Raw genomic sequence first — 288,358 nt, forward strand, 5'->3', positions numbered from 1 at the left:
TGGGGGCCTGCTAGACCAGCCCTCCATGTGAATGGTTTTCTGGGTGCCCAAGGGAGGTCAGAACTGGCAGGAGTGCAGGGGCAGAATTCCGGAAGAATCCAAGTGGGGTCATATAAACTCCCAGTAATCTCTTGAACTTCCCTTACCAGAGTGTTCTGTTTTTAAAGGTCAGACGGACTAGAGGGCCCAGGAACCCTCCATGTGCACTCTTCCTTCTTGTAGGAAGATGCTTGAAGTGGAAATGGTGTTAAAAGGCATGAGGGCAGTTGCAAATCCACTGGAGTAGGCAGGCTCCAGCCATGCTAGGCTCCCCGTGCTTTGCACAGCAGGAGGAGGAAAGGGCCCTGGTTTTCTCTGCGTCTTGTAAATGCCAGGCCGCATTCCGGTGTGGCGGGGTGGGGGTGTTTAGCACAGTAGCTTCTGAATGTGCAGATGGGCTGAGCTTCCAGGAGGTACTCCTGAACTCCTTCCCACTGCTCCCCCCAAGTGATGCATGCGAACACCCAGCCTTGGCTGTCCACGCCTGGCTGATACCTGGGGCTGGGTAGAACCCGTCCTGCACTTCAGTTCACATCATTCTCGTAACAAGCCAGAGATTCCGTGGGGATTTTGTTCTCCTGAGTTATGGATGAGGAGAATGAGGCTCTTAGACAAAGTTATTATCCTCAGGTCCTTTCAACAGGAGGCAGGGAAGCTGGGCCTCAGACCTGGGTGCTTAATTCCAAGTTCTTCCCTTTCTGCAAAAAACTGGCATCGTAGCATTGTTGTTGCAATGAGTGACACTGGGGGTGTGTGTGTGTCTGTGTGTGAGGGGTACAGGAGAGGGTAAGACAGCTCTAGAGAACTCACCAAAGTGCAGCTGTGCCCTGCCTAGGGACGGTCTCACAGAAGGCAGGTAGGGGTGTGGTGGGTGGGGGGCTTACGGGGTAGAGGCTAGGAGCCTTCACCCATGTGTGTGTTCAGTACACCCTCAGCGGATTCCCACTTGGAGAAGATTCTTCAATGGGCGCAGTATGAGGAGTACGAGCTCACCCTTGTACTCCTCTCTAACACAGATCTTACCAGCCCTTTCCCCTCTGGCACACTTGGGGAACCGGAATCTCTGAAATCCAAGTAGCACCACTTCCTTGAAGCCTTTCCCATCGCTGCTCCAGCCCTCTACTAAAAAGGACAACTAGTTTCTATCGGAGCAGCTGTACCTTTCAGCACACCCGTGTTTGAAAGAGGTGTCTCCCCCACTAGACCATCAGCACCCTCAGACAAACACCTTGACATTCGTGCCTAGATCCCCAGCCCTTCTCAGTCTGGCATGGAACATGCTTAACCCACACGTACGAAGGGGCAAGTGGATGGAGCACGGCATCACAGCACGTGTGCAGTCCCCAAGCGGTGTGGGGTCCAGGGCCGGCTCTTGCTCTGGTCTGTACGGGAGAGTGCTCAGAACGTTTGTGCTGAGCATGGCTATGGGAAGGGAGAAAGACACACAACAGGGGGAGCCAGGAGGGCTCTGGCTCAAGGACTGACAGCACAGTGGGTTGCAGGAAATGCCAACGCATCAGTGAAGGCTTCCTGAAAGAAGCAGTGGCTTGCTGGCTCTGAGCTCAGCCTTGTGAAGGGGACCAGGGGGAAACATCTCACAGTGAGGGAAAGGCAATGGCACAGGCTACAGAGTGAGTTTGTGAGGCTGAAGATTCAGAAGGGATGTGGGGGCTGGCTAAGGCTTTTGAACTCCTTTCGATTCTGGAACTCAGGAGTTCTTAGCAGAAAGTAACGGGATGAACACAGTGCTTTGGGAAGGCCACTCTGGGACAGGGGAGAGAACTTCTGGAGAGGACCAACTGGGGAGGAGGTGGACCAAGGAGGAGACCAGCTCTGGAAAGCAGAGGGGAGGCCTGAGCTGTCACAGGGAGGAAGAGTATGGCTGGGGGCACGTGGGGCCTCTCCCTAAGGTGGGAGAAACCACAGGGAACAGGCTATGTGGGGAGGTGGCCAGGGCTAGTGGAAACGTTTGGGGTGTGTCAGGACCGTCCACTAGGGTGAGCTGTTTGATCAGACACCAGCACTTGGGAGCCTGCGCTTGCTGGTCAGCTAAGGTGAGGGTGCCCCTGTGCTTATGTGCATGTTGCAGACACCTCTGCTCAGACCTGAGGCAGCCCAGCAGCACTGACAACCTGACACCCTGTTGCAGAGGAGGGTAGGAGGAGGGCAGTCAGGGCCGCCACGGGAGGAGTCCCACTGCTCCTTCCCGGTGCTCACCTGGCCCTGTGAAGGGAAGTACCCCCACCTCCCACCCCCCACCATGTGGAAACAGCCAGGAGGGACTCCCTGTCATTTCAGTGAGCTCAGACACTACAGGACAGTCAGAATATTTTTTCCAGAATTTTCTTCCAGCAGAGCTTTTATGAACTCCTTGCCTTTCCCCTTTGGTGTTAAGAACCTCCCAAAAGTCACCAGGAAGAGCATGAGCCATTGAGTCTGTGCCGACATCTCACCACCCTCCCCACAGAAGTGGGGTGCAGTCCACGTATAAAAGTACAAAAGGTATAAAAGCTACGGTGAAGAGCACAGCACGGCTGAAAACACAGGGCCCCCAGGACCATCTCCCAGACATCCGTTCACCGCTCTGCTCACTCCTGTCAGTACGCACGTCCCAGGTGTCCTGCTAGCCTGGCTGGGCTTTGCAGGTGGCCATGCCAGCTCCCCCTTGACACAAAGACTTGAGACGCCCACACGTGCCTCTCTGGGCTCTCGGCCACGAAGAACGTCATCTCCAGTCCTCAGAGCCGGGAGCGGCCAGGTGAGAGTCGTTCAGCAGCTGGTCCTGGCTCAGCAGAGTCTGAAAGGACACAGCCCAAGGGGCAGTTGAATAGGGTTTTGGTCAAGGCTGCCCTGCGGCAGCTGCATGGGAAGCAGTGGGACACTGGGTGTGGTCCTGACACTGGCACCCTCTAAGTACACAGGGTACCAGGGACCCCACATACGGAATCAGAACAGACTGCACCAGCACTCATATCTTAGTGAAGGTGAAGCTACAGTTTCGAGACCACCCAAGGCCTATTAGTGGTGATGAGGGCAAGGTTGGGTGCATTCACTTCCGTGTGTGAGCCAAGGGAAAAAAAAAAAGAATAAAAATGATCCCATTTCAATTCAGGGAGTCCCCCCCCCCCATTTCCATATTGTCCTTGGATACGGCCTTCTTAGTGTCCCTCAACAGATCAGTGAGCGAAGGACAGTGATGGGGGCCTCAACGTGGACAGATGCCACAGCCAGTGGGCTGTGATGGGACCATCCAGAAGTAATGGGAACTGGAAGGTACAAGGCCTCCACACTGCAAATCTTCTCTGTGGCTGGTCTTTTATTGCCAGTTCTCACCTGTCTCTAAGTGCCCCGCTTCACAGGTAACTAAGCTGGGGCTCGGAGAGAGAATGACTCGCCTGGAGTCCCAGAATTAGTAAGAGGCAGAGCAGCACTTTGAACCAGATTGGCCTTACTCCAAAATGGCTTCTTTCTCTGACACCATTCTGTCCCTTCGTGATAGTCTGTCCCCATGAGGATGACAGGATGTGTCTACATGCCCACGATATCCGTGAAGTCGGAGGCATGGCATGAAATGCGTGTGTCTCACGGACAGAGAGCACAGTGCGATGCGCACCAGGTCAGAGAGGAGGCCCAGGCATCGGGCTGAGGAAGCAGGTGACCCAGAACTGCTAAGCATCTTGGTTCTCAGATGAACTCACTAGCTCGGAGCCTGGGAAGAAGACTGAGACTTGCCATGCTTTAGCTGATTTTGGCTCCTGGCCCGTGACCCTCCTTAGGGCCCCTAGCAGCTCAAGGCCCAGCAGCAGACCAGCTCTGGCTCCAGCTCCGGCCACGGTGCTCAGCACCACCCTTCGAATCCCTAGCAGAGGCTAGGACACAGACTTGGGATTGGGGGTGTGTGGGGGGGGGTTGTCTCCGGCCGTGGGTATCACAATGTCAGACTCATGGGGCCACAATGGCACCTGGCCTACTGTGGAGAGAAGGTCAGAATCCTACCGTGAGGCGGTGAATGTCTTGGGAGAGGAGCCCTATCTGCGTCACAGCGCCTTCCGAAGGGGCCATCTGTAAAACGGGCAGCAGCCTGGTCAGCACATGTGGACAGAGTCCGCTTGTGATCACAGGGACGGCATGCAAGTCCTGTCCTGGGGGAGTGGGCAAGGAGGGGGCCCAGGCCCTGAGGAGTGACAGCTGGGCAGGGCACATGCTGTCTGTGTCCCTGGGAAGGCCAGAGCTTCCAGTATCCCACGCAGTCATGTGCACACTCTCCCAAGGCCTGTCCTGGCACCAACACTGAGGGTGCAAGAGACACGGGACACGGGCACCCACACATGCGCAGGGCTGAAGGCCTCAGCGTACTGAATAAACCAACAATTTCCAGGGACAACAGGGCCCCATGTGCCAATGCCCCAGTAGAGATCTGGGCATCCTTGGGGAGCTGCTGGGAGCCTCCCTCTTCCTCGCCTCCCCTCCTACCCTCAGGTAATGCTGGTCTGCTCCCTCTTCCCTAAGCCTATGTAGACATTCAAGCATTAGAAGCATCCTCTGAGGGCTTCAAATATCATCCCACATTTTCCAGGTGTGAAAAACAGGTCCACAAAGGGACACAGGCCTTGCTTGGGGCTGCACAGAAATGCAGTGATACTAATTCCATGCAGGGTTTGAAAACAGGTGCATGCAGAGACACTCTCCCCAGGACACTCTAGGAAATCAGGGACAAAGCCAGCTCAATGACAGCCATGTCCAGTGACCAGTCCTGAGGAGCACCTGCTGTTCAGTGTCCCAGGTACTGGGATCAAGCACCAGCCATGCCAACTAGAGACCTTATCCTATTCTCACTGGCTGACTTCAGGGAGGCTCAGGAGGTCATGGTCTGGGGTTACCAGCTGTCCCTGGGGCTGCTGGTAGTTTAAGAAGCAAATCAGAGCGCTGCCAGCATCTGGGACAGAATCAGAGTGTCCTGAAGGGGGCCAGCAAGCCCTGCTCCTACCCGCCAGACGGTTACGAGGCAGCTATTACCCTGCAGATGAGGCCCGGGGGACCCAGCAGGCCAAACCCTGCCCCGGGGAAACCGGAATCTCATGAGCAGGAACCCAGACTGGCAAGATATGTCCAGACAAGGCCCATCTGGAAGAGCCATCATCAGCTAGCCAGCCTCTAAATCAGGAGGCAGGACTGTTCCCATTCTGCCAACAGACGGAACAGCCCCCGCGACGGTTAAGGGCCCAGCCAGGTCAACAGCAGAGAGGCTGACAAACCACACAGAAGAACAGAGGCAACTTCCACGGGGCCGTTTTCTTGTACTCCCTCTGCCCCCCAGGAGGTTCACGTCGCTGAAACGGAAACCGACTCTGGGGTCTGTATGACAGATGACCAACGGTCACTGAGCACCAGCTTCCCCACGGCTTCACAGAGGGAGGTGGAGCCTGAAACGAAGAGGCCCCACACCTCCTCTGAAGGACATGGGGTCCCTCCGTGCTTCAGCCCCTTGTCCATGACACCTGGCAGATGCCAAGTGGGCCCCTGGCCAAGGACTGGCTCAGGGCCACCTGCTGTCACAGGACTCCATCTCCAGTTTTGCCCAGCTCTCTTCCCCACCCAGTGAGGTTAAAGATATGCAGTGCTATTGGCTTTCTACATAAATACTGTCTTTATTACCAGAAAGAAGCGACCACCCATGTGGGTAAGGCACAACACAGTGATGCAGTCACTGCTGTCCCTGGGGTCTCAGCCACGACTCTGTGGCCACAGGCCTAAGGCACTTGACACTGCCCCCCAATGGAAGCCCAGCAGAGCGGCCCAAGAGCCGAGCCTCTGGGGATCATCCGTGGTCTCTGGACCCGTGTCCAGGGTCGTGTGTTTCCACCACTGCTGAAGATGGCCACTAAGAGTTACTACAAATGTACAAGTATCTTTGTGTCTTTCCTCCCGAGTCCATTTTGGCAAGAGTCCCCAAAGCCGGGCCCCTTAGCAAAAGTGCCACTCCATTACCCTGGCCACCCCCCAGAGTTCTGAGAGACACTGGCCGGGGGTACACAGCAGCCGGAATGTTCTCTGTGAGGCATGCATGCGGTGGGGGGTGAGGTGCAGCTCGGTGGGGACACACGCGATGTTACGGTGAAGCTCTCAGGGTGCACAGACAGGGCCGTAACAAGGCCATCAGCGAATCTGTCCCACCTGGTCCAGCCCATCCAGTTCAGGGCCATCGAGGGGGCTGAGGCCCCGGTAGCCACTGTAGGCCCTGTGACTGTCACCAGCACCATCAGTGGGCTCCATGGGGCAAATGTAGTCCGTCGACTCATCGAATTTCTTTTTTCTTATGTTTCCAAAATGCGAAAATCCTAGTTTCCTTGGCTAAAACACAATAAATGCATGATCAGGAGAAGGGGATTATCAAGTCAGGGTGCAGACAGGACTCACAATATCAGGAGGAAAGGAAGAAGCTAAACAACTTCTGGAAAAATTCTCAACAAAGCAGAGCTCCTGGCTAGGGAGAGGCCAGCAGGTAAATAATCTTGAGCAAGGAGAGAGAATCTTACTCCTCCAAGACTGTGTGACTTGAGAGACTCAAGTCCTGCTGGCCCACGACTGACCTTCTACCTTCCCCAGGGGGAACTGGAGGAAGTGCCTCACACAGAGGCAGCCTCTATGGCTTGCAGTGCCTCGTGCCCTGGGGAGGCCGCACTGGACAGCCCTAGGCAGCCCCTCCTGCTTGTTCTAGCTTCCTGTGGCACCCTATCTGATGGTCTCCCCCAGACACATGTGTGGCCCTGCTCCCTTGGAGACGGCAGTCCATGCATGAACTGTAGCTAGACCTGGGCATCACCGTGCTGCTGGGGACATGCCCTCCAGAGGTGCAGGCCTGCAGTCTGAGGAGGACATGGTCTGAGGACAGTGTGGCTCAGGCAGTTTCTCACAGGCTCTGTGGGATTCAGAGAGCCCCAGGGTGTGCTGCTGGTGCTTGTATGACCTTGGGACCCCTGGACAGCTGCGTACGGGCCATGTTCCCAGCACAAGGCCATCAGAGCACTGTGCTGGCAGGACAGTTCTAAGGAAGACACCTCCCTGCACCCCTGGCCATGACACTGGCCCAGAGATGAGCCTGACTGAACGGAACGCAGAATCATGAACTCATCTGCTTGCAAGATGAGTCAAGGCATCCCTGGGATTGAGAACAAGCACTAGCTGGCTGAGAGCAGATGCTTCCTGGACATGGTGTGTGTGCACAGAAAACTCTACTCTCTTCCTTGGACTTGGGTACAGCAGGAAATGAACAAATGAAACAGACGAGGAGACCAAAGCTCAGAGGACAGGACCTGAGAGAGCCTCCTTACCCGTGTGCCCCAGGGCCCCTGCCAGTTTGGCTCCGGGCACCCGGCCTGCTGCAATACAACACGAGTGCTAGAAGGCAGGTCCCTCAAGGGCCCGGCAACTCACCCGGACTTTGGCTGTGGTGGTCAGTGGTGTGTACGCTGGTGAAGCCATTTTCTCTCGCTTTTCCTGCTCAGCCTCGGGACCAATCAGGGCATTGAATTTGGTGGTCAGGTGGCGTCTTAGGAGCGTTTTTTGTGGTGGAATATTGAGAAGCATAGCTAGGGTGTCCCCAGTGAAGCGTGGCTCCAGGATCTAAGAAACAAACACAGACAGAGCCGCCCAGCGAGGACTATAGATGGCTCTAGAAGGGAACATGGAGAAACAGGCCCTCATGGGCTGGGGGTGTCTCCAGGGAGGGGCTGAAGCTCATCCACTCATCCTGTATGCTCCTCCCTTGTTTGTCCGGCATAGGGCCCGGCTCGGAGTAGGCACTAACACACTGGGCGGCTGACAGCCTCAATTTCACAGAACAGCAGAGCGCAGCTGCTTCTTGGATAAGACTATCTTCCTGGGTCCGCTCTGCTCTGGAGGACGTCCAAACCACCCCTCCTTCACTGCCCCATTGGCTTTACCACTTGACAGATCTGAGGGACAATCACGACCATATTGTGGCAAGCAGGAAGTTACACTGCGGTGGCCAACCCCTCACTCCCCAGCCACCGCGTTCCTCCAGGCACAGACGGAGATGCTGTGTTAAGGCCTGACTGATACAACCCACTTGTCCTGGATCCCTCTGGATCTGTTGCTCCGGAAGTCCTTTCCAGAAACCATCTTGTTTCCATGAAGTATATTCATTCCCAACTGCAAATTATCAAATATTCTGAGATTTCAACTGATGCAAGGGCTGTCATTATTTTTACTAGGATTTATGTCTAGCCGTGAAAAAACCGGGTTCTGACTACCCCAGTTTACACTGAAGCAGGTGGGCTAGTCTAAAGAGCTACTCACGATGAGGCCTCCATGGACACCACTCCCACGAAGGTTGGGTGCGTACTCCGCCAGGTCCACGGATCGCAACCACTCCATCACCCTGTGGTTGGACCACTGCACAACTTCTGAAGGAGAAAGGTTACTCTGCAAGAGGGAGAGGAAGAAAGTTAGGTCTAACAGGCCCTACCTGCGGCCCCCTGTGGGACCAGCTCCTGTGAATAAGCCTGCCTCAGATGCCTGACCAGAAGACAGCCCTCATGGGGCGCCTGGGTGGCTCAGTGGGTTGAGCCTCTGCCTTCGGCTCAGGTCATGATCTCAGGGTCCTGGGATCGAGCCCCGCTTCGGGCTCTCTGCTCAGCAGGGAGCCTTCTTCCTCCAAACCGCGCCCCCCCCCGTGCCTGCCTCTCTGCCTACTTGTGACCTCTGTCAAATAAATGAATAAAATCTTAAAAAAAAAAAAAAAAGCTTTAAGTTAAAAAAAAAAAAGAAGACAGCCCTCATGCCCACGGAGCTAGGCAGCCGGCCCAGCCGCCCAAGAGCCTTCCTGGTTTCCAAGAGGGACAGTTCTCACAGAATCTTGCAAGAGCTTCCACACTGAAATCTCTGATTCCAGAACCCTAATTGTGACTCCCTAATTCTCTGGTTGGGACTAGTAAATGAAGGCACAGAGTCATTCATTCAGTGACTCAACAGAACTTGAAAGAGGACTATCATTTACGAGTCACGTGTCTTATAGACAAAAGATCTCCTGGGTGCAGCCAAATGTTTTAGGACACTTAAACCTAAGTGGCATCTTAGGCTTCAAAATGCTCAGCACTGTGCCTGACACACAGAAGGCATTCAAAACTTATTTGCTGAATAGGGAAAACATGAGACGGAAGGCGGAGGTAGGAGTTTTTGGTCCCTCAGGAAGAGGAGTTACTCTTACAGCACGGGTACACTCAGTTCCCAGGAGTACAGGAGATGGGCTGTGATGGACAAGCCTTTAGCTTTGGGGTGCAACAAGAGCTCTGTGGCCTGCGGAATATGACCAGGCACTTCTCCAGGACACGGGCTGCAGTGTTTACCTAGGCTCACTCTTCTCTAGCAAAACCTGCTCACCAGCCCCTGTGCACCTGGGACTAGAGGTCAGCTAACTGTGTAGCTACAAGTAGAGAGATTGGAAATGTCTGGTTCCTGAGGGGCTCTTCTCCCCTCTGTCCACTTCGACCCCATGTTGCTTTCCCCTCCTTCTCCTTTGCACCACTGGCTCATCATCTTTGGTCACTGCCATGGCTTTAAAGACTTGTCGTTACCGCCTCTGGCCCAGAACACAGGTCTCCCTGAGAGTAGTGGGAACTTAGAGGCCCAGTGTCTGTTGTGGGGCACAAAATGCAGGCGACAGGGGGTGTCTGGGGCACCATTAAGCAGTAGAAAGGCAAAGAATCCCAAGCAACGTGGTTCAGAAGGCAGCCATGTTGTTCTGAGGCCATTCTTGTTTTGTCACACCTAACCTTGCAGGTGTCCGGACACAGGGCTACCAGGCTAGGTCCCTGGATAAGTACGGTCCTGTCCTCACCTCGTCAGCTGGCCGCCGGTGCAGGCAGTGGGGGTTGAACTTGTTGACATGAAGCACATGAATGGCACATTTGATGCTGAGATGATGCAGTTGGCTGGTGACTTTTAAGAAGAGGAGATCATTCTGGAAGAGAAAAGTTTTGGTTGATAAGCCAGAGTTTCCAAGGTGACCGAGACCCTTCAGATTCCTTCCCAGATCACACACAGACAAGTCTACCGCATGTTAGAAAGTGCACAATGGACACCCCAGCAGCTTCTCTTAGCTCAATGGTTGTGCTACCCTGGACCTCTTGTGTGACCAACAATACTATTTAAAGACCTTAAGGAAAGAGGGACGAGGTGGAAGCAAGTTTAGAATAAGCACCAGGGGGATACCTGGGCTGAGTGCTCGCAGAGACCATGGAAACCCTGAAAGGGAAAATCCTTACCACAGTTAGGTACTGTAGCATTCGCCCATCGACTCTGGACTCATGGAACTGGTCTTTGTATTGTGGTAAGCCAATATCGTCAAGCCAACCTACAGAAACCAGAAGAAACAGGTGTGCTTGGGCTCATAAGAATGGGAGACTTCGAATGCAGGTAAAAAGCAACAAATAATCATCTTGCAGGTCCATCTGGATTCCCCGTAAGGAACTCACTCCCCCATCTGCCTTTCCCAAGGACAGCCAGTCCTGGAGGCATGCATTCCCAGCATATGCTGTTTACCCTCGGGAGCTGCCAGGGACATGCACGCATACTGCCTGTCCTTACGTGTCACCCAGATGTGGTCCAGCAGGGCCGACTTCTCCTCCTGCTTGGTGTTGATGGCTTTCACGGCCAAAATCAGCTTCTTCCTGTGCAGAGGCTGCTTAATCCCCAACTCCTGAAATTGAAAGATGCAGACAGACGTGAACTTCCGGCTGGCAGCTTGACCCTTGGAGGGCGCCATGTCTGGGAAGAGATAGTCCCCCAGGCAGATGGGGGTGTGTGTGGCAGCAGATGCTGGCACAGTGCCCTGCAATCGACATGCAGTCACAGAGAACATCTCGGCCTCCTCCCCTGCCACCCACCGTGTGTGTGTGTGTGTGTGTGTGTGTAAGGGCAGGAAGGAAGAGTGGGGGCCTCACCGCCCCAGATGCTGGTTTGAGGACAAAGGGGAACCTCCTTCCCGGGGCTCAGCTCTTACCTTTTCCATGTCCTGAGGGGTAGCTGACAGTAAAGTGTGGCCAGAAGTCACCCACTGCCGGGCGAAGATCACGTACTGGCCCAGGCCGAAGTCCTCCAGCCACGCGCACACGCGCTCCGTGCTCCATTGGGCGAAGGGGGCGCTGGCGTCACTGGGGGGGCAAGAGAATGCAGGGCCTTGTTAGCGGGAGAGCCTGAGGCTGCATCTGGGCGCAGCAGAGCCTCAGAGAAAAGGCAACTGTGTTTTAAATAATCCCAATCATGGGATCGAGCTGCACGAAATTCCATGACAACACTCATCTTTAGTGGACTCCAGAGTTCCCTGTGGTTAACACCTGGTGTGAGCTTTGAGTCTGCAGGGAATGTGAGCACAAGCCAGGCATACAGTCCTCAGGAGGCCATGTATGTGGGTCATCCGTCCACTAACGAGGCACACGAGCCACAAGCCCAGAAAAGTGCCCCATTATGAGGATAATCAGATTTTTATGGGCCAACACTGTCTTTAGGGAAATGCTTAGAAAACTAGGAAAAGGGGGTCAGTTCTCTAACATTAAAACAAAACAAAACAAAAAAAAACCCTTCTAAACAGCTAATGCCTTATTAGTGAGACACTAGAGACATTCACATTAAAGTCAATAAAGAGTATTTTTAATCAGGACTAAGAACACGGGTCTGAGAGTGCAGCCAGTATAAGAAGGGAGAAGAAGGATAGAAGATAAAGAGTAAAAGACAGCCACTGTTTTCGGATGATGGGCCTGCCCCACCTGGAGAACCCAAATGAGTCCAGTAAGGGGGCTCCTTATAAAACACGCAAGTCATATTTATATGACTTACAAAATCAGTAGCACATATACTAACATTTTTGTTGAAAAATTTTAAAAATCTGATTCATGGCAACCAGAATTATAAAACATCTAGGAGCTGCTTTCTCAAGCAATGCCCAAGTTAGATGTATGTGTGTGGGGGGATGGGTGCAGAGCAGGGGGAGGTGGTGACAATTACCCTCAACTGAGCAACATCAAGTCATGAATAAGTCAAGGGCTAGATCATGTTCCCAGACAGGATGACGGGGAATTACAAAGCCATCAGTTCTTAAAGACATCAATTTTTCATTTAAGTGTGAATATAATGGCACACTTGAAGCCTCCATGGAGTCTGGGGTGGGGGAGGCAGGCAAAGCAACTTTATGTTCATTTGAAGAAAAACCAACCAGGATTTATGGAATGTAGAAAACTAGATAATCTATAAGGTTCCTTCCAACAAAGTACCCCTAACATGCTAGTTAAAAAATTGTTTTTGTTGGGGCGGGGGGGTGCCTTGGTGGCTCAGTGGGTTAAGCATCTACCTTCAGCTCAGGTCATGATCCCAGCATCCTGGGATCAAGCCCTGCATCAGATTCCCTGCTCAGTGGGGATTTTGTTTCTCCCTCCCTCTCTGACCCTCACACACACTGCCCCCCCCCCCCCGCCCTGGCTTTTGCATACTCGCTCTGTCTCTCACTCTGAAATAAATAAATAAAATCTTTTTAAAAATTTGTTTGGGAATGCCTGGTTGAGTTATTCTTAAGGTAAAAGAGTTAAAAGACCAGAACAACAAGAAAGCATGGTTCTAACACTGACCTCTACCTCTGAAACCAATAATACATTATATATTAATTAATTGCATTTAAACTAAAAAATAAGTGAATAAAATGTTAAGTGACTAGAATAGTAAAAATTGATTAAAAATAAAAAAAATTCAATATTTAAAAAAAAGAAAAGAAAAAGAAAGCATGATTCTAGGTGTCCTGGGGTAAGTGCTGGCCACTTGCAATAATGAGTTCCAGGTTCTGGGAGACCTAGAACTTGCAAAATTTGGAGGGACCGCTTTAAGAAAAGTACAAAATCTGAATATGGAATTAGGGACAAATAATTCATTTAGAATGAGAAATCACAAAATATTACAAGTTTAATCAAACTGATAAACATCACAAAATCCAGAAATATCTTTGAGTTTGTTATCTTTGTCAACGTATTCTATCATGTTAAATCACAAAATTTTCAGCTTTTTCCAGTGTGTTTAATATGATTCACTTTATAAAAATAATAATCTAGGAACCTATTCACTATTTTTTTTTCCTATTCAGTATTTTTGTTTGGAATTTATCTTTTGCTTTTAATGAATTACTGCTTTTGGTCTGATCTGGAATTTTTTTATTTATTCTTTTTTTTTTTTGAGACATTGGGTTTTTTTTTAATCAAGCAATTAACATGTTATTATTAGTGTCAGAGGTAGAGTCCAGTGATTCATCTGTCGTCTATAACACCCAGTGCTCATTACATCCCATGCCCTCTTTAATGTCCATCACCCAGTTACCCCATTCCCCCCATTTCCCCTCCAGCAACCTGTTTATTTCCTATAGTTAAAAGTCTCTTATTGTTTGTCTACTCTTTTGTTTTTAAGATTCATTTATTTGAGGGAGGGAGGCAGGGAGGGAGAGAGGGAGAGAGAGAGAAAAAGAGAGAGAATGAGTTGGGGGGATGGAGGAAGAGGGAGAAGCAGACTCTCCACTAAGCACAGAGCCCGATGCGGGGCTTGATCCCAGCACCCTGAGGTCATGACCTGAGCCAGAGGCAGGCACTTAACTGACTGTGTTACTCAGACACTCCAGTTTGTCTTAATGTCAGAACACTTTCAGTTTCAAATGTTCTTTTTCTCGCTTTTATTTCACATTCTATTAGCTTTTGATTTCACTCCATTTCTTACCTCTGGAAATTGGTAAAAATACATATTTAATATATCAGAGGGGTATTTCAGTTCTGAATGGAAAATGTATTTCTGAGATCATAATTTGAAAACCTCACTCTTGTACACCTTTTCAAGAGAGCTCTGGTGCTCATCTTCGACAGAATTCCCATGTCCTTTGTAAACGGTCTCCACCCTCCTCCACCTGTGTTGTTCCCACAACAGCAGACCCTGCTTCTCCACCTGCCTGCCCCCGCTAGGTTCTCTCAGTTTTGGGGTCTCCCAAGGGCTATCGTTGAACAGGCAACGAAGCAATTCAGAGAGGATAGAGAAGGTACCTTTCAGGAACAGCCAAACCACTTGCTTTACTGACATGTTCCAAAACATCTTCCCAAATCGTGGTTAAAATGATGTAAGAGATTATCAGATGCTCCATCCCCATGAATGAGGGAGAGCACATGGTGCATTTATGATTGTATACACGTCATCAGTCAGTGCACTTCTGACTAGGGAGAACTTCCGTTTTGACGAAGCATCCACGGGAATCAAAGCCCCTGCCTGGGATTTCGCAGCCCTAATGACTGGGAAAAGTTTTCACAGAACAGCTTCTGGTTTTATACATTTGAAATGTTTCTTTTCTACTGCCCCAGACTTCTGATAGCGAGAGCCAAAGGACACGTTCACAATGGGACGTGACCGTCAGCTCTGCATCTCTGTGTCAGAGCGCCGGACAGATGGGCACACTGGGAGGTGGCACGAATCCTGGGAGTGATTTTTAGAGGACAGCTAGTCAACCAAACATGAAGTGACCACACACCACGGATGCACACCCCAACAAATCCAAGCTAAATGGAAACCCGGAACTCAACTCCCCTCCCCCCTTGGCAAGATCCCCCAAATGCCCACGGTGCTCCAGTATCATCTGACAGAAGGCAGTGTGTAGATGGAGGGAAGTCTGCAGTGAACAGTCAGCAGTCAAAAACTGCTTGGATTAAAATACCTGACTTGAAAAAGTTTTGCAAAACACATGGCTTTGTCGGCACATTGATGAGACTCTCTCCACATCCTAGAAGACACCTGGATGCAAGCAAAGGACCCTGAAGCTTAGACTTGCTCACGTTGAGGGTACACCTGATGCCATGAATACGGGAGAAAGGCAGGAAGAGAGTCTGACCAGAGCCCCTCATAAAGCTACAGTCCCGAAGGGCAGCAGACTCAGGAGGCCAGCTCAGGAATCATCGCTGCATGGAGATGAGATCCAGCCCTAGGATCGAGTCCGCCTGACTTCAACATTATACACTGCTGCTTTCTCTTGGAAAAACAGAAATACCTCTCACCACATACCAAAATAAATCCCCAAACAGAGGATTCAGACACAGCTTAAGAAAAAATCATTGAAAAAAATTAAATATGAAGAAAACCACAAAAGAAAAGTTCATGAACTTCATTATATATAAACATAAAAATTCCATATGTCGAAGTGTCACAAAATAAAGTTCTGCAACAAGCGTAAAACACAATTTATCACCATTACTAGACATAGCTTCATGTCTTAATACACGGAGAGCAGACAGAAGTCTGTAAGACAGACAGTAACAAAAATGGGCAAAAAATGCAGACAATTCACAAAAAGTAAAATGACAAACATCTGCAAACTAAATTAACAATAAAATGTAATTTTTTGTGAGTGTGACAGGCACTCTGCGCAGCAGTGCTGACTGGAATATAAATCAGGAAAACTTTATAGGAGAGAAGAAAAAGCATAATAAAATTTATTCTTCTATAACCTCAGAGAGGAGTCCTAGGAAATGTCATTATCAAATACTATTATTTTGGTGTAATTTTTTAAAAGATTATTTATTTATTTATTTGACAGAGAGAGACACAGCGAGAGAGGGAACACAAGCAGGGGGAGTGGGAGAGGGAGAAGCAGACTTCCTGCTGAGCAGGGAGTCTGATGTGGGGCTCGATCCTAGGACCCTGGAATCATGACCAGAGCCAAAGGCAGAAGCTTAACCACCCAGGTGCCCCACAAATATGATTATTTTAAAAATAAATATTACATTAGAATAAAAAAAAGAGACTGGGGCTGGAGACCTTCTCTAACCAAGTACTTTTCCTACAGGGATATTGGTGATGAGACTTTTTTTTTTTTTAAGATTTTATCTTATTTATTTATTATCTTATTTATTTGACACAGAGAGAGAAAGCATGGAAGGGAGGGGCAGAGGGAGAAGCTGACTCTCTGCTAAGCAGGGAGCCCGATTGGGGGCTCAATCCCAGGACCCTGAGATCATGACCTGAGCTGAAGCAGACGTTTAACCGACTGAGCCACGCAGGCGCCCCCAGTGACGAGACTTTTTAAGGCTATACCTAAACATCTATAAATACCAGAAGCCATTAGTTTATATCAAATTTCTGCTGACAAGTAAGAAAGGCCTTTCTTTTCCACCAGTGAATGCAAGGTCTTACCACAAGCACGGTTAGCATAAATGCAGCGATCTCCTCAGGGCATCCTTCTCTTCCCCTTTCTCATCCTTGTTATGGTTAACAAAGCACAAAAACATTCACACCAAGCAGCCCTGTGGCTGGAAATGCAGTTTTTCCTTCAGCAGAGAAGTTCCTGACTTTGGTTACCCCATCCTGAAATGGCTGACAGAAGGTAAACAGGCCTCCTAACTGTGCGGTCCTGCATTGAGGAAAAATGCTGAAGGGTCTTAGAGAAAGTTCTCCTGCCAGTGAATCAACGCTAAAGAAATCGCCAGAATTGGAGCTGAGGTTAATCATGCAAGCTGACTGTAGACTTTCTTCATCTCTGAAAAATCAGAAACATTTGCATCTAAATTTAAAAAACTGCTAGGAAATTAGAGCGCTCTTATGGAATATATAAGCTTTCTTTGGCTCACTTTTTTACTGGCTCTGAATGGGTCTCTGCCTTCTCTTGCATCCAAAAGCTACCACTCACGGAGCATTTAACACCTGTAACACTAATGCCTCGGTCCTGAGCGGGCAGGTACAGAAGTGCACACACCCTCACATCTTCCTGCACGGCACCTGGAGAACACGTCCGCTGACCAACACCCAACAAAGCGCAAGTGGATCTGGGGAGGCCCGTGTCTCACACCCAAGCCAACCCCAACCGGGAAAGTCTAGAAAGCTGGGGCTGGCCGGGTGGGGAAGAGAAGGGTGTGTCCGTGGGTTCCCTTTCTCAGGGCAGTGGGGGCCTGGGGGCCAGGTCCACCAACAATAGGCTGCTTTAGGGAAACGTGCTTCTCTCATCTCGATTGTACTGTTTCTGAGGATTGGTATTTGAGTTGTGCACTTCTTACTTACTACCCGCTCCTGGCACGGGTAGATGGCAATCCCAGAGGAATTAAATAGGAGAGTTAAACATTACTTTTCACTGTTGGGTTAGATTTAAAGTGTCACAATGCAATCCTGAGGAAGGTGCTCAGAAGCCTGACCTTGGCTGAGTAACTCAGATTTCAGGAGATAGTTACTGGAGATAATATTTTGTAGAAACTGTCTGATGGGAACAGGGGATCAGAGGATATGGAAAGGGATTTTCCTAAAGCCCCGGAGTACTGTTTTGCCTGGGCAGGCCTGAGGGAGGTCTAAGGAAAGGGGGCAGAGCTACTCACTGGAGAGTGTCTATCAGGGCCATCCAGGTCAAGCCAGGAACTGGAGGAACCCCAGCACAGCCAGGACAAACTAAGAAAGTTTAGTTTGTTTTCACGCTTTTTTGTTTGGGCATGATGGGACACTCCTGCAAAAGTTCCCAGGTAGTTCCCGTGGCACACACTGTCTGCCACCCCCTTTAGCTAACACCCTTCAGCAAAGCTTGGGGCCTTGTCTTAGGAGGCATAATGGCAATGCGGCCTGCTTGGGTGACGGGGGACAATGCCCTTTCTCACGTTTACCGGAGGAGGTCGACCCGTGAGACTGCTGATGCTTAGGTTAGATGGGCAGCAGTGATGTGATCCTCCTAAGAACTTTAATAAACTTCCTTTGATTCCTCACTTCACAAATGAGGAAACTGAGGCGCAGAGAAGTGACAGAACTTGCTTTAAGGCTCGCCGCTAGGAGTGGCTGAGCGGACATTCCAAGTCGGGTCTGTGGTTCCATAATCTGTGCCCCAAAGGTTGCCCCAGAGTTTCTCAATCCCGCACACCAAGGCCCTGAGGCGAATGAATCACACACATGCAGAGCTGCTGAGGGCCCAGCACTCATGGCGGCTTGGAGGGAGCCTCTTGTGTGTCTGTAAAGCATGAACAACGTCTGCTCGCGCCAAGTGGGAAACGGGGAGAAGCTCTGCCTTCTGTCTTGGCAGCATTCGGCCCCCTGGCCAAGACCTCACAGTTCTCTGTTGATGGACTGGAGGGAGCCTTACCATTTCTGACCCTTGGGGTCTCTGGTCCTAGAGAGCCTCGGCCCTGCAGTTGCCCGGAGCCCACCTCGTCGAAACTCCGCCATCCCTGGGGCATCGGTGTTGAAGTTCCCGGACTGAGTTCTTCGGATCCTGTGTGGAGAGGAGTCCGTGGAGAGTGTCAGGGGGCAGCTGGGGGCACGCAGGCACCAGTCCCTATGCAGGGCCATGTCAGCTGGACCCCGGACTCTCCATGGCACTGCTGCCCAGGGCCTCCCGGAGATCAAGGATCATGGCCTGTGACAGCTCCCCAGACCCAAGCCTCGATTCTCATTCTGCCTCTGGGATTTGGGGCACACCCTGTGGGGTCCAAGTGAGGAGTAATGCAGGGGAGGAAGCCCGTTTCTGCCCGGGGCCAGCAAGTCCTTCTTCAGACACAGACTGACCCCTTGGAAGGAAGAAGTTGGTCTCATGCATTGTCTCTCCCAAAGTACATGTGGTGTAATCTGCAGAGAATGTGCTTGGGGTTCGCGGGAGGGAGTGATGCTGGGAACAAAGGACAGGTAAGGCAACAGTTACATTTACTGTTCTCCTCCTCTGCGCCCTCAAACAAAACTCCAATTCTTCCCTCTAACGGCCTTTCTGTTTCTATTGCTGTTCCAACATTTAATTAAACAGGGGGCTATGCGGTTCTTTGCCCGTTCTAGAAGAATTTTGATTCTAAGCAATGTAATTATGATCACCACCAACTTACTTTCCCCAGAACTTCCTGATGCCTTTGGGGCTCCGTTTACCATCTGGGGTCAGGGGAGACTGGGGGCTTGAGTCAGTGCCCGAGGACGTGGATGAGAGATCGTTGGCCATGGCGGTGTCGTCCCAACCACTTTCTGTGTCTCCTGAGATGGAAAGAATGGAATGGTGTGTGAAGGACAGAAAGGAACATGACCTTCAAAACCTTGTCCCCAGGCCAGGGCCATCCTTCAGTGGGGCTGGGGAAGAGTCTGCTCTGCCTGCTGGGCAGAATGTCACACCTCCTTCTCAGAAACCAGTGGGGCCTCAGGCACACTCCAGGCTCTCTCTCTCTGAGAAGAACTGGCCAGGTTAGTGTTCCAAACCAGGGTGAGCTAATGTCTTCAAGTGCTAAAGGTTTGGGGGGTCCAAGTACTGGCGGGTAACTCCAACAAGGAGCTTCCTCCTTCCCCCAAGGGAGATGCAGGGCTGCAGGCAGGAGGGGACGTGGCTGAATGTTCCAGAAGGGAGGGTGTCAGGGGAGGGACACAAGGGCATCTCACTCTCCACCTCACCTGGAAGGGTACAGTACCTAATACTGGGGCACTGACACTCCGGCCACGATCTCCAGCCAATCAAGAAGCAGAGAAGCCACATGAAGAAGCAAGAGAGGCCAAAGTCCAGCCCAACAGAGTTACAGGGAAGCAAAGAAATAAACAGAAGAGTCATCGAGCAAGAGAGAAAAACTCAAACAGAAAGAAAAATAATCCCATGAGAAAAGAAGGGTGGGAACAGTGACTGAACCTGGCCCCCAGGGTCAGTGCATTGAGAGGACGCCTAACGTGAGGGGATCAAATACTCCCGGGGCCACTCCCTGGCAGGCCGAGGCAGCCACACATGGGTAGGGAGAGGGAGGGAGAGCGGCAGGGGCTGACACACTGGTGCACATGCAGCCCCCATGTGGGCGCCAGGGCTCCCTCAGATCAGTCTAAAATGCCCTGAAGCTGTTGCGAGTCCAGAGTCTCAGGGTTACCAGGACAGACTATTTCAAGAGCTTGTCTGGAGTTCCTGCAGCCAGAGGCGGAACTGGCCAAGGGCAGAAGCCAACCCACGGGCTAGCTCAGGGAACTTACAGGGATGAGGAGGAGAGGAGGGAGGGCTCTGCAGGGACCAGAATGTTCCCTCCTACACTCCATTGACCTGTTGTTGTTGAGGAAAGATGGCCTACTCTGCGTGAAAAGCAGTGAAGACCTCCACGATTCCAGGTCCTAAGCACCAAAAGGGCACCTGTGGATGGATATCCTTGCCCACTGGGCACTCCATTTCCCTAAGGAAACACTTTCCCTTGGAAGAGCCCATAATATCATCTTACTGGTAATAGGGAAGCTACAAGAGGAAGGCAGAGACGGGGAGAGATCAGGATGACAAAGGAGGAGGGAGGGTGGGACAGGAAGGATACACTCAGGGGTCTAAGAGGGAAGGAACAGAGGAATGATGGGAAAGACACGGAGGGCCAAGAGAGGAGGACTGGAAGAGGGCAAATGGGAGTGGAGTGACTGTGGAAAGAAAGAGTGGGCTCACAGCCTGGGTTTCTGGTGCTCTACAGGGCTTACCAGAGGAAATAACGTACCCAGACAGGGAGCCATGGTCTCTACCAGGGAGGCCACCGAGAAGGACACCTTTTCCTGTCCACCCACCTGACCATCCCCCAACTGTGGGCTGTGGCAGTGGGCGCGGGACTTTTGCAATAACCGACAGTGTGGCCGCCACCCCTGGGGCCTGGACACTCACTCAGCCGCAGCAGGCTGCTCCCTGCGGGGTCGGGCTGCGAGGCAGTGGGAGTCGACTTGGCAGCCTCTCCATTGGGCGTAGCTCCTGAAATCTTCCCAGGTAATGTGGGGTATTTGTGCTCCACCAGGAAAGGTCTGTCCTGTTGGAAGGACAGAGAGAGACGTGTTCAAGCAACTTTATGGCCTCAGACTCAAACCCAGTTAGGAAATGTTTGGATGCACAGACAACTCAGCTTTCCAAGAGCCACATGTCACTTAGCCCAACTCAAACACCTTGCTAAGATCACTTAGTCCAGGAGAAGGGACCTGAGTTCTGAGAAAGAAACTTGCCCAAGGGCCACACAATGAGACAGGGACAAAGTCAGGCCCAAATCCGGGGCTGTTTGCAACTGACCCTAAACAGGAAGTGGAAGTGTCTTCCAAAGGGGGGCTTTGCCCTTTGGCGGGATGATCGGACTCGCCATGAATTAACAGACACCAATGATCCCTTGGGCACTTCGAATTAACAAACCCAAATTCTAGTAAAGGGTACAACTACTACTTTGTTATATATATTTATGTAATACATCATATGTAAGTTACATTTATATGTTACAGTAACAGTTATCTTGAAAAACACCAGGTTAAGACAAAGTGAGAAGGGACGTACACACTGGGGAGGTGACAAGAGCAAACACGCCTGGGGGTGACACACCACCCATTCCCTTAGGAACTTAGGACCCTGGTCTGCACAAGACTCAGCCCCAGTGCAATGGCCTGTGCACACACCCTAGCCACACAAAGGGTACCCAAAACAAGATCACATAAAGGGCAAAGAACTGCACTTAGCTGGTCAGGATGGGCACAATGCAGCCAGAGAAAAACAAATTATCATAGGATTTCACTCCTATGTGGAATTTAAGAAATAAAACAAATGAACCAAGTGAAAAAGAGAACAAAAAACAGGATTTTCACTACAGAAAATAAACGGATGGTCACCAGAGGGGAGGTGGGTGGGGACGGGTGAAATAGGTGATGGGGTTAAGAGTGCAGTTATCACGAAAAGCACGAGTGACATACAGAATTACTGAATCACTATGTTGTACACCTGAAACTAGTATAACACTGTTAACTACACTGCAATTTTTTTTTTAAGGAAAAGGACATAATGGCCCCTAAAGCCACAAACCTAAGGGAAACCCAGTGGAATGCATCTGAATAAAGAGAGAAAATGCATTTGAATAAAGAGAAAATTCATTCCATTTTCCTTTACCAAGGAAATTGACTGTGGATAACTTGATGGGGCCCAGAAGAAAAGTAATATAAAAGTTCTGATTTCCAAATAGACAAGTTAGAGAAGTAATGGAGACTTTAATGACTGAGACATCTCTTGAAGTTTCATTTAGTTAAAAGCCAGGTATCCAACGAATTTCTGAATTCAGTGTGCTTATAAAATACGCATCCCTGAAATTGTCTGAAATCCAATTCCTTCACTGAACATGGACTACTAACCCCTGTGAACGCGGACTACTAATCCCTATGAACAGGCTCGGAAAGGAGAGATGTGGGGGAAAAAAAGAAGACTATACTTCCAAGGAAGTCTGAAAGAACCAGCTGGTGAAGCGGAAATAATCAGATGGGGAGACTGCATGACTTTTAAGCTCATGACAACCCACGAGGCAGACACTGGACCTGGTCAGATCAACAGTTTACAAATGTCAGTCCCTGCACCAGCTGCCTCAGAGTCACTGGGAACACCTGCAAAGACAGAGTTCCCAGGTCGCACCTGGTCCTGTGAATCTACCCCTCTGGGAGCACACACCAAGTGGTGGTATTTTTTTTTTAAGATTTTATTTATTTATTGTCAGAGAGAGAGAGAGAGCACAAGCAGGGGGAGCAGCAGGCAGAGAGAAAAGCAGGCTCCCTGCTGAGCAGGAAGCTCCATGCAGGACTCGACCCTAGGACCCTGGGATCAGGACCTAAGCTGAAGGCAGATGCTCAACCGACTGAGCCACCCAGGTCCCAAGTGTCTATATTTTTTTTTTTTAAGATTTATTTATTTATTATTTATTTGACAGACAGAGGTCACAAGTAGGCAGAGAGGCAGGCAGAGACAGAGAGAGAGGGAAGCAGGCTCCCCGCTGAGCAGAGAGCCAGATTCGGGGCTCGATCCCAGGACCCTGGGACCTTGACCCGAGCTGAAGGCAGAGGCTTCAACCCACTGAGCCACCCAGGCGCCCCAAGTGTCTGTATTTTTAACAAGCGTTTCAGATTACTCTGATGCACAGTTAAAGCCGGAAGCACTGAGTGTGGGGAAGGCAATATTTGAAAGGTTTAGGGATCTGTGACTCCAGGTTCCCCATGACACAGGAAACAGAGGAGTGGGGAAGGGCTCTCAAAACCAGATTTCCAGTTGCATCATCACCCATGCACGACCCCCCTCAAAGATAGGGAAGAGACCACTGAGGCCACCGATGTGGGCTGTCTGGGGTGCTCGCTGGATGGGAAAGGGGACAGAAGCTGGTTGGGATAGAGGACAGAACCTAACCCAAGCATGCGTGTCCCTGGCCTATAAGACAACAGAAAGAATCAAGGGTGACAGAAAGGGGTCTCAGCTCTGTTTAGCCAAGAACGACAGGTAGGAAGGAAGGACTCACTGCTGGAAAAGGTAAAGGTCAGGGCAGGACCCAGAAGGAACAGAAGTATGCGGCTGGTTGTGGGGGAATGGAAACCCCAGCTGCCTCACGTTAGAACAGAGAGGCAGCGCACTGGAGGCGGCGAGAACACAGGCTTTGTGTCAGACGGACTCAGACAAAGCGCTTTCCCTTCAGCCTCCCACAACCTGTTTTATTGTTTCTCAATGGGGAACAACTCCTGCCTCAGGCTGAGCATGCCAGGACAGCAGATAAGCACAGGCACACGAAATATCACGTGCCCGGGGCCTGGAGAGACAGTAGGCTGTAGGAGCACAGTCTCTAGATCAGACCCCATCAAGAACATCGCGCTCACGTCTGGTCCAGGGCACAAGCCGGAGAAACCGGTGCTGACCCTAAGGAGGATGAATGGGAACTTTAAAGGCTTGTGATCCACACACTGGAGAAGAGGATGTTCAGCTCAGAGAAGGGCATGAGGAGCAGTCAGGAGCAGAGGAGGCTGGTTCATTCCAGGGGCTCCAGAGGGAGAGCCAGGATCAGCAGGCACACGCTCTAGGGAAGTCCTGAAGGTGTATCTACTAGGGCTGGGAAAGATGTGATGAGCTCTCCAGCACAGAAAGCGAGGGCCAGACGTCAACATTAGGGGATGCCCCGGTGGCTGAGTGTGCCCGTGTTTAGCCCTGACATGTGAGCACAGAAAGGATGAGAGCTGTCCTGCTCCTCTGGCTGTATGTGGGAACCCTAAGCTTCCCCTTCCCAGCAATCAGATCCACAAGGTAAAAGATGAGCTTTCCTGAGCCTGTAAAATGGAGGAGACAATAAGAAATCCCATCCCACAGACAATGAGATGAAATCACACTACACGGTGCACGTGAGCCAGAAACGGGAAAGGAAGCGTTGTCTTTCCTCCTGTGCTCTTATCCCTTATGATTCACCTATTTCCCAGGCACAAAGCTGTAAGCTGCTCCGTGAAAACTCCAGCAGACAACCACGAGTGCACAATCGGGGCAGTTATCGTACCTTGGCTTCCACCCCAGGGGAGAGCTGGTTCCCATTGACACACTGAGCAGCAGCAAGAAGGGTTTCAACCATGTGCAGAGAGAGAGAGACCAGTGTTAGTCACAAATGACAGCTCAGGACCACCTGTTTGCTTCCAGCTGCAAGGCTCATTCCCTCCCTCCCCATCTTTCTGTTAGGTAATCACCATCCACGGAGGAAACACAGGTCACTGTCCAACCTGTGGACAGATGTTCCGGGTAGTTGCCAGCAATCTGACCAGGGAGAGGACCACAGGGCCAGAGCCACTGAATGGGCCCCGTGGCTCTTGCCAGCGTCAGTCTTCAGGGGTGTCCTTTGTAATTACCAGCGCTGGTACATTGCTCAGACTAAGGGATTGAACACAGCAGGGCTCCAGAAAGGTGCCTGGTCTCCAGTGACCATGCCTGAGTACCTGTGATCTACCCTCCAGCACCCGGGACACCCACATGGTCAAGGGCTAGACTCGAATAAGGGGCACAAAGCCCTCCTCACATCTCTCTAGACTCTTAAAAAAGCTTCCTCTCCAATCTCCTAAATTATCCCATAACTCACTCCTGGCTCATCAACTTTATCCACATTACTTCCTCATTCAAAATCCCTGCAACAGAGGCCCAGGACTCAAGACCTTGATGGCTTGATCTGACTCAGGCTCTTAACTTACATCCTCCTGCTCCCCACCATTTCCCAAAACCTGCCTGTGCTCACCTCTGCATCTTGTCCATCAACTCCCTGTAGCATGCCTTGGCCTCCCTCTGGGATGCCTTGGGCCAGACCTGACTGGTTTTCTCAGAATGTTCATGTAATTCCTGCCTCCCCATCAGCTTCAGAGAGGCCTCTACAAGGTGGGACCTGTGTGTCCCAGCACTGCTGGATAAGTAACTCAGGAGTTACAAAAGGCTGACCTTGTCCACAGGTTCACTTCTTAAGTCTTCTAGGCTACATGAGAGTTTTTTCTGAGCTCTGGAAAAACACAAAAGAAAGCGAACAAAGACACAGTTACTGGACAAGGTGGTGTGTCATTCATGCAGAGGACATACCAAGCGTTTTACTAGTAGTCTGTTAAGTGGGTTTAGGGTCAAGGTCAGGAGTCAGGAAAAAGTCACTCTCTCATCACAACCACTACACAGGAGACAGGCCCATCTCGGGATAGCCTGGTCAGACAATGTGTTGTTGAGGGCATGAGAGCATCATTTAAATCCAAATCAAAAGGCCTTGACATTCCTTGAAAATACAGAACACACTCAATTCTATTACATCAATGGGAACTAACTGGTCTATAGTCAGAAAGAAGACTCTGCAGAGTCAAAAGACAGGAGAGGTGCCGATACGGCCTCATCTGTGAGTCTAAGACATATCCCTGGGAGGAAGGAGCTGTGCCACATTACAGTGGAGGTGAGCACATCAGCCAGCCACAGCTCCAGAGCATCACCTGCTAGGATCTTCCAAGCCTTTGCTCCAGCTCTGTCCTGACCAGTCTGCTCAGCGGAATTTGCTTTTTCAGATGTTATTTTGCAGAGAAGGGCACAAATTGTATAGAGAAGAGACCACGCCACCAGGGGTCCTAAGAGTTACCTTATAAGTCTCCTTGGCAGTGATGCTTCTCAGTTTATATGAGTAAAGCAAAATCTCTTAGTACATTGGTCTCCTGTGAGTCTGGTCAGTGTGAGTTAATCACTGTTGACTTTTTCTTAAGTGAACTCATACATAAACTAAATTTCTTATTGTGCAAAGTGACTACCAATTGCAGTCTTTGACACTGGCATTTTTCTCTAGGGCTAAAAGCTGAGGGAGAAAATGGCCCTACAGAAAGTGGGGTTCAGAACGTAGGTGCTGGAGTCTCAGCACCATTCTGGGGAAACTTTCATCACACATACGGCCAATCTCCCCAGAAGCCCTCAGTGAATGACACCCTGCTTTTGGCACTGGAGCCTCTGTATCTCCATTACATGGGGCCTAACCTGGAAGCATGTTCTAAATTGTTGACCTAGGAAGCTAGAAATAGGTTCATTTTAGAGGGAACTAGACCAGTGGCAGCCAGGTGACCCCATAGGCCAGCCCATTATAAGCTCATTGCCATGTGAAGCTTCCCCAAAGCAACAGAACCAACCTCCCTGTAGGAGAAATGGCTCTCCCTGAGAAGCTGGACTGTCACAGGGCTCTGGGACTCCTAAGAGCAGGAAGGACTTTCAAGAGGGGACTGTTGAAAATGAGACCTACAACATGGGATGCTCTCAGCTCTGAGGAATCCCTGATGGGCACAGATGACCTACAGCCACCTCTCCTTTGAGGCTCCAACCCCTGGCCAGGTCTTTTCTCAGTGACAATGACCCAGACCCTTAGCCCATGGGAAGGGAAGCTCATCCGTGGCTAGGGGAGGTAGGCACGTTTGTGACCGTTCCACGGCCACAGTGTGGCCACTGGAGCAGGGCCTGGAGCACTGCTCAGTGGAAGGGCAGGTGTGCCTAGGACCTGTGGCTGTGCTCACCATGTACGGCCAATCCCTGCCACGCAGGAGCCCCAAGGGTGGGCTGAGTGCACAGCAGCTCTGGGAACATGGTCAGGACCCCTACCTGGTTTCCAGTGATTTCTGTGGTAGCGGAGGCGGCCCCACAGCGGGAGAGCTACATCTTGGAGGCATCTGCACAAGAAACAGAAGTCACTGTAGGGGACACTTAATGTGTGGTGACCACCTACCATCCCTTCTCCTCCTTTGGACAACTCCCCTTGAGGAGTCCCACTTCTTCCCCTAGGTACAGCCACATTGCCTGTGTTGATTCAGGTGCCTTGCTCTTTCAGGATGCCCAGGAGGACGGAGTACTGGAAACCCAGGCCAACCTGCTCCTCCTCCCCAGACCTGCCCCCATATCCCTGCAGGAGAGTCCTGACACCTGAACCCCTGGGGACCCTTGCCACTCCTGCCCTCTCTGAGCTGCGTTCTTTAGCTTTTTCTTTCTTGTAGAAAGCTACCATGCACGCTTTCAGAAACATGTCTTGTTGGTGTAGGTCAGCCAGAGTTGATGTGTGGTGCTTGCAACGAGAAGCAATAGAACAGACCTATGAACTTAACAAACGTGAGCCACCTCCACGGCCTGCCAGGCCCCGTGCTGGGTGTGGGGTAAGTGCTCCCCACAGCAAACAGGCAGATAGCTGAGATAAAAGATCAGTGCAGACGTTCTCATGATAATGACACCTCTAACACAACAGAGGGATGGATGGGAGGAAGGGAAACTTCAGAAGAGGGCTTCAGAGGGGAGAACACTTGAGAAATGAGAATGGGCTTAGTGAGAAGGCAAAAAGGGAAGAGAATTATAGGTAGACTGAACATGAGCTAAAGGTGGCATCTAAGGAAGACAGAGTTTGACGTTTTCACTGTTGTACTAAGTGCAAAGATGACTTTTTCTCAAGAGCCCCGTAAGTACCTTTTTGTTCTAATAAACATGTGTCCACTTCCAGGTTCTGCCATCTAGCTGCTGTGTGACCTAAAGCAGATTAATTACCCTCTCTGAGCCTCAGCTCCACAATAAAGTAAGAATCCCAGCTGGGCATCATTAGAAGAAATAAGGTGAGAGCCATGTACAGAGCTCATCGCAGTAACCACACATTAGTACTGGGTGTCAATCACTGCTTCTGTATGATTGCCAGCAATCTGGAATGTTTGCCTGACTTGATGACTGGGTCACTTAGTAACATTTTAGTTCCTCCCTTAATTAAAAGAGTTGAGCTAGACCCCTAAGATCCTCTTCAGTTTGGCCATTCTAGAGTTTCATGAGCTTTTTACAACCCTAAGCTGAAGCCCTTTCTCTCCTTGAGATCTGGATCTATGAGTTTATATGCTTATTTGTATCTAGTCTGAATGCAGAGAGATTTGTGTAGGACAAAGAAAATCTGTCTGCTGGTTACAGCGGCTGGAGGGGGTGTCTGAAATAGGAACGGATCCCTGCAGTAGCTGAAGTTATTCCCCTCCATGAGCAAGGCACACTCATTCATTCGACAACCATCTGCATTCTCCTGGGCGTCAGGCACTATTACAGACACAGGACAAATGGTGGAAGATAAAACCAAACCACCCTCGGTCTCTGCTTATACCCCAGAGAGGAAAGACAAAAGAAACAAGGAACTGGATTGAGAGTTCCTATCCTTGCAAGTCCAGCGTCCACGATGCCTGGCCACGATGACACAGGCCAGCGCCTGGGCCCCTTCCCGCCCTCAGTGCTCTCCCCAGGGCCTTTGGGGACACTCCATCCATTTAATTTCTCACCTGTCAAGATTTATACCTGACAGGTACCTGACTAGATCATCCCCCAAGCTCTGTGTAAGCTCCCAGGGCCTGCCAAAACCTCCATCACGGGTGAAACACAGCACCTCTGGTTTAAAGAATTCTTCCGGGCCTTTATTCACACTGTTCAACTTTCTGAAACTTCCCTCGGAATCTTCTTCATTGATTAAGAGAGTTCTTTCCGAAGGCCCTGGAAGCATTAATGTAGAAGCAGGGGATCACTACTGTGGGAGTCATTCAGAAACCCATAATTAACACAAAATTCTAACAGTCTTTCTCCTTCATTAAGAAAGCCTAAGGAGGGGCGCCTGGGTGGCTCAGTGGGTTAAAGCCTCTGCCTTCAGCTCAGGTCATGTTCTCAGGATCCTGGGATTGAGCCCCCCATCAGGCTCTCTGCTCAGCAGGGAGCCTGCTTCCCGCCACCCCTCCCCACCACCTGCCTCTCTGCCTACTTGCGATCTCTCTCTCTGTCAAATAAATAAATAAAATCTTTTAAAAAAATAATTAAAGAAAAAAAGAAAGCCTAAGGAATACGTAAAGGTACATTAAGAGTGTGACTCAGATTCTTCAGGGCATCTGAACACAGATTGTCATGAGGGTCATCTCAAGGGCAAAGCTCATGTATGGAACATAGAGAAACCCCTAGGACTCCTCCCCAACCTTCTCACTCCTTGGCCACAGGCAATCAGGCCCTGACTTGACCCCAAATACCAAAGAAGAGGGAAAACAGGGAGGCGATGTATGTGCAGGCCCAGCAGAAGCTCAGCCAGAATGAGAGGTCTCTGAATGCCCTCGGAGCAGCCCCCTCCTCCGAAGTAGCTGTTTTCCCAGGACTGTGATAGGAGCCCAGGTCAGCGGCACGAAGGCTAAGACAGGCAGCCTGGCCTACAGCCCGCTGTGCTCAGATGAACACTAATGCTGCCTGGGAGGTGTGTTCACCCTGGGCAGCAAATATGAAACATGGATAGCTCTCCCCGCCCTGTGCCTTCCTACAGGAACCCAGGTACCCAGGGACTTAAAGAAAGCTCCCCAAGTGTCCTGGAAATCTATTGGGGGAGCTTTTAGAGTCCTCCAGAGGTGGGCAAGCTCTAATCCCCCAAGAGGGTAACCGAACTAATTTTTGGTCCAGGTCTGACTGCACTCACTGCCCTTAAGGGGTATGCTGGAAAGACACACAGCCGATCTCCAAGAATGGGGATTCCCAAGGGCTCGCACTGGTGGTTTTATTTTCTTGATGATCTGCTTAGTCCCTGGGAGCTCTGGACTACTATCAGACATAGTTTCTAGAAAACAACAGCTGCCAATTTCCCATCATCCAGGACAGGTTAACCAGCTCCATTCTCTAGCAGAGGATCTTCCCCAAATGAAGACAAAGATTCCTCTGGCAAAATGCCCCTGGGTTTAACCCAGTTGATGAAATACCTCTGGGAGAAAAGGGCAGAGCCCTCCTTGCCCTCACCTTGTGTTGCCATCATCATCTCCTTCGCCCTTCGGTACTGGTTTAGCAGCCCCGTGAGCTCCTCTATCCGACGGTCCTGTCACAGTGGGAGAGTAGACTATATGTGAACACCACCACTGGCCCCTCCGAGGATTTCATGGGGTGGGGGCACATTATGTTCTGGGCACATAGAGAAGAGATGCCACAGGGAACCTAAGGAACGCTTGAACGGGAAGCTCGGCATCCAGCCTCCTTCCCACAGAGCCTAGGTTCTCAGTGCTCTGCTAGGCCGCTCCCAAAATTCTTGCCTCTAACCAAAGGCAAGAGTTCAATCTTTAGCCATAAAACAGTCCTTCTAGGGGTTAAACATTTCCCGATGAGAACAATCACTATCTCCCCTCCTGAGGTAGCCTTAGAAATCTGTCTCCTAGTTCAACTATTGTCCTCTGGAGCTACATGCAAAGAAAGATTAAAATAAAGCTAGTGTGTTTATCCCCAATTCCCTCACCTGTTCCTGGGAAGTCTGAGATTCCATGTACAACAGACGAAATCTCCCAGAGGAGATCATTTCTTTCAGCAAAGGTCTAGGGCCTTGGGAGGTCACAGAGATTCTGGCCCTAGACAGACTTGGAGGGTGAACCCTGGATACACTACCTACTGTGACCTGACCTTGGACAAGACTCAAGTGCTCTGAATCTCAGTGTCCTCATCTGTAAGGTGCAGGGCTGTGATCCTCAGAGCTGACGTCCATCCCAGGGAGGTGCTCTCTAGTTACAGAGGGGGCTCCCCTAGGATTATACAGGGATCAGACGTGAAGGACAGAAGGTGGGGGGTAAGCACATGGCATGCTGCTTAGTGTCTCCGTGATGAGTCTACACCAGACAGTGCAGAGAAGACTGGTGTCTAAGCGGGAGTCTAAGCAGTTGTGACACTGGTAATAACCGCGGTGATATTTTTTTCCCCGACACCTACATGAACAGGTACCACTTCAATCTGCCTCTGGGAGATTTCACTTAGGCCAAGTTCCTAGGCATCAAGAGCAAAAACAGGTGGCTAAGAGGCAGAAGCCATTCTCCCGACATATCCCTGGGTCAGCAGCCTAATGGGCATAACCCTGCCCAGAATATCAGAGACCAGTAGGGAACAAACAGCCAGAGACATCAGCAGAGGAAGGAGAGGGCTGCCTGCCTGATGATCATCTTACCTTATCTTCATTGGCAACAAGCAAAGTTTCCATCCCCATTTTCAGACGTTGAATTTCTTGGTCTAAAAGAATTCAGGTGTGGGAAGAATTATGTAAAGACAGACAGCCATCCCCACATGCTAAGCTGCTGATACTTTCCTTGTGAATCAACTGCACACAGGCTTTTCTATTTCTTTTATTAAAAGCCTGTGATGATGTTTGGCATAGTCAGTCTCATTAAACATTTGTTGGACTACTAAATGAATGAATGAGCCCAGTATTTTATCTTCTCTTTATAGACATTAGTGGGGAAAAATCAAAATGCCATTTACTCAAAGGTGACACAGAAGAACCCCCAAATTTTTCAAAATCAACATCTCGGAAGAATACAGACATTTATTGCTGATTACCTGAGTGGGCATGCACCTGGGCTGCTAACTAGTTTTAGAGAAAATCCTACAGTCCCATGGACTGTAGCAAAGGTGAATTTAAAATAAGGAAAAAAAAAAAAAAAAAGAGCCCACAGCTGAATGAAGATGAGAAAAAAATGATTATGTAAAAGAGCTGGTGGGTACTTGGCTTAATTTAAAATGGGATAGTCAGAATTGACTAACAAATGTTTAGACACATCCATAAATATATTCAAACAAACTCTATAGTTAAGGAAAACTATCTTATTTCATAAGCCTACAGAATTTCCCAGTGTGCCTCTGTGTGGACCACCCACGGCCTGCTCTCTCTCTGGGCCTAACAGGGACTCTTGATTTCTTCCCCAACTGGTCTGGAGAGCCAAAGGACAGTGCCTAAAGGAGCCGGAGGTCTCTCTGCTAAATATTTAGGCCTAGGGATTGTCACATAGTTGGGAGTTCCAAAACAAGGACCTGTCCCCACTCCTAAACTGATTACTGCAAAAGGAACAGGGACAACTATGTAAGCAAAGCAAGGAGACGAGGGAACTAAAGTACAGGCATCCTACTTGCAACAAGAACAGGAAGAGTAAATTTATGGGCTTTGTGTACATAGTCATAGGGATTCATTTTCAGAGGAAAGTAGACAGAGCCTGCTCACTATCTTAGGCTCTTGGCAGCTGAAGACCAACTCTGCAGCTCCACTTGTGGGAGGAGGGCAGTAAGCCCCATGTGAAGACTGGCAAACCTCAGTGCTTTGGGCAGAACCCAACCTGTGCAGCAAATGACAAAAGGACCAGCTCCAAGAGTTACCTGATGACAGACTAGAAGGCCTGGACTGCAGAGAAGCATAGGGTGGCGGGGGAAGGCTGCCTGGCCTCGAGTCAGGGCTCAGCATTCTATGTAGGTCAAGCATCGTGGAGAAGCTAGGCTATCTTAGGGGGCCCCAGCCTTCACCCCGAGTCTTGGCAGGTAGGGGGCATGCTCAAAGACTTGAGAAGAGACTGAGAAAGGCTGGGGGAGGGATGAACATATGGGTCACCAATTTTCTTCTCCAGCCCGAGTCTTGGCTTCAGGGCTTCAGGGCTTCAGGGCTTCCCCACCCCAGCCAGGGACCCAGGCTCAGCTGTGCTAAGGCTGACCAGGGACCCAGCAGTGGGGCCAATCCCCAAGGCTACCGGACCTCGTCCAGCATTGCTCTGCAGCCTGGTGGTGGGAGGAGAAGTCAGGAGGTTGTGTGCATTCTGTACTCCAGGTGAACAGCTGTAAACACTCAACAGGTGTGAATAAGAGGATCTGAGGATTCACCCTCTTGTTTTAATCAGCAGACTTGAACTTATCAAGGTCCACTCACCACGCTTCCACTCACTCAGGATTTCTTAGGAGCCTACCACGGCTGAATGCTGTGTGCGGCTCTGTGGATCCAGTCTTAAAGAGAACAGACCTGGCCCCACAGCGAGGACCACAGTCTACACCACGGGATTTCCCCCAGTGCAGCCCTGATACATTTAAGTGCTAGGATGGAAGTTAGAGAAAAACAGGACTGGGGAGGGGGTGGGGGGGGGCGGGCGCACTTCGTTAGGGTAGGGTGGCCAGAATAGGTCTGAGGGGTAACAGTGAGTTGAGATCTATAGGATGAGAATTAACTGCTTTGTTTCTGTGCCCTCAGGGCCTGGTGTGAGTACCAGGCAGGCATCTACAAGTGACTGAATCACTAAAGTCTCCTGTGGGGAGGACACAAAGCAAGTCCTTCCAGTCAAGTGAAGGAAGAGCTCCAGGGGGGCTGCACAGAGCTTCGTGATCAGACTACACATGAGAAGTTCACGGCCCTGAGTCCACAACAGAGCTGTGCTTTACAGACCCGTTCACCCGCATGCCCATCTGTTCACTCGGACATGTTTGCATGCACGCAGGCACACACAGCAAGCCTACTCACACAGGCACACACACACACCCCCACTCACAGAACACATGCCCAGGACCCAGGGGCAACCACGTCCTATCACCGTCTAGCGGTTACCTTTCTCTGCATGGTCACTGTGGAGGGCCGCAGTCCGGGAGAGCTGGCTGTGCAGACGCTCGATTTCGGCAGCCTTCAGGGCCACCTGCTCTTGCAGCTGGGCCACCTCAGCCTGAAAGAGCAACAGAGGGTCCCCGGGAGCTCAGAGGGATGACCAGAACGTGATGAAGTGCCTCAAGCCACTCACCGCCCAAGACCGATGGGTCCTAGAGCCTGCTGGGCAGTCAGGGACAGAAGTGGCAGAGGTGAGCAGTTAGGGGCGCTTACTGCCCTCCCCGTAAGGGGGCACTCTGCCCACTGAACTCATTCTTCCCAGCCCATTTGGCCATGCCCACAGCTAGGGCTGGTCCCCTGCATCCTTCCACCGGACCACGTGGCCCAGTCACCTCGGAGGCCTGATGAGCTTGGATGGTGTGCCGTGGGAGAGCTGCTGATGGACAGTCTCCTTCTGGCTGTGGTCTTCCTTCTCCCCAGAGAGTCACACAAAGCCATGGATATACACCACTGTGACAAGTGCACACAGGTTCCATTTTCCCAGCTCGTCCAGGAAGTACAGTGGCAATCAAACCACTACTGGTAGACAAAGAGTAAGCCAAGGGTTCCTCCTGCAAGTACTCTCCCACACTTCAGGCATAGCCACGGCCTCTGCCCAGGCTCCAGGCATCCGCACACACTCACGTACATGTCCACACATACAAGCATTCAGGTGCACTGAGCAGATACACTGTGGCAAATAAAGCAGGTAAGCACAGCCACAAGCCCGCATACACACATTCATACCCACACGTACATGGACCATTGTACTGGGCAGTTCCCACATCTCTACTAAGCAGAGCAGGTTAAATTTCACACATAATAGTAGGTGTGATTGTTCATGCCTTCCCATACTTATGAGAACATCAGAACAGTGTCGGTCCCATCCCACGGGGCACACTGGCTTTGGAGCCAAACCTGGATTCTCTCATTTCCTAGTTGGGTGACCTTAGGAAAGTTAACCTTTCTGAGTCTTGCCTCATGTATAAAATGGGGAAAACAGCATTTATCTCATAGGGCAGTGGTGAGGATTAAGTAAGATAATGGTCATGGACAACTTAGCCTCATGCTTGGTAGACAGTAAGTGCTCAATAAATGCTGCCACTGTGGCTCCTTTCATCAAAATCCTTCCCTTGTGGATAACCAGCTAGTTCTCTGAGCATCAAACCAGACAAAGAAAGGGGGTGAGGACTAACTGTAGAGCCAGTGAACACACAGCAGAGTCCAGTCGCGGGGGAGCCCAGTCACATCCCTGTCATGCCTCAAGGTCATGGAATGGTCCGTCCTTTCCCACAGGGGCCGGAGTTAACCTTCAAACAATTTCAAGGAACCAGATGAACCCTGAACCTGCTGGTGGCTCCTCTGCCCCACAGGCCTGTGTTCAGTCTCAGGACACACTGGCAGAGCGCCCACTCTGCCTGGGCCTCTGTGCTTGCTGACTACTCACGTCAGGCCTCACTCACTCCTCACAGGAAACCATGGGAGGAAGTAATATCCCTGCGTGTTGCTTCTTGGGAGACATCAGGACCAGTACCTGGGACACAAACCCCACCCACTCCCAAGCCAGCTGCTATCCAATGTGGCCTGCGTGCTTCGGAGTTAACAGCACAGGTGAAGGCCGCTATTATGGGGCAAGGGCTCCCTGAGCCCACCTCAGGGTCCCTGAATAAACCTTCCCTGATATCCCCCAAAAGGGAAAGAGATGACCATGAAGGAGGGGAGATCTCCTTACTCGAAACTGTCCTATGGAGCACTGCCCCTCTGCTCTGTGGTATTGACCCGCATAGGCCAGAGAGCCAAGCCTCACTATGTCAAACTGCTTGCTGAGACCCACAGCTTTCCCTGGCTCACTGAGGGCCTCACTGCCCGTGGCTGACCACTACCAGAGTCCGTGGCTTCCAAAAACCTTAGACTTGAGACCTGCAGTCCAAACTGCTCTCACTTCTACAAGGACCATACTATTCCTAGGAGATAGTCTCCTAACCTCTCTTGTACCTCCTACAACCATTTTCCCCTTTCTCTGCAGTCAAGAGTGAGAGCTGGTCTCTGTCAGCAATCTGGATGCCCAGTGCTTGTCTGCAGGAGCCACAATGGACGTCAGTGACGTGAGCCCATGGAGGCAGAGCCCAGCACCTGACACAGGGAGGTATCTTCTCTCTGAGGCCTGCCTCTGGGTGAAGTCACCTACTGAAAACCCTATAGACTAAGTGCCTGGGCCAAACCTCCCTTGTGTCAAATTCCACAGAATGGGCCAGAAATGACAAGTGTCCCCACAGCTGGGGACCCTAGTCTACCACAGCCTACAGGCTCTCTACCTGACCACAAGGGCAAAGGACATTCCTGCCACAGCCACTGAGGCTGCAGCTGTGTGGCAAGAGGTCCAAGGCAAAGGCACGCACACTGGCGCCGGGAGGGGGAGTGCCCCAGCTCCCTGCAGGTACACAGCCTCATTAAACCCAGGGAGCAGGCCCTGCTGCTGCCGTACTGGAAAATGAATGGCCTTCAGGGACTGACATGTTATATGCAGAAAACTAAAGAGAACTTTCAAGAAGAGTACAGGTTTTTACTGTAGGGAATTGGATTTTATAGGGAAGAGAGCATGGTTTTTGGAAAGACACAGATCCAGATCGGAATCTCGCCTTGGCCACTCTGGGCCTCAGCTTTCTTACCACTGAAATGAGGGTAGCAAATCCACAGACTTCATTACCTTATTTCATAGATCAAACGAGAAAAGGTGGGCAAAGGGCTTGATGCCTTCTGGCATGCAGGAGGTGCCCAAACCTGGGAGTTACCAAATAACCCATCGTATCTCAAAGGGTTATATGCCAAGGCAAAGAGCTTAGGTGACCGAAAAAGAGTTATTTGGTCTTATAACAGGTGGTGTGTACAACTCTGGAGGCTTCCCTGAGGCAGGACTCGCCTGAGTGGAGCCCTGTGACAATAGGTTCCGAGCTCTTTGAGAAAATGACTGGAGCACCGTACACACAAAGGTCCCCTTAGATAAAAACAGGGCTGTAGATAAGCAGGTTCGGATTGCCTACGGTTGCAGCTGACTTGGTAAGATGTTGGGAAAGTTCCTTAACTGCTTTGTGCCTCAGCCTCCTCATCCATACAATGGTGAAGAAAATAATTTCACACAACACGTTATACAGACATCAATATCACGTTCAGAGTTCTAATAGCAGGACATACATTGTATATAAGTGGTCAACACTAGAAACTGAGACAGACAGAGAGAGAAAGAGAGAGAGGGAGACCTCCCAAAAGAGAAATTCCTAGAACGAAATAATACAAATGGTAACTCCTAGGGGCGGGGGGTGGGGTGGGGAGGGATCTTTATTCATTTTTTATGGCTTAAAAAGCCCCTATAATAAGTACTTTTTTATAATCATTAAAAGTTAACTTATAGAAAAAAATAAAATTATAAACGGAAGTGAAGAAAATTCTTAAGGATTTTTTAAAACCCTAGTAAGAAGTAAACATGTCAATCTGGCTAACATCTCTGGGTGGCGCTGCAGAGACCTTAGTGAAATAGTGGGTGCGTTCAGAAGCTCCCTTACCCAGGAATGCCGCTCCAGGTCTGCTCCCTTCCCCCGCCCCCCAGGGTAGCATAGCTCCCTAGTTCAACAGAAACATGATTTAGTTAGAACAACAAAGTATATTTATATAGATAAAATATGTATTCGAGGCTAAAAATACAGCATGCCTATTTTAAAAACATTTTTTAAAAACATCATTAAAGGGACTGTTACATTTAAAACAATGCAGCCCCTATTAACATTGGCGTTCATCTGCCTTAAGACTTCTCACTTGCTCACAGCCCCTTCCCAGTCCCACGTCAGCCTAAGGGTGCTACAGGACACAGCAAGAGGAAGGAGACTCAGCTGCTCCAGCAGCACCTAATCCCAGGGGGCTTTCCCTTTGAAAACAGCCTTCTGGATCTTCTGGCTGCGTGGGCGCACAGTAGGGTCAATCTGCGTGTTTCCAGCTCAGGCCATTGCAAACCCTGAGCCTGAACACAGACCCTCCCCAGTGGCCCTCAGCAACTCCCCAAAAGCACCAGTAACTGCTTCGTACCTTAGTGGCCTTCAGCTTCCACTCATACTGATTCCGTTCATTCTCCAATTCTTCCACCTTGATTTTGAGGTGTCTGAGCTCTTGCAGTAACTCCTGGAGGGATGAGGGGGAAAGACAGAGTTCTGATGGTGACAGAGCATGATGGCCCCTAGATCGACAACCCTGGGTAGGCTCATGCACAGGATGCCGGGGGCAGGAGCTCCTGCATCATGCTCTGTGTGGCAGCTCGAGTCTTGAACCATGGTCCTGTTTCAGGAAAAGCTGCTTGGGCCATTAGAAAACAGAAGCCAGGGAGTTTTAGGCACAGGAAGAGAAAACGTTCTTATTTTTAGAACCTGTTCTGATCCGTGTCCTCTGCAGGGTGCACCCAGATCATGCCCAAGTGTGTGGGGGCGAGGACAGGTAGGATATGGGAGCAAGAGCAACACAGATACAAAAATGAGGCAGCTTCTTGCAGACAAAGTAGCGGAAAGCAGGCCAGGTGGGAGCATCCCTCTGTGCTGCGGGGTCGAGGAACCTGGAGAGGGCAGTGTGATCATGGAAGGCTCCAGAGAGGAAGGGACAACCAGCAGGACAGAAGACACTAAGAGGCCAAATGCCAAATATAGTGCCAGTCTGAGTGCTGAGTGTTCCTGGGCAGGGAGTTGGGTCCACTTGAGAGGAGGGAGGGAGAAGGCAACCCAGCAGAGGGAGGACACAGGAGGCAGAAAGGGGGACGCGCTGTTGGACTGGGGCAAGGATGGGTGGCATGCAGTGGGAGGTGAGGCCAGAGAGATAAGGTGGGGCCCTACTGGAAAGGCTTTGGATGAAGATATAAGGCGCTCAGATGCCATTCTTTGTCCAGTAAGGGGTCACTGAAGGTTGCTGAATGAGGAAGGGATCATTGAACAACTTGCCCGTGGTGAGTCAGGTTTGTTTCTTCTGACTACAGGGCCCTTGCTCTCTAAACTACCCCTTTGGCAAAGATGACGCCGCTAAGCTCCCTTGTCCCAAACCGAGGCTTCTTTAACAGTGGATTGGTCCTGCTGACTGGTTCCTATATCACTTCCAGACTTTCTGACCTCCAGATTCTCAGAGACTCCCTACTCAACACCTCCACGCAGGAATCTCACGATGGTCGTAGCCCGGGTGGAACACTTCATTCCCCCTTGTAGACATTCCCATCCCACGAAACTCCATCTCAGTGCACCTACTCCCTGTGCCACAAACCCGGGGCCCATTCCTGGCACCTCACTCTCCCCCAAGATGGGGAGACACAGACATCCCCAAGCCTTGCGAATGTCACCTCCAGGAAAAGGAGTCTCTCCTTTCTCCCCAGCTTGGCCACCACTACTCTCACCTAGCAACTCGCGTCCACAGCCCGGGCAGTGTCGCCAGGGCCTGCTCCTCCGTCACCCTGCCCTTCCTGAAGGCCCTGACCCCCATGGCATCCAGGGGAACAATATCATCAAAGCATGCCTCTGGTCCTGGCATTCCCTCGAAACTCCGAAGCTCCTCAAAACTCCTAGGCTGCCCAGCCTGACCCGGCGCCTGGCCTGCCCTTGATATTACCCTCGCCTCTCTCTCTGGGCAGGCAATAGCCACATTGGCCACTTTGTAGTTCCCCTTTCGACGTGGCCCTTCACACACACGGCTCCCTCTTGTCTGCAGCCGTTAATTCCTGCCGATCCTCACGGATCCGAGGCCAAGCTATGGCGACGTCCTCCCTTCTTCAGGCCCCCTTACTACACTCCCACGGGGCACCCTGGAGTTCTCCTCCGTCATCTGCCAACAGACATTTACTGGTATGATTGCAAACAGCTAGTGTTCCTCCTACGCTGTGACCTTCGGGAGGGGCTTGGCTAACTCCAAGTCTGCATAGCTGCCTTGCGGCACACAGGTGTGCCTTACCTCCTGATGAACGAACATGTGAAATTCAATTCGGCATTTAACCAGCCTCTGGAGCTGAGACAGTCCGCCAAAACGTTACACCGCTTACCCTTGAATTTTGTAGGGTAATTCATCAAGATTTTCTCGCAGCTAAGGAAAACATTTGTTGATGCCCTTTCAAAAAAGATGCCTTCCAGGCAAAGATCACTGCACCCATGACCTGTGGCATTGAACTTAAACGCCTGGTGGGATGGGTGGCTTATCAGGGATGGTTCTGGGAGCACATTTCTGGCCCTGCCTGAGAGCCCACCACCAGGGCACAGACAGCATAATGTGGCCAGACTCTGAGGACCGCTTTGGCACAACCTCCTCTTTCTAGGCTGTCTGCTGCCCATCAGCGGCTATAAGCACTGGTGTGAATTTTAGCCTCTTTTAGCTGTCTTCCTGGGTGACCCACTCAACACAGGGCATACCCAGTACCTTCTCAGCACTTCCCTATACAAATCCACACTTATATCTGGACTCTCTTTTTTTCCCCCTTTTATCATTTATTTAATGTAGGAAGAACTCTCCCCCCAACCTCACCCGCCACCCCCTAGCCTGTCCCCAAGCTTCTCCCTTCATGCCTGAGTCTGGGTAAAGTTTCCACATGTTCTATGGCTGAGTATGGACTACGGTAACTACAGAGCTGAGGCAGACCCTCTGCCGTGCTCATGGTTACTGTGACCCTGACCTTCCCTCAGACTTTCCAGACCTCTTTGACAGCAGGCTTTTGAGGCACAGGTCATCTCCATGCAGCTTCCATCACCAGGCCCAGCTAGGACACACAGGACACCGTCCCACTAGTACAAGGGCCCAAGTCTAGGACACCAGTCAGATACATCCCACAGGGCCCAGTTTGTGAAATCCCTTTCCTAGACATTCAGATGATGACCTCACTGTCATAGCAAATGGAAACTTGTGTTCTATTTTCTCACTAGGGATCAACTTGTTTAAAAATAAACTTGAAAGAATTATTTCATGATGCTGTTATTTTCTTAAAAAAAAAAAAAAAAAAAGTCCTGGGGCGCCTGGGTGGCTCAGTTGGTTAAACATTTGCCTTCAGCTCAAGTCATGATCCTGTGGTCCTGGCATTGAGTCCTGCATTGGGCTTCCTGCTCAGTGGGGGCCTGCTTCTCCCTCTACTCCCCTTCAACACCCAGCTTGTGTGCGTGCGTGTGCACTCTCTCTCTCTCTCTCATATAAATAAATAAATAAATAAATAAATAAATAAATAAATAAAATCTTAAAGAAAAGAAATCCATGAAATGGAACTTCAACCTCCCAGCCCAGCAGTGTCTGAATCACACCTGGGAAGGGGACTCCGGAGGCTTCCTGTTGTGTGAATGCCCCATCCCTCAGAGCACCTGACACACCTCACTCCCAGCCCTGAGGAAGACGAGGGCCACCACCCACTGGAGAGAGGACCTCACCTGCTCAGACCCTGCTCAGTGAGGGTCCCAGAGCTCAGCCCAGAGGTAACAACAGAGCCATGTTAAGCCACTGCACGCACCTGTGGTTAGGAGAAACCCCAGCCCCTCCCCCTGTGAAATGCCCGCACACGCATGCTGATATACTTAGGTGTGGTTCCTACAGGTGACCCCTCCCAATAGGCGCAGTCCTGGCTGCAGGCCGGGGGCTCGGCGGTGCCATCCTCGGGCGCCACCTCGTCAGGGACACCCCTCCTGAGTGAGAGGCGCTCCTGGATCTGCCTGTGGATGTCCAGCTGCAGACTACACATCTGCTCCTGCAGCTCACTGATCACATTCAGAACTGACTGCAGGAAGGAAGAGAAAGGAGAAGACACACTCAGGGCCAGTCGGCTCTCAGACGCAAAGCTCCTCCTCGTGAGAGCTACCCAGAAAGAAGGCAGCAGGCAGATGGGGAGCAGCAGGTGGCCTCCAGGGATGACCACCCACTTCCTTCACAGGAACCAAAAGACATGGCATTTTCCTGGAGACCCACGCCACAGCCAGGGCTGTCTTACAACTTGAACAAACCCCCAGCAGCTCCACAGTGCCACACGGCAGCAGTGCGGGGAGAGGGGCATCCTAGCACATCAACACAGAGGCACCAGGCCTGGCGACAGCAGAGACAGGCACGTGCACGGACCCATCCCCTCTTACACACGCTGTAGGTCCCCCACCCCCATGAGCACACACCACACTTACACACGCTAACACGTCCGACTCTATAAACTCTCCCTCACACCTCTACCAAACCTTCCTCCTTCGCCTCCCACTCCAGACCAGACTCCTTTGTAGCCTCAAGAACATGTTGGCCTTTTATGGCAAATTTGAAAAAAATAATCTCAATTCCTGGACTTCATACCTATTCAATGATGAATAGCACCTGCTAGCGCTCTATGGGGCTTTCCTTTTCCTGCCCCATAGACATCTAGCCACCGTGCAGACAAAGACCCATGGCCACAGTAACGAGGGGGGCTCACAGGTGAGGGGGGAGAGATACACAAATAATCACGACAGGCTGTGAGTGCCAACACCCAGAAAACACAGGGCTTCCAGGGAGTAGAGAGGCTGGTTCCGCCAGCCCCCTCGCCCACGGGTGGCAGTAAAGGAGTGAGCGAGCGAACCATGAGCCTGGGTAACACGGTAGATGACGGTGCCACTGGTGGCAGCAAGAAACCCAAGAGGTTGGGGGAAGCTATGAGCTGCCTCTGGCATGGGGATATGGACTTAAGGAAACACGTGGCAACAGAGCAGAGCAGAGACCAGGGTGGATGGGGTGGCAGCCAATGAAGCAGCTTAGGTCTCCCCACCCCCCTTTATTGATACTCTAAGCACTGGCATGTGGTACTGGAGTCTGCCACTGGTGCTGTGGGAACGGCCCAAGTGTGCTAGAAGGAAACTGTTCATCCTCACCAATGACAATGGTGTCTAAGAAGGAAAACTCCCACCCATATCTTGTTTTGTAAATCCCCTTCCCCAGCGTAGATGGGAAATGGAGTCTGAGTGGCAGTTTGGGCTAAGGAGGCACCAGGCTAAGGCACCTGTCTCCTCTCTGCTGATGCCATTCGGACTGTGCTGAAGTCCTCGGCGGCAGAAGCAGCCCCCTGGCCTCCCAGCCAGTCTCCCTGTGAGCCAGCCCCCCTGAGATGACCCCTATACAGCCCCGGTTATCTTCCCCTAGGACCATCTCTCTAACAAAGCATTTTCATACCAAGGCCAGAGGATTGGGCTGAGAAATCAAGGTGACCATTATGGGCCTCAGTGCCCTGGACCTCAGACCTCCACCCAGCACCACTGTTACTGGTCCCTGCACCCTGATGGGCCACACACCAATGGGCTTGGGCCATACCTGCCCTCTGTTTTCTTATCCGCAATCCCAGTACAGACACTGGGCTCTGACATGGCCTGTGCTGTGTGTGCCACTAGCTTCCAAACCCCTTGCTGAGGCTTTGTATCTGAGAGCTGACTGACCCTGAGTGCTTCCAAACTCCTCCTGTCTGACTAGCCTGAGCCACTAGGCATCATAGGCCAGCTCTGTCTCTACTGCACATGGACTTGGCCACCATTGGGAGGTGCTTAATGGGGAAAAGACAGTCTACATTCAGTTTTTTCCTGCTTCTTCTCTGAGAAGTCTCTAAATCTTTTGGTACTTTAACCACTTAGCAGGTAGGTTCCAAGGACTACTTTAAGGACCAAGAAGCTGGACAGGAGGAATTAAGAGGAAGGAAAAGCGCTGGAGTAGGCAGCCCAGGTCGGGGGATTCACTAAGCACAAAGGGAACGTTGAGGGTCCAGGCAGTCTTTACATGACCAACAGCAAGGTGAGGGAGATCATCCCAAGGGCCTCGATCTCTGTAAAGCAGGCAAGGTTGCCTTCTCAAGGGACATAGCAGTGAAACAGAAGGGGCACAGATTTAGAATGGTTACTGTGAGGCATGAGAGGAGGAAAGGTAGGCATGGATAAAAGCAAGACGAAGGAGAGGGGGAGATGCAGCTGGCAAGTCATTAGCATGGAGGCAATTTTTTAATTTTACATCTAGGGGCGCCTGGGTGGCTCAGTGGGTTAAACCTCTGCCTTCAGCTCTGGTCATGATCCCAGGGTCCTGGGATTGAGCCCTGCATCAGGCTCTCTGCTCAGCAGGGAGCCTGCTTCCCCCTCTCTCTGCCTGCCTCTCTGCCTACTTGTGATCTCTGTCAAATAAATAAAAATCTTAAAAAAAAATTTTTTTTTAAAAATTCTATGGTGAGTGCTATGAAGTGTGTAAACCTGGTGATTCACAGACCTGTACCCCTGGGGGTAATACTACATTATATGTTAATAAAAAATAAAAAAAAAATTTTTAAATTTGAAAAGGGGCTTTTACCTAGAAAAAAAATTTTTTTAATAAAATAATTTTACATTTAACCCTCTAACCAAGAGTCCTGGGGCAGAAGGAAGGATGGTGGGTTAATCAAGGACAGAGTCAAAAGCAACCCCTCCTGGTAACAAGTCTTTACCTCCCCAAGAAGGGAGGTCAAACTGCTATGGGCAGCTACACCACGATGAGCTCCGGCACGATGCAGGCCAAGTGTGCAGACTGCAGACTTGTTTCACTTCTGTGGAAATGAGGGCTGATCTCAGAGGGTTCCCGTGAGGGGTTAATCAAGTGAGCCCTGGGTGAAGCACCTGGCACAGGGCCTGGCACACACGGGTCATCTGACAGATGTGAGTTCACTTCCTATACTGTTTCTCCTTTGCCAAGTGTTCAATCCCTAAGAAAGGAACAGGAAGAGCAATGGAAAACACTTAACCGTCATAGGACACAGGTAAGGCCCATGACATTGATAGTGGACAACAGATGCCCAGCAGCTCTGCACTCCCCAGCATGATCACTCTTTTCCAGAATCTTTATTTAGTCCCTTGTTCACTGGCCTTGCTCTTATCTTTAGACCTGCTTGTCTCTCTTATAGAAGCTTCTAGAATTTCAATGTCCTCTTCCTTCTTTTGTTCTCCCTATTATTAAACCTCTCAGATGAAGAGTCAAGACCTGCTGCCTGATTTCATCACCCCATTCATTCCTGCCCCCCGCCTCCTGGCAGACAAGCTCTGTCTCCACCACGAGGAGCACCTCGCTTCCTCAGGGCCCTCTTCCTGTTCAATTCAGAGCCATGTTCCTGTCCTCAAGCTGCTTGGCTCCATCTTGAAGTGTTTCCTTCCCTACCTTTAGTGATTTTCCACAACTCAGGTTCTTCTGACCTCTTTATCCTTTTCTGCCCACCTAGCTATCGCTCTAGTCTATGCAGGTTTTTATGAATCCCAGTGTCGGCTGATCCAGTTGGTTTTTCTTTGGCTTTACATCATCAGAGCTTCAAGACCTTCTACATCAGCTTCCACATTATACATTTAAGATGCTAAATACAGGAAGGCTGAGGGCAGAAGACTACCACCCTGTACAGTAAATCCTCCCAGAGACTGTCTCTAGGTACTATTATCACCTGCCTACCTATCATCTTAGCATCCGTGCTATTTTCCTCCAGCTCACCCACAGGACTCCCTGAGTAGTGTGTGTGCAATGCCTCGCAAAGTGTGCATTTACCCGGTCTATCCTATGCGATGCATTCCTGGCCCAACACATGAGGTCAAGTGGATGGAACTTCCTCTCAACGAACACCATGCAGCTCACCCGATTTCCCTGATACCTCAAAATTCACTTACAGCAGGCAGTTTGGGGACTGTTGCCCTGAGTTCTTTGCGGCTGAGAATGGAGCCCATTCTCTCTCTGATCTCCCGGAGAACGGAGAACATAACTTTAACAAAAGCCTCTCCCCTATCCTCAGCACTGTCCTTCATTTGGGGCTTGCCTTTGCTGGCGCTGCTCACGCAGGCGCACTCTGTTTGGTCCTTTCCAGCTTTTATACTAGCCCATTTGAATACTAGGGTCTCTTGGGGTGCCTCTAAGCTTCTCCTTTCATTGGTATTATTTGGGAGATTACAGTCAGAAATCACGTTATTTTTAAGTTCAATATTCTTGAGTCATCTGCTGTGGTATTTCTGAACTTTCAAAGGTCTGATTTTCCAAAGCCTGCAGGGCACGTGTGGCTATACCCAGCTTTCCCTCCCTGTCATGGACCCACAGCACGATGGCCACTCTCCCTCTCAAGGCACCCACTTTGCCCTCATACACTAGTGTCTCCTTTGCTGTGACATTACAGCCAGGGTGGCAGTTTCCCAGTGTCTTTCTCTGCACACACCCCCTGGGTGGAAACAAGTAAGGGGTTGTGGCACCAAACACCAACCTCCCCAGTACTCAAGTGTTCAGCTGGAGGAGATCTCTGGGAGTTGTGCACACTGCTGCCTGCCTCTATGTGTCTGGGGATCTGTGTCAGGGTGCACCCATCTTCCTCCTTGGCTCAGGGAGACTGTGAGGTGCACCCCAACACTTCTGGGACACTGCCATCTCACTCTCCCGACCCATGCCTTACTTTCCAGGGCGTCCATCCTCAGGCTCAGCATTTCAACTGACATTTAGAATCCTCTCTCTTCAGCGCTGGGCCACCTCCCCTCTTAACAAGTCTATTTCTCCCCCATAGGGCACACCCATTCTTGGGTCCTGCATCACCAAGTCCAGGTGACATTTCTGAGGTTCTAATTGCCACTGTGTGTCATACCCTCAGCTGGCTTTACTACTCCTGCTTCGCTAACCATCGAAGTTCTTTACGGTTCTTTTCTATGTGAAGCCACTGGACACCTCCCATAATCATGGTCCTCCCTAGCCCCTTCCCACCTGTTAAGCTCGCTCCCAATTTTACGTAGTTCTTCTTCTTTCTCTTGCTTCATGCTCAATTTAATACTGGCCTGGCATTTACACATCACTGATGGGAACATAACCTCTATGCTCCATGGGACAACGTGGAAATATCTGCCATGTAGATACTATCTGCACATGTAGCCTTCGGCCCAGCGACTGCACCTCAGTATCCTCACACACATGCAAGCTTGTTCACAGAGGCGTTCTCTGTAGTAACGAACGCCGGGCAACCGCTTCTGTGTCCATCAAAAGAGGACAGGCCAAATAAATTCGGGTACAGTCAGGTATTGAAATAATATGCAGATATAAATATAAATACATTTTTAGAAAAACATACTTGGTATGAAATAAACTCCCAGAGTGCTAAATTAGAAGGTCTAGGGGCAGCTGGGTGGCTCTGTCAGTTAAGCCTCTGCCTTCATTCAGCTCAGGTCATGATCTCAGGGTCCTGGGATGGAGTCCCACATCCCACATGCTGAGCAGGGAGCCTGCTTCTCCCTCTGCCTCTGCCTGCTGCTCCCCCCCTGCTTCTGGTCTCTGTCAAATAAATAAATAAAATCTTAAAAAAATAATAAATAAGTTAGAAGGTCTAGAGTAGTGGGCATGTGTACAAGAACAAGAGAGAGAACGTGCATGTACGTATCTCCACATAAAATTTGCATATTTGCTCATCAGTGCAGCACTCTGGGAGAGGACAAACAATACAAACAAACTGATCACAGTGGTTCCCAACAGTGGGCTTGGGGAGCATGGAAGGGGACTTTCTGCTACATATATCTTTTTGAACACTTAATTTTTGAATTGCTGGAGTGTATATTTCCCATGCTAATAAAAATCACTAAATCAAAATAAATAAAAACCCTACAATTCTCCTGCTCATGCCAGCTCTTCCCAGAGCAAATACCACCTTCTTAGCCCCCACTCTGTGCTCTAAGTCCATCCCTCTGGTTGCCCCAGCTCAGAAATCAGAATCCCTCCCTTCCGAGATGCTAACCACAGGAAGGAAGAACGACACCACCACCCATGCTGTAAGACATTCTGTTTTCTGCCAGAAATCCTAAAGACTCTTTCTGGTTCTCTTCATATTTGTGTATAGCTCTGATCAACTGGGCTGACTCGGCTTTCCAGGACCTGCTGGATCCCTGCTCCGTTCTTTACAGGGTGCTCTGGTACTGCACGCAGCCCGCTTGGATCCCACAGAGGGATCTAGCTTCAGGCCCCCCAGCATCTCCAGGGCTTGGGGGAAACCAGACGCCCTGCTCCAAGGAAGATGCCTCCTGAAGGACTTGCCTGTGATACAGTGTGCCACCCAGAGGGTTCCTTTTGCCTCTGGCTCTTTTATGATCCATTCTTCCAATTCTGTTATTTACTTTCCGTGGTAGCCATTCCTCCTTGGCAGTCCTGCTTCTTAGGGGTAAACCTAACTGATTCAAGCCTAGGTCTCCTGAAATGACCCAGAATCACTACAGAAGGCTCACGAGGAAAGGTAAACAGAAAACCCAGTTTTCACCCACATCTCACTGACAGACTCCTAAGCAAGGCCGGCTGCCAGGATGCTCTCGATCTGACAAGAAACCTGCGCCTCCAAAGTCCTCAGGTTTCTAGAACCACTTCCATCTAGAATCACTTTCTAGAGTCAGGGGGATACAGGCTTCAGGAGGAACCAGAGCCAGACAGAAAGAAGCAGCCTGCAATGCTCTGGTTCACAGCATCCTTTTTCAATTTTCACTGAAACATAAAATGGAATCTGAGGATAAGCCTGAACTATATGGAGGAAATTTCAGATCCTGCTGCCCCAGAAAACAAACAAAACAAAGAGAAAGGTCCTGCCTTTCCAAACCACAAGCCATGAGGCCTTGGGCTAAGTATATTCACTGGGAAAAAACCAGCAGCAGTGTAGGCTCGGAAGCAGCATTCCCCTATTCATGTAAGTACAGCCTCTGGCGGCCTAAGCTAAATGCCCCCTTCCAACACATCCACGCACATGACAACGGCGACTATACCCCCCCACCTGCTGCCCCAGGGTTTTAAGCCTCTGGGGCTCCAGAGAGTGCAAATCGTGGCAGAGCCTCTGAGCATACCATCAAGGATTACGTTCAATTCTAAGAAGGAGAAGTGCCTTTCAGGTCATGTGGTTGTTCACGGAATATCACAGGTTGGAACAGTCTAAAAAAATTCCTCCACGTAGAAACCTAATGTTTGTACTAGCAACTGGGAAGGGCTGTTATCTGGCAGGACTGAGGCCAGCGGCTCAGGGTCTATGTTGTCTCAGGCATGAATAGCCCAGTGGAACACAAAAACAAAGAATTCGGATTGAAACATAATCCCTCGGAAAAGAAAAAAATAAAGCAAACAGCAAAATGACTGCTTGCTTTAGCTGTACTTGGCCCAGAAGTAGGCGCTCTCCTTCCACCCTGTCTTCCCCAGAAAGGAACTCAGCTGTCCCAGGTTGGTACTAACTCTGTCTCCTCTCCAAGGTGGACTCACACCCAGCCACGTGCTCCCTACAGTTCAGAAGCAGGCATGTGACCCAAACTGGCCTGGTGAGATGCAATCTGGGGGCTTTTGCTGTATCTCTAAGAAAGAGACTCTCTCTCTGCACAGGTTGCTTGGCTGGCAGGACCTAGAGCTGCTGAGGGCCATCCTGAGACCTCCTGAGAATAAGGCTAAAGCAGAACGAAGCCATACGCTAAGGCTGATTTTTAATGGCACCCAGAGGTCACTTGGATCCAGTGGTATGGGACTTTAAACCCTAGACATGTCAAGTTGTGTGACCTAATAACCCCCACCTTTACTTATTTTTTTAAATTTAAGTGGTTTTGAGTTATCTCTAACACTTTAAGACTTCTCAGAGTTTACTGAATTCTGCTGCCAGAGCCTCAATGTATGTTCACATGTAATAACACAACTTGAAACACTGGTTAAAAAGCAAAAACAACAACAACAATAACAATAACAAAACAACAACAAAAACAAAACCCCTCTAAACCTGGAGAAAATTCAGTTTCCCTCTTTTCTTTTCTTGCATTTAAGAAGCAAAGTCTATTCAACTAACACTTCACCCAGATAAGCTTTCAATCTGTGTGACTTTGCAGTTTTTCAATATACCTCAATCTATACCGCCATCCACAGCATGCTTAATGACAATTGGTAAGTAATAGACAAAAGCTCTATGTTACTGTGTCCAGCACTATGCTAAGGACTACACACCCAAGGTCTTGTTCCCTCCTCAGAATCAGCCAGGAAATCCCAAGCGTTACTCTCTCCATTTCACAGAGGAAAAACAGAGGTTACATGACTTGCCTAAGATCTCAAAGCTACAGTTGGAAGATGTGATTGGAGGGCCTGTACTCTTAAGCACTAGAACACACTGTCTTCAGTGTAATGGAGAGTTCTTCCTTTGGCAACACTATGTACCAACGAGCAACTTCTCAAAAGCAATGCACAGAACTGCCCACATATTACAAGTGTCTCTATCACCAGTGTTTACCCAGTAAACATAGCAATAGAGCAGGTTTCAGTGCACACAATGGTGGTACTTAATAGAAAGGAACAAGATCAATTTTTAGATTTTGGAGATTCCTAAATGTGCATGTGCATGAAGATAAACCAAATACCTATATCATGCCAGATACTATGACAGGGACTTAACTTTTGTGATTTGATTTGGACTTCCCATAGTTACCCATTGTACAGATAAAGAAACTGAAGTTCAGAGAAATTAAGCAGCTAGCTTGCTGAATGAAATTCAAAGACCTACTAAGCAGGTAGGTCAGTAATTGAACCAAGGTGCTTCTAAACCTAAAGCCTATCTTCTTTCTACATCTTACATTGCCAGGTACAAATAGAGGAACTTAGAGGTAGAGGTACATGGGAGGTGGTTATTTAAGGTTAGAACAGGATATTCTCTCTCAACAGAAGCAGCTCTGAGCCTAGAATTTATTCAAGACATTCATCCCAAAAAGGAGTCTGGCATGCTCTGGCCAATGGCATTATGGAGCCTGAAACAAAAACGGGAACAATGCAGGAAAACATTCCATGGGCTCGTTCCTATGACCTATCAGGAGAAAAGAAGCACATAATCTAAGGGTTCCACCTGGGTCTGTGAAATGTGCTCCTCTGATATGGGGATAGTGGCCTACTGAGCAGCAGACTTCATCCCAGTAAATGGTCATTACCCTGGCTCTCACAGAGGACATCTTGGGTCCCTTCACATCTCGTCTGATCCTTCCCCACCTACTGCTTTCCCTTCCATCTTTGTCAGCAGCTTGAGGGAGGATAAAGCCTTAGAGCCAAATCTGGGTGGTTTGGGCACTGCTGAAATTTGCAGCCACAGCAAAACCTGATAACTTGGTATTAACAGATCATTGCGTCTCTTGTGCATAGACACTTCTGGCTGCCAGGCTTGGGGTTGACCAGATGGCCTGAGTCCACATTAGACTAGATTCCCCTGCTCTGAGTTTAGAACAGTATGTATCCCCCCCCGCCCACCACCAGAATTTGGTATATCACACTCACCTCTGCTTTTCTCTGCTTCTCCTCCTGCTCTCTCTGCTCCTTCTCCATGCCAACCAGCTTGAGCTTCAGTTCAGAAACTTCAGTCATCAGATCGAGCTTCTGGGTCTCCAGAGATGTGCGGCTTAGCAGCTCCTGCAAGCAAAACCAGATCTCAAAATCACAGCCTCCCTGGCAACAAGGCAACTGTAGCTCCATCCAGAGCGCAGAAGGCAATCTCTAAGCTATATGTTCGACAACAGAGTTGAGACTGCTACATGGGAGCCACAGGTCTAGTAGGGACGGACCTGGGCTGCTCCTGGGTCATTCAGGGAGAGCACAGCCCCTGCCACTACCCATTGTGCTCTGAGAAACGATGTGGACTATAGCACTCAAAAAAATGTTTGCCTCTAGAAACCATTATTTCCAAGTACAGAAAAATGGACAGGTTTGCTAAAAAAAACCCTCATTTTCTCTATCTCTATTTTTACAGCAAACCAACAGGTCCTCTCAATCTAAACAAAAAAAAACAAACAAAATCAAGCTTACATCAACAATATATTTTTCAAAACCAAGGATTCCAAAACATCTCCTGGGCTCAATGTTTAGCCCACATCCTGAACAAATTTCACTGTAAGAGTTCACTACAATGAGCCTAGGAGGGAGCTAGAGCATACAGCAGATACTCGATGAGTATTTAGTGAATGATTAGAATCTTATGTATGTGATATGGATTTTTCCTAGCCTATGTGGTAGGGAGCTTTCTGAGCCACTAAGGGATTAAGTAGGATCTTTCCTTTTAGTAAGGCCGGGCTAGAGGAGGTTTTAAGATCTGCCATCACCAGAACAGTAGTAGACAACAGCCTGCCATCAATACATACACGTAATAAGCATAAATAAGACAAAAAACAAAGGTGATAGACAAAATGCCTGCTGGGAACTACTAGTGATTATGAAGGCCCTCAAAAACCATGAGCATTCCTAAAGTCCAGGGCAACACTTCTCCACTGGCAAAAGGCAACGGTCCATAAGCCCCCAAATCTGGGCACGTGGTAGATACTGGATACGCAGTTCCCAGCAAAGAGATTACAATAGGGTGATTCGGAGACTAACCTGCCAAATGAGCAGCCAGAAAAGATAGACTATCCTGTCATAGGGTGAATATTTTATGTTCTCTTAGGCAACCCAACCTTAGTACCAGAAGGGGATCTACAGCTATGATTTCACATATTCTGAATTGTCCTCAGACCACAAACCAAATCACACAGGACAGAGATTTAACTGGGAATATAGGATTCTCTAGGCTAAGGCCCTCAGGGTCTCAGAAAGCCAAGCTACAAACTATCTATCTGCTAATCTGAGGGGATGAGTATCAAGAAATTCAGTAAAATGAGCTCACTGAGCACAGGGCGGAAGAGGCCAGCTCTTTCTGTTTCAGCTCGACTTGAAGCCAGTGTACAGGGCAGAGGCAGCAACACTCAGTGCCTGAACTACAGGCTACTGGGGCACGAGGAGTCTGCCAGACAAATGTGGGTAACGCTGGAGGGGGGAGGAGAGAAGACACACAGATTCAGTGAGTGCCTCCTCTGTGCCCGACCTCGCCGGGTACTTTGCATACATGCTCTCAATAAACCTTCCTAGTGATGGGACAGCAAATATTATCCCAATTTAACAGATGAGCAACCAGGCTCAGACACTGGCCTGTCTTGGCCGAAGATACATGCCACTCAAAAACAGCAGAGTCCGTTTTCAAACCAAAGTCTGCTGGACTCCAAAACTCATTTCTGTCTAACGTATCACACTGTCTCCCAAACAAAGGAAGAAGTCCAAGAATTTTAAGGGAAGTAACAATATACATGCTGAAAAAAGCCTATCAACAAATATCCACTCAGTCAAGGAAACTGCCACTCAAATTGTCAAGATTTTTTAAGATTTTTTGTTTACTTGAGAGAGCAAGCAAGCACAAGTGTGGTGAGCAGTAGAAAATAGACTCCTGATGAGCAAGGAGCCCAATGTGGGGCTTGAACCCAGGACCTTGGGATCTTGACCTAAGCTGAAGGCAGACACTTAACCGAATGAGCCACTCAGGCGCACATCAAATTGCCAAGATTTGGTTGAGCGCACACTTTCTACCAAGGCCTGGCACTAAGACTATCTTAAGATGCAATCTCCCCGACACCACCTACTCACTCCTACCTCCCCCTTACTCCTCCCCCTTCCCCTCAGCCTCCACCATCTCATTCTGTGTTTCTCTCCCCATCCTTTCATATGCCTGCTTTGTTCCAAAAATGATTTGAGACTGTTTGAAAAATGGACAATTTGAGTTAAAATGTAAAATCATAGAATTAAAGCAGGTAGGAAAAGAAGTTAAAGCCGGAGCCATCATTGGTAAAAAAAAAAAAAACACCTACCCTAAAGTTCTGTGGACTCCTAGAGGTGGACCATACTGCCTATATGAGCTTTTCAGCCACCGAGGCGAAGAGACAGACGAGCAACTCTACAAATCAGGGTCCATGAGATAACTGCTTTGGAGCACCAACAACTGAGAAAATATTCTTCCATGAGACTTTAATCATTTACTCAACAAATATGTTTTTAAATATCTACCAGATGTCAAGGCCTAGTGATACAACCGTTAAAAACAAAGCCCACTGAGTGCTTGAGTATCATAAGCTGCAGTCTGTCTACTAACTAGCATTCATGACACTGTGTTGGGATTCAAAAAAAGCCTCAGAATGTATCTCTCTTGAAAACTAAGAATCTACTCTATTTCTACTCTTGCCAGAATCCCTCTAGCTGTTTTAATTGGTCACACCAATGTTCCAGCTGATGAGGATAATATCCTAACTGGTCGTCCTAAAGTTCCAATAGCCCTTCCAACTGGTCATGCCGGGGTGCCAATTCATCACACTAACATTCCACGTGCACGTTCCAGTTATTAGCGATTATGCTCAAGTCTATCTGTTAGCATACGCCTCTACCTTTCATTACCTTCACCCCTCATCCTGCTCATCAGTAGTACTGTCCTACATCCTGAATTCAAAACTGGCCTTGGACAAGCTCATCCCAGTCCAGATCCACTGCCCATCTCCAGGCTCACATGGCCTCCAGCCACTAGTACATGCTAAATACTCTATCATATGTGTCCTAAGAGGGTTTAACTACCCTACAATCTCAACTGTTCTTTCTCCCTCCAGCATAAACTGAATCCTGACTTTGACATCCTATGCCCTAACCTTCCCAGTCATCTCAAGCTCAGTCCACTCTGCTCTGACAAACCAACTTACTGGACAATTTCTCCCTGTTTCTAGACCACTACTGTCCTTACTGACCATCTACACCTGCCCTCCTCTTCTAAGGCAGCTCCATTCGGTTACAGCAACTTCTCCCAGACATCCAGAACCCAAGACAGTCTCCCATTTTCCTCAGGGCTTTTGTGTTTTTTGATCAACAGTTTCTCTACCTAGTTTGGGCACATTCCATTTCCTCTGTAACTTCAACATCCTTGTTCCTTTCTTGTGAGTCTCTTCCCATATCCACTCTGGCTTCAGCTTTCTTGACTGCAATGCCAATGGGCTTTGCTTCTGCTTTGCCTCAGTTTCTCACCGGGATTATCACAACTTGGCCCTCGCCTTTGTCTAGAACGCATTTGTTCTGCTTCTAAAATCTTCAGCTCTGAAATGGTCTCCTTTGGCCACAGTCTACTGACCTTTAAATTTTTCCAATTAGTAACTAGAATAATCTTTAATTTCTTCTGTGGGCACTATTTTATCAACTTCCCTTAAATAATATTTGCCTCCTTATCCATTCCACAGCTTGAGGTCATTTCAACTGTATCACATCTGCACCAGAAAATTCCTCATCCAGCTCATCCCTGCCCCCAGACCTGAAGTGCATTTGCTTTACCAGAGCCCAGTCCATGCCAAACCTCAAAGTCTTTTGTCTATCTTTCTAGTCTCCATGGTCTGAAAACTGCTGCTAAATGACACTTACTGATGCCAGCTGTTTTCCATACAAAGTTATGCTATCTAATGATAGCTGATCTTCCAAGACCACCTGGCACCCTTGCATTTGTCTCTGGTTGGCTCATCCAAATCTTTCCCATTCTTCTCCAGCCACAAATCCCACTGTTTCTCCCTCTTCTCAAATAACCTCTCCTGTTTAGTGAAAAGATATTTAAAAATATTCCGATCATTCGTTGAATTTATATCCTTTCTATTTCAAAGGTTCCCAGAAACATCTCTTATTCAAATCTCTTAAATTCACGCTTAGAGCAAGCAAGCCCATGTTTCATGTTGAGTTCTGTCACTTTTAAGAACCACTCTGAAGCCCAGTAAGTTTCCAGGTTGCACATAAAAAGCGTATGTTCAAGGACACAATGATTCCGGAGTTTGCCCTGGAATTGCCCCATCTCACCCACCTTCCTGTTGCTGACTATCTCTTGTTCTCCAGACTTCATGCCATCTCCACACAGCTTGATGTCCAAGGCTTTCAAGTTACCTCCCTGGTCAGTCGTTAGTGTTTGGCTGTGATCTCAGAGTCTTGGTCCGGTTTCTCCCTCTGAAGGACGCCTACTCACCTGGTCCTACGCTCTCCCTCACCTCTGTCCTGCCTGTGAGGAAGTTCCCACCCAGTCTGTGCTACACTAGGGTAGGACTATTAATCATCCACTCTGACAGGCATTTAATCTCTTTCACCATCAGCTACCATTCCTCAGGCTATAAACATGATCAAATTTCTGACATTCGAAAGAACTTTCCCTCTTGACCTTGCCTTCCCCTGAAGCAACCACCATCAACTCCCTTCTGCTCTCGCTAGCCAAATGCATGCTCTCTGTGCACTGTTGGTATGAATGTGCTCTCTCTCCAATCCCTCCCTCACCCCTTCATAGCCAAGCTCTAAAATAATAATCTGCCCTTGCTGCCTCTTCTTCCTCACTTTCCCGTCATTTCTCCACAAGATGTCTGCATTCCTGCAACCCAGCTTTTGCCTTCACCAGGTAGCGCACAGAAACAGATCTGGTTCTGGGGACCAATGTCCAAACTTTCAGATACAACCCGTACTTCTCAGCTTTCAACCGTTGATTCTTCACCCACTTAACAGTCTAAGATACTACTTTCCATCTCATCCTTCTGGTTTTCCTGATCTTTCTTTTTCTCTTCCGTCTCCTTTGCTAGCTGCTTTTGCTCAGTTTGTGCCTTAAGAGAAAGGTTGTTGGATCCCTATCTCTCATCCTGAAGACTGGGGTTATCTCTGGATCCAGCCTTTTTGTCTGGAGCACCAAGGCAAGGCTTGGTCCCTGCTCGGATCTACAGGGTGGATCTGGCTGGGAATCTCTTGGAATCATGCAGCTACCATAATGTTGGGGAGAGGTGAAATGTGGGGAAGCAGGGAGCTGGAGATAAGGGGGATAGGTTTCATAAGCTGCATTAGCTTCTGCTCTCCCAATTGTTTTAAGGTTGCCTATGGAGAGAGTGCAAACAAAGAGGAGGGGGTGGTATGTGAGGCAGGTGGTGTTTGTTACTATGAAGCATCACAGAACTAGGTCATGAAACTTTCAGAAAAAAAAACCCAATGAACAAAAGTATCACTCACCCCTCTTGCTTCACCACTACCAGTAACCTCCTCCAGAAGGGCAAATACATCTTTCCCAGAGATGGGAATAAAAGCTTACATTTCAGAGAGAAACGTCATTTCCTTTTTCCAAAGCTCAGTTTGAGACTGGAGCTGATAAAAAGAAGTGGCCTTTCAATTTATTCTCTCCGTAAAGGGCCACATCTTGAAGCAATTACTTCCATCTTTAAGTGTGGAACTTGACCCAGGGAGTTACTGACCAATGACAGAGGACTGGAGCCAGACCGGCAATCTGAAACCAGAATGAAAGATCGGGCCATGGAAAGACATGAAAGGGAACATGTGTCCCTTTGCCCTTTGAAGTAAGAGGCCTAGGCAATGCCAAAAAGCTGCTTTTGTGAATAACACTGCTGAGAAGTGCCTGTAGTCAACCTGGGTTCGAGTCCAGACTCGGTCCCCACTAATGAAACCATCCCTCTGAACCTCAGTCCCCTTTCCCCGTGAAAGGAGGGTAAAGCACTTACTTCATGCTGTGGTACGAAGACGCGACATCAAAGGTAAACTGGAGGAAAGCAGTTATTTCTGCCTCAGAAATCTCCCAGGGAGGCAGGTTTAGGGAATAACTGGTGAATCCCTATTTTCTTCACTTGTGCCTCAAGTGTCCTACCTCCTGAGACAGATCTGTGCTCTCACAGGATCATGTACAGAGCTCTGTTTAATATTCTTTGTGAAACAGAAATACCTCCTTAGTGCTCTTGGGAAATTAGCCAGGTGCTAATGACACTTGGAGTTTACATGCCTGGACCCATTATCCCACACTCAACTCAAGGGTAGGAACTGGGTATTCTGGGCCCCAAATCCCCACACTCAATGTCTTAAAACTGGTGATTTGTGATAGCTCTTTTTTTTTAAAATTTTATTTATTTATTTGACAGAGCAAGAGATCACAAGCAGGCAGAGAGGCAGGCAGAGAAAGAGGGGGAAGCAGGCTCCCTGCTGAGCAGAGAGCCCAACACGGGGCTCGATCCCAGGACCCCGGGATCATGACCTGAGCTGAAGGCAGAAGCTTTAACCCACTGAGCCACCCAGGCGCCCAAGTTCTGTTTTTAACGAAACTGAAATAACCATACTCCACTTCTAAGAGGTGAGCATTGTAGAGCCCATATTGTCATCCCTGTTCTCCATACATAAGAACATAGGTTTGACGACTTTCCCAGATCAACGGCAAAAGGTGAGTCTATAGAAAGTCATGTCTGGAAGAAAAAAAAAAGAAAGAAAGAAAGAAAGAAAGAAAGAAAGTCATGTCTGCTGACTCCAAATGCCAAAATCTGTCTCTCCCCATCTCACCTAAATGGCAGCCAAGACAATGAGGTTGTCTAAAACCTGGGACTCCAGGTCAGGTGAGAGGACTGAAATTGAGGCTGGTGTTCTTTAACATAACCCCAAAGCGGGAGTGTGTCCTCACAAGGAGGTTTGCATCCTTTCTTCCTCCCCATGTGGCTCCCCTAACCTGTTTCCTTTTTGACACTGATCCTCTTTTCTGCTCGACACTGACTACATCTGTAAATGGCTAGTCCCTAGAAAGCACTCCATTTCACTGCCAGCTCTGTGTAAAAAAGTCTTTTAACAGCTACATTGCATCAGCTTCTTCCTTAAGGTCATCATCCTCTGGAGAAAGGTCAGAGGCTGAGGAGTGTGCTGGGCAGGACTCTAGAGGCCACCTTAGAAAAAGCCACCAGGGACCTCAGCGCATCAGCAGGCCATTGAGAACACAGATTTTGTTGCTGGTCTGAGCTAGTTATGACAAGGAGGCTGCTGCTTCATGTCTGTGTTCCTGGGGTGCTAATTCTGGAAAGCCCAGAGTGCAGCCCTCAGAGACGCTGCTAGGCAGTGCCTTGATGTGCTTAGGAAAGAGAAGGCAAAGGTCAGCCCCTAGCCCCAGACTACCCAGACCTGGAAAAACAAATCCAGTCTGTGATCTCTCTAAGACCCATTTATAGATTTCTTGGAAAATGACTCTTTCTAATGGAGAAGGTTCCCTGGGAAATCCATACCTGTTCAGTGAGTCTGAGACCATACCTGAGTAAGTGCTTCCAAGAGACAGTCCCCAAAGATGCTCACAGCTGCACCCTAAATCTTGCAGAGGGCTTCAGACAAGGATTTGCCCTCAGATGGGTCCATCATCTATGTGCTGCTCACATGGACCGGCTCTGATTTGGTCTAACCCCAAGGTCTTCACGCTCCCTCCCTCTGGAGACCAGATGGATTAATGCGTAGAAAAAGACAGATGGGAACTAAGAGATCAGCACCCAGCAGGGGTGGGTGGAGGAGTGTGCGGCTTACAAGTTGGATGAGGTGCTAACTCTCTCCCATCATGGGCTCCTGGAGGGAGGAGAACAAACAGCTGTGGGAGATGCAGCTTGGTGGGGTTGCTGGAGCCTATGTGAGTAAGCACAGGGTTGGGGCTATGGTGGTTGGGTTTGGCTTCTGAAAGTCCCACAAGCGCTCTAGCCAGTGGAGAGGGTGGAGTCTAGAGCAGGGGTTGCCTGATTAGAAGTCTGTGGGCCCGGCTTGGCCTGTAGGTATGCGGGATGTGGTTCACATGTAGGGTTTTTTTTTTTTCCCCATTTAAATTAGTTGCCAGTGTTTTTAAAATAGAAAGACTTATCTTTAAATCTGGATTTCCAGGGAAGCTTGGGTGGCTCAGTCGGTTAAGCCGCTGCCTTCGGTTCAGGTCATGATCCCAGAATCCTGGGATCAACTGAGTCCTGCATCAGGCTCCTTGCTCATCGCGAAGTCTATCTACTTCTCTCTCTGCCTCTGTCTGCCCCTCTGTCTGCTTGTGCGCTCGCTCGCTCTCTCTCTCTCTCTGACAAATAAATAAATTAATTAATTAAAAAAATCTTTTTTTTTTAAAGATTTTATTTATTTATTTGACAGAGAGAGATCACAAGTAGGCAGAGAGGCAGGCAGAGAGAGTGAGAGGGAAGCAGGCTCCCTGCTGAGCAGAGAGCCCGATGCGGGACTCGATCCCAGCACCCTGAGATCATGACCTGAGCCGAAGGCAGCGGCTTAAACCACTGAGCCACCCAGGCACCCCAAATACATAAAATCTTAAAAAAAAAAATCTGGGGCGCCTGGGTGGCTCAGTGGGTTAAAGCCTCTGCCTTCAGCTCAGGTCATGATCCCAGGGTCCTGGGATCGAGTCCCACATCGGCCTCTCTGCTCAGCAGCGAGCCTGCTTCCCTTCCTCTCTCTCTGCCTACCTGTGATCTCTGTCTGTCAAATTAAATAAAATCTTTAAAAAAAAAATCTGGATTCCCAGCCTTTTGTGAAAAATGAGAATATCTAACAGCACTGGGCCTACGTGGGCAGTCAGATCCAAGCAAGTAGAGGCTGCCTCCTGCAGACAAGGCCACTCCGTGCACTGGAGAAGTATGACCAAGAAGAGAGTCCCCAAGGGTGTCAGTGTCAATAGGCAGTTCAGAAGGCCCCACACTGACTGAGAAAGGACCTTGTTGAGAGCCCTTTGGGCCGTGGAGCAAGAGGCTGGGCTTGGCTCAGGGCAGGAATGGTCTCTGAGGGCTGGCAAAAAGAGGCAACTGTTTGTCTCCCTTCTCTGCCTCAGGGCTGGGAGTCCTTCCTGTTCCTATCACCAGAAGCCAAGAGTCCTGCAGTCCAGGATCTGCCCGCCCCCAGTTCCCAGGACACATGTGTAATGGGGTCCCAGCCATCCACAGCTCCACCTCAGCACTGTGGAGAGTTAGGTGCCTTTTCAAAGAGCACCAAGCATATCTCAGGAAAGGGTCAGCATGTGCAGCAGAAAGTTCAACAGGGGATTTGGAGTGGAGAACTCAAACCTCTCCAGCCCAGGTGCCACCAAGCCCAGCAGACACATGAGTGGGAGCTGAGGCTCAAATGGGTCCTATGACCAGAACCCAGAATGTGCCAAAAGTGAGTGTTCCACACTCCCTTCATTTTATCCTTGAAAGATGGAAAGAACACAGGGAAAGTGATGAGCATAAAAATAACTTGGTTTAGGGGCGCCTGGGTGGCTCAGTTGGTTAAGCGTCTGCCTTCAGCTCAAGTCATGATCCCAGGGTCCTGGGATCGAGCCCCATATAGGGGCTCTCTGCTCAGTGGGGAGTCTGCTTCTCCTTCTCCCTCTGCCCCTCCCCCCTGCTTGTGTGTGCACACGCGTGCTCTCTCTCTCTCTCTCAAGCAAATAAATAAAATTTAAAAAATAATAATAACTTTGGTTAGTTTGGGAAGATCTTTAAACCTGAGATGTGACAAATAAGACCTACCGCACTTCAAAATCTACCGGGCCACAACATCCAGCTCTGGCACACACAAACCCCATGCCTGGAACCTCACTCATAACACAAAAAAGATTTAGAATAAACAAGAAATCAAAGGTATCTGAGCTTAAGATTTTTTCAAAAGTCTAAATCCAGTCTGTGGGCTGATGCTTAGAAGGACAAGACAGCCTGCCCAGGTGGTGCTGGGACTAACGTCAGGACCCCTGGCACAGAGAGGCTGACAAGGGGGCAGAATCTCGAAGAGCAGCCAGGACAGGTGGTCAGGTAGCAGACACCACACGCAGCCGTTCTCTGACCCCTGACTACGTGGCTACCCACCAAGCACTGCCTTCCTGAAACATCAACCTTCTGACATCTTCCTGGCACATTTGCCTTCCACATTCAAATCTTCTTGGTCTCTGCCTGGGGTTCTGTAACACTCTATCACCCATCTCCCTCATCGCCATCTCAAATCCACAGCTTGCACGGCCTTGACAATCTAGAGGGCTCTCCCATCACTCTTTGTGAAAATGCTTTCCTGCCATTAGAGATCTTTCCATCAGGCTATTTTCTTTCCTGGCCTTCAAAAGAAAGATACTGCTTGAAAAAATAAACTCAATTCAACTTCTACAGAGATTTAGATTTTCAGGGAATAGGATGAGCAAGAGAAATGCATGCAATTTAAATAGAAAAATCAGGGGGCGCCTGGGTGGCTCAGAGGGTTAAGCCTCTGCCTTTGGCTCAGGTCATGATCTCAGGGTCCTGGGGTTGACCCTGAATCGGGCTCTCTGCTCAGTGGGGAGCCTGCTTCCCCCTCTCTCTCTGCCTGCCTCTCTGCCTAACTTATGATCTCTCTCTCTATGCCAAATAAATAAATAAAATCTTAAAAAAAAAAAAAGAAAAATCAAACAGAGCCAAGAATGTGGTAACTTATTAATCAGAGTTGAAAAGAAAGCAAACTAGAGTGCAAACAGCTTCTGAGTTGTTGGAACTAGTTTTTTTTTTTTTTTTTTAAGACATCTGCATATAAATACTAACTTTTCTTAAAAAGTTCTTCAAAGGCACTCAAAACTAAGAAATACTTGGGAACCAAAACATTTATCCTAAGACCAAATGTCAGACTCAAAGCCTGTGTTCATTATCATTCAACCAAGAAAAGACTTGAACGCTGATCATGACAATAAAAAATGTTAAGAGCTTTGGGGGAAAGATTGAAAGCAGTTATCTGACTGAACCCGTTCATGTTAAGGGACTGTCATTCTTTAAATAATTAGTGAGCACCTTCTATGTGCCAAGTGCTACAGCAGGAGTTACAAAGCATAAACCATGACTGAAGTTTATGTGTCTATTTCCCAAAATAACTGAAAATGCAAGAATGATTCAAGGACATCAGACTGATCACCTTGAGAACTCACAAAATTTCTAATTACCTTCTCAACAGTTTCTGAAAAGACTGAATAAAAACTCAACACCCCTTCCTAAAAACAGCAACTCATCATTTACAATAGGGTAAAACTACTTGAGAGTAGAAAAAAGATTATCATACTCTGAGCTAAAAAAAAGCTTCTAAGTGATAGTAAAGAAAATTATACAGCAAGATTCAAAAATGGAAAAAACTTCACACTGATGGGAAGCCTAACAAAATCAGAGGACTAAACTCTATCTGTGGTGTGAATAGGGCTTTGTAAATTATACGCACATCTGATGACAACAAGGACCAAAAGGAAACCAGGCACTGAAAAGATTTATTTGAATGGTATGAGAACAGGTAAATTTTTCATTTTGATAACCATTAGATTACATTAACATATTCTTTACGAATTAAGTCCTATCAGAGAAGATTACAAAGTGGGAGGGCAAGAGTGAGATGGGAAGAGGCAGGAGAAAACCTAACTGGGGGGCCTGGGTGGCTTAGTTGGCTGGGCATCCGCCTTAGGCTCGGGTCATCAGGGTTCCAGGGGCCTGGGATCCAGCCCCACATCCTTCTGCTCAGCAGGAAGCCCACTTCTCCCTCTCCCTGCCTTCTGCTTGTGCTCTTGCTATCTCCCTCTCTCTCCAATAAATAAAGTAAAACCTTAAAAGAAAAAAAAAAAGAAAGAAAGAAAGAAAGAAGCCAACTGCCTTTCTAAAATCCCAGATGCCACCCACTGTGAAGCTGTGCCTTGAGAAGAGAAGGGTGACTTTGCCCCTGAACCCGAACCCTGGGAGAAAGTGCCACCTGGGAATCTGTCTAACCTGCCCAACAGGTTATTCCTCTCAGGCCAGTCCTTCCCGCCCTCTCCTCCCCTGCAACTCAGAGTTCCTGGCTGGTTTCACCTGCTGTATAAACACCGCACATGGAGCAGCCCAGCCCACCTCCAGGCAGGATGGGGAAGTAAGCAGTGAGCACGGTGACCTGGACACAGAAAGGAACTTTACCACAGGAGCTGCTTTAGAACCTGAGGCTTGCTCACGCGCATGCGCCCCCGCCCTCCCCACCCCCGCCCGCTTACCTGCTGAAGCATCTCTTCAGCGGCATTGAGTTTCACCTGGTGTCCTTCCAGACACACTTCCAGGTCCCGGATCTTCTCTCCTTGGGCTTCCACTTGGTCTGTGAGGACACTCACCTGTCCCAAGAAATAAAGCAATGCTGGAGGAGCAGAGACGGCTCACCTGGGGCTGTGAGACCAGGCTGCCGATCCTTACGTAAAGATGGCTTTCCTTTTTGGCAGGCGGCGCGTCACGGGTGGAGGAGTGAGGATTCTGGATGAAGAAAACTCCAGCTGCCTTCCTACCTCGCCACTGCCTCACTGACGCTGCCGCGTTTCCCGGCTCTTGAGGCACTCGAGAGAGAAACACCCGGCGGTCACGGTCACGCGCGCTGCCTCCGGGCTGGCCTCCTGCTCCTCAGCCCGCTCACCGAGCTCACTCAGTCTGGACCTCCAGGCATATCTCGGCTGGCTTGCCAGGGCTCCTGCCACCTCGCGTGGAAGGGCAAGCCAAGCTCCTGGGGAGACTAGCCAATGACCTTCCCTCTCTCTTCAGGGTGTGATGACTGCTCACCTATCAGGCGGGGCTTCTGAAGCAATTAAGGAATGTGGGATGTAAAGGGCATGTATTAGCACTGACAGAACTTGGCTCCAGGGAGGTGTTTGTGCCTGACAGGCCAAAACCTGACTCTAAGTCATAACACACACCAGCCCCACGGCACATACAGCGGCAGGAAAGTCCTCCACCTTAAAAAACACGGAGAAAATCTGTTGGAATTAATAAAAATCCACTTATAGAAATCACTGAAGTTATGTCCTCAATACATACCTAGAGGATTTCCATTGCCTGCTCTCATAGCAAACTGCTCCAGGATCCTCCTTTTTATTAAAAAGGTGCCTCAGAGCAGGAAGATGAAGAAAGAGAATGAGTGGCCTCCCCAAACAGAGAAATCAATGACTGGTAAACTAAGATCTTTTAGACACTTCGGGTTTTTAACCAATGGTGGAGTCGTGGCCACTTACATATAGATTATCCTAAGCGATTTCTCAGTCTGTAAAGTAATGACAGCCGGAGTGTGAAGGAGTTAGTGTGAACTCACTTCTGTTTCAACAGACTATCAATCATAAAGCTCACTTTACAGGGAAAAAATCTACTACTGCCACTTGAAGCCTTTCATTTTCATATTCCCACATGATTAAAGAATGACTGGAACATATTCCTGAAGTTGGTAAGTAGTGTGCTAATATTCCACGTACAGTCCCCAAAACAGGCACCTTCTGTCAGTTTGGGCCCATGTGAAACACAAACCTTTGTGGTGGTGTGTTCAATCCTCGTGACCCAACACTATCAGCAGTCCTGGCCTTTTTTAGCTACCAACCCTACCTTCAAAAGAGTACGGATTCTTTGGGGTGGCCTTTCAAATCTCCCTGGTTTCCAGAGTTTCTATTTGGGAGGGATGTGTGATGGTTAATCTGATTATGAGGATTAACACATACTGTCCGCACCACACCTCGGAGTCATGCGCTGGGGTTACCCGGAAGAATGATCTGAGGTCTCTTGCGCTCCATAGCCTGTAGAGCTTGGCTGTGCCTGACTCAGGATATACAGGGCTACAGTGTCCTCACAAAACTGAATACTCAGAAGGATGATGGAGAGGCCCAGAAAATTGGGACAAATGTATAAAGATCCTAGAATGTGACCTTTACTCAAAAGGAAACACGTTTTGAGTCCCTACTACATGCTAGCCATAATTTTAGGCACTGGAGGGAATATAGATGTGGTAAAAAAGGGAGGGGGTGAAAAGCCTTACCTAAAAAAATTACATTCTCATGAAGATAGAAAAGATTCTGGTTTTAGTCCACATGCTGCTGAAGCGAGCACAGAAGATTTGGGGTTTCTTTTTAATTTACTCCGAAAACAAAGTATTTTGTTATGTGTGATTTGCCTTGCTCCTCTACGAGTAGACCCAGGAAAACATTCTGGACCAAGTGCTTCAATTAATTCATTCTGGCTAAGCTGCCTTATAAGTGAAGCAAGAGGTTCTAGTTGAGGGGCCTAGCAGCTCCATGGGGGCCCACTACAAAACAGAGTGATCACCTAGGAGCAGCTCTGAAAGTCTGGTCACAAGCTCCTGGAACAGAAACCACAAGGATCCACCTCTGACTTCCATGATTAGCAGGTTCCCAACTGTGTTAGGACTGTTGCAATAAGGATTATCCAAGGAGTCAGGATGTTTTAAAACAAACAAACAAACAAACAAAACCTGTGAATGTCAAAGAGAACATTATCACACAGGACTCCTTTATTAAATTAAATTCCTTTAAAAAGGAACGTGTTAGTTCCGCCACAAAGGTTCCCATTTCGAAAGTCTGCGAGATCACCCTGTTTGCTGTAAAAATTTAAACCGGACACTCTGATTAATCATGTCATTGGGATGGACTTTCAAGTTATACACATCCCTCAAGATACATGCGATATAAGGTGCCATATAACCCAGCCCCTCCTACCTCTCTGAAGGTAGCTCCCCACCAGACTTCTTCAGGGTCATAAACTCCAGCCACAAAGACCCTCGCTTGCTCCTTCCTACACACCAAGCACTGTCCTTGCTTAGGGTGTGCACTGGACAGACTACCTCCTCTGACTGGAATGTGCTTCTCCAGGCATCTGCAGGGCTCCCTCCCTAGCCTCCTTCAGGACTCCCCCTCTCAGGGAGGTCTTCTCTGACTACATAGTCCTCACCTTGCTTTCTTTTTCTCCATAGTATTTATCACTGCCAGAAACATTTTATGTATTGGTTTGTTGTATATATTTGAACCCATACACATGTACATAGACACACACAGACACAGACACACAAGCTGTAAGAACAGGGAGCTGGTTTAGTTTTGTCTCCACTGCAACCCTAGCACCTAAAACCAGTGTCCGCCAAGGGGTGAGCACTCATTTGTTTAATGAACAAATTATGGAGAAAAAAATCCCCGAAAATGCAAAATTATGTAATTGTATATTTGGTGTGAGCTTAATTTTTTAAAAATGGGGCAGGACAGGAAAAAAATGTCAAGGAAGAAAGGTCAAAATGTTAAAACTCTTTTTGATTTTCCAAAGTTCCTAAAATAATCATTTATTACTCTTAGATTCATAAAACGAAGTAGAGGGACGCCTGGGTGGCTCAGTGGGTTGGAGCCTCTGCCTTCGGCTTGGGTCATGATCCCAGGGTCCTGGGATCGAGCTCCGCATCGGGCTCTCCGCTCCGTGGAGAGCCGGCTTTCTCCTCTCTCTCTGCCTGCCTCTCTGCCTGCCTCTCTGCCTACTTGTGATCTCTGTCAAATAAATAAATAAATAAAATCTTTAAAAAAGAAAAAAAAAAGAAGTAGAAAGGTGAAATAGAAGGAAAAAAGCCAAACATATGGCAGCCTCTTCATTCCAGTGCTCTAAGCTAAAGCCCACAGTCTGCGGAGGGTTCCAGAACCCTACCTGCCTCCTGCCCTGTTTCACTACTACCCTTCAAAAGCTTTTTAATGAGCCAAGATTGGAACAGTCATCTTCTTATTCTCCAAATCAATAATCACAGTGTCTGACAGTGAACAAATGCTAGATTTACAAAACTGAGAGTTAAGACAGTGGAGAACCCCTACCACAGAGACAAACCTCACATAAGAGGGCTCAATGTTCTGTCCTGCCAGGGAACCTGAGTCTTCAGAAAATAAAATGTTCCTTGACTATCTTTCTCCATAAAAAGTTTTGGAGTTCCTCTCTTTGAAGCAAGAAAGTCTTCAAAGACTCATGAGCCCATGTTACCAGCCCCAGGGGACTTGGCCTCAAAGGAATCAGTCTGGATCCAGCTCCAGATGATCTGGGTCTGATCCAGTCAGCATCCACCCTATGTCCGTATCACTCATGGCTGGTTTATTAGAGCCAGGAAGACACATCTTATCTCCCTTACAAGGCTTCTGGGCTCCTAGAGGACAGGGCCCCATTCATCAGCCTGGCCACAGAGCTTCCAGTATATAGAAGAAGTGGGTGCTCAAACAGTACAAGATGAATAAATGAATGCATTCACAGCCCGAAGGCCAACTCCAGCTGAACTGTGGCTTCAGTTACTTTCTGCTTTGTTTCAGGAAGAGTCTTTTTAAAACACACACTTTCAAAGAGAATAGATCCAACAGAAAAAACCTCTCGTGCCTCCCTCCCAGTCAGGGTACGTACAGAGCTGGAGGTAACAAGATAAGCTGTTTCCCACGAAAGCGGACCCACCTGTAAAATGAGGGACTCCTTATCTCCTTCTAGACGTGCCAAGCGTTCCTGGTACGTTTCATTATTAGCAGCACCTTGGTGATTTACCTGGGACTAAAAGGGGGGAAAAAAAACTATGTACTTAAAAGGCTGGAAAAACATCTTCCCAGTTTCCAAATGAAGTATGCAATTTGTGAGGACAGTTTCGCTGGTTGCATGTGCAAAACCACCCACCTAAACAGGAAACCACAGGATTTCAAAACTACTATGAGGAGGACCACTGATAGGTGTGCCTTGAACGCTGGTCATACCAGCCCCTGGATGACCTCACCCTTGGCCGGGAAGGCCTCGATGGAACTCCAGACCCAGTGGTGCTGCACTTGACTGGGCATGTCGGGTCGCGTCGGGTGGAGGTGGAGGCCCAGCCCGCCAGAGGCCCCAACGGCGAGGAGACTACTCTTCGAGGAGGCCCGGGAGCTGGTACATTCGCCAAGGAACTATGTGGGAACCAGTCCCGCACAGATCTTGGTCTCTCCTGACTCCCATACCAGCGTTCTCCAGAGCCGAGGCTCTGCTCACAGCACGGAGGCCTGTCTGGAGCGCCATGGGGAACGTGGAGGATGGGGGACCCAGCGGCAAGGCATGCAGTGTGTTTGCTTGTCTCAGCTCTAACACTGCAGGAAAAGGTGAAATATCCAAGAAGACTCCGAGTGACAGTCAGAGGGACCTCAAAGAGCTAACAGGAAACAAAATATCCAGAAGCTGGAAAACAGATGAGAGGGAGAAGCTGTGAACTGGCAGATGGTGGGGTGGGGTGGGGGGCAGGATTGATAAAATGCTCTGAGCAAGAGATAGGAGGCTGCAGGCACTTTTTGGGTGTGTCTGACCTGGTTGCAGGCAGGGAGGAGAGAGAGAGGTGGCTGCCAATGGTCCTGAATTGGTCCAATGCCATTCACACTCCCTCCATGCTTAATGGAAGGCCGAAACCCAGAGGCCCAGAGTAGGCCATTCAGGGGTTTGGCAACCTGAAAAAGCAGGTCTTATTGCTAAATGGGTAAGTGACAATCATCATAATCTGGGCTGGTCCAGAGGAGTAAATGTTCTGAGGTTTATGAGGCAGTATCCTCCATTCCAAAGGCAAATCATAGTTGTGCAAAGGAGTGGGTCAGAGAGGAACCCAGGCACAGAGGGCTGGAGGTGGCCCCCTTCTCAGCCCATTTCCCTACCTTCCGACCTTCAGAATGGGCTTGCCAAGGGCACTCCTTCCTTCACTTGTCCCCCTTCCCCAGTGCACACCAGGTAAGGGCAGGGGCAGAGCCAGTCCTAGTCCTGGGACAGAAACAGGGACTGAGAAACAGGCACCACATTCAAGGCCTGGCACGTCACTTGTTAGAGAATCACGTGCTGCTGGAGATGCAGGGGGAGGGCCCGCCCGGGGGCCGGTTCCCAGGGCGGCTGTGCCAGGCCACAGTGCTCACTGCCCTGGGCTCTAGCCGCTCTCTAGTCTGAGTCTTGTTCATTGTTGTGGAAGCTCTTTCATACCATAGACAAAGGGCCTTCACAATCACAAATGAATTCTTTGTGAGGATGGCAGTTTATTGTTGTGACATTAATTCTGCTCCTCACACGGTCAAACTCCAATGAGTAAGCGAGGATGTAATTATCACCCATATTTTCTCAGACCCTCAAAGGAGAGAAAAATAATTGCTAACAGCAGGTCAAGAGCTTCTCTGTGGAACAACTCACACCATAGTGAGAAAAGAACCCAGGCCCCCAGGGGAAGCCGTGCGTGTCCTGCCCCAGGACCACAGTCAGCACGTGTAAGGGGCTGCCCAGCACTGCCACTTCTCCGCGGGTGGTCACAGAGAGAAGCCCAAAGGCACAAGACTCCAGCAAGCCACCACATTGCTGTGCCTCAGGCAAATGGCACTCAGTACGTCCCTCACATTACAGGTCTACCCGTACAGTCACCCAGAGACACAGCTATTTTTACTAACTGACCCCAAATTGAGTTGATGTCGTAAACTCAGTTAATACACAAATGCATGCCATTAGAGTCTCTAACAGATGCTAGACCGTAGTTTAAAAAAAAAAAGAAAATCTGGGTCTACTCTAGCAGCCAGCAGAAAAAGCAAAGCACAGTGAGTTACAAGATGCCCAGATCAGTACGGTGAATAAAGTCAAAATGACGGCCTAGGAGAAATGTAACTATTCCTACAGAAAGGACAGACTTCAAAGTTTTCAGAGAGAGACTCTATGCAGTGGGGTAGACATCCAATATCCATGATGCTAACCTCACAGCAAACGGGGCCCAGCAGAACTCACTGCTTTCTTGGGATGCCCTCTAAATAGGTCAAAGGTTAACGGATCCTCTGGGCCAAAGGCACAAGAAATTCATCGGAGACCAATCTAATGTGGAGATACATAGCAAGCTCTTACATAGTGCTTGACATCGCCAGGTACCGTTTCGAGCACTTTACATGCCTTAACTCTTTTAATATTTCCCATAAGCCTGTGAGAGAAGTACTATTTTGAGTCCATTTTGCAGATAAAGGAACCGAGGCACAAAGTGTAAGAACAAGGCATAAACAGTATTTTGCCTAAGTGACTACGTACTAAATTAGTAAGTTTTCTGTTACGGCTTAATTGAAGATATATATAATTAATTGAGGATAATATATAAAAATTTATATATTGGGATTGTATGAAAATTCACTTAAAATAAGGTTTGAAAACACTGTCTGAACCTAAGTGTCCATTAATAAAGGAGTGGCTAGGGGCACCTGGGTAGCACAGTGGGTTAAGCCTCTGTCTTCAGCTCAGGTCATGATCTCAGGGTCCTGGGATCAAGCCCCGCATCAGGCTCTCTGCTTGGTGGTGGGCCTGCTTCACCCCCCTTTCTCTGCCTGCCTCTCTGTCTACTTGTGATCTCTGTCAAATAAATAAATAAAATCTTAAAAAAAAATAAAGCAGTGGCAAAATAAACTATGGTTCATCCACATTATGGATAGTTTGTGACATTCCAAAACATGAATATAAGACATATTGGATAGTGAAAATAGCAAGATCCAGAGTCATACAAAGTGACATTAGAAAACAATACTGTGGGGCTCCACGCGTGTATGACATATGAATGAAAATAAACTGACCCAGTGACTGGAAGGCTACACAGCAACCATGATAGTGCTCTCTCCTGGGGAAGTGTCTGGGCTATGGAAAGCTGGGGATGGGAGGTTTGGTCAAGGTGGGCTTTTATTTCAACCATAACAATTTTTGTAAGAAGCTCAAGTATTTTCTTGATAAATAAAATACACTTTAAAATCTAGAAGCACTGTTTGAGTACCAACGATGTTGGTTCCTGGTACTTCCTTCCTCCTACAACAGCCTGAGGGACACACCCTCTCCCAGCAGGCACGCTGCCCCGTAGGACAGTGTGCCTGGCACAAAGGCACCTCCCTTGCCCCAAATCACTATTTGAGAGTAACAGAGCACCTTCCCCTCTTGTTCAGCCTACCAAAATCACCACTGTTCTCTAGCAAGCTTTCGAGAGGTATTAAACAGCAGTGAAATGGAGACAATGTCCCGAACACAAGTCTGCAGGATCACCATCCTATGCTTTTCCTGACACAATGAGCCAGATCTTTGCAATCTAGGTAAGACTGATACCTTGAAAACTGCAGTCCTGTAGAAAGGCACAGACCAGGATAAAACACCATCTCCACTGAGCACAGAGCCACGAAGAGGATTATTTTAGAATTATCTTGCTGAATGCCAACACTCCTCAGCCAAAGGTGAGGATTTCATTAGGGGAGAAAAGGCACGTGGTTATGAAAATATCATTCCAATAACTCTGAAACATGTTTAAAAAAGAGTTGAGACCCCGCTCTGTTTTGTCCTACTTTAAAAAGAGCTTTTGTTTGTCTAAGGATATACTGTATATCCCCTAACTGTAACAGTGAAATCACAATAGAAGGCTCAGATCAATTTGGAGATTGTACGTCTGGACCCCAAGTGATCCTCAGGTTTGGGAGTCTATGAAATTCTTGTCCATGTTCTCTAGGAATCAGTGATAGAGTGGCTGCCTAGCTCTCCACGCGTGAGGTCAGACTGGGAGACCCCTGCTGGCATTCCACCGACGGAAGCCAGTCAAGTCAAATTCTGAAGGGTGCTACGTGCTGAATTTCTATTCTTCCACACTCTACATGGCAGGGAAATTTAAATGAGAATGCTACCCTGTTCTGCTCTTTCGAGGATGCTCATCCCTGATGAATAAAAATGACCTCTTATTTATATTCAACTAATGAGGTTAGCCTCTAGGCTAGACCTAATAGATTATTGATGTACCAGGTAGGATACACATCTATCTGATGTTCTCTCCTGTTTTGATGGTTATTTCTACAGATGTGACAGAAGAAAAATGGGTCTTCTCGTTCAAATTTTCTATGGTCAGAGCTGTTCCTCCATCTATAACCAATGTCAGTATACCTGATATATTGCATGGGGCCAAGAGATACTGTGTGGAACCCTGGGAACTGTGTGCTCCGTGGAGGTGGAATGGCCACTACAGATGAACATTTCCATGTCCTCTTGCATCTTGACCAAAGAATGCCACAGTGGAACAAGCTCCCTCTCTCGTATCACAGAACTGAATGGATGGGGAGGCCTTCCTGTACATACGTTGTCAGTAATAGGGAAACTTCAGCCTAGATTACTTATCAAAGCTGTATTCTCAAGAGTGTGGGCAATCCATTCTCTAAAACCCAGAACTCTTGAAGGCAAATAGAAGACTCAGGCCATAACGGTCAGATCAAGGTCTTCCCGAGGCCTTGGCAGTAATGTTTCTGTGAGTCCTCGGGAAGAGAGAAAACACAGCATCTTGACTCTTGCAAGGCAAGCCTGGCAGCTCCAGCAATGGACAGTCTAGTGCAGGGCTATTTTCTAAGCCTTTCTTAAGTGGAAAAGAAAGGCTTAGGATGGTGGAGCAGCCATGCAGGGTGTTCTGTGGTTGGGGTCATGGAGTTGGTCATGAGAGTTAATCAGCCTTAGTGTATCGGAGAGCCGGGAGAGGATGGAGGACTGTGTGTCCAGGAAGGAGAGTACTGGCTAGCCAGATTCCAGCATGAACAGTCTCTACAGAAAGGGCAGTCTGGGCCAAATAAGGACACTAGCCTAATCTGGACTGAGTCCTGCCTCCACCTCTCCCACAGGTTGGTGAAGAAGAAGTTTACTCTTGGTAAGTTCCTCATGCACTGAGAGCTGACTGCCAGCAGACTCAAGAAATAAAGCAGGCTTTCTCTCTCTTGGGGGACACTGAATTTTAATTAGGGATGAGATTATCCAGGGACATTTAAAGCCCAAAAAAGGACTATCATTAGTTGTAAAAACCAAACCAAACAAAAAACCTCCAGACAATTTTTCCCTTGCTTTCTTGCTCAGGATGGGGGTGGGGGAGGTGGAGATGAAGACCAATACGAAGAACTCTTCTGAACCCCGGAATCTCCTGTCTGTCCAGAACAGGCCGGATCATCACGTTTACTGCAACTACATGGCACAAGTGAGGGCTGCCACCTTCTTAGAGATACTCTCACCCCTCCCAGCCACCTGATCCCAGCATGGATGTGTGGATCCTTCCTCTGAAATTTTAAACTTGGGAATGGAAAATGGAAGTGGTTGTGTAGAAGGTTCTCAGGTTTGATCAGGTTTGTCATTAGCAATGTCCTCGTTCATGGGAAGACGTGGGTGCAAGAAGACTCCGCTAAGAAGCCAACATGCATGGAAACACAAATAAGAGCCAAGAAGGAGATGAGCGGCATTCTCACCTCTGGCTCATGTGGTCTCAAGGCAGCAAATGCATTTCTGCCCTTCCTGTTGGTTGCCTCCAATCTGCAGTGGTTCAAGCTGAGTTTCTGCTGCCGAAATCCAAAACCCCAAATCCCTGGCCCATGCATTTATCTCAAAGGGTGATAAAGCAACCGAGCGAAACTTACTTCTTGGGCAACAAGAAAGAATTCCTGCTATCTGGAGAGAATATAGTTACAAAGTTACAAAGAAATTCTGCCTACTGTTGATTTTCTGAACTGGCAGCTGAAGAAAGAATGGTCAGTTCTGAGCCAACTGTAGTTAAAACCAGGATCCTTGTTGAAGGCCAACAGGGATCTACTCTGTGGCACAGAGCGTGTCTGTATGGGATATACTGGGATAAAAATGGCACCCAGTCTCCTTCATGTGGGAAATGGAGGACTTCCTCTCCCTGACCTGTTGGCCTCCATGATTCTCCATGGAGAGCAAGAAGGTTAAGGCAGGGAATGTTACAAGATGCATGAGGCCCATGGGTATCCACTGGGCACACATGGTGGGGGATGGCTGGGGGGGGGGAGGGAGATACAAAAATAAGTGAAAACACAACAATAAACAGGAAGGTTAAGGAGGGCTAAGAGGATGAATGGGAAATGAATAAATGAAGGGTGATAAGAACATGAAACTACCTAACCACCATTTAAGAAGCTATGTTGAAAGATGGACCTGTTTTACACCGCTGGACAAATGTGGAGTCTAGGGGGGGAGGCCAAGAGCTGCGGGTCCTCCACACCCACCCTTTGCCCAGCTGGAAATCAAGGCAGGGGATCCTCGGAGACTCTGCTGTGGGGCTTCCATATGCAAATACAGAATTCCTACAGCTTCCTGCCACACAGGTAGGACATCTGCAGAAGGATAGCCAGGAATGGCTAGGAGGTAGGGTTACACTAACCATGTGTGATCTCAGCTAGAATCCCTCATTTTGGGCCTTCCCAGCTTTTAAATGGAGAAAGTTCTACCTCACAGAGCAATCAATGCAGAGGGTCAGTTAGGTCATTAATCACAAAAATGTGTGGGAATACAAGTACAGAATGTTCTTTGTAGAGGGATGCGCTAGTATTTCCAGTTTCTGAATGATCGTGGAAATATGGAAATCATTTAAATGGCATTGTTTAAGCCAAAAGACCAAAGTACAGTTGGAAGCAGTTCCTCCCTTATACTGACAGTTTTAATTAACTCACTCTTTTTGTGCAAGAAAACAAAAAGGCAATGTTTTTGATCAGGACACCTATGAAGTATCTGTAAAGATCTGTACAAACAGCCCAAGGAACAATAAACAAAATATTTTTAGGCTGGGAGGGAAAAAAAAAATGCCTGAGTGACAACATAGAACCCACTGCTACCTAAGAGCTCTGGAATCATGCTTGTGGAGTAAACAGTAGAGGACATGTTCATTTTTCCATTGTCCCAGAAAAGATGCCCATGTTTTGAGTCAGATCTACAGGACCACATTTTTTCCTTCTTGGTGAGCATTTTACTAATACTCTAGTATGAGCTAATGCTCTAAGTAGTATGTGCTACATACATTATAAACGAGCACAATGAGAATTTCAAGAGCTAATTAATGACCAATCATAAAACTCAAATTTTTTATTTCTGTTCCAATCTGGAAGTCAAGTTCAACTGAAGTTAAACATGAGCGTGTCAGCCACATCACCCCTGGCGGCTTCCTCAGAGCCATCACCCTCTGACTCTGGTGGCTGCTTAGATTCCATGTTGCTTGCTCACTCTTGGCCTGGCCCCTCCATTGTAGCTTGGCCAAGGGATAGCCATGTTAGGTCTCCTCAGAGTTCTGGATGGAGTGCTTAATGCCAAGGCCAGGAGCCATGCAGAAACCCCAGGAGGGTTCATCCACAGTCTGGCTAGCCTCTGGCCTCCAAGCATGCTCTTGTCCACTCTCAGGGACGTGGGGACGTGGGGAGGGCCACTTCTGCAGCATTCCCCTGTCCGGTACATGCTAGGGGACCCTCCTGTCAGCACCTCACTTCTCTGAACACAGGGAAAGGCCTGGTTCCAGAAGAGTCAAGTGGGGCAGACAAGAGGTCACATGGGGGTGTCATTTGGTATGCAAGCAGGGGGTGTGGGAAAGGCCCAAGGCAATCGGATTCCAAGTGCGACAGCTCTAGCCATCTTGGTGTTATTCAGAGCCAACAGCCACTTCTCAGAGCTGCTGCCTTGGGGTCCAAGACACATCTGCCCTCCCTTTTTTGATATCAAGATCTACAGTCTTCACTAGGTTAAGTCCTATTTCCTTCAGTGCTTCTAAGAAGCTGTGAATTCCAGTTCCTCAGGACCCTGGCCACAGTTCATATACTGTCCCAACTGGTCAGATCATTCTATAGGAGGGTCCCTTGCTTGTAAATATGTGGAGATTTTAAACAATGAGCCAGGGTAAGCCCTGGTCTTAGATAAGTCTTGGGATGGCTTCCCCTTCTTCAGTCATTAAAAACGTAGATGATGTGTGTTTTTAGGGGAAGAAGAAAACAAGAGAAAATGTGTAGTATTTCCAGGCTGCCTGGTCAAGGGGATTTTTATCAAATCCAGAAGACCAATTTCAAGTGAGCCATGGCTGCCAGGCGTAGGGGAGATGTCACAGTTGCTAAGGCTAGACTTCAAGCTCAGAAGTACCACTCACATACCAAATTTCTTAGAAACGTGAAAAATGCAGACCTTAAAAATAAGGGGACCAGGGGCATCTGGGTAGCTCAGTGGGTTAAAGCCTCTGCCTTCGGCTCACATCATGATCCCAGGGTCCTGGGATCCAGCCCCACATTGGGGCTCTCTGCTCGGCTGGGAGCCTGCTTCCCCTAATCTCTCTTTCTGCCTGCCTCTCTGCCTACTTGTGATCTCTGTCAAATAAATAAATAAATAAAAATCTTAAAAAAAAAAAATATATATATATATATATTTGGTCCCCTTAATTTTATTTATATATATCAGTGACTCACAGAAGCTGTACTCAATCCCTGTTACAGAGTTCAGGTTCTGTATCAGGGAACCTAGCAGTATGAGCAACGGTAGTGCTTGTAAATAGGAAAATCTCCCCAGATTTTTTGGTTTAGGGAGTTACAGGGTTTTCTGGCAGCGCTTATAAAAACAACTGTTCCCAGGACCCATTCCACCTTTTCTAGGCAAAGAATAGTCAAGCCAGTTTACTATCCTTGGCACAGAGTTGAAAGAAGTTTCTTCCAAATGCAGTATGAGTGGAGTGCAATCAGATCCTTAACCACCAGGAGTCCAACGAGAGAGATCTATCCTGACCCTGACTTCTTTATACCTTCCACCTCTTAGTTTCAATTATATATCAGAGTTGCTATATATTATACATAAGTGTTGCTGGTAGAACTGTCAAATGATCTAAATGACCACCTTTAGGGGAAAGCAAAGCCAAGTTCGTAAGTAGTGAACAGTTTGGTTGACTAAAGTAGGTGTAATCACTTGTTCTTCCTTTATCTATTCAATGACTCAAATCTTCCTAAATACCTACTAGGTGCTGCTCTGTGCTGAATAAATGATTCAGTCCTTACCCTCAAAAAGCTCTGCAGTCTGACCCTGAGATATGATAAATCCAGTCAGAGAAAAGCCAGCAGCAGTGGTACAGGAGAGAAGGAATCAATTATACCCTCAGGGGAGAAGAGGCTTTATGGTGAACCAGCTTTGAAAGTTACAAAGGAATCTCCCCAGGAGAATGGAAGAACAGCGTCTCTGGAAAGTCTTCCCAATACAGAAAGCTCATCCATAAAACCATGACAATCATTACCCTTCAGACACTCTGGCTTCCCAGACTAACACAGAAAACAAAAGATACCATGAAGACCATCACTGAGAAGCTCCCCAGTCAAGGAGCTGGTGTGATGTACATGAAGGTTCCTAATATCCTAAGGAAGATCTGGAATGAAAGGAATGCATTTGGTTTACCAAGGTCTTGTTCCTAAATTATAGCCTTGGATAAGCTTTGTCCCTGCTAAATTCTCCTGACAAGGTGGCTGGATCCGTAAGGAACCTACAGCGCTGGGCTGCAGGAGAACCGGTATCTGTAAGCGTGCTGGTATCTTGTGAAGGGAGGATATGAAGACCAGGAAGAGAGTACAAACAGGAGGTTCTCTGAGTGGCTCACTTTCCTCATCTTGCCAATACCAACAGACACACTGGCTCCTTGGTATTAAAAGCATTTTCGGGGACAGAGGGGCAGCATCGGGTGCTGGGGTTGGGGTGGAGAGGGTGCTGTGACTGGAGACATTAGAAGTAAATGCCCAGTGCCTCCTCCTGCTGAGGGGCCAGTAGGCAAATCGGTGTGAGAGAAAGATCCATAGGTGGAAAACATGGGATTAGGTAGAGGGCGAAAGTGAGGAACGGGTCCTTGGGACACAAGAGTCCCAACTTGTAATGAATTCCGAGTAAATGGATAGGAAAGGTGGTGTGGGAACAGGAGGCAGGAAGAACATTCTAGAAGGAAAGTGAGAGAGGTCAAGAGGGACAAAGCCAGTGCACAGTGGGGTTGGGAGCAGTCAGGAAAGAGCAGAGATGGTGAGTTTTCAGTCTACTCTTCCAAGATTGCTGATGGTGAAAGGCAGGCAAGTTATTACGCAATGTGGAGGCAAGTAGAGGGTCAAAGACAGTCTTGATTTGTTTTTCCCTAAGAATGAAGGAAAAGCATGTTCTGCCAAGCATAGGGATGAGCAGGCGGGCAGCGATTTAGAGGGACAAGAGGCAGCGGAACTAGACTGGGTCAGGAGGACAGGATCCTGAGACAGCCTTGGCCCATGAAACAGAAGTTGAAAATGTTGGCTGTGAACATAGTTACATTTTGTGGTGAAGGGGAGGGAAGACGAGAGCTTCATCTATGGGTGGCATCACCTCCCACTGCCCCTTCAGTGAAGTAGGTGGTGACATCAGTTGAGAAGGGAGCCTAAGGCTGGGGACAAATGGAAAGGTGTGAAAGGGCTGACACAGAGGACTGGAGAGGGAAGAATGCAGGGAGGAGTCCGGGATCCCCAAGCCGGGCTGACAGCCTGCTACCAACGGTTGCATTGTTCTGCGGGTCCGCAAGCTATTTAGCAAATGGCTCTGCTATGATGTCACCTTGTTAAACCCTGCTGGGAAAGAGGCCTGGGGGCCTCTCCAAGAGGTTGACAGACAGGAGTCACAGGTGCCAGAGGTCAGAGATGGTGGAATTCTAGCTTCTCAATTACACTGAGGGACAGGATGCTTGCGCATGTTGGGTACATTGGCTAAAGACAGGAGGTACCTAGAGGAAACTGGAAACTGCTAGAACCCTTGAGTAGGCATACCTGCCGCTATCCTCCTCGTGGTCTTGAAAACCTCTCCACCCAGAAGCACGGTGGGGCAAAGGATGCCAGTGATGAACCTGATCATCACGGCCGTAACAAATGCTTACAATGCGTTTTCTAAGCACTTTACATATATCGAATTATCTATCCATATTTTACTGTCAAGGAGATTTACTCCCGGGGGTTAAATCAATCATCCATGGTCACACAGAGCAGAGACATGAGCCTAAGGAGCTTGATCCAGGATCTGTGCTGTCACCCAGTAGGAATGGCTTTCAGAGGCCGCTGCCTGTGTCTCCCCCTTGCACTGCAGCCCAACCTGAGTGCGAGGCAAGTCAAGGTCTGGAGCTAGGATGCCTGTGCGCCTCTTTGTCCTCACAGCTCTGCTGGCCCAGGCTACCGGATCAACCATTTGAGTACCAGAGGACACAAAATAAAAGTCTCACATTCGCAGCTTGAGTTTATTCCACATTCTACTACAGAACCCAAGATCACTGTATAGGGGATCCACAGTAATTCCTTTTTCTTTGTGACTTTGGCCTGGAAGTTGGTGTAAACACTGAACGTGCTAGTAGCCAGCAAGAGTGTGAAGATGCTGATGGTGGTGGGATTTCTGTCCCTGGGAAAATAAGCTCAGCTCAGAGGGCAGTGGGTGGGCCCCATGGACCCTGCCTGGGGCTATTTTTAGAGACTCTTTCCTGACCATCCTGGGTTGGATCCAGTGATCTCAAAGCAGGGCAGGTGTGAGTTGTTTGTGAGTCAGTAAGGAACCAGGCAACTGAGCGGCAAAGGCCTTCTGGATGCTTGCAGCAGATTACCTTGTCCCTGGGTTCTGTTCTGTTGGAGAGGGAGCTGGAGGAGCAGCTCTGGTCAGCCTTCACTCAGTAGCCACAGCCAAGCTGGCCAGAGCCAGAGACTGCTGGGGCCTCTGGCTACTCCCCTTGGGCCAGGTCACAGCTGCCTCTTTCATGTCTTCAGTTTGAGACCTCGACAGGGCATGCAGCAAGGGCGGGAGAGCCAGAGGAAAGAATGGCATAGCACGTGCTGCTGGAGAGAACCCAACTGGTCCTGCCGTTCTCCCTTTGGTTCCCACCTCCCTCACAACGGTCAGTAGCAGTTCATAGGTACAGTGATTCTAACAGGCATGGTCCTATGCAAAGCATTCTATAGATGTTGGCTAACTTGACTCACACAACACCTGTATGCAGCAGGTATTATACCCTCCTCATTTCAGAGATGAAGAAATCCAGGGCTGATCACATAGCTAGTAAGTGTGGCAAAGCCAAGATTCCAGTGCAGGCCTTATTTCAAACCACATGTTCTTAATTACAATAGTACACAGTATCCCATCCCCCAAAGGCCACAGAACAATGTTCCCTTTTTCTGAGCCAATGTTTCCCTGCTACTTGGTGCCTCCTTGCCCACAGGCATCTCCCCTGTAGTCCCCAAATTCAAAGACTTGGCCTTGCTCTGAGACCCTGCCCTCCCAGGCTGGTCTTAAGTGCAAGGGCTTCTAGCTTGTACACCAGATCACCCCTCTTCCATCTCTTCTAGAGTCTCCCCTTCTGCATGGGAAAATGAAGGAGATAGTCTTTGCACCTTCAAAACCCCGGGCCAAGAGAAACCCACTCTCCAAGCCACTTCGGTTGGAGGACGAGAGGGAGAAGGGAGGTATGAACCCGGCAGACGGGAGGTACTAAAGACCCACAGCCAAGGAGCCCATGGCAGGGATGGGGTCAGCAGAGGACTGCTGGCAAAGGAGAGCCTTGATGGAGTCAGATGAAGTGGGTGGCAACGAGGAGGACATTGGGCATGAGCTCAGAAAACAGAGGGAGCTCATGCCAGAGCTCAGAGTAGATAGAAAGGATGAGATTCAAAAGGTAAGTTGAGGGTACCTGGGTGGCTCAGTTGGTTAAGCAACTGCCTTCAGTTCAGGTCATGATCCCTGAGTCCCAGGATCGAGTCCTGCATTGGGCTCCCAGCTCCACAGGGAGTCTGCTTCTCCCTCTGACCTTCTACCAGCTCATGCTCTTACTTGCTCTCTCTCAAATAAAAAAATAAAATATTTTTTTTAAAAGGTAAGTTGAGGCTGGGTTGCAAAAACTCTCAAAGGTCAAGCAGGCAGCTGATCTTGGGCTTTCATTCCCAGACTACACGCAAGTCCTGGGGGCTCAGGACCAGGGTCACAGGATAAAGGGATTTTTAAAGAGGATTTAAAAGAGAAGAATCTGGCAGTAGTGCTTCAGGTACAGATACTCTGATTATTCTTCCTAGGTCACACCCAATACTTTGTGCTTTGTTTCTAATGATCTTTAACATTCTAAAAGTAGAAGAAAACTATCTTTTTTGCTAGGAGTCATCCCAGCAGTTTCTGAGGTCTCCTTCCTTCGAGCGTCCCTCATCCGACTTGCCTTGTGCAGAGGAGCCAGCGTGGCCAGCCTGGGTCTCAGCACAAGCTGCCTACCTACATCGCAGCATGTGTGGAATTAGTTCCTCTAGGACAGAACTTGGGTGCGAGGTGTGGAGTTCGAGCCAGTGGGACATGGCACCGATGGTCCCACGTGCATCACAGCTGGAAGACCTCCTGATTTAAAAGCTTCATTTGGAGCTAGGAAAACAGACTTAGTGATGGGAAGTGCACTTCTCACCTGTTTTCCCCCAGACTCTCCTGTGAAGGTTTTCGGATGCTTGAGACAATGGATACAAACTTTGCCAAAATGTCTGGTCCCCTCAGCGTGTTCTCTGCTGGCCACAGTGCCCCCATCCCAAAGCTGGGCAGGGGCTGAGCACAGACAGGATTTCTGCTGAGTTCTAAACCAACAGTTTTCTACATATTTGGCAAAAGAGGGGAGGTAGGAGAACTGGACTGGGAGACAGAAGGCAGGGTCCAAGGCCAGGCTGCACCACGAGGAGCACGAGGTCCTCAGCCTCTCCCGGGCTTTGTTAAATGGAGGGTTAAATGGACTCGCCAGTGGCTCCCGGCGAGTCCCCAAAGCTCTAGTTTTGTTCAGCTGCCTTACTTTCACCACACGCTTGCCATATACCACATCACAGCAAGAGTAATTTTCTTAAAATACAAACTGGATCCCCCCATGTGTGCCAGGTCACTCCCAGGCCACAAATCCCCCCTCACACAAAGCACGTCCCCCACAAGCCTTATCCTCTGCTGCCCTGTGTGACTGGGCATCGGCCAGCTCCCCCGTCATGGAGCTTATCCGCTCCGGCTTTCTCTCAATCTTGAAGCCTGCCCAACTCCCTCCTGCTTTAGGACCTTTATACCCTCTGGCCTCTTTGCCTGGAATGTTCTTCCCCCCAGTTTCCACCTGACTCGCTCCTACTCTTCAGGTCTCGATGAAGCATTCTCTGCTCGGAGGGCTCCCTGATCGCTCCTCCTTACTCGTTCCTCCTCCTCGATGGTGCCTAGTAACAGCTCCCTCTCCTCTCTGCACTTAATTTGTAACTTCAGCTTTATCTGCTGGGATGGTAACCTCAGCCTGCCACATCGGACGGCAGCTCCCCAAGAGCAGAGATGGATTCCACTTTGCTCTCCCAGTACCCCGTCTCTATAAATATTTGCTCAACGCGCACCGCAGACCGTGCACACAAAAGCCAGCATCCCCTCGTCTGGGGGTGGCGATCGGGGGCCTTAGGAGCTAGACACGTCCTGCCCCTCCCCGGTTACAATGTCCAATCTCTTATCTGTCAGCTGTTTTGCCCTTCCTGCTGCTGAGAAACACTCAGCCTCCGTGTGAAAATAAAATGGACAACCATCTTGACCGATTTAAAGATGACTGCAAAGAGGAAAGAGCCCGAGTTCGGCGAGTACGGATGCTACTCCAGCCCCAACATTCATTTCATTCATTCGTTCGTGTCTCACACCACACACTTGAACTCATCCCCTAAAGAAAGGGCATAAACAACTTGCAACCCAAACCCCTGGCTTCAGAGCAGTCAGAAGAAAACTCCCCAAGAGCCTTCCTCCGGAAACACAGAAGCTGTCCTGGCTGACAGCAGCTAACACTCGGCCTTGGATAACATCAGAGCAGAGATGTTCCGAGGTCTGAATCTGAAAGGCAGCAGCTTCCTCTCTGCATCCTCAGACCCAAAGGCAGTGGGACACTCTTCTCTGGTCACAGCGTTTGGAGCCTCCAACTGTTTAAGCGCCCGAGTTAAACTAACGAACTTTCTTCACCCCTTCGTGCCTTTCTCATTCACCAGAATGTCAGTGGAGAAACAAAGACAGCTGACTGTTTTCTCCCCTAGTGCCTATAATTAGATTCTCATGGAGAACTTGGCCACCAGAGGGTTTTGCCGGACAAATACTCCCCCCTGCCCCCCCACCCCCCAGCATCTCTCTAGCCCTTATCTCCAGGGAGACCCACTTACTCCAAAGGAGCCAGTCACTTACCCTCTTCAGCCACGCAAAATGCTTGTAAACATCAATGTCCCCATCCATGCTGGGCACCCATGTCAGCAGTTAGATTCCTTGGTGGAAAAAGCCCTTTTTTCTGGCTACAGACCAAATTCTCTCCTCTTCCTTGCTTCTGCCCCCTCCCCCTCGGGACGTCAAGCTGTGTTCAAGTTTCCCCACTTCCCTGGCCCATGTCCTTCAGCCTTTCCCTAAACAGTTTCAGATACACAACGGCTCAGACCAGACCGTGCTGCTCCAGTGTCCTCCCCCTCCGCCCCCAGACACACGCAGGCACCAGCTCTGGGATTCAGAGCCTGAGCAGCAATCAAACCTTGAAAAAAGGTAGGGGAAAAAGACAGACTTGGACAGGAGTTGTAAACACACACACACACGAACATTTTTTTTGGTGATAATACCAGAGCCTGCTAGAGGGAAACAGTCCTGAAGAAAATTCCTCGTCTGGCTTCCCCTTTCTGCAGTGGCTGGAACTCATTACCGAGAGACCCCGATTTCCTGTCTCTGCTCCACTCTGCATTTACCCACAGGCTCCCAGCTGCTCTCGGTTTATTTGGGACTGGGGAGAAGACTAAAAATAAGTGCTGCTCTTGGAGGAGCTGCTGGTTCCCACACACAGCCTGACCCCCACCCCGAAGCCCACGCCTACCCCTTTTCCAGGCGGGTGTCGGCCTGGGCCCTGAGGAAAGCCATTTTTTTTCCAAAAAAGAACACATTCAGAACCAGTTCCGGTCTGGGTGGCTGGCCCGCTGGGTGTCTGCTGTCTTTGGCGCTGGTGGCACTGTCTGCCAGGGGCGAACTGCTACTCCCCAGGAGACATTTGCCACTGAGGGAGTTTGGCCTGGGGGTTCTGCAGCCCCCCTCAAAGCCAGGCCTTCCTGGGGCATATTCAGTGCCAGAATGGGTACAGCTCCCGTTGAGCCCGAGGTGGGCCTTGCTGGCTATCCCCCACTCCAGCTTAGCTGCCTCAGAAGCCAGGGAAGGGGGAAGGAGAGGCCCCCTCAAGTGGGTGCCCATGAGATGTAGGGAGGGCTCTGGGGAGGAGCCCTGGGAAGGCAGGGGCTGGTGGAGAGGGGAATTGTGTCTGTTTTCCTGGGCTGGCCTTCCAGGGTGGTCTCCCCATCCCTGCCTGCCCCTCCTCCCCCACAAGGCTGCCCTTCACCTCCACTCACCCCCCACTCCTCTGAAAGCTTCCCTAAACACAGCTTTTCTCCCTCGCCTGGCCCTTAACGTGCAGCCTTTGGCTACAGTGATTATGAAAGCGATCCTTGATGTGGGTACAGCGGGAACTGTGGTTACACACAAGGCCTCTGAGCTCTGCTGCCGTCAATGACTTGCAGATGTACATCTTGTGATGGTGGGGGCCTTCCTGGTGCCCTGAGGGGGTCCCTGGGGGAGGGTGTTCCTGAAATGCTAGCCTGAAGAGAAGGCTCTACTGGGTGTCGCTATGCTCCTTAGCATGGCCTCGAAATCCAGCATGGCCCAGAAGCAGGCCTGGCAGCCTAGTCACCAGCAGGCTGGCCCAGTCCACAGAGATCAGAGGCAGCAGCCGGGGAGCTCTGGCCAGCAGCTGGCATGAGGGGAGGAGTAAATTCCTGGAGGCACACCCAGATCAGAGGCTGGAAAGGAAAAGCAGGCTCTGCTGTCCGTGCGCTGAGCTCTAGGCCCTTCTCGCCTCTGGCCCAGTTCAGTCAAGGCCTGGGCCCCACCTAGTTGAAGTTCCCTGACCAGAACTAGGGTAGGATGTGTTGGGGAAACAGGTCTCTAAGGTTGCAGGGGTAGGTAAAGCTTCGTTTTTGTTTTTTTTCCTGTCTGAACGTCTGGGAAAGCCTAAGGAAGAATTCATCAACATGCATTTGCCCAGCGTCCAAGGCAAATGAAACTGACTTCCTGCCCTGAGCAAATAAAGAATCATCACATGGTATGTGGTAAAGGTGTTTCTGGGACCCTAGGGAAGAAGAGGCCTCTCGAGTGGGTTTGGGGGCTGGGTGGGGAGACACAGGGCACAATCCCAGGCCCTGCTCCCGGTGGTCATGGCTCGGTGCTCTTTAGTAGGTTCTGGTGTAAGGAGGAGGGAAAGGACAAGGCAGCAGTGCAGTGGCCTCTCTCAACCTTGCCAGCTCCCACCTGCCTGCGCGGTTGGCTCCGGTGGCAGCCCCTCCCCAGCAGCCACACCCCCCTGCACTTCACTACCTGTCCTGCTGTACCGAACCACCATGGGCTGTGGACAGGTCTGTGCACTGCACCAGACTGGAGAACATGGGTCTGTGCCCTGACCTCCATGCCTGCCAGTTCCTGGCACAGAATAACAACTGAAACATTCTTTGAGTGAAAGAGTGAGGCTCACATGGTAAGACTTGCAAGACAAGCCTAAAATTCAACTTGGAGAACATGGGTCCTAAAGGTGTGTTTCCCTAGGGTAATGATGCTCCACTGAGAGGAAAAAAATGGAGCTGATGTTCATCTCTCTCTTTTTTTTTTTTTTTTTAAGGATTTTATTTATTTTTTTGACAGAGAGAGATCACAAGTAGGCAGAGAGGCAGGCAGAGAAAGAGGGGGAAGCAGGCTCCCCGCCGAGCAGAAAGCCCGATGTGGGGCTCGATCCCAGGACTCTGGGATCATGACCTGAGCTGAAGGCAGAGGCTTAACCCAACTGAGCCACCCAGGTGCCCCTGATGTTCATCTCTTAACTCACCTCACATGTGACAAATGTGAGGCGGGAGGGTGGAGAACGGGAAAGAGGAGGAGGGAGGAATCCAGACAAGCAGCAGCTAAATTCTTGACATATTTTTATGGTATCCTCAAGTAGCAATTTCTACCTCAGCCTTTAAAAAAAGGGGGTGGTATTTTGTAATTCAACTAAAAAATTCACAGAATAACACTCCAAAAGACCTAGGAGCAGAGTACTATTTGGATGTATAAATCACTATTTCTCTGAAAACAAAGTTTCCAGATTATCAAAATGATCCGTGACTCCCAAAGAATTACAAGCCTGGGTTTTATCTGGCCTATGCTGTGTTAATCTGCAAGGTTTAACCTTCCCTTAAAGGAGAGTGGGGGATGGGCCTCCTATCTAGTACACCACCTTGGACCCACTGCTGAGGTGCGTTCTCAGGAACCACAGGGGGTACACAAATAGAGGTTATTACGGTGACCCCAAAAGCCCTTGGGGCCTTCCCAAAAGCAAATCACTCCCCAGCAACCACACTCAGCTCATCACCATCTGGAACATGAGGTAGCCAGTTGAGGGCGAAGGGCACGACACTGAGTGCCTGAGCATCTGGGGCCGAGAAACACAGCGAAGAGAGCAGAGTAGTCAGGTTTGGACAGGGAAGCACAGGTAGCTTGCCCCCCTCCTCATCTCAGGGCTTAGCAGGGAACCCCAGAAGAGTCACCTCCATGGCTGGAGTTTCACATATGTGTGAGGACTGAGGATGGCTTCCTAAGGTTCTAAACCCCCACCAGGAGTCAGCAGCATCTAACTGGGTAGAACTGTGGACTGAGAGGGGGTCTCATGGGTCACATGCCATTCTGACCGGACACCTGCACCCTGAGCTCTAGCTCAGCCCCAAGCCTTGGGCTCTGGGCCATGGTGACAGGTGTCAGGATAGCCCTGGAATACCAGATACAAGTTTGTATCCTTCAACAGGTGTGGTGCACGGTGGGCCTGCCACTGGGGAGTGGGGAGAGCAGGGGGACAGGGAGGGGCCCAGCCCAACGACACTGCTCCTTTGGTCTCACGGTAAGCAGCATCCTGGCCAAAGCAGCCCAAGTCCCCATGGGGCACAAGCATGGGAACCCACCACCACCAGGAGCTGGGACAAGGATCAGCAGACTTTTCCCGTAAAGGGCCAGATGGCAAATGTTTTAGGCTTCGTAGCCCATATGGTCTCGTTTATACTCAACTCTGCCATTTGGAAATGCAAAAGCAGCCACAGCTAACACATAAACCAAAGAGTGTGGCTATGTTAACACCTTATTTGTGGACACTGAAATTAGAATTTTAGACCACTTTCACATAAAATATGCTCATAATTTCTCAATCACTGAAAAACATAAAAATCATCCTAACCTCATCAGGCATAAGAAATAAACAGTGAGCCAAACACATGCCATAGGCTGCTGACCCCCGGCTAGGGCAATACTTCCCCATTTAAAACAAATCACCTGGGTTGGAGGGTGTTCTTGTAAAAATGCAGATTCTGACCCCGAAGGCTGAGAATGGGACCCGAAACTGCATTACTAACAAGCTCCCGGGTGATGCTTATATCTGAAGATCTCATATTTGTATAGTCAAAGGTTAGGAAACCATGTTTAGAAGTTTCTTAAAGCACAGGGTATTGAAGTTTGCCTGGAAGTTCGAATCCTCCAGAGCTCTCCACCCTCCCTCCCTTCTCCCTCCCTCCCAGGGGTGCCTGAAAGGACGGAAGGTTCCTGGTGGATGCAGGGTGGGTGTCTACATGTTCAGACCCCATGTTATGCTAACCTGGCAACATCAGCCACCATGTCCCCTGGACCTGAAGCAGGAAATTTAGTGGGAAAGGGTTTATTTGCTCTTTTACCAGTGTTTGCACATTCTTGGTCATTTATAAACATTGGTTCTTAGGGACTGAAATCATATCCTCAAGTCAGGTCTGAAAGGAGCCAGACCTCTAGAATTTAGGAGGTTACAGTTTACTGGTGGGGGTGGGGGGGTGGTGGTGGGAGAGGCGGCATGCGCAAACATCCAGGAAAGTGAAAACTGCAGAGTTTATAGTAGATGCAGGGTCCCCACTCCAGGCTGCTATGCCAGGAAAAATGTATTTAAAAAAAACTAAGGTACAGGTTTCCTCTAGGGCAGGGCCTGGCAGCTGAGGGCCAGGAAATGCCTCCTGGAATGGAAGGAGCCATCCTAATAGCGCCCCAGCAAAAGGCACTGGAATGAAGGGGTTTGGAGAGGTCTTCTCTGCCTTGACAATGAAGACCAGGTCTCTGCTCCCAGCAGCAGCTCTCAGCCCTCCCATTTCCTCTCCCCCAGCACAAACAGTAGTGACCTCTCAGGCTTGCCTTTTCTCCAGTGGGTTCTGAGGAAAATGCGAAAGAACTCTCCCAACTGGGCCAGGTATGCTGTCCAGCAGCTTCATTAATGAGGGGAGCTTAGGTCATCTGTCTAACTGAAACAAACAAAGCTATTTTTCTTACATAATGCCTGCACCTTCTTCCTTGGGATTTAGACTTTCCAGCATTTATCCCTGACTGCCACCTAGTGGATTCATCCAGTACTGCACAGGAACAAAGAACCCGACTAGCGCCCCAGCCCTGCTCAGGGAAGGAGTCCCTGGGGAGCAAAGCACAAGTGGGGAAAAAAAAGAAGAAGAAGAGGAAGAAAAGTGGCAGATGGTGCCCATACCTAGCACTTTCAGCTCTCACTCAAGGGCAAGGCAAGAAATTCACACTGCGAACTGGCTCACATAAGCTCTATTTTTTTCCCCCTTAAAAAGTAAGCACCAAATTTCCCCTCCTCTCAAGATCCATAGGAAGCGATATGTGTGTGGCTTAGTCCATGAATCGTCTGCCTCTGGTTCAAGTCATGATCCCAGGGTCTGGGATCGAGTCCCGCACTGGCTCCCTGCTCAGCAGGAGTCTTAGTCTCCCTCTGGCTGCCACTAACTTTTCAAAATGAGTACGTCTAACGTGCATATACCCTGATCCACCTTTTGTTCAAGGCCCGAAGTGGGGAACAAAGATACAGAGAGAAATCACACATGGCAGAAGAGAAACAAGCTCACAGTTCGTAACTCATAGAACAGCTTTTTCTCCCTACCTTTTCTTGTAGCTCCTCTGGCTTTTCAATGTGGTAAACAGATTTGCTTCTTTGGCCAGAATGAAAGATTGCAAGCTGAATCTGGGAGGACTGGCAGGGGCCTCTGTTTGAGGAGCTGGGAGCTGAGGAACCAGCCATCTGTGACAAGGTACTGGAGCAATGAGGGGGTGGCCCTCCTGGGCCTGGGCCACTTTGTTTCGTGAAAGACTAGTGAAGAAGGGAACCGCAGGCTCCTGAAGCTACAGCAGGCGGTCAGAGGGGAGTACACAGGCTAGAGAGGATGTCGCTCCTCACCCCATTTCAGCGGTCCTGAGAGGTCAGCCTCCGCCAAGCCCAGACCATGGGGCAGCTGCGCCCAGAGAGGCTCCCTAACCTGTTTTTACTCTGGAAACCCAAAGGCCTTGGCTGGGGGAAGGCCATGGCTGGTGACCAGAATGCCTGGCCAGATCTTGTCAAAGCAGTGGTCACTTCCAGTAGGGAGACGGGGTCCCAGAGGAGGGAAGAGGCCCATCCAAAGTCACATGCAAGCAGTAGGCCACTGGTCTCTTAACTCATCCCTACCTCCCATTCTGCCTCACCGTGCTTCGGTGCTGCCCAAGCACCCTGTCCAGGATACCTGCACTCTTGTGGAGGAAAGCCAGCACTCCTGCTCGGAGGCCAAGCCACTCTGGGAACCCAGCTTGCAGAGAGGGACCTGGCATTTGGTCCTGCTGCAGGTTCCCTGCCCACCTCTCCCCCTCATCCCAGAGCCTGGGTTGCCCTGACTTGCCCTCACTCTGTTACTACTGGATTTGCCAGACTTTCCTTGGACTTCATCTTGAGCCCCTGAAGCCTTAGGTCTTTATGCAGGATTCCCCTGACCCACACCAAAGCCACTGAACAGCCGTCTAGACCTAGCACTTTGTAGGAGGAGAGGCGTCTACTGAAAGGTTACAAAAGCCCCTGAGTTGCTCCATCTGGAGATGCTGCTGGCTCTGATCGATCTTGCACATCATCCAGTGACCCAGGTGTCACCAGCCTGCTGCTACTTGGCTGTCCCCAGCCCTGATGAGCCCACTGGAAGCTGGAACACTAGTCTGTCTCTGAGCTCTACGCCCAGGCCAGACCCGGTTCTCCAACCAGCCTCCATCCAGCCAAGCAAGCAGGTGTGGAGGAACAGTGACACCCCTTCCGGGCTCTGGAAAAGCCCCACTCAAGGTCCAGCCGGATTCTGGGATGTGGCCAGAATGGACCAGCATCTCCCTGCTTGTGTTATAGTCAGGGCCACAGATGAGCGTCCCTAGCTTCTCTGGCCTTCAGGACCATCTGGTAGGACTGAGGGGCTCTTGACCAGAAATGGCCACGCTCTCCTTGAGGGCATCGTCTGCACCCCACCATAGGCCATGGAGGTGGCTGCAGGGACGTGAGCTCAGCTCAGTGCCCACCACAGCAGAGAGGCCTCAGCCCCACAGCCAGGGCCTCAGCCTCACCCTGGGCCTCAGCCTCACCCTCTCTAGTACTGACCCTGAGGGGGGTCCGGTCTACTTAAGGTGCAGGATGACTCTTTCCTCTCCTGAGCTCACACAGGAGAGCCCCAGAGAAGCTTCTCTGCCGGTCAGGCCGCATGGCTCACCCTGGACCCCGGGACGCTCTCCCTACAGAAGAACCTTATCAGAAGCTCCCAGCCACTCTATCAGTTCCCTGTGACAGGCCAGACAGATACCACTTCCATGACAAGGAGATCTGGGCACTTGGTTCCTTTCCTCACTGAAGCCCAGAGGGGGTCCCCAGCCTAGAGAACCCCACACATACCCTTCCGGGCCTGGAGCTCACTTTTCCTCATCCTACTGCCTGCCAAGGAAAGGAAGACCCTATTTTAGGCCCCAAATTTCTGGAAACTCACCCACAACCCAGCACCACTGAATCCTGGGCAGTCTGCTGCACTGGGTCTTTAGGAGTCTGGTCTGTTGCTAACTATCCGCAGGCAGAGTCTTCGCTGGTACCTCCTGTCCTCTGTCCAGCCTGCCAGCCCCTGGCAGAGGGAAAGCCAGCCCCACTTTAGGGAGACAAGCTGTCTGGGATGCACTAGGACCGGGAGCTCCTCCTCCACCTGAGACAAAGGCAGGGCCCAGACTCATCTGTTGTTTGTTCCTATGAAAACACCAACCATTCCCCCCAGCCACCTCTGCCTCCACAGCACCCTTTTCCTCGTGTACCCCAGATGCTGACATCAGTGTCTGAGGGCTCATAGCACGAAGACAGCATCTTCTACCACACGCACCCAAGGGCAGCTAATCCACAGCTGTGTGTAAATGCAAGGTCTTTAATTTCTACTTCTTTTGCACCTAACAGCTGTTTGTAGGCCTGGAGGACTTGACTCAAAAATTAGGAGGCAGCCAATTAGATCCTCTCCTTCAGGAATATAAGTCTCACACACACACACACACACACACACACACACAGGGAATAAACACTGGAGAGAAAACACGAAAAGAATTTGTCAACAAGAAGGCTAAAATCAAGTCAAAAGGCCATGTGGCAGTTGCTCTGGGCTGTGTTCCCAGGAGCTGTTCATGCCCCCTCCCTCCTGTCATGGCTCCTTCTGGACAAAGTGCCAATACTTGTTTCCCAGCCTCCCTTGCAGCTAGGGTTTGCACAAGTGAACAAATCTGGACCTGGGGCGTATACTGGAAGTCGGCTGCAGGGCTTCAGAGAAAAAGAGTTCCCTTCCTAATTGGAAGAAAAACACGGGACAAGACATGCCCTACTTCTGGACATGCTGCCTAGGACTGCGGTCACCATCTTGCAGTTGTTAAGCAATACCCCTGAGGAAACACCAACCTCCAAGGATGATGTGGCAGAACAATGGAAAGAGCCATCCCATGATGACCTTGAGGTCATCCCATAGCCACTGATCTGACCCTGGGACCGCGCACCTTCTGGGTATCTTGTTAGTGACAAATAAACCTTTTTATAGGCTATGCCTCTTCCCTGGAGAAAAAACACCAACTGACAGAAAGATCACGAGGCAGAGCTGGACCACACCAGGCCAACAGAGGACAAGCAGTAATGGGGGCGGGGGGTGGATATGGCAAAGCCAACTGACCAAAGAGGAGTAGAGCACAAACATTCAAGGGACGCACAGGTATGAACTCTGCCTGCCTGATCCTTCCAGCTGCCTTATTAGTTTCTATTCTAAGCCACATGCATTTTTTTAAAAAATAATTTAAGTGAGTCTCTGAGGTATAAAACAGTGTGTCTCAAACTTTAATGAGAATATGAATCACTGCGAGATGGTTCAGTGGGTAAAGGGACAGGGGGGTGGCAGGTCCCATATTCTGCCCTTTTTTAAAGACACCAAGCAGCAAGCAAACTACCAGGGGCTGGCAAAGTTGCTGGTCCACAGACCACAATTTCAAGTCTTCTAGAAGGACCAATCTAAAACCAATTAAAAAGTACCGGTGGATCTGTTCACTACTTTGGATTCCATTTCCATATAGGTCTGACCTACTATGGAATGTGTATGCCCCCAGATTATAAAAGGACTCTAGGGCTGCAAGATCCAATATACAGACAGGCTGTCTCTGTCCAGAATCAAAACTTCACATCCTGTCCTGGTATCCTGGAATGTTTATATGAACTTTTGACCCACCCTAAAAGTACACGGTTCATAGGTTGCTGATGGCCATAATTACTCTAAAAGACACTGAATGCAATAACATTCAGGAAACTTTCTCCAAAGGCAGGCATTCCCCCCAACCACCATACAGAACCTCAAAAGAGATCTACAAATCTTAATATAAGTGGTTTTCTGTAACACGTTTTGAAAAACTAACAACCATGATGACTGCCTTTGGATCAAAAATATTTAAGAGTCTTTTTAGTAAGTTATAGAAATTAGGTTTATATTTCACACCACACACTAAGAAATGTTGCAGGCGAATTCAAGTTAACCCTAAGATATAAATCAAACCATAAACTTACTGGAGAAGATAAAGGTGAATATCATTTGATCTGAGGTTTAAAAAAAAAGGCGCTTCTAGGGATAAAAGGAAAATAAGAAACCCAAACAGGAAAGACAGTAAATTACAATCCTTTTAAAGTTTTTGTCTCAAAAAGCACCAGAAACAGCATTTAAAAAACAAAGTGAAGAAAATGCCACAAACAATGCAAAGGGCTTTAAAAAGTTCAGTATATATGAAAAGCACTAAAATTCTAACAGGAAGGGGAGAGAAGAACATAGAATATCAACAGGGTGTGGCAGGGACACCCAAGGTGATCTCTTGAGTGTGTCGGGAAAAAGTATTAGTGTTATTTTTTTAACCTGACTCTTAAAAAAAATCTCTATTTGGGGCTATGTTTTATAATTTACATATATTAGGACAATATTGTATTTATAAATATGAATAAATGGAAATGAAATTTTTTTCCAGATGGGGTAGAGATCAAAACTTTGGAGACCATACAGAATAATACTAATTAAAAAAAAATGTTTAGCCTCCCACAAATGCAAAAGTGGTAAAAAGACATTTTCTCCTAAGAAATTGGTAAAGCTGTTTTTTTTTTTTAAATCTTAGTGATTGTTGTTGATCAGGATGGACCTCAAACCCTGCCAGTGAAAATATAAATGAGTAAAATCTTCCTGAAAAGTGGTTTGGAAAAAATGTGTCAAAGCCTTAAAGATATTAATACCCTTGGATTACAGTTGCCAGACTTAGCAAACTGCATGGGACAAACTTACCAAGATTTATCCATCACTTATCTAAAATTCTAGTTTAACGGGGTATCCTGTATTTTGTCTGTTAATTCTACTTTAATCCCACCTTTAGGACTCTACCTTATGGAAATATCTAGAGAGAAAGACAGATATTTCTGGACATTCCCTGCAGCAAAGCTATATATTGGTTAAAGATGAAGAAGAACCTAAATGTCAGTATTAGAGAAATGGTCGCATAAATTCAGGCACCATACAAGGTGGAAGTACGTCATCATCGTAAACTACACAGTGAAGGATAAAACCACGAGCTGTTTCCAAACTCTGGGCAGACTGGGCTTTTGCTGGGGAATCCGCTTCAATGAATCTCTTGGTTACGTGATGGTAAATGTCCCCAGAAAGCTGATAGGGGACATTTAAAACCAGATGCCAAACTGTTCTGCAGCCTGAGGCAAGGATGCAGGGAACAGTGGAGGAGGCTCTGGAAGTTTCCAGTGGCCCCCAGTACATGGTGACAGGCCAGCCCAAGGACAGAGAAAGTCAACAAGTGACGTTAGGAGAATTCTGGCTGATGGATATGGGGAGCAGTGAAATCCAATATCCAACATATTGGTCTGAAATTTTTGTTTTCTACATGGAAACATTCCACATATAAGCTCACGGTCCCTTCCCTGCCATTCTGAAACCACCAAAGATCTGAAGACCAAAAGGTTTTGTTTTGTTTTTAAAGATAACGTTGGTGCCAAACTTATTTGGCAGTCTAACTGGACCTGAACTAGCAGGAGAGTATTTGTAGTCTTTGTCCCACGTCGTGTGGATATTCACACATCTCACTGTAGAAAGGTCAATGCATTCCTGCTCAAGACATAATATATCCTAGGTATAGATGTATGCTCTCACCTTTCTGAAGTTTAATATGTTCTGGTTCTAAAATGCACCTGGACCCAGGGTTACAGACAGAGGAGCTAAGGACCAGCAATTCTCTTTATGTGTCATCAAGTCCCCTTTAAACACTATAGCCAGAGTCAGTCAGGCTAGCAGAAATGGAGGGAGGGATGGGTGTCCACACCCAGGGGACAGTGGACCTTAGAAAGCTCAGTTGTCCACACAAGTGGGCAAAAGATGATCAGAGCAGACTGGAGAGAGGCCAGGCACAGCCTCGGGGAACTGGAAGTATGGGAACAGCCAGAATTCCTGACGAACTCCAGGGAGGCAGAGACCCCTCTGGCCTGGGACGGGAGAGAGAAAGAAAGCCAACCGCAGGTTGGGAAAAGTGGGTGGAGGAGCAGATGCAGACTTCTGTCTGGTCGTGGCACAAGTCTGAGAGACCACTGACGACGGTCTTCATCTGGGGGTGACACGAGGAGTTTTTCAAACCTAGATGGCAACAGGCCCACCAGAGACCCATCCTTCGGGCTTCCCCATCCTTCCCCAGGCAATATCCGGCTGTATTCCCTACCGATGCCTTCACAAAAGACTACAAACCTTGTGGCTTCCAACAAGACAAGCATACAGTCTCACAGTTCTGGAGGTCAGAAGTCCCCAAGGGGTCTTGCTGGGCTCCAGTCGAGGTGCTGGTAGGACTGCTTCCCCGCCTGGGGACTTGGGGGGGGGCCACCTTGCTAGCCCCCAGCCCCTGGGCTCCTGACTTGCTTCCATCCAGAAAGCCTGACTCCCATGGGTCCCATACCGAAGCTTTGCCACTTCCTTCCTAAAGATGCCAGTGACTACACTGGGCCCACCTGGGCAATCCATGCCCCTTGTTCTCCCTATTTAAACTCTGCTGATGAGCAACCCTAATTCACTGGCTACCCTCCCCTTGACCGTGTACAGTAACATTCACAGGATCCGGCGATTAGCACACAGGCATCTTTGGGAGGCCACCACTCTCCCTTCACAGGGGTGTAGGTATGTTACAGAACATGAGGCAGGCAGCCTGCATACTGAAAATACTGAGTAACACACGAATGCAATGAAGAATTCCTCAGTGTTCAGAGGGAGGCTCGGGGAGAAGATTGTATTGACCGAGGACTCCTGAACAGAAAGCCAGCTAGGACATCTGGCATGTAACCTGTCTCATTGCAAATGACTTGGCCTCTGGACAAGGACATCCCAACCTCCTTGGTTTCTAACACCACCCTCTACCTCCCAGTTCAGTGCCCATTCCTGCCTTCCCCTCTCTGTGTGTACCTTCCCGTTTGGAATCAGTCTGCAGGGCTCTGACTTTGGAAGACTGCATTGTGGCTTCCATCCTCAAACACAGCTCAGGCAATCAAAAGCTCCCTCAAGCTTCCCAGGTTCCTCCTTCCTGCCCTGGAATGGTTGATCTTAGATACCTCCTCAATGGGCAAGCTCCTCACTTGCCCCCACTCCCGAATATCGGGAGGCTACCAGAGAGGACCAGCTGGTTTCCCTGGGGAAGGAGACAGGTCACCAAACCCATATATTTACAGCTCTGGTTACTCATCTGCCTCCATCAGAGACTAGCAGATGTGCAGCCTTGATCTAGAGAGCAGGAGGGGACTCAGGAACCCTGCATCCCGCTCCAGGGGCAAAGCGTCCCAGGGCAAGGCAGTCTGAAGGGCAGGGTGAGGAGAGGAGCTGTTGTAAGAGACAAGGAGCAGGGTGAGGAGCTGAGGATAGGGACCCCATCTGGGGATCGTAATTTGGCAAGTTGTACTTGTAATCCCACAGGAAAGAACTGTCCTGCTTGCTCTCCTCCAGCCCTGGATGTCCCCCGTCTCAGAGAGCGTGACTGGTGCCCACAGGCAGGCCGACTGAGTGGCTTAAGCTGCTGGCCTTCGGGGGGAGGCCAAAGACTGGCTGGCCAAAGCCAGATGGGAAGCAAGAAGAGCCTGGAAGGTGCAGAGATGAGGTAATAGTCCCCAGGCAGTGTGGCCATTCTGAACGCCCTGGCATTATGTGGTTAGTATGATCCCCAGTGGTTTTCCGAACAGGCCACAGTCCCACTCACCAAGCTCTCCTTTATGTAGGCAGCCGTGGGGCCCGGGATCTGGCTCAGGAGGGCTGCTCTCTCCTGGGGCTGCTCCAGCATCTCCAGGGCCAGTTTCAAGTCCTCAACGAGATGGAGCACTGGAAAGGGGTTTGTGTGGGAGGCCGGAGAGGCTCGCGCAGGCTCACAGCCACCGTCATTGATATCTGCACCTGTCTGAGTGCCTGGAACAAGAAAGAGGTGGGAACCTGGTAAGAAGGGTGGACACCATGGGCAAGGAACTGGCAAAGGGCAAAGAGAGAGGAGATAGGGGACAGAGATGGACAGGAAGCCCAGAAAACCACTTCCGCCTCAGCAGAACCATTCACACAGCAGACTCGGCAGAAATCATCTTTAATCCTGGACTGGGCCTGACAGGAAGAGACGGGACCAAGGTGGACAACTTGCCCAGCGAGAGTGACGCATAGAAGCTAAGAGCCTCAGACAATTGGGCGAACACAGCCAGCCCTGATCAGGAGCCAAAACATGCCTGCTAAAACAATGAGCAGCCTTTCTGCTGCCTTTAGACTCCTTACTTTAAGTTAATGCTGTAGGGCCGTCTGCACGGTCCCCTCCCTGGATGTGCATTTCTCTCCTCTCGTCCCACAGCAGGTCCTCACTCTGGGCTGGCCCCGTATGGTGTCCCAGAGTGATGCAGTGCCACCTCTGGTGAGCTTCCAGCAGACTGGGATTATTCTAGATCTTCCCACTTGGGGGATCTCTACATCCCCTTATGGACTCCCACTTCACAGCTGTGTGAGTGACCACGTAATCCACATCTCATCCCTGCATCATGGGCTGTGAAGCTCTGAGGCCAGGGTCCCTGGCCTAGTGGGCAGACTTCCTGGGGTCCCGGCTCCTGCCCCCACCCCCCCCAAGATGCTGAAGGGGCATCTGGCTCTGCACGCTTGCTTGGAGGAACAGCTAAGAGAGGGAGACAGCTTGGACTGGGTCAGCTCTAATTTCAAGTGTCCCAAACAAGACTTGTTTTTGCCTTTCTGAACCTCACCATTTAAGCAAACAAACAAAAAGTCTTCTTTACATAAACACAGTGGTTTATTTTTCAGACCAAAAACTGGGGTGACACAGTCTGACAAATGATTTCTGTGCTTCTTTCCGCAATAAAACACGCTTCAGAAAATACAGGGTCGGTGGTGGAATTTCTAGGGTACTTGGATTGTTTATAGGGCCAGCGGGAATCAGGGCCCTGCTGGAAAATGTGGGCAATAGGGCCACCGCAGCCCCAGTTATACGGCAGGCCTGACGTCTACATCTAGGTCCCTCCACCCTTCTAAGAGCCAGCTTCCTAGTTGCCACGGCAGTCCTCGCAAGGAAAAATCCACACAGAAGGAAACAATTACTATCTGATTGCTGGTTTGCTTTCTGAAAGCACAGGATAGAGGGAACTGTGGGTCACAATCCACAAACAAGTCCGTGGCTCTGGGGAGCTGGGAAACTGCCTGTTACCCACACTCTGGTGTGTGCTCAGCAATTTCTGGGCCCTGCAAATCCAATGGAGAGTTGACTGGGAAGGGCCACAGCTGGCTTCAGGGAAGGAAACGGACCGAAATAGAGCAAGACCCCCCATCCCTGCCGCCAACCCAGTCTCCAAGCAAATGCTGAGTGATCCCTGACCATCCCAGACATGCTCCAACATGTACACCTTCATTCATGGAGGATCAGTCAGGCCAGTCAGACCAGGGGTAGGTAGGAAGACTGAGATCTTCATTAACCTTATGCTACGCTGTGGTGTTGGACAAGTCTCTTCCTTTCTCTGGGGCCCTCCCTGCCCTAAAGCCTTGGGATGCTTCCCTACTGTTCAAGGGGTATGTGTGAGTGTGTACACATGTGTATCTCTGCCTATTTTTTTTCTGTGCCTATTTCTGTATGTGATGTATGTATACATAAAATACATAATCCCCCCCTTTTTTAGTTTTGCAATTTACATCAACACACAGGCTCACAAAAGGGTCCAGAATGGTGAAACTCCTAGGGCCCAGCATTAGCAAAGGCAAAAATCACCCAGAAGATTCAATTCCATACTCCACACATTCCCTTTGGATGATTAGTTCCTATGGCAAAATTGCATCCACGGAGGGAACCAAATCAAAATGGAACTACCAGATACAACAAAGAGGAAGATATATGCCCTCATACCTGTGAGGATAATGGAGCAAGATAAAAGAGATGATAATATAACATATAAGACAAAATATAAAAGAGACAAGGTGTTATGCCCCAAATTACTTCTAGGAAAAGAGCAATTTACCTTATATTCAAACCCTAATAAAGTTTCTCTCTGGAGGCACTCTGTCACTTTATTGAACAACAAGGCACTCTTCGGGGAAGACGGATTAGCACAAAAGGTTTCAATTTTATATGCACATTTGAGTTTTACAAACTACAGATGCCTGGGCCCCACATCCGAGATTCTAATTGGTCTGAGGTGTGACCTGGAAGAATAAAAAGCTCCCAGATGACTTGTGTGCAGCCCAAGCTGAAACCACTGCACCAGCAAATCACCACAATCGATACTGAATTTTGATGTTTAGGGAGGTCACCTGGGAATTTTTATTTTAAGGATAAAAACACTGAAGCTTAATACAGATTTAGTAATTATTAGAGGAAATAAGACCCCATAAATTGGAAGCATAGGATTTTACTGGAAGCCTTTTAATGATCACTTTCAAAGGCAAGTAAGTAGGTATGTGGTAATAACTAGGGTTATTTATAGATGCTTTGCTTCTCCTCTATTTGAGCTCATAGTGAGATTAAGTGTTTGCCCCTTAAAGTTTTTTAAGGCCACATGACTTCCTTTGGCCAATAAATATCAAAGTCTTTAAGAACCAATACATGATTCCCCATATCTCTTCTACCTGCTCTGGCCTCTGATAATGGTGAGGACTGAATCAGTCCACGTCCAAGAGAGAGGATGACAGGGACCAGAGCTCCCAGCAGATCTAGGGGGAACTTAGAAGATGAACAAGAAATAAACTATGCTGTTTCAAGCTAGTGATCTTTCAGGCTGTTATGCTGCAGTAACACACAGTCCTATCTCCCCTTATACAAAGTATGTATGTCATAGGGTCACATATGTGAAAGATAAACTTTTCAAAAATGACCTTTTAGTGGGTTCAAACTTAAGTGACCATCAACTTAATACAGATGCTGTATGTGTAAGATGTTGACCACAAATCAAAGACATGCAAAATATAAAGAGAAGGAATCGAAGTATATTAGTAAACAAAGGGAGCAAATTGTGAGAAAAGAGCAAGAAAATAGAGGAACAGAGAAGAACTATAAAAACAACAAAACAAGTAACAAAATGGCAATAAGTTCATACCTAACAATAATTATTTTGTAAATGGACTAAATGCTCCAAACAAAAGACATAGGGTGGCAGGATGGATAAAAAACAAGACCCATCTATATGCTGCCTACAGGAGATGCATTTCAGACCTACAGACAAATGCAGATTGAAAGTGAAGGGATACAAAGCATTTCTCATGCAAATGGAAGTAAAAAGAAAGCCTTGGTAGCAATACTCACATTGGAGAAAACAGACCTTAAACAAAGACTATAACAAGAAAAAAAGGACATCATATACTCAAAAGGGAACAATCCAACAAGAAGATGTAACAGTTGTAAATATTTATGCACTCAACAGAGGAGCACCCAATTACATAAAGCATCTAATAACAAACATAAAGGGAGTAACTGAGAGTAATATAATAATAGTAGGGAATTTTAACACCCTACTTACATCAATGGATAAATCTTCCAAGCAGAAAACCAACAAGGAACAGTGGCTTGAATGACATCTTGGACCAGATGGAGCTAAAACTGATATATTCAGAACATTTCATCTGAAAACATTCTTTTCAAGTGCATATGGAACATCTTCCAGAATAGATCACATAACAAGTCTCAACAAATTTAAAAGCACTGAAGTAATACCATGCATCTTTTCCAACCACAATACTAGGAAACTAGAAATCAGCCACAAGAAAAAGTCTGAGAAGAACACAAATACATGAAGTTAAATAACATGCTACTGAACAATGAATGGGTCAAAGAGGAAATTTAAGAAGATGTGGAGACAAATGAAAATGGAAATACAATAGTCCAAAATCTTTGGGATACAGCAAAAGCTGTTCAAACAGGAAAGTTTGTAGCAATACAGGCCTACCTCAAGAAGCAAGAAAAATCTCAAATAAACAACCTACTCTTATACCTAAAGGAGTCAGAAAAAGAACAAACAAAAGCCAAATACAGTTGAAGATAGGAAATAGTAAGATTAGAGCAGAAATAAACAACATAGAAACTAAAAAAAAACCCCAATAGAACAGATCAATGAAACCAGGAACTGGTTCTTTGAAAACATCAATAATATTAATAAACCTTTAGCTTTAGCCAGACTCATCAAAGAGGGAAACAGAGAGAGAAAGGACTCAAATGAACAAAATCAGAAATGAAAAAGGAGAGTTAAACAACCAACACAATAGAAATACAAAAGACATAAGAGCATATTATGAAAAATTATATGCCAACAAACTGGAAAACCTAGAAGAAATGGATAAATTCCTAGGAGCATATAACCTCCAAAAACTGAAACAGGAATAAACAGAAAATTTGAACAGACTGATTACCAGCAATGAAATTGAATCAGTATTCAAAAAAAATCCCAAGAACAACAACAACAAAACTCCCAACAAACAAAAGTCCAGGACCAGATGATTTCACAGGTAAATTCTATCAAACACTTATAAAGATGAGTTAATACCTAGTCTTCTCAAACTATTCAAAAAAAAAAAAAAAAAAAGAAGAGGAAGGAAAGCTTCTAAATTCATTCTATGAGGTCAGCATGAATCCTGATATCAAAACCAGATTAAGACACTACAAAAAAAGAGAACTACAGGCCAGTATCTCTGAAGAACATAGATGCAAAAATCCTCAAAAAATATTAGGAAACAAAATCCAATAACATTTAAAAAAAATCATTGACCACAATCAAGTGGAATTTATTCCTAGGATCCAAGGGTGGTTCAATGTTCACAAATTAATCAACATGATATAGCACATCAGTAAGAGAAAGGATGAAAACCATATGATCATCTCAATAATGCAGAAAAAGCATTTCACTAAGTACAACACCCATTCTTGATTAAAAAAAAAACCAACAACCCTCAACAAAGTAGGTTTAGAGGGAATGTACTTCAACATAATAAAGGCCATACATGAAAAACCCACAGCTAACATCATTCCCAATGGTGAAAAACTGAGACCTTTTCCCCTAAGGTCAGGAACCAGACCAAGATGTCTACTATCACCACTTTTATTCAACATAGTATTGGAAGTCCTAGCCACAGCAATCAGACAGCAAAAAGAAATCAAAGGAAGTAAAAGGAATCCAAATTGTTAAGGAGGAAGTAAAATGGTCTTATTTGCAGATGACATGATACTATATATAGAAAGCCCTAAAAACTCCATCAATAACTACTAGAACTGATAAGTGAATTCAGTAAGACTGCAGGATACAAAATCAATTTACAGAAATCTGTTGCATTTTTATACACTCATAATGAAGCAGCAGAAGAGAAATTAAGAAAACAATCCTATTTACAATTGCACCATAAATAATAAAATTCCTAGGAACAAACTTATCCAAGGAGGTGAAAGACCTGTACTCTGAAAACTATAGCACACTGATGAAAAAAACTGAAGACAACACAAAGAAATGGAAAGACATTCTATGCTCATGGATTGGAAGAATAAATATTGTTAAAATGTCCATATTACCCAAAGCAATCTACAGATTTAGTGTAATCCCTATAGAAATACCAAGAGCATTTTTCACAAAACTGGAATAATCTTAAAATTTGTATGGTACCACAGAAGACCTCAAATAGCCAAAATGATCTTGAAAAAGAACAAAACTGGAAGTATCACAATCCCAGATTTTGAGCTATACTACAAAGCTGTAGTAATCAAAACAGGATGGTACTGACACTAAAATAGACACATAGACCAATAGGACAGAATAGAGAGCCCCAAAATAAACCTGTGGTTATATGGCCAATTAGTCTTTGACAAAGAGACAAGAATATACAATGGGAAAAAGACCGTCTCTTCAACAAATGGTGCTAGGAAAACTGGACAACTACATGTAGAAGAATGAAACTGGGCCATTTTCTTACATCATACAGAAAAATAAACTTAAAATGGGTTAAGGACCTAAATATGAGACCTGAAATCATAAAAATCCTAGAGAACACAGGCAGTAACCTCTTTGACATTGGCCATAGCATGTCTTCTGAGGCACGGAAAACAAAAGCAAAAATAAACTATTGGGACTACATCAAAATAAAAAGCTTCAACAGAACTAAAAGCCTACTGAATTGAAGAAGATATTTGCAAATGGCATACCTGATAAAGCGTTAGTATCCACATATATAAAGAACTTACATAACACCAAAAATCCCAAATAATCCAATTAAAAAGTGGGCAGAAGACATGAACAGACATTTCTCCAAAGACATCCAGATGGCCAATAGACACATGAAAAGATGTTCAACAGCACTCATCATCAGAGAAATGTAAATCAAAACCACAATAAGATGACACATCACACTGGTCAGAATGGCTAAAACGAAAAACACAAAAACCAACAGTGTTGGCAAGGATGTAGAGAGAAAAGAACCTTCATGCACTATTGGTGGAAATGCAAACTGGTGCAGCTATTGGGGAAACAGTATGGAGGGTCTTTAAAAAAATTAAAAATAGAAATACCATATGACCCAGTAATTCCACTACTGGATATTTACCCAAAGACTGAAAATACTAATTCAAAAAGACATACACACCCTTATGTTTTTTGCAGAATTATTTGCAATAGCCAAATTATGGAAGCAGCCCAAGTATCCAACAACAGATGAATGGATAAAGAAAACCTGATATAAAACGGAATATTACTCAGCCATAAAAAAGAATGAAATCCTGCCATTTGCAACAACATAGATATTTCTAAAGAGTATAATGCTAAGTGAAATAAGTCATTCAGAGAATGATTTCACTCATATGTGGAATTTAAGAAAGAAGAGACAAACCAGAAAGATACTTTTGTTGTTGTTGTTGAAGATTTTATTTATTTATTTGATAGACAGAGAGAGAGAGTAGAAGCAAGGGGAGCAGCAGGCGGAGGGAGAAGCAGGCTCCCAGCTGAGCAGGGAGCCAGATGTGGGACTTGATCCCAGGACCCTGGAATCATGACCTGAGCTGAAGGCAGATGCTTAACTGACTGGGCCACACAGGCACCCCCCCAAAATTGACTCTTAACCATAAAGAAGAAACCAGTCGTTACCAGATGAGGGGGATGGGTAAAACAGGTGATGGGAATTAAGAATACTTGTCATTGTGAGCCGCAGGTAATGTATGAAGTGTTAAATCACTATACTGTACACTTGAAATTAACATAACACTGTGAACTATACTAGAATTAAAATTGTACTAAATGATATTTAATCACTTAGATGGGGGCTCTTGGGCATGAAATGAAATATCTGATGACAGTATCATATGTGAATTTTAGAAGTGCTTTATTTAAAACAACTTAAAAATAATGTTTTCTAAGACTTTGCCACTTAAAATCTGGTACACATCAGCAGCACTAGCATTACCCGGGAGCTCAGCAGAAATACAGACTCTCAGGTCCTGTATTGGCCCTACAAACATGGATCTATATTTTATTAACATCCGCAAATGCTCTGCAACTGCTCTGGAATGCTAAAATTATTCAAAAGGTAGCGTTCATCATGATAGAAACAGCATGTTAGAGAGAAACATAATTCTTGAATAAAACTGTTAAAAATGTGCCACCAAGACAAGAAATTCATAAATATATTATTTTATGTAAGTACTTATAAATACACATGAGTCTAAGCCAATCAATCAATATTATGAGTACGTATTTGTCTATTTGGGAATGCTTGTCTATTGGGGTATATATGGTAAGTTTTACAGGGTTAAAGGGGAAAAGGAAGAAATAGAAACCTTAATGAAAGAATAAGAAAGCATGAGAAAGGAAGACAAAAACTTGAAAAAGAACCAAGTGGAAACCAAAACAAAAAATGCAACGCTGTAGTTTCACGTGAAGTGGACAGATTAAAGAACAGACAAGAGGATTATGGGAGTGGGGGTGGGAGAGAATGTGGAGAATGAAGCAGAGGCAACAAAGACAAAACCGCTATGGACTTCTCACAGTTGAAAACTTGCGTCCTCTCATTTTGAAGACATAGACTGCGCCCCCAAAAGGATACAAGTCAAAACACACCCACCCTAGAAATCACATGGTAAAACTCAAGAACACCAAAGATAAAGAAGACACTTAAAAGCAACTAGAGCACGGCACCTGGGTGGCTCAGTGGGTTAAGCCTCTGCCTTGAGGCCCAGGTCATGATCTCAGGGTCCTGGGATTGAGCCCCGCATCGGGGGCTCTGCTCAACCTCTCTCTCTGCCTGCCTCTCTGCCTACTTGTGACCTCTGTCTGTCAAATAAATAAAATCTTAGGAAAAAAAAAAAAAAGGCAACTAGAGGGACGCCCGGGTGGCTCAGTCGTTTGGGTCACTGCCTTTGGCTCAGGTCATGATCCCAGCTCCTGGGATCGGGTCCTGCATCGGGCTCCTTGCTGGGCAGGGAGCCTGCTTCCCTCTCTGCCTCTGTCTGCCACTCTGCCTGCTTGTGTGCTCTATTTCTCTCTCTCTCATTCTGACAAATAAATAAATAAATAAAATCTTAAAAAAAAAAAAAAGGCAACTAGAGATAAAAGGCAGATAGTCTACAGTTACCTTGTCAACAGACTTCTCGTGGGCAATAAATCCCAACAACCACAAAGTATCATTTACAACCTGTAACCTGCACGAGATAAGCTGGAACTCAAGATTAAGTGACGGTGACTCATGCAATTTATTCCTAATGGACTTTTTAAGGATCTCCTTCATGAAGAAGGAAACTGAACCAAGCAAGGTACGGCATGAAAAGAACCGATTATGTTGGAGCAGTTGTTAACATATTTTGTTAAGCAAAATAAACACTGTCAATTAAAAATCACAAGAATTTGGAGGATATGAATCAGGATGATGCTGGAATACTACACAAAAATAAAGTGGATGACAGGGCAGTGGTAGAAATCAAAACCTTCTAAGAGTCAGGTATTAATGAGGAAGATTTCCTCTTCTTTAAAGATATGTATCTTTAGGGGCGCCTGGGTGGCTCAGTGGGTTAAAGCCTCTGCCTTCGGCTCAGGTCATAATCTCAGGGTCCTGGGATCGAGCCCCACATCGGGCTTTCTGCTCAGCAGAGAGCCTGCTTCCCCCTCTCTCTCTGCCTGCCTCTCTGCCTACTTTTGATCTCTCTCTCTGTCAAATAAATAAATAAAATCTTTAAAAAAAAAAAAGATACTTATCTTCAGCCTTCATGGTCAGGAGACATGTTAAAAATATAAGTATGAGCATCAGATGACTAGAAATAGATATTTAACTTTCTAGCAAAGGTTAAAAACAACAATAGAGGCCAGCAAGACAAAGCCAAAAACAAGTTAAAAAAAAGTTAAAACAGAGAAATAATCCTTGAAACACCTGTAGAGCAGTTAAGTATAATAATTATAAATGTGTTGGGGTGCCTGGGTGGCTCAGTGGGTTAAGCCTCTGCCTTCGGCTCAGGTCCTGATCTCAGGGTCCTGGGATCAAGCCCCGCATCGGGCTCTCTGCTCAGCAGGGAGCCTGCTTCCCTCCTCCCCCTCTGCCTGCCTCTCTGCCTACTTGTGATCTCCCTCTCTGTCTGTCAAATAAAGAAATAAAATATTTAAAAATAATAATTATTATTATAATTATAAATGCATTAAACTCACCTATTTAAAGTAATAAATTTGAATAGAAATACATCCAATTCTTTGATGTTATTAAGAGAGACACACAAAAAATTATGACACTGAATGACTGAAATATAAAGTATTCAAAAAGATATAGCAAAGGACTCCATATATTAGGGCATTGGGTCAAACTATTGAAAAGTCACACACACACACACACACACAAAATCACTGGATGAAATTATAAAAACCAAAAAAAAATCATCTGAATGGTCCTGTAAAGAATAATTTAAATTGTCATCTGTTGAACAATTTGAGCCACAATTTAAATTTTTTTCCAAAGAAAGTATCATGCCCAATGTTTTTATCAGTTAGTCCTGTCAAATCTCCAAGAAGTGACTAATCCTACTCTGTGTTGCGGAAGTGAAGGAAGGGACTGCTCCCAGTATTCTCAGTAAGGAGAACCCACAAGCACAGCCTGTAGATTAGAACAGCACAACTCAGCAGCCCTGAGTGCCAAACAGGGAAATCCAGGCCTTTTCACAGATGCACCTGTACACATAAATTCTGAAAACCGAATCTATGGTAATTTAAAAAAAAAATGAAAAAGAAAAAAAGGTAGCACATTGTGACCATCAAACCTGGGAAATGGCAGATCAAGCAGACCTAAATAGGAAATAATAAATACAGCGGTGATTGACCAGGACAACAAAGGACTGAGACCTCTGCCCCCCAAAAGCTAGACTAGGCGCACTGTGTTCAAGCACATGTGAAGCACTTTTGTCCAAACTGGCCATAGATGTGTCAGAAGGACAAAAAGAAAAAAAAAGACAAGAAATAACAGGTGTTGGTGAGGATGTGGAGAAAAAGGAACCCTCATACACCATTGGTGGGAATATAAATTGTTGTAGTCACTGTGGAAAACAGTATGGAGTTTCCTCCAAAAATTGGAAATAGAGATACCATATGATCCAATAATTCCAGTATTGGGTGTTTACCGAAAGAAACAAAACTGCTAATTAAAAAAGACATACGCACCCCTGTGTTTATTGTAACATTATTTACAATAGTCAAGATACGGAAGCAACCCAAGGGTCCACGGAGAGATGAATGGATAAGGAAAATGTGATATATTAATATGACACGCAGCCATAAAAATGATGAGACCACGCCATTTGTGACAACATGGATGGACCTAGAGGATATTCTGCTAAGTGAAATAAATCAGACTGAGAAAGATAAATACCTTATGATTTCACTCATATGCGGAATCTAAACATACACACAAATGAATAAACAAACAAAGAGCAGAATCAGACCTATAAATACAGAGAACAAACTGATGGTTGCCAGGGGGAGGAAGGTGAGGGTGGGCAAAATGGGTGAAGGGGAGGGGGAGATACAGGCTTCTCTGTTACGGAATAGACAAGTCACCAGCATACCTAAAGGCATAGCATAAGGAATGTAGTCAATGATGCTGTAACAGAGATGTATGGGGACAGATGGTAGCTACACCCATGGAGAACGAAGCATTAGGTACAAACTTTTGAATCACTATGTTATACAGGTGAAACTAATGTAACATTGTGTGTCAGCTATTCAAATACATTCAATAATTTATTCAAATTAAAAAAAAAAAAGGTGACCATAGACTAGGCCACACAGGTAGTCTCAGTGTGAGACTCAAGAATCCTATTAGGGGGACCTATTCCTATCTCCCTATTTCCGTGGAAATGGAGGGTGGCTGCCACTGAGGCCACATTTGTGGCCTTGCCCCTGCCTCCCTTCACTCAACTTCTCCTCAAAGGAGGAACGCATCTTCTGACAGGAATACTGACAGAGGGACTCTCCTCTCCCCAGAGTTGCTCATCCACGGATACAAGCCCTGTCCTCCAGCAAAGCTTTCTCAGACCAGCTCTGGTCCACAAGGTGGAGGTCTGTCACTGGGGATTCAATTCCATTTCCTGTGTAAGTGTGTGTGTAGGATGTCTGGTATTCAAGATCCTGAGGGTGGTCTTCAGGTCAAGCTAACTTTCCTAATGGGTAAAACTAAGATAAAGCCACTACTTCTCTTTCCATCTGACCACTTTGTCTAGTCCTTAATTGGTTTTAAACCAAGGAAGGGACTAACAGGATGTTACTTAATGATTACCGTGGTAGATGAAATGATGACACCCCCCCGCCAAAATCCATGTCCTTAACCATGGAATCTATGAATATGCTACCTCACACTGCAAATGGGGCTTTATAGATGCAACTAAGGTGAAGAATTTTGAGACGGGGCAGTTATCCTGTATTGTTACTCACATGAGCCCTTAAATGAGAAGAGGGAGCCAGAAAACTGACTGGGTCAGAGGAACATGACCTGAGGACTCTACCTGCCACTGTGGGCTCTGCAGATGGAGGAAGGGGAAAGCGAGCCAAGGAAGGTGACAGCATTATAGCGGAAACAGGGCAGTCAGGGGCAGACTAGTTGTACAGAGAAAACCCTCCAAGAACACCCCAAAATTTAAAAACCCATGCACACACACTCTTTAATGCAACTGAACTGACAGAATTCTTAACCCCAAGAGAGCATTTGAGCTGGTGTTTGCCCTGTGCACCACTGCCAACTCCCTGATGGCCTATCACCTGGGCCACAGGCCACTTGAGGGGTACAGGGGACAAAGCTAGGGCCTGAGCACAGGGAGAGGTCAGGGGGAGAGCTCTGCAGAGTCAGGCTACAAAAAGGCACCACTTTCAGTCAACTAGAGAAGCCCACCCTGCAGAAGGACACTGGGTCTTGACTCTGGATTAAGAGTACATACAAAGAATTTGATGTTTTAAAACAATAAAAAAGGGGAAGGGATCAAGGAAGCACAGAAAGTGAGAGACAAGTTGACATCAGGAGTAAGTAGATAAACAGTCAAATGAATTGTCAAAATACATGTTTACAGACTAAGCCGGCCAGTTAAAAGACAGATATCGTTAACTTGGTTAAAAATTGAAAATGCATCTCTATCCCCATGGCGAAAAACTACACCTAAGACAAAGTCACACTGAAAGTCTGCGATTGAAAAAGGTTAGAAGAAGTATAATACCAAGAAGATAGTTACTAAAAGGAAGTTGGGACGGACTGATTAACATGAGACTAAACAGTCTTTAAGACAAAAAGCACTGGGGCACCTGGGCGGCTCAGTCGGTAAAGTGTCTGCCTTCTGCTCAGGTCCTAATGGGATGGAGTCCTGCATCGGGCTCCCTGCTCAGTGGGGAGCCTGCTTCTCCCTCTGCCTCTGCCTCTCCCTGCCCACTAGTGCTCTATCAGGCTTTCTCTCTCTCGAATAAATAAATAAAATCTTTTAAAAAGAGACAAAAAGCATTGCTAGAGACGCAGAGTGTAATTATATGATGATGAAAGCCTTCACCGGGAAGTCCTAATTCTAAATGTGTATTCATAAAATACAAAACACAGCTTCAAAATATAAGGCAAAATATTCAGAAAATATTCAAATCCACCACTTAGTAGAATATGGATTTCTAAGAAACTGATAAGCTCAAGCAGACCAAAAAAAAAAAAAAAATCAGTAATAGTAGCAAAGATTTAAACAAAGTGCATGTACCAAACAGAGGACATTGCACCTGATGACTGGGAGAAGGCACACACCTTCCAAGCATGTGTGGGAGAGTAGTGACAACTGACGGTGTTGTAGTCAAGGCCAGAAAGTAAGGATCAATAAATTCCAAAGGATACGTATTAGAGACCACTTAACCACAACACAATGAAGTTAGCAGCCAGGTGAAAATATCTATTACTGACTGGCTTTTTAATTTGTTTTTTAAAAGAGTACAAGTACATTTAAGTAAGTAAAAAAGAAAATGATAAAAACATTCAAATATGTTAAATACAAATACATAGTAAGTATAGCCACAGAATGCATATTTATCTATATTTATCTATAAATACTGTAGTGATTAATTTTATGTGCTAGCTTGGCTAGGCCACATACCCAGATATTGGATCAAATGTTATTCTAGATTTTTTTAAAAAAAGATTTTATCTATTTATTTGACAGAGAGAGACACAGCAAGAGAGGGAATACAAGCAGGGGGAGAGGGAGAGGGAGAAGCAGGCTTCCCGCCGAGCAGGGAGCCTGATACGAGGCTCGATCCCACGACGCTGGGATCACGACCTGAGTCACAGGCAGAGGCTTAACCCACTAAGCCACCCAGGCGCCCCTGTGAAGGTATTTTTTAGACAAGATTCACATTAAAGTCAGTACACTCTCATTAATGCAGGTGGCTTGCCATATGTGGGGGGCCTTGTCAAATCAGTGGAAGGCTGTAATAGGAAAGGAACGATCTCCCTGGAAGAAGGAATTCTGCCAGCAGATGACCTTCACATTGGAGCTGCAACACTGGCTCTTCCCCAGATCTCCAGCCTCCCGGCCTGGCCTATATAGGTTTTGGACTTGCTAGCTTCCATAATCATGTGAGCCAATTCCTTAAAATCAATCAATCAACCAATCTCTCAGATATTCTCTCTCTCTACACACACACACATTGGTTTTGTTTCTCTGGAGAACCTAGATAAATATACATATTTATCTATTTACTATCTTATTTACATAATAAATAATATATACAAACATGTCACTCACATATAATGGAGACTGATCAGCAAAGGCAAAAGTCAGTTCTTTGAAAATAATAATCAAAAAGATAACTCTGGCAAGCAGTACCTGGGTGGCTCAGTTGGTTAAGTGACCAGCTCTTGACTTTGGCTCAGGTCATGATCTCAGAGTTGTAAGACTGAGCCCTACACATTGGCCCCATACTGGGCATGGAGCCTGCTTAAGCTTCTGCCTTTCACTAGGGTCATGATCTCAGAGTCTTGGGATTGAGCCCTGCATCAGGCTCTCTGCTCGGCAGAGAGCCTGCTTCCCCCTCCCCCTCTGCCTGCCTCTCTGCCTACTTATGATCTCTCTCTCTCTGTCAAATAAATAAATAAAATCTAAAAAAAAAAAAAAAAAAAGATCTTCTCTCTCTCAAAATAAATAAATAAATACATAAATAAATAAATAAATTTAAAAAAAATAACTCTGGCAAGACAAAAAATAAAGGGTACAATTAAGCAATATTAGGAATATAAACAGAGACATAACAAGTGTAGCAGATCTTTAAAAAATATGATAGCTAGGGTACCTGGGGTGGCTCAGGTTAAGCGACTGGCTCTTAATTTCACCTCAGGTCATGATCTCAGGGTCCTGAGACCAAGCCCCAAGAGACCTCCGCGCTCAGCATGGAATCTGCTTGAGATTTTCTCGCTCCCTCTGCCCCTCCCCCTACTCAGGAACATGCACATGTGAGCATGTGCTCTGTCAAATAAATAAATAAATAAATCTATCTTTAAAAAATATATATATATGATAGCCATGTTTATGTTAACAAAATTAAGACTCTGGGGCACCTGGGTGTCTCAGTGGGTTAAGCATCTGACTCTCGGTTGGCTCAGGTCATGAGCTCAGGGTTGTGAGGCGGAGCCCTTATCCAACTCCCTCTTGGTCATGGAATCCCCTTCAGATTCCTTCCTTCTTCCTCTCCCTCCCCCTCAGCTCCTCTCCCCACTTGCACATGCACTGGCATGCTTGCACGCATGTGCATGCTTGCTCTCTCAAATAAATAAATAAGATCTATAAAAAAAACCCCAAGAAACAAAATTAAAGATCTCAGTAAAATGTACAAATGTTTAGATAGATATAACTTGCCAAAACTCCACTGAGAATTAAAACCACTGTTTATAACCATGGTTTAGAACCATGAAGAAAAGAAAATGTTTCAAGAAGAAAACACCAGGTCCACTTGGTTTTGTAAGGTCGGTTCCTATACCCACAACTATAGCAAGTCGGTTCCTATACCCACAACTATAGCAAGTACGGAAGGAAGAAGTAATAATGCCAGTTTTACTCAAACTCCTTCAGAGAATGGAAAATGAGGCCACGCAGCCCAGCTGTGGAGGAAAACTCCAGCGGTGAGAGGAAAACTCAAAATGAAGGCTGTCGAACAGTGCTTGCCGCCCTGGGCCACTTTGATCTTGTTACATAAAGATTAGTCTCTGATACCTCAGCCCACTGGACACCTCCAAACCTCCCCTCTGACTGTCCCCGGGTCAGAATCGGAGCCCAGCACTCTCAACCTGAATCCTGAATGGGAAACAGGCCGGTTTCAGTTCTGCCCCTCCCTTACCGATGACCACTGGGTGCTGACCCGGCTCAGAGAGGGCCTGGACAAGGCCAGTTAACGGATCATGTTCCCAGCATGGACTAATCAGCAGCCTTTAATGCCACAGCTGAAGTCATTCAATAGCCAAGGCGAATAATCTCAGTCTTGACCAGAACTTTCTCTGCCCCCAACCTAAATCTTTAAAAACAACAACAACAAAAAAACCCAACCCAGACACCAATCAGAGTTAGCAGAAAGGCCCAGAGCAACCTCTTTTTTTAACAGGTTCCTTTTGATTATTCCTCACCGGTGGGTACAGCCTGCAGATGACTGTCTGCGTGACCTCCCGCTAGTGAAGAGGGATGCATGGTCCTCTGTGTCCTGACCACGGGATTCTCTGGTGCTATCACAGAAATGGCCTTACAGAGCAGCCACTGAACCTGTTAGCCCACAAATTAAGCCTCACGCAAAATGAGAAGATGTGGCAGTCGCTCTGGGTTACCCAGAGGATGTACTTAAGCAATATATAGTTCAGTTGCAATTGTCAAGAGTGTAATTCAATTATGGTATGATCCAGGCCAAACCGCAGGGATTAATCAGGAGCAAGAGCAAAGGTTAACATCCTGCTGGAAGCAACAACGGTCTTCTGTACGAGGAACAAATCATTCTGACAAGGGGGCTGGGATCTTTAAGTCACCTCTTTCCAACTTTCTGGCATAGAATTTTGAGGTGCCAATCAAGTACAATCATACCCAGGAAACCCTCATTCAGCTTTCAAGAATTCAGCCTTAAGAGGAGTTTCATCTCCTAGTCATGTTTCTGCTTGCAAGGTCTTTCTTCTCCTCACACCTCCAGAGCCACTGGAAGCCTGAAGATAAGGGCCACCATAACACCTTTTATCCCCCCTTAAAGACTTAATTACAGAAATCTTGATATCACATGCCCTACATGTACTCTTTCTGGAAAGAGTTTCAGAAAGTGGAACTGAGCCTATCATAGTACAGAGTAATTAATAAAGGGAAACCCTGATTCTGTACTGTTATAACTATGAACCATCATTACTGAAGGAACGGTGTGCATTTTAGGAGGATTCTGTGTTGTTTTTGTGTAAATGATTGCTACCAGGGTGTGCAGGGAGCCTGTAAAAATTCCTTCCATTTGAAATAAGTGGTAATTGTGTCTTCAGAAAGTGAAAGAATACAGCCCTTGGGTACTTCTTTGAGCACCTTAACAGATGCAGAAGCAATTGTGTTTTGGTAGTTTGGCACCACTGGACATCATTCAAATTAACACAAGGATAGAAATGCAAAAAGGATGATGTAAATGTTCACCTAAAAATGTCATCTCCCTGGGATTGGTGGCATCGTGATGTGGTGATGCAGTTTTTAAACCTTTTCTTGGCTGCCACCCTTTTGGCAAAGGAACCCTTACTTGGAAGTCTGATGTGTAACACAGACAAGAGCGAAGTCACTCTGGCTAGGGGATTGGGAGCAAGAAGAGAACTTGACCCCGCTCTCAGTTAACTCTTCTCTACAGATGGCTCCACAGAGCCCCTAGGGCTCTCTCTCTTACACATCATCATAAAACCAATGCAGGCAGGAAAGCAGCCCTGAAGGGACTCAGATGCCCTAGACTCAAAATTTTGACATTTACCAGCACTGTGACCTTGGGTGGTAAAAATCATGTCAGTACTAATCTCAACCAAACAAATAGTAACTTACACCAACTGAGCACTTCCTATGTGCCTTATCTGCATTAATTTAATCCTCTCAATAATATTAGATAGGTACGAATACCATTATTTTATATATGAGAAAACTGAGCTCAGATAGGGATTAAACAGTCTGCCTAAACATCCCACAGCCAGTCCTAAGTGACGGAGCTGGGATTCAAGCCCCAACAGTCCACACTAACAACCACAAAAACTCTTAAGCTCTTTGGTCCAGTTTGGCCCAAACACCTTGAATATGAGGAGGGTATTAATAATCTTGCAGAAGAGTATCCTGCACAAAGACATTCAATAATTATCATTCTTGGGCTCCTAGATGGCTCAGCTGGTTTAGCATCTGCCTTCAGCTCAGATCATGATCCCAGGGTTCTGGGATCCAGTCCTGCACCGGGCCCCCTCAGCGGGGAGTCTGTTTCTCCCTCTACCCCTCCCCCAACTCGTGCTCTCTCTTTCTCTCTCTCAAATAAATAAATAAAGTCTTTAAAAAAATTATCATTCTTGTCATCATAAATGGTGTGGAACGTATACCTTCCAGACACTCACTAATTACCTCAATGTTCAGTTATCTGCCAAACAGCTCCTGTCAAATGTCTGTGTGAGACAATTACTACTTGAGAGATGGTTCACAGGATATGCCAATCACCAAATCTTCAGACAAAACTAGTAATTGGTGAGCCCAGAAGAATCAGTGAAAGGCACCAGAGAAAAGAATAAATGAAGTTCAGTGCACGGCCAGAGAAGACACTGTAGAAACAAATAGCTGGAGCCTAACCAATGAGAAGGAGAGCCTGTTCACAAAGGCAGATGCAGTGTGTATGTGACAGTACTTATTGAACACCTAATATGTGCTTGCAGACCTACTGAGGTGCTAGAGATGGAGCAGCAAAGCCTTGGTCCTGGTGGAACTTAAAATCTGGTGCGAGAGGCCGACGATACACAAAGAGACAAATGGGAATGTAATAGGTCAGGTGGTGATCAGTGCTGTAAAAAAATATAAACAGGATATGAGGACAGAGTGATGGGGGGATGATAATTAGGGAGGGTCAGGTTAGACCTTTCTGATGGGAAAACATTGTGTGGCAGAGATCAGATAGAAGGGTATCTGGAGGACAGCATTCCAGCAAAGGGGGCAGCAAGCACAAAGGTCTGGAGACAGTTGTTGTGCAGGCTTAAGCAAGATAAGTCAGGAGGAAAGTGGTAGGAGGTGTGACCATAAAGGCGGCCAAAGGCCAGGCTGGGGTCTGAAAGTGCTGGCTCCATTGAGGACTTCAGATTTTATCCTGTGATGGCAAGCCACTGATGAGCTTTGGAGAGAGGAATACTGTGATTTGATGTACATTTCAAAGATCGCTCTGCCGCTCTGTGGAAGACAGCCTGTAGAGGGCCAGAACATGGCAGAGACCACTCAGAAGACTATGCATGAATCTTGCAGCCCCGCGTCAGTCTAGCAAGCCATGCACAAGCCTTACTCAATGAAAGACACAAAACTCAAATGGGATGGGTGAGATGAGGTCTGGAATAAATAAGAACTCTACCATGTCCCTAGAGAGGATGCAACATAATAAAGATTTCTTTCAATCTCTTGTTACTTTATCAAAAGCTAACATTTTAGAGTGCTTAGTATGTGCCAGGCACTGTTCTTGGCACCTTATGTGTATAAACACAGCAATCCTCTAAGGTGGGTACTATTATTATTCCCATTTTAAATATGAGAAAACTGAAGCCTGGTTAGGTAAACAGCTTGCTGTAGAGCTAGGATTTGAGCCAAGCAGCCTGGCTGCAGGGGACCCAAAAAACACAAGGAATCTTCAACACACAATCCCACCCCCACCCAGACACCAACACCCAGAACCTTCAGTGAGTCAGATTCTCTCTGCAGAGTAGAAGCAACAGCAAATACCTGGCAAGGAGCAATATCAGGTACCCACACACACATCCTGGGCTTTAGCCACACTCAGCCTAAGCCCCTGTCCCCAGCCTCCTCCAGCTGAAGCTCCACACGAAGAAGAGCAAAGTCCCAAAGAAGCATGTCCGGCATGTTAAATCAGGCCACTGACTTGTTGCTGGGTCAGGGGCAGAAAGAGGACCTGGGATTTTCGGGAAAGATCTCCAATGACAGGTTTATTCTAATCAATACGGTCTTGGACTACCCCTATGGAAGAGTTAAAGAGTCCAAACAGCTCACTGGCAGCCTTTTTCCAATTAACCAGTTTTGCTGGGTCTTTTCTAGGGAGTATTCCTAACTGGCAAATGTGAATGTTAAGTCAGTTATGATAGGTTTAAGATACAATATGGCATAAAGAGCATTCTCTCTCTCTTTTTTCTTTTTAAGATTTATTTACTGAAGAGAGAGAGAGATCAGGAGCAGGAGGGGCAGAGGGAGAGGGAAAGAGAGAATCCTCAGGCAGACTCCCTACTGAGTGCAGAGCTTGACATGGGGCTGGATCCCAGGGTCCTGGGATCCAGCCCCATGTCAAGCTCCCTGTTTAGAGGGGAGTCTGCTTCTCTCTCTCCCTCTGCCCCTCCCCTTACTCACACGTGATCTCTCTCTCTCTCACACATAATCTTAAGAAAAAAAAAGATGCTTAACCTACTAAGCCACCCAGGCGCCCCAAGAACAATCTTTAGGTGATGAGGTGATTCGACACCACATGACCTCCTGAGTCCCAAACACACTGGAGACCAGCTGGGGAAGGGAGCTGACACAGGCACTCCGGTAGCAAAGTCGCCACTTTTGAGTTTTGCTTTAGCTCGACTGTGATAAGCCATCATGTGCTCTGGCCAGTTCACAGTAAAAGTGATCTTATTCCAGCCAAACTGCCGTAGAGCCAGGACCCACGTCGTGTCGCAGTTCAAGACCCGCCACCGTGCGTGCACCCTCGCTGTCTCCATAGACCTAACCTCACCCCAGGCATCAAAAACTTCCATGAGCCCGAACTCCTACACAAACAGATGGCATGCACAATGAAACACAACATCTACCGAGGGGCTTCTCGCTGTGCCAGGAAGGAAGGTCAGAGGACAGAAAACGGTTTCTCTAGGATGGGGGGTGAGCTGTGAGTCGTGAGGGCTCCCTGCGCATACCTGCGATGATCCCGTCCATTTGCTCCAGAGCGGCTTCCAGCACGTGGCTGGCATCGGAAGCCATGACTCCTTGCCCCTCGGTCTCCTCCTTCTCCTACTGGAGATGCAAGCACAGAACAAAGGAAAAGTTAGAGAGGTCCACGGGATACCTGCAAGACGGCAAGCCCTCCTTCATCATCATGCCGCATACCCTCACAAGGATCCTAGCATGGAACCCCCCGATTCTGCCAACCCTAGAACCTTGCCCTCCTGGCACAAGTGCTCTGTCTCCATGAACCTTTAGCATGCGATCCCACTCACTTCTGAAATTAAGAGACTCAGTTAGAGTCCCAGGTTCCAGAAGCTGCGGGGGGGAGCCTGGGGGAGCTGAGGGAGTGTGGGGGGTGAGGGGGTGGGAGCATCCCTGTGAGTCAGGGAAAGTGACCCCAGAGGACATTCCCTGCGGTAGCGGGGATCACCACAGTCTCCGCAGGCACCAAGCTATCTCCCGGCTGCCCTAGACTGGCACCTGTAACGCTTTTGTTGGGTAGTTGTGATCTGGGATGAGACCTCCATGACCACTTTCGATTCTCAGATTGTCAAAAGGGCCTGGCCTCAGAAGGCTGCCAGCACAGTGTCATGGGGAGAGTTCTGTCCCAGGAACCTGGAGCCCTTCTTCTTACCATTTTAGTTCTACTCTACCCAACACCATGCAGGGTGCAGCATCCCATCTCCTCAGGACTGAAGAGCATCTCCAAGGACACCCAGTGCAGCCACCACCCCACCACCCACCGAGTCTCCCATCTAATGGGGAAGATGGCAGTTGTGCCATCTCTGGTCAACTCTGCCTCTGTGAAAGGGTTTTCAGCTGAACTGCCTTCCTGCAGCCTCTTCTCATTTTTCTTGCTTCCCACCCATTCCCTGGCTGGTAGGGAGAGACTGACAATAGTATTTGCAATCCCTACCTAGTTCATGTCTATAAACTGAAGGCAGGAGTTGTTTGTTCCTTTAGCAAAAGCCGTGCATGTGCCCAATGGGCATAAGCACTATGGAGAACAGAAGCTGGGCTCCTCTACCCCAGGATGGCACGGGTCAGGAAACAGGGGGTCCTGAGCCTCTCTGCTCATGTTCCCTGTAGATATGGACTTTCAAAGAGAAGAAAGTAAAGTGAGCAGACACAGAAAAATGGCTTTGGAGATGGTGCGGATGATGATTTTAGGACCACGAAGAACCACAGGGGACTGTCCCAGGCAGCAGCAGTTCAAACAGTCTGGGTTCAAACACTGCTCTGCCATTTGCTATGTGATCTCTGAGCCTCAGTATCCTCATCTGTAAAATGGGTATAATATCAGCACTTGCATCACCAGGTTGATGTGATGACTAAATGAGGAATTACTATTTCATAGAAAATATTAATACATTCCCTTACAGATAGGAAGTGCTCAATATAAGCTAGCTGTTTTCCTTTTCGTTTCTGAAGTGAGGCAATAATCTCAGGATGTATTTGTGCCAAGAGAGCTCACTGGAGGAGACTTTAAACTCAGTGGGGTAGGCTCAGGGAGGAAGAACCCAGGTAAGTCCAAGAGGCTGGTTCCCCTGGGCATGGCAAAGAGAGATAACCAACGATGTGGTGTAAAGGGGGAGGGCAATGATTCATAGGAGCAAAGGCCAAGAAAGGTTCGGGAACAGGCACTGGGCTTCAGTAGGCCAAGAACCATTGCACAATCAACTCGGGAATGAGAATGGGAGCTTGCAGAGAGGGTGGGAGCTTAATGGGCACCTCAGGGCTGTGGCAGGAACCAGGCAAGGCTTCAGCAAGGAATAGAGCTGCCCCTGCTGAGAACAGCAGCCAGAACAGCTGGAGATCCCAAATGCAGTGTGCAGATCTCAGAGCCTGAACACAAGCAAGCTTGGGGGCAGGACGGGAGTGGGGAGAAAGGAGAGGGAGCAGGAAACAGGAAGGGGGGGGCGGGAATGGGTAGCAGAAGCAGGACAATAATCAGCACATTCCCACCTGTTCAGAGATACTGAAGGTCTGAAATACTTCCCTCTAAGGACTTCCTACTACTTTGAAAGAAAAATCAAACTGCTTACTCCCCGGGACCTATGAAACAGGCAGTGTAGGAATCCGGCCAGGCCAATCCCATGCTGCTCACCGCACTGCTCACATTCCAGCAGCATTGGTCTCCTGTCTGCTCTGAAACACTCCAAGACCTCCTCTGTAACTTTCCACCTGCCATCTCCTCAGCCCTGAGCACGCTTTCCCAGCTCTCTGCATGGCTGGTTTCTTCTCATCTTCCAGGTTTCAGTCCCATGTGTCTTCTAGAAAGGACTTCCTTGAACACCTCCACCTCGAGCAGCCCCTGTGAAGCGCAGCAATTCTAAAGTATCTCGTCCATATACTTGCTTTCTTGCCAACTGGACTTGCTCACTCTCCCCATGGAGGCAGCAGGACTCTGTCTGCCCTGTTCACCCCTATGTGTCCCGTGCCTAGCAGAGTGTCCAGCATGCGGAAGCTTATGAGTGGATCCTTATGAGTAAATGGGTAGGTACATTCCACCAACATTCCCTGAACCCTGTGCCCTCAAGGACCAGGCAGTCTAGTGAAGGCAAAAGTATAAACAAAGAATTATGACGCAATATGGATATATGCTGACTGAGGCAGGTGTGCAGCTTCCCTGGGTCTTGAGGGATGAGTAGAAGCTTTCTCAGAAGATAAGGGGGAGAAATGCTATTCCAGGCAGAGGGGGTGGAAAAGTAGAGAAGCATGTAAGGGCAGGATGGAGTTGGCAAATATCAAAATGGCTGACGAGATTCTACTGAGGCAGCCAGGTGCTCGTGATGAGTCAAAACCTTCCGTAGAATTCACGTAAGTGTGATAAGAGTAGGGAATGAGAAGAGCTTGGGAATCACACCACCATGTCAGGGGTCTAGATGCCAGTACACAATACCTCAAGTGGCCTCAGATGTCAACATGACAGGTTTTTGAGAAGAAAGGTCTCCTATTTCAGCAGACAGGCCCCACGGGGGGCCTTACTACCAGGGTGACAGGGAGAGGACAGCTGGAAGGTACCCGGCCCAGAGGGCCCAGGCCATGTCCCCCTGCAACAGAAGGACCATAAAAGGAGGCCAATGGCCTTCTGCCCAGTGATGAGTTTGTACTTGGCGAATAGCAAGTTGGGTGGACCCGTGGGAGTGGTGTGAAGTGAAACGTGAGTCAAAGGTGTATCATATATACATCCCTGGAGCCTGAGCGGTAGGGTGGGAGCACTCAGAAGCCAGAACCTGTTTAGGGTAGCTGACAAGCTCAGTTCCAGACCTGCTGGGTCTGAGGTGATGGCAGGACACGTGGGTAAGAAGGGGCCCCACCAGCCACTGTCATAGGGCAGCTGTGAGGTGTCAGTGGTGTGGGGGACAGAGAGACCTTGGAAGGGCCAAACATGTCATCAGTGTGAGGCGTCCAGCCCCCATCTGTGAGTACAGACACTCTCATCAGAACAGGGGAGCCACACGGCTGCCAATCATTCCCAGCCTGGCAGCTAGTGACTACTGTCGAGGTTAAAGTTCCTATCCGTAACACATGACGGGACAATCAGGGCCCTCAAGAACTTGGGGCCTCAGAGGCAAACATGTCAGACGGCAGCATTCAGTGTCTGTTCATCCCTGCGGGGACGCAGCACCTCCCTTGAGAGCCTGGGTTCATCAGGGATGTGAGGCTTAAGTGCATAAAGCTCCAGAAGGCGGACACCTGGATGCTTCTGGAGAGAAGCGAGGTAAGAGGCGACAACCCAAAGCGGCTGGGAGAGAGTCACATTCTGGGGAAAACTCCCAAGGCCCAAGGGAAAAGCAGGGCAAGCTCTAAGCAGGTGGTGGGGAGCAGAAGTGAAATCACGTTCTCTACCAATGACAGGAGACCCAATCAGGGGCGTGACACAGCATGGACGCCAGGGAAAGAGACAGTGTGCCCAGGGGACACTGCGGCATCCCAGAAGGAGAGCAGCAGGCAGAGGATGACAGTGTTCTTAATGACCTCAGTACAGTGACAGGTGTTCTAGTGGCCACAACCAGTTCTCATCCTCTCTGGACACCTGGACTATTCACAGGGCCCTGCCCTGGATGGTGGAGGAGCAGACAGATTTCTCTCACCAAGAGATCAGCTTTAGCTACAAAGAAGAGGTGGGAAAGGTTAAGAAAATGTGTAGCCTGTGTACCGTTCACCCTTCCCTTCAGCCACAGGCCTCTCCAGATGCTGCCATCCTCCTATCTGTGACAGTGTCCCACTAACACAGAACCTGACCCTCTCTGCTACCAGCAGCGAGAAAATTGGCTGTACTGCAGCCGATATGGGACAGCCATGTTTTTGGAATGACAGTGTCTGGTGACAGATGTCACAGCCCCCCGAACTGCACTACATAAAGGCCAGCTGGGCTCCTGGACTTTGATCACGGTGCAGGATTAGGGGTTCTGAAGTTTAGAAAGTGAGCCACAATTAGCCACCCATTATCTGGTGCACTCTCAGGCCAGCGGTAATTTAGATATTGCATTAGCAGTAACTGTAGATTAAGATAAGTCTTGGGCAAGTAACCTTGACTTATCCCACCCAAGCTGAAGTGCAAGCTTCCATTCTATTTTATAAAGTACTTTTCTCTCAGTAAAAGTGGTTAGAGCTGCAAGTGTTTCAGGCAGGCTGCCCATGGCCCAGACAAAGGAAGGAATCAGGAACAGATCCAGAGTCGCTGGTATCCGTACTCCTCCAACCAAGGTCTGTATGCCATGGGCACAGCTGAGTCAGAGCTGGGACCTGACTCTTCGGTAGCTGTACCCAGGTGGAGGGGTGGGGGAGGACAGTGTCCCCCCAAGTAGAAGGCAAGGCTTAGGGAAGGAATCCTCAGCCAAGAACCTACCACCACCAAACTTAAGACTCATCACACACACGTCCTCCTTCCCCACACGGCCACCAAGTGGTAAAGCAGCATCATCGTATCACAACCAACCAAAGCCTTTTCCCCACAATTTATAGGTTACCCAGAAACCAGAGCTGTTTTTAAGTGGTTATTTTAAGAAATACCTCTTGCTATCCTTATGCTTGGGAGACAGCTTCTTAACAGGGTACAGGGAATTTATCATTTTGGGATAAGAGAGCAAGAAACCATTTTCAGTATTTAAAAAAATAGGAAGATGGAAGAAGACATACAAGGGAAATTGATGGCCAACATTCTCAATCACATCCCATATCAACTAATAACACCTTTATTTTCAGAGCACAGAGAGGAAAGAACATAGGTTTCATAGCCACAGTCTCAAGTTAAAACACATGCTCTACAGTATAATGGCTGTGGGTCTCTAGACAAGTTATTGAACAACCCTCTCAGACTCAGTGGTCTCATCTATAAACTCGCATTGTTACCAGTGAAAGCAAACAAGATCGACCTCAGGGAAATACAGCAGACGGAACTAAACATCTAATTTAGCTATCCACAGCAACAACAGTAGAAGAATTTATTTTGAAAGCCATAAGCCCACAAGGACACAGAGAAGTGACAGGAGACATAAGGTCAATGGCTCTGTAACAATGTAAAAGGGCAGCTGGTCCATGTTAGAGAGCTTCCCAAAGCTCAGGGAGAGATTTCTCCAGGAACACGAAATTCACAAGACACCTCATGCATGAGAACACGCAGAGGGATTTATATAATTAGTAAGGAATTTGTTTAATTCACTGATAAGAAAACAGAAAACCAAGGAAGTGACCAAAGAACTGCATGGAAACCAAAAAGCAAAAGTAACCCCAGACCTTATCTAACCCAAAGTGCGCGGACAGCACCGTGGAGATGGATCAGGCTGGTGGGCAATGGGGGTAGGGCTGGAAAGACAGCCAGGATTCCTCACCTCCTAGAGTGCGAGCTCAGAAGTCACTAGATAATGACAACTGAAAAAAAAAACAAAAAAAACAAAAAAACAAAGCAGCAGAATGAGCATCATTTCAGCAATATGGATAAAAATACTCAAAACTGTAAGAGGAAGAGCAATGGGGATGGGTAGGCAGGGAGACAACAGTTGTTTTAACAAATCATGTACAATCATTTGACTGTTTAAATTGTGCAGATAATCCTAGTGATCAAAATAAAAACAATCAAAATGACTTAAAAAGGTAATATGCGTGGTGTGCCTGGCACAGAGGAGAGACTCGGTGCGTGCTCCTTCCTCCTCTCCCGCAAGTGTCTGTAGCTACTCGCTAGTTTATCCACCGCTAACTCACATAATCCCACACACCACTTGGGGACTCTCCCACTTTGCCCATGAGCAAAAAATTAGGCATCTTGGCTGAAGACACACACCATCCTTCCACTTTACCTCTGAGACAGGAACCCAGTAGAGGGTTTTGAACACAGGAGGGTCTATGATACCTTTACAAAAAGGAACACTTTGGCTGAAAATGGACAGGGGTGGTCAGGGGTACAGTGCACTCGTGAACACAGGAAAACCAGGTGAGAGATGAAGGTAGCTTGGACCAGAATGATGGTGGTAAATGTTCTAAGTCTTGATATAGGTTGAAGACAAAGCTAGCAAGCTATACTGACAGAGTGGACATGGGAGAAAGGAGTCAGAATGACCATGAGCTTTTTGTCTTGAGTCTCCAGGAGACTGGGAGGGCTGCAGAAGCAACTGGAGGGAAAAGGGGATCAGGAGATTGGTTTTGGAAATGTTCAGTTTAAGATGCCTAAGGTTTGGGGGGTGCTGGGGTGTGCCTGGGTGACTCAGTCAGTTAAGCATCTGCCTTCAGCTCAGGTCATGATCCCAGGGTCCTGGGATTGAGTCTACTTCTCCCTCTCCCTCTGCCCTGCCTAACACGCCACCTCCCCCCCCCCACCCCACTCTCTCTCAAATAAATAAATTAAATCCTTAAAAAAAAAAAAAGATGCCTAAGGGGACACCTAGAAAGATATGCTTAGTAAGGCATTTGGAACTATGAGTCTGATGTTTGGAGGTAAGTCTGGCTGGAGAGAATTTGGGAGCCTTCTACATAGAGATGGGATTTAAAACAACTGTATGAAATAACCTAAGCAGTGTGCGGGGTGGGGTGGGGGGAAGAGGGGAAGGAAGAAAGGAAGGAAGGGAGGATGGGAGGGAGGGAGGGAAGGAGAAAGGAAAAGCAAGAGGCCCCAGAACTCTTTGGAACACTTCAACAAAGCCATCAGGGAGAAGAACCAACAAAGGGGACAGAGGAGAACAGCCAGGTGAACTGAGAAAGTGCTGTCCTAGAAATTACACAGAGGTTTCGGGATGGAGAGTATGCAATCAGGAGAGCCAAGGTCCGCTGAGTCAGACCAGAGACGGTCTCTCTCCCAGTACTCGCTGCAGGGGTGATCTCACCTGCTCCTACGGCCTCACCTGTCCCTGCATTACCTCACCCTAGACTCCCACAAGTGCCTTCTACCTGGCTGCCGCCTCCAGACAGCCCTGTCCATCCACCCTGCACTAAAGTGTCACCTGACTCAGTGGTCCTCAAACACTGGTGCTCATCACAGTCACCGGACAACAACACAAGCATAGAGGTCCAGCCTCACTGAAGCAGAAGACGACCTGACGTTTGTATCCTGCCTAGCTCCTGGGGTGACTCTGATACTGAATGAAGCTGAAGAGCCGGAGAGAGAAGGCAAACACAGCTCCGACCAGGCACTCTGCTTAGAAAGTCTCCGGGGCTCAGCATCAGCCTCTAGAATTCATGCCTTTTGCCACGTGGACTCAACTTCCTGGATTGCAACTTTAACTTCCATCACACCCCTCGGGCCAACCTCTGCCCAAACCAAATGTCTTCTCATCAGTGGACAGACTGTAGTTAGTTGACTGTACCAGTTGCTTTCCTGCTTTTCACCCAAGCCAGTAGCTTTCCTCGCTAAATTCCCACCTTCTCTTCTAGCCAGTTCTTCCAGGAAACCAAACTTGATCCTGCCTACCTAAATGTGACCTCCCCATCTATTTTTCTTTTTAGGAAAGGGAGGAAAGAGGCAGAGCAGAGCCATCTCCCCTGAAACTCTTTCTGTGTGTCTCAGCCCCCTGAGGGCACCCCCAGGGCATCCCCATTCTGTAAGCCCTGAGGACATTTATACAAATTCACTGATAAAACTATTCATTGTCAGTGGGAAACCAAAGCCTGACAGACAGGTGTGCCCCTGACCCATACTTGATACCCACTTCCCTCTCCACACCCTCACACTTGGCAGGCCCCAAAAGATGATCTTCTCCAATATGCTCCCCACCCACCATGGTGATGCCCCACCACAGCCGCCAAGCCGGAACCCTGGGAGTCATGCCGGGCCTTCCCGCCTCGCATCCACATCCAGGGGGATCTCCGCACCCAGCAAAGTCTCCCTCTCACATCCCTCTCTTCTCCTGCCCTGCTTCAGGCCATATCATCTCCCACTGGAATGCTAACAATGGCTTCCTGACTGTCTTTCCTGCCTACAGCCTCACTCCCACACCCACCTCCTGCTCCGCCCTGCAGCCAAGTGCACGGGGCTGTTCCACAAACCTCACCGAGGCACTCCAGCCTTGTATGACTGCTCACCCAGCTCGTACTCCAGACAGAAAGTGAAGGACCCATGAGGTAGTCAGGAGCAGGCACTCTCGTCAGGCTGCATTTGGACCCACATTCCTCCCGTCATGGGCTATGTCCTTGGCCCAGTTCCTTAACCTCACTCAGCTTCATTTTCCCTATTTATAAAGCGCAGGTGAAAACACACATATTCTGGGATTACGGGGACTCGGTGAGATAATGCAGGCAGAAGTCCTCTGCACATAGCTGGCTGGGAGTTCACAATCACAGCAGCAATAACTCTCTCAGCCACACTTGGCCCCTTCCGGAGCACTAACCATTTCACCGCACCTGATTTTGCTGTAAGGCCCCTTCAACATGCAACATTTTAGCCCATGACCCCAATTCCCGCTCCTCGTCCAAGGCCCAATCCCAGCGTCATGATTCTAGGGATCCCCTCCCATCCCCCACATGGAAGTGACTGCTCTCTCCCCCCCTCCATGCCCATGACAGACTTCCCTCACAGCACGTGGAACTCTCTAGAGCACTGGCCACTTATGTGTGAGACTCCTTTGTCTCAGTGGTAAGCTCTTTGCAGGCAGGGCAGTGTCTCTGAAGCCTGGGGCTCAGCTCCACTTCATGTGTGTGAAGGGACAGACAGAACCACACAGTGCCTGGGGGAGGCAGCTGAAGCTGACCAGGGGCAAAACTCCTCTCCATCTGTGGTTCTTAAAACAAGTTATTTGCTTCCAAAATACAATGGGACAGGCATAGGATGGACATTCCCCTTCCACAAAGGAGAACATGGATGAAACAAAGAGGTCGCTGGTCTAAAGTGGAGGTTGAGAGGCTTCCATGGGTGCCAGGGGCCCTGAAAGGCCCAAGGCCTGAGGTTCTGTCCAGTCTGGAGGTCTCTGCCCTCAAAGGGAAGGGCCTGATGAGGAGGAAAACCACCCCGGCAGGGCCCACAGACACCATCTCTGCAGCAGGCCTGAAGGACAAGGCCACAGAGGTTGACTTTCCATCAGGACAGGCGGGGGGGATGTCAGAACGCAGAGCAGTGGAGCAGGACAGGGGTCAGGGAGCTGAGAAAGCCGCTCTCGGAATTGCTGATGGCTTGGAGCGAATATCTGAGTCTGATAAAAGGGAAGAGGTGGGGCCTGGATTTCTTCTTCTAGGGAACAGAAGCTTAAGCAGCCTCAGGAAAATCCGCCCAGGAGAGACTAGAAAGCCTCCGAAGGTGAAAAAGCCACTGACCTTGTGGCGGTGGAATCACAGTGTCAGTCACTTCTGATACCAAACATCCGTCTGGTGTTTGACGCTTTGGGCTGCGACCATGTTTTCCACACACAGGCTTCTCACTGCCACCTAAAACACCCCAGGTCAGGCGGCTCGGTTTGGTCAGCCAGGAAAGCTGAGACTGGGAGGCGGAGATGGACCAGAACAGCCTGAAGGGCCCGGAGCCCAGGCAGAGGCTGGTGGTGCCAGGGCCAGTGGGGGGCGAAGGCAGTATTTCCTGCTTACCGTCTTTCTTCCCCACAGTGCCAGGTTAGTGAGCTGTGGGCGCTGGGCATTCCCACCCCTCCCCGCTGGACAAGTTCCAAAAGATCCCTAAGAACATTTGTGGTGGAGCCCAGCTCCACGGAACCCACTGGAAGGAGTCCTTTTTCTTTCTGGCTCTTCCACTGAAAACCTAGCCCAAGCCCTGTCACGTGTCACTGCTCCTCCACCGAGCTTGTCTGGCACAGCCAAACCCAGATGCTTCTACTTAGGCTCAAGCCCTCCTTCCCAAACCACAGCCCTTCACATAAGGCTCCACGACCCCAAACAGCCCTTCCACCAACACGCAATCCTAGGAGGGGACTCAGTCACACAGTTCAACACCCTCCTCAGAAGAATGCAACAAATAGCATCGGGGCAGACAACCTCACCTCCGGGTGCCCTGAGGCCGGACTTCCTCCCAGCTCAGCTGTCCCTCAGACTCAGGCCAACATCCTCTCTCCTGCTCGCAAGGGCAAGCTTCTTCAGAGAAACACCACCCTCAAAGACATGAGCGTGAGACACCGCGAGCCCAGCCCACAAGGAGGAGCACGGGGTCTGGCCAGGAAACGGGTGTGAGCCAGCCTGAGGTTGTCATGGCTCACGCCCAAACAGCACATTGGACCTTCTGGGCTTCAGGAGCACCGAAGAGCTGACGTTGGGTTCCCATCCAGGTCTCTGCTTAATATTTTTAAACACTTGCTTCCCCTTCCTCTGACTGTTCTCACCTCCCATTTCTGCTCTTGACATTCTGCCTCCCAGCTGGTCCTTTTCCCCAATTTAAGGGCTTACTGTGTTGAAGAGGCCACAGCAATGTCAGTGACTGAGGCCATTGTAATCTCAGTGACCAAGGCCATGGGCCTCAACCCAGGCCTGCTGAGGAAAGGCTGGGCAGATTTCAGAAGACAAGAAAGGCAGGTACTCCAGCGGGGAGACGGATCAAGGAGCGGGGCAGGCAGGCCAGAATCTGTGCCTTTGGGAAGAGGGAGCTGGGGAGCCAGACAGTGTCCAGGGTACAGAGCATCACCAAGCCCCCACCAAGGTGCCTCTTACCACTGTGCTTATGACAAGCCCATCTGCATCTTCACTATGGTGGGGGCTCACTACAGCCACTTAGAGAACTTGGGATGGAAGGTTCTTTCCCTTCCTTCCGTGAGTCTCAGAAACAGGAAGTCTAAGGAACGGACATAAATGAGTGTCCCCTTTCAGGCTGGGATATGAAGGACCACGCCTCAGCTACACTACCACACCAGCCAGAAGATCTCACTGCCTGCCCCGCAGCCCACCACCAGCCTCGAGCCAGCCAATGATGGCACGCTACCTTGCACCCTGGTTTCTGCCTGTGCGTAAACACTGCTGGCTACAGGGGCTCACAGAGGGTTTCCCCGGGCCGACAGAAGCAGCAGCTCCTGTGAAAATACTTTGTCCTCATTCCCTCATTTAATCTTCCTGGCCATCGTGCGATGGATAGATTATAATTATCAGGCCCATTTTACAAAAGAGGAGCCGAGATGCAAAGATGTTAAGATACTGCCTGAGGTCACATGGTGGCTGACAGGCCTTCTGTGGAGTCCCGTCTGTCTGTCAGCCAGGTCCCTGCTTGCTCGCCCCACCACACCATCTCACCCTGCAGATCTGCTCCGAGTAGTGAAGGCTGTGAGATGGGAAGCTGGTCTCCATGTCCAAACAGACAGGGCTCAGGGCACTGGGGCTAAGTGACTACTACTTCTGCCCTTCACCTAGTATCTTCATGGGGACTGTGTGCACTGCCCTGAACCCCCTCAACTCTGTTACAAGATCCTATTTTGAAAAAGACAACACAGAACAGAAAACAGTTGTCATAAAAATGCATGATCCATTAAAATCAACACATACATAGATTAATTTATCCATTTAACAAATACTATTTGTACCCATTATCTGTAAGACCCTGTGGTAGATGCTAAGAGGAAATTAATGAATGTTATTGATCTACCAAGGGCCCAAACTCCTTCATCTTTCATCCGCGTTAATTAGAATGTAAACGTTGCCTGTAGAACTCTATCTAGGTCCAAACGGCAGAGCCAACAAAATTTGGCTTTAACCAACTTCGGCTTCAGAAATGCATAAAATAATGGTCTAATTTTAAACTGGTCATGGTACTCCTTTGAGAGAAGAAAAACATCATTTCCCTGAAATTCCCATTATCTCTAAAATTAAGTTCGGATGGCAATTCAGTGCTAATGTCAACTTGACAATGTCACTAGCTCAACAGGCAAGTCACAGGTAAAATCTTCCATGGAAGTGACTTGCGAAGAGAAGCTGAGCTTCAAAAATCGACCATTTGCTGATCATTTTGTGGATACTAAGGCTCAATGTGACATGCACTCACTCAAGCGGATGGACAGTCAAAGGGAAGCTGCTAGGTGCCTGGCACCATGGAGGCCCCGGGGATTCCAGAAAGACACATGTGTGCAACAACACAGCACTCAGTGCCCCCCGGGAGGGAGGGAAGCTGAGCACGCTCAGAGCAAGGGAGCAGGAGGAAGGAGTGACGAGTGCAGTGTGGGTGACCCCAGAAAGCGTCTGAGAGGGCAGTATGCAGAAATGCAAAAGAAGAAAGGAGTGTAAGTACCCTAAGGTATGCTGGGAGCAGGTGTGTGCACGCATGCATGTTGTGTGTGTGTGTACACACTCATGTATACCTATAGCTTGGCATGACCAGAGAACTGGGAAAGAGTGAGAGCAAATGAGGTTAGGACCAGTTTATGAGGGGTCCCTCACCTCACCCCTCCTAGAACTTGGCCTTTACACATCAGGCAATGGGAGTCACCGCCAGGAAGCCTCCCATCCTTTTCCAGCAATAATGGAGCAGGATGCAAGGACCTTCTCCCTGAGAAGAACCAGGCCATGGCAGCCTGTCCCCTCCACTGACTACCTCAGGAGCCCTCCCACACCCTCTCCTGACTCCATTTCTCCTTCAGCACCCCGTCATTCTGGACAGCAGGATGGGGCCCTGCCACAGGTCAGCAATCAGCACACAGGACCATCTCCTGACACCCACCCAGCTACCTCCCCAGCTCAGAGCACCTCTGAGACATGACTCACCCCCATCTCCCCCTGCCTGGGGAGGGAGATCTTTAATCTGGCACGCCCTTCCTACCAGACTCCCCTCAGCGCACTACCACATCTTTTACTGGTGAGAAACAGAATCCCTCACTTCCCCTTCTCTCCTCCTCAGACTTCCCCTAATCAAGCCCCACGAGAGGCCCAGCCTCTCCATGGTTCCCTCTCTAAACTTAATCTGCCTCTCTCCCCTCTCCCATTCCTTCCTCCTGACCCACACCAACATTAAAGCCTCTGCTCTCCTAAAACACTTCCTTCGGGTACCATCTCATGCTTCTCCTTGGCTTTCCTGATAAAGCACTCACCTCCTGTTCTCTCTGGTACCTCCTGCCATGAGGTCACTGCTGTGCCCTGCTGCGGCCCCTCCCCCCGCCAAGCCACGTGCACTCTCACTCCTGTGACAGGCATCAGGGGATTTCTTTCCCTGGCTTCTCAACCATACCCACGCCCCCCCCCCCGCCCCGCCCGTACTCTTCCTAGGGCATTTGGGACAAAACACTCTATGGGTTCTTCCAGGTTCTCCCCCTTCACTAAATGTCCTATGTCTCAGCCTCACTCACTGCCCCTGGGCTGGATTCTGCGCTCAGCTCTCTTCCTGTTTCTTCTGCAGTTGCTCCCTGGGCAAGCCGTATTTCATCTCCATGTTCGGCACTAGTTAACACTAGACTACCTTTGTAAGCTCCAGACTGAAGTATTCAAATGTTCCTCAGCTTTCTGGCCATTTCTAAGTAGCCCCAGAGATGCAGCACAATCAGAAACTCTCTTAGCGGGGTCCTCTCTCCATGGGGTAGCTCCTGGTCTGCTTGATCTGCACACCCCACATTCCCCTGGGACCCTCCCTGGCTTTTCCACAGCAGACTGGTGCCAGTGGATTGCTCCAGGCAGGGAGCTCCATCTCCCCCCAACCCCCCAGCTACCCAGCCTATATCCAGGTATCAGAATCTTGGCCTTGGAGGGCCTCCTCTCACCTGAGCCATACTTGGCCTCTCCCACAGCAATCCAAACTCCTGAGTCTGGCATCCAAGGCACCGGTTAGCTGACCCCAAACTGTCCTGGACACATGATGGTAATAATAATGGCTGCCACTTCATAAACACCCGTTCTGCCCTGAGCTAAGCATGGATAGGTGTCTCCGACCTCAATATTCATAACTGCTGTTATCCAAATTTTAGAGAAAAGGAAACTGGAGCTTGCAGAGGTTAAGCAACTGGTCAAATCCCACATCCTGGAAGCAGTGGAGATGGGCCTGAACCCAGGCAGTTCAACTCCAAGGTCAAGTTCTTACCACTCTGCAGCCCTTCCTCACTGAGCTGGCCACTTCCAACTGCATTCTTCTGACTTCCTGACACTCCAGCCATAGGAGAGCATTCTCCTTCTGCTGTGACTTTTTCACACTGTCCCTCAAGCTAAAGGTCCCTTCTCAAAAAAAAAAAAAAAAAAAAAAGAATAAATAAAGTAAAATAAAAATAAAGTTCCCTTCTCCAGTCTCTGTCCATCAAAACTCATTCAAGGCGATTCTCCTTTCTCCAAGACAGCATTCCCACTCCCACCTGTCCAAGTGCACCTCTGCTGGCTCACAACCCATGCTTACACTTCCACCTAGGTTCTTTCCTGTTGCCATGGAGACATGCAATAGGGGCTGACATTCTCCTTCTTTGACCTTGCCTCCTGGGGGCAGCTAAGTACCTGACAGAGGGAATGGGGAAGGAACTCAGCACCTGTGGCTCAGCCCCACCCTTCCCACTCTTTTTCCAGAGTGGCCTTGCCCCAGGGATGTGGCCTGTCCCCAGCAGGAGGCGGTCATCTACGTCTCTGACCCAGGTGGATATGCTAACTGAGGAAAGGGACGCACTGGGAACCCTACTGACCTTTATGAGCCCCACAACTGGTATCTTTGTCTGTCTGACTCCTGGTCTTATTTTTCATCTGGTGCCAAACCCAGAGGGCATTTAAGTAGTCCAAACAACTACCAAACACCCAATAACCTGGGTCACTCTCAGTGAAGGATGAAGTAGCACTGGCCATAGGACTGGTCGGTGCTGGTCTGTAGGGCACACTGGTGACTGGTGCACCATCTCGTCACTAGCAAGGAGGCCCCATAGCAGCTTGGGGAAACACCCCTACCATTCACACAGTACCCTCTGTCTGGGAGCCCAGCTCCTCAGCAACCTGTAGACAACCCTGTAGCATCCTTCAGTGAGCAGATAAGGAGGGTGTCCAACCCTGCCAACTGCCCTCCCGAACTGTCCACACCTCACCTGTCCCCTCGAAGACAGAACCTTACCCACTGATAAGAACTGCTAGCAGTGTGCTTCCTCAGCCTGGAACACAAAGAAAGCTGCCCTCACTTCCCTTCTCACAACAGAGAACACACACACGTGTGCACAACTTTACCTCCGAGGAGGGAAAAATGGACGTAAAGTCATTTCAATGCCTCAACCTGATGACAGAGTCAGAGAAATGATTCCAACGTAGCCTCGGCTTGAATACATTCAAAAAGCTTCATTGCAAAAATTATCTCCTACAAGGGCACCTGGGTGGAACAATCAGGTAAGTGTCTGACTCTTGGTTTTGGCCAAGAGTCGTGATCTCAGGGTGGTGAGATCGAGCCCCATGTCGGGCTCTGCGCTAGCACAGAGTCTGAGATTATTTCTCTCTCTTTCTCCCTCTGCCCCTCCTGCTCGTGTGCACTCCCGCTCCCTCTCCCTCTCTCTCAAATAAATAAATCTTTTAAAAAAATTATCCCTTAGAAATATAACCAGCAAGGCCTTATTGTTGAAGCTGGTTGATGAGTAAGTTGATTCATTACACGGTTCCTTCTACTTTTGTGTATGTTTGAATTTTTTTTTATAACAAAGGGGCTTTTTGTTGCTGGTTGTTTTTTTAAAATCTAGCACTTAGGGACCTGAGCTTTTCCAGAGCAGGGCATGGGATTCTACCTTACCTTGCTGGGGACCAACAGAACCAGAACTGAGGTTTGAACCTAAATTCCTGGTGACAGAGATGCTGCCCTTTCCGCAGTGCCATTCAGGCTCCCTGAAGGACCTACCGCCTGACCAAATGCTCAGCCCACCCTCATTCAGACCCTCATCATCTCTCCCTCCCATTGCCAAAGCTGCCTCCTCTAGGCTTCCTGTTTCTGGTTGACTCTCCTTCAACCCATCTTTCCCAGAGCAGTCAGGATATGTTTCGTAATGCCGATGGCACTACTCCTCTGCTCCCAAACTCTCCATGGCTCCCCACTGCTTCAGGAACAAAGCTGTATTCCATAGCTCAGCTATCCAAGTCCTCCTGTGAGACTGACCTTCCCAGCTGCACTTCTAACCATGTTCTCAGTTCATCCCCCCGAGCCACTTCCTACTCCCTAAATACAGAAGGATTTCCCTGTGTTCTCTCTTTCCTGTGTGGGATGCTTTTCTCCAGCCATACTTTCAGATCTCACATATTCTAAGGCCTTTTCCACAGGCATCAACCCAAGGAAGCCTTTCCGGACACCATTACCCTGGGGCCTGAAGGTGCTGGGTGCTTCCCTTTCGTTCTGCCACACTTGGTACTCACTTTTATCATCCCACTTACGGCTCTGGTTATACAAATCCTCGGTATGTCTGTCTCCCCTTCAAAATTAAGATGCTTGAGAGCAGGGAGTATATGCTATTCACTTTTCTATCCTCAGAGCCCAGCAATGAACCTGACAAAGGCAGACACTCGGGATTCGTTGGCTGACACAAAATGTTAAGTGTGAACGCTGAGTGGCGGGCAAAGGGAGAAGGGTGCGAGAGAGAAAGAGAGACCTTGGCCAGTTTTCTGAATAAGGGTGGGGGGTTGTCTACAGCAGTCTCTCCCCTCTCACTCTCTCTACACATAAGGCCCCTCTCTTTGCAGCCTGACAATCAGAGGCTAGGAGGACTGGCTATGGTCGGCCCTGGCATGAGTGAGTGACAACTGATGAACTCAAGGATATTTCTACAGAAACAACGGGAGAAGAGGACATAACTTCCCCTAACAGATGATAAAACCAGGCATTTCTCCTTATTCTATTATTTTCGAATGCTAGGCAACAAGAAAAAAAAAACACATCTGAATTGGCGAGTTTTCTTGTCATCTAGAATGTTCAGGGGCCTGATAGCCTGTAGCCAGCTACCTCCTACGAGCCTCCCGAGCTGCCTGGGGAGGAATACAGACCCCAGAATTTGGCAGTCTCTGGATAAACATGAACTGGATTAATCAAAATTTATTCTGTATTTTGAACCTTCATTTCAACACTTGTCAAACAGTTTAATTTGGAATCAATGCAATAGTTTTCCTTTTGCATTAGACCAGTAGGAGACCAAAGAATTTTCCTGAAGTCAGGTTGTGTGTGTGCTGGCAACGAGAGCCTGGCTCTGGCCTCTGTCAGAGGAGAAGGGGGCTTCCTCTGCACGCCCAGGCTGGAAGGTATTAGTAGGGTATTAGCAGCTCTGTCTTCACTGGAGGGGGGAGGCCATGTGGGAGCCAGATGAAGATAGCACACAGAACCCACGGCTGCTAGAGAGCCCAGACAACCAGGGAACTGCCTAGCCTGGGCTTCATGGGGCTGAGCCTTTGCAAAAGGCCAGTCAAACTTCTCCACTGGCTGCCTCGAGCCTACCTGCCTCTCCCACTCCTTGGCAGGACCAGCAGCGAGTGCCTCTCCATCCCTCACTGCGCACGGAGGCTTGTTCACTGAGGATTCTGAGAAATACCCTGTTATAGGCCAAACTGTATCCCCCTCCTCAAATTTTATGTTGAAGTCTAACACCCAGGACCTTAGAATGTGACTGTATTTAGAAATAAGTTCTTTAAAGAGATAGCTAAATTAAAAAGAGGTCATGGGGTGGGCCCTAATCTAATCTGACTGGTATCCTTATAAGGACACAGACAGGTACAGCGGAAAGACCATGGGAGGACAAGGGAGGGGACCATTTATAAGCCAAAGGCAGGCCTCAGAAGAAACCAACCCTGCTGACACCCCGATCTTGGACTTGTAGCCTCCAGAACTGTGGGGGAACCAATTTCTGTTGTTTCCCCAGCCAGTCTGTGGAGCTTTGTTACGGCAGGGCCAGCGGGCTAGTGCATGCCCCAGTCTGATCCTGGCCGCACCAGCCTGTTGCAACAGGGCGGCCTCCTGTCCGGAGATGTGGGGCTCTGTTCCCATCTAGACCTGTTCCCTTCCCTCGCAGTCTGAGGAAGACTCTGCTTTGCATCTTCATACCTTAAACAACATCCAGGTATGGAGAGTCTCTAACAGTCCTTTATTTATCTTTTTGTAAGTCAGCCCTGTGTCAGGCCACACCCAGGGAGTGAGGCTACCAGCAAGGCCAGACTGGTACCTATAAGAAGGAAACCCTTCTTGACACCGTGGCCTGATCAGCTAGCTATCGAGCCTCATTCAAGGAGCCTAGCGCCCTGGGCCCAGCCGTCTTTGCCTCCACCCACTTCAACAACTCCAGCCTGTGACAAAGGGGGTAAGGAGGGGCAGAACCCCGCCCCTCAGCTCAGCTCACCCATCACAAGACATCTGCCACCAGGATTGCTTCCCTCCCCCGACAGCACTTAGGCCAGAGTGATTCAGGGACTTTCCCAAGAAAAGTGATCCAGGAATCCCCCATTTGCACACATAGTCTCTCAGACCAAGGGCAAGTTGGCTAGAGAATTACACTGCATTCGGGTCTCCCCTCTCTGGGGGCCCACAAGGTCTTCTAGACGTCTGTCAGTCTGATCCCAGGGGAGTGGGAGCATCCACAAGAGCTCCTGGGGGCCTCTCTCCATCTTCCACACTTCTTGTCCACAAAGCAGGGCTGTTCTCCCGGGGGAGATACCTGAGCAGGGCCTGAGACTCAGGGCAAAAGGTATAGAAAGGGGCCGCAGCAGGGGAAGGCAGCAAAACAGGAGTCCCCCCTCCAGACGCACCCCTGTTCTGAGCCCTGAACTCCTGCACTCCTTTCCTTACCCCCAAGGAGTGGAGCAGGAGGCAAGAGAAAGAGTCCAAGCTTTGCAGTCACATTGACTGGGGCTTAAATCCTGGCTCTGCTACTCACAGCTGGGTTAGTTTGGGCCTTGGGTAATATATATTAACCTCTCAGGTTACTGTGTAACGAAGATAATAATGTCTGCCTCACACTGGGCGGGTCAGAGGGTTAGCAGAGAGGACAGAGTAAACCAGCTGGCTGGGAGCCTGGCCCCGTAAACATGCAATGCTCACCTCTCCCCCTTAGAGAATATGGCCCTAACTGCAGTATTCCAAAAGATAGATTTAGCCAAGACCCCTGATCAGGCTCCAGCTGCTGGGATGAGGGGGGAAAAATATATGACACTGACTCCCTTTGAGAAGTTACCAAATCCCTCAGAGCCAGCCCCCCAGGTGGCAGCCCGGGGCTCCACACTCAGTGCCCCTGCTGTGGGCCTTCAGCGTCTGTCTGGCAGTATCTAAAAGGAAGGTCCAGGCCACCAGCTCTTCCAGGGCAGAAAGTTTCTACTGATCTGATCGTGCGCTTCCTTGTACAGCCCCCCCTCAGCCATTGCATCGGGGGCCCCTGGGCATCCCACTTAGGGACGGTGAGCAGGCATATGTTCACGGGCCACTGTGGGCAGGCACCTGGAAGAGAGCCGGAGAGCGGGGAGCCAGATCTGGGAGACCCCAAACACGAAGGCTACAGCTGAAGTCGGGCTCCAGGGGTCAGGGACAGGAAGGGCCATGTCCTGACCACATTCGTGGAGCAGGAAGCCCCTGGCCCTGGGCACTGGCATCAAGAGAGCCCCTTTAACTCAGAGGTGTCAGAGACAGAAGATGGTCAAGCTGTACTGGTGTCCCAGAGAGGCCCCACCATTGCTCCCAGTGGACATCACACTTCCGGGACACCTACAGCCAAGCAGGCAAATGCCCCTGGAGTCACTTGGGGAAGGTTTGCACACATGGCGGGTCACAGTGAAGCAACAAGAGGTGTGTCTCATGTAGCCTACAGAAACCTTGTCATGAATGCCATCCCTCATTCAACTGTCACAAGATTTATTTAAAATTCTCTGTCAAATACAAATATCCATGACAGTTGAGGACTGGATTTGTGGCCCTGGTGCAGCTCTTAACAGTTTTCAAATGGCTCCTGATTCACAGGGAGGATGCAGAGGGAGAGCTTTGTCTCACCTGCAGTCCCATTAACACAAGATCCCAAGTCACTGCAGCTCAGATATTACCCGAAGGGCACCCCAGCCTCCCTGAGGTGGTCTTCTCAGCTCTTGTCTCTGGGCTGAGGGGAAGCATCCCACTGGGCAGCTGGAAGGACCCCAGGTCCACCCTGAGGAAGCAGGGTGCAGCTGCCAGGGCCAGATCTGGGTTCTGAGCTCTGCTGCGGGGAGGAGGGGCGGCCGCGCTGAACACAGGATGGGGCTCTGGGCAGACCTGATCAGCAACACGGACTGGTTGGCTCTATGGCATACAAGGTAAGGAAGAACCCCAATTTCAGCGGGCAGCCACCACCAGTACCCACCTGCTCAGAGCCTGAACACGCCTGGTGGAAACAATGCTCTCCTTCACGCAGCACCCAGCCCCCACTCCATGCTCCTGCACGGGCAGGTTCCCTGCCTGCTTACTGAGCTGTGCTGGCCCCTCCTCTCCACCCACACCCCCACCTGGGTTCCTGCAGAGGCTCTTCTGACTCCCATCCCTCACCCCACCTTCCTTTCCAACCCACCCCAGAGTACCCCCTTGTTTAACATCCCTTTACTGCCGACACTCTGGGGTCCCCAGCCAGGCAGTCCGCATTGCTGATCAGGTCCCCAGCAGATGAGGTGGGCTGTAAGCAACCTGTTACTAATGACAGAGCAGCTAAAGCCAAGAAACTTTTTGTATAAATTAGAGAAGATTCCAGGTTATCTTGCCCCATTCTAATATACTTTATTGAGTGGGTGGAATTCAGCCAGGAAATCAGCAACTGCCTATAGAGCTCGGGAAGTAACAGTTTCTACGACACTGTGCAACCTCCTCTATTTTAGAAATTTATCTCTAAATAGGTTTCTCTGTGTGTATGTATGTATTTACTGGGGCTGACTACGTGTCCTTAACAATCTGGCCAAGTCCACCAAGTGCTTCTCACAGGTTAATGTCATCTGACACGTGCAGCCTGAGTGACTTCCTGCCCCAGCATGAAGGCTTGATCTTCGTGGTAAACTTAAGACTCTGAATAATCTGACCTTTCAATGTGGTGGCAAGATAGAATGGAAAAAACATGGGCTTGAGGATCAGGTAGACTGGGCCCAAGTGTTATTTCAGCCTCCTGCCAGCTGAAGAACCTTGGGAAAAGTCACTTTTCCTGAGTCATTTTCCTCCTCAGTGGGGACTTAATAAATGACGATTTCTAATCCCTGGTTCCCTGTAATAACCCCACTCCTTGGTTACACCAAAGCAAACCACTGGCTGTTGTCCACATATGCCCTTTAATTTACCATCCCTATGGTTTTCTTTGTCCACTGCTGTCCCCTCTGCTAGAAATACCCTGGACCCAGAGAAAGGGGTGTCTCTGGTCCCTCTGTTTCCTTCAAGACACATCTCAAAGGCTACCTCCTCAGCAAATCAAGTGCCCCAACCTCTTCCTTCTCTGAATGTTCCCCGTGTTCTCTCTGTGGTTAGCATTGCCTATTTTGAGGAAGGGGTACAATCCTGAAGTTGGACCCAAGCAGCGGACATGTCTTACTCATCTCAGGTTCCCACCATCACACTCCTTAGCACACATGGTCAAAAATCATCCAGTGACTGAAATATTAAATGAGGTCATGAGTCTCTTGGCTCCCGAGCACTTAGAATTAGGCTCTCCCTTTGATCCTAAAAGGGGGAGTCGCCCTGGATCCAGGGGGCTGGTTCTGACTTGAGGGCCTCCATGGCCTCCCTCCCTGCCACCCAGGCCAGGAGAGCAGCATGCCCCTCAGGCGTCCACGTTGCCTAACCACAGCACTCTCCATCCTCCACCCATGTACCCCACCCGAAACCTCAGCCTAGCTGAATAAGGCCCCACTGCCCACAGCCCTTCCTGGGCAAATCTTGGGGCTGGAAGCTGGCTCTGGGGCCCAGGCTGCAGACAGACAGTCAGACTTCCCAGTGTCATCCCCACTGCCTTCCTAGATGGCTCTCTCCTATATCCACCATCCCCTCTTCCATGCTGCGATCTCAGTACCTCAGACCACATGGTCCGGGTTCTTCAGACACCAGGATGCTGTGTTCTTGAAATCTTCGAGGGGTGGCCCTGAGTCTGCAAGAGGCTTCAAGCCCCAGTGAGGGGGCTGGGCCAAGGCAGGCATCCACAGAGAATATATGGCGTATAATCACTTCTTCGGGATCCCAGGCCTCAGAGTTTCAGGTCACAAAACCATTTTTCCTCAGAGCCTTTCCTCTCTCCCAGGCCATTACTCAGCAGGACTTCAGCCTGTAACTCGGGCCAGAGAAGGTCTTACACAGCTTTGGGACCACACCTCCCAGCCTCCTGCCTTCATTCCACCTCAGAAGCCAACCATCTCCACAATCCAGCTGCACTTTTAGTTCGAGCTCTCAGCAAATCCTGCCTCCCCTGCAATTTGGCCAACTTCTCTCTAGTGAAGACTGCTTGGACAACACCTTCTTGAGGTAAGACTGCAACACAGGCTCTGAGACCTTGCCCTCGAGATAAGCTTGAGTTATACAGAATTTCTTACCCCACAGAACTTCTCACAAAGAAGTGAAATCTGCCTCCTCCTTAATTGCCTCTGCCGTCCCCACCATGGACCCCCAACTCTATCCTCTGAGCAACACAGAACAAGATGGCTCTCTGTCCCCAACCTGAAAATCACAATCACAGCCCCAATGTCTTCCTGTCAGTCCTTAGGTCCTTTCAAAGCTTGCAGGACACAGACTCCAGCTTTGGGGCACTAAGCACCCCTCTTCCACCTGCTCCCAGTCCTGGCCAGTGCAAAAAAAAAAGAGGGATGATCTTCTAGCAAGGTCTAAAGCCAGGACTTCTATTAATGCAGCCAGGCTGACCTCTATGGGCTTTTCCACGTGGCCAGGTAAGAAACCTACACCATTGATTTTTGGAGTCTACGGATGGGACTTTGCACTTCCCCCTGCCACATCTCATCGAGCTGGTTTGGGTTCTCAGTCTTCCCTGCTGCCTTTGTGCTGTACATAGGTGACCAGCCATCTGAAACCAGGCTGTTTCCCACCGGCCATGCACTTCTGCCTCTTGGACTTCCTGCTCACCTCCACCATGGCTGTCCTTTCGAGTCACACCTGGAGGCCCAGAGAATGCTCCTTCCCCCTGAGATTTTAGAATGAGCCCTCTACATGATATAAGTCACTCTTCTTGACAAAATATTCTCTTCCAGGCTTCCTGAGAAGAGGACAACATGGTAACAACCCCAATTGCTGACTACGTAGGCTATGCCAAGCACTGCAATCCACAATCAACACTACGTGTATCACCTCATTAAAATCTTCACCAGAACCCAATGAAACAGGCTTCTTATTGTTCCCATTGAACAGATGAGGAACTTAAAGCTCAGGGTAGCAACAGCAAGTCTGTAGAGAGTGGCCTTGAAAGGGAGGCTGTATGGTTCGAAGTCTACACGCTTGAGCAAGTGGGGTCCTCAGAGATCAGGGAGGCCCTCACGGTGGAGGAAGGTGGTGGCCCGCCATGCTGGGAGGCTGGGGGCAGTAGGCAAGACTCGTCTCCTCATCTCCAGAAACAAGACAATAATCCCCGCCTGAGGCATTGTGTGGCCCCAGTGAGCTGGCGCGGGGAAAACCTAGACAGACACACGGGGTGGTGGTTGTTGTTACCGCGTGAGCGCACTGCATCGAAGAACCAGATGTCTTGGCTGGTCACAGGAAGAGCTTATGTAATAAAACTTCTTCATGACATCCCGTCAAGGTCAGGTGTCAGAGCCAAGAATGATTCCTCTGCTTTGATAAAATGTTGAATTAGAAGAATTTGCCTTTCTTGCCCAAATTCAAGTTCTAACCCTGCTCCTACTGCAGCCCCCTCTCCCTGATCCTCTCCTGCCTCCCCTTACCCGCCCTGGTCACTTACTTAATCCAGAGCTGGATACCACACCTCCGGTATGCTCAAGACAGTCCTGTCACCCCACATCCCACCCAGTTCAGCATCTGTCTGCCTCCTTTCACACTCAAAAGTATCCCAATTTCGACAATAAATTAAATCTAATACTTGGAGAGGTTTTTTGGGGTTTTGTTTGTTTTTACAAAAAAATCACTTGAATTTTCTGGCACCTATTTCCCTCCCATATGATGGGAGTAGTATCACCCACCTCGTGAGACAAGCCCTTTGTAAAATCCACCAAAGCAGGACGCTCCCCCTCTCCTCCCTCTGGTGGCAGCTTTCTGGGGACCCCGGTGTACCCACACATTTGTTGCCTTCATGAAGCAGTGCAGTGTCCAGCTAGCTACTCACACCAAAACCTCCTTGAGTCAGGGGAAATGAGGGAAGGAAAGCGCTGCCCCTGGAGAGAGAACAGGTGCCATGTGAGCATGTAGGAAAGAAAGGGAGCTCATTTTTGGTGTTCTGGCCTGAGCTGCAGCTCTGCCCGTCTCTTTTCCCCAATTCTGACAACAGGCCTCTTGGCTCCTACAGGAGCACCTCTCTTTCCCTCCCTCCCTTCCTGCCAGGTTGCCTGCTTTCCTTCCTTCCTTCCTTCCTCTCTCGCTCTCTCTCTCTCTCTCTCTCTCTCACACACACACACACACACACGCACGCACACACATGCACACGCATGCATGCACACACGGTCTGTCAGCCTCAGGAGTTCCTTTTGGCAGAGTCTTCTGGGCTTTTCTGCCAGAAGCGGGTTGCAGACGTTTGCTAAGACCTCTCTGGATACCAATGCAGTCCCAGGAGTGGCCCTCCCAGTCAGAGCCACCCCTGCCCAGCTGAGAGGCCCAGCTACATGTAACTAATATATTCCAAACACGCACAGAAGTCGCCACCGTGGACTGATGCATTTGCCCGAGAGTCAGGGCAGGAGTCTGCCCTATGTGCCCCGAGCACACTCCCAGCAATCAGCAAGCTGTGGCTATCCCTAGGCAGGCAGAGAGCAAGCCTGGGATCTAGATCGCCCCTTCCCTCTGCCTGTCCTCATCAGCAGGAGAAAACAGATGCACCCCAAGCAGAGTCACGTGGGACCGGCTCGGCAGCTACAGGCCAGCGGGGAGAGGCCAGGCTACCATCACTCCCCTTAGCCTCACCTGGGTTAACAAGCTGTTCTGGAGATTTGTCAGAAGGCCCTCCACCCAACCACCTCTGCATGAGTCATTCCTGAGACATGGACAACCCAGATCTCAAGTCTGCAATCTCTAGCTGTCCTTGATGCTTTACCGTGGATGAGCAGGCTCTGCATACATTTTTCTATCAGTAAACATAAATAAATGAATAGCAAAAAACAAAAACTCAAAACAAGATAAGGCAGAAACTTCCCAGATGCAGCTGTATAGTTCCAAAAGAGCCACGGGGCTTGACAAGTTTTCCCTCTAGGTTGAATCCCAGTGCTCCTTGTCTTCGTTTTCCTTTGGCAATGACCACGTGCCAGGCAATACTCTAAATGATTCCCATGCGTTAACCCAGCTCTGTCTCAGCAAACTAAGGTGACCACTGAGCCATAGCAAAGGCAGAACCTGCCCTGGGAGGCTGGGGGCCAAGGAGCACTGCCAGGCAGAAAGATGTGGAAGGGAGAGGTGAGGAGGAGAGGAAATGCAGCCTCCGGCCACGGAGTCTCCAGGCACCAGTGCAGATTCTAGATAAGGTCCTCTCTCCTCACCGGACAGCTAGGGCCCTCCCCCAACTATCTGGATCCCTGACACAGGCCCTACACAAGGGCCTATGCTCGGAGCCACCCACCACCCCCACTCCAGCACACCACAGCCAACTCCTACTGACTGATTGGATGGGTCCCTAAGGTTTGCCAAGGGTTTTAAAAAGGGTTTGGGTCTTAGAATACATCCTTCTGGAGAACTGAGAGAGGGGTGGGTGTACTCCCAGAAAATCCATTTAGTACACATTACCCACACTGAGCACTAACAAGTGTGGGTGTCCATACCATAAAGCACTCCCTGCTCCCCAAGAGCCCACACACGCCTGGGCCACAGGACAGAGAGGACTCAGGAGCCTTCACACCTACATTGGCCTTGGCCACCACAGACACTTCCCTTCTGAGTCCTTGACCTGGAAGATTCTAGGCTTAGCTATTCTGCAGACTGAATTCACCCCAAACCTGGTCTCTTTCCCATTTTTCACTGCCTAATGGAATCTCCATCTGGACCTTCTGGCAGCTCTACTCTGGCCAACTCATGGTGCTCCAAAGGATACAGCCCCAGGCCAGAGGGCCAGGAGGCGTGGGTTCTACGACCAGCATCAGGTGACCCTAGATAGATTCCTCTGGTAGCTACACCATCCATGTGTGTGTATGATGTGTGTCTACATATATGATGCAAGAAAGTACCCAAGGCTCTCTTCTGATTCCAAAAGGAACTAACCATCCTCACTTCCCCTCCCCCTTCCAAGAATCTCCTCCATGCTCTCATGCTACTGACAATGCCTCATTCTTCTCCCAGCACAGTAGCACAAAGTGTCTGTGTCCCATTTGTTGCCTTTCTCTCTCCCTCAAATCCAATCACTCAATCCTGCAGGATTTCTTGGCAAGATCCCTCTCCATCTCTACTGCCACTGCCTTGATTCACATCCTAAGCTACCTTCATGGGTTATTCCAACAGCATACTCCACTGGAGGTTGCTTCCGGTCCTTCCATGCTGCCCTTGCCAGCCCTGGATCATCCTGAAAGCAGAGATTTCTCCCTGTCTTTTCCACACTGAAAGACCTTCAGTGTCACGGGAATTAAAATTTCAATTCTTTAGCAGCAGAGTTCAAGGCCTTCCATGACCTCACCCCAGCCTGACTCCAGTCTCACCTCGCCCATTGTCCCCTCCCCACCCCACCCTCTGACTCTAGCCCTATGGGCCACTCCTCCCTGGGCCTGTCCCAGACTTTCAGGTTGTCTTCTTGCTTCTTCCCTCATCTCTGGTGCAAAATGGCCTACCCCTTTCCCCCTCTACCAGGGCAAACACGGCAAAAAGAGCCAGCTCAGGGTCCGTGTTTACCACAAACTCTTCCTGCACATCTGCTAAGTGTAGGACTGCACCCAAGGGCTGATGCAGGCCTAGAACAGCTCTCGGTCTGGAGCGGGTGTGGATAGAGATAATGCAAATGAAGTGCCTAAGTATCACAGCTGAGTTCTCTATGTATGCCCCAGAGAGAAGAGCCCAAGTGCCTTGGAGATGGGAGGAAGAGAGGGGTTTCAAGGGTTTGATTTGCATCCTGAAGTTTTAATAAGAGTTCATTCATCTCACAGAGTGAGACCTTTCCAGGAAGACCTTTCCAGGAAGAGCACATAGCGTGTACAAAGATGGAGAGATGCATAAGACAGAAACTGGTGAGCTACTCAGTTTGGGGAACAGTGGTGATACAGCTGTGAGCTATAGTACTGCCAGCCTTTGCAAGGCCTTCAGTGCCAGACAAGGATACTACACTTTATCCTACCAAGGAGGCAATCCTACCCCATCTTGTGGAGACCTTCCATCCACAGGTATATTCCAGGGCCCAGATGACTGTACCACATGGAACACGGTGATTAAGAGCCTGCATCTCTGTGTGCATAAGCATGGATGTGACAGACAGAGGAAATGAAAGCAAGAATTAGAGAGGAGCCCCAAAATAGGCATTACCTTGGAGTACTAAGTAGAAGTCATGGGTTTCCTGAAGACAAAGCTGACAGTTCACAGAACCCTGGAAAATTGCAAGGCCGGAAGGAGATCTGGGTCTGAAGCGAAAGGATTGCTCTAGGACAGCATCTCCTAGATTCTTTACTGAGTGTGTCAGAGATAAGAATGGATGTTGTGAAGATCCCCAAGGGGGAGGAGTTAAGACCAGGCTTTCAGAGCCTAAAAGGGATACAGCCCACCCGTCTGAGACCACCTGTGGATTCTTGGAAAACTGAGACCCAGAGGTGCCACCAAGTGTTGAAACAGAAGAGTGACACCAGGAAACAAAGTGGAACCGCTCTGAGGAGGAAGCTGGGAAAACAGTGACTCAGGACAACACCAACCTGCCAAAAGCTAGTTGTGCCCACACCAAGTGGTGACAATGTCACATCTCCCCCCCCACACACACACCAGGGGTCACTTCTCGAATGGGGCACACAGTCTGGGAATTTACTAAATGTTTAGATGGTTCGTTAGCTGCATTCATACTAGCTTTTCCTTCTCATATGTTGCAAAAGGGGAGCCACCAGAGGATGTAGAGCAGGGAAGCGTTATGAACAGATCTGTATTTCAGGAAAAAATTTTTTTTCGATGGCTACGTCAAAACCAATTTCCAAATTTTACAACAAATGTTATAGCCTGAAGGGCATGCCACTCTTCTCCAAAGCTGAATTCTCTCAGAATTATTTCCCCCTCCTCACTTCTACAAGCTGTCCAGTCACTCTAAAGACAGACACCAGCACTCCCTGAACCCTTGGCCATAGATTTCATCCCTCTAGAGTCTCTCCTACCTGCCCCACTCTTTCAGCCCCAATAGAAGGCCTTCCCAGTTCTATCCAGATTGACCTTCAATGTCCTAACTAGCCCCTCCCCCTCCCCAGTGCCTGCCCCCTCCACCCTCACTCCTTCCCACAGCACCACCACAGTGAGCTTGAGCAGGCCCCACCTTGGCCCTCACTGGAATCCCTGGGGAAACTTGGAAACACCACGCCAGACCCACTTCATTCCAAATAGTTTAAAAGCTCCCCAGGTTTGCAAATGAGGGTCCTTAATCCTTGCCAGAGACAGTGAAGGGCACCACCCTAGAACTTTTTAGAAATGTAGGTCAGATCCCACTGGCAGACCCAGGAATCAGAATCTGCATTTGAACAAGATCCCTTAGTCCTGATTCTTAAGCTTGTTAAAGATTGAGAAGCTCAGCTCTAAGGTGTTGCCTGATCATTCAGTCCACAAATATTTACTGGATTTTCTCCGCATCAGGCCAGGGGTTAGGACGGCCAAGGACCAAGGTCCTGGACTTTGAGAAGCTCACCAAGAACCATCAGTCACCCTTGCTTAAAACCTCTCATTGGCTACCATGTTTTCCAATTTCAGACTTCTGCACCTGACCTTCAAGGCCCATTGGGGCCATGCTTCATCCTTGTCACCAGCTTTACTGCCCAGCACTCACCCTGGGAACCCAGCTGGGCCACTTGCCACTTCTCATGGCTAGCTGGTGTTTGCCTGCCTACACAGCTCTCAGCCCACCCCACGCTCTACCCACCTCTGCCTGGAGACACCCGCCGAGGAGAAATCCTCTGAGATCCATCACACAAGTCATCCACTTCTTGAAATTATCCCAGATCCTCCCTGGTCAGATGAAAGATGGGAATTCCTGAGGCACCTGGGTGGCTCAGTCTGTTAAGCATCTGCCTTCCATTCAGGTCATGTTCCCAGGGTTCTGGGGCTGTACCACACTGGGTTCCCTGCTCAGTGGGGAACCTGCTTCTTCCTCTCCCTGTGCTGCTCCCCACCACCACTTGTTCTCCTTCTTTCTCTCAAATAAATAAATAAAATCTTAAAAAAAAAAAGAAAGATAGGAATTGCCACAACTCTTTGTTCTTCCCTCACTCGTGGCATTTATCTCACTCATTCTGCTCAGTCTTAGAGCCACCACACCTGGCACAGCAGAGATCATGATTCTCAGTTTGTCTCCTCAGTATTATATACAATAAATGCATTAATATAAATATTAAATTAATATAATTATATTACAAATAATATAATTATATGATATATTATCTATAATAGAAAATATTAAATTAATATAAATATTAAATACAAAATGTTATATAATACAATAAACTAATAATAACTGGCACATCATCAAATCTCTAAGTAAGAATAATAATAATAAATGTGTTGATAAAATCATGGATGCATGCAGTAAATGAGAAATTCACCTCTCTCATTTCCCATATTCGTTTAAATATGAATTTAAGCAGAATACTAATGGGCTGCCTCTCAAGTCCCAAGAAAAACAATCTCTAAATTAAATGGTATTTTGTGTTTTCTATATTCTCTCTCTCTATATATATTCTATATATTGCTATATTCTATATTTTCTATATTAGAATCAAAGATGGAACATACTGGAGATGAATTTTGTGCACAGCCAACCACCTTTCTGTAGTTGGACATTTAACTTCACAAAATGCAACATAAAATTTGGAAACACTTGAGATTTGCATTATAATCGATTAAGGAACTGGGAAAGGAAAGAGATGAAGAAAAAGATAGGATGTAGACTTAGAAATATGGAAAGAGGGACAGACCTATACGACATAACCAGCTGCTCTAAAAGTAGAAATACAATACTTTGGGTCTGTTTTTTAAGAGGATTAAAGACTAGCTAGAATCCTTGTTTCAATCCCCTGCAAACTTTGGAAATTCTACTTTTTCAATATAAATAATCGTATTTTCATTTGAAGAAAAACTGCAGGTCTGGAGGTGGGATGTCATGTGGGAGAGGAGGAGCCCACTTTCAACTAGCACCTTCCCCATCTGGCAGTCTACTGGGACGCAGTGGCTTGAGATTTTGATAGGCACGTTGCGTTTTCGCAATTACAGAGTTGGTCTCAGTCAAGGCGTTGCATCTAAACATACTCGAACAGAGATGTTTGGGCAAACACACCCTAAACCGGCCGACCACCGTGGGCTCTCTACATTACGCCGGTGCTTCGCTGACATACCGCACAGAAATGAGGTGACTGGCAATCCCGCATCTCCAGGGCCAAGCTGGCACCTGCAAGGGCGCGCGGACTGTCTGTAAATTCCGGGCAGGTTTGGGTGGAAATTCGGAGCAAATCCGCAGGAGTTATACCCTCCTCCCAGAATTCTGGCCAGAGAAGAGGAAGAGGGTTCCTGTTCTCTCGCCTGGGACACGCTCTGGGGCCCTCACTGGCATTGACTCCCACTCCTCGGATGGTTCTTGAATCTGGGGGCTTTCGGTTCCCCAGGCAATGTACCCGCGGGGGCTCCCGGTCTGGAACGCGCAGGGGACGTGGGGCGTGGGGAGAGCCCACTGACCTGGATGCAGGGCTCCTGTCCGGGCGGCTCAGGTGTGCGGGCCGCTCCCGTGTCCCTCCCACCTCCGAACATGAGAGGCGAGAACCGAGCTGCAGGCCACTGACCCACCGACCAACTGACCGACCAACCAGCGGACCGAGCGGCAGCGGCCGGGTTTGGAGCCCACGTGACGGGGGCGGGACCCACGGGAGGCTCGTCCCGGAGCGCCGGCTCTCTCCCGCCCTCCTTCCCTTGGGACCGCCCCTCAACTCCCCTTCTCTCTGCCGCGGCACGGCAGCCGGCAGGGACCCGTCCGCCACGGGTTCCCTTTCCTCTGGGACCAGCCTCTTCAACCCCGCCCCTTCGAACCTGCTTTCGCCCCGTCCGCCCAGTCGCGGCCCCGCCCCCTCCCCCTGGAACGTGTTTAGAGTCCGCAAGCCCCGCCTCCCAGGAGGCCCCGCCCCAAGCGGCCCCGCCCCACTCCTGTTACCTCCCCCTCCTGCACCCTTCCGGCCCCGGGGAGACCGACGGGCGGGTCCCGGCGCTAGTGCTGCTAGTCCGCTGGCCTTCTCCAGCCCGTCAGCATCGTTCCCCGGCCGTAGGAAATGGAAAGGAGGAAACAGAAAAGCAATTTGTATCGAGAACTGCAAAGAGAGAAAAGTCACAGGAAGACCGACTAGAGGCGTACTCAGAACAGCACCCTTTGGGTGTTCGGAGCCCCCTCCTCTCCCGCGTCGACCCATGCGACGCAGTCCAAATTGAGGTTGGCCCGAGCTCTGCCTCATTCCCGGTCTTGACAAACAACCCGTTTGGAAGGCTCTGAGTCAACCTAGCAAGCGTCCGGCTGCGCTTGAACCCCGCTATCTGGAGTGGAGGTCCCCCTAGTGGTCAGCCCCAACCAAAGACACTTGCTCTGGGTCTTGGGAACAGCTAAGGACAAGAAACACTTCCCTATGCTCAGCACCAAGGCGGCGTTCCCCAGACAAGGGAAAAGCTTTGGCACCTCAGACCACTCGAACGGGAGTGGATTCTAGAATCAGGGCAGGACTGGACCCTGGAGACTCAGTCCAACGCCTTCCCCCAGTGTATGGCCTGAATCCCCCTTGACTGTACTGCTAGGTTGTTGCCTTGCCTGGGCCTCCCAGGACCGGTTGCTCAGTTCAGCTGATTAAAATCCCTGTGGGCCGCAGATCGCATTGACACCGCAGACTCTGTCTGGCACAGTCCCCAGGTCTGGCAGGAGTCACCACAGCCCGGGCCTCAGTTTTAATCTACATTTCTACAGGCTGGACAAACTCCACGAGACACATCTTTTTTCAAATCACCCTGGCTGTCTGAAATTACCAGAGCACCCGGAAGACTTTTACGTGTGAACAGAACTTAAGCCACCCCAGCAAATATGAGACTCTGGTCACTGTAGGAACATGGCCAGAAGCAGACCAAAGGCAAAGCCAGCAGAGGAAGGCTGGGGCCCACGAGAGTTGTGTTACAGCAGGACACCCTTCAGTTCTCTTTCACTTCCTTAAAATAGCAGCAGAGGCTTTTGTAGACCTAGGCGTTCTGGTTCACATGAGTTCATGGGTGTTTCCAAATCCCACAGGTTACTGCCCCAGCGGACACACTGTCCTAACCATAGTCCCTAGAAAATGCGAATCTGTTCTAAGAACTACACAACTACTTTTTATAAAAATTATCTTAACAAATGGTGTAAGTCCCTGGCTCTCAAGCTTCTTCACACTTTTGAACCATTGGGGGGGAGGGAGATTAAAACTACTGCTGTCTCGGTCCTACTTCCCGAGGTTCTGATTTAATGGTCTGGGAGTATGGCCTGGTATTAGGATCTTTAAAAGCTCCTCAGGTGATTCTTATGCGCAGTCAAGTTTAAGAACCACTGTCATAGGTCATAGGGACTTTCATCCTAAGATCTGACAAGAGACCCCAGAGCTGAACAGTTAACCAAAAAGAAGCCCGAAATGGTGCTTGTGGGCCCACATGCTGTCCTGCCCTGAATCCCTGGAAAAAAAGTGGCCCATTAACAGGGAGACAATGTCTTGACTTGAAAACGTGATTCTAGCTGCAGGAATTTAAAGCACCCAGGTGGGTCATTAGTGGCAGGCAGGGTACTCTTCAGAACTGTTGAATCCAGGTGTATCACAGACAAAAGGCAACCCTCCTCTGGGCCTATAAAGAACTCTGAGTGTGGGACCCACACATAATTCCACTCACCAAGAATCCCACTCAACCCTCCCCCTGAGGCAGCCCACATGCCTTATGCCGGTGAAATAGGTCATGTTATTTTACCCCCCAGGGCAGACAATGTCTGTAAACCCTTGGAGTGGGTTCCATGGCCATGTTTATGTATCCATACCTGCGTCCTTCCACAACAGATGGGGGCTGCGGGGCTGCTAGAACTGTGGGTAATTGTGCTGCAAGCACGGGGTGAGGGATTCCATTCTGCCAAAGCTCTACGCAAATGCTCTGGGGGAAAAACGTCTCTTCATTGCCCGTGGTCCCACCCTGAGCTTGGCAGAGTTGGCAAAACAGCTGCAAGCACACAAAACAAGCCCTCTCATGTGACTAACCTGGAAAGACAGAGGCCTCGGCACATGACACGGACTGGCACCACAGCCTGCGTGGGTGACCCACACTGGGCTGAAGTGGACAAACGTGTGGGAAAGATTTAAAGAAGCCCCTCTGCAGCAGCACAGCTGTCCTCTGTCACCCGTGCCACTTGACATGCCTGCTGTGACGGGGAGTCACTGGCCCGTGACCTGGCTTCTGTCCAGATTCCAGAAGCTTTCCCTCCCCAGGTCTTGGTGTGTTGGGGAGCTGAGCGCTTCCTGCCAGCTTGTCTGCTGAAGGCACACACGCAAGTCTCCCCTGATGAGGCTTATTTGCTTAGTGTTGGTTTTATTGTGTTCCCAGCAAGTAAAGAGACAGAGGGGAAGTTAAGAGAAGATGAGGCTACAGGTGGGGTCCTCACCCTTAGGCTGTAGGCTGGTTTTCTGGAGGAAGTAGCTTTGGAAGGGCTTTCCAGAAGGTCTTGTGCAGACATGAAAACCGGCCGCAGGGAGCAGACCATGATTTTTTAGGATGAGACGCTGATTGTATTACTTAGAAAAGGCTGGGTGAACAAATATCGCATGTGATGCTCCCTTGGGCAATGGGAAGACTATGGGATTTGCAGTATTTTCAAGCCCTATTCTCATTCTGAGGCTGTGTTCCTCTGAATGGCTCACCTAGACTTCGCTCATCTCTGCAATGGCAAGTATAAAGACCTCTTCTGCACATCTCACAGGGTGGCATGAGACTTAAATGATGCACATGGGAGCAAACACTTTGGAACTGGCAAGTGGTATTCAAATGTGAGCGATTTTACTTTCCTCTTGTATCTCCTCAGCTTGGGAAAGGGGCAGAGCTGGGGGACATAGAGAGTAAACATCATAAGAAATTGTACTTTAGCTGGGTGGTGAAAAATGGAAGAATACCAATAGGCATTTAAGAAAGGGGAAAGAGTGTCAGGAAAAGCCAGGACAGAGCCAGGAGTATTAGGAAGTGGGCTATATTTCTAATTGTAGGCAGGGGAGGGGGCTGGGGTGGTGGGGGTAAGGGAAAGGCTGGACGTAAGCTGGATCAGCACTTGGAGGGCCTTGAGAGCCAGGAGGTTTGGGTGGGTCACGGAAGGTGAAAATTTCCAAATGACAGACTCTCATCTACACTCTTGGATGATAACTCAGGCCATAACATCCAGGGGGGAAGGATGCATACACAAGCCCAGTTCTAGGCTCTATCCCTGTATGTGATCAGAGGGATACCGTATTGCAAAGGGGCTGTGGGCTGTGTGTCCCAGAGAGCAGTGTCTGCAGCCTCAGTGCTCTCCCTCCTTGCTGTACTGCATTACTCCAGAAGCTGCTTTCTCTTTGTCTGGAGTTTGTAAATGATCTGGTTTCCATCATTCCAGGCATAGAGCTGCTTATCTCTGGGGTTGTAATGGATCACGGAATGACTTCTTGGCCGCCTGGGGAAGAACAGTTTGGGCAGATCGTCCTCACTGACAGTGCCCAGCGGATCATAGACACAGGTGATGCGGTGAGGGCCGTGGCCCCCAGAGCTATAGACCACATAGAGAACCCCACACAAAAGGAAGGAGGCTTCGGCATCCTGGCTCCTACATGGAGTGTCCCATGAGTGTTCCACTCCCAGTGTGCCAGGTTCAATTTTTGTGAGAACCAAATGGCCATAGACACCTGGCCCTGAGTGGATGGCCCAGAGCCCATGCTCGTCCACAGCCAGGTCAATGTATGTTGACGGGGAGTGCTGGTAGACCAGTGCTCGGCCTGCCCCTCCTGGGAGCAGCATTCGATCTTCCACAGTCCTCTTCTGCAGATTATATTTGATGATCTCATTGAGAGTCCCTTGGTTGTGAAAAAACAGAAAACCTCTGTGGATCACTTGGCCTGTTCCCTGCCAGGAATGTGTTAGGATTAGCTTCCGTGGGGCTGGCTTGGTGCTATCCTCCATGAATGCCCGCATGTTTGCAAATTCCCAAACAGTTTTGTTTCTGGATCCAACTAGGAAATAAACCTTTTGGGAACTGCTGACAGCATCTTTCATCCAAGAGCCGTGTGTGTCCATAGTCTTCTTCACTATTTTCAGAGACTTTATGCCCATCAACATGTTGTCACAGCCTGGCCAAATAGGAGAAAAAGGAGAGGTACTTTATGGACACGAGATGTCTGCTTTTCTCACAGACTAGTTTTATATTTCCTGTTTATTGAAGCATAGTTGACATATAATGTTACAGTAGTTTCACGTGTACAACACAGTGATTCAACTTCTATGTTATGCTTGCTCACAACAGTAGCTACCGTGTGTCACCATACAACATGACAACAATGCCATTGACTATATTCCCTATACGGTGCCTTTTATCCCTATTCATTCATTTTTTAACTGGAAGCCTGTCCCTCCCACTTGCCTTCACCCATTTTGTTCCCCCAAAACAACAACTGGTTTGTTCTCTGTATTTTTGGGTCTGTTTCATTTTGTTTTTGGTTTTTTTTTAGGTTCCACATATAAGCAAAATCATATAGCATCTTCCTCTAACATATTTCACTTAGCATAACATATTCCAGGTCTGTACATGTTGTCACAAATGGCAAGACTGCATTCTCTATGACAGAGTAACATTCCATATACACCACATCTTCTTATCCACGCGTCTACTGATGGACACATAAGTTGCTCCTATGTTTTGGCTGTTGTAAATAAGGTGCAATTAACAAAGGGATGCATGTATCATTTAAAATTTAGTGTTGTTTTCTTTGGATTAAATACCCAGTAGTGGAAATACTAGATCATCGGGTAGTTCTATTTTGGATTTTTTTAGGAACCTCCTTATTGTTTTCCACAGTGGCTACAATAATTTATATTCCCACTCATAGTAGATGGGCTTTCATTTTTATTCCACATCCTTGCCAACACTTGTTATTTCTTTCTTTTTGATATGTGCCATTCTGACAGATATGAGGTGATATCTCTTTGTGGTTTTGATTTGCAATTCCCTGATAAGTGATGTTGAGCATCTTTTCATGTGTCTGTTCTCACAGATTACTTTTTTTCCTTCAGTGTCTAGAATAAAGTTATCACACACAGATCAATCACAACTTATGGTATGGTTTAAAGAATCAAAGAATTAAATGAATAAATGTGTTTCTGTTAAGGGAGCTGCTGTCCAATGATAAGAGTCAATGTTTTATTCAAGTCAGGATATAAACAGCTCTTTGCTGCGTCAGAGACCCTGTTCACCTTCTTGGAGTTGACACAGTGGGAATCACTTAGGGGTGAAGCTGCCTGATTCAATTCAATTTGTCCAGATTTTACCAGCTATCTACTGTGGACTTAGCTTACAATGCTCCCAGAACCATGCTAAGTAAGTATTGAAGATAAAAAATATATATAATATCAACCCTAACGTTGAGGAGATAACCTTCTAGTGAAGAATTTTGGCCCTTACTCCTATTAGAACATTATAAGAACTCCACTTATCCATTCATTAATTTATTCATGAATGCATGCATGTAGTCAGCAGACACTGGATACCTACAGAAGGCGAGATACTGAGCTAGGTATTATGAGCTGGGGTGCAAAAGTTCTGAGGTACAATGATAAATTAGCAATGGTTCTTGCTTTATAGGTACCTGACTCACTACAACAGAAACTTTAAAGTGGATTTTTTACAAAAGGACAGGGAGTGGTGCTGTCATTTGAGGAAGCAGATAATCTACATTGGCATTGACCCTTAATAGGTACCATTCTGAAATGGCAGGGTATAACATTCTTCACAATTCATAAAAGCACATTCATGACTTGTGTTAGTAAAGTAGTGCAGCACTGAAACCAATATAAACTAAATATTTGCTTTTACCTCAAACTAGATGCATAAAACAAAGCAGTGGATTGAAACCAGCTCTGTGCTGGAGCATTGAGGGTGGGGTTAAGGAATATGGATTTTATTCTACAGGCAGGGAGGGAGCTACTGAGTTTTTTGAGCAAGAGTGAATCACGGTCAAGATTTATTAAGCTGGCAATTGTGTGTATGTTGGATACATGGGAGAGAAACCAAAATCAGGGAAACCAATTAGGACAGTATTTCTATGATCCAAACAGGATCTTAAGGGTCTCAAATGGGGGAGGAAGATGAAGTGGGGGGGAAAAAGTGGGGGCGGGGGGCTTTACATTTCTCCAGCTCCTCTATCTTCATGCAAAACCCTCCCTTCTTTGTATCTCATGCTATCAACTCCTTCTAGTCTGAATCACTGAGAGCTCTCTGGGACACTACCCCACACAAATCAAAGGCCTGAGCACCTCAACTTCTTCAACTCCACAGCACTTTGCTTTCAAGCTCCTCTAGCAACCACTCCCCAACCTCCGTACTCTGGATCCCTGCCCCCTATCCCCCCGGAACTGTTCCCTATTAGAAATGTAAAACTCTACTATGCTACCCTCTGCAATAATTCCTTACCCTTCCATTTCTCACTTCTTTGTTCTCACGGACTCTGCTCTTCCATTTCTTCATGCCCTCCTGTCCCTTGACCTCTGCTTTCTCCCAGGCTCTCAGCTTCCTTTCCTATCGCCCGTAACACCTCTCTCACCAGGACCCTCACCTGCCAGCCCCTCGTTATTCCACCATAGCTGCTCTACAAAAACCCCTGGTCCTGGATGAGTTCAGACATCTGGCTCTGTCCCAGACAGTGGTGTGGAGAAAACCTCATAAACATGCTACTACATGTAAGTGTTCTCCAACCTCAGCTGAGCCCTAAGCACCATACTGCTCTCTCCATGGTTTACCCCTATCTACCACAGCAGGTATCTTCAATCTGTCCCCGCCCCCCAACCATATACACACATACTACCCCATCAGTCTCTTCACTAATGGCAGATTAACTCCTTTGAAAAAATAAATACCATTAGACATGACGTCCCTGAACTTCCTGCCCCTCACTATAAACTTTTCTTAAATTGTTCCTACCCTGGCTACCCTCCCACACATCTAGAAGAGGTCACATCATTCCTCCTGTCCAGCACTAAGACATTCACTTGTGCTCTGATCTCACACTTTTCTGGCTTCTTCTTGATTCCCTAAATGAACTGCCACCTTTCTGTCATCTTTAATACCTCCTCCACTGCTAGTTCCTTAGCTTATAAACACCTTGCCTATATTTAAAAAAAATTCTTCCTCAATTAGACACCACTCTCTAGTTACTTCTCTCCTTCTATCATTTTATGTAGTTTCTCCTCCAGAGTGGTCTATGCTCTCTGAGTCTACTTCTTCACTTCCCATCTTTCACTTCATAGGAACTTCACAGAAACTACCCCTCATTGCATCACCAAGGACTTCCTAACTGAAAACTCAGACCTTTATGTTCATATCTTACTTCATCTTCCCACAACATGAAAGTATTGATCAATTCCTCTTTCTTGAAGATTTTGTTTCCCTTGATCCTTGGGTCACTACTATCTCCGTGTGTGCCTTCTACTCATTTCTTCTCTGTTTATGGCAGAGACAGTGTCTGTGTTCACCAAATGCCATTCCATTTCCCTCTTCCCCACTTATATATTCACAGCTTTCTTTGTAGTTAGGCTGCACCCGCTGACCTGTATTCTGTCCAGTGGGACATGGACAGAAGTGGTAGAAGCCATTTTCACCTAGCCCTAAAATACGCTATCTTCCAGATGACCCTGGTGTCTTGGAATTCTCATGGTGTCCAAGTTAAAGAGGGATACAGGCTGGGATGAAACTGGTTCTACTGGGCATTTCAGGAAGGGTGGGTCATCAGTTCTGATGGTGAACTTGTTGTGGGGACTGCCCCGTTAGACAGTGTTGTAAGGTGAACAGTGTCAATGGAGGTGGGGAGGGGTGGCTTACTAGAAGCATGAGGAACCCCATGGGTATCCCTCAAAACCTGCTGAGGTCTGTATGGGAACAGTATGGGCCTCTCTCGTTGACTGCTGGAGTGTGTGGGGGTGGGATGTCAGGTGTGTAACACTTCAGGAGCACTGAGCTCTGCGGGTTTCCCTCAGGTCTCTGCAAAGGCTTTGGTATCAGAAGCTGGATGGGCCCATGGGTTGTCATTTTCTTCTTCATAAGTGCTTGGGTTCTCCGGGATAACTGGGGACTCTCTAGAGTCAGAGGACATGAAGCAGGATGAAGGGAGAGAAACCGGACATGAGGAGGAGAGGGGCAGAGCCAGAGATGCCCTAGAGGTTCTGAGGTAAACAAGCATCATGGCAAACTGCTTATTATTGCCAGCTGTTTGGATAGCAATTCTATCACAGTCCCTTAATCAAGTCATCATCCACAATTATCAGACCTTCTCTTCTCTCCTCAAGCCTCCATCATACTGTCCTCTCTCCTGTATGAAGATCTTGCCCCTTATTTCACAAAGAGAATAGAAGCAAGCCAAGAAGTGCCTCATTTCTGGCCTCCATTACTGCAATTGCCTCCCTCAGGGTGGCCACACTTTGTCCTCAGCTCCCCTGCCTTTCCCACAGCAGCCAGTGTGAGCTTTTAGCAATGTCAGTCAGATCATGTCGCATGTCTGTTCAAAACTCACCAGTGACTTCCCATCTCACTCAGAGTAGAGTTCAAGTCTTTACCTTCCAGACCATGTGAGCTGCCCCTGCACCGCCTCTCGGGTCTCCGCTCCTACAGTATTTCCCACCCGCTGCACTTCAGTCACTCTGGCCAGCTACTCCTCATGTGGTGCTGAACACACTCCTGCCTCAAGAATTTGTCACTTTTTTTGATCCCTCTGGTTGGGAACCGCCTTTCCAAGATATGTACGCGGCTTCCTCCCTCACTTCCATTAGGCCTGTTCTCAGATATTGCCTCATCATTAAGGCCTTTCTTGAACACCCCATAAAAAATGGCAGCCCTCTTCTCCAGCTAGTTCATTTTTCTCCATAGTGCTTATTAACTTCTCTCTGACATATTATAAATGCATCTGTTAACATATTTACCACTTGATTCCCCTCAATGGAATGTAAATGTCATGAGAGCACGAGTTTTTCCTCATTTGTTTCATTTGCTGCTGTATGTCTTGCCCCAAGACAGCACCGGGCACATAGTAGGTCAATATTTACTAAATAAATGAATGAATGAGTTTTCTGAACACTGAATCTAACAACCAATTGCATCTGAACCCATATTCTCTGCCTTCCCTCCTGCTCCCTTTATTTTTGCAGTGGATCTCATCTCCTATAACCTTCAAGGACTTAACTTCAATAGTCTCTCCTGCCCTCCTAGACCTTTCCCCTCAGTAAACAAAAAGAACTTTCTAGTGTGGCTCTGTTTTTCTCTTCTACTTCGTAATGACACTCCTCTGTTGAGGAGTTCCATCATCTCCAGTTATACCCTAAGCTGCTCTAATTGGGCTTCTGGCCTCTGCTGGTCTAAACTCCCCTGCCCACTCCACAGAATCAGTTCTTGTCAAGGTCACCAACAACCTGCATTTGGCCAAATCTAAGGATCAGTTTTCAGTTTGATATCCTAGTCAACTTCACAGCAAAATTTGATACTCGATCACTACCTCCCCTTGAAACCCTTTTCTCCAGATTCTGGAACACCTTTCCTCTTCTTTGTCCTCCCACCTTTCTGGATTTTTTTCTTGGCATCCATTTTGGGTTCTTTTTCCTCTCCCACTCAAGGAGGAAGTGCTTTGTCCTCACATCTCTTCTCTGAGCCACTTCAGTCTATTTGATGGTTCTGAATACAGATAAATTCTAACTCATGATGAATTCGAAATTTGCCTCTGGAATGACATCCTAACTGGATGTCTACTTAGTCCCAAATTCACTTATCCAATGGCCTGCTCAGTGTCCCTACCTGGATATCTTCAAACTTAACCTGTCCAATCAGAACTCTTGCTCTTATCCCCCAAATTCTTTCTCCCTACTCTTCTCATTTTTTCCCCCATTCTTCTCATTTTAAGCAAAAACCATCAACCACATTTCTTACCTAGAAGTCATTCTTTTTTTTTAAAGATTTTATTTTATTTACTTATTTGAGAGAGGAGAGTACAGAGGGAGAGTGAGAAGGAGAAGCAGGCTCCCCACTGAGCAGAGAGCCTGACATGGGACTCAATCCCAAGTCCCTGAGATCATGACCTGAGCTGAAGGCAGATGCTTAACAGACTAAGCCACCCAGGCATCCGGCTAGAAGTCATTTTAACTCCTTTCTCTCCATCTCCCCACCACCAGCAAGTTCTGATATTAGAACTAACCTTTAAATTATGTTATATTTAAATTAAAATGCTCAAATATGTCTCTCTCCTCCTCTTCCCACCACTCATTCCTGTGCTCCCTGAATCTTCCCCTCTTGCCTGGACCACTTTGTCTCTCCAGTTTTACTCTTGTTTACCGACAATCTGCTCTCCACAAAGCAGGAGAATTAATCATTTTAAAAACATATGTTATGTGACTGACCTGCTAAACCCATTCTCCTACCACTCTGGGAATAAAATCCTAACTTCCTATCCTGCCCTGAAGTACCTACAGGACAGGGCAGCTGCCTGTCTATGGGACTTCATCCTCCACTTCCTCCCACTTGCTCACTGCGTTGTGATCACACTGGCTTTCTTGCTGTTCTTGGAGCACACCGAGTTCGATTCTGCCTCATGGCTCACGCGTTTGCAATTCTTTCTGCCTTGGGTGCTCTCTTCCCTGATCTTCCCACAATCTGCTCCTCTCATCCTTCAAATCTCAGTTTCAGTGTCATCTCCCCGAGGGGCTTCCTGTGACGACCACATCGAAATTTAAAATGGTCTACTGCAACATCTTTCTTATTTCCTGGAGATTGCTTGCTGTCCATATTCTGCAATTCTGTCATCTGTTTTATTTACTAGCTTATTGTCCTTCTCTCCCACTGGACTGGACTGTAGGCTCCACAAAAGCGGGACTTTTGTCTTTGTGTTGACTATTGTACCCGATTGCCTAACTTAGTGCTTTGTGGGTTCAATAAATATTTATTGAATTAATGAAGAAAATAGCTTCATTCAAACAGATGTTTTCCTAGAGCCTCCTTAGGCTGTGCATCTGGGGTTCTGACCACAGGCCTGTCTTAAGTAAATAATAATTTGTAAAGTACTTTAAAGCTTTTAAGAGACTTTCAAATCCATTATTTCATTTAAAAATCTGAAACAAGGTTCTTGTCACATGACAGGAGTGGGCAGAGGCTGCAGGAAGGAGGGGATAGGCGGGCAACTGCTCAGTGGTGTCTCTAATGGGGAAGAGGAGGGGCCCATGGGGCAGGAGAGAAGCTCAGAAGCTGTTTCTGATTGAAGAACCAACGCAAAGGCTTGAGAAGTTAATAAATATCTACAAATACATACAATATGCATGGCACGGTGAGAAGTACTTTATTTACACCAGCTTGAAGTAAGTGCTTATAATATGCCTAAGTGGTGAATATTTTAATCTCCATTTTCCAAATGAAAAGAAAAGGCTTGGACAAGTTCCTTGGAAGGTTACCCAGTTATGGGTCCTCTGAGCTCAGTGGGAACCCGGCGGTAGGGCTGGCCAGGAAACCTCCAGCCAGCCCCCAGGAACAGGACCATCCCTCTAGGAGGAGGGTCAGTGAGCTTACAGCCCAGCTACAGAGGGGGACTGTGTCTAAGAACAAGGCACATACAATGTCTCACGAGTGAGAAAATGTTCACTTAATATACAGCAGAAACTAAAACAACCATTATTCTTTCTCCATCTACTCCTCTTTTACTACATGCAAAATCCTTAGAGAAATAGAAAAAACAAGAAGGGAGTGTTGATAGATGGTTTTGATTAGGGAGAGACAGTTCCGAGAATATGGACGCACGGAATTTCCCCTTGTGCTACCTTCCTTTGCAGAGGAAACCTGGGACTGGGAGTCAGAGACCTGAATGGTCTGAACCCGGTCTCTGGTTCTCTCTGTGTCTCGCTACAAGTCCCTTGGTCAATCCGCCCTTAGCCCTAAAATGAGGGGTTTAGGCTGGATGTTCTCTAGAGTTTCTTCAGGGCTGAGAGTCTATAATTTTATAAATTCCTCTTTTGGACTTTGGAGAAAACATACTTCTTGTGTTTGAGTTATGATAGAACTCCCTGCTGTGCTTCTCTTGAGAGAGAGAGAGAGAGAGAGAGAGATAATTAGCAGGAGAAAAAGGTTGAGAAAAGAAATAAATTTAAAACCTTTGAGTTCAGTCAAGATGCAAATTATTTAACAGAGACAATGGCAAGCAAAGTTCCACTTACAAACCAAAGAATGCAAATCTCTTGTTTTCCCTCAGGCAAAAAGGATAGGATTTGGCCCAAGGCCTCCCAGTGACTTCATATACAAATATCACTTATTTGAATTTTTAAAATACTTTTGCCCTTATTAAAGGGCAAAACTCCAAACCTGGTGAGACTTGCCCTTGTATAGGGAGTGACTCAACTGCCCTCTAGTTATGTTTTAGAAACATTGGTCCAGATATTGGTGGACAATGGACTGGGGTTGAGGTGGGAGAGAAGGGGCCCCCAGGAAACAGGTAGAGAGTCTGTAAGTACAATCCAGATCAATCCAAATAATGATGGACATGGAAAAATGAGTATGGATTCAAGAAATATTCAGGCAGGGGCGCCTGGGTGGCTCAGTGGGTTAAAGCCTCTGCCTTTGGCTCAGGTCATGATCCCAGGGTCCTGGGATCCAGCGGGGCATTGGGCTCTCTGCTCAGCGGGGAGCCTGCTTCTCACCCCCCCACCTCTCTGACTGCCTCTCTGCCTGTTTGTGATCTCTGTTGGATAAATAAATAAAATCTTGGAGAAAAAAAAAAAAGAAGAAATACTCAGGAAAAGAAGGGTTAGGTCTTAGTAACTGGTTAGAGGGAGGGAGCCCTCAAGAAGGAGGGTGATGGGATGACAGAGAGGGAGCCCAGGTTTGTTTGGGAAAAAGAGGGATGAATTCATTAAAAACAAACAAAAACTGTAAAACCATGAGTATTTTGACTGCTTCTTGAAATTCTGTGCTATTAAACTTGACTTTTTCAACTACCTGGATTGTTTTCATGTTAATAAACATTAGTCAACCTATCAAGTGACAGGTACAATGTTAGGCTCTGGAATGACCACGATGGCAGCTCTCAGAGGAGCAATTAAGAATAAAAACTTCACACTAATACAATGAAATTGTGAGGGCAGACTTAATGTGTTGTAGAAATTAGGGCTGTTTCATACTTTCTGCCCACAGAATAAGTTTCAAGTATCTCAGCATGGCACTCAAGGTCCTTCATCTGACCTCCTCCTGGCATGTCCCCACCCCACCTGGCTGGTCACCGGTCACCAACTTGCCATGACTTCTTCCAAGTGTTAGAGTTTGCCCATATTTTTCCTTCGCTCCCCTTCACTAACCTGGGCTACGTCTGCTCGTCCTTCAAAACAAAATTCTCTGGTCCTGCAGAGCAATCAGTTGCTCCTTCCTGTGCGTGCAAAGCAGTCCCTGCGGGTCTCTTCCAGAGCAGTTATCCTGCTGAATCAGAATTGCTTACTCATTCTGTTTCCTTGTAAACACTTCTGACAGAGGCTGGGTCTTATGTTTTTATCCAGAGCTCCTGGGACCCACCACGTGTGTCCTTCCCATCTAGTCTCTTACTGCTTACTGTCCACAAATGCAAGAATCAATTTGATTCGGAGAATGCAGTATTGGTGTTCCAACTTCTATCCCAACTCATGCTCCGCCAGCTTAGAAATCAGATTTTAAATAGCAAGAGGTAGGTGCAGACATTGGCAGGTGCCCCTGCATACTCCTGAGAGCCTGGGCAGCTGCGTGCCAGGAAAGCAGGCAGGAAGCCTGGCTTGTGTGAAATGGCACTCGGTGAGCCACGGGAGGGTTTGGCTTGGCGGGACGGTGAATCCAGGCCTTAAAAGGGCCTGGAATACAGAAAGAGCTCTATATGTTGGTTTTGGTGAGTCATACGGAAGTCTTTAGTAAATCTACTTTAGAGCTCTTTCTAGGTTCCCAGCACTAAACTCAAAGTCTTCCATGGTCCCCACTATGGTGCCCTGACAGCTTCCCTTTGTTGGCGATGAGCAGCAGCTTGTGAGAAAGAAAACAGATTTGATAACGTGGCTGGTTGCTTGCAAGGCTCTGCTCCTCCGCATCAAGTTAAGAACTTCACAGGAGTGCATGTGGGAGATGTGTGAGTTGGGAGTATGAGTCGGGCCAACTCCAACCACAGGGTGCCTGTAGCTGGAACCCGACACAGCCAACCTCCTTCCCATGTTTCGTTTGGGTGCTGGCCAGCTGCCAGAATCCCCACACCTTAGCTGATTCATTCCACAGGATTTATCATCCTCTCTCTGACATATTTTAAATTTATCTGTTACCTATTTATTGTTCGACTCCCCTCAATAGAATGTTCACCCCACAAGGTGTCTGGTTTTGTTGTTGTTGTTGTTGTTTTACTGCTGTATGTCTTGTCCCAAAATAGCATCTGGCACATATTATAATTTTCCTATATTAATTATGAATATGGTAAATATCGATAGATGTAACTTACATCAAGAAAAATTCTTTGGGGTCCTGAATAATTTCTGGTAATGTAAAGCGTTCCTAAAACTAGAAGCTTAAGAATACTATCCCGGAGGATCCGGGCCGGTCAATACTCATGGGAAGGGAGGCAGTGAAGTGGGCAGTGTTCTGAGGAATGTCTGACCAAACCGCTCCATTTTGAATCAATTATCAGAATGTTGCAACATTTAAGCATTCCAAGGTTATAATTATGAACTCTTTGTTTTTACTTATTTTTCATTTAAAAGCTGAACTTACTTTTCATTTAAAAGTTTTTCTGTGTGTGTGTGTGTGTGTGTGTTGCATAGTGTTTTTTGTTTATTTTCTTCCTGTAGTAATACTCTTACCAAACTAAAAGGGATAGAAACGTTCTCAATTTCTAGGTGTGGTCCGGCCATTCTCCCATTTGCCTGGTTAGAAAACAGAGTCATTTTGACATTGTGCCCACATTTTTCCTGTGCAGTAAATCTCACTTTATCCTGTTCTCACCAACCTGCCGCAAAGCCTAGGATCTGCTTTCTTGAACTTGAACTTTGCAGCAGCCTCAAAACCATCAGTCACACTAATGACCAATTTCCTGCTTCCATATAGAAATTTGTCTCTGTAAAAATGGATTTTGTTTAATGCTTATTTCCAGGAGCATCAGGACCAAAAGCCTTATGAGATGCTGTCAAAGGTCCTAGTGGAAGGGTGGGCCCTAGAGCCAGACTTAGAACTTGCTTTGGCCGCAAGAATTCAGTACAAGAGACCAGACCTTAGTGTGCTTGTGCCTTTTCTCTCAGATGTCTGCCTCCATCATGGGAACAAGCCCAGGTCTGTCTCCTGAAAGAGCAGGGACCACATGGAGGAGATCCAAGCCATCTCAGCTGAGACTACCTTCAGCCAGTCCCTTGGGCCATGTGCCCCCGGGGTAACCAGCCGAGAGCAGCCCAGCCCAGGCCAGAACTGCCTTGTTGCCTTGCAGACTCCTGAGAAATAATCAATGATTATGGTTTTAACCCACAAAGTTACTCAGGGGATTCCTATGCTGCATTATTGTGGCAACAGAAAACCGAGTGGGGGTTAGGACATGGTGAGCAGAAATGGAGGCCAAGATGAATCTGGTGTGTCTGGGGCTGAGGGAGCGCGCTCCTGAACATAGCAGGCATGTGGGAGGCAGACGGGGTTGCATGAAATGCTAGGCACCATAGTTTCTTCATCGGACAAGAAGCTGTAATGGTATCTGCCTGGCAGGGTTGTCGTAGGCTGGGGACAATGGAACAGACAAAAGGGCTTAATGCAATCTTTGGCGAATAGCTCCCTCTACTTTCTAATAAACTGTTCCTCAAGGTCAGAGAATTTTGATTTCCACTCTGTTCCAGGCACTGTGAGAGACTTGGAGAAGACAGCATGAATAACGCAGGCGCGTGAACTGTATTTTGTTTTCCGAATAGCACATCGGGCACGGTGTAGAGCAGCGGGTGGATGGGGACAGGCCCCAGTGACACAAGGGGCTGAGAAACACTCGAAATTCATATGTTCAGCTGTTGGAGTGTTATCTCCCGTTACATAGAGGTAAATAGAGTAAATATAGTGCAGATGATATTCATAGTTTTTAGTTAATCAGCAGGTGTTACTTTTGCGGAAAATGACAAAATTTGTCAAGAAAGCTAGGTTAGGCGGGGGGCAGGGGGGCGCCTGGGTGGCTCAGTTGCTTAGGCACTAGCTTTCGGCTCAGGTCATGATCCCAGGGGCCTGGGATCAAATCCTGAATTGGGCCCCCTGCTCAGCGGGGAGTCTGCTTCTCCCTCTCCCACCGCCCCTCCCCTCTGCTCATGCTCTTTCTCTGTCAAATAAATAAATAAAATCTTAAAGAAAAAAAAGGGGGGCCCCTGGGTGGCTCAGTTGGTTAATCAACTGCCTTTGGCTCAGGTCATGTTCCTGGAGTCCCAGGATCAAGTCCTGCATCGGGCTCCCAGCTCCAGGAGGCAGGTTCTCCCTCTGACCTTCTCCCCTCTCATGTTTTCTCTCTCACTCTTTCTCTCAAATGGATGAATAAAATCTTTAAAAAAAAAAAAAAAAGCAAAGAAAGCTAGGTTGGGGGTCTAAAGAAAGCGAGGGCTTTCTTTATGCCATTTTATGGGGTTTGCTTTATCCTATAAGTTGAGGTTTCTGTCAAAGCTGCTAAGGCAATGCTGTAGTAACTCTAGTCAACTAACCCTGGTGGGTGATCTAGGCCAGAGCCCTGGAATGGGGAGAACCTGGTGGCAGGAAGCTCCGTGAGCGGCTCCTGCAGCAATTGGGACCAGAGTCGATGAGAGAACAGTGCCGATGGAAAGAGATTTGAGGGCTGTGCACAAGGAAAGATCTGCTGGATACGGGGACTGGTCAGATGCTTCTGAGGTTTCTAGCCCAGGAAGGTGTGTGTGTGTGGAATTTCTCTACTAACTGAGAGAATCTTGGGGGGTGCAGAGGAGTGTTTTAGTTTTAAAAGTAAATGAAGGAAAGGCAGGGAATTTAAAACCAAGGAGATGGGGAATTTAAAACCAAGAACATGGACCCTTCTTGGCCAGGGTGGTTAAAGAATGATTTAATGTAGTCTGTGGGTGGGAATCATCATCACACAGAGACCAAGGGGATGGACTCCTCAGAGTGTCCCACCCCGAGACCACAGACAGCTGGGCCTCCTGGCTGCAGGCCCCGAGTCTCGGCACAGAGGGCTCCCACTGTGACCGTCCTGGAGATGGCACCCCTGGCCCCTACCTCGACCTCTGGTGTACACCCATCCCCCCATCCCCATCACTGCTGGTCAGCTCTGTGCACTGTGGCCAGCATGACCTTCCCCAACCTCCCTCTGAGCCCGGACGCACCCGAGCTTGCCACTCTCAAGCACGACAGCATGATGGGAGAGGCTAGCCTATGTCTGACGCAGCCCACACCAGTGTGCATCCCAGCTCTGGCCTCAGTTAGCCGAGAGGCCTCAGATAGATGAGACAGTGCCACCCAAGAACACAGCCTTGTGGAATCTGTGAAAAACTGTTAGATAAATTCTCAATCTGGGTGTCTGAGGCAGTGTGCTTTGCCATAAACTGCCAAGGGCAATGCAAAATTGCAGGCACTGGCTCAGCACAAAGGAGCTTAGCTCAGTCCGGTTCCTTCATCTGCTTTCCCTGACTGAACACGAGGCATCATTAGGCCTGTGCTCCCACAGGCCATTCCATTTGCTTGAAGCATCCTCTCCTCCTCTCTCCATTTCGTCCATTCTTTTCCATTATGAAAACTCTGCTTGAGGGTTGCTTTGACCACAGTCCCTCCCTCACCACCACACAGCAGCCCTGGCCTCCCTTGGTTACTTAATGCCACTCCCCCCTCCTGCTCCTGCAAGAGCACTGGTCACTCTGGCTGTGACCCTGGCCTGGTCTAGAAGGGCTCCCCACTTGGCTGTAGCTTTTTGAGGACAAGGATGTCACCCTATTCAATGTTCCATCTCGAATGCCTCGAACAATGCCAACACAGACCTGGAATTCAGGAGACAATTGTTGAATCAGGGGGCAAATGAATGAGTGAGAGAGAGAAGGAATGGGTGTTCACTCTACTTGAAGCCAAAAGCCATCAGCTAAAATAACTTGGGGACCTTCTAGCAGTATCCATAGTGATGGGACTGGAGGTATCCTAGACTGCAGGCCTTTCACATAAGTAAACAGAAGAAGTGCTGTGTACGGAGGCCTTTCTGGACCCGGCACAGTGACCTCTGGGACTTTGCGGGAGCTAGGACAGGCTAAGCTTTACACATGCCTCTGGCGTTGCTGGCCCCAGAATGCAGCAACTTCTGGCTACAGTGTGTGTGTGTATGTGTGTGTGTGTGTGCGTGCACACGCGCATGCATGCACAGGCACACAGTGTGAACACACTCATGCGCTCTCTCCTGCACTTACACTTGTGCATACACTCAATCCTTTGCTGCAAATAAGGGATACGCATCTTCATGTTGGTGCCACTGGTCACAAACCAGTGGACCTTGGGGGTTGACTCATAGAGATGTTTTATTTGGCTTCCAGTGGGTGTATTGTTTTTTATTCTGTTTTGCTTTTAATGGCTTTGAATATGGGGCAGGCACATTTATAACACCTGAATGGATCCCACAGGCATTTAAATGTGCAGCAACAAACAGACTTTCTTTTTGAAAGATGATCTAACAAACGATAGAAGTTATTTAATTCACGAGACAGAGGGTTACTTGAGGTCACTTATGTGCACCCTTGCAATACAAGGAGCTGGAATGAAACAGGAAATAAAATAAAATCTGCTCTAATGGCTTGTTTTGACTGCCTTAGAATTTTTCTTCGTAAGCTATTTACAAGTAGAAAGAGGTTAATAATCTTATCCACCCAAGAACACAGCCTTGTGGAATCTGTGAAAAACTGTTAGTTGGATAAATTCTCAATCTGGGTGTCTGAGGCAGTGTGCCTTGCCATAAGTTGCCAAGAGCAACGCAAAATTTCTTTTTACTAATAACTGAGTGCCAAAGATTTGGAATGACTTTTAAATATAAGTCAGATTGTGTAGCAGTACTATTCACTCACTGCATTCTAAATCGTGTTTGTGTGTGTGTGTGTGTGTGTGTGTGTGTGTGTGTGAGAGAGAGAGAGAGAGAGAGAGAGAAAGAGATGCAGGGGTGAGGGAGAAAGGAGGAGAGTGTGTGTGTCAGAGTTAAAAAGATTTAAGAATTTGACCTAACCTCAGAACAACCCTGGGATTGCAGCCCTCATGTGAATGTCATTTGGGGATTGTCTCTAAATAAAGACTAAAGACTTGAAAACAGCTCAGAGGAGGTCTATTTTATTTACCATCCCTAGTATCTGACCCTTCCTAGTTGACTGAGAAATATTCCAGGAGTAAATGCAAACCATCTTTTTTTTTTTTTTTTAAGTAGCCTCCATGCTGAGTGTGAAGCCCAATGTGGGGCCCAACAGTGGGACTTGAACTCACAACTCTGAGATCAAGACCTGAGCAGAGATCGGGAGTTGGACATTTAACCAACTGAGCCACCTAGGTGCCCCAAAAGCAACCCATTTAGTGATGTCAGAATTTTCTGGAAGTCTCCTGAGACAAGGTTGAATCTCCCAAGGAAGTTGCACCATTCTCTCCCTCCAGGGTTTCCAAAGAAACTCTCTTTGTAAGACGGTGTGTATGTATGAAGGAAACCCTATGATGTGACAACCCCTCCTTGGCCTGTAATCCCAAGGTGTTTGCCCAGACAAGGGGGCTGACTTGAGTCTTAAGGATTATAGTAGGAGCTCTGTAGCTGGCTCAGTCCCTGCTGGCCAAGGATAGACTACAGGAAGATGGGAGCCTTGTAGGACGAAGACTGGTACAGGCAATTAGTAGCAGCTGGGCCTAGCAGACAAGTGCATGAGAGCACGAGGTAGGCAGAGTTCCCAATTCCCTCCCCTGCTGTACCTGCCCTACATAATCCCTTTCTCTTGAGGGCGAGCAACACCTGTGACTGTGACAGGCTAGCATCCAGGATTTGGTGACATTGCAAGACAGAAGTGAAGGGATTCTGCAGATAAAATTAAGGTTTCAAGCTGGCTGATTTTGAGCTAACCCAAAAGGAATTTATTAGGGGTGGACCTGACTTACATGAGATGCAAATTCTTAAGAGGGACAGGGTACTTCCTAAAGAGAGACACTCTCCTTCTGACCTTGAAGAAGCAACATTGTGAGCTGCCAGCGTAGATGGGCAGCCTCTAGAAGATGAGGGTCTTGGTCTTAATGACCTGAGAAAGTGAATTCTGCCAACAACCTCAGTGAGCTTGGAAGTGGACCCTGAGCTCCAGGTGAGAATGGAGCACTACTAATGCCTGACTGTGCCCTCCTTGGACAAAGGGTCAGGTGAGGTGTGCCTGGCTGGACTCCCAACCCACAGATACTCTGAGATAACGAATATGCATTGTTTTAAGTTCTAAATCTGTGGTAGTTTGTTACTCAGTATTAGAAAACTAAGGTAGATCTAATTACTAACAGAAATGGCAAAAAAGAAAAAGTGGGGGATGGGCACAGTATACAAAGTACAGAAAAGTCTATCCTTGAGCAGAGAGCCTCTGAAAATAATAGATCTATACTGATCAGAAGGTTGTGATTGTTTACAGGTTTGTCTTCCCCTAAACTAAGCTCTGAGGGGACTCTGCCATCAGTATCTCCTCTATAGACAATTTTTATAGCCTCCTCCAAGGGCTGTGCTGACCCAGACTCTGTGAATGCAGAAATGAAGATGTCCATATGTTCACGGTCTGGTTGAGGAGTAAATACATACAGATATGTGTGGTTGAGAGGATGAATGCTCCCTTGGGGATTTAGGGACATACTCTGGGAGCACTAGAAGCCAATCTGCCTGGCAGGAGGGATTCACTGAGAATTCACAGCATTCTGTAGTCAAAAAGAGGGAGTGAGAAAGTGAGAAGAACTATATATATATATTTTTTTTCTTTTCTTTTTTTTTAAATTGCAACTGCATGTGGGTAAATTATGGGAGAAGAAGAAGCTGAAAATCAACTTGGGTCACTTTATAAAGGACCTTTCCCATATAAAAGGCCAAGAGATTTGAATGGAATTTTTGGTGTTGATAATTGATGGGGAACAGAAAAAAAAATTCTACACAGAGGAGTAATATGATTCTTTTTGTATTGTGGGGAGGTCTGTGTGACAGCAGACAAAAGGCAAGATCAGAGGCAAGAGGAGCAGTAAGAAAGCCAGGGCAGGGTGCAGACACGATGTGCTCACCCTTCCACTCCTACCGTGTAGCACATGGCCCATCCAGTAGGAGGGGGCCAAGAGCATTTGTTGAATCTTTTTTTTTTTTTTTAAATATTTTATTTATTTATTTGACAGACAGAGATCACAAGTAGGCAGAGAGGCAGGCAGAGAGAGAGGGGGAAGCAGGCTCCCCGCTGAGCAGAGAGCCTGATGCGGGGCTTGATCCCAGGACCCTGAGATCATGACCTGAGCCGAAGGCAGAGGCTCAACCCACTGAGCCACCCAGGCGCCGGCATTTGTTGAATCTTAAACCAACGAATCACCAATTGAGGGCTCCGAGGCAACAGGCATAGAAGCAGCAATCACAGAAAAGTTGAAAGTTTTCACTCACCATGGAGCTGGGCGAAGGAATGTTTCAGGCCTCTAGTGTTGGAGGGACAGGGTTGGAAGAGCAGCAAGTTCAGAATCGGGATATCTGCTGAGCTCTAGCTGAATGGAAAGGGGCAACCGCAAGCCTGAGGGGCTTAGCGAGTCCAGAGACCAGGAGCAGCTCAGGGAGCTAACCTAGCACCACCATTCAGAACTCGGGGCCTGCCTGACCCCTGGCATAAAAGTTCAGGCACATTCTAGCTCAGGCCACATTGGTACTCAATTCCTCCCATCAGCTTTTTAGGCAGCCTCTGTTCATCCTCTGCTGGATCACCCTCACCTTTTCCTCCTTTCTTCACCCCAGCTTACCCCCCATCTGCTCCCTCTCAGAGGGTGGTTCATCTCAAGACAATGTCAGAGCCAAAAAGGATCATTTACTCATTCAACCAACTTGGTCAACTGTTTCATATTTCAGATAGGCCCCTTCTGCCTCAGCATTGAGATGTTCTCCTTTCTATCAAACCCTAATAACACCCCTGTCTGTGTTGACAGTCTCTCCCTCCATCTGTTCATTCATTTCTTCACCTGGTTATTCAATGACCAGTATGCATTGACCATAGACACTACTCTAGGTACTGGGACACAGCATTGAACATAAAATGCAGGATCCAGGCTCTCATAGAGCTGACCTTCTAGATGGAGAGGCAGAAAATAAGCACTGAGCAAATAAATAAACTAGAAGATTTCAGAGTAATAAGTATTCTGAAAAAGAAAAAAAAAAAGTAGAGTAGTAAGTGCTCCAAAACTCCTCTTGGGTTTCTTATCTCAACATATTTGAGAACAACCACCTAGTGACCTGAGCCAAAAACCTGGAAAGCGTCCTGGGCTTCTCCTTCTCACTCACTTTTCACTTTTAATTATCAGTCATTAAGCCATGGGTTCCCAACTCTCAGTGGCTCTCAAATCCATCTGCCCTTCTCCATCCCAATGACACTTAATGCAGACACCATCACTTGTCCCCAGAATTATAGTAGGCCCCCCAACTTGTCTTTCTCAAGTCTCGCCTTCTTCCTTCATGTCATGCCCCTGCTAAAAATTGTTTAGTGGTTCTTTATTGTTTTTCCAGTCAAATTCAACCCCCTTTGCTTTGCATGCAAGGCCTTTCATTACTTGGGTCCTGCTGAACTCCTGAGTCTTGTTTCTTGTTCTCCAAATGTACCTGCCCCACAGAGCTTCCACTCAAAATATCCGCAGATCTTCATGCTAAGGGTTACGTACTCAGTAGGTTGTGCCCGCACCTCATGTGCCCTCTGCTCATTCTTCTCTTAACACTTTGTTCAAAACGCAGATTAAGTGTCACCTCATTTAGGGCGCCACCCTTCTTATAATGACCCATGGAGTTCTTATCAGGACTATGGTGAGAAGATCTACAAAACCTTTAGCACAACAAGGGCACTCAGCTTTTATCTTATTCCCCATAGAGTTTCTTGCATTTGGGGCAGACATAATTAACATATAAATAAAATTTTCCTATTTGCAATGAAACTATTTCAGAATACAGACTCTGAGCTGGGTGAATTGTCTCCCTCATTGTTTTAATAAAATGGACAGGAAATTTCCTTTCTCATTTATGTTTTTCTTACTTGATACTTGTTATTAGAATTCAAGCTCCTAACCATTATTCTTAATGGCCTGGAAGTGATTTGAATGGGATTACCGATTAGGACAAATCCTCTAAATATCACCATCCTGACAACACACACAGTAATAATTCACTGCAGTCTCCAGCTCTGAGGGTTGGCTGATGCCATTTAAAATTTCAGACTATTTCTTGGCACATTTGCAGCCACTCCCTACTCCCAGGCACTGGGAGAATCCACCAAACTTCTACCCTCTCTGGAAGGATCTGGGACCACACACCTCTTACAAATCAAGGTCTATCTGGAAATGTCCTTCCTGGGCTGACATCTGACACTGAAGCTCTGATCTTCCATGGGGCCTTCAGAAACTCTCTGTGAAATGAAAAGATGCTCTCTGAGAGTGACTTTTCCTTTAGACACCTGTTCCCTGCTAAGGTTTCTCTCCTAGCACCCGCACCCAAAACCACACATCGGGTTCTCACTCTCCTACTTGTCAGACCCCTATCTGTGCTGCATCTGTGTCTCTGAGTGTGAGTCCCTAGAAGAGCTATCAAAGACAGAGTTCTCTTACTTGCATTCAGCAGAGTCCGGATCTTCTTCTCTTCTTCCGCCTCCTGGATGAGCTTTTCCGCCAGGGTTTTGTCCTCTGATTCCACGCACACGTCAGCTTCTCGCAAATACTCCAGGTAGTCGATCTCCCGTTGCGCACGTTCGACTCTCAGGGCCAGGTTAGTCACTGCGCTCTTATACTCACTTGTGTAGGTCTGGCATCTTCCCAGCATAGCGGAGATGTTTTTCGAGAACTCTTGGAAGTCTTGAATGTATGCCCTCATTGCCTGGGTACATTTTTCCAGTCCTTGCTTCAGTCAGAAAATAAATACTCAAATTATTCCTCATTATTTAAATTGGCCAAGTAATAGAAATAGCTATCATTCATTGAGAAAGATTTTTAATTTACAAATCATTGTAAGGAGGAAAATAAAAATCACCTGTAATCCCCGAGTTCAAAATACCACGGATTTGTTAGTGTATCAGTTTTTAAAAGTTTTCCCATGTATTTCATCATACATACATAAGTATATAATTTAAAATGCGATTTTACTATAATGCTTTGTAACATATTTTCACTTGCTAATACACTGTGAACATATTTCAACACTAATTAATAGATAGCTATACAATAATTTTAATGATACAGAATTCCATTGCATTGATGTCCTATTTATTCTATTAGACTCTTTTTGACGGATATTTATGGACTTTTCAACAATGCTGAAAAGAATCTTTGTATTTACGTCTTTGTGTACTTATCTGATTATTATCTTAGGGTGGATCTCCAGAAGTAAGCTCCATCCCCAGCACCTGGCACAGGGCCTAGCACATAGTACTTCATAAATATTTACTGAGAGAAAGAATAAAGTGAATGGAGACCAGAAATGGGGTGGCTGGGTCAAAGAGAACGTATTCTTAAAGCTCATTTGGCAGTCTATCAAAATGCTCTCCACAAAAGTTGTAAAAATTGCAACTCCAAACAGTAGTATGGAATACTGTTCACTTTGAAGGAAAAGAGAGAGGGAAAGGTAGAAAGAGAGAGAGGCAGAGAAACTCCCTAAATCAATCCTCTTATTTCTTTAGTACCCCTCAGACATGAGTCCCTCAGGATGAGGACTGTGTCAGCTTGTAAGTGTCCACGCTGGTCATCAGTGACTGCCCTCTGGGACCTGACTTCCCCACCAGGTCCTGACCAGGACGGGGAAATCTATACAAACCATATCCCTATCCTTTTCAAATTCACATTCATAGCCATCAAAGTATTTGTCTGTACTTTATACCCTTGTCTGAACACCAGCTTTTCAGGTATTGAGGAAAACCTGCAGGCATCTGGCCGGCGCTTATCTCAGGATAAGTCGGTGTTAACTGCAGAGGGACCACGGTTGAACATAATTCTGGCACTTTCTAGGAGGCACACTGGGGAGGAGCTGTCTGAGGAGGCAACAGGTGAGGCAGCCACTGTCCTGGGAACATCACCTCCCCTGCCCCCAGGCCTCAGCTGGTTGCCCGGGCAACCTTAGGAAATGCGCTCAGCCTGCTCTTCGAAGTAATTTTATTTAACCAGATGATCAACTAATTTGGACTTCAGAATTTTTCAAGAAAATATAGAGAATAAACATTGGCGATAAGAGTGTCTTTGGGGAAAAAAAGCATCTTTGGAAGAAGAGAAATAATTTATCAAAATTTAACTTGTATAAAAGCAAGGCAATTAAAATATGAGACAATCACCAGGAATAGTATGTCAAGGACTTGGGCAGAGGGTTCATTTGTCCCTGGGAGCCTGTCTGTGTAGCAAAAATGTTGGTTTTTTACAAATTTTAATGAAGCGCCAGCTGCAGCACTTGGAGGAGGGATCCCAGCAATTTCTCTCTATCTGACACAGCTGAAATCTACCCGTTTCTGAACCCAAGCGCCGTGCTGCAAAGAAGCGAAGACGTAGCTTCTTGGTACAACATAATGACTTTTTATGGTGGCCTCAGTTTTATCATAAAAAGACAAAAAGGAAAAGCGAAAACTTGCTTACCACCCTGATATGGTAGAACATGAATAAAAGGTGACCCCAAATTTTTAATTTTTGTATTTTAAAAGTTGAACTATTGAATAATAACATTTTGGGCATTTACCACCATGCCAGGGAGTGTCCTAAGTATGGATTAATTGATTAATCCATAAATGGAGTGGAGTCCTGCTCAGGGCTGGGGAGTGGTAGAGCCCGGACTCTGGAGTTGGTGCTCTGAACCACTGGACTATGAAAACTCTCACAGGCCATGTGGCCATGTATTTGGCATTGACCACGTGGGGAATGTGCATCCCAGTAGCTAGGGAAGCTGGGCTAAGATAAGGAGACTTCTAGAAGGCACACACCCCAGATCAGGTGCACAGATGCCACCTACCTCCAAGACTTGAAAGCGCTGGTAGATGTAGTGCACCATGCCTGGGTCCTGGGCACGCCGGGTGGGGGGCAGAAGAGCTGCCAGGAACAGAACCAGGACAGCAGAGGCTCGAGGAAGGGCCATCATTGTCCTGCAAATTACCCAGGGGTGGGATCTCCTCTGTTGTGCTAAAAAAAGCCAAGGATCCAGGTGGTGGTCTCCTGCTTTCTAGCCACTGCTTTGAAAATCCTCTAAAAACAGCCTGAAAGCCAAGCCTGCTTGTTATTCCCCCAGATGGGTGATCTCACTTTGGAAGCCGGTGATCAAGTCCAGCTGTTGGCAAGCCCGTCCCTGCAGGCCTTGCAGGTCGACTTGGGGTAGAGAGCTCCTTGGGTCCATCTGTTACCATCACCCGTCACACACACTGATCCTCTCCAGGCTAGTGGCTGCACCCTCTTGCAGGCCTGGGTGAGCATGCATTGGGGTGGGGGTGAGAGTGGGGAGTAAAACGCTCTTTGCGTTTTACTTCGGCTTTCCTCCTCCCTAGTGGACTCTGCAGTCCAATCACAGGCTTGACCCAACACAAACCACCCCCAACTTCCCCGAGTTGGAATCTCAGTTTAGTTTCTGGCAAAAATTCCCAGGATCCTTTTCCCAGAAGTCCTGTTGGGAGACCCCACCCCTCCTCTGGACTCTTCGCATTCCTGCAGCTCTTAAAGGCACAGCAAGGGGAAAAAAATGAAAGTTTGGCTATACTCCTGTCTCTGAACAGCCAGTGCACAGGGCTGATTGCTCCTTGGGGAGAGAGGTACACGGAGCCACAGGCCTGGCTGCTCTGGGGCTGATAGCTGAAAAATCGGAAGATGGAGCTCAGAGGAATTGCATTAAGGGGCCCAACAGTGGCTATCTGCACAACCATGCCTCCAGAGCCAAGCCTTCAGGACATGGAACTCCTTTTGTAAGGAAGTCCTTGAGCCTTCTCAGTCTCTAGAAGCAGAATCCACTTCCTATAGCTATAGGCCAGCAATTCACAGAACACGGTTACTACACGGTTCCTGCAGGCCCTGGGCCAGCTGGAGATGCATCACATCCCCGGGGCAAAGTGGTAAAATCTTCCTTTTTTTTTTTTTTTTTTTTTTTTGGCTATTGCTGTCCAGGCCTTTAATGATCTCAATCTCTCCTTCCCTGGGTGGGCCCAGAACACCCATGTTTCTTTCTCACTCATCTACCAAAGTGGGTAAGGTTGGGGCATCTGTGAGACATGGGAAGAACTCTGGCCAGGAGTCAGAAGATCCGGGTTTGCATTTGGTTCCTGCAAGAGACACTCAAAGACAGAATTTTCCAGGAAGCATTTGTAAGTCTCTGTCTCCATTGGATGAATGTTCCTCTCTACCTGTCTTCCACATGACCTTGGCCCCTGACTGGTCCTCCCCCATCCCTTAGTAAGGTGGCAAACAATGGCTCCTCATCCCAAAGGTTAATTCCTCCCATATCCCATAACCATCTTTGAACCATTCCCCAAAGGAGGTGAACTTCGGCTGAGCCATCCTCTTAAATCCTCAGAAACAATACTGCCCGACTCAGCCTCCTTCCCCAAGTGAGAATGCTCTTTCAGAAACTTCTTGTGCCTGGCATCTTGGAACCAAATCTTCAGCTAAAGGAGCCCTGGTTGATTTTATTCATGAATGCTTCAAGCCCTAGCGTTAAGATGGTGAACTTAGATGGATAAGGTCCAATGGAGGGAAAACTCTGATGGTACCACAACTAACTTTGGGGGTGGGGGCACGGCATTGTGGAAAATTGTTTTCTCAGTTTTCTGGAGCATTCTTACATTATTTTCACAATGAAGTGCACATTCAAGACTAAGGAAGCCTAAGGAATTATAGCGAGTAGGTGAGGAGGCAGTGGGAGGTCACGGCTGTAGCGTAAAGTCCTCGGGCTGTGCCCAGCATGGCCGTTGCCCTCCCATCTCTGCAGTGAGCTTGGCCTGAGCCCTCCAGTCCCACCCGGCAGGCACTTACTTGCCCGCGCCTGGTTCAGGCCCACACCAATCTCTCTTCAGTTGCCAGCTTGTTCATGGGCACTGGCCTCTCCACTCTAATTGTCCATCCCCGGTCTTAGTTGGAGAGCCTAACTCCTCGGGTCCCAGAGGCAGCAAAGCCCACAGCTGGCTCCCTGAGCCCATTAGGATGGATGAGGGGAAACCCTCGTGTTCTTGTGACCAGAAGTTTCATAAAGAAAGATTAAACTCCCTTTGGAGATAATCACAGATTTGACTGACAGACAGTGGCCAACTATGGCCATCCTCACTCAGAGCAGGCCTTACTCAATGAAAAGAAAAAAAATGGCTTGGTGCACCTTAGCCTACAGTTGGAATAAAATCATTTGCTTGGCTCTTCCATCTTCCCTACATTTAATCTCTGGCCTTGATCACTGCCATAAACTCACCATGAGGACAGTGACCAAACACAGTGACAGCCTGCTTTTCTCCTCTGTTAAGTGTCTGATCCTTCTGCTTTACTGGCCCTGCATCCTGAGAGAGGAAACTTGAGCCCCTGACAGCCACCACTATGTCCTCAGTGTGGTTGGATGTAGGTCACTAGTCCTGATCTGTAGGCCCGGTCCTGAGTTGATGGGGCTCGATGACGAGTCAGAACCAGACCTGTCAGTGCCCAGCCCGGTCAGCCCAGTGAGGCTGATCTCAGCCAGCTTCTCAGCTCCTCTTGGAACCCTTTGCCACCTTCATCACAGGCATATAGCTGTGCCTCTATATGAACGGACTCCCTGGTTTCCAGAACCTCCTCTGCCAGGCCATCCTCTAGTTCACAGAGAAGTGCTCGCCAATGCGGGCGGGGACTCTGCCTTCTTGAGGGAGGATTAACTAGACAGAATACCAGCTGGGATATGAGAATTCAGTATTCAGAACTGACCACGATGCTTCCTGTTTTTTCCTTCTCTTTTCCTTTCCCCCATATTTTCCTCTTTGTATTTTAGTCGCCACTCTGGCCCCCACCCCCACCAGCTATTTGCCTCAACATCATCCTCAACCCTCCAGCCTTTTACAAGTAATTGCATTGTTTCCTGCCTGAGTGATCAGAGCAGCCTCTAATTCCCTGTCTATGTCTCTTCACATAAAGCACTGGCTGATTCTATGCCAAGAAGAAAGCGCTTTAAAACGTGACCTCAGCCAACCCCTCTTGCTTCGGCTCTTACCCTGCCCCATATCCAGCCTCCACAACTGCCACATCCAAGTGTCTCCAGACTCCCTCTGAAGTTTAACATCACGGTATCTCCGCTTAGCCTAGAATGTCTCTCCCTTTCGTAACCAGTGACCTCTTATTTATCCCACAAGTCTTCCCACCACCTCACCCGCATCCCTGGCAGAATTAGCCCCTCTCTCATCTGTCTCCGTAACGTGTTGAAGACTGAATCTTGGAAATGTGAGGGGAAGGCTCCTCTGGACATTGGTGCTCTCTGACGGAGGGTGTGGGCTGGCAGCCTCCGGGGCAGCGCTGTGGAAGGAGGATGAGAAGAAATACAGCCCTCTCACGGGCTAACCTTGGTCCATCTGCAAAATTCTTATTTTGAAGTCCTAACCCAGAGCACCTCAGAATGTGACTATATTTGGAGACAAGGCTTTTAAAAAGGTAATTAAGTTAATACAAGGCCATGAGAGTGGGCCTTAATCTAATCTGACTGGTGACCTTAAAATAGGGGCAATCCAGGCACACAGAGACACACCAGAGGTCCTGTGCGCACAGAGAAAGCACCATGTAAGGGCCCAGGAAGAAGGAGGCATCTGCAAGCCAAGGAGAGAATCCTCAGAAGAAACTAAACTTGTTGACATCTTGATCTTTTAACTCTGACCCCTAGTTTTGAGAAATAAATTCTTGCTGTTACGGCAGCTCCAACAAACTAATATAAGCACACGCTGAGTTGTGGAAAGGGGTAACATGTGACAAAATGGAAAAAAAAAGATTCCGCAGGGGTCTACAGGATGTTCTTGGCAGGAAATAAATTGATAAGGAGTATCCTGGCTGAGACACCGATGACTGCCAAGTCCAGACTTACTGTTTGAGCTCCAAATCCCATTTTCACCTGCCTGCTGGACGTTTGCACTTGGATACTGAATAGATACCTCAAACTTGAGCTGTTTCTATTTCCCTTTCTACTCCAACTTAAACTCCATTCTGCATTCTCTCTCTCCCGAAAGAGCACTATCTTCTGCCTACATATAAATGCAGAAATGTGGGAGTTATTCTAGACTCTTCCTCACTCTCATTCTTATGTTTAATTAGTCAATCAGCCACCAAGACCTGTTCATTTTGTCCCCTAAATATATATCAAAAATTCCCTCTTCTTTTTATTGTTACCTCCTTAGCAGGGCTTTTTTTATTTACTAATTTTTATTCATTTATTTAACAAACATTTGGGGGTGTCTATTATGTTCCAGTCACTGGACTATACAAGCACTAGGGATACGATGACCAACACAGCAGACACATTCCTTGGCCACACAGAGGATGTAGTCTAGGAAAGGAGACAATCACACAGATGGACAATTACAATGCATCATTCATTCCTCCACAGGTATTGTCCACTGAGTACACCTCCAGAAATGTCTTGCACGCAAGTTGGCCTCAGTGTCTGTCTCCTAGGGAATCTAACCATGATCATTTCCTAGCGCCATTACGCAGTTATTGATAGTCCACACAGAATTTTCATCAATGGTTCAAGTCCACCAAGTTCTTGTTTCTATATTTTTGCGGAAATAGAGGGAGGGGTCCATTTTGATGGCTAGATTTAACATTGCCTACAGAAGACTCCATTCTGACCCCTTCTGGTCTATCATTCACACTGCAGGCAGGATGATGGACACAATTGGCAAATCTCATTATGTCATACTCTGCTTAGGAGCACTGACTGTCCGCCAACTCCTCCCTAATCAAGTCTAAATTTCCCAGGCTCAGGAAGGCTATGCAAGTAAGTTACATCTAAATTAAGATCCTAGCATGACTAAAATTTTGGCAAAGGAATAGGGGTAAGTGTGAGGTACATTCCCAGTGGGGAGGTAGGCACACAGAGAGCCCTTTAGCTCTTACTAGCGAGGCTGCCTCTGAGAACTGACCATGCCTCTTATGGACCCAATTTCTGCTACTCGGCTTGACTTTGCCATATATCTCCCAGTCGGCTCTTAGATCCTTGTTAGGACACACATCTTTGCCTAGACTAATTCCTGAAAGACAGACACATTTGCTCTGGGCTTCTATTTCCTCCAGAACTTGTCCCTTGTCTAAATCATTCTTGTTCCCACCTTGCAGCCAGGTCCCATCACCTGACAGCCTCTCTGAAAGACACTTGGAATTTTGCATGGATGATTAAGAACCTCAGCTCCATTATAGAAGCCCACCTAATGAATGGGTTTTAGCATGGACCTCAAATCTTCTATTATTTTGAAGTCCTCAGTGCTCTCTAGGGCTTAGCAAACTGGACAGTGTGAGATGATTTCACATACCTATAAAGACCAAGTTCTCAAAAGTGTCAGATTTATAAGCTATGTAGTACTGTGGATGTGATGGGGAGGACTTGGCAAGGACAATCAAACCTTAAAACCTAAGAGGAGGGGCACTGAATGGAGAAGGGGAGGCCTGAAATACCAAACTGTTTTTTAAAAAAGTTAGTACTTTTCAGTACTAAAGATTCAGTTGGGAGGATCACAGTTGTTTGTATGTAATGGCAGGTGTGTAGGGGACTTGAAACAGCCTCCTTTCTTTTCTTTTCTTTTTCTTTCTTTCTTTTTTTTTTTTTTTTAAAGATTTTACTTATTTATTTGAGAGACTGCACACACGTGAGCAGGGGGAGGAAGAGGGACAAGCAGGCTCTGTGTGCTGAGCGTGGAGCCAGATGAAACCTCGATCCCAGCGCCCTGAGATCAGCACCTGAGCCAAAACCAAGAGCTGGACACTTAACTAACTGAGCCATCCAGGCGCCTCATACCTCTTTTCTTAATTATTGCCATTTTCCCCTGGACAGATTTATTTCCTACTAATTTGCTACTTCCATCTTTTCATACCTTTGGATTACATGGAAAGGAAGGAGGTGGGAGTGAAGTTTCATAAGGACTAAATGCAGTTGCAGGGTGGGATTTAAAAAAGAGACATACTAGGGGCACCTGGATGGCTCAACTGGTTAAGTGTCTGATTTTGATTTCAGCTCAGGTCATGATCTCAGGGTCGTGAGATCCATCCTTGCATCAGGCTCTGCACTGGACATGGAGCCTGCTTAAATGTCTCCCTCTTCCTCTGCCCCTCACTCCCACTCTAAAAAAGAAAGAAAAGAGAGAAAGAGAGAGAGAGAGAGAGAGAGACATATACTATAGAAGGGAATTAAATTAGACATTAAAAAGAGTTTCTGACTGAGAATTCTGGGGTAAGAGGTTATTGAAGTAAGTTGCTATGTTCCTAGTGGATAATGAGATATTTGAGGAATCACTTAAAAATCCTTAGAGATTCATGTTAGAATGTAGGGAGTCAGGACAGAACTCCCTAGAACACCCCATAAAGATAACAAAAAGTGAAGTCATATATAAATCTCCAATCTCCTTGGAATCTCTCTTGGAATCCCCAATCATTGTCAAATATACCTTTAGTTACCTTCTAACCCTATACAGCCTTTGCTGTGTCACCAGACTTGCCATTTGTTGGTGACAGACATCATCTGACATGAGCGAGAAGTTCCCGAGACACTCCTTCACCCCCATTCACCTCTCCTTACCCTCCCCTCCCTCACTCTTGGCCTGACTCTACTCAGAGCACAGTCTTCTAGGTTCTGGTCTTCTGGCCCCAACTCCTCCATGCCTTCCTGGAAATGCCTTCTGGCCAGAATCTGCTCAGGCAGCCTGATGGGGAGAGGCTGACCCTGCCTCCCGCAGCCCCGGATGAGAGGGTGCCGCCCAGCATTCCTTCAGTGGAACGCTCACAGCCTTGCTCTGCGGCTGTTGCACCTGCTGCTGTTTTTTAACTGAAGTATAATTGATATACAATGTCCTATTAGTTTCCGTTGTATATTATAGGGACTTGACTTTTTAAAAAATATTTTATTTATTTATTTGACAGAGAGAGAGAGAGAGAGCACAAGCGGGGGAGGGAGGTAGAAGAGGGAGACTGAGAAGCAGGCTCCCCATTGAGCAGGGAGTCCGACGTGGGACTCGATCCCAGGACCCTGGGATCGTGACCTGAGCTGAGGACAGGCACTTAACCAACTGAACCACCCAGGCACCCCTGGACTTGATATTTTTATACACTAGGAAGTGATCCCCATGATAACTCTGCTCACCATCTGTCACCATACAGAGTTATTACAATATTACTGATTATAGTCCCTATGCTTTATGTTACATCCCCGTGATTTATTTAAACCATATACACCAGAGTTCCTAGGACTTCCAAAACTTCTCTTGGTGATCATTCTGGTTTGGCTTTTGATACGCACCTGGGCAGTTTGCTATGAATGGATTCTCACTGGAGGCTGAACGTCTGCTCCTCCCCGGCACAAGGCAAGTGCCAGGTGAAACTGATTGGGGTCAGGTCGCCTATCTGGAGTTCCTGTTCTTTGAGCACCTGGTAACCACATCTCTACCCAGAGTCCTGAAGACTTGCCCACATTCCCTTAGCTTGGGAGTGGGGGATGGATGGACTGCAGGAAGGGGACAGATCAGTGAGCACCATTGATGGGGAGGGGACGTGGTTAATGCCTTCTGGTGCTGTGAGAGCTGTGGATGCAGCTCTAGAAGACTTGCTGGCTGGGAGATGACGTCATGTTGCCTGATGGTCACCTGCACAAGGCTCCTTACTAAGCAGGCCCCAGGGCCAGGGCTGGTCGGCATGTGTGGGAAGGCTGGGTCTCACCCAGGCTCCGTGTCTCCTCCAGCATAGGACTTACCTTTGGTCTCTGAGGCACAGGTCCCAGTGCCTCAGGACCCATGAACATTCAGCCAACTGGAGCCAGAGCCCCAGGACCCAACACCAAGGGATTACATCTTGTCACCACCAAGTACCTGCTTGGCTGCTCTCAGTTCAGTGTTCCAGGTGCAAACAGTGAGTCAGTTTTGGGCAAAATATTTGTTTTCGGCTTTAGCCACTAGAGGGCAGACACTTTTTAGGCAGTTACCAGACTACTGCTAAGACGGTAGTCCTTTTCCTTTTTATATTTGATGGGAACATACTCCATCTACAAAAACTGCCCGTAAGCTTTCTCTCTTTTCTTCTTCCTCACTGCCTCACCCCCCCAGTAAATTTTATAGATATTCTCAATCAGATTGACTGAATCAATAGAAGGGACTGAGTAGTTTTATATTAAAAAACGTTCTTGCAGTCAATAGCGTCTCAGGCCCTAGAAATCCACATCTCAGGCCAGTCCCAGGTGTGCTCGGTGGGTGGGCAGTGTTGGCTTGTGTGACCTGCGGTTTGGAGAAGGGTGTTTCCTGCTCTTGGTGTCCCCCGCCCCCCACCGGACACCTCTGTCTCGATGTATCAGGAGCACAGGGCTCAGCCACAGGGGCTATGGACAAATGCAGGAGTTTCCTGGGGTAAAGATCTTTATCACAGCCTGAGGCGAGGGATTATAGTCGGTTGCTGGAAGAAGTAGGCCAGGGAAAGAGGTGCTCTGCATTCTCCCTCTTTCCTGCCCCTGAGAGAGAACCAACAGATCCAGACTGTCTTTCCCTCTTCCTCTGACACTTGTTTCTTCATCAAGAAGCCCCTTCCTCTGGGGAGCGCTTGGCTGCGGCCCTCTTCCTCCCTCCGGCTTACACACAGGACTCTAATGAGTTCTTTGGAGTATACTGAGAGAATCTGTACGGGTATTGAATCCAAAATGGAATTTCCTCTGCTTGGAGGGCCAGTCCAGCTGTTAGGACCCGCGCTAGACATCACTGATCATTAAAAGGGATTTAGGTAATTCTTGAAATCAAATTCCTTTCACATCATTGTCATAAATGAAGACCCAGTGAGAAACTATGGGAGGGATGGGGAGAGAGCCCATGGACTCTGGAAAGCAGAGAAAACCCTCCCCCAGAGCCAGTGTGCCCTTGGGTTTCTGGGCAATAGGTGTCTAGGAGAGCACAGGCCCTACCCCGCTACACAGGTATGCAGACCACAGGTGGAGGAGCACAGAACACACTGGTCCAAAACTTCCTCACATGAGAAGCTGAGAGCCACAGATGTGACCTCAGCTTCAGAGGCAGGGGCGGAGCCCCACTGCGGGGCTCTCAGACATCACGCTACCTCTTGGTCCTTGCTCAGTGCTCCTGATCCTTGAACAACAACTGACCTTGAACACCATGGGTTTGAACTGGGTGGGTCCGCTTATACTTGGGCTTTTTAGATTGCCGTATGGTAAATGTGTTTTCTCTTCCTTATGATTTTCCTGATAACATTTTCTTTTCCCTGGTTTACTCCAGTGTATATAGTATACATACAAGTATATAATACATATAGCATTCAAAATATATTTTTAACTATTTATGCTATAGGTAAGGCTTGTGGTCAACAGTAGGCAACAAGGAGTTAAGTTTGGGGGAGCCAAAAGTTAGATGTGCTTTTCGACTGTGTGGGGGGTGTCAGTATCCTTATCCCTGCATTGTGCAAGGGTCCACAGTACTACGCATGAATGGAAATCCTTCCCCCCAAACAGTAGCCTTGACAAATCCTACATGTGATGCTAGAGTCTCTGACACGATCCTTTCCTGAACCCATATATCGTGGCCCTTGGGAGGTGGTGTTATCCACAGTGATGCTTTTCCTGGCTGAAGATTGGCTTACGGAGGTGAGTGTCATGGAGACACTTGCATAAAATGAGAGCAGAGAGCTGCTATGACCAAGGGTCAGGGGTATCTAAGGAGATAAGAGGCTTTGAGAGAACTGGGCTACTTATGCTAGGTGGGCAAGTGCACTTACGAAGTCTTGCCTTAGCTTTGGTATTTCCATGCAATTTCTCAAAGACCTAGAGAGCTCCTTGCTGCAGAGATGTCGAGGTCAAGTCTCCCAGCTCAGCATGGGGCCATGTTCTCCTCAATCATTTTCTTCTGCCTGGGAGGGGCAGGAAGCTCTGCACCAGCCTTTTCTGAATGCTCCTGCACAATAATTGCATTTGTGCTGGTGTGTGTGCGTGCATGTGCAGTGGGGATCCTGTGCACCACAAAGTAAAAATCAGTGAGAGGCTGGGTGAAGGCAAAAAGTCCTGTGTCACATTTCTGTTGTGTGCTTGAGCTCTTTGAGAATTGCCAAAGTCCTCTTAAGCCCAGAGAGTAGGAGCCAAGAACACCAGCCAGGGTACTACTCTTCCTCTCTCAGGTATGTCTAATCTGGCTGCAGCAGGGACTGACAAGGGTCTAGGCAGGAATCCTTGAAGACCGGGGGTATAATAGGAAGGTGAGGCTTGGGGGTTAGTGTTGGTCAGTGACAGGGTAGTTCCTCAGCCCCCCTACAGGGCAGGGCCATCTCCAATCAGCATAGCACTGGGAGGTAACCAGTTTGAGATCCTTCTGCATCTTATAAGGCCAGCAGCTCTCTACCACTGCTGTCCACCAGCAAAAGGCAAATGTTTCATGGTTAGAACCAAAGCTGTGAGATCACGCACTAGAATAGGTTCAACTGGTGGGTAAAAGTTTAGTTAACCTTCCTTCCTGGTCCTTAACCCTCATACCATTATAACCTCAAGCCTGCAATCTGCCTTTACCAAACTAGTGATTTTATGTTGTTCCCTGGAGCAAAGGTCCTTGAGTTCTTCCCTCATTTATAAAAGGCCTTCATCCACAAGGACCCACCCTCCTCATGGAAACATGAGGAGACAAAGACCGTGCTGAGGTTTTCTTGAGCCTGCCCCAGCAGACTCTTGCTTCTTCCGAACTAGAAAGGGCCCAAGAAGGGCAGTGGGTCCCACTGAGGAACAGTCCTTAAGAAGACACCCACCGCAGCTGCTTCTCCTTGGGCAGGGAAACGACATAGTAGAGCTGTTCAGCCAAATGTCAGTATCGGACCTACCAGATCTAGTAAGTGCTTGAATGATTTACCCAACTTTTCTGGTTTTGTGGGACTCTTTAAAGTCACGGATATACCCCTTGGATTACTTTTAAGTCCATTGCTTCCATTGTTTGAAATCCCATCTTCATTCCCCTTAAAAATTCAAGATCCACAAACTTTAAAGTGTAGAAAAAAATTAAGAATGCTGCACTTGGGCTGGCTCTAGATATGTGTGTCCCCAATCCCCTGCACGCACGCACACACACACACACACACACACACTCACACGGTGGTTGTCCTTGTTACTCTGTTTGATGACATGGTACACTCTTCCGTGCTTTGCATTTTTGGAGACAAAAGGGCCACCTGTCTAATTGGGGAGAATCAAAACCAAGTGGCAGTGGCTGCCCAGATGGCGTTACCCCACCCCAGAAGCCCCAGAGGTTTTGTGGAAGCTGCTGAGTGGATGCTGTCTCAAGCCTGAGGCTCACGGGGCCCGGGCTTGCGCCGCAGGTGTTAAGAGCCCGGTTTGGGGCCACAGGTCAGGCAGGCAGCCACCTCTCGCCAACCCGGCAAGACCAGCGGCACCTCAACGAAAGCACCAGAAGGCAAAGTTTACGGGTCTTCTGGTTCATTCTACTCAAACAAATACAGTTTTTTTCAAAACCTACCAGGGCTGTTCAACATAGGGTTTTACTTAACTTCACAGAGACCAAGATAAAGCCATACCTACTTTGGAAAAATATTTACTTTGGTCAAAGTACTTTCAACCCCTGAGTTCTAATTTGAAAAGTAGCATAGAGGAGCTCCTCCTCCTGTCTAATAAGGAGAAGCCAGGACACACCGCTTCTCTCCGTGGGGCTTGGCCCAGGCCTGCCTGCATCTTTATTCTCAGTAAGACATTTTTGTATTTGCTCTTTGCATCCAGATAACACGGACCGTAGCTGAAAGATACTACCCATAACGTTGGCCATAATGCAGATTTGCTGCTTGGTCCAGAAAGGTCATGAATGTCACTGGAGCCAGCGGGCCTAGCGAGTCCTTAGCAGAGCTCCAGTGTGAGCTGGGAGACATGCAGACGGGGCCGGCGCACCGGTTTCCCTTTAAGAAATGCAGTTGACATCGTTGCTTTTCTTCACTGGGTTCTCTTCCTTGCACTTTCTAGCACACTTTTACGGTAATGGTTGTTAGAAACTTTTTTTTTTTAAAGTTTATTTATTTATTTATTTGACAGAGAGAAACACAGAGAGGGAACACAAGCAGAGGGAGTAGGAGAGGGAGAAAAGCAGGCGTCCTGCTGAGCAGGGAGCCCGCCGCAGGCCTCAGTCCCAGGACTCCGGGATCACCCCCTGAGCCGAAAGCAGACACCCAATGATTGAGACACCCAGGTGCCTAGAAATTTTATTTTACATTTAAAGTCTTTAATTCAGTTCTAAAAGCTTCTGAGGGGGAAATACATTTGCAAAATCATTACTTTTTTGAAATGAAGATTAAAAAACTTGTTTCTGGGGCACCTGGGTAGCTCAGCTGGTGAAGCGGCTGCCTTCGGCTCAGGTCCTGATCCCGGGCTCCTGGGATGCAGTCTGGCATTGGGCTCCCTGCTCAGCAGGGAGCCTGCTTCTCCCTCTCCCTCTGCCCCTCCCTTCCCCACCCTTGTTCTTGCTCTGTCTCTCAAATAAATAAATATCATCTTAAAAAAAAAAGCCCACTTGCTTTTGGAAGGTTTGTTTACCAGTTTGCGTAAAGCTCATCTCTGGGGGCACCTGGGTGGCCTCAGTGTTTAAGCCTCTGCCTTCAGCTCAGGTCAGGATCTCAGGGTCCTGGGATCGAGCCCCTCATTGGGCTCTCTACTCAGCAGGGAGCCTGCTTCCCCCTCTCTCTCTGCCTGCCTCTCTGCCTACTTGTGATCTCTGTCAAATAAATAAATAAAATCTTTAAAAAAAAAAAAAAGCTCACCTGTGAAGCCCTGAACATAAGTACCTTCAGGTATTTATTATTCTCTCACAGCTTTGAGTTTGGTAAATTAGAGAAATTGCCTTTCTTTGATAAATTCAAATCTGGATACTGTAGCCGTGCAAAGGGAATTTTATCTAAATTGTGCTAAAATCAGTGTCTTTTTTTTTATTTTAAAGATTTTATTTATTTATTTGACAGATCACAAGTAGGCAGAGAGACAGGCAGAGAGAGAGGAGGAAGCAGGCTCCCTGCTGAGCAGAGAGCCCAATGTGGGGCTCGATCCCAAGACCTTGAGATCATGACCTGAACCGAAGGCAGAGGCTTAACCCTCTGAGCCACCCAGGCGCCCCTAAAATCAGTGTCTTGAGATGATGTTCACTTGATAGGAAAAACTATTAGTATTACTCTATCAGATGCTGGTTTGGAAATAGCTTTAGTGCAATTGATGATTACTGGATTATGAGCTATAATAAATTTAGTATTGAGCCAAGAAGATAGTAATTTTTTCCCCTACCTTTGCTGTTTGAAATAACAGTTGAATTTTCAAAAAGTAAAGAAAAAGCAAGACCATGTGTTATAAACTGTAAGATGCAGTGGTATTCATCATCAATAACCTTCTTATTGATAAATACACTTTTTTAACAGTCCAGCAATGCTCATTCAGCCTGCACAAAGAAATCCGTCCTCTGACGGAGTCTGGCAATGATGTAAGGGGACAGCCTTTGTGGCCTGTGTCCCTTTGGCTTAGAGATGAAAGGAGAGAAAAGCAATCCAACTTAAGCTTTTGAGCTTTGCGTAGAATGATGATATTTTTCCTCCAAAGTGTCTTGTGACATTGCAAGTTCTGTATCAGTGAGAACCGGCTGCTTCTCTTCAGATTTTGCTCTATTTTAGTGCCCGTGGATAGCCCTGCCCCCTCTGCCCCTTGTTATTGCCCCACTCACCGCACCCTTGTGCATGTTAAGGATCACATGTGGTTTTAAAGTGACAGCTATCCAGGAAGCCCTCTGATTCTGTGTCACCTCCCCCTCTGCCCCCATCCCTGCTATTTCCAAAGTAGCCCTAGTGAGCCACACCTGCTCATATTCCATTCTTGTGTAATCCCTTCCCCCAAATCTAGGCTGGCCCAATGTGATGACTTGCTCTTGACCTGAAGTGTGTGGCAGGGACGACTCTGTGTTACTTGGAAGGTTACTGAGGAGAACCATGCAGCATCTACTGGGACCACTTGCAATGTGAGCTCTGGGGGAAGCCAGTGCTATGCAAACAGTCTGACCGCTTGGGACCACCATGTTATGAGGAAGCCCAAGCTAATCCCATGGACAGAGATACCCAAACAGCAACCAGCTATTCCCGTCATCCCGGAGAAAGAGCTGGACATGTGAGTGATGGATCCATCTGGAATATTCCACCCTGTCAGGCATTCAGATGAGCCTTAGCTGCCATCTGAGAGCAGCCATGAGACTCCAGGAGAGAGCGACCACCCAAGCCCAGCCAACCTACATACCCATGAAGGATAGCAACTTTCCCTCTGAATCAGTAAGCTTTGTTACACTTTGTTATGTGGCAACAGATCACTGCAGGACCCCCCGGTGCAGGACAGGATGGCCCTGAAAGGTACAGGACAGGATGGCCCTGAAGGGAGCTTTCCGTGTCTCTCTCTGGTCAGTCTCCTCAGCTGAAGCATGAGAACATGCAAGACTTTCTTCTTTTCACATGAAATTTAGTTCTATGGATGGTCCCGAGGACTAAGACATTCCATTCAGGGTCATGGTTGTTGGAGCATTTTGAAAACTCTAGAAACCATGCTCTAGAAACCACTCGGATCCCTCCCTTATTCCTCCTCTGGTCATGCAGCAGTGTACTTCCTGGACATCAGATCACCCACTGGATGTGCCCAGTGCAGGGCTGGGGAGCCCGTTGGATGTGCCCAGGGCTGGGGAGCCCGCTGGATGTACCCAGGGCAGGGCTGGGGAGGTGCTTTGGCAGCTACACGCATCCAAGGCAGATCAGCTTAAAGACAGAGGCAGTGTGAGAAAGGGGCTGAGAATCAGGGTGGGTTGGGTGGGGTCCACACGCTTGGCCTCTCCCATCTCTTGGCACCAGCTCTCCCCAAGGTCTTTTCCTAAGATCTGACCCTCTCACTGCCATTTCCATTTTTTCAAGGCATGTTGATTTCCTTCTCCATCCTGAGAAAGATGTTGAAGAACCCCCTTCCCCCCGAGTTCAATGAGACAAGATTGGAATGTTTCAAAAGGAACATTTACTAGGAAACTAAAGGGAAACCAAACAGAATGCAAGAGAACAGAGGCAGAGTTGCAGATGGGCTCAGGGAGTTCAAATTCAAAAACAGCCTTTGGCCACAGCTGGACTGGCTAGGCAAAGCTTTCTAGACACAAAGCCACCTGCCTGCCATGTAAACAGGCCTCTTTGCCTGCTGCCCCTACAAAGCCACCTTCCGTTTCGTACCAAGCCGGTAACATGCTCAGTAGTACCCAGGGCTGCTAGCTCTCTGGGCAGGAAGATCTTTGGGGGGTAGGTGGGGGAAACAATAGGCACAGCTGCCCCAGGATCTCCTACCCAGGCTCTCAGTGCCAAGGACATGTCAAAGTTTATTGGGATGGCTGCCTGATATCTCTCGGGGCCGGTCTGGTTTCTCGGGGACCATTCTTCTGGGCTCATCTGCCTGGCTCTAGAGACAGTATTTCTGCTGGCTGTCCTGCTGGCAAAGTCCGTCATGCTTTGGTTCGAAACACTGCTATGGTGCAGGATGTGTGATGGGGAGGAAGAGGCAGGGTGGAACTCTGGGCAAGGGAAGATGAGTTCTTCTCATATGGTCAGATGTAGGCAGAACCTTGGCTTCTCTTTGGATGCCGGTGGTAGAAAGCCAATCAGAGATGAAAATGCACTAGGCAGGCTGGGGAACGCGGGAAGCTGGAGTGTGGTAGCACTGCCTCACACAACCAAAGGCCCCTTTCCTTTTTAGATGTGAGATCAGTGTCGAGTGTCTTTCACCAGGCAGCTGCGGCACTAAGAACTTTCTGAAGACAGCCAACGATCCTTCTTCCACCCAGGTAGTCCCACAATGAAATGTTAATTCAAATGAAGACAATGAGCTTCCTAGGGTGTTATCTTGGAGAAGTGGTGCAATGTGTGGTTGGGGTACCTTGCACCCATAATGGGAGAGAGAGGACCACTAAGTCACAGCCACCCCTCTTCCCCTGCCCCAAGGTACGCTAAGGCCTTTGGTTTCATTTGTATGGAGGCAGAAGCAATGAGGATGAGGAGCGGAGCTGGCAGTGGGCTGGCTGATGTGGTCACAGAGGAAGCTGAGTAATGAATGAGATACCCGGGGAGAGCCCTTGACCTTCACTCTTGTAGGTATTTCCGTTCCCCAAGTGCTGTGAAAGTGATATGTGTCTGGAGGTGAAAGGAAGCCTGTCTTGGCTGCCCAGGGCTAATGTCTCCGGGCTGCTGCATATGGAAATACCCCAGAGAGCACAGAGGCCAAGAAGGCCCAAAAGCTGTGCCTTCCTCAGGGGGAGGGTTGTGTTACCTCTCCGTCAACTTATCTCATACAACAGTACACCTGTTCCTGCGGCTGTTCCCCCAATGGACAACCATGCCCGGGAAAGGGTATTCCAGAACACTTATGCCCTTGAGACGCGGGCCTTTCTAACAGAGACGGCAGGTAACTTTCGTTTTAACATTGACAGCAGTTGCCGGGAAGTGGCTGAGGACCATCTAGCAAACACTGCCCAGGATTTTGACTCCTCAGAATGTGGGTTTAGCACAAGAGAGGGTTACGGTCAACTGGTACTCTCTGCCATGTGCATGGGAGGGGGCAGTGAACTTGCTGTGAATCAGCCCTCCTTGCACTAGATTTTTTCCAGGGAACAGCCTGCTTCTCCTCTTACTCTCCTGGGGCTATTCCTTGCAAAGCTGGAGCACTTCTTCGGGTAAAATTATTTTCTGAAGACAATTATTAGCTCAAAGGTAGTCCAGGGTGAATTAGATCTGCTGCCTGTTTAGCACCTGGATGTATGTTTACATATTCGGTCCTTCCAGGGCATTCAAGCAAATGACATCGTGTCAGACTGACGCTGCCAGGGCAGGTGCTGTGACCCCATCACCAAGGGCCTCATGTTAGTCACTAAGAGTCCTAGCGCTCCAGGGTACTCTTAGTTTTCCCACTACATCAGGTGGTTTCTTCTGTAGTCCGACCTTGGTTCTTGGCCATGACAGTCATGCTCCCCCCATAGCACACCACCTTAGGCCACTGGAAGATGGCCAGACCATTCACATTCACCAAACCTAATCCAGAAAGAGGGCCAGTTATTGCTGTGGTTACAGCTCAGCATTTGGTCACTGGATCGTCCGGGTGTTGTTGGATGGGAAAAGTTACTTAAGATCTTTGTAAGGTGGGTGTCCCACTGTGTCCTTGGCACAAAGAATCCTCTTACCAATAGTCATCGTTTCTGTAGGAAGAAGAAACAAAAAGAATGCTTTGGTTTTCATCCATATATATATTTTTATTTTTTAAATTGAAGTATAATTAACGTATAGGGTTATATTACTTTTAGGTGTACAACATATTGATTCACAATTCTATGGGTTACTCCATGCTCACCAGGATGCATTATTTTACTATTATGGACTATATTCCTTTTGCTGTACTTTTCATCTCCATGACTTATTTATTTTACAACTGGAAGTTTGTATCTCTTAGTCCCCTTTATCTGTTTCACCCATTTCCCTACTACCTTCCCCTCTGGCAACCACCAATTTGTCCTCTGTATTTAAGAGTCTTTTTTTCACTTGTTTATTCATGTGTTCTGTTTTTTTAGATTCCACATATAAGTAAAATCATATGGTATTTGTTTTACTCTATCTGACTTAATTTCACTTTGCTTTGCTTTCTAAGTCCTCCACATTGTCACAAGTGGCAAGCTCTGACTCTTTTTTTATGGCTGAATAGTATTCTAGTGTGTGTGTGTGTGTACACACTTGAGTTGTTTCCATACTTGAGCTGCTTCCATATTTTGGCTATTGTAAATAATGCTGCAATAAGCATAGGGAGAGATATATCTTTTCAAATTAGTGTTTTCATTTTTCTTTGGAATTCTGGAATTTTCTTTTGAGTTTTGTGAAATTACTGAATCATATGGTATCTATCTTTAATTTTTTGAGGAACCAGCCTACTGTTTTTCAGAGTGGCTGCACCAGCTTGCATTCCCAACAACAGTGCACGAGGGTCCCTTTTTCTCCACATCCTCACCAACACTGGTTATTCCTTGTGTTTTTGATTCTAGCCATTCTGACAGGCATAAAGTGGTATTTCCTTATGGTTTTTTGTTGGGATTTCCCTCATGATGAGTGATGTTGAATATCCTTTCATGTGCCTGTTGGGCAGCTGTATGTCTTCTTTGGAGAAATGTCTATTCAGGTCCTCTGCTCACTTTGTAATAGGATTATTTGCAGGGGTTTTTTGGTGCTGAGTTATAGAAGTTCTCTCTATATTTTGTATATTAACCTATTTTTGGACATATCATTTGTAAATATCTTCTCCCACTCCGTAGGTTGCCTTTTGTTTTGTTGATGGTTTCCTTTGCTGTTCGAAAATTTTTTACTTTGGTGTAATTTCAATGTTTATTTTTGCTTTTGTTTCCCTTGCCTGAGGACACAAATCTAGAAAAATGTTGCTAAGGCCAATGTCAAAGACATTACTGCCTATGTTTTCTTCTCAAAGTTTTATGGTTTCAGGTCTCACATTTAGGTCTTTAATCCATTTTGAATTTATTTTTGTGTATGGTGTAAGAAAGTGGTCCAGGTTCACTCTTTTGCATGTAGCCGTCCAGTTTTCCCAGCATTCATTTACTGAAGTGACTGTCCTTTGCCCATTGTTTATTCTTGCCTCCTTTGTCATAGATTAAGTGACCATATAAGCATGGGTTTATTTCTGGGCTTTCTATTCTGTTCCATTGAACCATGTGTCTATTTTTGTGTCAGTACCATACCATTTGGGGCTTAGAGAGAACATACGTTCACATAATAAAGGCCATATCTGACACACTCAGAGCTAACATGGTACTCAGTGGTGAAAAACAGAGAGCTTTTCCTTTAAGATCAGAAAGAAGAATGTCCACTCTCACCACTTTAACTGAACATAATAAGAAAGTCCTAGCTGTAGCAATCAGACAGAAAAGATATAAAAGGGGGCCCCTGGGTGGCTCAGTCAGCTAAGCATCTACCTTCAGCTCAGGTCATGATCCCAGGGTACTGGGATCCAGCCCCACATTGAGCTCCCTGCCCAGCAGGGAGCCTACTTCTCCCTCTTCCACTCCCCCTGCTTGTGCTCTCTCTCTCTCTCTCTAATAAATAAATAAATAAATAAAATCTTAAAAAAAAAGATGTAAAAGGAATCCAAATTTGTAAGAAAGAAGTAAAACTTTCATTATTTGCAGATGACATATCATATATAGAAAACCCTAAAGACTCCACCAAAGAAACTATTAGAACTGATAAATGATTTCAGTCACGTTGTAAGATACAAAATTAATATACACAAGTCTGCTGCATATCTATACACTAATAACAAAGTAGCAGAAAGAGAAATTAGGAAACACTCCCCTTACAATTACGCCAAAAAGAATAAAAGATCCAGCAATGAACATGACCAAGGAAGTACAAACCCGCACTCTGAAAACGAAAGCACTGATGAAAGAAACTGAAGACAACACAAACAAATGGAAAGCTATCCCAGTGCTCACGGGCCGGAAGAATTAATATTGTTAAAATGTCCATACCATCCAAAGTCATCTACAGATTCAGTGCAATCCCGATCAAAATACCAGTAACATTTTTCACAGAACTAGAACGAGTAATATTAAAGTTCGTATGAAACCACGGAAGACTCCAAATAGCTAAAGCCATCTTGAAAAAGAAAAATGAAGCTGGAGGTATCAGAATTTCAGGTTTCAAGATATACTGCAAAGCTGTAGTAATCATGCATATATTTTTAATGTGTAGCTAACAAGTGCCAGGCACTGTGATAGATGCTGGGGACACAGTGTCCCCGAGATGCTGGAGATGCCACGTGTAAGACACATACCCCACTTTCAACGGGCTTACCAGGGGAGAAGTTATAAGGTGAGAAGCTGAGTAACAGAGGTGTGCAGAGAATGTGTAAGAGCAAAGAAGGAAGAGGGTTCGAGGAGGTCCATAGAGAGGACTCCGAAAGATAAGTCAAGCTGGGCCATTTAGGCTGAATGGGAATCTATCAGGAGAGAAGAAGGGAAGGCCATTTGGGGTAGAGGAAAGAGCCTGCACAAAGGTACAAAGGCAGGTGAGGTGTATGGCTCACTAGAGGAATAGGCAGGCTTTGGGATGAGGAGTAGACGGGGAGGACATATAAGGTTGGGGAGCGGAGAGGGGGTATCTGTGGGGCACAACCCCCATTCCTGGTTTCCAAGCTGCGAGGATCGGCTCTTCCAGTGGAGCCCGGCATTCGAGCAGCCGGATCTCTCCTGTTTCACACTCAGTGCAGCATCCATTTAATTTCAACTCAGGGCACGTTCCAGTACAGACTAAGGGTATTAATGCTGCCAGCCCAGAGAGAAAACCATAGTCACTGCCAAGGACACAGCAATAACCAAATAGGTATCTATTAACCACGGGAAAGCCGCAAACATTTTGGAACTGGAATATGCGGACTGCATTTCAAGGATCAAATGTTCATACGTGAGGCTCTAACTTAGAGCGAGTAACGAAAACCAGAGCAGACACTGCAGATGGACAGCCATACCTGACTGTACCCCTCGACTTGGAAGTGTGCCCCTGGCTGTGGGAAAGGGAATGTTTGAGTCTAGAAGGAAAATATGAATGGATATTTGTCTTCTATTGGGATTCGAAATGACCTTCCCAGGCCAGCTAATGTTCTGGAGCACCCTCTGAATGGCCCTCCTTCCCAACCCCCCACCCACGTCCCGCAGGATCTTCCCAGAGACCCTTCTCTCAGTGGTGAGTCCCCTATCTGCAGGCCCAGCTTGTCAGTCCCTCAGTCCTTCTTGTCTGGGAAGGCAAAATGTCCACAGGCTTAGCCTCACCAAAGAGTTCATTGTGCTGCTATTAGCCATATACCATATTCCTTCAGTGTCTGAGTACCTATCATGTGCCAGGTAGCAGGATACGAACTTTACAAATCTTTAAAAGGGCCCCACAGAGAACCTATGAGGTTTTTTACTGGAGGACACAACGATACAGAAAGATTAATTTGCCCAAAGTCACACTGTTACTAAGTGTCAGAGCTGGGATTTGAACTCAAGACTTCTAATTTCAAAGTCTATGCTTCAGCAACTACATCATTTCTAAATTCACTCTGTAAGTCCCGTCTGTACATTTGAGCGTCTGCCCTGGTTTTCTAGGTACTCTGAATCAATGAAGCAACGTTAAGCAACCCTATTCTGAGCCAGTAGCATGCAGCAGGTGCCACAGCCCTCTCACGGCTTCCAACTTAATTATTCCGTTTCTCTGGATTGCACCAGCTAGTGACCTGCATGTGTACCTAATTTGCACCCTCAGCTCTACGCAAAACGTCAGTCTTCCCTGTTCTAACCTTAGTTTCTTCTTTCCATTTGAGCAGGTCCTTCCCACTGCTTTGGGTAGGGCTTTCCCCAAATTCCCAGCCTTAGGGACCACCTCTGTACCTGATGTGTTCTGGCCTTATCTGAAGCCTGCTTAGACAGCTGGGCTGTTAACTCTAGCCAATGTTTTACCAGTCTCCATACCCACGGCTACCATTAGCAGAGACCATGCTGCCAGGGGTCAAATTATAGTACAGCTCTGACTTGACCTCCATAGCTGGGTTTCGCTCACCTGGTGAGTCTCCTTGTACATGCAGTTAGCTGGAATCAAACTCAGTTCCTGGGAATGGTGTGGAGGGGCCTCTTCTCTTCTTCTTCAGCTGGGTCTCCCTCTTCTTTAGCTGGGTTTATTTTCTGGGCTCTGATCCTGGCTGGTCCCAGTATCCTTTGTGTTCCTACTCTAAACAGTGACACCAGGACTCTAGAATATTTTTTGCCAGCCCACAAGAGGATAAGACAAAGGAGTTTCAAGGTCTGGTGGAAGGGTAGGGTCATCTCTATCAGGGGTCTTGCAAGAGAAGCTTCTTGGAAATGAACTTCTCCTAGGGCATGTTGGATATACAATTCAGGTGTGAAAAAAAGTAGTTGTTACAGGAGAAGGGCAATTTTGAGTGTGGCACGGCTGTACTGTGCTGGGGCCCAACCCCTTCTGTCTGTCTTCTGTGGGGGGAAAGACTGGAAAAACCCAACCAAAAAAAACCCAACCAAACAAAAAATAAGCAAATTACAACACCTTTCCAAACTCTTATAACTGAATGGGCTATTTCTCAGCCAAGATTCCTGTAAACTGAGGTATAAGGAAAGATTTTCTAGAGTTCAGAAGAGCACTGACCCAGTAGGGTTTTGGTGGGGAGATACGGTGGTTACAGATTGTGGCCCCAGCACCAGAGAGAGCCATGCTGGTGCCAACTGGTGGTGCCAACTGGCCAGAAGCCTGGCCTAGCTGGTTCCAGGGCTGGCACCAGACCCATCTCAGGGGGCAGAAGCAGCAGCGTCCTTGTTATCTGACCTCCCAGGCAGCACCAGGGGTTTGGAAGGCATCAGGACCTTCAGTGGCATCAATAGGAAATAGTGGTTACAATCTTATCAGAACAGAGGGGAATTGAAGTGAATTCAATTGTCCTGAGACATACAGATCCCGTTTGAATTAAATTGAATTGAAACCAAAGATGAGAACAGTCTCAATGAAAACTGTAATGTGAAGTGACATTTCGATCACAAAAATGACAGCTGATGTGAGACAGGCCAATGAAACTGACCCCAAATTAAGAACATGAAAAGATTGGATGGATCATTAGATAATATCTTCCTGTGAATTTGAAAATGGGTTTTGATTACAGGAAGTATCTAAGGGCTTTGAACTAAGAAGCTTGTCAGAAATTGAAGTGACTCATTACATGATTCAATCTTATATGGGCTTATTATTGTTGCACTCATATTTTAAATTTTTATTTAAAAACCATAAAAAATCTCATGATTTTGTTGACTATCACTTAACCCAGCTTTGCAAAATATATGAGGAATCCTCGTGCCCACCCCCTATCTCCCCCCTTTCCCCCTCCCCCCATTTAGAATCTGATTAGCTTCTTTTTCTTTCTCCAAAGAGGGCATTCTTTGTTCTTCATTGCCCCACATCCCTTTAAGAATCGTGTTAAAGAAGTGGGAATGGGACTGTACTGTCAGTCATGGACTGAGGCGCCAGTTGGAAAAGGAGAGTCCACTTGGGTAACAGCTACTCTGTGTGGAGCACTCGGGCACTCTGCTCTACCCTAAGAGCTTTGCATAGCTGATCTCGTTCGATGCTCGCCTGGACCTCTGGGATGGACACTACACTTACATTCTTACAGAGCTGAGTCCGAGAAAGGCCAAATAACAAAGGTAGTGAACGGCAGAGCCAGCATCTGCCATTGCATGTTTATGGCTCCAAATGTACGCTTTGAGGACCATGCCCAGGATGGCAAGTTATTGCCCACCCCCCAACCCCATGACAGCATCTTTCCAAAAAGGATTTTCAATTCAGAGAGTAACTCGGAATAGTCCAGACTTTGTAGAAAAGTGTACTAACACCCACTGTCAAGTCAGCCTTCAGGGGAAAGGCGGTGAGTGTTGGTGTGTGTGACACCTATGCTGATATGGAAAAGGCTTCTCAGAAGCCAGCAAGGAGCTGCTGTAGGTGAGGGGTCATTAAAAAGGTTCACAGCAGGGGTTGCTGTCAGAGTTTTCAGAGGGTGGGGCGAATCAGGGAATTGCTGCAAGGCAACCATTACTCTGCCTGGTGGAGTTGTGTATTTGGAGTTTGTTACCCAAGTTTAGAATTTATTACATTTACTCATTAATTCATTCTGCAAAGATTTATTGAGCACCAGGCAAATGTGCGGACCATAAGAAACACAAAGATGACCGCCACACACCCTACTCTTGAAGAGCTTGTGGTTGTCAGTCAAGGACCAGAGAAACAGGACACTGAGCAAGAAAAGAGAGTAACTGAAGTCTCATCAAGAAGCTGGACTATAGGGATGCCTGGGTGGCTCAGTTGGTGAAGTGTCTGCCTTTGGCTCAGATCATGATCCCGGGGTCCTGGGATCGAGCCCTGCATCGGGCTCCCTGCTGAGCAGCTTCTCCATCTTCCTTCCCCCACTGGTGCTCGATCCTTCTCTCTCTCTCAAAGAAATAAATAAAATCTTTAAAAAAAAAAAAAAAGAAGCTTTACTGTACCACTGTGGGATGGTGGCTGGGAGAAACAGAGCATGTGTGTGTGTGTGCATGTATGAGCTCATGAAGAATTCCATCTACCCAAATTAGGGATGAAAAAGGAAAAAAGCTGGGGCGCCTGGGTGGCTCAGTTGGTTGAGCGACTGCCTTCAGCTCAGGTCATGATCCTGGAATCCCGGGATCAAGTCCCACACAGGGTTCCCTGCTCAGCAGGGCGTCTGCTTCCCCTTCTGACCTTCCCCCTTCTCACACTCGCTCATTCTCATTCTCTCTCTCTCAAATAAAAAATAAAATCTTAAAAAAAAAAAGGAAAAAAGTTATAAAAACAATTGGGTCAGGGTGAAAGTTGAAATGTTCCTAGAATATATGAGAGGCACTGGATTGTGAAATGAAATCCCACTAAAAAAGGCTGGTGTTAAAAAAAAAAAAAAATGCTGGTATTATCTCCCACTGACAGCACACCTGGCAGAAGCCAACTAGAAGAAGGGACTTGCCTTGGGAATGCACAGCTCTGGTGAAATTTTCCAGGGAGTAATCCAGCCCTTTCCCATGTCTGTGCATAGGTATCCTCACTTTGTAATTGGGGACTCAGACCTCCGAGTGGTCATCTGTAGGCTCAGTTGCTACTGAAGAACTGATAATTCTCTTCCTGCTCTTGGGAAAATTAACTTTGTAACAAGAGAGAGGTAAAACAAACAAGAATTCTAAATGTGAAGTAATAATGTTTTTGTGTAGGTTATATTATTTATTTATTTGTTATATTTATTTAAATTTGCAATAACACATTTTGTGATCAAAATTCTGTTTCATGTTTTTAAGGTAAGTGCTTAATAATATGACATAGTAAAAACTACTGGATTTATGATTTTAACAGATTTATTTAGGATAACTTGACTACTTACATTTATTTAACCTTTAAATGCTCAGGAAAATCCAATATGCTAAGTTTACAAATTTATTTTCTAAGATGCTGAAATGCTTAAGGTAATTTAATCTCTATGCATAAGATTTTTTTTAATATATTCGCATTATAAGAGTTAATAGTGCTTGACTGAAAATCTTAAAGGCAGTGAAAATATTTGTATGACACATGCTATTATGTGATGGATACATGTCAGTGTGTGTTTGTGCAAACTCAGAGCATGAACAACATCAAGATTGGATCATGATGTAAACTACAGATTTCTGGTGATACTGATATGTCAATGCAGGTTCATTAACTGTAACAACGGTGGGAGATGCTGACAGCAGGGAGGATGTCTGTATGTGGAAACACTGGTTATATGGGAACTCTCTATACTTTCTTTTTAAGATTTTATTTACTTATTTATTTGTCAGAGAGAGAGAGAGAGAGAGTGCACAAGCAGGCAGAGTGGCAGGCAGAGGTGGGGAAAGAAGCAGGCTCCCCGCTGAGCAAGGACCCCGGGATCCCAGGATCTGAGATCCTGGGATCTGAGCAAGGATCCCAGGACCCCGGGATCTCGACCTGAGCCGAAGGCAGCGGCCCAACTGATTGAGCCACCCAGGCTTCCCGAGAACTCTCCATACTTCCTACTCAGTTTTTCTGTATGAACCTAAAACTGCTTAAAAAAGATAAAATTTATTTTAAAAAATAAGGAGCTAACAGTGCTTGAAAATGATTCTGTTTAACACCTACTGTGTTGGATGTTTGTAGTGTCGGACATAATCACACTTTAAATTTGTGGCTTCAGTTTGAAATGTTTAGGAAATTTAGCCAATCAATTCCTGAAACAGTGCTTAAATATTAGGGGAATTTTCTTTGCTAGATTGTAAGGTTTTTTTCTTTAATTTAGAACATTTAAGAGAATTTGATTAAGTGTGAAATTAGTGTTTAGCAGTTTAGGGAAATATAATCTGTCCAGTTAATGAGCTAATTGAGAATTAAACAAAGAACAAGTGAAAATGAGTGTTTTAATTTCAAAACAAAATGATGGGATTTATCAATCACTGTAATACTTAATATTACATAGCACTTGGTATGAACTATTCTAAGACTATGACATCTATTAATTCACTTGTTCCTCACCATAGTTCTCTGAGGTGGTTATACTATTATTATCCCCATTTTACAGATGAGGAAATCAAGGTACAGAAATGTAAAATGACTGCTTTATCGAGTGCTATGGAATGAAGTTTGTACCCCACAAAATTCATATGTTGAAGCCCTAGCCTCTAATGTGATGGTGTTTGCAGATGGCACGTTTGCGGGGTAACCAGGGTGAGATGAGGTCCTGAGAGTAGGGCCCTCACAAAGGGCTTTGAGCCCTTAGTGGAGACATCAGAGAGCTGGTGCTTGCTGTCTTTCCACCCGCCATGTGAGCACACAGGGAGAAAGCAGCCCTCTGCAAGTCAGGGAGAGAGTCCTCACCAGAACCCAACCATGCCAGTACCCTGACCTTTGACCTCCAGCTTCCAGATCTGTGAGGAATAAATGCCTGTTGTGTAAGCCCCGGTCTATGCTGTTTTGTTACAGCAGCCCAAGTCAAGGCACCAAGTGCTTCAGGGTCCTCGGGTTTTCATAACAAAATACAATAAACTGGGTGGCTTACAACAATACGAATCTATTCTCTCCCAGTTCTGGTGGCCAGAAGTCTGGATTCAACGTGTCAATGGGGCCATGCTCTTTCTAAAGACTCTCCAGAAGAATCCTTCCTCGCCTCCTCCTGGCTCCCAGTGGTTGCCGGGGATCCTTGGCTGGTAGCTGCACACTGGAATCTCTGCTCCCTCGTCGCCCTGCATTCCCCTTGTTGGCTCTGGTCTTCACCACATGGTCTTCTTACTCTAAGACGCTAGTCTTCGGATTTAGGACTCACCCTAATCCAGTATGATGTCAATTTAACATAACCGAATGTATCCACAAAGATTCTACTCCCAAAAAAGTTTCTGTATAGATAAGAATTTTGGGAGGACACCATCAACCCAGTATCCCATGTCACCAATATCCAGCACATGGATAAATTCAGAGTCAGTTCTCAGTCCTCATCTTAATTGACCTCTTGGCAACATCTGAGATCTGATCATTTCCTTCTCCTGGAAACAGTATCTTCTCTCTTGTCTTTGGACGCTCCTAGTTTTCTTACAACTTCAGTGATTTTCTCCTTCTCAGTCTCTGTTGGTTTCTCTTCCTTTTCCTACCTTTAAGTATTGGAATGTCCCAGTTTTTAGTCCTTGGACCTCTTCTCTTCTCCATTTATATGTCAACCATCTTTACATTAGCTTGACCTTTCTCTGGAACTCCTGATTTTTGCATCTAACTTCCACTTGATGTCTCCCTATAGATATCCAATAGACACCTCAAACTCAGTAGGTCCAACTTCCGATCGCCCTGCACAGATGCTCTACCTGCTGTCTTCCTAAGCTCACTTCTAGCTGCTCAGGCCTAAAACATTGAAATCATCCCCACTTCTCTTTGTCATACCCTACATCCTGAAATCCTATTGGTCTCCTTCCAAAAATGTATCTAGAATGTAACCACTTCTCATCACTACCCCACTTTTATACTAGTCCAAGCCTCTACAGTTTCCATCTGGATAACAGCAGTAGACTCCTAGTGATCTCCCCGCTTCCAGCCCTGCCCCCTACAGTCTATTCTCAACACAGAATCAAAGGGATTAGTTATAACCTCAGGTCATGTCACATCTCTCTATAAAATCCTGCAATGGCTTCCTCTTCTCTCAGAGTATGAACCAGAGTTCTTATAAAGATCTATTAGGTTCTATGTAATCTAAGCTCTACACTCCTGTTAACTTTCCTGATCTCATCCCCCACATCGTTCTCAGGACTCCTTGTACAAATGTCCCTAAGTCTTTGTACTGGCCACCTCTTAGCCTGCATACTTACATGGCTTCCTCCCTCATCTCCTTCAAATATTTACTCAAATGTTTCAGTACTCCATGAGACCTACATTACCTTTATGAAGATTATCATCTCCCCCCTTTAAAAAAAATAACCAACCGGGGCGCCTGGGTGGCTCAGTGGGTTAAGCCTCTGCCTTCGGATCAGGTCATGATCTCAGGGTCCTGGGATCGAGCCCCACATCAGGCTCTCTGCTCAGGAGGGAGCCTGCTTCCCCCTCTCTTTCTGCCTGCCTCTCTGCCTACTTGTGATCTCTCTCTGTCAAATAAATAAATAAAATCTTAAAAAAAAAACAACAACTAACCAACAAACCAACCAACTAACCAACAACGACGACAAAAGAAAAAAAAAACACACACTACGATACTTCTCGTGCCCCTAACTTGCCCTATTGTATTTTTCTTTTCATTAGTAATTATTACTTTCAGCAACACATAATATGCTCATTTACAATGTTTATTTCCTGGTTTTTCCACTAGAATATAAGCTCAACTTGGGCAAGAATTTTTGTCTATTTTTTCTCACAGATGTATACTCGTCATAGGTACTCAATCAATATTTGTTGATAAATAAATAAATGACTGAATCTGCCCTATCCCTCTGCAAGGTGATTGTTTCAAAGGAAACTTGACTGAGCACCACCTGAACAGAATGCCACAATATCGACAATAAATGATGCAAATAGTGTGAAGAGGCATCTTGAAAGATTGTGGAGATAAGCAGCTAGCATGAGGAGCCCAAACATGAAGAAATTCTGGAGAAGATGGTCATGGTTCTTCCGACCAGTTTTTAAACTAAGATGATTCCCTGCCCAGACCCTTTTGAGAACTGTGTGGGCTTTTTTGTTGCCACAAATCCCATCTGAACAAAGACTGGGCACTGTGGTCATTCTCACGGTGCTGACTTGCACTTGGAGAACTGAGTGCTGGAAAGGAGGTAGAGCTCATCTGCTCTTCAAGAAAATGGAACTTCATTGGCTTTCAGAGCCAGCTAGCCCTGGGTTATATTTATACATTAACAGAACCACTGTAGCTATAATTCTGAAAATATGATATGCAGAGTCCATCTAACAAATCAACTATCATTTTCTAAGTTATAAGATGGAAGAAATTGGAATTCTATCCAACAAGAATTTATTCAATGCTGACTTTGTGCCAGGCATTTTGCCAGGTACTGGTTAAACCAACAATGAATAATAATTGTTATCCTCAAGGAGCAGTTGGATGGGCTGTGCATGACACGAACACGGATAATATCAAGTGGCACCAAACACTATGGTAGGGGTAGGCCCAGGGTACCAGTGGGAGAGAACATGTACAGAAGACATTGAACTCATAGTAGGATGATCTGCAGAATGCCTCCTGAAGAAGATGATAACTGAGGAGATGCTTAAAAGATGAGCTGGATCTGGCCAAGCAAAGAGGTAGCGAGGACAGCATGAAAAGAAGTCAAAGCAGGAGGAAGGGCATGGGGGTGAATGAAAAGCATGAAGCAGACCACCAGAAACTGGGCATGGCTTCAAAATACAGTACAAGGAAGAGATGGAGGCAGGGTCGCCGAGGACCAGGAACGGCAGGATAGGGAACCTGATCTTGGTCTGAACAAAGGGCAGCTACTGGAGTAGGGGAGGAGCACGGTCAGATTTGTGTTTTAGGACTTGGAGCCTGCAAGCAGTGCAGAGGCTGGACGGGAGAGCACACAGGAGAGCAGGAACCCAGGGCAGAGTGACACAGGAGCAGCTGAAGCATCTCTCTTGCCTTCACAGTCCTCATTCACACTGGCCCTACACAAGTGTCGGTCAGTAAAGATGGGGAGGAGGCGGCTGGCTTTGGCTCCTGATAAGTCTATTTGGCTGGTCCTCAAACAGGACCAGAGTATTTAAATTCAGCATTTCCTAAAAAGGGACAAATGGAGCTCTGAAAAATAATGAAGAGCTACAAGCATAAATACCAAAGAGACAATGAAGAGTCATCTATCTGCCTCCCAACTCACCAGTGTTTACAATACAATAAAATGGGGGCTCGATCTGTTCACCTATGACCTTGACTCCAGGATATCACCACTTACGGATGGTAGGCATTCACTGGCTAAAGAGCAAGATCCCAGTATCCTCTAGCTCTCATGGCAATGGTAGGTAGGCGCGCACAGCCTGCTGCATGCGTGGGAACTTGCCCCCTCCTCTGGATGCTTCTACCCACTTTGAAGAGCCAGATGCAGACTGCCGGTTTCTCGACCCTCGCTTGGGACTCTCACATCGACCAGTCCCCTCCTGCCTATTGACGATCACATGCTAGAAACTTCTCTATGGACCACAGAGGAAAGGCTCAGTCACCATCTGTAGCGAAGGTCCAGCAATGAGCTCATGTCAGCTAAATACATCAATTGAGAGAACAATGAAAGCCCCTGCTTTTCAGCATGGGGAGGAAACATAATCTCAGACCTCAAGGGCTTCACAGTCAAGAGAGAAGACATGAATCTCACTCACTGTAAAGCAAAAACTAGAGGCAGTAAGTGGCCAATATGAATCACCATCAGAGTATCCTGGGAGTACTTCATGCTAAGTGGGGTGTCGTTCACCAAGACCTCACAAAGGAGGTGGCATTTCAACTGAACCCTGAGGATTCCGTGGCATTTATATGGTAAGAAGGGAGGAAAGGTGCTGTCTGTTAAGGACGCATCAGGAGAAAAGGTGACAAATAGAAAATTAATTTAGGGAACATAAATAGCCATGGCCAGCCTGTGGGAGCTTTGGAAGGAGGGAGACCTGGTGACATCTGAATTCTCCTTCCTAAGGAGAGTGGCTTAAAAGGAGAAGGAAACAGCCAAAGGGTTGCTGATGCTGCTTCCACAGAGTACCTGAGGGAGAGATGGCAGGCCCTGGGGGGACTCCTTCCCGGACACCTGCGGGGACCAGCCTCACCCCAACCGCCTGGTTGATATTCGAGTTAGCAGATATGCCCCAGATGGTCATCCAGGCCCAGAGTTTACACAGGCCAGAGAGCACAGCTGTAGAATATATAGCTGGTGGTGATGCCCTGAGAGAGAAAGCAGCCTCAAGCACCCCCTCCACTTACCCAGGCCCATCATGTTCCCCTTTCCTTCTCCAGGCGTGAGTATGGATGTGTTCCTCCCGGGAGAAATTCTCAGAATAAGCTTAAACTCTGGAATGTTGATGTATGGAATAAATACAGCTAACAGGCTGAACACAAACTCGTTTTGAAAAGTCAGTTAGGTATGTGGTAATTTCAAAAAATGTAATATTTGCAGCTTACTTTCCTGTGTGAGAGAGAGATCCTCAACCGTGTTTGTTGTTTGAAAAGACTGTATGATAAATGTGCCTCGGTGGCTCAGACAGTTGAGCATCTGACTTTGGCCAAGGTCATGATCTCAGGGTCCTGGGATTGAGCCCCACCATGGGCTCCCTGCTCAGCGAGCAGCCTGTTTCTCCCTCTCCCTCTGCTCATGCTCTCTTTCAAATAAAAAAAATAAATATTTTTTAAAAAAGAAAAGAGGATATGATAGAAGATACTTTCTTTCCCCCAAGGATTTAGAGGGCTTATATGAAGTTATAAATAATATCAACATTTTGAGGTATTATTCCTACCATTAACTTTTCATCTCAGCTTCCCACAATGTCAGAAAAAAACCCTATCAGCACAATTTTCTTTTATCTGAGTATCTGTTCTCTTCTGAAAAATCTGACTGACAGTGGGCCATGGAATGTATCTCCCTGCAATGCTGTTAACACTGGGCCTTTGCGAGAATCAGAGACAGGAGCCCCTCCGGGCACACTCACCACTTGGCGAGTGGAAAGACTGCTGACCTCAGCTTCGTGTCTCCTTCAGCCCAGCTCCCTGCTGCAGGAACCACCTAGAGAGTGTTTGCGAGGTGCCGGGGAGAAAGAAGCTCCTGGGGGCAGGGGTCCCTTGGGGGACTTGGATTATCAGGTAAAGCCCAGAACCCATCTTGGCCTGAGGATGACATCACAGGAGGCTGCATTATCCTGAGTAATGATGTGGTGTCTCCCTTGCGGGCAGTCTCCCAGGGGCAGGGACAGCTATGACTTGAGGCGGATGTTGCCTTCCCTGGCTAGCGAATTTTCAGTTTCCTATGATCTGTTTGTCTTGCAATCACTCATGTCACCCTCAGCCCTTAGGAAAGTTTCATTAAACACTGCAGCCGGGTACTAGCTGGGCCTTGGGGAACTCCGGAGGGGTTGGGCCCAGGCTGGGGGTAAGTGGCACAAGAGAGGCTGGCAGCTTGGAGAAGCAGGTCTGAGACCTCTGAGGAGGACCAGCAGAGAGACCCGGAGTGCAGCTGTGGGCAGGAAGGGTGAGCCACAGCAGGACTTGCGAGACAGGGACTCGCCGAGCTGTGTGGGGAAGGGAAGTCAATGAGGGCAGACACAAAGTGTGGGGGCTCAGACAGGCTGAAGATGAGGACCCTGGACTTGCATCAGGGGTTTCCCCGCTGGAAACACGGGGAGAAGGGGGGAAAGTGACGACGGATGGAGCCAGGACAGGGAGAGGCAGCTCTTCCTGGGTGAATTAGGGGTTGGTGTTACCTGTGGAGAAGCTGAGCTCTCAGCTCTGCTCGGAGCACCTGGCCTGGGAGATGCGATGAGCTGGCAGAGGGGCAGGCGGAGGAGACCAAGCTCAACTCCTGTCCCCTGGGGCTCCTGATGAGGGGCTGGGGAGCCGAATAGCAGGGGCAGCTGCCCTCCTGCCCTGGACCCAGACTCGCTGGGATGCATGTGTCCTAGCCACATGGCCTCCTCTCTGCTCTTCCCAAGTCTTTGTTCTGCTGTCTGCTTCTTGTCCCAGGTTTCTGGTAAGTGTCACTTCCCAACACCAAGGTGGCCCCACTAACCCCATCACATCTCTCTGGTGTATTTTCATCCTTGGACTCATCATGACCTATTTCTGTTTATGTGTTTGTGGTTGGTCTGCCTCCTTCTGCCAGAACACGAGTTCCACCCTCAAGGCTGCAATCCCAGTGTGTGGAACAGCATGTGGCCTGTGGCAGGTGCTCAGGGAACGCTGGCTGGACGACTGTGGGAGGGCAGACATCAGAACAGTCGAAGACCGCTGTGGGAACTGATGATAAATATGCCGATGGCCAGCCCCTGGGGGTTAGAGAATAGCGTCTGGAGGGTCTTCCCAGCTCACACTGACAACACCCTCTCTTCTCCTATCACCTGCTGTGCCCCCCCCACTACAGCAATGAGTCCTGGAAGCCATGCTTGTAAGACATGGCTCTCCCTTTACCCCCCACTACCTGCACCCCACTGTCTCAGCTGTCCCGGCCACAGCGGGCACCCCACCCAAGGTGGGGGAATGAGAGATCTGCTATGAGAAAGTGGGGAAGGGAAAGAAAGAGGAAAGGAGAGAAATGAGAATATGGAGGGAGACAGAGACGTATATGTGCGCACGTGTGGACAGGGGAGATGTAGTAGAGGACAGGGACGGAGAGAGAGAGGGAGAGGTGGGAGAGAGAGGTGTATGAGAGGTAAAAAGAAGAGAGCAGAGTAAAAGAGAAAATAAATATCGTCTGGTTTCCCCAGAGTTTCCAGGTGCCAGCCCCAGACGTTCCTGGAACGTAGATACATTTCTGTTCTTGAATTCTAAGAATTTCCCTCTCCTTCCAAAAAATCCCAAGCTAGCTCCACTAGGTTTCTTTGACCTGTAACGAGTATCTACTAAAAGAGGAGGACGCTTGGCACTGGCACCATTCCACACGCCGAGTGCCCTGGACTCCCAGGCTCCCTGTAGCAGCCTGCACCTCCCGAGTCAGAGGCATGAGGGGGGCCCCTGACTTACCCCTGTAGCCCCCCTGAGCTGGGCCACCCTGCTCACCTGCAGGTCCCAGGGCCACCTACTTGCTCAGCGGGGCCCTGTCCTCAGTGTCTGGGGTCAGTGTCTGGCCCCAGCATCAGGCTGCCGCTTCTGCCCAGGGACTCTACCTGTCTCTATCCATCTTGAAACTTGCCCCTGTGGCCTGGGCCCTGTCAGCTACCCTTCCTGCACTGCCATCTGAGGCTCCCCACTCCAGCCACCTACTGTCACTTTTCTCTTCACCTTGTTGTGCTGGTCAGGTGCTGGTCACTTCCACCCTGAGCTGCTGAGTGTTGAGATGCTGAGTGACATCAAGATGACCTTACAGTGTCTCAGTCTGCCTCTCCATCTCTCCCTCCCTCCAGACATTCAGACAAGGTCACCTGGACTCATGTTCATTTTCTCCACATCCTGACTCAGCTCTGCTTTGATTTGCTCCATTCTGGACAGGTTATGTGCAATGGCGACATAGCAGTAGCGATGCCATACTTGTACCCTCACGGCTCCAGGCCCAGTGGGAAGACGTGACTCTTCCTGACAGTTCCAGCAAAATCCCTGGGCCTTAATCGGGTCATGTCCTCACCCTGAACCGAAGCCAAAATGCACCATCCAGCCACAGCCTGGGGCACCACAGATGCGCTCCTGGAGTGGAGGGTGTGGCTACGTCCCCCCAGAGCACGGGGCACAGAGGGAGCGGGGTGGGTCCTTGAGGAAAACGGGGTCGTTTTGTCAGAAGGAATGCTGCAGAAGCAGAACAGAAGTTCACACTTCAGAGCCTTTCACATTAAGAGAAAATCATGTTCTTATTTATAGAAATAAAGTCTTTGCTGCTACAAAGTGTAGTCTCATCAGGGTACAACATTTAAAAACACATTTGCGGAAAAAAAACCCATAGAACATAACATGACGGCTACAAAGAGTCTCCCGTTAGCTTTTAGGTTTTTTTTTAAGGGTTTCAGTTAATCAGTTTTACTGCGTATTGTTCACTGCATGTCCTACTGGTTTTGAAAATTATGGTCAGCAGATGATTAGGTGGGGAAGAAATGGCAGAAGCAACACAGCCAAAAGTAAATTAGCAAAAAAAAACCCCTCTCATGACAAATCATTTGGCAATGTGAGATCATGCGGGAGAGGGAATTAGTGCCAGCAGGATGAAAACAGAAGAATTTTCCAGAAGTTCTTTGGCATTGTTTGAGTTTTACATTCTTAACTGAGCTGAGTGCTAAGAGCACAGAGGGACAAAGCTCTCGGAAGCAGCAGAGCTGTGTGACCCATACACTGGCTGGCGGTGCGCAGGAGTGGCTGCCTCTGACAGCCACAGCTGTGTCTTCGGAGCTGACAGGCAGAGAAGTGGGTTTGAGAGTTTTGCTATGTGTAGGCACGTGCAGATTTTTTTCTACGAAGAGGGCACAGGAAGAGGAGAAGAAAGCAGCTGGAACAGCTGTAGGCTGCCTGATTCAACATGATGAGGAAAGGAAGACAGAGCCTTGCCTAAGCACTGAATGGGATCAGAAAAATCTGTACGAGTCAGCTTTTGCTGTGGTAACAGTCAACGCCCCAGTCTTAGCTGCTTGCGACAACGAACACGTATTTCTTGCTCGGGGGTCTGTGGGCTGGCTGCAGCTCTGCTGGGCTCAGCCAGATCTGGCCCCAGACAGGTGGAGGTCTGCTTCTGCTTCTGCATCTTCTCGTGCCAGAACCTTGGTAATTCCCCGACAGAAGCCAAAAGCTTGAGGAGATGAGTAGAAACATGGGATGCCTCTTGAAGCCCTCACTCAGAGCTGTCACCCCATCTACTGATCAAGGCAAGTCAGAGGGCCACCTCCAGAGTAACCGGAGTATAAGATCCTCGCAGAGTATAGACAGGGCACGCGTAATGATGGACAACACAGCCTGCCTCAGGATGCTCACTCTACCACTTCTTTGCCTCCAGATGCTGGAAAACTGAGTCAAGCTTCAGTGTTTTCATCTGGGGCGATAATACTGATTACCTCCCAGAGTGAGGGTGAGTTTAGATGATGCACGTACAGTGCTAAGCACGGTGCCCTGGGTGGAGTCGGTGCTCCATGCGGGGAAGCCCTCATGATGCTATTCCTCATGTGAGGCACTGTGTGATCGGCAAGGCACGCCCGCTTGTTAGGAGGGTGATGACCAGTCCAGGGAGAAGGCAGGATGGTGACAAACAGCTTACATGGGCACAGTCCAGGGCAGAAGGAGGGGAGATGGGGGTCAGGCAGGCAGGTAAGGGTTTAAGGTGGTGGAAAGGGCACAGGCACACTAGACCCAAGATGCACGAACACCAGGTGATGAATGAATGGATGGATGCACGGATGAGAGATGGCTCAGGTCAATTCCCCTGCAAATAGCTCTGGGAGGGCAGTTGGTCTGAGGGGGCTTGTGACTTTGTCTTCCCACCCCAGGACAGCCTGTTCCTTTTGCCAGGGGAGGCAAACTTTGTTCCCTGGGGCTGGATCTGTCAGGCCTCCCTCCTTTGCCTTCTGCCCCCCACTGTCTAGTCAGCTCATCTCTCCACACCGTCCCCCATCTCCTGCCCTGTATTTCCCCTTCCCCAAAGGAACCCCCTCTTTGAATCAATTCCAGCCCTCCTCCGGTGCTCTCTGCGTGCCGTTGTCTACATCCCTGACTCTCTGTTCAAGTCTTCCACCTACCTCCCTGCCGTGGGTTCTCCCTTGGAGACACAACTCCGCAGCCCTCTCGGCAGAAGGCGGTTTAGGCCCGTGTATCCCCGGGCTCTCAGAGTCAGGTGGTGGCACTCTTGCCCCCGACGCCTCTGCTCCTCCACCTCTTTGTCAGACCTCCTGCCTCCCCTTGACCTCCCTTCCCTGCTCCTACCAGGAGCATCCTTGGCCATCCCCCTTCATTCTATGAAGACGAAGGCCCCTCTGCCCATCGCCCTGCACCGATAACCAGTCCAGGTGGGGGTCTCACGCTGCTGCCAGCCCATCCCACTGTGGAACCACGGCCAGCTGCTGGGGTCGGGGTGGGGACAGTGGCTCAGATCTCCAGGAAAGCTGCAGGGAAGGGGCCTCTAACTCACTGTGCCCCCTGAAAAGGATGTTGGAGGACTCATAAAAGGTGAGTTATTTTGAGAGTCTCGACACTCTGAAGCAGAGATTTTGCCGCTTTGTCAGATGGTTTCAGTAAGTCTGGAGAACAAAACCACGCACGACACAGCGCTGGAGACACAGTGGGCACAGCTGCCATTTTCAGCACAGCCTGAGGTGGGATCTTGCAGCGTGAAGGTGCGGTAAATCAGGCCCGTCCCATTGCCGAAGCCAGCGTGAGCACATGCACAGGCTGCTTTCTTCTTCAGGGTGGGTCTCTGCCTCGAGCGGGGGCACATTTTTCACAGGTGCCATTGAAGGCAATGACATGTCCCCCTGCCCCGGCCTCCAGCCAGGTCCCCACCTGAGGACACACATCAGATGGCTAAGGCTGTTGGCAGAACGGTCTCGGACGCCTTCCTGAAGGGCACAGTCTCTACCCACCACCTCTCCATCTCCTGCCTCCTCTGCCTCCCGAGCCAAGTCACCAGATTATCTCAAAGTGTGAGCTGCCCTGGAGTTGGGGGGGCCCTGGCGCCCCCCTGTATTTCCTTGTAGGCCTTACAGACCTTCCCTGAGAGCCCCTCCAGAGAGGGAGAGCCCACACTGCGGAGCCAGGCGGGGGATGTTGCCAGGGAGGGCTTCTCCGTTCGGCTCTGCAGCAGGTTCACGTGGAACCCTGGCTTCTGCTGAGACCACGCAGTGGCTGGCCATGAAGGATGCCCAGCCTGGGAGCCAGCGGAGGCCTGGGCACCTCCCCGGAGCACGTGCAAAGCTGGGCCCTCTGTCTCTGTCTCGGCCAGCCAATACCAAGCACCCACTCACTGCCGAATCCTGGGGACTCAGAGATGAATGAGAGCCACTCCCTGTTCTCAGGGAGTTCGTGGCCTATTCCAGAAAACAAATATGAAACGGCGAGATCGCATTTTGGGAACTATCACAAAGGAACAGATATGAGGAGAGGAGGTTATGCGTGGGCTGAATCCGAAGGAAGCACCCGTTCGCGGGAAAGTTCTGGGGAGGCATCCCAGGCAGGTGGAATGGAACACGCAAAAGCAAAGGGACATCACAGAGCAGTGTGCTCACATCCTAGAAGCAGCTTGTGTGGTGTGGCTGGGCATAAAACGTCAAGCGGCGGTGAGGGCCTGGGCCTCCAGGCAGAGAGAGAGGGGCCAGGGTGTAAAGGCCTCTGTGTGCACACTCAGGAATTGGGGTTCTCCCTGGAAGCCTGGGAGAGCCGGAAGAAAAGACAGAATTGGGGTGAGGTGCCAGGGCAAGACCCGCTGAGGGCAGGCAAGTTCCCGATGTGCTCACTGGAGCACAGGGAAGCTGGCTGCCTCTGTCTCCTGCTGCAAAGGGGGCTCTGGGTACAGGTCAGACCCCAAAACACAACATCCCACCACATTGAAAGGCCCAGTTCCGTCAGCCAGTTACATGTCCTGTAGCCTCTATACACTTCACGTGGCCAGACCCCACAGGCCAAAGCAGAAGGACACCAGGATATGTGTGCCCTTTGGCCCCAGGAGGACAGCTGTGTTGCAGGCATGGTCAGGTGTTCTGCTGGGACCCAAGGTATGCCCTATGCTTCCTCCCCTCGTTCTTCCGAAGGACTGGGTCCTTCCTGTCCACAGGGATAGGCATTTTATTATCCAGGAGTCATTGTAAGAGGCCTGTAAGAGTGACCAAGGTCAAGGTGGGCTCACAAACGGAGAGGCAGGCCAGGCACCACCCCCTCACATTACCCAGGAAGAGGGGAGGAGAAGCTGGGAGGTACCGGCCTCGCGCTCCTGGACGGGGAGCTCACAGAACATCCCACTCCTGCCTCCCTTTGAGGGACTCTACACAGAGGCCATGTGAGTGGCGGTGTTGGGGGAAGATGGGCTGGGAGGGCCTTTCCTTCTCTCCCTCTGGGCAGTGTCAGGATCCAGGTTCCTCAGGGACGATACCAAATGTTGAGTTTAGGGATCGGGAAGCTGTCACGAGGCCACTGTGCTCGACACTCCTGGACAGGAGGACCAGCCCTTCCGACGGGTCCCAAAGCATGTGGGTCAGTGTCGGCCCAGTGTTTCTGGCCAGGACTGTATAAGCCCCATGGAATCTGGCTTCTCCTTTAACAATAAAGACAATGGGGGCCCCTGAGTGGCTCAGTGGGTTGAGCATCTGCCTTTAGTTCAGGTCATGATCCCAGGGTCCTGGGATGGAGACCGGCCTCAGGTTCTCTGCTGTGCAGGGAGCCTCCTTCTCCCTCTCCCTCTGCCGTTCCTCCTGCTTGTGTGCACTTGCTCTCTGTCAAGTAAATAAACTCTTAAAAAAAAATAATGACAATAATAGCTCGTGTCTATTGAGAATACACTAGGTATCAGGCACTCTAATAAGAGTTTATTTGTAAACTTATAAAACGTTTATTAACTCATTTAATCCTTACAACTCTAGAAGGTGGTTAAAAAATGATCTTCACTTTGTGTCCTCCTAATAATAAGCACGATCATCTGTGAATATCAGGACTGGACACCCCGCCCCGAGCCATTCCTGGCTGGGAGCTTCTCCCTTTCCTGCAGTCCTGGCTGTACAGCTGTGGATCAGGGGGTGCCCCCAGCCAGTCTGGCACCTGGATGGTGTTTCGCCTGGGGCTGCTTCCCAGCTTGGGGCTGCCATGTAATTGCTGCTTACGCCGGGAGCAGAGCCAGCCCTGTGGTCAGTGCCCTGCTGGCCACGTGAGTTAGACTTTTTAGCAACTTCAGGAGAAAGGGCACAACTGTGCATGGAAGGGCAGGGCGGGCTGAGCCCAGAGGCTGGCCAGGAGAGGGGCAGCAGTCTGAAAACATAGGCCTCTAAATGAGGGACGTCCCCAGGGCCCCGTGGTGCCCACAGCGCCTCTGGGATCCCAGCTCTAGGTACAGAGTCTCAAAGGCTGGTTTGGCCTGAAAGCCCTGCCTATTAAAAGAAACATCTCTCTGGCCTCAGCTGTCCCCCAAAAGCTACTTTGTGTGGCATAGAAGAAACAGAAAGTGGCTTAAAACATAAACTTGGGCATGACTGCGTCCAATGGTGAGCCCACCAACTCACTATAGAAGACACAAAAGGGCAGTTAGAGACGTAGGAGGAAAGCAGATTCGTTCTGCGAGCCAGCCGGAGCCAAGAAAGGGCAGGATCAGCACGGAAGGGGCGCAGAGTAAGGCTGCCATCAGGAGCTCCTGACAGGGGGTCACCACGGAGGGAGACTGAAGCCTGAGGGCATAGCTGTGAAGCACAGCCTGAGGCCTTGGGCCACCTGTTCTCAGAGGCCACTGGACCTAGAGGGAGCACATTTTGGACAATCTAGTTTTTCCTTCTGCTTTTCTCCTTCCCCTGGACATACTTGTATGTTAAGTAAAACAATTATCAAAATTTACCTAGCATCCATTAAGGGCAGACACTGTGTTAAATAAACATGCTATGTGACTGTCTCATTAAGTCTCAAGCTGCTCCATTTGGGAAAGTTGATTACTGTGCCATTATAGAGATGAATAATCTGAGGCTCAGAGAGGTTCAGAAACATGCTCAAGGACACACAGCTCAGAAGACCCAAAACAGGAGCCTAGTGATCTGACTCTCGAGCTTGTGTCTTTCATACCATGCTCTCCTGGATCCCCCCAGTGAAAAGACCTCAATCCTGGCCTTCAGTTAGTGGATGGGAGTCTAGGACTCCCAAAAAATCCCTCCTGGGAGCCTGTTGGGAATATGAGCCACCCTCCCATCTGTCCCAAGCAGCTGACCTCTAGGTCCCTGTAGTAATCTTGCTCTGGAAAATCAGGAACTCCATGGCAGATCAAACGCAGAGCTGGGCACGGCCCTGCATGTCCATTCAGCCCAGAGGTCCTGGTCCCGGGTTGGACTTCTAGGGAGGCAGGACCAGAATATCCCTGGCTCTGTCTCCACCGGGGCGGGGTGGGGGGGGCACACACATGGGCCTCCATTCACTCTGGAAATTGGGCAATTTTTCACTTAAAACCATCTGAAAACAAACTTCATGCCTTTAAAATTATACATTCACAGAACATTTCTAGACTCTGGAATAGGATTAGGCGGTAATGATTTAATTGATGGTTAAGTGTGTAGATAAAATGAATGTGCTGAATCCTTTCTGTAATTATCTCTCCAAGGAACCCTGGCGGCTGTAATTACTGTCTGAGGCCGAAATTACAAGCCAGCTGTAGATTTAAGCAAAATGTGTTGAAGCCCCTGGCAGACGGAGTGAAAGTCAGTTGTGAGCAGCCCAGGGGCCCCCAGGACTTGTCCAAGGGAGCACAGCCCTTGCAGGGAGAGGCTGGTCTCCCGAACCTGGGGAATGTGTTCTCACAATCACTCTGCACCCCTAGCCCCAAACTATACCTACAGCACCGGCTATACCCTGCTGGGGTTCAAAACACCAAATCAGGTTATAAATCCAGGTCTGGATTAACCAGCATGGCTGTCACCACTGATCAAATGAGTCCAATCATGACTAAATGCTTTGCTTTGCGGAAGCTAAGCTCCTGCTGGGATAATTACGTGCAATTCATGTACTCATTCAACAACCACGGCAGAACTGGGGAGTGCCTCCTGCGGGCCAGGTGCTGCATGAAGGCCTGTGTATTCACAGGCGAACAGAGCAGACATCACTCCTGCAATGGTGGCCCATGCTGCTTGAGTTATCCTTGACCTGACCAGGAATGTGCTAAAGATCTCACTACATCTGGACCTGCCCATGGAGACCAGGAGGGTGGGGACAAGACCGTATCAGGAAGGGGCGGGTGCCCGGAACTGAGGAGGAGGCCCAGGAGCCGCTGGCTGCAGCATAGACAGTTGGAGGCACTGCGCTTGGTTCTCAGGCCTCTGGTCCGCTGCCTTTGTCATGCATTCAGGACCTCCTGAAATGCTCACTGTGTGCACAGGCTGTGCTCCTCTCTGGTTCATTCCTTCTGCCCCCAAACTACGGATCCCATACCCGATCTTTGCCGTGCAGGACTCTTAGTAGATGTGAACAGGGCAGAACACAGCAAAAGGTAACACTTACACTAAGTTTTATCAAACAATCTGATTACTCACTTGTGTCTATATCCTTAGACTCTAAATTCCATGGGGAACGGGGCTAGCATTTCCCCCACTTTATCCCTAGTGCAGAATGCTTGGCACATGCTCAGAAATCTCTGGTTTATCAATGAAAACAAACCATCACATGCTAGGGAAGGAAGCAGACAGGACTGGCACACTCTACTACTGGGGGAAGGTTAAAGGTCCCCAACTCCAGGCCTAAAGGGGAAGGGGTGTCAGTTGCAGGTTCCTGGCAGTGGAGTCTGTGGAATGAGGAGCCAATCCAGGCTTCCCCAGGGGTCCACTAGAAAACACCCATTCCCATTCTCTTTTTCTCCCCACTTCTCACTAGTCTGTGCTCCTGGAAAGAAAGTGCATGTGTTTTTATCGCTGAATCCTCAGTGTCTAGACATTGCGTAGTTCAGAGTGGCCCTAAATAAGTGTTTATTGAGTAAGAGCATCAGGAAAGCCATGGGAGCGCTGAAAGCTTTCCTGCACTGACGCCGATGGCCAGGGGAGGGCAGCAAAGGGAAGGAGAGCTGATGGCAGAGGCCCTGGAGAGGGAGGTTTACCCTTTGGGGATCACTTGGCATTAAGGCAAAAGTCCTATTATTCATGTGAATATTTGGGGACACTTGGAAGCACCAAGACAGGAGAATATTGCTGACTGAAGTCCAATGAAGCCAGTGTCCTAAAGGAGGGAGACCAATTTGAGCAGGTGGCTAGAGGCTAGGTGGGGGGTCAGTGCCAGAGTAGAAGTATGTGGACAGAGCGGCTGATGTGCGGGATCCCAAGGGAGGCAGTCCAGACTCGCAGTGCTGGCAGCACAAGCCCCACACAGAACAGCTCCCAGGGCTCCAGACTTACTCTTGGGTCTCTGGTTCTTAAAGTGACAAGTGTCCTGAAAGTCAGGCCTGATACTACTTCCCATGCTGGTTTGGGCTCAGGAACAGCAGGAGGAGAGGGCCAAAACCAGACCCGGCTGTGTGGAGGGATGCTCTGAAGGTCCCCCATAGGTGTGGGAACTCGCAGACTGCCAGATCGTTGGAAGCGCTCCTCGTCTCAGTCGATCTTCCCTGGTGCTCAGCGTGTTGAGGGCACGTGCAGAGATGTGACAGGAAAGCAGGTGGGGGCACCGGCCACGGTTGCCTGCCAGGACTGCCTCTCACCTAGAGAGGTTCTCAGTGGGGGCTGCTAGTCCGGCAAACGCGGGTTACAGACTTGATTTGCTGCCCTGCGGTACCCACCTTGGCTAGAAAATGCTGTGTTTCCAGGATGCGGAGCCCTGAGCTATTGTGGGCGGACCTCAGGGGAATGGATGCCTGTTGTTAGACATCGCTAGGCGACAAGGAGATGGTGTTTCCTGTGAGTATGAAGGGAGTCTGCCTGAGGGTAGAAAACAGTATCCTCCAAATCAAGGGAAGGCCTTTGTGCCTTGATGGGTATGACATGGGCAGTTAACCCAAGTGGGAGGTAGGACACACACACGCTTCAGGGTGTTCTGAGTGTCAAGGGCTTTGGGAGGTCCTTAGCCTGGGAGATTATGAAGAGGCACATAACCTTAGATTTTTGACCAAAGCCTCCATGGAAGCAAATTTGCTGCACAATACCTCCAAGTGTCCAGGTGTGTAAAACAAGTGGCCCTGGGTCAAGTCCATGGTTTCTGGATGAAGCCCAGCTTCTTAGTGGAGAAAGAAGACCCGATTTCTAAGTACAGGTCTGGGACGGGCCCCTCTAGGGAAGTGGTGAGACAAGCCAAGTCTGTATTTCTAGAGAGTGGAAGTGCAGTGGAGAGGCAGAAGAATGAGGACTGTGTGAAGTGATGAGAGAGAGAGACTAGGTAGTAATACAAAGACAGGAGTGCACCTTCCCTACAGAGTTTTTGTCAGCCTTTGTCCATGTCCATGTGGAACGTCAGGAAGTATGTCTTCCTCTGAGTCCTTCCTTTCCTATCATTTGTGCCTACATAGTCAGAAAGCATTGTAAAGAGCTTTCCCAATATATATAGAGTCTCTTCTATCTAGGCACCCAGCAATTGAAAATGCCTCCCTACATTTTTTTTTTCTGAGTTTTTGAAAATCTTCATTTGAAAACTGATGCTAGAATCTGACCATATCCAAAAATGATCTCTTTTACCACCCTGATCTCAATGATGATACAGTAACTTTCCCCAAGGGCCTATTTACTCCTACTTTGCCAAAGAATTCTTGTTTTTCTACGTTTTCTTTCTTTCTTCCTTTCATATACATTTTTTCTGACCTGAACTCATGGTCTACATTTATGAGAATATGTCTTATGAAGCACGCTGTTAATTACCTGCCGAGCACCCACTCCTCTCTAATTTCCTCCCTCCTAAGTGAACCCTGAGTTTGTCAGGTTTCCATTTCTCCTCATGTACCCATGTATCTCTGGGGCAGGGGACCCATCTCTGGAGTTGGATCTGTCTGGCCCACATAAAACCATTCCTTTTGCCAGTGACGGATTAAAAAATTGGCTTCCTCTGGCCAGTGACATGTGCAGGGAAAGTCTGTTGAGGGCGCAAGGAATTCTCCCCTTGCTCCCGAAAGAAAGAAGTTCATGCTCCTGTGGTTATTTTTCTGTCTGGACACAACGCCTGGAGCTGCTTCCATCGTGCCACCAACCTGAAGATGGACAACAAGGGGAAGATGGCACAGCACCCTGGAAAGAACCAGAGTTCCTGACCTTGTCATTAACCACTGTAGGGAATGGACAGTCCCTGAGCTCTGTCCAACTCTAACTCCTCAGGCAGATGATCCATGTCTCTTTAATTCAGTTGGCGGCAGGATCTTGTTCTTCACCTCCAAAGTCTTCTGATACATTCTGTCAGCAAAGTAACTCCAGAGCTTGCCAGATCTTCTTGTTTTTTAACCAAAGAAGACTTCCAGGACCTGTCTCCTTGGTGGGCTTCTCCCTCATGAAGAGATTCTGCGTCGGCACTCGTGTAACGATTTGCATTAGGAGAGCACTGCCTCTCCAGCTGTGACCCTCCCTTGGTGGGCTCACTCTGCTAAGCTCCACACGTATCCTTCTCCATGAGTTTTCGGCCTCAGGTACACGGCTTTCCAGGTGGGTGCAACACACCAGCCTGCCCGTTTCTAAGTGGTCTCTGCTGTACCTGCATGTCTGCGGCCCTTGCACTGGGTTATTATGCTTGTTCTTGGTGTGGGATACATTAGAACGCTGGAGGTCACTCAGGGCTGGGCTTCTGATCTTACTTTCCATGTATGGCTGATACCCCTGGTTCCAAAAATCTTTTCCCCACATCCTGCTTAATATCACCCAGGGACTAGTCTGGCATGTTATCTGTTTGGTTGTGTTATTTCCCTTTCCCTCCATGGATTCACTTTTAAATCCTCTTGATGGGATTAGCTAATCAACCGCTAGTTCCCCCAGGTCTTTGTGAGATCTGCATTGTTGGCTGAAAATGATTTCTTCTGGTATGTTAAGCCATGGCTCACAACCTCATCTAAGTATCAGCCTGATTTTGTGAGGCAACCATTGGTCATCTTTGAGGCATTCCTACCAGAGTTCCGAAGGACAAGGGAAAGAAGTAAGGAAAATACCACTTACGCTCTCAAGTCCGTCATTTTCCCACCCCAAAACCATTATCTCTGAAGATGTACCCATGTTTGGTCCTAGTGGGTTGTCTATGGTTCATAAGAAACAGTAAATTTGACCAGTCTCAGCTGACTCTCTATTACACCTTACTGATTATCAGGAGATAATCAATCTCCTGCCATCATGATGGTGATAACCAATCATCTTGCCATCAGATCGTTTAGGTCCATCTGAAGCTGCCTCAGGACAGGGAATCACCAAGCAGGGTCTTTTTACGCTTCCCTCCATACAGTGTTCTTCACACTCAAGTTCTTGGGGTTTCTCTTTCATCTGTGCTTCTCTTCTGGAAACTGTGGCTTCTCTCAATGGGATAGATCTCATTTCTCCTGCATATTGTTCTACTCATTCTAGCTTCTTCTCTATTGAGGGAGATTTCCACCATCTTCAGATTTCATCTTAAGCACAGCTAGACTGTGAAAAAACTATGTGACCACAAATGGAGTGGCCCAAATCCAACATCTGCTCAACGTACTTTTGGGCAGCCCCAAGTCTGCTTACATGTTCTACTAAGTCTTTGGGTTGCAAGGAATAAAGGTTCACTCAAGGTAGCTCAATAAAAAGGTTTAGCCAGGGATGGTGGTGGTGATTTATCATGAAAACACTCACGGGGCAGTAATGGAAATGGATTCTCACAGAGGATCAAGAACAGGAACCCTGGTAGGCACAGGTCCTATGACCAGTTGAGCAGGAGTTTTGGGTCCAAGGTAACTCCTAGAACCTCTGCAGCACAACTTCTGGATCTTGACTCTGGTCCACTATGAACTGAATTCAGCTGTACTCTGTTCTCCTTTTACCAACTGGCTTCTTCATCTTCTACTGAACATATACTTCTACTCACTACAATTTCTGTGCACTTAGAATGTGGTTTTTCCATGGCCTGCCAAGATCTCTAAAGCCTCTATTTCATAGCCCTGCTGATGCCTCCTTTTCTTGACATATGCGGAGTCACTGGCAGTATCTAATGGGCACAAACCACCCTGGGGTATCATGAGACCATGTCGTAGGTTACTGGGCAGCCCATAGACTGGGTGCTGGGAGCATGTGCCCTTCTTGACCCAGCATCTTTGGCCAAACCATGGTGCTTAGGACTGCTTCTTCAGCAGAGAGTAGGGGTGGAGCTGTGTGTGCATGCAGGGGCCGCTGAGATGGGGCAGGCACTGTGAGTAACATACTCAGTGCAATTCCCTTGCCAGGCTCTGCTTCCCACCTGCTCTGTGTCCCATCCTTGCTTCATTTTCCTGACCTCCAACCTTGAAGTCCAGCTGCTCCGTCTCTCTAATCTTGGCTTAGAGCTCCACCTCTCACCTCCTAGCCTATCTTCTGACTTAGAGTTGTTTGTTCAAAGCTCCTATGGCTTGGCCAGGGGGTCCACTCCCATCAACGTTTCCTCCGCAGCCTTGGTAGGGAGGACCCACTGAGCCCTGGCTGCCCCGCAGGCATCAGCACAGGCTACATGAGATCAAACATGCTCCTCTCTATCAGCCCACACTCAACTCCAGCATTGGGTCCCCCTAGCCTCCTTCTCCTTGTGTTTTGGAACACAGAACCTCCCCAGAGGGTTAAATTCACCTTCTAGGTGAAGGTTTTACACCATCAGGAAACCCCAGAGACAGAACGACCTCTCCCCTTGTATGATGTGTGTGTGCCTCGGCGCCTCCACTTGTGGGATTTCTTCCATTCTCTCCTGCAACATGGTCTTCTCTATTAAGCTGGGTTCTTAGGAACATTTTTCAGGCTGTTTCATCTCTTCCAATGTCTTAGAGTTCATCTGATTAAAGGCCAAAGGGCACAGCAAGTGTTTGTATTCTTAGCTGGGAGGGGCAGCCTCTTGCATCAACTTTGAGCCCTTTAGGACTTTAGAATAAATGCTCAAAGACTGTCCACAGCAGGACCTGCTGGAAGTGAATGGAGGTGGAGCTGTGATTTAGAGCCAGGACGAGAGGACTTAGCAGGAAGAAGCTTCTGCTTCAAGGGCTAGGCAGAGGTGTGGCACACCCATTCAAGTGTCAGGGGTGGGGACGCAGGAGGGACAGGGGAGGACAGGGTGCAGTTGATCTGAAGGGTCAGTTTCAAAGTGTAGATGAGAGCGTGGCGAAGAGGCTGGGCCGTTCCAGATAACCTGATCAAAGTTGACAGAAGAATAAGAGCAATGTCCAGACGCTGGCAAAAGGCTCAGCAGGATCAGAGGCGGAGAAGGAGGCCCTTTCCAGGTGGAGCCAGGTCAGAAAAGGGCAGAGCTGCTTTCAGGACATGGAAGTGCACAGGGAGTATACAGAGGACACCTGGGGATCTGAAGACCCAGGAAGAGAGGAGCCAGGGCATCATCTGGGCCTCAGTGCTGGTCATTAGGGAAGGTAGAAAGGGGTGCTGCTTAAATCCTGGGTGCTCTGCACAAAGCTATTCCTAGCCCTGCCTGTAGAGTGACATCTGCTTCCATAGTCACTGAGGCAAGATGGAGCCATGCTGTGCCCAAGCCAGGGGGGAGGAGCATCTGTGGGCTCTTACAGGGGAGCTGGGCATAGGCCCAGGACCATGTGTTTCCAGGTGAATGCCCACACATCCGTCATCCCTTCTCTCCCCTGTATCTTTGACCTTTCCTTCCCCATTGGCATTTTCCTCTGCCTATAAAAATGCTCAGATTCTTGCTTCTGAAAAAGAAAATCTCACTCTTGAAAGCCTTCATTGTTGTTGAGTGACTGGCCAGTCTCTTGCCTTCCCATTTCAGCCAAGAAACATGAAAAAGTTGTTTGTGTTGATTAACTCAGGTGTCTCCAGGCTGGATGCCACCAGATACCACCACTCTGCTGAAACTGGTCTCCTTGAGGGGAGGAGACATGTAGACATAAGAACTCAGGGTAGTCAGACCAACCAACTCATGCGTAAGGAGCCAAAGAGAGCTCTCTTTCTCTCAAGATATTTGAGAAATTTGAAGCAAAGCAGAGAGATAGGCATAGTAGTAAGGAATGATTTTAAAGTATCATTAAGTTTAATTTGGCAGTGACTTGAACAGATTTTGCTAATGGCCCAAATTTTGTCTTGGCCTGCTCCATGACACGAGCCTGACACTGACCACCTTACTGCTACTCTGTCCCCTTGGGCTCTCTCCAGTCCTTGCTCCCGCACCCACTCCTTGTTTGGAGGACATCCATCTGTCTGAACCCCTTGGTGATGGCTGCTCCAGAATTATCTTTTCAGCCCTCACTCGAGGCCTCAGTGGGAGATGGCTGCACTAGAAGTCTCAGCCGTGAATAGACAGCCTTTCTCTTCATAGTAGGGTCAAAGTCGAGCTGGGATTCCCCAGTATTGAGACACCACCTACTTGGGAAAGCCTGCAACCTCCTTTAATTGAGGGAGAGCTTTGGATGGTAAAGCTCAGAGCTTTTGGACGTGCTCTTCCTCAAGGGATCTGAGGCTTAAAACTCAGGCTAATTAACCTTTTTCGGCAGATTACAAGCATAGGCATTTTCACTTCAAAACTGGGAGAACAACCCTGCCTTCTTCCCACAGCCTTGGGCCCAGATTAGAATCTGACTAGCTGTCTGCTAAGAGAAGGGCAGGAGGAAGGAGCGCAGAGTGCGCATGCGTGCAGGAGTGTGCGTGCGCATCTCTGCGTGGGGGAGGGGAGTGGATGGTTAAAATTGAAGTCACTTAGTGGTGAACACTATATATCCTCCAGAGGAGCATCCTTTAGAATGTCCTGTATCAAAAGGTCACTGTTCTCGGCACATGTATTGAAACTCCTTCATCCTCCTCTCTCTCCTTGTCAGCTCCCCATCCTCTCATTCCTGCCCCCCAACACCCTCTTCCTTCTCTACCATTCTGCATCCGCCGGGTCAGCAGAGCCACCTGGGCATGACCCCAAACTCCTCTCTCTCCCCGGCCTCCCATAAACCTTGGCAAGACTTTCTTCCTGCCCACCCCTCTATTTGCGCCCCCCTCAGGCCTGAGCACAAGCACAACTCACCCGGACCCCACAGTCTCCCCCAGCCTCATCCCTCTCGTCCATGCTCCTCCAGATGGTCGGCATGATCCTCTCGAAGCACGGATTTGGGCAAGTTGCAGCTCTTTTTAAAATCATTCCAAAGGCCCCTACTATCTACAGCAGAAAGTTCAAATTCCTTATCATGGATGAACAAGGCTTTCCCTCTGTTTCCAGCCTCATTTCCACCTCCAAGGACCCTGTGTGTGAGCCATCCTGAATGCCCCTGCCCCAGGTACCGGCTGACCATGGACATCTCTATGACTTTGAATGTATTGGTCCTTCCTCTCCTTGCTCAGCAGGAAGATCCCTGCTCACTGTGCGGAGCCTGCCCCATTGGGCCAGCATGTCTCTCTGTGGCCAGCCTTCTCCAGTGGGTGGCTGGGGACACGCTCATCCACGCTCCCTTCCACATTTTGAAAACAATGATTATACAGTCTGTTGCCAGACTCCCCCACCAGCCTCCTTAAAAGTGGGCACTGGGTCCTCAGCACTTAGGACAGTACCCCACACCCAGCAGGGGTGGAAGAGTCCATGTGGACACAGTTACCCCCAGGAAACTCTCTCAAAGCAGCCACTTGCTTATCTAACAAGAGTTGCCTCTTCCTTCCTTCTGTGGCTTTACACAACATTCTTCTCAGTTATAAACACACAGGTAGTATCTCTGTGCTGTTTAAAGCATTGCAAAGCTTAGTGCAGTGCCAAACCAGAGGGTTAAATATTCGTGATTAAAAATAACCTGTGTTCACGCACGTGAGGCAACACCAAGTCAGGCCTGCAGCATCCAACGCAGAGACACTAAAGCCAGCGAATGGTGGTGTTTCCTGAGAAATACATATGACAAAAAGCCTAAAATCCCGGTCTTCTGGATTGCCCTAAAAAAATGCATGTAGCTGGTTATGATTCTGCATTTCCTTCCTAAAACTCCCACACTACATCAAAACCACAGTGGCTAAACGTGCATATCCTGTACTGCATTTTTCATAGTGTGAACTGTGACCCGTTGCGGGGTTGTGAAACTAGTTTAACGGGTTGTGACCAGTATTCTTTTGTTAATAACAATTTTACCAAAAATGCATCACATGTGTATTATTTCATGAAACTTTTGTTTCAGTTTTATATCTGGTAGGTCATGATATAAGATGTATTACTTACTCTAAATTAGCTAAGATGATTTGAGGCCACTGCTCTATTCTAGAAAAATTGGGAGCTTACTGAAATATGGTGCTACTCCTTGTGTTCTTGACATTGAAGTCTCTACAAAACACTGGAAATTCCAAAAGCCAGAGAAACGACAACTTGGAACATCCCTAGGACTAGTTACCTTATTGGAGCATGGCAAGATACTCAGCAAGCACCAGGGACTGAAAGGCTGGGTGGGGTTGTGTTTTCCCACTTGTTCCATACTCGCTGAGAATCTTTCACTGCTAGAGACTATGCGGGGCGTGCTCATCTATGCTGTATCATTTAATCGCTACAGCGGTTACTGAGGCAGTTCATTTTGCCTAGGAGGAAGCTGACCTGAGAGGGAGTAGGTAATTTGCTCTGGCGCAGAGTACCAGAGCTCTAAATGGCCAAGCTGGCATCAGGCTCTCCTCCCTGTTAGACCCCAGTAATGCAGCACAAGCCCGCTAGCCCACCAGGAAGTGGAACTGGTCATGCCTTCCTCTTTGATTAAATGATTTTGCTCTTTGCTTCTTCTGTCTGTTTCAACCACAGTAGCACTTACATGTATCTGTTTTACTCATTCAATTTCCAGGTCAGATTTGACTTCAGGAAATAATTCACCAAACCAAACCAAACCTTGCCAAACTAGACAGCCCTGTGTTAAACAATTCATTGAAGCCTTTGGGTTTGCTAGGAACTAATTTCTGAAATTTGCACATTTACAGGTGCATATAAAGAGCAGATTACAAATAATTTAGAATCATGTAGAACTTCCATGGGCTCTCCAGTGAGCCCCCCAAACCTCTCCCCAAGACCTACTCTACTCTTCTTTGAGCTTCTTCAACCACATGTAGGGCCCTTTTCCAACCTATCCCACCCCACTCAACAGCTATTCAGCAGGTAAGACCCACTCAGCAATCCAGATCCTTAAAAACAGAGGCCACCTAATGTTCTCCTAGTATGGTGGGGTGGGGATGGCAGAAGGCGCCAGCCTTAACCTTCCCAATCCTCTCCCTGGATGTGAGTGGGTGAAGCCTGAGTCTGATCCGATCTGCTTGTTCTTTAACAGCCCTGGTTCCACAGCACTCCCTGGCTCCTGGAGTCCCCTTCTGATCTTTGCAGCTGATTCACTGAGCAAAGAGTTCAAGCAGTCTCTGCGGTGGCTCAAGGACTCTCATAAGCTCAGAGCCATCCTCGCTGACGACAACCCAAGGCTCAGCACTGCATTTCCAGTGCTGCTCCTGTTCTTAATGCCTTTCCTAGTTCCTGCTACTGAGGAAGTCCTTTACACAGCGAGGCAGTCTCCTGGGCTCCCATGAACTCCGACACCATCTGCAGACAGTGAAGGAAGCTGCTGCATCTGTGCTGGGGGCTTTAGAGAATTAATGGCTTAAAGCAGTAAGAAGAACATCTTCTGGGCTGAGTAGTCCTTGAAGACTCCCATGTGATTCAGAAGTCCTTTCCTTGCCCATTATTCCCTTTCTTGCTTTCAAGCATGTTCTCTGGCAGCAGCAGCTGGAGCTAAAAGCTATTTCCCTGTAACAAAGCATAGCTTTCCCAAGGCCTTCACTATTAACACTTTGGTGCCCACTGACGTGTGCGAGCAGCAGCAGGATGGGAGTGGCACAGCGCGCGCGCTGTGTGGGACGGCTGTGATTCTGCTGGACTCAGTGTGCGACACCGGGACCCCAGATTTCCCCTTGTCGTCTTGAGAGTGTAGGGCTGCCCTGAGTTACTATTTCTTTCGCTACAAGGATCCCTGGATCCTTAATCCTGATAAAAGGGTTTTGTACTAGGCATGCCCACATTCACACCATACTTGAGAAGCAACGGAACTGTCACATTATCTTTAAGTAGGATCTGAGCCCTTAGTGCCAGTCCTGGGAGCAGCCATTTTGCAACTTGAAGGAACAAAAAACTTAAAATGCAAGTGAGAAATCAGATTCTGTCACTCCCAACTATTCACCTATGAATGCACTGTTGGCTTCACCTGTGGCTCCAGGGGAAGAGGCAGAACTGTAGCTCTGTGGCTGCCTTATGTGCCTTAAGGTCCTGTGATGCTATCTCCCAAGGGCCTCAAGTATCAACACATTCCTGGACCTCAGTGCAGAGCGGAGCCAAACTCCCACATCGCCCGCCTTCACCCCAGATAGACCCACCCTGCCAAGCTGAGATCCTGCTTGCATCCTACCTCAATCCTAAAAGTCTGCCATGAAGAGCTCTGCCACCATTCTAAGAGAAGCCCATCCTGATCCTTGCCTTCACTCTTGGCTTCTTTGGAAGAGGCTGAATCTGCAGCGACAGTCACTGCCCCTGGAGGGGGGCTCCACTTATGACCCCTGTATAGAAGCTTCCAGAACTAAGAAGGGAGCACTGGTCACTCCACCTCTCAATCTTAGTTACAGACCCTACAGGCTCCATGCCCATCTTCCCCTGCAAATAGGTGTTGCCTGTTTCATTCAGCCCTGCTCCTCAATGTGACCATGATTCCAGGCAACAGAGAGGGAGAATGCAGGTAAGGACCAACTAAAAACATTCCGAATCTGCATCTCCATGCCCCCTTCAGGGACTTCATTACGCACTAGTATTAGGAAGGAAAATTCCGAATGTTTATATTGCTTAATTTTAGTCAATTTGAATCTCTTTGGATGGCATTTTGTTGATTGGCTTTATGACCTTCTAGTAAACTTTCTAAATCTGGACACTTACCATCAATATGTACAGTATTTAAGCACACGCAGATCCTCAGCTACCTCATTCATAACTGCTTCTCCTTCTAATAGTCTGAGCACAACTCTCGGTACCATACCCTAAACCTTAGAGTTAAAGTCGCATTTTGTAATTACTCAGTGAGTTTTTCCCCCATTTCCTTATTTCCAAGCATTTGAATGATCAATGTCATCACATTTCATGTGCTGAACTCGATCTGAAATGGGGAAAAATATTTAATTCTACCACCACTGATCACAGGCTTTAAACATATAACTGAGCTTTAGCTCATAAATAAAAATAAAATAAATTAAGAATGGGATTAGAAGATAATGGTAGAGTTGCTAAAATACTGTTATTAAAAAAGTAGAGATTTTTATTTTCATTCTTCACAGAGGAATTGTAGCACATAATAGGGACATCAATGGGAACAAAAGGCATGTGACTGCTCTTCACCCCTGAACAACTGTGCCTTTATCAACCCAAGGGGCCACCAGCTGCTACGGAGCAGCCCACAGGTCCTTCAGGTCCATACGGGGTTTGAATTTCCCTTTACAAAATAGGATACAAACATAAAAGGAAAGCAGTTCTCCCCCTAAATTTTCTTTTCAAAGATCTCATCCACTTAATTGAGAGAGAGAGAGAGAAAGCGAAAGGGAGAGAAAGGAGCTGGGGGAGAAACAGAGGGAGAGGACAGTGGGAGAGCAGACTCCCTACTGAGCAAGAAACCCAATATGGGGTTGATCCCAGGACCCTGGGATCATGATCTGAGCCAAAGTCAGGCAACCCTCCCCCTAATTTGATACAGTAATATTTGTGCCTCATTAAGAGTGGAGAGTCTCTCTTTTAGCTATAACTATTTCAAGAGATGAGCTAAGCAACCAAACACTGATGGTGTTTCCTTAGGAAAACTTCACTCAATGTCTACCATGTGCCATATACTTCGGTAGGTCCTAGATATACCACAGTGAGCAAGACAGAAGAGCTGATCTCATGGCAGCTTCGAGAATGGTTCTCTTCATTCCAAGGGAACACCAAATGGGTAAGGAGTAGGGTGGGTGTTTACCAGAGTCCAGATAAGATGTCTCTGTTTCAAACAACAGAAATCCTATCTCATATTGCTTACCTAACAAAGGGAATTTATATGTTTACATATTCATAGAGGTCAGGGGTAATACTATATTCAGGAAAGGCTTGATCGAGCAACTCAATCATAGGATCAAGGGTCTGCATTCTTTTCATCTCTCTGTTTTGCCATCCATAGGGTTGGGCTCACCCTATGCCTGGATTTCTAGAGCTGCAAAAGGGCCACAGCTGCTGCTGGGGTATATGCTTCTTAGTTTACATCTAAGAGGAAAGATAGCATCTATATCCAAGCATTCACACCAAATGTTCTCCAATGCTCTCTGACTGAATCAGTTTATGCAGTGCTAATCCCCATGGTTGGTTTAACTGGTTTAGCCTGGGAACAGGTCATAGTTTCATCACTAGAAGCAAAGCTGGAGTCAGGCTCCCTAGAATCCCCAGTGAGAATCAGAGCTATCAGAAAGACGGGCTGATGTTGGGCAGGCAATTAATAAACGTTCACACTGTCTGTGGGCACCTACAGAACTGGGCAAAATCCTTGTCAGCTCTCCTGCTTCTTACTCTTGGGGTATGAGAATTAAAGCCATCTACCCCAAGACAGTTAACTGTCTAAAGAATGTGCTCTATGTTAACTTGACTGTATTTTTCTACTGTCTTCATTAACACAACTTTACTATTCCTAGAGACCTTTGCCAAGTGAGATAAAACTTGCAAATAATGTCATTGCTCATTAAATGGAGTTCTCAAAAGACCACTGGTTGGTTCTTCCTTAGAGAGCATCAAAAGACAAGTTTATACTCCAAAACTCTGTTTTTCTCCTCCTCCCCCCCCCTTTTTTTTTAGGAGACAGAGAGTGAGAACTCAGAGGTAAGTGTGTAGGCTGGTGGGGAGGGGGCAAGAGGGGGAGGGAGAGAATCTTAAGCAGCCTCCACACTTAGCGTGGAGCCCAAGGCGGGGCTTGATCTTACGACCCTGAGATCGTGATCTCAGCCGAAATCAAGAATTGGACGCTAAACCAACTGAGCCACCCAGACACCCCTACCCCCAAACTCTCTGGATCTTGGCCTCACAATCCTCACCTTGCTGTGTCTACTTAAACTATCACATCCTGATCTTTACCCAGTTCTAACCAAGCTCCCCTATTCTGTACCAGGCAAGCAGCAATAAACTCAGCTTTGCCTACCAAACAGGTGATCTCGTGATATTTAGGAAGCAGCATTCAATCGGCACAGCTCTGACAGACCTCCATGTTTGGTGGCCTTCCAGACATCCACCATCCTCTGCCAAGATGCGCTACCCCTGCTCTAGGCCCCTTAACCCAGGAAGTTCCCTTTTATCCCCTCTTTCGGAAGTTGGCAGGAGGCATTCATTCTAGTGCATTGCCTCTGGTGGGGGGGGAAGAACTGGCCCACTGTATAAACCATCACCTCTGAATGCCATTCCTGGGGATGGAAGATTGCTGAAGGTCCAAGCCCATTGTTAACCACTTTCTGATTTAATTACTATTCAAATGTGCAGCAGATGTGCTCCAGGGCAGTGACTGCTGGGGCGAGGTCATTTTTGAATGAGAGGAGAGTCAAGATGTAGTTGACTTTTTGTTCAGGCAGAAAATGTTATTTTCTAACACGTTATTATTATCTCCTATACCTCTAGTGTTGCTCCCAAATGTTTCCATGTTTTGTAAGATTACTATCTCTACAGATACTCAGAAGAATGCTGAGTTTGTATCCCAGTTAAAGGTAAGAAAATATTTGGTGTCTTTTTTTTTTTTTTGGTATAGCTAATTCAATACAAGAAAGAAGACTTGCTTGGGAGCTACTGAGTACTCTTGCCTTTGTCTGCTGACCATTTTCCTCCACCAGCTGGAAATTTGATGCCCCATTAACACTAACCATGCCTACTTGTCCCAACGACATTCTGGCTGCTTGTAACAACTGGCACAGATTCTAAAAGGTTTGTTAATGTTTTTTAGATCCCAAATATATAGGATATCTTTACGTTCTTTGCAATTGGTTTTGCTTCAGTGACCCTACAGGTTTTATGGATGCTGGCATGCTAAATCTCACCAATAAAAAGAGTCTATTTAAAAAAAAAATCTAAATTAAAAGTCCTTTATTTTGTCTAAAAATATTTTTTTGCTATTTTTTCTCTTTTTTATCATCACAGACACGTGGAGTGAATCATTACATTGTATAAAACCACTGCTAAAGTGTTTCCCTGGTGAGAAAAGCCAACTATGGACTCATGTCCTTGTCCCTCCTGATCAGTTCTCATTCACCTGTTTACCACTCATCATAGATGTCTTTGTGGTGTTTCTGCTTCCTCTGTCTCTTATATAAAGAAGTCTCTGAAGTACTCTAGCATCCAGCTACCTACTCAGCTTGAGGGGCCTTTCATGATTTACTCTGGTGCCTCATTACTGTTCTGAATATTTCTCAATTGCACTCAAAATTATCACCAGATGGCAGTTAAAAAAAAAACACAACAAAAGAAACAATAGGCCCCAAATGGAGTCAGTCGCGTCAGCAAACCAAGACTTAATACCTAACCTAACTGCAATTTCAACCTCTCCCAGAGGTTGTGGGTCACATCCCAGGGATGTGACCTTTAACCAATCAATCTGGACTGACCTGGTCAGCACTCATGAAGTAACCTGCCCAGCCCCTCTCTCCCCTCAAAGGAAGGTGGTCTTGCTGGAAACAATCCACTCTTTGCTAGAACAACTTGCTTGCTTCACCTCCTTCTGCCTAGAGAAGGCTTCCACTCAGAGCTCCTTTCCACCTGCCAGATGGATTGCTGCCCAATTCATGAATCCCTGGATAAAGTCAGTAAGATCTTTAAATTTACTCAGTGGAATTTTGATTTTTTAAACGGTGGGAACAAAGGGAGGAAATGACCTCTTCTCATATCCTCCTCCTAAATGGAGAAAAGTTAATCAAAACTTGGAGTTTAATAAGGGTCATTTTCATTTGAACAGCCCACTGCAAATTCAGCATCAGTACCGTTTACTTCTTGCCCTGAACTGACTTCTACTTTGGACTCTGTTGAATGGAAAATTGTGGAACTTTAGAACTAAAGGAACCTAGATACTTTCACTATATGTCTCATTCTTTCATTTATTCATCCATCCATCCATCCATCCATCCATCCATTCATCAACACTATCAATACCTATGTAACTGAGGCAGTATTTCCAGTCTCTGCCAGTCACGTGGTTCATGCAATGAATCCATGCCACGTATTCGTATAAGCCAAGGGCAAATAACACAAGGTCAATTATCAGCGAGTCCCTCATGAAACAAGAATCTGGAAAGCCAGGACTTGTTGAGAGACAAGAGATACACCTAAATTCCAAACGTTCCCATGTTGGGAGGAAACCCGGGATATCTGAACATAAGGCGTAAGTGGAGAGGAATCATGCTGGATACAAAGGATGCGTAAGCATAAGGAGTCAGCACCCCCCCCCCCAAGAAAGACGAGATATAGCTTCAGTGACCTAAGAGAAGTCATTTTAGGTCCCCAGCTGTTTTCCCTGATCTACCATATCAGCGCACTTCCTGTACAACTTTCTGGGAGGTGGCAGAATTACAAAGAAATGCAAAAACCACTCATGTCTACCAGATCAGGAAACAGCCTGACCGTATCAGAGACCATCAGTCACTTGTAAAACCCCCAGTGCTGTTTCAAAAGTAAGCAAGTCCCTGCTCTGGGCTCCAAGATAAGGAGCCCAAGACTCCAGTCGGCTTATATTGCTCTTGTGGCCCAGGAGCATGCCCACAGCCCCTTCTCCATGTCTGACAGTTACCTCTGCTTCACTAGCTGATACATCAATGTATCAGCCCCTAGAAGGAGCACGAGCTTCACTAACACAGGATGAATGTATAGGCATGTTTTCTAAGTATGTCTGCACAACCCATGTTCGCCTTTACAAGTGAGGACAAAGCTCCCCTTTCTCAATATTCATCCTAAACTTTATTTAACTTATTTTTCTTTTTATCCTAAACTTTAAATAAAAAAACCTCCTCATCCTTGCTTGGTGGGGGAGGGCTTTGGAAGTTATGCTCTATGATCTTATTTGCTGCAAATGAAGTTTGCTTCTCGTGACAACTCCCCAGGGTGTAGTCTCCATCTGTAACTCACCAAGGAGCAACCTCACATGAGTTTAGTTACAGAAGTTTCCACCAGCTGGGAGGAAGAAGTAGAGAGTCTTTGGCAGAAGAGATAGGGAGAGGGGAAGAGAGGCTCTCATGTGAGGTCCTGAGTCCTGACTTCACCCCTCAGGCCCTAAATCCCAAGTTTCAGGTGGAGGAGGCTAAAGGTAGATGTGGTCCCTCTGTCAACACGGGGCCAGAGGAAAACGTAGAAATGGCCCCATGGGGTGCCCGGCTGGTTCAGTGGGTAGATTTGTGTGGTTCTTGAAATCAGGGTTGTGAGTTCAAGCCCCACACTGGTCATGAAGCCTATCTAAAAATAAAATCTTAAAAGAAAAATAAAAAGAAATGGTGACATAACTGAATGAGCATGCAGAGGGTGCCTGTAATGTCATCAAGACTCCTGTAGCTCCCATGTGTCCCGACGCTTGCAGGGTGTGGAAACGAGGTGACTGTTGGCTGACAGGGTTCAAGGGAGGTCCAGCAAGTGGGGAAGTGACCCCATACCAAGGCCTGCAAAGACTTCCCAGGTTTCCTAGGCCAGGCATCAAGTGAGAGGTGCTGACAGACCTCAGTGATCTATAGGGCTGGTAAGAGCCAAATCTGGGTTGGGTTAGTCTTGAAGGGGCCATACTCCCAAGAAGCAATCATGCCTGGCTTGTACTGCGAGGACAGGTCACAAGTTCCATGAACAGAGATCCTTAGCACAGGCAGTGACAGTGACGTCTGATGGCCAAAGACAAGAAGGACGATATCCTCAGTGAGACGAAGGCGTGCAGTCTGCCCCTGCCACTGGGCTTCCCTACACCTGGACACCAGCTTGGGAAGGATGAAGAAGAGGCCTTGAGGAAGAAGGGAAATAACTATGGTAGGGAATTTGAACATGACATTTGCCTGAATAAGCCAGAGAGACTGAAATAATCTAGAAAAGACCAGAAACATTAATTAGCAAGATCAAGATTTTTTTTTTTTACTTCCTGTTCCTTACCAGGATAGTATTCATTTTAGAGAATAAAGAAATTTACATTTTTGTACACTATTTTAATGTACTTTAAAGGCTCCTTGTTCCCTCAGTTCCCATCCAGACCAAGCATCTTGTTTTGAGACACTGAGAGCTTCTCTAGGATTATACCTGGGGGTGAGGGGGGTCACAACATGGGGAAGAGACTGTGCTAGCATGTAGCCCTCCAGGTGCCACTCCTTACTGCCCCTGACACACGCATTAGGCTCATGCTCACGGACCCAGTTCCTGAGTGCCACCCCTTCCAAAGGCAAAGCATGTGATCGCCAGGCTCAGTTCATTCCCTACTTATCAGAACTGGATTCATGGTATTTCCAAAGACCTGCGAGGGGGCTGCCTCAGCTCCTTCTGAGTGGCAGCACTTCCAGCTCTCTCTGTCCTGTTCCTCAGCCTACAATTCACCTCCCCTTCCCCCCCCATCTCCCACAACCAGTCTCAGTTTCCTTCTCTGCTGGTCTAGTCCTCACTGGGACCCAAGCCCTGCAACAGACCCAAACTCCTTTGATAAGAACCTGATCTCTTGCTCGGTTCTTTCCAGCCAATCCCTCCTCTTTCTGGAGAAACACTCCTGTTTCCTCAGTTTTTTGTTTTTTGTTTTTTGTTTTTTTTTTAAATAACAATTTGCCCAAAGTGCTAAAGCCTCTGACTTCTTCACTTCAGAATCTGGGCATCAGGGGTGTTCACCTGCAGCACTTTCTGCATCCCGTCTGGGCCCTTCTCAGGAAGCTGGAGTGGGCACTGGCTCATATTTCTATGACCTCTGACCAACGGCAAAGCAGGCCGGGGGAGACCCAACCAGGGTGATCAAATGGGAATGTGTGTACCTCGAAGACTCCAGGCAGGCTCTGCAGTGCACTTGATGAACACTTCCTAGAGCTGGTTCAAGGGCCTCTTCATGTAACTCCCAGGGGAGTCTGGGTAACTGACTCTTGCTTTAGATCTACAGCTGTAAGTTTACCCCTTGAAGGAGGCTCCAGAGGGTGGTTGCTGAGTACTGTTCAAGCCACACCTGTCCCTCTGTCCCTCAGCTGTATGGGACTGTTTAACTCTGAGTGGCTGGGGGCCCTGGGCTCAGCGAGGTGGCCCTGTAGATCAGCAGACCAGCCGGGAGCAGAACCCCATTAACCTCAGACATGCATATGTATGAGATGCTGAGCATGGAGAGAGGAGACTTATCCACACCGAAGCACAGCTTGAGTAGGACTCTGGGGTTTAGAATCTTATCTCTCTGACAGTCAGGATAATGTTGCTGATCTTCCCTCTATATTCTGATTGGATATTTGTCTTCTCACTCTTTTAGAAAAGTAAAATTTTATTTAGCCCAATAGTGTCTGTGTCTGGGCCTCCCATGAGCCCAGGTCACTACTCGATACTACACAGGTTATGCGGCACTATGGTGGGAAGCGATGAAAACTGGGAGCGATTTTGATTCCTCTTGCTGGGGTTCATGATGGAGGCCAGCTCCACAGGCAGGAGGATGGGAAAGGTGCTGGGATGGGGCCAGGCCAACACCACCTTCTCTGGGATATGCTGGCGAGGGGGCTGCGATGGGAGCTCCAAGAGCTCGGTCCCCTCCCGAGGCCCTAAAGAGGGGCTACTCCTGCCCCCAGGTCCCGGGCAGCCAGCTCTGGGGGTGTCTGCACCGCTTCCCAAGCCTTTGACATCATGGACAATAAAGGGAGCTATATTGGCTGACCTTTGAGTGTGCAGTGAAGCCATCCAGAAACTCTGAGAGAGAAATGGATTTTTTAACTCATTGGCTTTGAAGACTCCATCTGCCACCTGCCCTGGCAAGGTCAGGGTGTGTTGGAGGCAGCTTGGAGTCAGCTGCCAGATCTCTGCAGGGCTCAGGGTTCAGCCCTGACCTGGTCCCTCAGCCCCCAGCAGTGAGGAGCTTCTGCCAGCTCAGCCTTCCTCTATACTAAATACTAACTACCCCGTATTCTCTCTCTTCCCTTTCTCTCGTTCATTCACACCTGCATGTTTACGTACACATGCACACACACGGGACTGGGACTTAATCGCTGTTTTTATCTTAAAGCAGAACATTTAAACGTTCGTAGAGTGTCTAAGAAGAGAGGAGAAGAAACAGAACTTCAGTATGAGCATCTGTGCCCAGTCACGCCTCAAATGATCCTTTCCCCGTTTCTGAGGTGATGGCTCCCCAGGATACCGGGGATGGGGGACTTCAGCCTCCCTTTCATGCTCTAAGACAAACACTGTGGATGAGAGTCCCATGAGGACACATGGCAGTCCCTCCCCAGGTGGGACACACATAATAATGACCATGACAGAGAACCTCATGGAGTGTTTCTTATGTGCCCGCCACTGTGCTCCCCATCCAGCCATTAGACCGTTTACTCCTCACAGCCTCCCTTGGGAGACACATTCTATTGTGGCCACCGTGCAGATGAGAAAACTGAGATTCTGACAGAAACCCACAGGTTGTGGGTGGCAGCACAGGGATATGAACACAGGCCCATCCCAGCGAGCATCTCCACCCTCGGGCTCCACTCCTCCCCCCTCCATCCTCACACTGTCCACACGGCACGGTGACCTTTCCAATCCTGCTTTTCATCTCAGCTGGTACCAGTGCCCTAATTCGGCTAGCTGCACCTTTATTTTTAAGAGGGAAAGTATGGCTTCCGCTCTGGGGATGGATATGGAGTCTGGGATACGTACTTTGAAGAGACATGATGCCATGGGACAGAGAGACCCTCACCTCCCAAAAGTGCCCGGGCACGTGGTTCCACAGAAGCAGGTGAGAAAACCCCATCACACCAGCTAAAGCCATTCTATCTGCTGCAACAAATGACTCCCCAAGTTTTGGTGGTTTAACCTCAAAAGTAAGGATTTCTCACTCACACAGCTGTCATACACACATTTGTGAAATGCCAAGTGCTCGGGGTTTAGGGACTATCTCCTAGGTTTGCAAAACCAGACAGCGCTTTTTCCTCAGATGCCAAGGCAGCTTCCAAAGCGTGCTTTCTAGACTTCCCATTGGGTTCCATGCGTGCATGGCCACTCGGGGCTCATGTGCAATGCCCCACCTGTCTTTCCTCCCCAGTAAGGGCATTGAGAGGGAGCTGCCTATGCACCAAATTGGGGCTCCTGTCTCAGCCCCACATCATACCCCTAAACCCCACTCCTTTCCCATCCTGTGTCCTGAGAAACGGAGAGGTCTGGGACACTCTGAGACCCTCCAGATTAAAAGCAAGAATTAAAGTCAGCAGAGACTTATAAGTGTGCAAAAAGTCTATTATAATTGCTCTGATGGCCATGCTACCAGCAGACACAGGTGATTATGAGCCCCCACACGGACTTCTCTGAAAGTCCCACCAGGAGCTGGAGAAGCAAGGGGCAGCTGGGTCAGCATCCATCTCCTAGCTACTTCTCAGGTGGTTCACAGGGATAGTGAGTCTCCCTTAGGGATTAATTTTGAATCCAGGAAAGAAAGAGTCCTAGCTTTGATGGCCCAGGGCAGAGGTATCCACAGGGACCTGTAAATTAGGGGACCCTAGGTGCTGCTTGAATACACCCAATGGCCTGAAGCTTAGACCAGTGCATAAGGCCTACACTGCTCTTCTCCTCCCAGCACTGCCTCCAACAAAGGGAGACTGTCCCTTCCTCCCCAGGCCCACAGCCTCTCCACAGCTTCCCAGCATGCCAGCTTCAGCCTGGCTCTCCTGACTCTCAATGGCGGCAGAGCCCATACTGATGAGGCTCTTGTCTTGGCTGCTCAGGTTGGCTTTTGGAAGGAACAGAGCTGCCTGCACTGGGAGAATAAGAGGAAAGTTCTCTGCCTGGAACCCATGCTCCTTGGAGTCTAGGTTCCCAGGGGCTCCCTGCCCTTTCCTTCCCAAGAGCAGGAGGAAGAATGCTACATGGACAATCTCACCTCCCTCCTTTGCACTCCAGTAGCACCTGATGTGGATGTTAATGCTTATGACTGGGCATTTTAATGATCCGTTTGCATGCTTTCTTCTGCCTCTCTGGTATCTATAAGCTCTTTGGAGGAAGGTTTCTTAGTCCCATCTGTTTTCTTTATCTAATATGGCATTTCACTCTCACAAATGTTACCTAATGAATGCAATTTGTTTTTGAGAGAATGAGTTAGTAAATAAATAAGAGAGTGAGTCAATGGGCAAAGACAGATGGGGGAAGCATAAACGAGAAGTAAGCGACAGGGGAAGGGGATGGTGAGTGAATGAAGGAAGGTATGCGGCAGAATGATGACTCACTGTATGCAAGGATTCACTCCTCTCTTCTTCCCTCCATACAGAACCCAGGTTTTCAGTTGGGCCTATTTCCACCCAATAAAAGCATACATTTCCCACATGTGTCCATAGGACTGTTCTGTGACTAAGTTAAATACAGGTAGATGTGTTGCAGGAGACATCAAGGAAAATCCTTTAAAAGAAAATGTGTGTGCTTTTGTCTTTTGTCTCTTTCCACTTTTCTGTGACCTGGAAGATATGTCATGGTTGGAGCTTAGCAGCCATGTTATTCAATGAGGTAACCCCCCAAAACAAAAAACAAAAACAAACCTGTACTGTGACAGTGAAGCAGAAAGACACAAGTCTAGGTCTCTATTGATTACAGAGCCACTGTAACACCCTAGATTGCCTTCTTCTGGACCTTTTAAAAATTTTTATTTTATTTTAAATATTATTTATTTGTTTGTCAGAGAGAGAGAGAGAGAGAGAGCGCACAAGGAGGGGGAGCAGCAGGCTCCCTGCTGAGCAAGGAGCCGGATGTGGGACTCGATCCCGGGACCCTGGGATCATGACCTGAGCTGAAGGCAGATGCTTAACCAACGGAGCGACTCAGGTATACCTGGACCTTTTTTTTTTTTTTAAATGTAAGAGAGATTTCCATTGCATTTGTTGTTTTGGGGACTTTCGTCACATGTAGTTGAAACTGATTCTAAGCAGCTTGTCTAGGATCACAGGTTAATGCTAGAGCCGGTCTTGGAATCTGGGTCTCTGCTCTCCCAGTCTCAAGTTCTCTCTGATGCTCCGCATACACCTCCCTATGGCAACCCGAAACTCCACACTCAGCTAGATCTTGCAGACACCTTCCAAATGTCAACCCAAAGCCACAACATGGAATCAGAGAATCCCGATCATTTTTGAAGACAAACAAAGCAAGGGATGAGTGATCAATGTTCAAAACCTACTAGATGGGTGGGGCACATAGACTCAACCTTACATTGAAGGCAATTTCCAACAACCCAGGAAAGGCAGCCAGAGAAACCCATCGATGACCATAGACCCCGGTACACTCACACTTATGGTGGCTCCTGCATTTCAATAGCAAAGCATTTCTTCTTCCACAAAGTGCAACATGTGGGAGTAGGGTCTTACCTCCACCAGAGAATGCCAGTGTGCGATGGGCTTCCGAGGATATGACAGCATTTCACTCCAGTGGTCTCTGCCCAGCCTCTCAGCTTCGTTGCCTACTTGACACACTCCGATGATCTCATTATGACCTACACTGTGAAAATGGCCCACAATAATTTTTTCTTAAAATTCTGGTATATAAGAGCAACAGCTACTCAATTAAACTAGTAGGAATGAGGGGAAGGGTGGTTCTTTTCCTTCCCTCATTTAAAACTATAGTACAAACTCAACAGCCAATAGAACTTGGGATCCAGTATTATACTTAGGGGCATAGACGAGAAGAGTAGAGCGTGACCATCACACACCTTGGCTTTTGTAACACTGGAATGGCTTAGCTTGTTCCTGATGCATGCGAAGGATGACAACTCTGGTTCTAGAACTAGGTTCAAACTTATATAATGAAAGGGAGGCCATCTGAAAGGAGTTCCTTGCATTAATGGCTGCTCAAATTCCTGTCAGAGGCAACCAAGTATGGGTAAGGGAAACGCGCCATGTAGGGCAGCCATGGTCTGGAGCTTACAAAGGGGGCAGGGTGGAGATAGCTCCTGGGGCTTCTTGCAACCCCTCTCTTCAGAGATCATGCGCTCTCATGCTCTCCCCTCCTTCCTTCCAAGCCCATCTTTGCTTCTTTGAGCTGACTTGATTTCCTCCTATAGAAAGATACTGAGCTCCTGTAACTTCAGGGTTAATATTTCTGAAAACTTCAGGGTACATCCCTGACTTGGGACAATTTTTCCCCCTTAGCAGTTTTTGGTTAGAAGTCGTCTGACTAACCAGAACAAAATCCTTTAACTCTTTGGGATCCAAACTCATGGGCTTTCTTTTTCCTTCTGGCAAAGATGAGTGGTTTTTCTCCTATTTGTATGTAGGGAGGAAGGGTGAGACATGGGTAAGGGAGTGTGAAGGATATTTGAGTCCATGCTCATTAAAATCAGTTGCATGCAGAAGCCCCATGAATTCTGCCATGGATTTTTCCAGGCAGATTCATGAGTTTACTGAGAATTGAATTGAAGCAGAGCTCATATAATCAGATTTGTCGATGCGGGAAACTTGGCAATCACTTGAAAAAAGCTGGCCTAGCTTTCCACGGTTGGTGGGCAATGGCCCCTCCTGTGGGCTGACACTATTGGTGTTGCGATTCCTGCAGAGAAGACAGGATAAGGTCTTTTGCCCGATGTGGGCTGTCACACCCCTGGGCCGCTGAGCCAAGCCATGTGTTCCCTGGGTTGGGAGACAGTTCTGCTTGACCTAGGCATCTGCTAGGAAGAGTGTTTGGGGTGCTGAAGCTGCCTTACTGACATTTCAGGAGTATGTGGGAAAATTCTTAGCTGCAAATAATATTTGTAAGATTATATTCGAAGTCAGAATGATTTTTTTTATAATTGTGCCCAGACCACGTGGGAGGTTTCCAATTAAAAAGAGACTTTGCATTTCAGTCTAATGACTGGTTTAACATGTCTAATTCCCTGTTGGTACTTCCTTTGCATATTAAAATGACTGTTTTTCAAATCTGTCCTTTAAATACACAATTGGCTACAATGCAAGCTATAAATATCTCTTCTGTGCTGTATTAATTAGAAAGTCGAGCATCTTATACATTTTAATGTACCCTGTCATCCATACTGATTCTAGCATTTTCAAGAGAACATTTCTGTTTGCTTTCAGACTTAAGTGGATGGAAATGATCTTTATTAAACACACTGGGAGAAGGGAAAAAAATAACAGAGTTATGTATTTAGAAATGTTGGTGGTGTGGCTAAAGGAATCACTCTGCTATTTTGAGTGGAATCTTCCCACAAAGGCCAGGCAGGATTGCGCGGGAGAAGATTAAGACCTGTGGGGCCCCAGTTTCCCAGGGTGAGATTCTGGGGAGTGTGCAGGGATGGAGAGGGGAGGAGGAGGAAAGGAGGAGAGGATGGGGAAGGAGAGAGAAATGAAAAGGGGGACATAGGACTTGGGTAATAGGACTCTTCAGCATGGTTTGGAAAATGCCGATTCCTTGTCAGTCAGCTTTCCCTGGGGCACTCCCCTGACTTGTTTCCAGCAGCCTGGGATGCCAGCTGGGCATTTGTGGCCCCATTTCCCCCCGCTGCCCTCCCTGCCCCAGGTGCAGCAGACCTGCCCTGAGAGAGAGCTCCAGGCATCTCACCGGTCGTAGTCCATGACAGCTATGGCCAAGTGGATTTGGTCAATGTTCTCGGGAGGGACATCAAAGACTATGGCTTCGTTGTAAACAGGGTTCAGAGTGTTCCTCTTGGTGGATGTTTTCCTCTTCTTCAGTCGTCTGCCATCACACATCAGCGATACTTTCACGTAGGGATCTGTACAACCAGGAGAAGCGGGGGGACTGTGAGGATAGATGTGGGTTCAGGGGGCAGTTTCATCACAGTGGGGTTCCACAGACGATGCAATGCTGAACTCCCTTACTTGCCTGTGGCCTGGAGTTTGAGGATTTTAATTATGATGATGCCTGGGCAGCAACGAGAGTTAGGATAATGAAGGCATTCATTCAAGAAAAAGCACAGGACTCTGTCTCCTCAAAGTGTGTGGAGTTTAAAAAGAGTGTGAAAACATCTGTTATCAAATAGGAAAACGTTCCAGCTAGAACTGCCTGGCTTCAACGGGGAGAGATGCAAAAGTATTTTCAAGACAGAGGAAAACAGGCTGCAGGCCCTGAACTCTGAGCCACCCCAGAGAATCTTCCTAGACACCATGTCTATAGGAAAGGGACAGGGAGAACACCTAGATGACAGGGAGAACTTTGGGGAGTGCAGAGCTGCCCACGGCAGCATGGCAGGGAAAGAAAGGACAATGGCTTGGTTGTGGTGCAACATGGGCAGAGGGGGACAGGTGACAAGGCTCTTTCCTGCTTCGGGTGAGACTTTTCTGGTTCCCCCTCACTCTCCTTCTGCTCAGTGGGGCATTCCCTCTCTCCTCACCTGCACAACCACTGACTCCCCGTACACTGTCCAGAAGGGACTCAGAGGACCAGAAGGGACCACATCTTTTTTCCTCTGGGAAAAATACTAGAGGACAATAAGCAGACTACATTGCATCCAGTGTCCTTTGATTTCTGTGATCAACAGCCAGTGGACTGGGTGTTTTATGACCACATTTTGGGAACCCCTGCAGAAGTTGTAAAATAGGAACAGCATATGGGGGCATTTTTTGTTATGGTTTAGAATTTAAATGTACATGTTTGAATCACTGGCAATACCAAACTACATTGTTCATTGATGAGTTTTTTATGAGGCTATAAGATTGTTTTTTTCATCTTCCATAGGCCTGAGATGGTGATTGCTTACGTAAGAGGAAAGACCCAGTTAGATAAACTCTATCAGCATGTGCAAACTGTAGGACCAGTTCACAATTATGGTGAAGAAGACCTAAGAGAGAATAATAATGATTATTCACATTAGGTAGCATTTAGTATGTGCCCGATACTATTCTTACGTTTTTATGTGCATTAACTTACTTAATCTTACAACAACCCAATGAGCCAGATACTAGTATTACCCTCATTTTACAGACGGGGTATCCAAAGTGCAGAGAGATTAAGGGACTTGCCCAGGGTCACACAGCCTAGTGCTAGGATTAAACCTAGGTAGTTTGGTTCCATGCACCTCGCGACTCTACCAGAGACTTTGTAAGGTTCTAGAACCCTATGAGGCAGTCTGAATTTGAGAATGTCCCACCTGAGGCTCCTGTTATGTCCATTGCCTTTAAATTCCTTGCTTTTATAATGGTAATGGTCAGCCTGCCAGCAGTTGGAAGATAGCAGAGGGAAAACATCAACTCTCCAAGATCCACATTGTCCTGTTGAGAAAGCACAAAGGGAGGCGTTAGAAAGTGTCTGAGTCCGGGGTGCATAAGGATGGCTACAGGGCAGCACTGGAAGGGAAGCACTTCTCCTTTTGCTCCTCGTTAGTCCCCGCTGTCTCTCCCTGACGTTAATGCCATGGAGAATCTATGCCTGGACTTTGGGGTCCCCGCCCCTACGGAAGTCCAGCCCATGCTCAGAGGGCGAGGCTGTGGAGCCCACTCAGGGCCTCCATCACCCTCTACCCAGCCCTCTGCAGCTGCACACAGGTCCCTGCAGCCTTGAATGCAGCCCCCAGAGCCATAACTATTTTCCACATGGTCCCCCACGTGGCTCCATTCATAGTGCCGCCACAATCCCCAGGGCCCCCAGGACAGAGCTGCCTGAAGAAGGGCTCTGTAGGACGGCATGGCCCCACCAACAGCCCAGACACCCTCTGTACACAGCCCCGTGTGGCCTGCAGCCTCTCAAACAGGTCCCCACCAACCCCCTCCCCACTTCCTAGGGAGCTCCCCGACTCCGCCAAACTTTCCCCACAGGCCCCACATCAGTCAGCAAAGTCCTCCCAATAATCACCATCCCTATGCCGCCTTCCCTTACAGCCCTCCACACTCCCCAACACAGCACCCCCAGGGCGGCCATAATACTTACACACACACACACACACACACACACACACAGAAACACACGGACACAACCTTCCACCTGCTAGAGCACTGCACACAACCCGGTCACACACTTGGTGTGTAGACCAACACACAGCACCTCTAGATCCTGAAATACCTAGTCCCTACCATCCGGCTCTAGATGAGGGCCCTGCAGACCCACATGTGCCATCCAAACGCAGACACTCACCCAGCCCTGCCCATGCCCAGCCTCACACAGAGCCCTGTGTGGGCTCCCTCCAGGGAGATGGGTGGTGACCCCCTGCTGCTGGCCTTGGGAAAGGTCGGGGGATTCCCACTTAACTGTAGCTCTGGCCTTCTCTTGGTGTGTCCCTATGGAGCCCCTGTTGCCCTCTGAGGGGGAAGACATCACCTCAGACAGTGTAGAGCCATTCAAGTAGGTCAGAAGACATGGTTTTCTTTCTCCTTTTTAGCCCAAGGAGAGTGTTACCAGAAAGGGGGGAGGTGGGAAGCCAGTTTATTTAGTTTCAATTTCTATGATACCTAATGTTATCAAGCTGGGTGCCTGTGTCTAATTAATACAGTTTCATCCAGACAACGCCCTAGGGAGTCTGGGTTTTGCCTTCAACATCCACAGCCTCCCCTCCTCTTCGATTCTCCAAGGATGCTTCTATTTTTAGAAGCCAAGATTCAGCTTTGGAAGGTCACCTCGCCCAACCTCCCTGCCTTGACCGCTTCTGCAGGAGGATGAGGCAAAGGGAATCTGCTTGGTCGCTAAGGCAGATGGATTGCTCTGCATCTCCGTGCGTTGCTTGCCTTGTGTAAATAAATGACCTCACTTGGCAGGCCAGGTTCTCCTGGATCCTGGAGCCCAGACCTCAAGAGACCCAGGTGGCTGGGCCTTTCTGTCTGGGGCGGAGTGAGGCAGACAGACAAGAATTCTGTGGGAGTGGGGGTGTCACACGCGACAGGCACTGGACCGTTTCATGCTGCTGGACTCCCCATAGCAGGATGGGTGTCTGCTCTCCCTGAAGAGGGAGGATCTGACCCAGCTTTCTGCTGGTGGCACGGGAGAAAAGAGAAACAACAGCTGTCCCCACAAATTATTTTTCCTTCTATACTCCCTGCCCTACTCCTTTGCCCTTTGACTTCTCCTGCCTGCCTTAAGCAGAAAAGGAAATACACTTTTTCTCCCTCAGCGGGCTGTTCACTGCACCTACCTCACCACCCCTTCCTCTCCTCCTGCCCAGAAAAATCTGAGTTTGACAAAGGAAACAGGAGTGACTTTTTCTTCCCAACATAAATCCCATTAACAAATACTCACAGTATGGCTCTTTTGCTCATGAATTAAAAGAAAAAAAAATCAACTTCAGACTTGGTGATATAGTATTCGAAAGGTCAACTAGGGCTAAAGTCCGTATTTGTACTTCCAAAAACAACAACAACAACAACACAAAATTAAAGACCAAATTAAGTTACCAAAGACAAAATGCTTGATTTGATTTCCAAGTGCTTTAAAAATAAAACAGTTAAGGGGCGCCTGGGTGGCTCAGTCATTAAGAGTCTGCCTTTGGATCGGGTCATGATCCCAAGGTCCTGGGATGGAGCCCCACATTGGGCTCCCTGCTCAGTGGGGAGCCTGCTTCTTCTCCCTCTCCCACTACCCCCCTGCTTGTGTTCCCTCTTTCACTGTCTCTGTCAAATAAATAAATAAATAAATAAAATCTTTAAAATAAATAATAAAACAGTTAAAAATTTCTAAGTCATGCAAGTAAAAATGATAAAATTCAAATACAGAAACTTTTAGTGAAATGGTAAAAATATGCCTTTTTCTTATGTATATATACCATCTCTGTCACTCCTTTTCCCAGAGTAACACTGTGAATAATCTCTATTTTTCTTTTTATCCACCCATCCATCCATCCACTCACTCCCTTACTCTTTTAACATTGGCTATAGTTGTGATGGTGGAGCACTGCTCTTTTCCAGGTGCTGAGAGCTGTTTTAGCAGTGGGGGAACATCATACCCCGTCCCTTAAGGACAGATGGGCTTGCAGGGATATGGAACAGGAATTGAAATAGCACCTAATGTTAATTTTGCTTTTTCCCCCACCAGCTGATGTTGATTTGGGGTCAAGAACCTATAGATCCCGATGTCTGCCAACATTCCCTTAAACCACTATTCTCAGTTAGAAGCAAATGTTGCTCTCCTGGGTGACATCTGGCACTACCTAGAGAAATTTTTTACTGTCCCATCTGGGGAGGCAGGTGTTCCAACATCCAGCAGGTAGAGGCCAGGGATGCTGCTAAACATCCTACAATGCACGGGGCAGCCCCTCCCTGCAAAAAGCTATCTGGTTCAAAATGTCAATAGTTTCAAGGCTGAGAAACTGCCTGACACAGAGGTACTTATATTGTCCGTAAAATTTTTTCTAGAATGCTGATAAAAGTCAAATATAAAAGGGTAGTGGAGTATTTCGCTTCTTTTTTGCTTGACAAGAATCAGATATGCAGACTGTCACTGGTGGCTGTGTGCCCTGGGGGAGATAAGGGGAAGGAAAATGTCATGTAAAGAAATGCTTCATTTGCTCCTGTTTTGTGTGGCCAAGTTCAGTATTGTCAGCAAAATACATTGGGAATTTATAGCAAGTGGTGAGTGAATTCTCCACCTGCCAATCTGTAATGTGATATGTTTGCCTGTAGTGGTCCATGATAGCTCTAGTTTTTGTCTAATTAGTGCACTTTTGTATTCCTCTTCCTAGATTCTTCTGATGAGCTCCTTTCCAATTCCATCTGCTGCAGGAATTCAGGATTAGCAAAATAGTCATGCCCATGTCTGTTGTTGTCTATTCAGGGATGAATATGGAACCCAAGCAAGGCCACTTAGGGGCCATTCTGGGATTGAAAAATTGATACTGAAATGGAGGAATTATCATTTTATTGGGATTATTCGTTGAGAAGATATGAAACTAGATTTTTAAGGTTTTTGTACTGTATATAGCACACATAGTATAATATTACTTTAAGTTAGGCTGTATATGTTAAATATTGTACACTATAAACCCAAAAGAAATGACTATAATATTAAAAGGATGTATAGCTAATATGCCAAAAAAGAAGACAAAATAGATGCTTTAAAAATATTAGATTAATCCAAAAGAAGAGAGAAAAGAAAGGGAAAGAGAATAAGATTAGAAGAGACAAATCTGACAGGAATAGAAAACATACAATAAGATGGTAAGTTTAAACCTATTTCCACAAATACATTAAATGTAAATGATCTAAGCATCCAGATAAAAAGCAAAGATTGATTTAGTAAAATAGCGAGACTCAATTTTCTGGTCTCTATAAGAAATTACTTTGAATATAAAGATATAAGTAGATTAAAAGTAAAAGAATAAAAAAGATATTCCATACTAACACTAATAAAAAAAATCTGGGGTGATTATATTAATATCAAAGTATAGGTCAGAGCAATGAATACTACCAGGACAAAAAGGATCATTTTATTATGATAAAGGGGTCAATTCATCAAAAGCATATAAAAATTCTAAATATTTATGCATCAGATAGCACATTTTCAAAATACACGAAGCAAAAGCTGATAGAATTGTGAGGATAGACAAGTCAGAGGTTTGAATACGTGAACAACACTATCAACTGACTCGGCGTAACCAGTGGCATTACAAAGGTACTCACCAAACAGAAGCAGAACACACATTCCTTCCAAGGGCACCCAGAACACAATACAAGAAAGACAATATTCTGGGCCACAAACCAAGTCTCAATTAAATTTGAGAAGATTCAAAGTGTATTTTCTGGCTGCAGTGGAAATGAATTAGACATCAGCAACAAACAGGTATCTGGAAAAATCTCCAAATATTTTGAACTAAATATCACACTTCTTTTTTTTTTTTTTTTTTAAATTCCAAATAACCCATGGCTCAAAGAAGAAATCAAAAGAGGATTTAGAAATTATTTTGAACTGAACTGAAATGAAAGCGTGACATATTAAAATTTGTGAAATGCAGCTAAAGCAGCCTTTAAGGGGAAATTTATAGGACCAAAATGTCTCTATTACACAAGAAGAAAAATCTCAAATCAATAACCTCAGCTTCCATTCTAAGAAATTAGAAGAAAGAAAGGAACAAAAACTAAAAAGGATAAATAAAAACAAAGTAAGCAGAAGAAAGGAAATAATAAATATTAAATAAAATACTGTAAAGAAGTAGACTTCAAACAATATAGTAATCACTAAAAAAGTAACAGGTATAACAAAGCAAGACCCAAGTTGATATGCTGTCTACAGGAAACCCACTTAAAATATCATGACAAATCTAAGTTAAAAAGATTAAAAACAATTAGGCCATGTAAACACTACTTAAAAGAAAGTTTTAGCGACTGTATTAATATCAAAGAATATTTAAAATCAAGGAACCGTGCCAGGAAGGAAGGGTCATATCATCAAGAGGACATTACCTTAAATGTGTATGTAATCTACGAACAAAAATTCAAAATACATTAAACAAACATGATAGAATTAAGAAGGGAAATAGGCAAACTCACAAGTGGAGTTGGAGATTTCAACACTGCCCTATCAGTAACTGACTGAACAAGCAAGCAGAAAAGAAGTGAGGCTATAAAAGACCTGAGCAATAATATCAACTAACCTGACCTGTCATTTACTTTACCCATTATTACCCCATCTAATGACAACAGAATACATATTCTTTTCAATTATACACCAAGCATTCTACAAGATAAACCATGTTCTGGGTCATAAAAAAAATTCTCATTAAATTCAAGAAGACTGAAATCATACAAAGTCTGTTCCAAATAAGACTAAAATGAAACTAGAATGCAATCACAGCTATCTGGAAAATCTGCAAATATTTGGGAATTAAATAATACTTTTCTAAATTACCCACAGGTCAAATAAAAAAGCCCACAGGGATATTAAAAGTTAATTTGAATGGAATGAAAATGATAATACAGTATATCAAAATTTGTAGGACACAGACTAAGCAGTGTGTATAGGGAAATGTTTTTAATTTAATGTTTACATTCTGGAGCTCCGCTGCCTCTGTTGGTTGGAGCCTCTGACTCTTGATTTCAGCATAGGTCATGATCTCATGGGTCAGGAAAGTGAGCCCCACTGCAAGCTCTGTGCTCAGTGGGGAGTTTGCTTGAAGATTCTCTCCCTCTGCCTCCACCCCACCCACCCCCCTCTCAAATAAATAGATAAGTCTTTTAAAAATGCTAACATTCAAACAGAGGTATCATTCAAAATAGTGATCCAATCTTCAACTTAAGAACACAAAAAAACAGAAAAAACAGGAGAAAGTCAAACACAACATAGATAAAAGGAAGGAAACAATAAATGTAAGAGTAGAAAACAATGAAAAACAAAAAATGGAAACACCTAGAGAAAAATCAATAAAACCAACATCCTAGTAAGACTGATCAAGAGGGTCCCTGGGTGGCTCAGTCAGTTAAGTGTCTGCCTTCAGCTCAGGTCATGATCCTGGAGTTCTGGGATGGAGCCCTGCATAGGGCTCCTTGCTCAGTGGGGAGTCCACTTGTCCCTCTCCCTCTGCCCCTCCCCCAGGTTGTGCTCTCATTTTCTCTCTCTCTTTCAAATAAATAAATAAAATCTTAAAAAAAAAAAGAGGATCAGGAACAAAAATTAGGAAATATTATAAATTAGGAATGTATAGGAATATAGGAAATCATTATAAAAATGGAATTGGGTACATCTACACAGATATTACAGACATTAAAATAATAATAATGCAATATTATGAACATTTTTATCCCAATAAATTTGACAACTTAGATAAAATGAACAAATTACCTGAAAGTCAAAAAACCACCATACTAAAGAAAAAATAGATAACCTGAATTGTTTTATATCCACTAAATAAATTGAAATCATAGTTAAAAACCTTCTCACAAAGAAAAGTCAAGCCCATTTAAGAATGAAATAATGCCAATTCTATGTAAGCTCTTCCAGAAAGCAGAAGAGGTGGTAACATTTCCCTACTCATTCTACAAGGATGGCAATAACCTGAGACTAAAATTGGACAAAGATATTATAAGAAAACTACAGACTAGCATCCTCATGGACACATACACAATTATCCTTAATAACATTTTAGCAAATTAAACCCAGCAATATATTAAATAGGAGATATATCCTGAACAAGTGGGATCTATCCAGGGAACACAAGTTTGGCTTAACATTTGAAAATATTAATCAAAGTAAATCACCATATCAACACACTATAAAGAAAAACCATAATGACAAACACAAAATGATCATTTGAAAAAAGTCAGTACCCATTCAGGATAGATGTTCCCAGCAAAGTAGGAATAAAAGTAGGCTTTTTTCTATTAAAAAGACACCTATAAAAAAACTACAGTTAACATTAAAGTTAATGATGATAGACTTTCTCCCCTAAATTAGGGAACGAGGCTAGGACATCTGCTCTCACCACTTCTATTTGACATTGAGCTAGAGGGTCCAGACAGTGAAATAAGGCAGAAATGAAAGATAAATACCTTAAAAAGGAAGAAGGGAAACTGCTTTATTTGCAGGTGCAATGATTGTTTATGGAGAAAATCCTTAGAAATCTATAAAAAGCTACAAAAACAAGTTTAGCAAGGCCAACAAGGTTAATACAAAAGCAACATTTTTTTCTATATACTAGAAATGAAACACTTCAGAATTGAAATTTAAAAATACATGTACATTTATTTACTTATTTTTATTATTATTTCAAAAAAATTTTTTTTTGAGAGAGAGAGAGTATGTGAGTGGGGAGGGGCAGAGGGAGGAGAGAGAGAATCTTAAGCAGATTCCATGCTCAGCACACAGCCTGATGCAGGGCTCGATCCCACAACCCTGAGATCATGACCTGAGCTGAAATTGAGTCAGATGCTTAACTGACTAAGACACCCAGTTGCCCCCAAAATACATTTACATTTATACTCACAGATAAATTTAGCGTATTATGTGTAAGACCTGTACAATGAAAACTACAAAACACTGCTGAGAAAAATTAGATAGGAAACACATAAATGGAGAGATATTCCACGTTCATAGATCGAGAGAGTCAATGTCGTTAAGATACCAGTTTTCTGTAATCTGTAAATTCAGTGCAATTCCAATCAAAAGCCAAACCTACCTTTAGTAGATGTTGACAAACTGATTCTAAAATGTATATGGAACTATAATGAACCCAGAATAATCAAAATAATTTTGGAAAAGAAAAACAAAATTGAAGGACTTAACACTACCTGACTATGAGGCACAGAATAAAACCACGGTAATCAAGAATCAAGGAGGTGTTGGCAAAAGGACACACATACTAATGAATGGAACGGGATGAAGGGGCCAGAATTAGACCCTTGTTTATATGGCCAAGTAATTTCCTACCAAGGAACCACATAATTTAATGAAGAAATGATACTCTTTTTAACAAACAGTGCTGGAATAGTTGGACATCTATTTGGAACAACAACAAAAGAAGTATTATCTTCCTTCACACGACAGGGAAGAATTTGACGGAAATGGATCATGTAAGAACTGAAACTATGAAAGTGCTAGAAGAAAGCACAGGAGAAAATGTTTGACTCTGTGTTAGATTCCTTAGATGGACATGAAAAGCACAAAGCATCAGAGAAAAAAAACTGATATATTGTACTTCATTAATGTTAAAAATCTTTCGCTCTTCAAACTCATTCTTAGGAAAGGCAACGGCTAAGTAAGCCACAGGCTAAAGGATCATATTTGCATAACATACAACCAATAAAGGACTTACATCCAGAATACATAAAGAATTCTTAGAACTCAGAGAGACAACCTAATGAAAATATGGGAAAAAGATCTGAACAGACATTGCGTTCATTAAACCATAGTGACATACCACTACACACCCACTCGAAGAGCTAAAATGAAAGACTGACAGTATGAAATAATGCCCAGGATGCAGGACAGTGGACTCTCACAAGCTCTACTGGAAATGCAAATGTTAAAACCATTTTGGAAAAACTGTTTGGCGGTTTCCCCTCAGCTGCATATACACTTGTCGAATGACCCAGAAATACCACATCTGGTTATTTCCCCCAGCGCAATAAAATCACACACCCATCCAAAACTTGTATGCACTTCTTGTGAGCCCACACTGAAAAGAAACCCAAATGTAACATCAAATGGTGAATGGACAAAGTGCGGTATATTCATATGACAAATAGTACTCAGCAACCAAATGGAAAACTACTAATGTGAGAAACAACACAAGTACACCATGAAAGTGTTACCCTGAGTGAGAGGATCTACACACAAAAGCCAACACTGTATGATTCCCTTTATGTGACATTCTGAGGAAAGCCAATGACAGTGACACAAAGTGATCTGTGGGAACGTGGGACTGGGGGCTGGGAGGAGGGGACTAATTGGAGGAGCATTGGGAAACTTCTGGGGTGACAGAAATAGTCTATGTCACTATTCTAGTGGTAGTTACATGATTGTACACATGTGACAAAACTTGTATACTTAAAATTGGTTAGTTTGTTATGTATAAATTAATAATGGGCATTAAAAATTCTGAAAAGACTCTACTTTTGTCTTCTACTTTTACTGCCTTGAGTTCAGAGACTATGCCTTAATGGTTTCAACCATTTGAAATATTATGCTATTCTTTCCTACTCCTGTCCCATTCCCTTGTGCTCAAATGTGCTCAATGCGGATTCTCCATTTGCCAGGGCTGAATTTCTATGTGCCTGTTAAATCAAGCTTGTTCATTTTGTATCTAAATCTTCTTCCTCCCAGAATTTAATTAATTATGCTTTTGTCTTTTAAAATACATTTTTTTTGTTTTACTTTGTTTTTTGTTTTGCTATTTTATTACAGTTCACAGCCAAATTAACAAATGTTTCAACTATGGTGAAAGTATTTCCATTTCTTTGCTCACTGCAAAGAAAACTGTGGGTTTCTTAAAACCCACATCATTCCCCCCTTTTGAGATACATTTTTGAGATACATTTTTCATTTTGCTTGAGTGTGTCCTTGAGAATTTTTTTTCCAGGAAGGGTTCACAGATAGTTAAAATAATCTTTTTTTTAAAGGATTTTTAAAAGATTTTATTTATTTGATAGAGATCACAAGTAGGCAGAGAGGCAGGCAGAGAGAGAGGAGGAAGCAGGCTCCCCGCTGAGCAGAGAGCCTGATGCGGGGCTCGATCCCACAACTCTGAGATCAAGACCCAAGCCAAAGGCAGAGCCTTTAACTCACTGAGCCACCCAAGTGCCCCTAAAATAATCTTTACTGTGTTCTAATTCTTAAAAGAAGTTGGCTGGGCACAGATTTTAGGTTAAAATTATTTTCTCTTAGAATCATTTTACATTGTCACAATGTCTCCCAAGTACTTCATGTTCCAGCTGGGTGTTTGATGCCATTCTTTTGTTGATTTTTTTTCCTTTCAAGGAGATTTTAAGATTGTCTCTTTGTACTTTTACTTTGTACTTTACACCTTCTGAAATTTTCCCAAAAGATATTTAGATATCTTGTTTTCACTGATCTTGCCTGGTCCTCAGTGATCCATGTTAATTAGAATTCTTTCTTTTCTTTTAATGTCTTTTCCTCCAGTGATCAGATGATCTATTTGTTTACTTTGGACCATGATGGTGGTTTTCCTAAGATATCCCTAATTGTCTATATTTATGATTAAAGGGTCAAAACAAAAGTCTTTTACTGCTTATGCCCTTTGTAGTTCCTTTACTATTATTTTATAAGGGGCCTCAAGAGGGAGTGGAGGTTATCTCATATTTTTTCATCTGATATATTTAGGTAGAAATTCTGATGACCTGTTCCTTAAGACTACCTGTATGATACTAACATCACCAAAATTATAGAACTTTGGCTTTACAGAAGGTTACACAGTTAGGCAACAAGAATCATTATCAACAGACTTTTGATACCCCGGTTTCCTCAAAACTGGTGAGTACCACTGTACTGAAGGTCCCCAAGACCACCCTCAGGTTTGATGAGTCACTAGAAGGACTCTTAGGACCCAGAAAGGCTGCTATTCTCAACAAAGGAAAAAGATACAAGGGTGGAGTCCAAGAGAAACCAGTCGTCCTCTCCTAGCGGAGTCACACAAACAGCACTTAATTTTCCCAGCCCTGATGTGTGACAAAACATATCAAATACTGACAACTGGGAAACTTACCTAAACCTTGATGTCCAAGATTCTTAATGTGGGTGGCAAAGAGTGTCCACATGACTGACCTTAACTAGTCAGTCTTTATTCCCTTCATCAGAGGTCAAAAAGCATGGCTCAGGGCCCTAGGTGAACAAAAACAGGTGTTCACCATTATTGTATCATTAACATAAAACATCTGGTATGGCCCAAGGTCTTTTATATAAAGAACTCTTATCAGGCAGGATATTCTAAGGGCTTAGAGGTTGTCTCTCAAGAACGAGTCAAGACCAGTCCTTTCTTTAAAACGTGTAGGGTTTGAGTACCCCAAGCTCACTTGAGTAAACCCTTTACTGAAGGCACACAGTGCTCTCATTTCAACTTGCCTTTTCACACTTATTCTTCTGTACTGGAACAGGGAGAGGCGGTTGTAGTCCAATGCTTTTGTACCCAACCATAACCCAGAGATCAACAGTTGATGTAATGGAAGACACTCTGGAAGGAGGTTAATGAACAGCGGGGCCTGGCAGAGACCTTAGGTAAGATGAAGGTTGACTATGATGCACTTAAGCTAGAAATCTACAACAAAAAGAGAATTAGAGTGTTTCTATATGTTTGAAAATGAAGAAATACACTTCCAAATACACCATGGGTACAAGTAAAAATCACAATAAAACGAGAAGTATATTGAACTAGATAATAACGAAAATAATGCATTTCAAAATACGTACACTGCTGTAACATAACGATTTATAAAATGAAACATATATTCAGTCTGTGGACCCCTTGGGACACAGAGTTCCTGAAATCCTTGTAAATTCTTAAGTGATAAAGAGAACTAGGAGCATCTTTTGTTCTACTGAAGCAACTCTGTGTGGGCTCCTGGGAGGGGGCTGGTCACCAGAAAGACTAAGCCACGGTAAGAAGCTTGGAATGTTCATCCCCACCCCCTGCTCTCCAGAGGAGAGTGGGATGGAAGGGGGTCCATAAGTGTTCATGCCTACGTGAGGAAGGCTCCATAAATTGCAATAGGCCTGGGTTCAGACAGCTCCCAAAATGGTGAACATATCTGTATACTAGAAAGGTGACACACCCCAACTCCACAAGGACAGAAGCTCCTATGCTCCGGACCCTCCAGCACCCTTCCCAGTGTATCTCTTCATGTCTTTTAATACACTGGTAAAAGTAAGTATTTCCCTGAATGGTGCAAGCTGATCAGCAAACAATCAAATCCCAACAGAGGAGAGGCGATAGGAATCCCTGATTTGTAGCCAATTGGACAGAGTGGTGAGTAACCTAGGGACCCACTAATGACTGGCATCTGAAGTGGCAGGCAATCTCATGAGCCTGAGTCCTTAATGTGTGGAATCTGACGCTATCTCCAGGTAGATAGTATCAGAATTGAGATAAAGTTTAGGGTACCAAGTTGGTGTCACAGAAACGTTTGGTGTGGGAAAACTCCACATGTTCTGTGTCAGAGGTGTCATGAGCATGGTAGTTGCATGAGAGTAAAGGAGAAACACATAGGAAGAGAATGGTAGGGTTTTTTCTACATAAATGCTTAAAAATCTGCTTTATGCAGATGAAGGGCCAATTTTTAGCTTTAAATGCATAACATGGAACAAAATAAGGCTGATTATTGGTGATCAAAGCATCTACCTGAAGAAATTGGGGAAAGAACAACAAATTAAACTCAAAGTAGAAAGAAGGAAATAGTAACTATAGGAGTGAAATTAATGAACTAGAAAACAAATATATTTAAAGAGAGTCAAAAAGCCAAACAAAGCCAAAGTTAGCTTTTAAAAAGCTAATGAAAATTGCTAACCTTTTTTCAAGACAGACAAAAAAGAGGAAGACAGGGGAATTAAAAAAACACAAATAACCATGTAATGGTTGAAAATGCAACACCACTACAGATCTTTACTAAAAACATTAAAAAGACAAAAAAACAATTTATAAACAACTTTATGCTTATAGATTTTAAAAATTAGACAAAAAATTAGACAAAATTGATGAATTTTTCAAATCACAAAATTTAAAAAATATAATAAGAATAAAAGACTGAATTTTTATTGCTTATTAAAGAAACTGAATCTGTAATTAAGCACCTTTCAGGCCCAGTTGGGTTCACTGGGGAATTTTTTTAAATATTTGGAGACCAAATAAAGCCAATATTGTGCAAACACTTTCAGGAATAGAAAAAGAGAAAATACTCCCCAATTCATTTTTGAAGCCATCAAATTTTAGGTACCAAAATCTGAGAGGTCCATTACAAGAAAGGCAAAATTACAGACCAATTTCACTCATGAACTGAGATTAAAAAAAAAAATAAACAAAAATTAGGAAATGGACCACAGAAAAACATGAAATGATAACACATTACTAGCATATGTGTTTTATCTCAAATTCACAAGGTTAATTTAACATACGAAATTTAAAAAATAATTGTCCATAACAGAATAAAGAAGAAAAAAATCACATAATTATCTAAATGAATGTAGAAAAATATGACAAAATCAAGTATCCATTTGTGATAAAAGCCATATATGAAAGGGGAATTTACTTATTTGATGCAAGGAATCTAAAAACAAGATTATAGCAATGGTGTACTTAATGGTGAAATGTGGAAAGCTTCCCAATTAAATTAGGAATAAGACACATAATTATTTCTCATCTACATTGTATTGGACAATGTAGTGAAATAAAGCACGTAAAAAATATAAAAGGCATAAAGTTTTGACATAAAGAATTAATTCTGTCATTATTGTTAGCTGATATGATATGTAAAATACCCAACAAACCCTACAGAAAAATTATTAGAATCAATAAGCATGTTTATCAATGACTGATAGATTAATGGCCACGAGATCAGTAAACAAAGATAAATTTTCTTTTAATATGCCAGAAAAAAAGCTAAAATAATAGAAAAAAAACACTTCACTTAAAATAGCATCAATCCCCCCCAATCAAATACCTTGGAATATGTTTACCAAAAAATGTCCAATATTTTTTTACAGAAAAGAGATAAAGTATTACTGAGTAAAGTTAAGGAAGATCTAAATAAATGAGGAGATATTCTATGTTCATAGACTGGAAGACTAAATATTATAAAGATATTCTCCAAACTGGTCTACACGTTAAATGTAATTCCAATCAGATTACAATTTAACAAAGTAATCCTAAATTTTATGTGGACATGCAAAGTCCCAAAACAGTCCAGATTCTCTTGAAGAACAAATTGGGAGACTTTACTGGATTACTTATTAGTAAAACTAATAAGTTTCTACTGGACTGGTGTCCAGAATGGACTGGACAAGTGTAGCATTTGTGCAAGGTAAACAAACCAACGGAGTAGAGAGAGAGCTCAGAAACTGACTCGTGTGTGTGGACATTTGTCTTACGTATTGGTTATCTTCTTTTGCCTCTTCACACTGCTCCCTGCTCTATACCCCTAAAAAGCTGTCCTCTACAGTAAGAAATAAAACCTGATCTGTGTCTTAAGAGATTTAAATGGCTGACAGAGTTTGGGAAGAATTAGTGACAGGCACATGGAAACCCATACCCTCATATAGCAAATAAAACCCAGATAAAGTCCCAAAAGTTCATTTTCGCTTTTGTTTCCTTTGCCCAGAGACATGTCTTGAAAGAAGTTGCTGTGGCCGATGTCCAAGAGGTTACTGCCTATGTTCTCTTCTAGGATTTTTATAGATTCCGGCCTCACATTGAGGTCTTTTATCCATTTCGAGTTTATCTTTGTGTATGGTGTAAGAGAATGGTCAAGATCAAAAGCTTCTGCACAGCAAAGGAACCAGACAACAAAACAAAAAGGCAACCCACTGAATGAAAGAAGATATTCCCAAATGACACTACAAAGGGCTGATATCCAAGATCTATAAAGAACTCCTCAAACTCAACACACACAAAACAGACAATCATATCAAAAAATGGGCAGAAGACATGAACAGACACTTCTCCAAAGAAGACATACAAATGGCTAACAGACACATGAAAAAATGTTCGTTATCATTAGCCATCAGGGAGATTCAAATCAAAACCACATTGAGATACTACCTTACACCAGTTAGAATGGCCAAAATTAATAAGTAGTAAACAACAAGTGTTGGAGAGGATGTGGAAAAAGGGGAACCCTCTTCCACTGTTGGTGGGAATGCAAGTTGGTGCAGCCATGTTGGAAAACACTGTGGAGATTCCTTAAGAAATTAAAAATAGAGCTACCCTATGGGCCTGCAATTGCACTACTGGGTATTTACCCCAAAGATACAGATGTAGTGAAAAGAAGAGCCATCTGTACCCCAATGTTCATAGCAGCAATGGCCACAGTCACCAAACTGTGGAAAGAGCCAAGATGCCCTTCAACAGATGAATGGATAAAGAAGATATGGTCCATATCTACAATGGAGTGTTATGCCTCCATCAGAAAGGATGAATACCCAACTTTTGTATCAACATGGACAGGACTGGAAGAGATTATGCTGAGTGAAATAAGTCAAGCAGAGAGGGTGAATTATCATATGGTTTCACTTACTTGTGAGAGCATAAGGAATAATATGGAGGACATTGGGAGTTGGAGAGGAGAAATGAGTTGGGGGAAATCAGAGGGGGAGACAAACCATGAGAGACGGTGGACTCTGAGAAACAAATTGAGGGTTTTGGAGGGGAGGGGAGTGGGGGGTTGGGTGAGCCTGGTGGTCGGTATTATGGAAGGCATGTATTGCATGGAGCACTGGGTGTGGTGCACAAACAATGAATCTTGGAACACTGAAAAAATTAATAAAATTAAAAAAAATAAAACCCAGATAATTCATTTATTTTTCATTCAATAAGCATTTATGGAATGTAATTATTTGCCAGGTACTCTCTGGGTGCTAGAGAGTAATATGATAATATTACTGAACCAAACAGGCAAAAATCATTGGCCTTCATGAGGCTTGTATTTCTTGTGAAGCTAGACGTATACGCATACGTTCATAAGTACACATCTAACACACACATAGAATGAAATGTAGAAAAGAAAAAAGTAGAAAAGGGGACTAGGTAGTGTTGAGGAGTTAAACAGAATATTAAGCAGGGCGGCTTACATAATAGCATGTCTTTTGAGTAAGGACTTGAGGAAAAGAGGCGAGAAAGCGAGCAGCAGGTAACTGGTAAGACTCCACACAGACCAGGGAGCAGGTGCCAGCACCCTGAGGTGGGAATGTCATCTGCTATTCTGAGGAAGGAAAAAGAGATATGGAAAAGGGAAGAGAGTAAAACAGATGAGATGAGAGAGGCTGTGAGGGACCAGATCATGTAGGTTATCAAAGGATTCTGGCTTATGCTCTGAGTGGGAATGGAAGCCCTTAAAAGGATTAAAGTAGAAAAGCAGCACAATATGACTTGATTTCCACAAGGCCTGCCAGGCTGCTGCACCGAGAACTGTCTGAGGGGGAAGCGGTGGAAGCAGGGCCCTGGGTTAGGAGGTTATCATCAGTTAGTGAGAGGTAGTGTGGCTTGGTCCAGAGAAAGCAGTGGAGGTGTTAAGAAGTCATCAGATTTTGAAATTAAACAAGAGGATTTTCTAGTAGATTAAATGATAGAAAGGGATGAGTCGAAGATGATTCCAATATTTTTGGCCTGCGCTAAGGGAAAAGTGGAATTTCTATTAACCCTCATTTCTACACGTAGAGGGAGAAGGCATTGGGCTATGGGAGAGACCAAGAACTCAGTTTTTTGTACATTAAATGTGAGATCCAAAAGGGGATGCCACAGAGCCAGTTAGATACGAGTGTGGAGATCAGGGGAAAGAGCCAGACCGGAGATACAAATGACCAACTCCTGCGGGAAAAAAAGAATATAATCCACAGCAGTCTACATGGTTCAGCTATCAGCCAGGTTTACAAAATAATGGCATAGACATAATTACCTCCACAAATTTAATCACTATTTTGAGAAGATGGGGAAGAGTCTGCACGTGTAGTGAACTCATCTTCTGTAATAAAATTCAATAGATGCTAAAACTAAAAATAAAGCATTAAAAAATATATGGATGTATATTTCAAAAGAAATGGTTAAAGCAGCTGAAGTATTTGCTTCTGCAGAGTGGGAATTGGGACTGAAGGTATAAACATACAGGAGATGACATAATTGGTATGTTAAAGGCCCTGAGGCCAGAGAGCAGCTGATGGGAGCTGAGTTCAAGTCTCAGCGACTTACTTACCATTACGCAACCTTAGGCAAGCTACCTAATTTCTCAGCATCTCAGTTCTCTATTTTCAGTCTCTTCATTTGGAGACCGGAAGTGGTATCTAAAGCACAGTATTGTTAAAATGATTAAATGTGAAAACAGGTGTATGAAGTTGGTACTGAATACAAGGTAACTATTACCACCATTGTCCTTGATCACATGTTTCTTACTCTTGTGGTCTGTGTACTCTTCAGGAGAAGTCCCATTCACCTACCCCTCCCAGTGGCCAGCACTTAGTGGGAGCTTTGTCAGTATTCTTTGAATTAATGGATTGACTCACAAATGAAGAGTTGGTGCAAGGGTCCTGGGCCAGCTGCAAAGCCTCAGTAGTGTAGCTCCCTGGGGCCTTTGGGTCATATTTCCAGTGAGCCACCATAGTAAAGGACATGGGATCATGACAAAGGCCCCATATTCTCCAGCACCATCGACTCCCTGAGAAAGCCTCTTACAGAGAGTCCCTGTGAGACATAGCAGCAAGAAATCGTCATTTACCAAGTGGAGAGGAAATCCTAGTTGCAACATTTCTCTCAAGGGTTATTAATCCTCAGCTGTAATAATCACATGGATGGTCCGAACCTGCCCCACCTGTAACATGAAAGCTGCTAATGATTTGATCATCTTGTTTTCTCAGAAACTCCAACTGTATTCCTGATACTTGCCACAGACATGACAAAATTGGCAAAAACACCCTTTTCCAGTGACAGATCCTACCAATAATTAGCGATGCATTGTTAAAGTAACTGTTGATTACACTTTATTTATAGATATTAACATGATTAATTGCACTGGCAGTGAGCCTGGAGGATGACGCTCTCTCAGCGGTGCTGGGGCGCAAGTGAGCCCAGCAGCCCTCCCTGGGTGCTGGGAGGGGTTGTGGCCAGCCCCCTCCCTTTCCTTTTCTGAATGGCTTCCTCAGAGGACTGCAGGTCACATTCCATAGGACTGGCCTGGCGTTAGACAGCATTTCCTTGGACTAGTGTTGGTTCAGCTAGAAATGAACGGGAGAATAACATCACATGTACACGTGTAAAGCACTTCACGGTTGACTACAACATTCAGTATCACTATCTTATCTGATCTTATCCAGCTCCCTGGTTTAAAACGCACCTTCTGCACGGCTGACTCCCAACATTTTCTCCGTCCCAGGCTCTTCCCAGCATTATGGACTCATACATCTATGTGCTTTCTTTAGATGTCTAGTTCATTGCCCAATAGGCATCTTGACCTTGACAGTTCACAAATGGAGCTGCCTTCCCTCCCCTGCCCCCTGCCTTCCCCCCACAAGTCGTCTTCATCTCAGTTTGGTAAAAACATCCTCCAGAAGCTGAAGCTCACAATCTGGTAGTCAGCATATCTATATTCCTCCTCTTCTCTCACCCTCCCACATCTGCAAGTCATGTTATCTCTCCCTCCCAAAATATCTAGAGTCTGTCCAATTTTCTCCTTCTCCATACACTTCCCTATTCTAGGATACCATCACCTCTCTCACATAAACTACTGAAGAACAGCAAAGGCAAAAGGAGAGGCTGGTCCTTGAGGCTGGATGGCTGCCCTATGCCCAGAGCACATGCTTTTTCCCCTGGCGCACAGGCACTCAAGGTGGGAGGAAGCCTCCATCGTCAGCTTGGTCAGCTTACATATCCTCCTGTCCCCACAGAGACGTGACTCTCAGTCTGGGATTCCCAGTCTGGACTGGGGCGCTGGTGAATACCTGGACACAGCTTCAGGAAAGGACTGGTCCCCCGAGGGGAGAGGACCCTGCAGTTCCCTACCTGCTGCCGTGACTGGCACTTCCCCTCAACGGCGTCTAGAGTATGACCTAGTGGCTGGGGAGCTCCCACCACGCCTCCACCACATGGGAAGCAGCTGTACCCTAGAGCTGCAATGGCAGACAGGCCTGATAACAGTAACAGCACAAGGGAAAACTTAATGATGAGAAGCATCTCATCTTAATAGTTCAATCTCAGCAACCTCTCTTCCCTCCTGTAAAAAAAAGGGAGTTCTGGCTTGTCTCGAGTGACTGATGGCTGAGATTTGAGTCTTTCATATTTCCAAACACTCCCCCACAGAGCCAGGGAAGATGTGGCGATTTGGCAGACGCTCTCTTCGGTATCTCACTGAGGGCCTACTGGGTGCTCAGCACTAGAGGACAAAAGAAAAACTTGGTGACTGGCTTGTGCTCCATAAGGGCTGACCACCTGGGGTAGTGGGTGGAGCTTCACCATAGGCAGCGGCAGGTCCTAACTGGCAGCCCGGGAAGCCATAGGTCCAGAGTAAAGAGTTGAGCCGTTTTCAGGGGAAAGTAAACTTGCTGCTCATCTCATCTTCTTGGGATTGATTTATTTTAAATGAATGGTTTTAGAGGTCCTAAAATTTCATAGACTCTTCCTGGGTTCATTAAACATGGGGGACAGCAGACTAACATCACTTCCTTTTTTGATTTGGGCTACCTGGCTCCCAGATTGGTGTACTTCCGTAAGCTGAGTAATTGTGGACCTCGGCACAGCATCTGGTGAGGCTTCTCCCAATCCCCTGGTATATGACCTGGATACATTTAGGCTGGATTTTAGCAGAACAAGGTGAATTCCCATCCAGTTGGACAACCATACCAAAAGATACTTTTAATTATTCAACAATTGGGTATTATCCAGTTGTATTACTGCATCAATAATTTGGAAGAAGACCTAGAATTTGGGCATGATACTATATGCACTACAAGAACACTGGAGCCCAGAACCAAGAGTCATAAATATCGTGATAGGTAAGTGAGATGAATAAAGCCTAACAATACAAATTTGTTAAGACAAATTATTTGAGGGCCTACAAAGTCAGTGATGCAACCTCTGAAGTAGGTACAATTATATGCAAATAAAAGTCTTGAATGGTTTAATCATACCTTGAATCAAAATGTGATATAACTACCAGAAACTGATTTTGTTTGGGGCTGCATCAATAGAGATAGTCTAGAAAGGGAGGGTCTACACCAGCCACCACATGACCAAAACATTAACTCTGTTCTGGGCATCTCAATTTTAGAGATTGTAATCACCTGGAAGATGGTGAGAAGAGTAACCACATGGGAGAGGGTCAGGATAAAGAAGGAGCAATGAGGAGCTCTTAAGCTTTAAGGAAAGGATTCAGAGCTCCAAGAAAGACGAGATTCTTGTCAGCACACATTTGAAGTCGTGTCACATAGAAGAAGGACTAAACTCATTCTTAATGGCTCCAAGGATTAGAACTAGGACCCCAAAGTGGAAGCCATGGGAAGATGTAGAACATTCTTCTCTATCAAATGAAAAACCACAGTCTGCTTATCTCTGAAAGTAGTAAATTCCCTTCCTGTTGGGCAGTTTCCCTGCTTCAGAGAAGAATGGAATATGGAGATGGGGTTAAACAAATGTAAAGCCCTTCCCAGTCCCGATATCCTGCAATTCCCTGATATCAGACATGAACTGATAGGCAAGAGAGACAAAAGTTTTGGAGCAAGGCAACTGTGTTACCAGAAGTGAGATTAAGGAGACAGGATTTGGTGGAGTGTGCAATTGTATTTGAGAGAAAAAACTGGAGGCTGGGAGGTCAGAGCAGTGATGGCTGTTGACTAATAAAGCTTAATTGCGCATCTTAGGAACATGTACACTTTAAAGGGGGATGAGGGAAAGAGAAGGTGAGTTCCAAGACTTGGTGCACCTAGTACAGGAATACCGAGTACTGGAGTCTTCCTGAACTTTCTTATTATTTTTAAACATGCTTCCCTAATAGATTCTTTGAGATTTACACATGACTTTTTTAATGCTCCTATCTTCCCAGACAGCATGTCTAATCAAAGACTGTCTTCTGTAAAAACAAAGCAGATTTCAGAAGTTAAAGGGTCGAAGAAAAGGCTTTAGCATTAAATTTGAATGTATAATGATTTATTCTGAGGACTTTTTATAGATCTAGCAATTCTCACTAGGAGTAAAAACCCAGAAGTAATTGGAGATGAAAATATGTTCTTATTAAAGCACAGATATCATTTTGGAATATCAGAGCATCCGTGGAAGCCTGGGCCTCATGTGATGGCTCTGACTGCCATGATGGGTTATCACTGGCTTCTGGAGAAGAGAAAACATTAAGATGAGTTGTAGATAATCATGAATTTACCTTGCATCCCAAACATCCTTGTCATCCTGAAAATGTCCATCAAAATTAAGAATTTGCATTTACTGGAGATGGAAGAATGAGATTCTCTGGTAAAAACGCCCTCTAAAGAGAAGTGTAGCAGTGAGTGAATGAAACCAACATGCTCAGTGTTATGAATAATCATAAACATATTACTTTTATTCTACCACAGATGGAGACATACTCCAGAGAAAATCATAATAGGACCTGGGTGTTTTTAACCTTTTACTGGAGACGAGCACTGCGCATCCCACTTATTCTCTGTCCCCATCAACTGTTCCTTGGAGTTTGGTACATGGGTCACCAAGTCACTTTATTTCACCTTCAAAATGTGTCTTGATTGCAACACTTCCTCTCTATTCCTTTTGCATCAGTCTCTAAAAGATGCCTCAGGGGTAATTCTACCTCTTCTGATTTATCCTCCATGGAAACATAGATCCCATCACTCCACTCCTTGCTTAAAACCTTCACTGAATTCCAGATGCTCTGAGCCCATCCTGTAAATGATGACTTCTCCAGCTGCTTTCCTGTTATTTCCCCTAACATGTCCAATTCCCCAATCAGTCCGAACTATTCTTAACTCCCTGCACATACCTTATCCTTTCATACCTTTGTGTGCTGTGGCTTCTTCCTGAATGACGGCTCCCTTCTCTGCTGGTAAAATGTTCTTTTCTATCTTTGAAGACCCAGCTTGCAAGTAATCCCTACTGTGCAAACCTCAGGTCCCTCTAAGCCTGTGCTCTCTGCTCAGGAAGGCTTTGTCCATATTTTTATTACTGCATGAAATTAGAGATATTTGTGTTATAGTGTGAGATCCTGAAAGTAGGAGCTATATCTTCTTCCTTTTACCACTTTTATCAGGGCCCCTAAGACATTTGACAGAAGAGAACCCTAGGCCAGAGAGGTTAAGTAATCGGCCCAAGTTCACACAGCTAGTGAGTGCTGGAGCCCTGCCCCAACCAGGCAGCCTGACTACAGAGCCTACAGAGCTCCTAAATGGAAAGCGCCTGCCTAGCCCAAGAGGATCTTAGAGGATGGTAAAGGAGAAGGTGGCCGAATTCTCCTTTCTTGTGCGGTGCAGAGAGACTTGAGGAAGCACCCCGGAGCTGAACTGGGAAATACAACTCTCCAGAACCTAAGGTTTCTCTCCTCAGGGCTGACCCTCACCTTTTATTAGCAGGGACTCACTTCTGCCTTTGCAGCTAGTAGGGAAGAGAAAAAAGAAAAGAGAGAGCCGTGACCTTGACTGAATCCTATTTGAGAATAAGGGCAAATGAGGCTTTAGCAAAAGAGGATCTGCCTTTCCTTCATCCACAAGCATCAGACCATTTCCCTCCATATCCACTAAATGTTCCTAAAACTCTTTAGGGAAATAAGAGATTTGGTTATAATAAAGGCAAATATAGGTGTAATTAGAAAGCATTTCAGATGTACTTCCAATACAGACAGTAATAATCACCTCTTTCTTAAAAATTATGAACTATATATGTAAAACATTTAGCACAATGCCTGAAGTATGTGTTAACTCATTATCTGTGTCACCCCCACACCTCTTAGAGCACTGCATGGCACAGAGTAGGTCCAGAACTACTAAGCACAATGTATCAGTGAATGAGCATCAGTCACTGCAGGAAGGGAAGAGAAAAAAGGAAAGAGAAGGAAGTGACCTTGACTGAAGGTTTTTTTTTTCTATCAGGGAAAGCTCAGAGAAAAACTCCTCTCCAACAGCTCGACCCACATTTGACAACACTCTTACATCCTGATCTACTACTGGATAAAGGAGACACACAGATGCTACAAGAATTTCCTAGGCTATGAAAAGAATTATACAGGATGGAAAACACATAAAATATCCTTCTAAAATGCTATGGCTCTAGGAGCCACAGAAGGTTATCAATACCATCAGAGAGGCTGAAGAACCTGCCATGGTCACGAAGTTCACCAATGTCAAGGATGGGTCTGAAGATACTTTCTATCTCCCTGGGCTCTCTGTGAGCATCAGTCTTCATTCAAAGGTGGTAACTTCCAAAAGGTGTCAAAATGTCCTATTAGAATTTAGAACAATCCTCCCATTCCAACTCCCAGGACTTAGCAGAAAGTCTGCAGTTTTCTCTATCCAACGCTCCAGCTGAGACTCACAGGCCTTTCTAAGGAGAATAAGTCAACTGCCACAGAGAATCTACTTCTTGGTAATGGCCCAAGGCCATTCCACGTGTTGGGCTTTTCTGGGTGACATATTTGGGCCCTGAGGTTGCCTTGATGGCCTGAGGAATTCCCTGACTCCCTAGAGTCATGATAGTCCATGTTCTCTGCAGTCTATGTTCTCGGTCTATCTTCTCTCTGCAAAGGCATAGTTCATTCACGCAGGACAACAAAGGCAGCTTTGTGGGAGGCAGGGGAGACCTGGGCATGTTTTTAAAAAAGATAGAAAGAGTCTTCGCTTTACATTTACTCATTCATTTATTCAACAACATTTGTTGAATGCCTACCATGTACCAGGTACTATATGAAGTGCTGGGAATACAAAGGGGGGGGGGTGTTAAAAGTGTAAGAATTCTTGCTGTGATAGAGTGGCCATTGCAGCTGATATTCTAGAACCCAAGACAACAAATTAAAAAAGTAAACTATATTGTACATTAAATGGTAAAAATGTTACCCCAAATTATAAACAAATAGGAGGTCATGGAAGGAAACTCAATTTTAAATAGTATGGTCAGGGAAGACCTCAGAGATGATGACACTGAAAAGAAAAAAAAAAGGTGAAGAAGCCAGGCATCTGCATATCTAGAAGTGGTTCAGGCAGAGAAAATGTCCTGGAGGCAGGAGCGTCAGAACAGTAGAAGGAGCCTCCAGTGTAATTTGAGCAGAGAAAATATTTGGGAAAGGAATGGAGATGAAGTTAGAGATAATGGGGGACAAGGCCCAAATCTTGGAGGACCTGGGTTCTTATTCTGATGAAATTAGCAGCCATCAGAGGATTTGGGGCAAATAAGTGATAGGAATCAGCCAAATATTTAAAGGGATCATTCTAGCTATTGTGTAGAGAACATCATGAAGCGAGGAGACAAAACAGGATCATGATAACCAGTTAGGAGGCCACTGCAATAAGCCTGCAACCTATGCTATTCAAGCTTCCATTGTTATTAGCTAATTTCCTAAGATTATCTTGGATTTTATAAGGTATACTTAGTCATTAAGAAGTGGCTTAATTGGTTATGGAATTGTCATTACTTTTGCTGTGAAACTGACATTTCTGCTACTCATCTAGTCAGATGCTGTAGGATATGCCAGGATAACTCCTTTTGGTTAAGAAGATCCATGATAGGGACGCCTGGGTGGCTCAGTGGGTTAAGCCGCTGTCTTCGGCTCGGGTCATGATCCCAGGGTTCGGGGATCGAGTCCCGCTTCTCTCTCCGCCTCTGCCTGCTTGTGCATGCTCTCTCTCTCTCTCTCTGACAAATAAGTAAAATCTTAAAAAAAAAAAAAAAAAGAAGATCCATTATAGGGGCCTAAAAGATCAAAACATAACTCTCTAGGGCAATCCAGCAAAATGTAAAAAAAATAAAAACCTTGAAAATATTCATCAGGAAATCTTTCCCAACACCGGGGACCCCAATCACACCTAATACAGACATCCACCTCTACACTCTCCAACAGAAAAGAGGTGAAGGCTTCCCCAGCCTCCAGGCGCTCTAAGACATCTGGCAGGAGAGTCCAGGTATTAGGTTGAATTATGTGAAAATTCCACTTTTGTAGGTAAAAAATGATGGGCTATTAGTAATTTCATACGATTCAATCTATTTCATGGTTCAGAGTCAGTGTGAGCTGAGCTTGCCGCTGCCCTAAGTGCTGTCATAAATGCTCTCTGACTTAGTACAGGAGAACTTATCTCAAAATGCAATGTGAGCTGTGGTGACTTAGGGCAGCCCGTACAAAGGACACCATGAAGCCTGTATGTGAGGCGGTCAGACCAGGAGCTGGTCAGCAGGGGGCTTGGGAACATCTGGAGCTCAGCACTGGCCAGAACAATATGGGAAGAGGAGGTGTGAGCTTAAGGAACTCACTCAGGGTAAAATGGGTAGGGGGATAGGAATGAAAATGTGACATACGTAAATGATATATTTAAAAATATGTTCCAAAGGAGAAAATAACTCTTACATTGAGTCTAGTATAAGCCTGAGACTAACATCTGACAAAAATGCATAGAACACACAAACACCTCTACCGAAACAGTAATAAATGAGCAAACCAACCAACCTATAGGCTAATTTTTATATGGATACAGCTGAAAAATCCTAAATATTAAGAAATAGAAGCTATGGGTATTAATAATACACCTTGACCACATAGGGTTTATCCAAGACGCATGAATGTCTCAAAATTAGTAAATACATTAACTGATTAAAGAGGAAGCATCTCAACAGAAAAGGTATTAGATAAAATTCAATATCCATTCCTAACACAACAATCATGTAACATGAGAAGTATTACTGAATTCGAGATCAGAACAAGAATTCCAGCTATCACTCCTACTAGTCAATAGTTTGGGAAGTTCTAACCAATGCCATAAAGTAAGAGAAATTTGTAAAAGGTAAAATTATTACAAGAAAGGAGAAAATATGATTCTTCACAGAAGATATGATTGCTTAGCTGGATATCAATGACAAACACGTGAGTAACTACTGAAACTAATGAAATGGGTAGATAATGATAAATACATAAAAACCATAAAGCAAAAGACAACCCAATAAAAATGGGCAAGAAGCTAAAACATAAGCTTTATAGAAGATACATGGATAGCTAGAAAGGGTGCTTGATTTCATTGGTCCTAGAGGAAAATCACAAGGAAACACCATCACTAGAATGGCTAAAATATAAAGACGACACCACAAATATCGACAGGGACATAAAGCAGTGAGAATTCACATGCACTGCTGGTGTGAAATGTGCAAAATAGAACACTGTATGAAGAAATTATATGCCTTTCTTATAAAACATATATCTACCTTACGACTAAAAAATTTTACTCCTAGGTATTTACCCAAGAGAAAGGAAACATATGTTTACCCATAGACTTACACAAGAATATTCATAACAGCTGTGTTCGTATCAGCCAAAACAAAAGCAAACAAGGAAAAAACACACACCCAAACTAGAAACAACCCAAATGTCCAAAAGCAGAAGAATGAATAAACAGATTCTGGTGTGTTCATACACTGTAATATTACTCAGTTTAAAAAAAAAAGGAACGAGCGAACTACTGATACATTCCACAACATGGTTAAATATCAAAAACTATGTTGAGCAAAAGAATTTCCCTCCTACACAAATTATTAAGTATAAGAACAGGAAATTGTGATGACAGAAGTCAGAAATTGGCTGCTGTTAGGGTAGGGTGGAGGGACTGACTGGAACAGGACATGATGGAACTTTCTGGAACAATGGAAATGTTCTATACCTTGGTGAGGATAGTGGTTACGTGGGTGACCACAAATGCTAAAACTCATCAAACTGAGGACGTCAGATCTATGCATTTTATCAAATGTAAATTATATCTCAATTTAAAAAGTCTTTTCTATATATACCAGTGAAACAGATTTTGAAAATGAAAAATTGCCCATTTTCAAAGGCAGCAAAAATGTGAAGTACACAGAAACAATCTTAAAAAGAAATGTAAGGAATCCAGATAAAGAAATTTTACAAAATGTTATTAAATGACTTTTTGAAAATTCTGAAGTAAATGGAGATATTCTATGTTCCCAGATGGGACTATTTAAATTTATAACGATGCTCATTCATACCAAAATTGTACATAAACATAAGTAAATCCCACAGCAATGTTGCAATTCATTTTTTAAACATCTTTCTGAAATCATATAAAGGATTACTTGCAAGATTACATCCATGAAATAACCAATCTTTTCACCATTTATAAAAAGGAGACATTTGTCTTACTAGATTGTAAAATGTATGATTAAGAGACTGTAATTCTATATGTAAGACTGATGAATCACAGACCTGTACCCCTGAAACAAATAATGCATTATGTTAATTTTAAAAATGAAAAAAATTAAAAAATAACATAAAAAGAAGAGACACTATAATTCTAATACCAGTATACTGCTACCAAAAAAGGGAAGATGAGTGGGAAAAAGAAGACCCATAAAGTACAAAAATTTAGACTGACTACTTAGGCAGTCCCCTACTTGGGTGCATACTTATCTCATTAATCATAGGGGATGCAAATGCACAAAACTTGAGAAATGTACTTGAATGTTTGTTTATAAAGGGGTTTCTATTCTCTAAGAACTAAAAATTTTATTAAAACCCTCATCACCCATTACTTCAGTAGCACAGTTTTTAACAACATGTTCCCAGTATTCTCTCTCATTCACAACAGATCCCAGAATCAACAGGTTAAGTGTAAGAAAGCATGTGCTTGAGGAGAACAGTGAAGTGCTTTCAAATTCTATTATTTCCATATTTATCCCAATTTTATTACATTTTGAGGGTTATACTTTACGATTAATAACAGCACTTTTCAATTTCCCATCTTGTGTGTGTGTGTGTGTGTGTGTGCGTGTGTGTGTGTATGTGTGTGTAGGTTTTTGCTTTTCTTTTTTAACTACTCTGCTAAAAATAATTTACATCCCATAAAATTCACCTGTTTTTTAGTGTAAAGCCCAGCAAATTTTAGTACATTTACAGAATTCTATAAACATCACCATAATCTCATTTTGGGGCATTTCCATCATTCTAAAAAAGGAACCTCACACGTATTTCGTCACTCCCTATCACCTCCCTAGTCCTAGACAACCACTTATCTACTTTGAATCTCTATAGATTTGTCTTTTCTGGACATTCCATACTAATAGAATTCCATATTAATGGAATTATACAATATATGTTCTCCTGCATCTGGCTTCAAAATAAGGGCAAGATGATATACAATTTTTAAACAATTATTAAATACACAAATCAAATGAAGATGGAAACACTGCTGAAACTGATTTGTTTCAGCCATGCCACTTGTTTTCAAGAGCTTTATCAGCTGATGTATTCAATGTCAAATCTGGGTTACAAAAGCCGGTTTAGTGATGTCAGTGTATAAGGCTCAAAGGTGCAAACTGTACAAAAGTTAAAAATATGAGTGTTATATCACAATTCTGGCAGTCTAGGAAATGTTGGCTTCACTAGATGGGGTTGAAATAACCAATTATTTGGGACAAAGTATTTGGGATCACCAGCTTACATGCATACCAAATTCATTCCAAGTGGATTCAAATTTCAAGTAGAGAGTGCAGTTGAGATTGTGGCCTCTGGAGTCAGACTGTCTGGGCTTGATTCCAGGCTCTGCCACTCACTATGTAACCCTGAACGAGTCACTTCACCTCTTCGTACCTCAGTTTCTTCATTTGTAAAATAAGTTCCAATAAGAACATATGCCTTAGAGGGTTTTTGTGATGAATGAAGAAGGTAGGTAGCATGTGCAAAGCTTTTGGAACAGGAACTGGCAAATGGCTACATTTGTCCTGGATGCCTGGTTGTGGGTATCAGCAATTTTCATAAACTCAGGAATGAGGGCGGAAATGGGAGGCACTTTAGAAGCACATCTCCAAATGCAGAATTTTCAGTAGAAGAACATCATATATGTGAATATATAAACGTTTACTAAGGTCAAAAAGCAAACAAAAACTGACACCTTTATTTCCAAGGAGATCTTAAAAACTACTAAGAAAAAAACCTAATGTAAACTCCATACAAAAACAAATAAAAGAAACAGACAAGTCACAAAAGGAAAAAAAAAAAAGGTCAATTGTTTGTACAATGTATAAAATGATGTTCACCTTCATGAATATTGTAACACAAATTATATCAAAATCATCATGCTGTACTTTGCCTGTTAGATTACGAAATAATACAACTATGATAACAAAAAACCTGTGAGGTCTATATAAACTAAAATAAAAACTATAACAACTAAAAAAAGCAAAAATTAAAAACAGGTGAGAGGGGCGCCTGGGTGGCTCAGTTGGTTAAGCGACTGCCTTCAGCTCAGGTCATGATCCTGGAGTCCTGGAATCGAGTCCCACATCTGGCTCCCAGTTCCACAGGGAGTCTGCTTCTTCCTCTGACCTTCTCCTCGCTCATGCTCTCTCTCACTATCTCTCTCTCTCAAATAAAAAAGTAAAAATAAAATATTTAAAAACAGGTGAGAAAAATCCCTGAAAATGTCAGTAAAGAGAAAGCAAAGAGAATCAGAAGCCAGTTAAAACTGGTGAGAATACTCAGCAAGAAAATATAGTTAGCTCATTCATTCATTTACTTAAAAAAAAAAAAAAGTTGTCACCTATGAAATGTCAAGCATGGCACAAGGCACTAGAATTTGGGGTTTGCACAGGTGAACTAGAGTCCCCAGAGCATGAGGAGTTCCCATTCCATCCCGTTTGCTCGGAAGTGCAAATAAAATACAACCAGCAATTAAACACGATGCAAACATTACCAGAACATGGTATACTATAAAGTCTTAAAATATTTTTAGGCTTGCAAAGACACAAAATGAGAAATGTGAATTTTTTTTTTTTTTCATTTTTGGCTGGGGAAAAAAAAATAGAGAATGTGCTTTTCCTCATAACATGGGAGGAGAATAAAAGCTGTACTTTTTAGACTGGGGTGTCTGTTTTCCCCACAAGTCATCTGTTCCCCTTCTCCCACCCCCATCTGGATGGTTTCTAAGTTGTTTGTTCAGTTTTTCTTCTCTCCACAACCCTGATGACAAAAACTGCATATACTCTATTATCACAGCTCTCCGTGTCATTGGGAACGGAAAGATTACTGCAGGGTTTCACCGCCCAAGCAGGTTGGGAGGGGAGGAGGGTAGACCTGGGATGAGGGAGCCTGGGGGCCTCGACAGCATACTCACTCAGACACCCCAGGACACAGAGCAAGGGCCCCTAGCAATCCTGAAAACCCGTTCCAGGAGGCAAGTCCTCGCTGTCCAGTTAGAACGTTCAGTTTAGGACAGATCTTTTTTCTTCCCTTTCTCCCGCTAGCATTTGCTCCCTCATCCATCTGTCACAGCTGCAGAGTTCCCCAGCCATGAAGGAATCTGACCCCAAATTCTATTTTAGTCCTTGTGATGCCTTACATTTAACAAAAATAAATGTAACCACAGAAGACGCCAAATCCTGCTCTCGCAGGTTAGGGTTTTCAACTGGGTCACAAAGGATCCTAAGGATCCATGTGAACTATGAACAGGCCAGAGAAGGACAGCAGAGAATTCCAACAAGCCAGGGAAAACTGGACGGGGGTCGGTTTGTCTGTGCCGTACTCTCTGGTGTTTCAAATTAAAGTGTCAGCTGCAAGGCAAACAGATCAGGCTTCAATCCCAGCTCTGCCATCTACTTTGGGCCAATTATCAAATATTTGTTTCCACAACTCGAGAGTGAAGGTAATAGCACTGTTTGTTTGTTTGTTTTTTAAGTAGGCTCCATGACCGGCACGGAGCTGAATGTGGGATTTGAACTCAGGGCACTGAGCCGACCTGAGCTGAGATCAAGAGTCAGATGCTTAACCGACTGAGCCACCCTGGCACCTCGTTAACTGGGTTTCTGTGATTATTAGAATACATGACCCTGAGCGTAAGCTATTATTTACCAGTCAATCAGGCTTCCTACTCTTTTTCAAACCTCTGAACTTTTCCTGTACCTCAATATCAGCAAATGACTTTGTTTCTTACTTCTTGGGAAAAAAACAGAAGTCATTAGACAGACAACCCCCCAGGTTGTTCCCTCAACATCCTAACAAAGACCTCTGTATCTTTATCCTCCTTCCTGAGCTGGAAGCCAGGTTCCTCACCCGATCAGGCAGGACTGACATTCCATGCCACTAAGCCCTTTTAAAAAAACTTAATAAATTAACTCTGCTCTTCTCATTTTTCACCCCTTTCTTCTCTAATGCATCCCATGTATCATCAGTAAACATACTCTCTAAATTTTTAAATAAATCCTTTTTTAAAAGATATTACTTAGTTGAGAGAGAGAACAAATGGGGGGAGGGGCGAAGGGAGAGGGAGAAGCATACTGCCTGCTGAGCAGGGAGCCTGACCTGGGGCTAGATTCCAGGACCCTGGGATCATGACCTGAGCTGCAGGCAGGCTTTCAGCTGCCTGAGCCACCCAGGTGCCCTAAATAAATCTCTTCCTTGAAAACATGGCCCTCTTCCCAGCTACTGCCTGCCACTTTTTTGTTTGGCCCAACTCCTCCAATGGTTGTTTAGACAAAATAGCTTCAATTCCTCACCTGCCTGCCACTTGCTCCTCAACCCACCTCTACCTGGCTTATGCATCCAGGGCTCTCTCCAAACTGCTCTCGGAAATCTACTAACACGGTGGACATTTCTCCCTCTTCATCTTGACCTCTCCGAGGCATTTGTCACGAATGCTCCACATACTCTTAGTGAAAGCATTCACTTCCTACTGGATCTGACAACATTAAATTTTCCTGCTTTTCTTCCTTCTTTCTGACTCTACCTTTTCAGTTTCCTTTGGAAAGGCTTCTACTCCACTGGATCTTTAAACACATAAAGAAAGCCCGCATGGTTTGGTACTAGGATTGCTTTCTCTTCCTTCTAGATTTCCCATTGCCTTCAATATGCTCAGGTCAACCCTACCTTTCAGTTTTATAGCCACACATCTAAGGGCCTATCCAACATCTCCATTTGGATGGCCCACAGACACCTCCCATCCACTATGTACAAAACTGAATTCATGACCTACCACTCTAAACACATTTCTAGTATTCTTCATTCAATAAATGGCATCAACATTTACCTAGATGCTAATTTGAAAAAACGTAGGATCATCATTTTCCTTTTATGACTTCCTGGTGTGAAAATTACTCAATTGTGCCATGTGGGTGAGCTGGGAAAATTTAGGTTGGTTGTATTCTTACTAATTTCTCTATCTAGTTCAGTGAAATCACTCAGATATAGTAGCAAGAGGGGATTCCAGGAGGCCAATTAGGAGACTAGGTAGAGAGATGATAACAGCTTGGGCCAAGGTAGTAGCAACGGAAATTCAAGCTAAATGTAGAAACTGAGATTTACAGAAACTGGTGATTGATGGAATGTTCCAGGAAAACAAGAGGATAGAAGGGCGATGTTTTCAGTGCCTATAGAAGTAACTGGTGCCAAAAAAGTACAGTGGACAACAAATTAGTGGTCAATTCAATAAACAAGAAAAAAGCCAGAGGAGGCATAAAACAAATAAACAAGCAAAAACTCACAACCATGTTAACCAGAAAGTGAAAAATAGTAAGACAGTGAAATAAATTCATACATATATAAATAATAGCAATATATGTATGTGGATTAAATTTTCAAGGAAAACTTAATTCTATACTATTTAGGAGACATCCCTAAGACATAACAACATATTACTGTTGAAAGCAAAGAAAAAAAAAATACATGCAAGGTAAAAACCAAAAGTTCACATGATATTGGACAAAGGATCTTTAAGGTGAAAAACACTATTAGGGATAAAGCAAATATGGCATACTCAGATGATTTTCTACCAAATATTCAATCTTTCCATTTCCTGACTAATGGAACCCCAATTTTGTTTGGGCAGCAATGGGCCCAGTTAAAAATACTCAATTTTCTGGACTCTTGCAGCAAGGGATGATTGTGACCATTTCTGTCTAAGAACATATAGACGGAAGTCTACTGGATGGTACTCTTGAGAAGGCTATTATTTTCCTGATATAAAAGAATGGTCTTAGCTGACACTTGTCTTTCAACTTTCTATCATCTTCTTATATGTAATGCTGAGCTGATATTGTAGGTAGAGCAGGCATTCAGTGACTTCAAATTTGAAAGTACAATTTTAAGAATGGTAGAATAGGAAGTTAGAAGGATCTGGGTCCTTGGAAACTTCTTTAAAGATTATGACCAGCCCTGAGCTACCTATTATCAGATTTCTTACTTCTTGAGAAAAATTATATTCTGTCACTAAGCCACTCTAGCTGGTTTTCCATAACGTGCAGCTGATTTCATTTTCAGCAGACATAATGATACAAGGACCAATTCATCAGGAAGATATAATGATCCTGAACCAGCATATATGTACTAGAAAGAGATACCAAATTCATAATCATAGTAGGACATTTTGACATACCTTTTTCAGTAGATGATAACCCAAGCAAATAAATTATGTGTGAGTACAAATTATTTGAAGAATGCAATTAATAAGCTTGATCCAAAAGATATGGAAGCCTGAATTCAATAATAGCAGGAAACTTTTTTATACATAAGTGCACACAATAAATTCCATAGTTCTTATTTTGAACAAATGGTTATCTGTGAATTGATCTGATAGATCAATTAAAAATAAGAAAAATCAAAGTTTTTATTTTACCTTCACTTAATTCTTCCTTGACGTTCTTCCCTTCTTTATACAAAACCAAGTTTCTGACCTATGTTATTTTCCTTCTCTCTGAAGAAATTGTTTTAAACTTTTTTTGCAAGGTAGGTCCACTGGCAACAAATCCCCCTCAGTTTTTGTTTGTCTGAGAAAGTCTTCATTTCTCCCTTACTTTTGAAGGACAATTTTGCAGGGTATGGAATTGCTGGTGGGTGGTTCTTGCTGTCAACACCTTAAATATTTCACTCCACTCTCTTCTTGCTTACATAATTTCTGAGAGTAAGTCTGAGGTAATTTTTACCTTTATTTCTCTATAGGTTAAAATGTTTTTTCTTTCTGGCTTTCAGGATTTTTTTCTTCATCTTTGGTTTTCTGCAGTTTGAAAGTGACACGCCTCAGTGTAGTTTTTCAGAATTTATCTTGTGTGGTGTTCTCTGAGCTTCCTGGATCTGTGGTTTGGTGTCTAACATTAATTTGGGGGAAATTTTCAGTTCTTATTGTTTCAAATATTTCTTCAGTTTCTTTCTTTCTTCTGGTAATCTTGTTACATGTGTGTTACACCTTTTGTAGTTGTCCCAAAGTCTTTGAATATTCTGTTCTTTTTTTTCCCCTCAGTATTTGTTCTCTTTGCTTTCCAGTTTCAGAGGTTTCTATTAAGATATCCTCAAGCACCGAGATTCTTTCCTCATCTGTGTCCAGTCTACTCCTAAGTCCATCACAGGCATTCTTTGTTCCTGTTATGGTATTTCTTATCTCTAGCATTTATTTTTGGTTACTTCTTAGCATTTCCCTATTTCTGCTTACTGACCATCTGTTCTTGCATGCTCTGCATTTTACCCATTAGAGCCCTTAGCATATTAATCATAGTTGTTTTAAATTCCCCGTCTGACAATTCCAACATCCCTGCCGTGTCTGGTTCTGATAGTTTGCTCTGTCTCCTCAAGTTGTGCTTTTTTACCTTTTGCTGTATGCCTTGTAATTTTTTATGGATAGCTGGACACGATGTACTGGATAAAAAGAACTGCTGTAAATAGGCCTTTAGTCATGTGGTACTGAGTTGTGGGGGGAGAGGAAGCATTCTATAGTTCTATGAATAGGGCTCAGCCTTTTAACGAACCTGTGCCTCTGGACTGTGAACCTTACAAGTGTTTTTAATTTTTTTTTTCCTCCCATCTTTAGGTGGGAGAGGATGGCTAGAACTGACTGGAGTTGGATAATATCCTTCCCCCCAGTCAGTTAGGCTCTGATAATTCACCAGCAGGTTAGGCTCTGGTTAAACACTTTCTCCCAAGGGCAGGTCTTGTTAAGTAGAACAGAGTACCCTGGCACAGTTCAAAATGGTTCCATTCCCCTTCTGCCTTCCAGAAGCAGGAAGGCATTTTTCTCTGATATTTACTATGGAAACCTGGTTGAGCTGGAGGCAAATTTCACAAAATTGTGAAGTTCCATTGTGATTGGGTCCCCTGGAGTTTTTAGTGTTGAGTTGTCTACACTGAGCCTTTAGCAATTCATCAGGTTTCCCTACTTCCAGCAGTGGTTTCCATCAGTGAGTTCTTACTCCAGAAGTTGTTATGCTCTATACTTGCCTGTTGGTCTCCCCAGTCTTGGGGTTTTGCCCTGCATCCTCACCTCTCTTTTAGATTCTAAAAGAACTGGTGATGCTTTTTAGTTGGTTCAGCTTTTTACTTATTGTCAGGATGGAGAGGCAATTTCCATGTTCCTCACATGAAGAACTAGAAACCAGAAGTTGAAAATACGTTCTTTTTAAGGAACCATGGAAGAGTTATCCGAGCTGACCACATATAAAGCAGCAAAGCAAACCTCAGTAAACCCAAAACACCGATATCCTTCAAATCATCTTCTCTGAGCAAAATGCAATAAAGTTATAAATCAACAACAAAAAGCTAAACAAACCCACAAATTTAGAAATTTAAAAATCATATTTCTAAATAATTCACCGGTCAAAACAGGTATTATAATGGGAATTAGAAGCTACTTTAAACGGATGACTCATAGGATGCCACCAAACACCACAAAAGTATAACAGACTAACCACACCAAAAACAAACACAAGACAAAAAGGAGGGGGGGAGAAATACCAAAAATAAAGACAAGAGGATTAATAATAAAAAACTGGCTCCTTGAAAATTCTAACAAATCAGTTAAATCCTTGACAAAGTTGGCCAAGAAAACAGATATAAAGAATAAATAATGTTAGAAATGATTTAAAAAGCCATAACTATACCTATGTTAGAAACTTTTAGAAACCTTAGAGAATACTGCGACCAACTTGATGCCCAGAAATTTGAAAAGTTAATGAAACAGAAAATTATCTAGAAAGATATAATTACCAATATCTGAATCAAGAATGGATAACTTGAAAAAACAATAACCATCAAGTCAATCAAATCAGTTATTTAAAATCTACCTCAAAAAGCCCTCTATGACAGATAATTTGACAAGTAAGTTCTACCAAATCTTCAAGGAATCAATATTCTTTATCTTGCATAAATTTTTCTAGGAATAGATTTAACGAAGAAACTTTGTCTAATTTATTTTGTGAAGCCAGTATAATCTTGATATCATAACCAGACATGGACAGTCCAAGAGAGGAAAAATAACAGGCAACTGCCTTTATGAACATAGCTGAAAAAACAGTAAAGAAATTATAAGAGAGCAAAATAAGGCAATATATGAAAGGAAAAACCATCATGACAAAGTTGGGCTTATCACCAGCACTCAAGAAGAATAATCCTATAGACAGGATAATCCTATAACCCACCACATACAATGATGGAAATGACATACCGAAAACAGTATTATCATCTTAACAGACTCTGAAGAAACACTAAAATGTAATAGTCATTCACGAAAAAAATACTAGTAAGCAAACTGGGAATCTTTAGTCTCATAAAAAGGTGCCTATCAAACACTCTCTGAGACCATCACACTTACTGGTGAATGCTAGAAGCCTCCCTTCAAGAAGAAAAGAAAGGAATCCCTGCTCTGTTTCTGTACAATGCTATACAGGAGGCCCCAACCATGCCCCAAATACAAGAAACAGCTAGCAGGAGGAATGAAAAGATACAAAGTTGTATTGTGTTAAAATTATAACCTAAAAGAGTCTGTAAACTCATTTAACTAATAACCAAATATAAAAGTTTGTTTGACGTAAGATCAATATTCAAAAAATCAATAGCATTTTTATTCACCAGCTAAAACAACTGTATTTTAAAAGACAACTTTCACAGTGGCATAAAAAAACTATGGTGTGCTGAGAAATAAATCTATAAACCGTATAAAAAATTGAAGGAGAACATTATTACTGAATGACAAAAAAAAAAGAGAATGACCTATATAAAATAGTACTAACCTTACTGCCATTCTTTATCCCTGCACACCATTTTTAGTTCTTCATGCTACCCCTTACCTCCCAACATATGTATTTTTTGTTTATTGTCCTTTTTGTCTACTAGAATATAAAGTCCTCCAAGTTAGTACTCGTTTCGCTTTTATTCTCTGCTGCGTAAGTCTTTGGAATAGTGCCTGTCACACAGTATGGCTCAATAAATACTTTTTCAATGAATTAATGAACATCGAACCCAATGGAGAAATAAAGTATCTAAGGGTGGAAAAAAATCAATATTGTAAGTATGTCAGTTCTAGTCAAGTTGATATATCAATTCAATACAATTTAAATAAAAAATGTCTACACTGTTTTTCATGAAGCTGAATAAGCTGACCCTAAAATTCTTAAGGAATAATGAAAGGCTAAAAATAGTCTATCCACGTAAGAGGGAGGAGAGGAAAATTCAGAACAGAGTTGAGTAGGAGGAGACTCACACTGCCGGATTCAACAGTTACTAAAATGCTATGGAAATCGATGAAATATAAACTGATGGAAGAGGGAAGAGTGCCCAGAAGAAAAACAAAGTATGTCTGAGAATCTGTCATATGTCAAAAGTAGACTTACAGACTCATGGGGAAAGGATGGACTATTCACAAACAGTGCTGAGACAGGCGGCCCTTATAGTGGACCGACTGTAAAAATGGCGGCAACGCTCTACCACTCTTTGCTTATACTTTTGGCTAAGTCGGGTTTCAGCTCCTCCATAAAGAGGTGGTCTATTTCCCACCCCTTGAATCTGGGCTGGCCCTGCCACTTGCTTTGGCCAATAAAATGATACAGAAGTGCCTGCATGTCAGTTCCAAACCTAGGTCTCCAAAGACCTTACGTGCTTCTCCCTTCTCTCCTACTCCTGAGCCTCTGCTGGGAGAATGAGCTTGGGGAACCAGGCGGAGCAGAGCTAAATACTGTCCTCCCAACAGAAGCCCCAGATGTGTGAAAGTGCCCGGCCAAGATCAGCAGAGCTGCCTAGCCAGCCTCCAGCAGACAACACAGCCATGAGTGAGGCCCACAAGGCCCAGCTCTGATCAGCACAAGCCGAGCTTGGGAGCAAAATAATTACATCACTGAGGTTTTGCAGTTATTTGTTATGTAACATTCCTGTGACATTAGATAATGGATATAGAGATCTTTATGGAAAAAGACTTCTTTTAGAGAACACTCACACTACACACATAAAAGAAAATCGACATAGTCCAAAGAATAAACTGCAAGACACAAAACTTAAAAAGTTTGGAAGATAGTCTAAAAGGTTCTTTTTATAAAGCTGGGGAGGGGGGTAAAGAAAGATCTCTGAAAGCAGTCTAAACCTGCAGACCATTAGGAATAAAGAGATAATTCTGACCGTATTAAAAGTAAAGGCTTCTGTAAGGCAAAAGATAGAACACACAAAGTTAGAAGCTAAGCTTTGGAATGAGAGAAGGTATTTACAACACGCATAACTGAAAAATGATTTATAACTAGAAAAAAATCCTAACAATTCATGAACAAAAGTAATCCTAAAAGAAAAATGGCCAAATTATAAGATTAGGCAATCTGCAAGAAATCCTAATGGCAATACATATAAATGTAACAAATATATAGGGAAACGTAACTTAAAATAATGAGTTACAACTGTCAAAATTAACCAATCAACCATATTTTGGGGACCACATCCAGATACTGAAAACTATACTTTTCTGTTGGGAAAATAGATTGGGATAACTACCTGGGAAAGAGATTTTTAAATACCTAATAAAAACTGAATTATGTGTCTACCCAACCCTTACCAATTTCATTTCCAGTAATGCCCCAAAGGGACATGTAGAAGGATGTTCATTATAGATTTTTTTTTTTTTTTAGTAGAAAGTGGAATCGATGCAACTATCCATCAGGCATGAGATGGATAAGCAAACTAATTTATTCACAAAATGGAATTCTAAATAATAATTAAATCATCTATATGTCCAAGTACCAGTGTGAAATAAACCTTGAGAAAATAACATTAGAAGAAAAAAAGCAAGTTACAAAGAGACAGACAAATTGTAATGCTACTTGTGAAACATTTCAACATGTGGCAGTATTTTGTTTATGGACATAATCACATAGTAAAATACAGTATGCATAGAAAATACACACACCAACTTCAGCAGTTAGGTCAGGTGGTTGGGAGGGCTTTGACTATGTCTGTACTGTTTTATAACTATAAAAATATCAGAATCAAATATGGCAAGATATTAACATATGAACATCTGTTTTTTGCATTTTTCTGTATGTTTAAAGACAATGGAGGGACACCTGGGTGGCTCATTTGGTTAAGCATCTGCCTCCATTCAGGCCATGATCTCAGGGTCCTGGGATTGAGTCCCACATCAGGCTCTGATTCTCTCTCTCCCTCTCTTTGTGTGCTCTCTCTCTCTCTCTCTCTCTCTCACACACACACACACACACACACACACACAGAAACACACTCACATAAATAAAGTCTTAAAAAAAAGAGACAATGGAAGGAATTAACATACTGGCTATCCATTCTCTCCCCACCCTTGTCTTCCTGACCACTCACTCAACTCCTGCTCCTAGGGCAGAATATCTTTAAAATTGTGGATATTTTCCCAAAATGAATGTGGCTCATGACAGACAAGCAATGGCTTTTCATGGGTTGTTTTGATTTTATTAGCTCCTGCCAAGGTGCCCTTAAAAAAAGTAGGAGGAGTAAGTTGGGGGTCTCTGGTTATCCATTTATCTGAAAACCATTATTTCAGGGGTTTACTTCTCATTGCTTCTTTGTCTTTAGGACACTCTCACCCAATTATGATTCGTTTGTATTACCTCGCTCAGGAGACAAAGTTTAGTAATACCAATAATGAAAAAAAAATTTTTATTATCAGGTCCAAAGGCCAGTATAATCATAATATTGCTTTTTTTCTTATGATGCTGGTATTCATGTCCTGTATTTCCAAACGAGCAGGCTTTAGCTCCCTTTTGTAATCTTGCAACATTAAGAAGATACCAATATAGTCCTTGACAATTTCCCCAGACACCTTATAGTCTCTTCTTCACGTAACAGCCTGAGGGTTATTTTTAAAATGCAAATAATTTCATGTCACTCTCCTCTTAAAAATCCTTCAGTAGGTTTCTACTTGTTGTTTAAGGGACGGGAAAAAAAATCCCAAACACTTCACATGGCTTGTTTTTTTCATCATAAAATGCTCTTTCCAGAACTTCTTCCTCTTTTTCTTCAGGTTAGCTTCGATTCACACTCTACCCTCAGCATTAACACTACTTCTTTGGTAAAACCTTCCCTCAGGCCTCAGACCAAGTTCTGCCCTCTTGCTCCTGGTTCTTGGAGTAACTGATAGTTTTTCTTGTGCCATTTCTCACACTTTCAATTAAATAGCAATCTGTGTAGTTACTTACTGAATATGTACCTCCCTCCCCTCCCAGTAGAAACACCATGAAGGCAGAGACCCTCAGATAGGGCAACCCAGTGCCTGGCACACAGTAACCACCCAACAGACTAGTGTGGCATGCACGAATTAGCATGTTTTCATATTACAGCTGGAAAAAAGTGAATTAAAGATAATGATTCTCCAAATAACAGAAACTGCAAGTGGAGTTTTAAGTATTGATGATCGTAATTTACTTTTCATTGTAGCCACTGTAAAATGTTGATAGTTGTCTTTAAAGGACTCATTTTAGATGGCTCAAGAATAACTCATAGGCTTAAGTAATTCGATCACAAGAGGAAGGTAGCATTAGTGGAGTCCAGGGGGTGAGGACATCCTCTTCTTCCTTCCCTGGGGGGCGCTGCATTACATAGAGTCAAAGCCATGCTGGGAAGGAGGGATAGGAAGAGCGGAAGAGAGCAAGTCCCCAAACCAGCTCAGGTTAGGCTATGGCCTGGATGCACGCTGCTATTTTAGATCACTGAAATACAAAAGTGGCCATTTCTCCCAAGGGAGAATCTAGATGTTGATCGTCAGAGTTGCAAAGGGACTAAAATTAAATTTCGAGAACAAGAAACATGACTCAAGTTTGAAGATGCACACAGTACACTCACCAAACAGTTCAGTCTTTCTTTCTGTGCTAGAACTATATTGGGATCCAGACAACTGGCCTCACAGGACTGCTTCTTCCATCCTTCCACCAAGCTCATTACCATTTGTGACGTGAACTTCAGCGACCAATCTCAGCTCCTGGATAAGCTCAAACACACTGTCAGTCATCTCAGCCTTGACCTGAGACTTGAGGAGCATAAGAGAAATCACCATGCCACCATAATGATTTCAGTTTGATTCCCAAATGAAATCCAAGGAAATGACTTGGGTGCAACCAACAGAGTTCAGTAAGATATATTTCATGAGCTCTGACTCATACATTTCTGGGACCCGGCCCAGGTGGATACAAGGCATTAAGGAATGGGTCCCCAAGAAGCTCCTGGGATAACTGGGGAGAGAAGACACAGCAGGAGGAATGCAAACAGAACAACTGTGGACGAGTTATGAGACCCCTGGCACTCCAGTTCCAGCTCCAAGTGACTGAACAATTCCACTGATTCTTGATAAGGCTCCTCTCTGTCTGGGTATCATTTGGCCAGATGATCTCTCAAGTCAATCGCATCCATCTCACTGTACCCTCCCAACTCTCTAACCTTGTATATGCATGTAAGAGATGTCCCAAGGCAGCAGTGGGATACTCTTCAATTGTCTAATTGAGGGATCAGGCAGTAATGGTGGTAGAAGTACATGAGGTGGGGGGTAATCTGCCCCAGATGGATGCTCTATTCCTTCTGGCTAAGGCAGGAGAGAGTTTACAGGAAAGGTGGGACTTGAGGTAGGCTCAAGGGAATAATGGGAGAGATAGGAGAAGAGAAGAAGGTAACCCTAAAATGGTGCCTCCCTAATAGTTTGCACTGTGGCAAACCAAGAAAGCTCTATCTGTAGTGCACCGCAGAGTAAACCCTCCAGGTGGGGCGGTGAGGCTGGAGGTGGGGGGAACCCACCTGGCCTCCCAGAAGCTGAGAGAAATCAGTGGGTCAGCAGACCTGGAGGCTGTCTGGGACCCCCGTGTCCCACGGCACGCCAGCTGGGCAGGCGTCTGGCGGTGGGAAGGAGCAAAGTGCCCCTTCAGGTTTCGAGTAGGGTCAGGTGTGGAAGTGTAGAGGCAGAGGAGCAGGGGAAAAGCCTGTGGAAATTACTTTTGTCTTGGTGTGGCCCTTGAAAAAAGTTAGCGTTTATTGAAATGTCTACTCTAATACAGGTACCAGCCCAAACACTAACTCATTAGTTCTCCACAACAACTCCTCAGGTAGATGCGAGGATTAATATCTCTTCCATCTGAGAAAACAAAGACATAGGGAGAAACAGTGACCACGGCACGTAGGGAGGAACAGCCCAAGAGAGTGTTTCCAGCGGCAGTGCTAGCGCCAAGTAAGACAACGGAGGTATTTCCACAGCCCCTGAATGCCAAAGGCCACCACCACCGCCTCTGACAACAAATCATAAAGCATTACTGTGGGCCCAGCTCATGGGCAGCTTCTTGCCGAGAAAAAGCAGAGTGTCAGACTGAAAAGAGGGAGAACAGATGAGAATACCATTCAGCTGAGAGCACGAGGAAGCAGGACCTTGAATGACTCACGCAGAAGCTTTTCAGAACTGAGGAAGGGGTGATGATTCTGATCAGAGGAAGTGTTCATTCCTGACCCTGGTTTGCGGAGTCAGTGGGGGCAGGTGACAAGGCTGGGAAGAAGAAACATGTTGGTCCTGCCAGAGTTTGGACCATCAGATTCACCACGGCCCGAGGACATGCATGTTTGCAAACATGGCCTTCCCCAAATGGTCTACAGGTAGGTTTTGTAGTTTATCATAAGAGCAGTGGGGAGTTAATGAAGTGTCTGAAGCAAAAGAGTGACATAGGTAATGAGCTAGAAAGGAGATAAGGAGGCGATTTAGACTTAATTTAAAGATGGAAGTGGGCAGCCTCTTTCGATCCCAATCAGAAACATTATTTGAAAGGTAGATAATTATTTACAATTATTAATGATTAACCATGCTTGATCTATACTGAGATATTTACTGATGATGTATAAAAGCCATTATAATTAACAAGATAGTTAAAAAACAAAATTTCAAATATAGTATTTCATCTTTCTTACTAAAATTCTTGTGTATGTTTAACACATTTATGAAAATTAGTAAAATAGTACATGACTATAGTTGATAAGAAAATATACATATATTGGCAGTGAAGGCTCAATTTCTTTTTTTTTTTTTTTCCTTAAACTAACAGAAGTGCACTGTTATCACTCTGGGTCCAGACAGGAGACAGAAAACCATCCAGTCCTTTGGACAGGGAAAGTTTAATATGCAAAATTACTAACTATACCAAAGGACTGGAGTAATGAGGGAGTGGCTAGCAAGGAGTAAAGAGAACCCTAAAGAACACGGGAAAAGCGGACAGAAGGAGCAGCCATTTCCCCAGGGCTGAGATGGAGCAGCCAAGGATGAGATCCTTCCTACCCTCAAGGAAGAGCCCCAAACATTGTTGGAAAGGGCAGAGCTGTCACTCATTGAATGACAGAGTCGCCGTGGGGCTGCACCAGCAGAACTTATGGGGTATCCATCCTCTGGGACTTGCCAGGAGTCAGCCATCCAGGCGCCAGGAAGAACTGTTCACAGGAAGGTGTCTCACTAGAGGCTCTCTGC

General features: G+C 46.7%; 4 protein-coding genes across 15 annotated transcripts in view; all 4 read right to left on the minus strand.

Moving 5' to 3' along the window:
• Positions 1–2,334: 2,334 nt before the first annotated feature.
• Positions 2,335–148,934, minus strand: PPFIBP2 (PPFIA binding protein 2; the record flags this gene model as incomplete). Of its 12 annotated transcripts, XM_080816998.1 has the most annotated exons (28): positions 2,335–2,836; positions 4,036–4,101; positions 6,214–6,390; positions 7,474–7,662; positions 8,359–8,484; positions 9,899–10,021; positions 10,326–10,414; positions 10,648–10,759; positions 11,063–11,213; positions 18,176–18,304; positions 18,906–19,047; positions 19,473–19,505; positions 20,672–20,810; positions 24,324–24,365; positions 25,244–25,301; positions 26,912–26,979; positions 28,704–28,807; positions 30,077–30,152; positions 31,260–31,321; positions 33,666–33,777; positions 37,776–37,868; positions 41,278–41,460; positions 50,958–51,089; positions 63,301–63,414; positions 67,532–67,624; positions 96,554–96,756; positions 117,448–117,544; positions 148,758–148,875. In XM_080816998.1, 27 exons carry the CDS (start codon positions 117,509–117,511, stop codon positions 2,765–2,767), a joined length of 2,952 nt encoding a protein of 983 aa, XP_080673124.1. In that variant the 3' UTR covers positions 2,335–2,764. The 12 variants fall into 12 exon arrangements, with proteins under 12 accessions (XP_080673124.1, XP_080673128.1, XP_080673135.1 ...); XM_080817002.1 differs by lacking the exon at positions 67,532–67,624; XM_080817003.1 differs by lacking the exons at positions 19,473–19,505; positions 41,278–41,460; positions 148,758–148,875 and adding an exon at positions 127,891–128,027 and having other exon boundaries at positions 2,355–2,836.
• Positions 148,935–151,621: 2,687 nt separating this feature from the next.
• Positions 151,622–176,084, minus strand: OLFML1 (olfactomedin like 1). The gene is made up of 3 exons (XM_080816915.1): positions 175,505–176,084; positions 173,131–173,419; positions 151,622–153,424 (listed from the first exon to the last, which is right to left on the minus strand). Exons 1-3 carry the CDS (start codon positions 175,628–175,630, stop codon positions 152,634–152,636), a joined length of 1,206 nt encoding a protein of 401 aa, XP_080673041.1. The 5' UTR covers positions 175,631–176,084; the 3' UTR covers positions 151,622–152,633.
• A 14,620-nt stretch (positions 176,085–190,704) lies between these two features.
• LOC308351818 (synaptotagmin-9-like) lies at positions 190,705–243,110 on the minus strand. The gene is made up of 3 exons (XM_080817758.1): positions 242,945–243,110; positions 240,760–240,889; positions 190,705–192,938 (listed from the first exon to the last, which is right to left on the minus strand). Exons 1-3 carry the CDS (start codon positions 243,091–243,093, stop codon positions 192,930–192,932), a joined length of 288 nt encoding a protein of 95 aa, XP_080673884.1. The 5' UTR covers positions 243,094–243,110; the 3' UTR covers positions 190,705–192,929.
• Positions 243,111–243,218: 108 nt separating this feature from the next.
• LOC308350820 (synaptotagmin-9) overlaps positions 243,219–288,358 on the minus strand; it is a gene marked incomplete at both ends in the record, with an annotated part of 85,830 nt that continues 40,690 nt past the window's right edge. Inside the window, 2 exons of the mRNA XM_080816299.1 lie at positions 243,219–243,265; positions 244,491–244,611. Coding sequence (XP_080672425.1) covers positions 243,219–243,265; positions 244,491–244,611 — 168 coding nt within the window. The remainder of the gene's footprint in view (positions 243,266–244,490; positions 244,612–288,358) is intronic.

Source organism: Martes martes, assembly GCF_963455335.1.
Source record: "Martes martes genome assembly, chromosome: 10".
Lineage (NCBI taxonomy): Eukaryota > Metazoa > Chordata > Mammalia > Carnivora > Mustelidae > Martes > Martes martes.

What these genes read in the sequence shown, in the direction of transcription:
- LOC308351818 (XM_080817758.1), bottom strand. Translation starts at nt 243,093, where the DNA reads ATGTGTGATGGCAGACGACTGAAGAAGAGGAAAACATCCACCAAGAGG. An exon ending in GCTGTCATGGACTACGACCG is followed by an intron (nt 240,890 to 242,944) that starts GTGAGATGCCTG and finishes CCATTTTCACAG; the next exon opens with TGTAGGTCATAATGAGATCA.
- OLFML1 (XM_080816915.1), bottom strand. Translation starts at nt 175,630, where the DNA reads ATGATGGCCCTTCCTCGAGCCTCTGCTGTCCTGGTTCTGTTCCTGGCA. An exon ending in AGCGCTTTCAAGTCTTGGAG is followed by an intron (nt 173,420 to 175,504) that starts GTAGGTGGCATC and finishes TTCTGACTGAAG; the next exon opens with CAAGGACTGGAAAAATGTAC. An exon ending in CCGGACTCTGCTGAATGCAA is followed by an intron (nt 153,425 to 173,130) that starts GTAAGAGAACTC and finishes CTATTTGGCCAG; the next exon opens with GCTGTGACAACATGTTGATG.